Source organism: Vicugna pacos, chromosome 6 (genome assembly GCF_048564905.1).
Source record: "Vicugna pacos chromosome 6, VicPac4, whole genome shotgun sequence".
NCBI lineage: Eukaryota > Metazoa > Chordata > Mammalia > Artiodactyla > Camelidae > Vicugna > Vicugna pacos.
In genome coordinates this window covers 1,813,948-2,102,305 of record NC_132992.1, presented here as the reverse complement: position 1 = coordinate 2,102,305, position 288,358 = coordinate 1,813,948, and the positions used below count along the sequence as shown (strand labels likewise).

At 42.0% G+C, this 288,358-nt stretch overlaps 3 protein-coding genes, 3 long non-coding RNA genes and 3 pseudogenes across 11 annotated transcripts; 3 read left to right on the top strand and 6 right to left on the bottom strand.

Moving 5' to 3' along the window:
* The first annotated feature begins 33,636 nt into the window (after positions 1-33,636).
* On the top strand, positions 33,637-39,775 carry LOC140697063 (uncharacterized). The gene is made up of 3 exons (XR_012073880.1): positions 33,637-33,782; positions 37,305-37,510; positions 39,640-39,775. It is a non-coding gene; the product is annotated as an uncharacterized lncRNA (long non-coding RNA).
* Positions 39,776-75,433: 35,658 nt separating this feature from the next.
* Positions 75,434-188,092, top strand: PIAS1 (protein inhibitor of activated STAT 1). Of its 4 annotated transcripts, none has more exons than XM_072962181.1 (14): positions 75,434-75,516; positions 106,132-106,576; positions 145,380-145,464; positions 145,728-145,775; positions 149,304-149,394; positions 150,046-150,180; positions 156,961-157,066; positions 166,501-166,574; positions 174,857-175,017; positions 176,623-176,753; positions 177,449-177,629; positions 181,198-181,340; positions 183,229-183,266; positions 184,068-188,092. In XM_072962181.1, exons 1-14 carry the CDS (start codon positions 75,514-75,516, stop codon positions 184,359-184,361), a joined length of 1,935 nt encoding a protein of 644 aa, XP_072818282.1. In that variant the 5' UTR covers positions 75,434-75,513; the 3' UTR covers positions 184,362-188,092. The 4 variants fall into 4 exon arrangements, with proteins under 4 accessions (XP_072818282.1, XP_072818280.1, XP_072818281.1 ...); XM_072962179.1 differs by lacking the exon at positions 75,434-75,516 and adding an exon at positions 75,623-75,734; XM_072962180.1 differs by lacking the exon at positions 75,434-75,516 and adding an exon at positions 76,330-76,350.
* On the bottom strand, positions 96,167-96,413 carry LOC102538170 (anaphase-promoting complex subunit 11 pseudogene; annotated as a pseudogene).
* Positions 183,359-184,113, bottom strand: LOC140696751 (uncharacterized). Its single transcript, XR_012073225.1, has 2 exons — positions 184,024-184,113; positions 183,359-183,588 (listed from the first exon to the last, which is right to left on the bottom strand). It is a non-coding gene; the product is annotated as an uncharacterized lncRNA (long non-coding RNA).
* A 2,394-nt stretch (positions 188,093-190,486) lies between the features above and the next one.
* On the bottom strand, positions 190,487-200,188 carry CALML4 (calmodulin like 4). Its single transcript, XM_072962182.1, is given in 6 exon segments — positions 190,487-190,798; positions 193,556-193,744; positions 195,316-195,456; positions 199,898-199,928; positions 200,050-200,082; positions 200,084-200,188. Coding segments are annotated over 6 exon segments (597 nt in total). The 3' UTR covers positions 190,487-190,700.
* Positions 200,189-207,170: 6,982 nt separating this feature from the next.
* Positions 207,171-248,861, bottom strand: CLN6 (CLN6 transmembrane ER protein). Of its 3 annotated transcripts, XM_072962188.1 has the most exons (8): positions 248,739-248,861; positions 246,188-246,399; positions 216,439-216,553; positions 213,208-213,306; positions 211,899-212,087; positions 211,533-211,588; positions 209,947-210,069; positions 207,171-208,432 (listed from the first exon to the last, which is right to left on the bottom strand). In XM_072962188.1, exons 3-8 carry the CDS (start codon positions 216,439-216,441, stop codon positions 208,162-208,164), a joined length of 741 nt encoding a protein of 246 aa, XP_072818289.1. In that variant the 5' UTR covers positions 216,442-216,553; positions 246,188-246,399; positions 248,739-248,861; the 3' UTR covers positions 207,171-208,161. The 3 variants fall into 3 exon arrangements, with proteins under 3 accessions (XP_072818289.1, XP_072818288.1, XP_072818290.1); XM_072962187.1 differs by lacking the exons at positions 246,188-246,399; positions 248,739-248,861 and adding an exon at positions 220,843-221,024; XM_072962189.1 differs by lacking the exons at positions 246,188-246,399; positions 248,739-248,861 and adding an exon at positions 220,136-220,163.
* LOC140697062 (uncharacterized) lies at positions 222,162-223,813 on the bottom strand. Its single transcript, XR_012073879.1, has 2 exons — positions 223,652-223,813; positions 222,162-222,288 (listed from the first exon to the last, which is right to left on the bottom strand). It is a non-coding gene; the product is annotated as an uncharacterized lncRNA (long non-coding RNA).
* Positions 237,881-244,112, top strand: LOC140696733 (protein sprouty homolog 2-like; annotated as a pseudogene).
* A 25,522-nt stretch (positions 248,862-274,383) lies between the features above and the next one.
* Positions 274,384-275,138, bottom strand: LOC102542537 (mitochondrial import receptor subunit TOM40B-like; annotated as a pseudogene).
* Between the last annotated feature and the right edge of the window lie 13,220 nt (positions 275,139-288,358).

Here is a 288,358-nt window from a genome sequence, read left to right as displayed (position 1 = left end):
ACTGTCACTCACTGACAAATCTTGTTTGTTCATCCAGTGTCTCGCATAGGCTCATATAGTCCCTGTAGGCTCAAGGCAGGTGTTTTTAACCCTATTTCTGAGCTGACACTGAGGGCTAGAGAAGGCTAGTGACTTTCTTAAGGTCACACAGCTGAACGTGCCAGCACAGGGTCTTGATTTTGCTATCCCTTATTTGATATGAACATCCCTCCAGGGTCAGTCCTTTGTGAATTACGGTTAAAAAAAAAAATGGAGACAGGAAGACATGTTGCGTGGCATGGTGACCCTCGGTGGGGAATAACCCATTACCTTTAAAAACACTTTGTTGACCCTTAGTGAGAACAATCATTTACCCATTCATTCCTTTGTTCATGCATCTATACATCAAACACACTTGGGGGAGGCATGGAATATGTGCTGGCGTGATGACAGGGGTTGGGATCCGCCATGACGCTTGCCCTTGAGAATTAACAGTGTGTAAGAAGACAGACATTGGGACACAACCATGTTAGAAAGTCACTTACTTATTCCTTCAATTTGTGAAAGATTTTCAGCCTTCCAGTAGCCCTTATGGAAAAAACAAATGCCAAAAGATCTCTTAGTGAGGCAGGGGCCACACACAGGCTGGGGTGGGAGTTTGAACACAAACTTCAGCAACTCACAGTTGTGTCAAGCATCCTGCGTGCATGTGTGTGCAGGGTGTGTGTGTGGGGGGTGGGGAGTGTGCCAGAGCACATTCTCTGAGATCAGAATCCCTCCCACCACATTCCCCACCACGTCTCCCCAGTCACAGGAACTTTGTAATCACATCCAGGCTGGGATTTGACCAAACACAGCATTCCACCACCCTCTGCAACCTCTTTGTTTGATCTTCCCCCTGGAGACACAGGTCATGAGGAAGAGAAGGGGGAAGGGGGGACAAACTGCAGAGAGCATGTGGGGAGCTTCCTCTGAGTCTTCTTTTGAATTCAGGAACTGAAAACAAGGTGCCGTGTCCCAAGGCCTCCTGAGTTAGCACTGCCTTAGCTTAATGGGGCTCAGTCACAGAAACCCAGAGCAGGGGCCACCCACCCAGGAGGTCATGAGTCCAAACCACTTGGTTTACAGAGCCCAGGAAGAGGCAGTAACTTCTCTGATGTCACACAGCAGAAAGAAGCTTTGCTTAAGGTAGCCACCCCTGGAGTGTGATTTCAGAAGCCCCAGGAAAAGACTCCCACTTTAGAGGCTTCCCTAGCAGTTGCTGATGGCGCCTAAGCTGCCTTCTCTTAGCACCCCGCCGTCTCGTCCACCATCAGAGATCAGCCTCACAAGCAAATGCAGCGGTAGAGGGAGTGTGGTGATGCAAACTCATTTATGCTAGGGTGTAGATGACTGATAGACATAGATGACTGAGATCATGGTTTTGGACACCGAGGGGTTTAGGTAGGGGGGCGGAGGAAAGGATATCAGAAGGGCACTGGATCCTGCAAAGGCAAGTGCTGATGGGCTCAGTCTAGAGGGAGGGGAGCACAGAGGAAGCAGCTTGAGGCAGCAAAGGGAAACTTAATACCTGCTTTGTAAGCCCTGGGTCCTGTGCCTGATTTTCTCTTCCCTCTGGGAAGGAAGCTGTGAGGTTTCTAAAGTGTCAAATCACTCTTCGAGTCTAATCCTGTTGCCTTCTAGAGAGAATGTGTTTTAGATTTATTTTCAAACTGCATCTCGAGGTATCAGCAGGGTCATTCACTTAAGCTACCTGGCTCTGGTGGCCGCCTCAGCTCTCAGGCATGGCAATACTTCCTTCCTCCAGCCCTCTGGGAAATGAGGTATTTCTCAGGGTGAGGGTTCTGTTTTGTCTTGTTTTGTTTTTTTAATCATTTAAGCTCCCTGCTCTGTCTCTAATCTCTTCGTATTTTCAATACGAAAGTAGGTCCAAGGGGCATTTTACATTCTCTGAGTGTGTTGTAACTGATGTTTATAATTTAAAGTTCATCTTTTGCTCTCCGTCGTGCATTTAATTCCTTACGAAATACATAACTCATGGTAAAGGATTCAAAAAATAGAAAAACATGCGAAGTACAAAGTCGACATCCCTTTATCACTGTCTACTGCTAAGAGGTTGCCCCTGGTAGCACTTTGGTGTGTGTCTTTTTTTGCTTTTTGCCTCCTATATTTTTTAAACAAAAAAGGGATTATGTGCTATATCAGCAGTTCTCAAAGGGTGGTCTTATGAGTTCTGAAAGATCCCTGAGACCGTTTCAGAGGGTCCACAAGGCCAAAGCTATTCCTATAATTGTGCTAAGGCATTATCTGCTTTCTTTACGGTGTTGACCTTTGCACGATGTTACAAAAAGCAAAAGTGGGCAAAATTGCTGGTGCCTTAGATCAAGGCGGTGGCACCAAACTGTCGGGGTGGTCGTTATATATTTCATCACCACTGTCTCAGAATAACAGAAATGCCAGCTTCCTTCAGAATGCCCTCAATGAAGCAGTAAAGATGATTAATTTTATTAAATTTCTACTCTGCAGTATTTCTGCTCTTTTTAAGATCCTGTGTAATGAGACGAGCAGTACACATAAGAGACTTCAGCTGCATTCCAAGGTGCAATGGTGGTCTGGAGGAGGGGTACTTGTACAATTGTTTGACTTGCAAAGCATTCAATTATTTTTTTTCTCAGAGAAACATTGTGTTTTCAATTTCTACTCACATGATGTCTTTAAAAAATTTTTTTTATTGAGGTATAGTCAGTTTACAATGTTGTGTCAATTTCTGGTGTACAGCACGATGCTTCAGTCATACATGAATATACATATATTCATTTTCATATTCTTCTTCACTGTAAGCTACTACAAGATATTGAATATATTTCCCTGTGCTGTACAGTATAAACTTGTTTATCTATTTTATATATACCAGCCAGTATCTGCAAATCTCAAACTCCCAGTTTATCCCTTCCCATCCCCCTCCCCCTGGCAACCACAAGTCTGTATTCTATGTCTGTGAGTCTGTTTCTGTTTTATATATGTTCATTTGTCTTTTTTTTTTCAGATTCCAGATATGAGTGATATCATATGGCATTTTTCTTTCTCTTTTTCGCTTACTTCACTTAGAATGACATTCCCCAGGGCCATCCATGTTGCTGCAAATGGCATTATTTTATCATTTTCATGGCTGAGTAGTATTCCATTGTATAAATATACCACAACTTCTTTATCCAGTCATCTGTTGATGAACATTTAGGCTGTTTCCATTTCTTGGCTATTGTAAATGGTGCTGCTATTAGAGAAACATTTTTACTTGAAATAATGACTAACAGACAACCTATGGTGGGTCAGATGTGGGCATTTTTCAGACATTTTCTCAAAAATAAATGAGCCTGTTACTTCAAGGAATATTGGCAGTGTTTATTACTCATGATGAAATTCAAACTTTCAAGCAAAAGTTAGGATTGTTTTAAATAAAAAGGGATTATAAGCTACCCAGCACTACTCAAATGCTGCTCTATGACATATTTGTCATTGTGAGCTGACAGCTTACAAACACTCAAAGACTTTAGTGATGAGATTGATGGTGATATTAACAAATGATATTATTGTTAATAAAATATGTCAATAATTGCAACATTTGTACGACTCAGTGAATGGATAGTTTTCAGATGACCAATGCATGATGTTACAAAATCATGCATGGAGGAGGAGGGTGTACAGCTCAGTGGTAGAGCACGTGCTTAGCATACACGAGGTCCTGGGTTCAATCCCCAGTACTGCCACTAAAAAACAATGTAAGAGGTAAATAAGTAAATAAATGAATAACCAATACCCGCCCCTGTCCTTCCCCTAAATCCTGCATGGGTTAAGAACTCATTCAAAGTGGACAACAGACCAATGGATTTTAATGTAACAGAGCAGGAAAAGTTTATTGATACGGTTTCAGAATCCACTTTGCAACTGATCTTTGAGAAATGACTACCTGTTGAATTTTGGTGAACTCTCCAAGAAGAATACCCGCGAAGATCTGAAAAGGCTACTAAAATTAGCCTCCCTTTTCCGACTACTTATGAATATGAGGCTGGGTTTTCTTCCTGTACGTCAACCAAAACAAGAAATCACAACAAATTGAATGCAGAAGCAGATATGAGAATCCAACTGTCTCCAATTAAGCCAGATATTAAATAGATTTGCAGAAATGTGAGACAGTGCCAACCTTCCTACTAAGTTATGTTTTGATATAGTACATTTTTTATAAAAAGGATGTGCCTTATGTATACTTGTAATGAGTTTATTATTGTTACTTTAAACAAATTAATAAGTACATTTTTAAATGTCTCAGTTTTCATTTCTAACATGGTAAATACCCATAGGTAAAACCTACATAACAAAACTCTTTGGGATCCTAATTAACTGATAAGACATGTTATTTCACACTTGATCATCATTACATGTCAATAAACATAGGTCTAGCACATTCTTTCTCACTGTTGCATGTTTTCTCATAATTTGCTTAACCACTCCTCTTTTGATGCACACTTAGAATTGGTTATATTTTTTCATTATTGTTTATAATGAACAACGAATATGACCTTTGCATTTAAATTTTAACTCACTTTTGCAAGTATTTACATAAGACAAACTCCTGGAAGAACTGCTGAATCAAAGACCATGTACGTTTAGAAAATTAATAGATGTTTCAAAATGACATTCTTCAAAGAGTGGATCATTTTAAACTGCTATCCAAAATGTGCAAGAGAATGGGAGGGGATAGCTCAGTGGTAGAATGCAGAGCTTAGCACGCACGAGGTCCTGGGTTCGATCCCCAGTACCTCCATTAAAAGTAATAATAATAAATAAATAAACCTAACCACCTCCCCTCCAAAAATATAAAAAAGAAAGAAAGAAAGAAAAATGTGCAAGAGAGCCTGCTTTCTTTTCTTCTTCAATCAAGTGTTTTATGTTTCTTCTTTTTTTTTTTTTTTGACTATTTTGCCTCAGAAAAGATTAGAGTGGGCTGACAATGAAAGTTAGAAAGAAGGATAAATTACCAAAAGCCAGGTGAGGAGCAGGACTGTGGGGAGGTGTCATACTAGAAACCTAGGTAAATGGAAGGTACTGCAGGTAGGCATTAAGTTTTGCTCTGCCCTCCCAGGCAACTAAGGCAAAAAGAAACATGGCGATTTATACACCCTGCCTTATCTAGTAGGGAGTCAATGAGAACCCAAAGAAAGAAAGATCTATTCTTAACATTCATATACTGAGTGTATCCTTGCATGGACTTTTTTCTCTATTCTCTTAAAATTTTTGTTTTATTTTGGTTTATTCTATTTTATGGAGTAGGCAATACATTTGTTTGGTTTAAAAATAAAAATAATATTCGAAAGTACACAGTGAGAAGTCTGATTTTCATTCCATCCCTGTCCACTCTTGTCCAAAAGGTAACCATTTTTCTTTATCATTTCACTGGTTTTGTGCAAGTTCACGCAAATATAAATTTTTTTTAATTTCTCTCCTTTTCAGTCACGAAAAATAACATCCTCTATACTCTGATCTGCGTGTGCTGTATCTTGTTTTTTTCACTTCACTATCCATCCTAGAAACCGTATAATATCCATGTATTGAGGACCACTGCCCAATAAGTCAGCCTACTGGCCACATGTGGTCATTTAAACTAAAATTGAAAAAATTAATTCCTTGGCAGAACCAGCCACATTTCAAGTACTCAGTAGCTACATGCAGCCGGAGGCTATCACACTGGAGAGAGAAGAATATTTCCATTGTGGCAGAAAGTTCAATGCAGCTAATTATTTTCAACTGTGTGGCTGTAACACAGTTAATGCTGCCAGTCTCACATGGCTGGACATTTGGGTTTGGGGCACTATTTTTGATATCATAACTAGTGCCCTATTATCACAGAAATTTTCTGCAGTTTTTTTTTTTAATGTAGAAAGATCTAGCATTGTTTATTCACTGGATAGATGTCTTAGATGATCCATTCAAGGAAGATCCTTTGGTCCAACTTGGTGAAGACTGTATCCTCTATTCTGTGTCCCTGGGGACTGACCTCAGGGGCCTATATCTCTTACACTCAGGCCTCCAGTAGGGTTTGGTGAATGGGAAATATTGGAGGTAGCAAGGCCAGAGGACAGTGAGAAGAGAGGAATATATTTCCTTGGTTTCCTCTCTGCCAGGTCACCATGGTTGGCTTTGTGCCTCTGTCTAAGGCCACAGCTCCTGTCGGGGGGACCCTCTCCATATGCACCCTCTGGCTTGGTACTGGCCATCACTTCCTCCCCTCTCCTCTCTAGACCTAGAGATGCTAACTGCTTCCACTGCTGCTAGCCCCGGGGTGCTGCACTGGCCTGTGCCAGTTTCCCTAAACTCTGCCCTCACTCTTTTACAAATAGTCCGTTTATAAATACTCCTCAAATCACACAGATACCCTGCAGGGGGCCTGAGTGACATATACAGCTTAGAAACGTTGTAAAAGTATTAGGTACGGCTGCTTTTAATAATAACTTTAGATAAAAAAGAAATACATGGTCTAATCTGAAAGATTGCTCTCAATCCACGTAGACCGAAGATTGAGTTTAGAAAATTCCCCAGAAATGGTTGCTCAGAATATCCCAAGCTGAATCCTCTGGCAGCTACGGGTGTGATGCCTGATGTCTGCACCCAGATTCCCCGAGGTGGCCTGTAGCTGACTGTTGTCAGTGGAAGGAAGAGGTGATGCCAGATCAGCAATCAAAGACCTAAGTTGTTCTTAACCACTGAATAGAGTGTTTAGAACCGCGCTTAACAATTCCATGGCTCAGGTGTTACCCTGAATCTCAAGTATGATCCAGTGCTATAACGTAGGGGGAGACCGCACTACAGAAGGGCGCAAGGCTTGTCGTGACACTAAGTGGCCCCCTTTGGTGGCTTCTTGAGTTCTTACATCTCAAGTATACTTTTCTGTATTACAGTTTGGGGCCTATTTCCTCACTGTAGGCTTTAAGACACCATATCTTATAGCTTAGAAAGGGCTAAATGTTGAAATGTCGACAATTGTTGGTGGATGAATAATGTTTGACTAATGGCTGTAAATGCTTTTTCATCTTCCATTTCCCCTCTTTAATATTATCTGCCTCTCATCTGCTATACGCTGGATGGCCAGATGTCGGGCCTTGTGGCAACAGGTGTGCTGCTGGAAGGAGTCAGTATGGGAAAGCAACTTATTTGATTCTTGAGGCCTTAATGCCCACGTGGAGCTCCTTTGGAGGAAAGCTGGCCGCGCCACCCTGCCACCATGGCGCAGGCATGGGCAACAAACCCAAGAACCACTGGCTATAGATTGACCAGCAGCCAATGAGACAGCCCCAAAAGGACCCCAGTAACTAACTGAACCAATCGGACCCTGTCTTTTGGAGAATTGGGATGTGAATCTTAAGAGGGCATCCTGTGCCGAGGAGGCGATGGGAGGAGGCAGATGTGCGGAGAGAAGGCAGTGAGCAGAAGCCCCCAGGTGGAGCGAGGCTGTAGGAGCAGTAACAGCAGAGGCAGAGAGCAGCTTTGTTTCTGATGGTGGAGCCACAGAGTCAGGGGCAGTGGGTGCCAGGGACCACTAGGCAAGGCTCCAGGCATCAGAGCTGCAGCGATCCCGAATGACCCGCTACGCTATGTCCTGTTTGCCTCCAGGGCTGTTTTCAGGAGAGAGAGTTGGTGCAGGGTAAATGCGCCCGTGTGCACGATGGCCGGGGCTGTTTTGTCTGTTCATTGAGGAGGTAAGGAGCTCAGATATACGCTAACCAAAGTATCATTACTTTCTTGATTTTTTTTTTTCTCAATGTAAGCATTTGACCCGTGGTGCCTGGAATATCTATTAAAATTTACTCAAGAAGAGACATACTTTGGAGCTGAGGTCCTATTTTCCACTTTCTTTTTCTTGCATTTCGGGTCTGACAGGAGGTTCTTAACATCGCCTCCCAGGTGTGGGGACCAGCCACTAGGTAGTGCGTGTAAAGAATGAAATGAGTTTGGAAAAAAGTTAAACGAAATTCATTGCCAAGATGCCTCGGGCTTTAAAAATCCTACTCAGAGTATCTGCCAGCATGATTTTTAGACGCTCAGTTCAAGGTCATGGAATTCCTCACCCTCCTCGTCTCTGTTTTCTCAACCTTTCAGCTACACCAACTCCCACCCCACCTCCTTCACTGCCTTCTCAGGCTGTCTTGGCTCCTCTACCCTTGCCTTTCCTTATTCTTCTGACACAATGTAATATTTCCCAGCACCAGACGTTATTACTCTGTGTTCATAGATAAGGAACCCAGGGTGCTGGCATAAAGGACAGAGCGGGCCTCAGTGAGGACATTCATTGCCAGCTGCCCCCCAGGAGTGCATGGAGAACACAGCAATGGGCCCAAGAAAGCCAGAAAAGAAAGACTTGCTAAACAAGCGCCAAAGAAATCCAGAAGCCGTAAAGGAAAAATGAACACATTTGATTGCATAAAACACTTTAAACTTCTGAATGACAAAAGATAACCATAAGAAAGTCAGAAGACAAATGGCAGAATGGAGGAAAAATATTTGCAGCACATGTAACAGACAAAAGGTAAATGTCCTTCCTATACAAAGAGCACTCCACAATTTAATAAGAAAAATATAAAAAGGCCCAAGAGAAAAATTAGGGTAAGGTTTGAACCAGCAGTTCATAGAGGCGAAAATGCAAACCTCCAGAACACATAAAATGATGCCTGAGCAAGGAAATGCAAAACCTGAAACAATGAGGTGCTACTTTGTGCCCATCAAATTGGAAAAAACTAAAAAGACAGGTAACACCCAGTAAGACAACAGCTGTACTTATACAGTGTTCATGATATATTAAGTGAAAAACGCAAGCAAAAAAAATTAAATAGATAAATAAAGCATGGAGAGAGAGAGAAACAGAGAGTGGCCAATGGGTAGGTCCAGTTAAACGTGAAGAGATAAATAAAGAAAGAAACACAGCAAATTGTTAATCTGGGAAGTGGGCAGAGGGGTCTGGTGAGGCCTTTGTACAGCTCTTTCTTTTTAAGTATAGATGGGCTGTGGGTGGTTTTTGCTTTAAGTGTTTTGACAAATTTTCAACCAGATTATACAATGTGGTATCAATGATAAAATGTGCTATTGGAATGATGCTTGTGGTAACTGAGCGATCTGTGATGTGTGTTTTGCTTTAGGCACTAAACTAGGGAATTGTTATATGTTTATTTTAGCCTCCCAATCCCCTATGAAAGGTTCTATTAGAACCACTTGGCAGGTAAAGAAGATGGAACTTATAGAGATGATATATGACTGGTCCACAGATTCTGGCTGTGGTCATGGCTTATAGAAAACACAAAGCAAAGGTGTGGTTAACACCGGCGATAACCCAGGTTGTCATAAAGATGGGATTTAAAGCCTGTAATGTGATGAAGCCCCTTTAAAGCACATGAACAGTCCTTGAAAACTGGGTCTCAACGCATCCTTCCCCAGCTGAGGTCAAGTCCCCCTCCTCTTGGCTTTTGATGTCCCAGCTTCATAGAATGGCCATGCTCCCAGGAGACCCAGGTGAGGGTGAGTGAGGGTAGGGGGTGAGATGTCCCAAACACTAGAGGGCAACTTTAACTCCCACCCACTTAATTATTAAGTAATTGGAATGAAGTGATACCCAACAGTAGTCCAGGTTGTCAACTGCCCACAATTTCAACAACACTACCAACTCCGGCCACCTCTTTCTCAGGATGCAGCCCCGCTGGGAAATTCCCAGAAGCCCCCTTGCACAAAGCTGGCAGCCCTTGCCCGGGCCTTGACAATGACTCCAAACCTGTGGTGAGTCTAAGTTTGTATATGTGGGGTGGGGTTGGCGGAGGCTAGGCTTCCATGCTGGGACGGGGGAGGAGGAGTCTGTGCAGGGTCAAAGCTGCCATGCCAGGAGGAACTGGAACAAGGAAGCCAGTGACATCTGAGAAAGGAGGGGGTAAGACAGCAGGAGAGCCTGAAATGAGTCTGCATGGGTCATTTAAAAGGCCGAGGAAGAAGGGGGCTTCTGGAGCCACAAAACAACCCTGGGGAATAAGGTAGCCCAGAAAATACAAAATGCAATGAAAGAGACAGCCAAGCGCCTGAGACCCAGGCTCTTGGTTTGTGCTTAAATGATCCTGGTATGTGTTTATGTTGGGGGGTGGAGGAGGGGGACTGAAGTCTTCCAAGTTCTGTGGACTTGATTCAAGTATCAGGGCACCTGTCCCACCTTTTGAATCTCCCCACCTCCCAGTTGAAGAGTCTTCCCTCCTCCTTGCCTCCAGTCCCCAGGGCAGGCCACTGTCCTAGCTCTGCTGGGGGACGGGCACATTGCCTGAGATCACTCAGTCCTGCCGGCCAAATCAGGTCTGCTTTCCTAGGGCAGACAGCCCTCCTCCGCTCAGCTCAGGGACCTTCAGAAAGCCCCTGGGTGTTACCAGGTCATGGCCTTCGACCCTCACCAGGAAATACATGTTATATCACAGCCCATACATAGGTGCTCACTAGCACACGGACGTGTGCGCGCACACACGCGTAAACAGAAGCCGAAGTTTCAACAAACAATAATTAGTATTTACCCTGATTATCTACGCTGCACTCTGATTGTTTGCCATTCTTTTCTTTTTCATGTGTTGGAATGTTTGTATCTGCTCACAACTCACTCAGTTGACTTCAATGCCAGTGGGTTAAGACCAACAGTTTGAAATACACGCAAGACAACCAAATTATGCAGACATTTTGGAAAGAAAACCCCCGTTTGCCACAGCCATGTGTACTGTAGGACAAACTAGGATGAAGGGCAAGTGATGGTCCAAAGTCATCTCCTGGACCCTCCTCGGTGAGCGATTCTCAGTCACCATAGGGTTGACTGAATTGAATCGTATGATGAAAGGGACCACTGTAATTCTGGGATACAAATCAGATTAATTATCGAGGGCTTTCTATATGCCAGGCATTGTCCTAAGCACTCCAATTAATGCATTTAATCCTCGTGACATCACTATGTCATATGTAGTAATATTAATCCCTGATGAGTAGTTTGAGAACTTAACTTCCAGGAAGCAGCTAGTAAGAATGGATGCGGGAATCAAAGCCAGGCACGTTGTCTAGAGCCCCCAGCTCCTAAGCACCACACCTACCTCTCCTCCCTAGCACCCTGCTACGGGTTCATTGTGTCGTCTTTCAAAGAATGCCATCCAGTGCTGAGCTCAGCAGGCTCTGGCCAGAACTCCACAGTGGACGTAGACTAGAGCTGGAACTCTGGCATGGCCACCAATTCAGGACCCTTCGATTCTGGTGGTCTTGGCAGAGCAGTCCTTCAACACGAATTCACTAAGCACCTCCAACTCAGGAGATCAGGGCGAGACGGCTTCCGTGACACTACTTAGTCACTTAAGGACTTTCATATGAGTAAAAAGGGGCACAGAAACCCCCTGCCCCAGGACCTCCACTTTTATCTGTTTCAGATATAGAGTTTCTGCAGAGGCTCATACTTGAACAACATAGTTTTGCTGTTAGAACAAGTGTGTTTGGTTGATTATGGAGAGATGAGCAAAAATTGTAGGGAATTCGCTTTCTTTTGGAAAATAATTCAACCAACATTTTATTATTGTGGTAAAATACACATAAACGTAAAATTTACCATTAGCAACAGTTAGAACCTTCACAATGTTGTATGATATTCACCACTATTTAGACCCAGAACATTCTCATTACCCCAACAGGAGACCTCATACCCATTAAGCCATCACCCTCCATTAATCTCTCTCCCTAGCCCATGGCAACCACTAATCTACTTTCTGTGTCTATAGATTTGCCTATTCTGGACATTTCATATAAATGATATCATACAACACATGGCCTTTCATGTCTGGCTTCTTTCACTTAGTACAGTGTGTTCCGGGTTCACCCATGTTGTAGCATGTATCAGTGCATCATTCCTTTTTATGGCTGAATAATATTCCATTGTATGGACATACCACATTTTGTTTCTCCATTTATCAGTTGAGAGACATCTGAATTGTTTCTACATTTTGTTTATTGTGAACAATACTTCTATAATCAGTTTTGTACAAGTTTTTGTTTGAACACATATTTTTAATTCTTTCGGGTATATACCCAGGAGAGGAAGAGCGAGATCATATGTTTAAGTTACTAAGGAACTGCCAAAGTGTTTTCCATAGTGCCTGCACCATTTTACATTTGCACCAGCAATATATGAGTGTTCTGATTTTTCCAAATCCTTACCAGTACTTGTTACTTTCTATTTTAAAAAAATTCTAGTTCTCCTAGTGGGTATGAACTGGTATCTTATTGTGGCTTTGATTTGCATTTCCTAATGACTAATGATACTGAGCATCTTTCCATGTTCTTATTGGCCACTGAATATTTCCTTTAGAGGAATGTCTATCCATGTCCTCTGCCCATTTTTAAGTGATGAGTTGTAGGAGTTTTTAACATATTCTTGAAACAAGTTCCTTTCAAATACATGATTTGCAAATATTTTGTCTCATTCTGTGGGCTGTCATTGCACTCTCTTGATAGTGTCTTTTGATGCATGAACGTTTTTAATGTTGACAAAGTCCGTCCCAGGCTCCTATGAAATTACTGCTTTTGTCCTTTGAGTCAGCAAGCATGAGATTTTTCTGTGCAACCTTTAAGTGTAGAGTCTCTGATTGCCCCAGTCCTGCCGAGCTCCTGTAGTTAAGCCCTGCTGGCCTTCAAAGGCCAACACTCTGAGGACTGCTCTTCCCGGTGCCGGACCCCAGGGCTGGGGAGCCTGATAAGGGACTCAGAACTCTAACTCCCATAGGAGACTCTCTACAATATAATTATTCTCCAGTTTGTGGCCTCCACCCGGTGGGGGGACATGGGACCCGATTATATTGCGAGTCCGCCCCTCCTCCCAGTCTTGTCGTGGTTTCTTCTTGAAGATTTTAGCTACAGAAGATCATTTCTGGTAGTTTCCAGTCTTTTTTCTCACTAGTTGTTCTGCAGTTAGTCGTGGTCTTGGTGTGTCTGTGAGAGGAAGTGAGCTCCAACTCCTTCTACTCCGCCATCTTGAAAGGATAATGTTGATAAAGTCCAATTCATCCATTTTCTTCTTTTGTTCCTTGTGTTTTTGGTGTGTTTTTTTTTTTTAATAAAAAAACGTTGCCAAACTTGAAGTCATGGACATTTGCCCCTATGTGCTCTCCTAAGAGTTTTATGGTTTTAGCTCCTCCCTTTAGGTCTTTGATTCATTTTGAGTTAACTGTTTAATATGGTGTGAGGTAGGATTCAAACTTCATTTTTTGCAAGTAGATATTCAGTTTTCCCACCACAATTTGTTGAAGAGACTCTTTCCCCACTGAGTGGTCTTCACACTTGTTGCAAATTAATTGACCAAAAATATAAGGATTCATTCCTGGACCCTCAATTCTATTCCATTGAGCTATATTTCTATTTTTATGCCAGTTCCACACTGGCTTGATTTACTGTGGCTTCATAGTAGATTTTAAAATCAGGAAAAGTGAGCCTCCCAACTTAGTTCTTTTTCTAGACTGTTTTGGCTCTTTGCAGACCCTTGCGATGCTATATGAATTTTAGGATCATCTTGTCTATTTCTGCAAAAAAAGCCTTTGGGATTTTGAAAGGGATGGCATTGCCTCTGTAGACTGCTTTGCATAGTATTACCATTTTAACAGTATTAAAATTTTGAAGCCATGAATCCAGAATGTTTTTCCATTTATTTAGATCTTTCTTATATTTTTTCAGCAATATTTTCAGCATAAGTCTTGTATCTCCTTGGTTAAATTTATTCCTAAATATTTCATTATTTTTTTAATTAATGGACTTTGGAGGGACATTTAGGTTTACAGAAAAAAATGAACAGAAAGTAAGAGTTCTGACATACCCTTTTATTTTATTCTTTTCGATGCTATTATAAATGGCATTATTTTCTTCATTTCCTTTTCTGGTTGTTAAATGCTAGTGTAGAAATACAACCGATTTTTGTGTATTGATCTGGTACCCTGCAACTTTGCTGGATTTGTTTATTAGCTCTAATTGCTATTAATATGTGACCTTTGCTCTAGTCCACACACCTTCTTTAATCCCCATTTAATTGTTGAAGAAACCAAGTAGCTGGCACTTGCCCTGGGTTCTACTGCCTCTTATGGCTGAGGTTACACCCAGTTTAGGTCTCCACTCCCTCCTAACTGAACCTGGGACTTTGCAGTGTAATTTGCAGGCGCAGATTCCAGCAAGTTCCTTCTACAAAGCCTCCAGTCCATCCCTTCCAACTCCCCAGTCTCTACCTCCCATTGGCCTCCTTTAACCATTATCACGAGCTCAGCTGGACTCCCACCCCTACCTGGCCCTCAGCTCTGGCTGCCGGTCACCGAGATAACTCTCAATAAATGAAACCCCAGGACCCTTTATCCCGACTTCCCAGCTGGAGCAGAGAACGGCGGGGGACATCCACCGCCTCTACTCCCCACCGCTCCCTGGCGACCCTGGTCTTCCGGAGCACCAGTGAGAGGGCCCGGGTCTCAGGCTTCCCAGATCTGTGCAGACACTGCCCTGGCAAAGTCAGACCTTTGCCTGCAACACGCCTTCCGTGAAAGCAGGCCAATTCAGCCTGCAAACCAGGATTATTTTAGGGGTTAGGGGCCTCCGCTTGGAATCTGGTTTTCATCCTCACAAAAAGGCAGCCGTAACAGTGGGAATCACATCTTTAGACCCAGAGAAGCTCTTAGACAAGACCGAGGGGTGGCAATGCGCCCTGGAGTTTGAGTAGGTGGGGAGCGAGTGGAAGGAGGAACCACTGGCCCAGAGCCCCGCCCGGTTGCCTAGGTGACGGGGAGGGGGAGGGAGGATGAGGGGGAAGTGAGCGGGCTGAGTTCATCCCGGCGGCTCAGATCTTAGCACCTTCTAGTAACACGCATCTCCGCTTCTCCCAATAGCTCAGCCCCTACAGGGAAGCCGAGTCTTCCCCGTTCTTGCACCCTAGTACCCAGTGTTCTGCCGTTTGTGGAGAAATAGAACACAGTCTCCTGGCTCAGTAGTTTTCAAGCAGGTTTGTAGCAACAGATCCTTGATTCAAAGGAAATCTAACCCAGAACCCCAGTATGCAAATCAAACATACAGGGAGCTGTTCACCCACCCTCCCCAGGACTCTAGGGTTGCAACACCCAGGATGTGAAAATCTCCGGTCGGGGCCCAAACTCTGAGGGTACAGATGGGAAAAGTGAGGTCCCCAGAGGGCTGCTGACTTCCTCAAAGATACCCAATAAATGAGTTCGTGGCAGAACCAGGGTGGCACATGGTGTCGCCAGGACCACGACAGAGCCAGCATAAAGAAGCAGAAGCCTTGCAGGTAACGGAAGAGGGAACAGGGGGCACAGGTTGTCTTGGAACGTCAAATTTCTAGATCGGCCAGGACATCGCAACCCTTGTCATTTTACAAAGGAAGAAAACTGAGGCTCAGAGAGGGGGCAATGGCTTGTTAGTGGAGCGATCCTAAGAAGGAATAATATTGCCTTAGAAAGAAGATGAATTTGAACATTTGGCTCTTTGGCTAGCTTAAGCTGCCTCTGACGAAACTCCGAGGTGCCAGATGGCGCAGGGGGAGGAGCACTGGCCTGCGTGTTTCATCCCCCTTTGTTACATACAAGCCCCATGACCTTGAGAGAATTATTTTAAAGAGCCAGGGGATCATCCCCTGATTTATGAGAGGTCCAGAAGAGTAATAGGATTAAATGGTGCTTCAGGCTGTTTTATACTGTTTCTAAATGTCAGGGGCTCCTTTAGGGGGAAGGGGAGTAAGCACACTCCTCTTTAAAGACTGAGTTTGACAGTGAGTTTTTAAAAAGGCTCTTTATTTTTATTTTCCATCTTTCATGGCTAATTATAAAGTAACACATGGCTATTCCAGAGAATTTGCAAAGTACAGAAAAAAAAAAGAAAGAAAACAAAATCACCCATAAATATGTTACCCAGTGCAACCATTGTTCAACACTGTTATACATTTCCTTTCAGTCTTTTTTCTATTGCTTTTTCCTTGTACAGAGTATGTTATACTGTAATTTTAAAAATAATTTTATTTAATGATTCATAAAGTAGTTCCTTTTACCTGGTACATTATGTCTGACTATTAAAAAATTACAAATAATATCAAAAAGGCAAAACAAAACAAAACAAAAACCCAAATCCCCAAAACAAAACCAGTTTGACAAGACAAAGCAAGCATCAGACATGGCAGGGATGCTGGAATGATCAGACTGGGAGTTTAAAATAACTCTGATTAATACGCTAAGGGCTCTAATGGCTAGAAGTAGACAGCATGTAAGAACAGATGGGCAATGTAAACAGAGAGATGGAAATCCTGAGAAAGAACCAAAGGAAATGCTAGAGTTAAAAAAAAAAAAAACTTGTAACAGAAATGAAGAATGTGTTTGACAGGCTCATGAGTAGACTGGCCATGGCTGAGGAAGGAATGTTTGCGCCTGAGAATGTCTCAATAGAATCCTCAAACCCCATAAAGCAGAGAGAATACAGATCGGGAGAAAAAAAATAACAGAATATTCAAGGTGTGTGGGGCAACTATAGAAGGTATAACACACGTGTAATGGGGATACCTCAAGAAAGAGAAAGAGCAGAAGAAATATTTATAACAATAATGACTGAGCATTTTCTCAAATTAATGTCAGATACTAAATCACAGATTCAGGAAACTCAGAGAGCACTAAGCAAGATAAGCATTTAAAAAACAATGTCTTCAAGTTTATACTGTACAGCACAGGGAAATATATACAAGATCTTGTGGTAGCTCACGGTGAAAAAGAATGTGACAATGAATATATGTATGTTCACATATGACTGAAAAATTGTGCTCTATACCAGGATTTGACACAACATTGTAAACGGACTATAACTAAATAAAATAAAAATTAAATTAAATTTAAAAATACAAATAAAATAGAATGTTTTAGCATAGTATTTTCAAATTACAGAACATTAAAGATAAAGAAAAAACCCTGAACAAAGCCAGAAGAAAAAGACTCCTTATCTATAGAGGGGAAAAAAGATAAGAATGACATGCAGCTTCTCCTCAGAAACCATGTAAGCAAGAATAAAGTGTGGGGAGGGAAAAACCCCAGCCACCTAGAATTCTGTACTCTCCAAAATTATCCTTCAAAAGTGAAGGAAAAATTAAAAAAAAATTTTTTCTCAGATAAACAAAAATTGAGGGAATATGTTGCCAGTAGAACTGCCTTGCAAGAAATTTTAAAAGAAGTTCTTTAGAGAAAAGGAAAATAATATACAGTGGTCCCTTGGTATCTGCAGGGGACTGGTTCCGTGACCTCCCACGGATACCAAAACCCATGGTTGCTCAAGTCCCTTTTATAAATGGCATTGTATTTGCATATAACTTATGCACGTCCTCCTGAGTACTTTAAATCATCTCTAGATTACTTATAATACCAAATACAATGTAAATGCTATGTAAATAGTTGTAAATACATGTAAATTCTATGTAAATAGTTGCCAGGATATGGCAAATTCAAGTTTTGCTTTTTGAAATTTTCTGGATTTTCTCCCCAGAGCTTTAATTTGAGGTTGGTTGATTCCACAGATATGAAACTCATGGATGTGGAGGGCCAATTGTAGGTCAAAGCCCTACAGAAACAGACTCACAGACATGGAATACAGACTTGTGGTTGCCAGGGGGGAGGCAGGTGGGAAGGGATAAACTGGGAGTTCGAGATTTGCAGATTAAAGAAAAAAAACTTTTAAAAAAAGATCTACGTTTAAAAAAAGAGCGTTGAAAGGGAATAAGTGAAGGTAAAATAAAACTTATTTATCTTATTCTTAATTGATAACACAGATAATAGTTTGCTCAAAGTGACAATGGCAAAAATGTATTTGATTATGGTGCTTATGTATATATCATATATATGTATGTATGCTTATATATAAGTGAAACATCAGCAGTAGTGATACAAGGAAAAGGATGAAGGAGGATATTTTGCTATTATAAGGTACTCATACTACCTGTAAAGGGGTATAGGATTATTTGAAAGTGGACTTAGACTAGTTGTAAATGTAGATTGCAAACTGTAGGGAAACCACTAAAAAAAAAAAAAGGTTAAGAAAGTGGAGAAAATGAACATAGAGAATACTTAGTCAAAACCACAAAAGGCAAAAAGAGTGGAAGACAAAACAAGGGACAAAGAACAAAGGCAACAAGTAGAAAACCAGTAAAAAATATGGTAGCCATTAATCCAACTCCATCAATAATCACTTTGAAGGTCACTGGTGTAAATGTGCCAAATAAAAGAAAGATGTTTTGTAGGTGGATCAAGTAACATGACTCAACTATGTATTGTTTACAAGAAGCCCATTTTAAATATAAAGACACATATAGATTAAAAATAAATAGGTGGAGAGGGAAAAGTGTAGCTCAACTGGTAGAGTGCAATTCTTGGCATGCACAAGGTCCTGGGTTCACTTCCCAGTACCTCCGTTAAAATTAAATAAATAAATAAACCCAATTACCTCCCCTCAACAAAACAGCAACAAAAGTAAAAATAGAAAAGGGAAAAAAATTTTGAAAAAAAAAGGACATAAATAGAGAAATATACTAGGCTGACATTAATCAAAAGAAAGCAGGAGTAGCCATGTTAATTTCAGGCAGAGCTAACTTCAAAATAAGACAGTTATCAGAGATTAAAAAATGACATGACATAATAATCAAGGGGTCATTTCTCCAAGAAGACATAACAGTTCTTGACATGTGTGTGCCTAACGACAAAATGTCAACCTGTATGAGGCAAAAACTGATCGAACTGAAATAGATGAATTCACTGTCATAGTCAGAGATTTCAATACTTCTCTGTCAGAAAGGGACAGATCCATCAGGCAGAAAGTCAGTGAGGACATAGTTGAATTCAACAACGCTGTTTATAAAATAGATAAGCAAGTTTATGCTGTACAGCACAGGGAAATATATTCAATATCTTGTAGTAGCTTATGGTGAAAAAGAATATGAAAATGAATGTATATTCATGTATGACTGAAGAATTGTGCTGTACACCAGAAATTGACACAACATTGTAAACTGACTATACCTCAATAAAAAAAACAAAAACAAAACAACCCAACACCATCTATCTGTCTTTTTTATTATAGTCGTCCTGCTGGGTGTGAAGTGGTATCTCATTGGGATTTTGGTTTGCATCTCCCTAATGACTGATGATGTTGAGTACCATTTCAGGTGCTTATTAAAATGTATTTTTAAAAGAATTCATTAGTATCTATGTCCTCACTCAAACAAGGCAAAAATGCCAATAAGAAACTTTTATTCTCCTTCACTTTTTATGGGATATTTCCACACACTTCTACTTTGCTGACACCTGAAATTTTAGTTTCAGGTGAAGATTTTATAACTCTTCAAGAAAGTTCTTATTACGATTTCTTAAATTCCTTGTTCACCTTTGGTCTTTGTGTGACAGTTTCCTCTCAGATTTATTTATTTTTTTCCTTAACTGGAGCACAGTACCTTGTCGGTTTTTGTTTTATTCTATATTATTTTCAGAAGGGATCTGGAAAGGAGAGGTGAGTAAGCTTTCTGAGCACTTTTATGTCCAAAAATGCCTCTCTTTCACATTTTAAATTCTTATTTAAATAATAATTTGGCTATTAAATAATGAACGCAAATGTCCCTATGGTTAGCATTTTGAAGCTATTGAAGTGATGTTACCAAAAAGAAACCTGACTTCATTCTGTTGCAGTTGGTAAATCTGATTTTTTTTAGATGAGCACTTAATGTAGAATTTCTACTTTATCCTTCATGTTCTGAAATTTCACTATGATAAGCCTAAAGGTGGGTTAAAAGTTTTTATTGGTACGTGGTGGACCCTTTCAATCTGAAGACTTACTTTTTAAAGAAAAATTCTGGTAATCTCTGGCTATTATCTCTTTAAATATTGCATCCATTCCATTATCTCTGCCCTATAGCTCCAAAACTCATTAGATAAATATTGACACTTCTGAGTCTACTCCCCACATCCGTAAGCTTCCTTTTTGCCATCCATCTCCATCACTTTGTGTTGCAATCCAGAATTCCTAGATCTCATCTTCCACTTCCCTGATTCACTCTTTAACTGTGTTCATTCTATTAGGCCGTCTATATTTTAATTTCAATAATTATACTTTTTATTACAAAATCACTAATTGTTTCTTTTTTTGCAACCAGCTCTTCCTGTTTCACAAATGAAATACTCTCCCTTACTCTCTGAGGATTTATCATTACGTTTATTTTTAAGTCTAGTTCCGATTACCCTATTAATTCTCTTTCCTCAGATGTGCATTTATCTCTTTGTTAGACATAGTATGTCTCTATTATAACATTGCACACCTTCAACGATTGGTGATTCTTGGCTGTGTATGCATTTTTTTGCAGTTGCATTGTCTGATTAGGCTGATGGCTGCCTCTGGTTGAGCTGTTTGTTTATAGGGAGGGGCAAGACAACTGCTGGAACTTGTACTCCACACTCTTTTGATGGGCAGGACCTGCTGCCGGGTGGAACCTCAGCAGCTGGTCTTCTGGGCTTGGATGTTTTTCATTCCTTCCAGACTTTGACAGTCACTCAGCCCATGGCTCTTTCTCATTAATCCAAGCACTTACCCCCAAAGCTCTTACACGCGGGGCACTTGGAGAAATGCAAGGTCCGTGGGCCTGGCTGCTCCTGCTACAGTTTCGCGATTCATTCCCCTGTCAGTTTCAGTTTCCCCGTGGGCACTTTTTTTTTTTTCCCCATTAATCCTGGACATGGAATCTTGGTGTTCTTCCCTCCTTTAGGGTGGCTTACTTCAACAACTGGGGCTGCTGCTTCCTTCTCTAGTCCAGTCATGCCTGCTTTCAGTCTCACATAGACCCTTCACGGGTTTGGACCATAAAGAAAGCCCCTGCTTATTTTTGAATATGTACCTTGTCCCCCTCTCTTTCCTAAGGCTGAGCGAGGGCTCAGTCTGACATATACATATATATTCACACATGCATGTACATAAGTATGTATGTATATAATTCTGTATTTTTCTGCTTAATATTGTGTTAAAAACGTATTTTCAGATATGTGAGTATAGGGGTGTGTGTGTGTGTGTGTGTGTGTGTATGTGTGTGTGTGTGTGTGTTTCCTAGCTGTGTCTGCTGACAGGGGCCCAGAGGCAATGAAACCTTAGTAGTAATGAACATACTTATTGCTCAAATCTTGGTTTCTAAATACTATTATCCACTAAAAGTAACCAAGGCTTCTTTAGAGAAATGACTGATTTTAGGACTGGGGCATGGACAGTCCAAGGTAAGCCTGGAACATCTTGTTGCATCAGATAACATGCAAATGCCAGAAAAAAAATGATAAAGGTAGAGCAAAAGGACATAGGAGTCAACTGAAGAGGTTCTCATTGGCCAAATCTGGGGCAACGTGAGCATCAAAATAAATCATGATATGATAAATAATAACTCATAAAATAAAAATAAATAAATAAGAATCCCTGCTGTATATGGATAACCGAATCTCTTTGCTTTACTAGAACTAACGCAACATTGTAAATCAGCTATACTTCAATAAAAAAGAATAAAAATGACAATTAAAATTTTTTTGGAAAGAATCCATGATGGTAAAAAGATGAATATATATACGAGGGAGAAGGGAATTCCTCCCTAGGGCAGAATTACAATTAGTAAAGAAGGATTGATGAAACCAGAAAATCACCCTTTGGCAACTACTGTAAGAAAGGAATGTTTCAAACAAGTATCATCAACAGATGCTAAAACTGGAAGGTAAACATTTAACAAAAAAGCGGGATATTTGCATAGTCTCAGAGCATCTCCCCACGAGATGCTTATTCATTATAAAAGAAAGAGTAATATGTTTACAGTGGAGAAACCTGACAGCCACCACCTTAATTGAGTGATCAAAGTTAACATCGCCAGTAATGTGACAGGGAGACACCACGCGCCTCTTGATTTAATCAGGACACGCCATCACCTGCATCATGTTTCTGACAGAAAGGCATAACCGGAGTCTAATCATACGGAAACATCAGATAAACCCAAACTGAGGGACATCCTACAAAATAACTGACCTGTTCAAAGTTACCAAAATCATGAATGACAAGGAAAGAGTGAGAAACTGTTCCAAATTAAAGGAGGCTAAAGAGATGTGACCACTAAATACAATATGTGATCCAAGATTGTTTCCTAAATCAGAAGAAATATTTTTCCCCTTTTGCGATAAAGAACATCACTGGGGCAATGGCGAAATGTTTATGTCTGTGGATTAAGTGATGGGATTGTTTCGTTATCAACTTCCTGACTTCACTTACTGTTATGTAAGAAAGTCTTTATTTTGTCTTTATTTTTAGGGAAAACACACTGAAGTATTTATGGAAAAACAAACCAGTGCTCAAACACAGACAGACACAGAGGCACATATTTCTATGCCAGTAGAAAATCTTCCAGGAGCATCCATTGTAGGACATGCATAATACTTCCCTGGCTGGGTACACTGCAATTTATTAACCATGACCTTCACATTTGACATTCTATTATTTCTAATGTTTCCCAATGATAAATAATACTGAAGTGAACACCCTTGTACTTAATACTCTGTCCGCATATCAGAATTCTTCCTTTGGGTAAATCCATAGGAATGTTAATTAACGTCCAGGGATATGGGCTTTTTTTTTTAAATTGAAGTACAGCTGATTTACGATGTTATGTTAGTTTCGGGTGTACAGCAAAGTGACACATGTATACACATACATATATTCTTTTTCAGCTTCTTTTCCGTTAGAGGAGTATGAACATTTTAAGATTCTTCTTACATGCTTGATTCATATGAATTAGAATAACCCGATCATGTTCGTGCATGTTCTCATTCATTTAAAAATTTTGCTAATTTCAGGGGGAACATTTCGTAATGTTTTAATTGGCATTTCCTGAATCATTAGAGAGGATGTGTTTTTCCCTCAGAAGAGGGAGTTTTGTGTTCCTGGTTCCTGAGGGGATTCGTGACAGTCATACATTCCTCTTGGGGGTGAGAAGAGCACAGCTACTTGTAACTCCTATGAAGTAATAAATAGTGATTACCGTGCTTAAGAGATGCAGTCAAGTCATTTGCGACACAGCCACATTACCGCACAGGATTGAACTGACAATTTATTTAGACTCCTAGAATGAAGAAACATAGTATCTCCAGGGAAGGGTAAAGAATGGGCGACAGGAGGGCGTCATTTCCTTGCCTGTTTGTCTACTTACTCCCCTTTTTCCTTCTTTACATCTCCCCCTTCCTCCTTTCTAAATATATGCAAGTGTAAGTAATCAATAGTGTGTATATGCAGACATACAATGTGTGCATTGTAATATAATGTTACATACAATCATTATTAATATAATATAATCCACGATGATGCAATGTATGCATGCCTTTGCTGAGCACCAAGAGGATTCAGAGATGTGAGGCCTCTGGGAACACAGGCTTTAGTGGAAGCGGCAAGATACAAGTCTCATGATTGCAGGTCAAGGGGGCTAAGCCCGACCCCAATATCCTTTATAAGCATCTTCATTTCCTACGAAACTGAGCTATGCCTTTTCTCTAAAACCCTTCTTGCTTTTCTTTTTCTTTCCTTTGGGGAGGGAGGTAATTAGGTCTATTTATTTAATTTTTTTTTAATGGAGGTACTGGGGAACGAACCCAGGACCTCATGCTTGCTGGGCATACGCTCTACCGCTTGAGCTATACCCTCCCCAACGCCGCTTGCTTTTCTTTCTTGGAACATCGCTGTGCCTCGAGTTTTCCTTCATTTACTGCCCCGTGGGTAACCTAATCATCCTTCAAGCCTCGTTCAGATGCCACCTCTTCCAAAACGCCTTCTCCAACTTCCCACTCTTAGATGCCGTGGGGTCTGGGCGCTCTCTGTATTCTCCCCCTCCCCCCACCAGCACTTGGCACTTCAGACTTGGCACCACACATGTTATCACCTTTGTCATTCATCCTCTGTTAGGCTGTGAGCTCCTGGAGGGCAGGACCTGGTCTCTGTGTCACCTGTCACAGTTCTGACAGGTGTCAGAGTCCCCGTGTCACCTCTGAGTCCCTGTGTCACCTGTCACAGTTCCTGGAATGGAGAAGGCGCTCTGTGAACACCAGGATAAGTGAAGGAAGGAGTGCATCCATGCAATCTCCTTCACCTTCACCGTCTTCCCACATCTGCGTTGTCCGCAATGTGTGTGCAAGACTAGGCTGAGAGTTAGCACCTCCGAGCGATTGCTCACAGCTTCGTCTGTGGGCAAGTTCCCAGAGGGAAAGCAGGAACTGGGCGTGTGAGTGTAGACAGGTTACTGGTCTGGGAATTGGGAAGCCTAGGTTTCTACCCCAGCCCTGCCGCTCCCCAATTGTTTGACCTTGGAAGTTCGTTTCTTCCTCCCTGAGCCTTGACATACCCATCTGTAGAGTGGGAGCTGGGCGTGATCACCAAGGATCTTTCCTTCTTACACTCACCCTTTCCACACAGAGTGCGCTGACTGCCTTGGCAGCTCCTGAGAGCCCTGGGTACTGAGACTAACCCAGAAAAGAGAAAGTACCCTAGAAGCTACTGGGGGAATATGAGCTCTCTATTTTCTTAAAGGCTGTGGAGTTTTTAGAGATATTTCCCACGTGACACCTTTTCTCTCTGAGGTTACATAACTTATTTCACTTACATACACTTATATACTTGTGGCCTGTCTTAAAAAGTAATCATGAATATGAAAGGTAACCCTAGGCACAACCCAGAAGATTAGCTGTCAAAACATAGAGATAAGTCAATTTTCTATGGGAGCATTTATATATTCATAGGAAAGGGCAGAGAAGTTTACACACCAAACTGATAATAATGGTTTTCTCTGGGGTCTGACAGGGAAGCTACTAGAGTCAAGGGGTCCAGAAAGACGTTACCCTTATCAGCAATGGTCATTTCTTTTTAAACCAGAGAATGTATCTGTGTATTATTTATACAAGAAAGGTGATGGGAAGCGATAAATTTGGGAGTTTGAGACTTGCAAAAGTTAACCGCTATACATAAAAATAGATTAAAAAACAAACAAATTTTGTTTGTTTGTATAAAAATATATTCAATATCTTGTAATAACCTTTAATGAAAATGAATATATGTATGTATATGCATGACTGGGACATTGTGCTGAACACCAGAAATTGACACACTGAAACTGACTACACTTCAATAAAAAATTAAATAATAATAATAATAAATTAAAAGGTTCAGGTGACATTTAGTGCTGCACTGCCATACTTTTGGGTCTTGATACCTATATGAGTATTCTTCTTTATTTTCATTTCCTCATCTCTCTGTCTACCCGTCTGTCTACCTTCTGTCTAAATATAAGAATAGGAAATCATTTAATTTCTAACAAGAAGGAATTGGTTAAATGAAGTTGTTTCCATTCATAAGACTATTCTGCAAGCATTAAAACTCCTGTCTTCTAAGAGTGTATATTTTCATGGAAAAGAAGCAAGTTAGGTTAAAAAAAAAAAAGAAAAAGAAAAAAAAGCAAAACTTTACAACAAAGGACAGACTAAAAGTAAGGGCAATAACAAAGAGAATGATGTCCAGGAGGAAGAGATGGCAGATATACTCATGAAAGGGGTCATATCTTCACTGATTGGGCATTAGACGTGCTTCTGAGCTTCCTAGCAGCCAGGGAGAAAAGGGGGGAAATACAATTCCTTCCATAATTGTTCAAAAGGAGGATGTGTTTCAGTTAGGCAGAGGACAAAGACTTGCTGTGACAGTCTGAAATTAATTTAATCTAAGTATCGTTATTATTGTCCCCTGAGGAAACTGATTGCTCTTCTGCAGACACACAGTTCTTCTCACCTCATTCCCCATTACTAGCAGTGGGGTATTTGGACATCTCTTGGAGAGGCAGGGAGGGCATGATGGAGGGAGATCAGGTGTGGCAGAGGCCCTTGGTGGCCTCCTGGAGCTGGAGTCCTAAGACCTGGATCTGAAATCTAGTTTTGTCTTTTCTGTCACATCAATCATTGTGAGCCACCATTTCCTTATCTCTAAAACAAGAGCAGTAACCCCTGTTTCTTATTGCCTTTGCAAGGATTAAACAAGGTAATGAATGAGAACACACCAGTGTAATGTCCTGCCCTACTAGTTACTGGTTATGGGATATTAGGCAAGCTACTAGATCATTCTGAGCCTCAGTTTCCTCTATAACAGTGTTAGCTGGTCAAATAAGTTGAAGAAAGGCTGAGCAGAATGAATATACTAATGAGCAGAATGACTCTCCATGGGTCATGGAATCTCAGACTTTTTAAACTAGTAAGAAGGATCATCAAATGTGTTCTGCCAAACAAAAGAGGAAAGGGAGGCCCAGAGAAATTAACTTCTGTTCATTTCAACCAATGTTCTTTTTGTAAAATTCAATTTGTTAGAAGCTCAGTGTATTTTTAAATGTTTAAAGTGCCTTAATGCCTGATTAGAATTTTAATAATTAATAACTTTAATATCTTATGATCTGATACCTCTCTTTTCTCCTAAAGTGAAATGTGATGGGTTGACCTTCAGGACAGGCGTGCCCTCCTTGGGTTGTCATTGAGAAGGTCACTGTTGGTCATAATTTTCTCCTCCTTAATGTGCCATTGTCCAGCTGAGACATTTCTTCGAACACTTTACTCTTGCCCAGGGTTTCTAAACCTGTCAATGTCAATTGCTTTTGATCTTACACTAGCACATGTTGTCACGTGAAAACAGAAAGCCCTTCTTTTGTGAAGATATGGGAAACTATCATGAGTCCCTAGCAACACTCTGAGGATAAGGGTACCCTCTATGATGATCAGGGTCAAACAGCAAAAAGTAGAATTCACCCCGGGTAGTTCAAATGACACTTGGTGGAGGGAGATACTTGCAGAAATCTGAGCAGAATTCAGGGAACCAACAAGGGATGCTGGAGCATTCAGAGACCAGCATCTGAGGGAGGAGGAATGTTGTTACCACCCTTAGATCTGAAAGGACAAGAGGAGTAAGTAGTGTTGCTGGAGCCCAGTATGAGCTGGACCAGGGAGAAGGGACTGCCCATCAGGAGCTATAGCCATGGAGAGAGGCAGCCACTGCCAAAGACAGGCCATCACAGCAGGGAGATAGAGACTGTCTCCAGTCTCCTGCCAACCAGAAGGAAACTGGCAAGGGAGGCCGGGAGGTGCATCTCCAGAGGCAGACTTTGGGGCATGGAGAGGGCAGAGAATAGATCTGGGGGTAGGGGGGTTGTGTGTTGCCAGGCAACAGTGGATGGCTAGCCAGTAAACTCTCAGAGAGCCAAACTAGAAGAACCTACACATGATGGCTGCCATCAGCCACCCTAAAGTAACATTTGGTAGGTAACCGAAAGGGTTAAGTGCACCCAAGACTTATTCCCGGGAAGCAGAATTGAAATGTGATTTCAGTTAAGGAAACTGATTAAAAATCGATTTCACTGTATCCAGTCAGGGTGCTCTAAGAACTCTCAATGGGAGCATGGACAGCTGGAGTGAGGACTCAGAGAACAGAATGTGGCTGTGTGTCTCAACACTGGCAGGGGAGAAGGCGGGCTCGTTGTCAGCCCCTCTGCAAGCTTGGCCCCACAGAGAGATGGATGTATCCGACTGTTACGGCTTAGTGACACCTGCCATGAAGACCCCCTGCTCCCGCCCGGGCTCCGAATCAGACTCCCCAAGTAGCCTTGTGTTCAGCATCTGACTTTCCATATAGATTCCCTGTAGAGAGAGGATGTGATGTGCTGATCAGCCCATATAGGGTTCTGATTCTCTTGACAGTTAGAGCTCATTCTAAATAAATTGGCCTCTGATGTATCTGATGAACTTGGGGATTCTGAGTCAGGGCCCACGTTCTAGCTCCTCAACCACCTTTACTTCCATTTCCAGAATCCGATCATACCCAGATTCAATAACTAAGTGTCTGAAGCTCTGAGGACCAAATTCTGGAGTGAGGACCTGCCCCAGGGCCTTGCCTCTCTGGACAAACAACCAGCCTCACCAGAACACATCTTTACTTCAGATCTCCAGCCGCTGTGGGCTGCTGACAACCCACACCCCACCTGCCTTTTCAATGCTTGTTTTTATTAGACTTCAGACTCCAAAGCTGGCAGGGGGCTTTAAGCCAAGCATTCCAATCCCCTACCCCATTTTTTTTTCCAGAGAAGAAGGCAATCCCAGAAAGAGGGAATGACTTTTCCAGAGCCTTAGCACATGTTGGTGGCTTCCCTCAAATTCTTTATAGAAGTAGGAAGGAAGATGATGACTAGATGATGGATGGATCGACGTATGCATGGATGGATGCAGGGATGCATGAACAAATGGATGGGTGCATAGATGATGTATGGATGGATGTGAGGATGGATGGATGGTGCTATGGCCAGGAGTACACTTCAATACACCCTCTATTGTGGTTGTGGCAGAGGCTCTGTGCCACCACTGAGGCCAAGATGGATATTTCCAAGCACACTATGTCCCACCTCAGGCATTTTACCCCCTTTTCTGCCTCAAACCTTTCTCCAAAGTTACAGAATCTCATTCAGCCTAAGTGCAGGGCAACCTCAAAGTGTAGCAGAGTCAACATCCCTGGGGATAACCCTCTGCCGTGGAGGAATGAAAATCAGTGCTTAAGAGCCCAGCCTCCTGCCATTCAAAGGAACAATTCTGAGATGACTTCTAGATGATTCTTCAGAGTTCGCCAGCAGGACTGAGGCCCACCTGCACACAGCAATAACCAACTCACAGTCTTTACTGGCTTTCCCCCTTTCCTGTCTCGCTACCCCCGACCCTCTTATTCCTGCTTCCTGGGATCATCTCCCAAAACACCCCCTGCATTCAAGTCCTCATCTCAGGCTCTGTTCTTAGGAGAACACAAATGAAGACCCTGCCAAACTGGTCCATTTCTCTTCCCCCGGAAGGAAGATGATGACATTTATGATGCGCGTATGTATGCCTTCTTTCCACATGAGAAATTCAAGGCTCAGAGGGGTCAGGGAATCTTCCCAAATTCATAAGACCGGTAAGTGACATCGCTGCGCTGGGTGGGCACAACTCACAGGACACTTCCTTTTGGGGGGAGCGGGGGAGGGGAGGTAATTAAGTATTTATTTATACTGGGGATTGAACCCAGGACCTTGTGGTGCATGCTAAGCAGGTGCTCTACCACTGAGCTATACCCTCCCCTCGACAGAATAATTCCTAATCATGCACCTACGGAGTCTCCTAGCTGGAAGGACCCTTAGAATCATCTAGTGCCATGCTCTCAACCTACTATTTACCTACCCAAGATTGTTTTCAGACTTAAAAAAAAAATCCGAATCATTGCCCCCCTTGAAATTTTAATACCACAGATACTGCACACACACGTGTGTTATTCTTTCAGATATTGTTGACATTTTTTCTTTTCATCATTTGACATCATTATTGATGGCTTGAATAACTTAGCAGAATGAAATAGTAAAATATAATGATTTTTTATTTAACTCTCGGAGCCCAAGTTACACACAGAATCACTGAGAAATAAACCAACACCACCCAGGAGGCAGCTCCTGGGCACACACGAGTCATCTCTTGTAAGGGACTTTGTGATGGAGCGGGCGATGCAAAGGAAGTCTTCCAGTCCCCACCGTCTAGCCCCCGAAGTTTTGCAGCACTGACCTTGAATGCTTTTTGTATCTCTTCCATGAACTTGATGTCAGTGCTGTTCCTCTGATACCAAAGAAAACCTGATGAGAGAAATAAATTAAACGCTGAGAAGTAAGATTTTGCCAGGCAGGGTTGAGTTTTGGAGGGCCACAAGCCATTGTAATCGCTAAGACTTTATCATCCCCAGAACCAGTGTTCACCCCCTTGAGTGTGATGAAGATGCACAAGTTAGCCCAACACCATCATTTTACAGATTAGAAGGACCACTGGGAGCTGGAGGAGGGGTCGCACCCGGGGACCAGGCAGAGCTGGCATGAAAACCAGCTCTTCATATTCTGAGCCCAGAGCCCAATTTCTGTCACCCAAGCACCTTGCTCACCAGTCAATATGAACTGGGCCCAGGCTTAGTGGTCTTGGTGCTCTTTGACCCTCAGTTTTTGTTGGAGGGGAAAAAGAAAAGTCTTCATTTTGCTGTGGAATGTTACCGTGATTATTAAGCCGTGTTACAGTTGCTCCCCAACCCAATTTCTGCTGGGGCATATAAAAGCAGAGAGCTAATTACATGATAGCAATTACCTGGAAATTATATGTTTATTGGTTCTCCACCAGCAGACGCTACTATTTTTGAACTTTTCATTGTTCTGCTCAGTGACAGGAGTCGCACTGTCTCTACTCCCAATGTGCCCTCCGATCTCATGATTAGCAGGCTTTTTTTAAACAGAGCCACTGCCAGCAGCATGGAAAGCCTCCAGGGTAGGAAAAGGAGCCCGTGGACTCAGTCCATGCAGGAGGCACCGGCATGTCTCCATCACCCACATCCACACACACACCTCACTTCTCGACGGGAGCCTTTAATAATAAAGTGCGCATCATCCTCTGGTCTAAATGAAGCACGTGCCTGTCTTTGCCCTTGGATACTGGGAATAGTGTCCAATAGGAAGGGGCCTCATCTGCCACCGGATGTATTTACCTACCCTTCAATTACATGCCTTGGTTAATTGTCCCTTTTCTGCCAGCTCAACTTACGACAGACATCCTGAGACTCGCCTGTAATTATAGTGAGGAAATATTTATCTGGGTTTTTAAAGGGGAGCCTAAACTGGGTCAAAACATTGAAGGTAGGATGGTCAGGGAGCAACGAATTGGTTTTCGGGGTGGGGGGGGGATGCTTTGAATGCTTTCTGCCACGCAAGGGCCCTTGCCTGAAATTCTGCCAACAGTATCTCATTCTCTTGTTGTTTTTATTACGATTTAGATTTACAGACAAACATCTGTGGAGGATTTTTACAGTTTATGAAGTGCCTTTGGTATGAAGGACCTGACTAATCTTCAAAAATGCTGAGAGCAGTTAGGTGCCTTGGCTGTACGCCTTCAGCCGTTAACATGTATCTCCTGGCCTGTCCGGAAGGGTCAGAGGGCAAACTCTTTCCAGACCTATTTATGCTTCTGTATGGGTGAGGAGGGTGCTTACAGCACTGGTCACTCTGCAGGCGTCTTCTGTTCACAGTAGGACCTCAGCACCTGGCACAATGCCCAACGCATGGTAGGATGCCACTCTGCTCACTTAGCCTTGACCTGAGGTTGGAAATCTCCTAATCACCTGCCCAACCACTTCGTTAAACAGATGAAGAAACAGGTCTTCCGAGGTAAACAGCCTTGCCCAACCCCCAGCGAGCCCAGTGAGTCAACGGCAGGGTTGAAACCAGAATCCAGGTCTTTGGATGCGCCGTCCAGCGTACCTCCCATTACACCAGGGATAGGAGATCGGTTTCGTCCCAGTTGTCAGCGTTGCTCAGGCTGCGGTGGCTGCCTGGAGCGAGGGACTGAGAAGGCTCATGAAGGAGGAGCCCGTTTGGTGGGAAAGGGTGCTGAGATCATTTAATCATGTCTGCCCAGCTGTGGGAAGGCGTGTGTGGGATGGAGAGGGCCTCACGTTGCAACATTTGAGACCCCGCTTAACCTGACCTGGATCTCTTACTGCAGCTGATGCTCTTGACTTCCCCTTGGCTCTCCCAAGGCTTAGTGAATTGATTCCAGCCAACTCCTTTTGCTTTCCCTGAAAAGAAAACCACAAGCTGAAGGCCAGTCCCAGACCTCGTCCCAGGTCAGGATGTCTCTCCGGCTTGGCTTGTGATAGGGGTGTGTATTACCTACCTGTCCACACCGTCTTGCCCCAACCCCAGAGACAGTTTCAAAGCTTTGTGCATTTGTATAATGAGAAGAGCAACCTTTAAGAGGCAAGCAGCCCAGTAATGGAATTTTAAAATTCCAACAGAGCCAAGAAAGCTTATTTGAAAAGGGGAAGGGTGTTTAAGGTAAAGATCAAGCATGATACAGTAAAATACGCAGTACCAGCTCCACTGAGAGAGAAGCAGCTTTGCAAATTAGGGGACCATTAGGAAAATGTTTCTCTTCCTCTTTGTGGGTTTGGAAGAGTAGTTGCAAACCCAGATGCCCATAGGGCAACATAGATAACATAAATGAGTGATTCAGCCTGGGTGCAGGACACTAGGGAACAGTGGGGACTGTGGCTAATTGAGAGGGCATACCCCACCTAAAGGAGTTCAGATTCCCAAACAGATTTTGAAAACACAGCACTCACCAAATGGAAGATGTTTGCACACTTCATTTAGCTTTAGGGCTTTCGACTGAAAACTTGTCCATTAGATGTGTGTATCTAATCGAAAGTTACCAATGGGTTAATCAGAAAAATAAAGAGGTCTACCTGATACTCACAGGGTGGGGTCGTGGTGGGTGGGGGGAGGATTCTAAAGGAGACTGGTGAGGTCCTCCCCAGCCTCTGACAATTTGTGGAACAGAGTGCCACTATCCTCGGTAGTCTGTCCTGCAGACTATCACTCTAGATTGAATAACTCCTACTTAAGGAACTGCACTGTTGGGGTATGGAATGTTTTAAAGTGAGATCAAGTCCTGGAGTTTGAAGGTGAGGTTTCCTAAAAAGTAGGAGCAGACTTGCAAGGCATAGTGGGCAGATTTGCAAGTCAGGTCTGCAAGGCGGAAGTCAAAAGGGAAGAAGCTTTCTCAGGGAAGCATGAGGCTGCGGCAGCGGGTTAGGGACTGGCAAGGCCCCACGCAGGGCTGAGCTGCGCAATGTGGCAGCCCTCGGGGCTTGTGGTACCCACAGACACCTGCGATGACTTCTTGGCCCTAAACTTCTTGGTTTAATTTCTTGGCACTCTTTCTCAACCTATGGAGGAAAAACATCATACTAAGCATGCATGCTTAAAATTTTTTCCATTGCTACATTGAGATTGTCCCAAGTTACCCTACCTCCTAGTTTAACCTCGTATGGTGATGCCATGGAGAATAAAGGGAAAGGGGGCAGGAGGGTGAGAGTGGCCTGCCCCTCCTATTTGGAGAAAGCAGCTTGCTCTCAAGGGAACCACGAGCAAGGTCCCAGGAAGCACCAGCGAGCTGTCAAGGGGGAGTGTGTGGTGCTGGAGGGTCCTCCTTTCTAATACAACATGGAGGACGGTAACCCCCGCTGAAGTCTGGAGCTGCCTGCCTGACCTCCACCCTAATCCTCAGAAGGAGCTGGTAGTAGTAATAAATGTTCCAGCTCCCTCACAGGTGGGCCGAGTGACTCAGTGCAGTGGAAACTATAAAATGCTTTGGAAAATAGAGTCCTATAAATACAAAATATTATTATGAACCCTGCCTTCCACCCACTTTTCACCTTCATGAGATCTTGTTGTTCAAGCCCAGCCAGAATGAAATAGTTGAGTGATAAGATTATTCAGTTCAACTGACCTGACAAGCAAACATTCAGAGGAACCCCAGGCCCTTGGAAATAGCAGCTCTCGCACTGGCCTTGCCTCTCTCTTCCCTGGGAGGTGAGAGATTGTGGGCCAGAGGGAAGAGCATGGACTGGGGCTTCCGGCAAGTCTGGGTTGGAATCTCAACTTCACGAGCAGCAGAACTTACCCTCTCCGAGCCTCAGTTTCCTAACGTGTAGGATAGGGTGATGACACCTCCCTGACCAAGCTGGTTGAAACAGTCCCTCCCAGTCCCTGAAACTTGGAGCAACGCAAACTGGTGTTACAGGTAAGCTTACACATAGACAGGAAGGAAGGAACGTCTGTTTGATTCGCAGATGATGTGTATACTTTCTGTATAATTCAGCGATTCCCCCAAGCGACAGACCAGGGACAAATGAGCTGTGAACCTAGTAAAATGCCTTCTTTCAATATGAAGATGTGTTATTTGCCACTAGGACCCTGTGAAAACAACCTTCTGGGCAGTTACAGGCGGCTCTGTGGCCCTGGAGAGCCTGAGAGGCCAAAGGTCAAAGCCCAGGGAAATGGCTGCATCCCAGAACTTGGGGCAGTGGGACCCCTCTCCCTCCTGGGGCTCCCTGGGTGTGGTCACCAGGTACAGCTGATGTTGGCACACCTGTGGGAAGCTTCCCTGTGCCAGAACATCTGTAGCCCTACTCCACACAGAGGCTGTGACAGGCGTGTGTCTGTCTCCTAGTGACTCGTTCTCTGAGACACAGAAAAAGGCATGGCGACCACCAGCATTCAGACCCACCTAGTAAGGCAATGAGGGCTCCTGGGTGCAGAACCACCTCTTCTTTTTTATATTATTTTTAATTTTATTTAATTTTATTGTATTTTTAAATCCTCCGCTTGTGCTTTTTTTTTTTTTTTTTTTTGGAGAGGATGGAGGTGATTAGGTTGATTGATTGATTGATTTGTTTAATGGAGGTACTGGGGATTGAACCCAGCACCTTGTGCATGCTGAGCACACACTCTGCCCCTGAGCTATACCCTCCCAAATTTTATTATTTTTTTAATTGAGTTATAGTCAGTTTACAATGTTGTGTCAATTTCTGGTGGGCAGCACAATTTTTCAGTCATACATGAACATACATATATTCATTTTCATATTATTTTTCCCCATGATCTACTACAAGATCTTGAATATATTTCCCTGTGCTGTACAGTGTAAACTTGTCTATCTATTCTATATATACCTGTCAGTATCTGCAAATCTCAAACTCCCAGTTTATCCCTACCCACCCTCTTCCCACCAGCAACCACAAGTCTGTACTCTATGTCTGTGAGTCTGTTTCTGTTTTATATTCAAGCTCCTTCTTCTTCTTCTTCTCCTTCTTCTTCTCCTTCTTCTTCTCCTTCTCCCTCTTCTTTCTTCCTTCTTCCTCTTCTTTCTTCCTTCTTCTCCTTCTTCTCCTTCTCCTTCTTCTCCTTCTTCTCCTTCTTCTTCTTCTCCTTCTTCTCCTTCTTCTCCTTCTTCTCCTTCTTCTCCTTCTTCTCCTTCTTCTCCTTCTTCTCCTTCTTCTCCTTCTTCTTCTTCTTCTTCTTCTTCTTCTTCTTCTTCTTCTTCTTCTTCTTCTTCTTTTAGATTCCACATATGAGTGATATCATATGGTATTTTTCTTTCTCTTTCCGGCCCATCTCATTTAGAATGACATTCTCCAGGGACATCCATGTTGTTGCAAATGGCATTATGATGTCATTTTACGGCTGAATAGTATTCCATTGTATAAATATACAACAACTTCTTTATCCAGTCATCTGTCGATGGACATTTAGGCTGTTTCCATGTTTTGGCTATTGTAAATAGTGCTGCTGTGAACATTGGGGTGCAGGTGTCATCCTGAAGTAGAGTTCCTTCTGGATAAATGCCCAGGAGTGGGATTGCTGGGTCATATGGTAGAACCACCTCTTCTTAAATGGAAAGGTCTTCTCTTTGGCTATAGGATAAATTCTAAGCCCTGAAGCCTGCACCCAAGCCTCCCCAACCTGGCTCAAGCCCAGTGGCCGAGGCTCATTGGCACCCACAAGCCATCTGGCCCAAAGCCCAGCCTGTCACACATACTTCCTGCCTTTGCACACACACCCTCCCTCCCTCCCATTTTCCACCAGCTCAACCAGCACCTGCCTATTTATCAATGTCTCTGGGTAAGCTCCTCCTTTTCCCCTCCAAAGAGCAAGATACTCCCTTCATCACGTCCTAAACCATCAAACTTGGCTGATCCACCTGCACATCACACCCCTGACAAGTATGGAAAAGCAATCAAAACAGAAGCATGCCTAGTATACAGCTCTGTCCGGGGAGCCCCTGGTGGGCCTTCTGAACCCACTGGTTGCTGGATCATGGGGAGATCCCAGGGGAGAGACAGGGATGTGGCAGGAGCAGGGATACTCAGGAAGTTGTGGTCAATCTGGCCTCCCCGTGTCCCCAGACCTGCAGCTCTGTACTCCCGCCCTGAAAGTTACCCCTGGGCCCTTTGTCTTGCCCACCCCAGGTCTCTCACTCTGATTCTGGACTCTGCCTTTCTGCATGGACCCTAGACTTGGTGCAGCCTTCTGATTTGGGGGACCTAACTATGTGTGATGGGGAATTCCCTGCCCCAGCCTCAGATTCTCAGGTCCTCACTCTGGTTTCCATCTTTGAGGGAGGAGTCAGGCTGCTCCTTCCTCTGGATTTCCCACCTTTTTTGATCTGTAGCTTACCATTTTATCTGGAAACTGTTTGTTCATGACTGAGCCCATCCCTGAATTGTGAGGGATTTGAGGGCAGGAATATGACAGAGTGGATGTCGAAACATATTTTTCCCCACTTCGGAGTTTTTTGTTGTTGTTGTTGTTTTGAAGTATGGTTGATTTACAATATTATATAAATTTCAGATGTACAACACAGTGATTCATAATTTTAAAAGGTTATACTCCATTTATAGTTATTATAAAATATTGGCTATAACCCCAATCTGTGCAATATATCCCTGTGGCTTATTTATTTTATACATAATAGTTTGTACCTTTTAATTCCCTACCCCTAACTTGCTCATCTCCCCCTTCCCTCGCCCCATTGGTAACCACTAGCTGTTCTCTGTATCTGTGAGTCTGTTTATTTTTTTGTTATACTCACTACTTTGTTTTATTTTTTAGAGGCCATATATAGGGGAATCATACAGTATTTGTCTTTCTTTGCCTGAGTTATTTCACTAAGCATAATACCATCTGAGTCCATCCATGTTGTTGCAAATGGCAAAATTTTCATTCCCTTTTTATGGCTGTACTCCACTGAGTAGTGTTCCATTGTGTATATAGCCCACATCTTCTTTATCCAGTCATCTGTTGATGGACACTTAGGTTGCTTCCGTATCTTGGCTATTGTAAATAGTGCTGCTATAAACATTCGGGTGCGTGTATCTTTCTCAATGTATTTTTTAAGTGAATACATGAATAAATCATGGCCAACCTCTCATAATACTACAAATGATATTCGAGCACAATGAACTCCATAGAAAATCATTTTGTATCATCCATGACTTCGGTTTCAACCACCCAAGAAGGAGGAAAAAGAGTTGCTGCCTGTCTGGCACAACTTGGAGTCAAAGGAAAATTTTAGATCTTTCCCCGGTATTTTGCTAATGCCACTATTTTCTCTGGGGTTTGTCCACCTTACTACCTATGATTTGAGTTCGAATTAAGTCTGTTGCTTGGTTATGCATTTCAAACTTCATCTTAAATTGGTCATGGCTCATTGCTATGGCTTCACATTTCATCTGTTGTGTTTCTTCTGTTATTCCTTCTATAGGTTGTGAGTTAGGATAATAAAGTCAAGAAAAAATCACCCCAAGCCATTCGCAGCTCTGGGAAGCTGGTACATGGCTGTCAGAAGCTGGCTGGGTGCCATCGAAAGGAGGAAATGTTTTTGCATGTTGCCAGCCTTATCAGGACTCCTAACAGCTTCTTGCCAAAATTTTAGGAAAAGGATGATATACATTGCCCTGGAGCTATCCGGTAAGTTTCCATAGGTAGGGAGTCTTTCAACAAGTATCTGGACTGTAAATACCTCTCATGTTTTTTCATTGGATTAAGTCTGTAATTTGAGCTCCATATTGTGAAATACTGACATAGAGATATTAATCACTGTTCATAGTTGAGGCAGCATTGACATCACCACCAGCCACTCACATGAACTTAGTGTATGGAATCCCGTTCAGGATGTGCTCATGAAAGAATAACTGGAGACTTTTTTTTTTTAACCACAAAAATGTTCTTTTGTGGGGGATGTGGAGCAGGGAAAGCTTATGAAAAGCTAGTAGGTAATCACAACTCTTTTAAATATTTACTCTATATCTCTTCTGTATCTCTTTGATGCCAATTCAGATAACAACTCAATTCAAATAATTCCATTTATTTGTACATATTTTGGTGTTTTTCTTGTTTGGTGGAGGACTTTGTCTATCTGGCCTAGAGAAACTGAATTTCAAATTCTTGTTTAAATATTGAGAAGATGTAGCCATAATCATGTCCTTCCCCAGTCAATCAACTGATCATCAGTCAGCCATGCCTGCTGAGCACTGACTGTGCCCAGACCTGTGTCTGGAGGGAAACAGAGAGAGAAATAAGGCATTATTTCTCCCTTCTCTTTATGAGTTTATAGTCTAGTCGGACAATCCTGGGTTCAAATCTCAGTCCTGTAATTTAGTAGCAAAGTGGAACTTAATAAGTGATGCAGTAATTCAGAGCTTCTGTTTCTGTCAAAATAGGAGTGATGGTAACACCCCACCTCACAGGGCTGCTGGGGGAATGGAAGGAAAGAGCAGGTGTCCTGTGCGGGGTTCATCTACAAATGTTGGCTTCCCTCCCTTGCTCTTAGTTTTTAGCCTGGAGAACTTTTTTTTTTTAATTGGAGACTTTTTTTTAAACCACAAAAATGTTCTTTGGGGGGAACAGTGGGAAGGGTCCTATTGGCCCTGGGTGACAGTCCTATTCTCAAGGCCAAGAGCCATTACCTCCGTGGTCACATGAAAGCAGGACCATGGTGCCTGGCTGGAAGCAAAGGCTACAAACGGCTACTTGTGGTCCAAAGCCAACCTTTAGGCACATCTAATTAGTCCTATGTGATGTTAAAAAAAAAAACAAAACTCATTGCCAGTGTTTAAATATCAGAAGATAACCATAGAACCCGGAATCGGGGATTCTCTTGAAAATCAGAAGAATCTGACCTTTGATACTTAGATGGAGCTGACCAGAAGCTACCTTCTTTGGATGGGCCAAGTTCGATCCTGATTGCTTATGGCTTCCCACGGGGAGATGAGCTGTGTCGAAAAGGCATCATTTAGTTCAGCTCCAGTCGGAATTCAAAGCTTAAGATAAGAACCAAGCCAGGAATGCTGAGCTAGGGCAGCAGAAGCCCTAAGAAGATTCCCTCAGGAGAGTAAACGCTTTGTTCATTTGTTCATTCATTCATTCATTCAGCGATGATTGCTGGATGTGCAACTCCCTGCAAGAGAAAGAACATTTATTGGGAAGCTACTGTGTGCCAGGCTCTAACATCCATTGCACAGCCCCCTACAACAAAAAAAAAATTATCCAGCCAGCGTATCAACAGTGTTAAGGCTGAGAAACCCTGAATTATAGGCATTCATATGGGTGAATCTCATAAATATAATGCTGAATGCAGAAAGCATGTTGCAGAAGAATATATATACAATATAATACTGTTTTTTAACGTTCAAAGGCAAGAAAACAAAAAAGAATACATTGTTTAGGAAATCACACATCTAGGCTAAAATTATCCTGAAAGCAAGAGAAGTGGTAACAACAAAATCAATTTTCCTGGTGGGGAAACTGGGGGATGAGATTGGGAAGGAGTGTTCGAGAAAACGCAATGCTGTCGGAAGGCTGTCATTCTCAAAGTGGGAGACAGCTTCACAGTTATCGGTTTTACGCTTCACAACTTAAATATACATTATATATATTCTTTTATAAGTAGCAAATACTTCAAAATTTAATTAATATATTTTCAAACATTTTAGTTTATTTTGAAAGAACAGGCACTACTCTGTTTACAGTGGTATGTCTGGGGGACTGTGTGGGGGGCCTTGTTCATTTCTGAATTGTTTTTCTCTTTCCTGATGCAGGTGCCTATGTTTGTACTGAGAAGAAGACAAAAAGGAAAGAAACAAGAATCGAATGTGATGAGTCTCTTCACTCACAAAGGCCATGTTTCAAAAACCTCAGGTGTCCCTAAATGCAAATGCTACCACCGTAATTCATCAAACCTAAGATACCATCCACTTATTTTTATTTTTTAAATTTATTTATTTATTGGTGGGGGAGGTAATGAGGTTTGTTTGTTTGTTTGTTTAATGGAGGTACTGGGGATTGAACCCAGGACCTCCTGCATGGTAACTAAGCATGCGTTCCACCACTGATCTATACCCTCCCCCCACCATCAATTTTAAGATACACCCATCGCTTCATGTATCACCAAGAATGAGCAAAAAAAATGTTGCCAAATAAACGGGCACAAAGCTTTCTTATCCCTTAGATTTTCCATTTTATACTTATTCAAAGAGCTCTCTCAGACTCATTTAGACATTTACTTTTATTACATATCACTCATAGGTAAAAAGGGAAAGAAAAACAAATAGATTGGCTAAGATATTCCTGAAATATCTTCACATTCCACAGCCAGCACTCCTGCATCACTTGTCAACCAAGAATAGTTGATGTCTGTGTTTTCCGCACAATATGGTCCCCTCTGCCGCCAAGAGCCTTGGCGAGGCAGCGTGTCCTCAAAGAGGGCTCCGTGATGGCTTCCGGGGTTTTCTCCCAAGCCCCTGCCTCCCATTTCATTAGTTGATCTACCCAGAAGGTGTCAACAGAGGTTTTCAAACAAAAAGCAGGGCTCATGGTCCTTCCCCGAGTGGTTTTTAAATGATTTGTCGACAGAGACATTGACGGTTGGCATCAGTCTAATGGGCCACGGGAAACAATCACCAAGATCACACATGCGTGGGCAGGGCCAGCTGCGCCACGACCCCATCTGCTCAAGGGCAATTGTAAGATGCCATTGACTGCCATAGGTGTCTCAGTTTCAGAGGTATTATAATGAGAAAATGATGTACATAACAGAATTGATGAACGGCAGGAAAGCAAATGTTACCTCCCCCCAAATGCCTCTGTGACTTAACGTTATAAATAATAATAATTAATATTAAAGTAAAAACTAAAAATAATAAAGTAAAAAAGGGGTAAAGGGCAGAGCACTGAAGGCTGGTCACAAGCCTTCAAGTTCTCATAAAAACAGGGGCATAATAAGAACCAGTATTGGGAGCAGTTTTTCCCTGGTTACATACAGACAATAAAGGGGCGGATCCTCTCTAGAGAACTTAAAACCAAAAATGACACCTTCTAAGAACCCCTTTGCTTTGTACTAGCCCGATGTGCTGGCAATTCTAAACAATGTCCATGAGGAAATAATCCTCCCTGAAAAAAAATCTTTTGTTGGTCTAAGTTCTAAATGATTGCAGCAGTTTATTGTTGAATTTTAATTATAAATAAACAAATAAACCCTTCACATTGGCATTATGATTACATATCCCTTAATAAACATTGTATTCTACATGGAAGTTAATTCGGGGAACTCTTCGTTCTATGGTTTCCTCACACACGCGCAAACTCAGCTACGTGCGTCCTGGTCAGAATCCATCTTGAGCCCATTTTGGACCCAATTCATGCCTCCAGCCCTTGTGGTTCTACATCTTCCTGCATTTAAACAGGACATTTGCAATAAAGCATAAGAGCACAGTGAATGTTAGAACGAGCTACTTCAGTTCTGTCATTCTATATCACGTGGAATTTTTGTGTTTGAAATGTGAAATATTGAAACAGAATTAAGAACTGTGAGACGGAATATTTTTATATAATAAGCAGAAATTATAGCTCACACATGAAATGTTTGAATGATTTTTTAATATCATATTTTAAATGTATTCATCTTTTAAAATTGTTGTGTTTAAAACCTAAAGGACAAATGAAGAAAGCAAACTACAGTGATATTATTTATTACTATGAGAGATTAAGAAGTAGATAGAAGCAGAGGGGATAGCTCAGTGGTAGAGCGAATGCTTAGTGTGCCTGATGTCCTGCGTTCAATCCCCAGGACCCCCATCTAAATAAATAAATAAACCTAATTACCCCCAAAACAAAACAAACAAAGTGAAATAATTATAAGCTTTTTCCTCGTAAAAAAAGAGACACTGATGTAATTAAGAAGTATCGCTCATTTATTTTTCCCTCTTTTGTGTTATATTTATTCATTTTTCCCTGAAATGACTGTATAGATGAAGTTCAATAAAAGAAAGTTTTTTCCTGATTGCTTTTTTTTCCTGCCCATTACTATTATTTGTTTTATTTAATTATTGTTATTGGAAAAAATTTTGTCATACAGAGGAGGGGAGTGTTAAAAAATGACCAGAATTGTCACAGCCCAGAAGGAGCCTAAGTAGACTTGACAACTAAATGCAATGTGAAATCCTGAATGGAATCTTGGAACAGAAAAGAAGATGTTATATAAACACTAAGGAAATCTGAATAAAGTAGAGACTTTAATAATAATGTATCAATATTGGTTCATCATATGTAACAAGCATACTATACTAATGTAAAATGCTAATCATAGGGGGAAATGGGTGGTGGAGTATATGGGAACTCTCAATTTCTGTAAATCTGAAATAATTTTAAAATTAAAAGTTCACCAGAGATCCACTGACAGATGATTGCATAAAGAAGTTGTGGTATATGTGTGCAATGGAATGCTACTCAGCCATAAGAAAGAATGAAACAATGCCATTTGCAGCAACATGGATGGACCTCGAGACCATCATACTAAGTGAAGTAAGCCAGAAAGAGAAAGAAAAATATCATATGATATCACTTATATGTGGAATCTTTAAAAAATGACACAAACGAACTTATTTACAAAACAGAAACAGACTCATAGACACAGAGAATAAACTTATGGTTATGGAGGGGGAGAGAGGAAGGGAAAAATGGGGAGCTCAGGATTTGCAGATTATTAAATACTATTCATAAAATAGATAAACTACAAGGTCCTACTGTATAGCACAAGGAACTATATTCAATACCTCATAATAGCTTATAAGGAAAAAGAATATAAAAAGGAATATATATATATATATACCTGAATCACTGTGCTGTACACCAGAAACTAACACAACATTGTAAACCAATTATACTTCAATTTAAAAAAAAATGCACCTGTGAAATAAAATAATCAACTCCAGACTTAAATAAGCTGGGTACATCATTAAAGATAACTTTCAGTTATGAAATCTGCCAACCCTAGGGGTCTGCTCTTGTCCCGTCCAGGAACTCTGTCTTTACGCCTCCCTGTAGTTTCCCAAATCCCTCCTCTAAGCCTTGAGTTATGATTTATTGTTTTCTCAGTTTCATCCCTCTAGTCCAGCTGTTACAGAGTGAAGTTCGTGGACCCTTGTTGATCCCCAAGCCCATTCCACAGCATCTGCCAAGACTATTTTCATAATATTACCAAGAAGTTGTGAGATAGATACATAGATATAGATATAGATATAGATATAGATATAGATATAGATATAGATATAATGGAATATTACTCAGCCATAAAAAAGAATAAAATAATGCCATTTGCAGCAATATGGATGGACCTGGAGACTGTCATACCAAGTGAAGTAAGCCAGAAAGAGAAAGAAAAATACCATATGGTATCACTATGTTCAATACCTTGTAATAGCTTATAAGGAAAAAGACTATAAAAAGGAATATATATGTATAACTGAACCATTGTTCATATATATGTGTGTGTGTGTGTGTTTGTGTGTTACATATAACACATAATAGTACCAATTGGCTTTTTTCTCCAGGTTAACACTTGCATGGATGATGCAGAAACAATGATGGGTATCATTGCAGGCACCTTAGCATGAACTAAGGCAGTGGCACCGAATTGTACTTATAGACATTGCATTTTTCACCACTCTGCACTCTCAGTTTGGAAAGAAAAGAAAAGAAGAGCCAGATTCACTTAAGAGTGTATTTAATGAAGCAGTAAAAATATTACTTTTATAAATCTTGACTCTTGAGTACCTGTCTTTTTAATAGTATCTTACATGATGTTGGTGGGGAGGGTACAGCTCAGTGGTAGAGTGCGTGCTTAGCATGCACAAGATCCTGGGTTCAATCCCCAGAACCTCCATTAAAAAAAAGATAAATAAATAAACCTAATCACCCCTCAAAAAGCTTAAAAACATAAATAAATTTAAAAAAAATCAATACTATCCTGTATGATGAAGTGGAAAGTACAAATAAAGTTCTTTTACTAAATACTGAAGAACAGTGGTCATCTCAAGGTACAGTTGTTTTGAGTTGCAAACTGAATTCTCTGTTTTTCCCCTGAAACCACATTTTTGCTTGAAAGAACTTCAGACTGACAGAGGTGGCTATTGAGACTTGAACATTTGGCAGACATTCTCTTAAATATAAACAAAGTCAGCCAGTCACTGTAAGAAAAACAACTGATAGCATTTGTTGCCAATGATCAGATTCAAGGTTTTAATGGAAAACTACAAGTTTGGAAAAACCTGTATTTGCCATCGGGAACTTGACAGCTTACAGACACTTAAAGACTTTCCTGATGAGATTCTTGTCGATATTAACAAGTGTGATTTTTCTTTGATATTATATGATGAACTAGGGTCAACATTTGGAAGATCTGTAGAACTCAGTGAGCCAATATTTTCCAAATGACCAAAACAAAAGATTGCAAAATCACACGTGAGTCAAATGACCCATTCAAAGTATATGTAATTTAATACTAACACAGTGAGTGGGAAAGGTTCGTAGACGCAGTTTCATAACTCACATTGCAACTAACCTTTAAGAAACTATCACTTAATGAGTTTTAGAGTGGTAGCGAAGAGGAATAGCCACAATTATCTGAAAAGGCTTTTAAAATCCTCCTCCCTTCATCTACATATCTGTGTGAGGCTGGATTTTCTACATATACATCAACCGAAAAAGCATGTCACAGACAGAATGCGGAAGCAGAGATGAGAATCCAGCTGTCTTCTGTTAGCCAGACATCAAAGGTATTTGCAGAAGTCACTCTTCTCACCATCATGTGTGTGGAAAGTATAGTTATTTTCCATACATGATATTATTTATGTTAACCTGTAGTGGGTTTGTTACTGTTGTTTTTAAAAGAATAAAACAATAAAGATTTTCAAATGTTTTCAGTTCTGATTGTTAATGCTGTAGATATCAACAGATACAGCTCACATAAACAAAAGTTCTTAGGATCCTTGATAATTTTTAAGGATGTAAAGCGATCCTAAGACCAAATGGTCTGAGAACAGTTGCCCTAGTCTTAAGACAGATCCATTTCCTTTACCTCCTCTCCCATTTCTGTCTCTGGAAGAGTTGCATTTACTGAATATCTGCTGAGGGCTGAGTCTCAGCTCTTCTCATTTATAAGTAGGATGAAACAGTTATGAAATTGACCGGACTTGGCATCTTATCCTTCAACTCCTGGTCTCTACTTTCAGTGAATGTCTAAGTAGTATTTTCTCTAAGTCATTTCCTTTCTCCTCCCTTCTTTGTCTTCACTCATTCATCTAGTAAACATTGTAGAACACCCTTTAAAAAGAAATAAAATTAACTGAGAATAATAATGAATAAAATTAACAGTTTGGTAATTGTTATCAAATCTGTACCTGACCCAGACACTGTACTTTATATGAGTTAGTTATCTCATTTAGTCCCTTAACAATGCTATGAGGCAGGTATCATTCCCATTTTACAGATGAAAAAAAAATGGTTCAGTGAGTGAAGTGAATGGCTCAAGGTCATGCAGGATGTCAGTGACGAAGTCAAGATGTGACCCCAGATCCAGTAGGTTTATGCCCTATCTTGCACTTGCCTAAAATTGTGCTTGGAAGGAATATGAATACCCTGATAAGATACATTCTGTTGTTTAAGGAGCTTATAGATTAGTAGCAGAGATTCAACAATTTTGCAAACTTTAAAATTTATTTCCATGCTGGCTTGTTCAAGGTAAAAAAAAATTGTTTTTAGAGAGCGTTGGTGGTTTGTATTTATTTACTGCCTAATTCTCCCAAGGGTTTGGGAACATTAACAACCACTCATTGAGGATTGACCATGTACTGAGCAGAGCATTGAAGAGAAGGGTTAAAAAAAAAAAAAAGATGTCACACTCCATGGGCTTACTGATTAGTGTGTGTTATAGGGAAGATGGCAGGTAGGGTAGAAAGGCTCACAGATAGCTGCCATATTGGGGAGAATAAGGCAAGTTCAATGACACAGGCACACCATCCAAGGTGGCAACAGATTGTGGGATGCAGAGAGCACATCTGATTGGGGTAGCTAGGCAAGGCTTCTCAGAAGAGGTGACATCTGAAGGGTAGGATGAATTGAGGCAGGAAGAGATGGTAGGAAATGGGAGATCTAGGTGGGCAGAAGGATACGTGCAATTGTCAAAGCTTGGCTTCTTGGAAGCAGAAACAGAGACAAAGTGTATTGGAGATTAAGGGAGAGGAAGTAGGAAGGACAGAGGAAGAAGTGAAATTACAATGCAGCTTTGACAAAGCTTTACCCAATGGGGTGGGGAATTCTGCAAGGAATAGTGCCTGGCAGCGCTGTCCCGGGTCAAGTTGCAATGGCCAGGACTTTAGACCACACCCATTTCATTTGGTCTCACTATAGGGCAGCTATAGGTTACCCGGGGGCGGGACCGCAGGTGGGGGTGACCTTGCAGCTGAGGTCAAATTGCTATGTGAAAAGTGACTTGATCAGTGCTCTCTTCTGGGAAGGATAGCCCTAAGGCAACCTGCCAGGCGGATTCAAGGCCAAAGGTGTAAATTCATCCTTGTGATGCAGGAAAAACTGGTGTGGGGCGTGAGGAGGGCCATGTCCCAGATCTCAGTGGAGCCCCTGGGACGTGCCCCGCCGAGTGTGGGTCCTTGGCTTCACACAGGAATGAATTCAAGAGCGAGCCAGTTGAGTAAAGATAGATTTATCTAGAGAGATACTTACTGCACAGAGTGTAGGCTGTTTCAAAAGGCAAGAGAAAGGCCACGAAGTGTGGGGGTTGGGTGCTTAGATTAGAGTGAAAGTAGGTACACACTCTATAGACAGAGTGTGGGCCATCTCTGAAAGATGAGGGAGCGAGAGGCGGTCACTTTTTATGGGCTTGGTAGCTTCATATGCTAACAAGTGGGAGGACCATTTTAACTACCCTGGGGAAGGGGCTGGGATCCCAGGAAGTTGACCATTGCCCACTCTTTGACCTTTTATGGTTGGCCTTGGAGTTGACATGGCGCCTGTGGGCATGATATTCACCATGCTAATATATTACAATGGGCGTATAATGAAGCTCAAGGTCTACTAGAAGTCAAATCTCCCGCCATCTTGAGCCTCAAGGCCTACTGGGGGCCGAATCTTCCACCATTTTGATGTTAATTGCAGCGTCATGCCTTGAATGGCTGTGCCCTGCCCCCTTCCTTCCTGCCTCATTTGGGTTGTGTATCCAGCTCCTCTTCTCTGGGAATGGCCCTGCCCCTTCCACGTGGCAATGGTGGTTGATCAGGACAGTCTTTGGCGCAGTGGGAAGCGGTCCCCAGAACCCAGTTGAATGGTCCCAGGGTAGAGGCCTGACCCAGGGGACTAATCAGAGTCCCTTGCATGAAAAATAGGAGTTTAGCCTGGGAGTTTTTCATCCCTGTTTTTTTAGAAGCAGATGTAAAACTTCGGCTGTGGGTCAATGCCATGATTTCCACCGTGAGGTCTGGGGAACAGGAGAAAGATGCAGAGACTAAAATCATCAAGACGTGCACAGAAAAGGGCAGCAAATGAGCCTTGGTAACTTTTCTTTTCCTTAACTGTAGCCTTTTTTTTTTTTTTTGAGCTTTTGTAGGTCATCCCTGTAATCTTTTAATGAATCTTCCCTTCCAGCTTTTTGTCTTTTCTTTTTTCTTTTTCTTTCTTCCTTTTTTTTTTTCTTTTCAAAAATCAGTTCTTTCCATTATTGGCTCCATTTCACAGGAAGTCCTAATTGGGAGACCAGGTAGGAACTGTTAGACTAAGGATCCAAGAGAGTCTTGAGAGGGGGCTTGTGAGGGAAAGAGAAAGAGGGTTGATTTGAGAAACATTTAGTTTGCAGCAAATCAAAGGTGGAGGGGACAAAAAAGGAGAGAAAAAAGAGTTTTAATACCTTTGTGACCGGGAGGATGGAAGTCCCAGAAACCAAAACAGGAAAGTCAACAAGAGGGGGAAGCACATAGCTCAAGTGGTAGAGTGCGTGCTCAGCATGCAGGTCCTAGGTTCAATCCCCAGTAACCCCATTAAAAAATTTTTAATTAAATAGACCTAATTACCTCCTCCCCCACCAAAATAAATAAATAGATATTTCTTTCATTTAAAAAAAAAAGTCAACAAGAAAAACTGGTCTGAAGTAGAGCAAAGCATGGTGATGCCAGTGTGACTTGCGCTGGCAGGTGATCTACGGGCACCTCACTTCACTCAGGCCTTCTTCCTGTCTGAACACACTTCTAAACAAACTTCCCACCTCCAGGACTAGTACATGGCCTCCACTCCACCCACTCCCCCAATTTTCATAACTCCATTCTTGTATATCTAATTATCCAGCCCAAGGAAAATCCTAGAGCCCTGTAACCCGAGTCTTCAATTCCACTGATTTATTTATTTATTTATTTATTCCTGTAACATCCAACAGTAGTTGATAGAATAACTACTGTGCGCTAGATGCCGGGATACAAAGATGATGAAATAAGCATCCTTGGATCACAGAGAGTCTACCAGGACAAATAAACCAGCTATGGTAATGCATGAAGTAATGCTCAAAGACAGAAAAGCGTTACAAAGCATCAATACACAGATTCAGGAATCTTCACAACGTGCACACATCCATGTCACCAAGAACCCAAATTAAGAAGCAGAACAAGATCAGCACCCCAGAAGCCCCTTTTGCTCGCCACCCTTTCCCAGGAGTCTCTAACACATTTGCAGAAGTCCTCTCTAGCTCAAAGCTGGGTCTGAAGGGGTTGAAACAGGACAGACAGCAATGGTACTTGCAAGAGATGGTGAGGCGTGACGAAGCGGGTGGTGATGGTGGAAAGGAGGGGAAGGGTCAGATGTAAAGAGTTGTGGAAATCATACAATTGACAATATCCTCTGCAGGAATTCACAATATGCATTTACTGTGAGGCAACTGTGATCTGACCCTGAGAATTTCCAATGACTTTCCTTATAATTTAAAAGTACCCAAGTCCTGATTAAGAATAAGCGAATGCCTCCGCCCTCAAAGTTGCATCTCAATGCACAGTGGCTTTTAAAGGAAGGGAGTGCTTTGGTCCACTTCCTGGATTGTTTAAAAACAACAACAAAAATCAAATTAGACCTTGTAATAAGAGATTGTAGGTACTTCCTGAGTGTCTTCAGCCTGGAAGAGTCTTTTTGCAGGTTGGAACTGCTCACTGAGGCACACTGGCAGAGCCATGTGGCACCGACTCAAGCTGCTTAATTTTACAAACACCCACACAGAATTATAGGTGAAAAAAAAATTTAAGCAATAAAAAAAACCCCACAGATAATTGCTATACATGTTTCTGCAGTCTTGGCACGGTAATAACTTGCCTGTAAACACCTTCCTTGAAGAATTGGTTAATAGGATGCGTAAAACATGGCAAAGGAAATCATTCATTCTACAAGGGCTTTAAAAATGGGCCATTGACTCTTCTTGTGAGGCTGTGACAATTCTAGAAAACTGGAGAGAGTAAAGTGACAACTTTTTAAAGATGTAGGGTGGAGTAGATTTCCATGTAATAGAAATGTTCCCCGACCATGGTTGTTCCATCAGCAAAATGAAGGCATTGGGTGAGACCTGTGGGTTTTCGATTTTGACCTGCAGAGGGGGTTCTGTGTGCCTCTCTAGGCACCACCGGCTCCCCTACTTTAATTAGATTTTCTCTGTTCTCATCTATTTAAACATTGAGTTTCCATGTAACCTTGTTTGAACAGGGATGTCAGAACTAAAATAGTTTGAAAACCACTGGATTGGATGACCTCCAAGGTCCCTTTGAGACAGGAGAGAAGTGGGCAGGGCACACCCATGAAAAGAATGACACAGCCATTGAGGTTAGAACCAAGATGGCAGAAGATTCAACCTCCAGTAGACCTTGAGCCTCATGGCACAGCCACAGGTGCCATGACAGTTCCCAGGCTGACAGGAAAAGGCCAAAAAGTAGGCGGAGTCCCCCAAATTCCTGGAAATCCCAGCCGCTTCCCTAAAGTAGTTGGAATAATCCTCCCACTCATTAGCATATGAAATTACCTGGCCCATAAAAACTAACCACCCCGACTCCTCATGGCTTCTCTCCCTTCTTTTTTATTTGAAGCATAATCAGTTTACAAAGTTGTGCCCATTTCTGGTGTACAGCATAATGTTTCAGGCATACATATACATACATATATTTGTTTTCATATTCTTTTCCATAATAGGTTACTACAAGATATTGAATAGAATTCCCTGTGCTATACAGTAAAACTTGTTGTTTATCTATTTTATGTATAGAAGTTAGTATCTGCAAATCTCAAACTCCCAATTTATCCCTACTTGTGAGATGGACCGCAGTCTATGTATGGAGTGTATATCTCCCTGAATAAATCTACTTCCATTGTACTATGGTTCACTCTGGAATCTTTCCTGTGCCAGACAAGAACCTATTCAATGGTAGCATCTTATAGCTCTAAAATTCTAGGAATTTAGAATCCATCTGACATATCTCTGACTTGTGAAAGATGCTAGAGGAAAACACAGTTTCTATGCATCAGCTAAGCATGAGGTGTGTGTTTGAGTCTGTGGGAGGTGAAGCAACATGTATAGTGTTAGTAACCTGATGGAGGTAGGCGTCAAGTGTTTGGGAGATGATTTTGGAAGATTGTTAGAGAAGATGGCATTTAAGCAACCTGTGAAAGAATGGGAGCTCACCAGGTACAGACAGGAGGAGGGGAGGTATTGGAGGCACAGATCTGCATGAGCGAAGTTATGGAGGCCACAAAAGTGTGCATGCTTGGCAAACTACAGGTAACTCACAATGTTCCCTGCGCACCCAGGAAGAGTGGCTAGAAGTGGCTGAGAGGCTGCTGAGGGACCAGCTGAATAGAGTAGAGACACTCCCCTCAAACTCCCAGATCCTGTGATCTCTTCTTGGGCTGACGCTAGATTCTCCAAGAATGTGACCAACAATAGGTTGTTTAATCATTGACGAACCACACCTTCCTGCTATTATTTTGCAACTCCACAGGGTGAAGTAAAAGAGGAATGTGTTGATAAGACAACGGGTGAGTCCACAACAAAGCCTAGGAAAGGGAGAGTCGTGCTACCTGCACGGGCAGGACTGGCCCCACACTCTCTCTGGGGAAGAGGGAGCCCATCCCAGGGATGCGACCTGCTCAAATTCTCCTTTGTGCTAAACGGATTGCTGCAAGCTGCCAGGCCAGGAGCCCTTCAGCAACCAGGACCTTGTGTTGAACTTTGAAACTGGTCCCTCTGGGAGAGGGAAGTAATTTTCCCCAAGACAGGGAAGGGACTGCGTGTTCAGGTATAGGGGGTCATGAGCAACCATTGGCACATGGTGTCCCAAACTGAAGATGGCTATGTGCTGAGCCAGGGAGGCCAGACCTAGACACTGACCCAGAAGTCTGGGTGAAAGGTCTTTGTGACCTGCTTGAATCAGAGGGGATGGAATTGTCTCACGAGTTGGGTAAAGATCATCTCAGCAGTGAGTGGCCAAGATGGACCCAGAAGAGCTTTCCCCACATTTTCTTGCTTACTGAGGCCCCCTGGGATTCTTGTATAATTCTAGGAAAGAAGATCTTCAGTAATACGCCACTCTTTTGGAAAATGGATGCTCAAAGTCATTTTAATTTGATTGAGAAAGATAATAATGAGATGCGATGTTTCTTACATCTAAGTATTGTGGTGCAAAATCTTGCCACTATAATGGCTTCTCAGTGGGTGTTAAGGCATGACCAGACCTGTATTTTGGAAAGATCTCTCTGGTAAGTGTAAGACGATGTTGAAGAGGTTCCAGAGGAGGAAGGATTGACTGCAGGGAGACCAGACAAGGAGCAATGATGGTGGTCCAGGTGAGGGAGTGATGGAGCGAGGACAGTAGAAAAGGAGATTTGCAGTGGGATTGGGAGACATTTGGGAGGCAGGATTGACTGATCTTTGGCAGCCAATTAAAAATAATAAATGCTAAGAAGGAGTAGGTAAGGATGACCCTAAAGCAGTGGTTTGCACCTTGGCTGTACATCAGAATCACCTGGGAGTCTTTTAAGCCTCCCCTCCCTCAATGCCCAGGCCACACCTCAGACCAATTAAGTCTGAATCGTTGCCCCGTGGGACTCAGGCGCAGGTATTTTTGAATTCAGCTAAGGCTGGGTGCCGCTGCATTCAGAGTTCCACCTTGGTAAACAGAGTGAATTGGGATGGTATTAAATGAGATAGGGAACAAATAGTTCTTTGTGGTTAGGGTGTAAAATAGGTGAAGAAGGGGGAGGAAGAGCAAGTTCAGGCGGAAAATAATGAGTTCGGTTTTGGATGTGCTGACTGTAATTAATGACCTGATGTCCCAGAGGAGACGGCTGGGAGCTGGAGCTTGAGGGTGCGGGATGAAGGCTTGGAAAGGGTGGGGCAACCCTTCCTTTGAAAGAAGGATGGGTGAAATTTTAGAACAGCTTCCAGGGAGAACAGAAAGTTCTGGCTTAGAATAACAACAGGAGAAATGTATGGGTCATGTCAAGCACTAGCAATGAAGAGTTAGGTGAGATCACTCTGTATTAGCTATTATATTAACCAGGCGTTAAACCTGTATTTGAATTTGACCAGCATTCATCTTAATCAGTGCTATGCTAGAACCGGCTTGTACCAGTTTGCAAAAGTAGATGGTCAAATTTACAGGCATTTATTAAGTAGTGGTTATTACAAATTACATTGCATAAATTGGAGTATGTTAAAAACATTCTATTTAAAACAGAAGTAATGAATACTTATTCAATACTTATCACTTCCTAATTATTTTACTACACGCTAGTTTTATGGAACGCTCTTGAAGTAATTTACATCTTTTGTACGTGTACTGTAGAAATACTCTATAGCAGTATGCCGCTTCCAACTCTGTGTGTGCTGACTTCATGTTGGTAGCTTGAAATTGGCCACGAATGGAGTATTTACACCTTGAAAATTGCCAAATGCGACGAATTAGGGCTTACCTCCCTCTCCTCCCCAACGCACACAGCACCACTTACCAGCAAATCACTGATCTCAATACATTCCACAAGAATGTATTGACAACGACTTAGCACCAATATGGTATTATATCCTCTGGACAAAACCAAAGACCTGTAACAATTAAATGTAGCAATAAAGTGGGGAAACCATCAGACTGCAACCTTGTAGGCCCCACTTACCTAACCAGGAGTGTCACGATGTCCCCTCTCATCAAATTCCTCATGCAGTTTATATTTGCCACAATATTGTCTGTGTCTTAGCTTTGAATCTCTCCACTAATAGAGTAAGCCAAATTGGCAGTAGAATAAATGTGATTGGGAATTACAAATTGGGAATAGAAACCAACTTTGTGCCAACTTAAGCAAAAAGGGGATTTATTATGAGGATACAGAAGTGTCTCTTGGAATCCCAGTGAATAGCCACGTCTCAGAAAAGACCATGAAATGTTGTCAGAACTTTCTGTCTCATTTTCCATCCTCTCCCCCTTTACTTTTTTCTCACTGCATTTTGGCTTTCTTTGTTCCACAGGCCATGTGGCAGAGGTCACCACCCCCAGGTCCCGAGTTTATAAGTCCTGTCTATAAACCAGTCACACTGAACACAGAACCTCTTGGTCTTGGTTCTAAATTCCCAGGGAAGGAGCTCATTGGCTCAGCTTGTTCCACACGCCTAGCTCTGGACTCATCAAACCTTCTTCTTCCATAAAACAAGGCTGAGGAACATATGGAAGCCAGATAGGACAAAAGCTCGACCTCTCTCTGTCCATTTTTTCTTTTTTTTTTCCTGAGGAGGAAACACATCATTTGTACTCCGAGTCCACTGGGTGTTGTAAAAGGTGACAGTTGTCCTGACACCAGCCATCCAAAACTTTATAGAAGACCTCATTGTTCTTCCTCCAGCCTAAGATAAAACCAAGACATCACAAACCTGTGCCCCAGAGGGCATCAGGCACACAGATACACTAGCCCAAGTGGCAATTTCTAGTTGTAATGGCCCGGCTGCTTGCCATGGTGTTGTGGGTGACATTTTAATCTAGCTCTGTTTGCGGTAAGACTGAATTTCCCCCCATCATTCATCGTGAAGTGCCTGTGGCTGAGGAATCTAGTCAATATTTAGGGCACTTGTTGGTTTAGGGCTTGGCTGACTTCTTCGTTCATTAACTTCTCATTGACAAGTTCAAGCACAGAAGACAGAGCACAAATCTGTAGACGTAAGCAGAAGCCAAGGTTAAGGTGGGGAGTGGTGCACCATTTATTACCTTCCAGTATTAGACTGTAAACAGTTGAAGGCAGGGCTGTCCAGAATCTAGACTTTAGATAATCTTGACCATCTCATAGTTCCCAGCATCAGGTCTAAACATTCTAGACTCTATTTTTTTTTTTTAAGAGGAAAAGACCTGTTCTCAGTTCCTACAATTTATGAAACGTAGACCACTCGTCAGCTCGTGGTGAGCAATGAGAATTTATGCAGTTAATTCTGTCCCCTCACTGGTCAAGGAAAGGTATGTTATGCTGACCACTTACTCAGCAAGTATTTCTCAAGAGCTTTCTTAGGCGAGCCAATGAATCCTTAAGCCCTTCTAGGAGGAACTTATGCTCTGCCTCTGGGTGGTTGGTGACTAGCTATGTTATACTTAAACTGTATTTGGATTACCAATTTTCGAGAAATTCAATTTTAGTAAGACATGCTTGGCACTGAAACTATTAGGGCCATAAATGAATCTGTCTTTGATGACCCAGAAGGCGTATTTGTCTCTTCCTTCACTGAACAAATTTTGAAATTTTGAGTTTCTATTAAATGTGAGGCCCTGTTCTAGACCTTAGAAATACAATGAGAAACAAGACACGGCCCCATGCTCCAGGAGCTAGCTTGCTAGTTTGGCTGGAGAGGGCGGCTGCAGAGGAAGAGGCAAGGGCTGATGGGCTGGTGAATTTCAGCGCTAAAGGGGCAATGCATGCGTGGAGGGACTGCCCAGAGAAGGGCTGTGTCACCCAGACATTTGGGTGGGGTGTAGTCCAGGAAGGGCCTTCAGGGGAGGTGACACTTTTCATGGAGGCCAGATCAGTCGGAGTTTGTAAAGGGAGGGGAGCGTGGAGCAAGATGTTCCAGGAAAGGGGCTCTGCAGAGGCTGACATGCCAGAGAGCTCAGCCTCCAGGAACAGAGCTGCCCTTGAAGGTCCAGCAGGCCTCGGGGTGTGGTTATTATGTGTGAACATCCTGATCTTACTCCTAGACCCAGACATCTGTTACAGCACATTTCATGATCACCTTTATCTCTTGCTCACCAGGAGTCCTATGATGTAGGTGTTGCGGCTCCATTTCACAGATGAGGAGCCTGAGACCGGGCATCATCACATGGCTCAGTGAGTCTTAGGGAATCTAAGGCTGTGCCAGCCTAAGCTCCTTACCCCCCAACAGCTGCCTCAGGAGAGGGGTCACCCGAAAGGGCATCTGATACACCCATAATGCCTCTGGGGCAAAGGGGTATCAATCACTTACTCCTCAGGGGGCTGATGGAGGTATTAAGGCACTGAATTTCTGCAATTCTGAAGAGTAATAGAGGTAGTGGTGGTGGGAAGAGGGTTTTGGTAACTGACAGACCTGGCCTTCATTACCAGCTCTGCCATGCGTTAGCAGATGTATAAATGTGGGCAAGTTATTTAACTGCCTCCAGGGCCATCCCGTTGAGACTTGAAACTGAGTTCTTCCCTGCTTCACCAGCAAGAGTAGTGCCACACAGCTCCAGGGTCTCCCCCAGTGCCAAGATGGGGGTGGGCAGCAACGTGCTCCTACCAGAAACGTGGTACTACTGAGACACCCATTGGCCCTGCCCACATGGTCCCTTTAGGCCCAGCAGTTCTGTTATCTTTGTGCCACAGTGGGGATTCAGGCATCTTTTGTGAGTCTGCTTATAGTCACCCCGCCTGGATGCAGCCACTAGCCGCTCCCCACTGGGGGCTTGGTGCTTCCCAGGAATTAGAACCAGTGGCTCAGGGACCTCCCCGACCAAGGAACTCTATTTTTGCCCCTAAACACTATCTACACCTCCAAATAGCCTTCTTCCTTTCTCTCCTTTACAAACCCTCTAATTTTCCCTCAAGCTCCTTGGGTTTGGGGAAAACAAAAACCATAAAGCTTTGCTCGCTTCTGCTTTCTGCTCTGCCTCAGACCTTTCTCAAGGTTTCGTAGTTCAGAGGTGACACTCTGTTCGAATGGGAGGAATAGAGAGGAACAAATCTAGGGGGTGGGAGGGACTGATAGAATATTAAAATCTGAAAATATAGAAATCTAGTTACAGAGGCAAGAGATGACTGAGGCCCATGAACCACAGAAGTAGGGTGCAGATCCAGGGGATAAAGTCAAGAGATGTGTAGAAAAAGAATCACTCTTTTCTGCCAACAAATTCAACGTGGGATTCACAAATGCACCGGTCACTCACACAAAGTAATCACAAAAATCACACAAAGTTGTCATTTTAGGTTGACCTTGAGTTATCTTGCAAGGAAATTAGTTGATTCATCATCTACTGACTGCACTGAACATTGTAAAAATAAATGTGTACATTTTAGATTAGGCTGGATGATGGGTACATGAGGTTTCATTGCACAATTTCGTGTAAGTTTAAAATTTTGCATACTAACATTTAAAAAATAAGTAAATAAATCCATTTTGAAAGCAACTGTTTACAATCTGTCAACTTCTATGTTACAAGAAATACCGGTGCTAGTATTTCAGACTCAATGTGAACATTTTATTCTACCAGTTAGATGTTCTCCATAACCCTTAGTTCTGACCTAATGAATTTTTAAAGCTGAAGAATGTCTCTTGCTAAAGGATGAAACATGCAGACCAAGAGGGCAAGAAAGGAGAAGAAAAAATAAAATTGTAACAAGTCATGTCTGTATTTTCTTAGAGGTGAAACTAAAGCCAAAAAGGAAAAGGAGATTATAGAAACTGAGTGTACTTGGCTGTACCCTCAACATCATAGGGTAATGGGGAGGGAAGGGGAGCCAGAGCCTGAGGGTTTGGAGCTAGGGAAAATGACCCTGCCATCAGACTAGCCCCCAGGGGAGCTGGCCGCAGTCCAGGACAGTGTCCGAAGGGACACGCAGTACTCAGAGTCAGACAGGCGGAAGCACCTCAGTTCTGGGTCATCAGTTGATTCAGAACAAAACGGCAGCCAGAAGTTGGGGGTTTAGAGAATACTGGCCAGTTCCTCAAAGGGAGAGGCTGATGGATGTGGGCAGAGTGTCCTGGTCACATGGTCCCAGGGTCAAAGCAGGAAGTACACAAACAGTAAAGACACAAGGCGGATGCCCAGACAAGTGTGGTCCTAAGGCTCTTTCCTGTTGAAGGGAAAGCAGACAATTCAGGTTACTTTAACCAGTTTTAAGAATGCATTGAGAAGGGTGGGTGTAGCTCAGTGGTACAGCACATGCTTAGCATGCAGGAGGTCCTGGGTTCAATCCCCAGTACCGCCATTAAAATAAGTAAATAACCTAATTACCTCCCCACCAAAAAATAAAAATTGAAGAATGCATTGAGAAGGTGATGTGAGCTCTTTCAGCTTTTCTTCCCTCCTCTTACCTGGAGCTCCTGACTTCTGAATGGTTTCTGTGAGGCCATAGTGTTGGCTACCTCACGCATTTTGTCCACTGCCTTCTCTGATGGTGTCCAGGCTTCTGTTCCACTATCTCCTTCCCCCGGTTGTGGAATGAATTCCCAAGGAAAAGGCTTCTGAGGTGGATATTTGTAAGCAGGAACTTTATTGGGAAGAACTCTCAGAATCAGCGCCTGTGAGGAATGCGAGACAAGGGAGGAGCTGGACTTCAGTGTCATCAGTACAAAGGCCTCAGCCAACCCCAGGGGGAGATCTGGAGCTGGGGTGGCCTTTCAGACATGCTTCAAACCGAGGCAATGAGGCCAGGCCTTTATACTCCTTCTAGGCTTTCGATGCTGCCTGCTCCTGAGGAAGGGGTATAATGGCTGAGGGTAAGTCTAGGAGAAGGGTGGGCTGTGAATAGCCAATAATGCCTGCGTTTCAGTTGTAAAGGACATCACAGCGTCCCCTACATCATCTGTCTGACTGTCCCCTAAAGAGTAGTTCTCGTGGGTCCACTGGTCACTCTGGGGTAGAGGAGAGAAGGTATCTGTCAGAGTTCTCGTGCCTGGCACCCTGCAGCCTTCCCCCATTTCCAGTCCCTAAAGATGGCCACCATTGACCGGGGCCTTTGCCTCTATCTAGTCAGATGGGGACACAGGTTGCCCAGCTTCCAGACTCAGAGCAAGACAGCTTTCTCAGAAGTTTCCATAAGAATGACGTCATGTGCTTCCAGTGAGATAGGCGTTCATGAAATATGTTAACTGGTGCCCAGAGGCCCCAACAAGGTTGCAGGAGCTCATTTAACCCCAGACCCACCTGCCTGAACGAACTGTGGCTGCTAATACTCTCTCTGCGGTGGTTGGTTTTGGCCGAGAACTTGATGGCTTGAAGGTCTCCAGGGCCTAAGGACTCATTCTAACTCTGTGACTTCTTTTAAGCAAGTCATTGGCCTGATTTGTAGTCAGCTGGCAAATATTTAGCCAGCACTTATGTGCCAGGAACTCTGCATAGCTTTGGTGAGTCCCTCTCTGGGCTTCATGTTATTCTTTGTAAAATAAGGCTGTCGGAGTAGATGATCTCAAGAGATTAAAATGGTGGCCATATTTTCAGAAATAAAAATCCAAGATATGCTGTCTGCTAATGCCAGAAGATTTGATATTGAGCGTGCCCCCCAGGAAATCCAGGATGCATGACCTCATTGCACACCTATGGATGGGCTCCCCAACCCCTCCCTTTGTCTTTCCCAGACATTCCCCATAGAATGACTTGTTCCTCAGAACCAGCGGTGGAGGCTATGCGAGTTATGCCATCTCCTGTGTTGCTAATCTTTAAAATCATTTAAGTGTTTACCCTTATTTTTTTAAATTCTTTAGAATTTACATGATCTGAGTTTAAACAGTCTTGAACACATTCCTCAAACACTCTTATTTAAACAAAGCCAAGCCATGCTGATTACACAGCCAGGTTTTTTTCCAGAGCCTGGAGACTTTATAACAGTTTTATCTTCAGGACAAGCATCCATAACCTCCTAAGTGTTTTGCATTCCAATAGTCTTTCAAAGGTTGGTGCCAGAGTCAGAATTCTCCACAGCACAGTCCACAGTAGTTCAGGCAGGTCTGGCAAGGCGGGGGCCATTAGCATCCCTGCAGTCACAGGCATACTTTCCGCCTGGTCACAGAGCCCCAGCGCTGAGATTTGGGAAGTGGAGAAGGACAAGGATTTGAGTCCCAGTCTTTGGCTTGGTGGGGAAGGGCATGGCCATGAGCAAAAAGCCACCAGAGTAGTGAGTGCTTAGTACTGATAAGGCATTTTTCAAAGTACTGTAAGAGATATAATGGGAAGGGAAGGAAATTAAAATCTCTTACAAGTTTGTTTTATGTCAGATACTTGATACATATTGCCAATCAATCTGTAATAATGAAAACAGTGACAGGGGCTTTGACGCACTTGCTATGGTCTAGCCACAGCGCTTAATGCTGTGTTTTCTTTTATTTCATTTATTCCTTCCGCACATTTGTTTTAGTTGGAAGTGCTGGGAGCCTTCCATGGACAAAAATCCCTGCCCTGGAGGAGATTTAATTCTGGTGGAAGAGACAGGCCCGCAGATGTACAAATAAGTAAATTAAGTGGAGCATTAGAAGATGACAATTACTGTGGAAAAGATTAGGGCTGGGTTAGATGGATCAGGAGTGCCCACTGTAGGGAGGGACAGAGGGGGCTTGAATATCAGATAGATGGTCCAGCTGGTCTCCTTGGGAAAAGTAACATTTGAGTGAGATAGAAGCCATCAGGGTTTATAGTTAGTTTTGTTTTGTTAAACTGTGTATTAAAACAGGGGTTGGTAAGCTTATTCTGGAAAGGGTCAGAGAGTACATATTTTAGCCTTTGCTGGCCAGATAATCTCTGTCACAGCTACTCAAGAAGCTAAGCTGCCACTCTGCTGTACAGACGAGTACTAAACAGTACTAAACTCTGCTAAACAGACGAGTGTAGCTGGGCTCCAATAAAACTTCATTTCTGTGCCCTGTCAGAACTTCGTATGATTTTCATGGGTCACAAAATATTATTCCCCTTTGATTTTTTTATTTTTCCCAACCATTTGAAAACGTGAAAACCACAGCTTACGGGCTATATTTGACCTAAGAGCCATAGTTGGCTGACCCCCGAGTAACAAGGAGTGACAGGATCTAATTGAGCTTCAGCGGGAGTGCCCTGGCTGCTGGGTTGAGAAGAGGCTGGAGGGAGAAGCAGGGAGACAAGAAGAGGCCATTGCAGGGGACAGGCATAGCTCTGTGGTAGAGCGCATGCCTAGCATGTAGCAGGTCTTGGGTTCAATCCCCAGCACCTCTAGTAAGAAAATTCAGAAATAAAGAAACCCAATTACCTCCCCCTCAAAAAATAAAAAAATAAAGAGGACATGTGATACAACATTGTAAAATGACTATAACTCAATTAAAAATGTTTAAAAAAAAAAAAAGAAGAGGATATGGCAGTCAGCTGGGGGAAAGGTGATGCTAAGCTTTGGACCAGTGAGCTCATAGTGATTACATTCTTATCCATCCTCCACCAAACCTTTGAAATAGGTAGTATAATGATTCTTCATATAAAGAGGAGGATATTCAGAACTAAGGATACAAAGCACACTAGGGCCAGAGTTTGCATACGAAGCCCAGATCAACTCCAAAAGCCCTGGTTCTTAATAATCACACTTTGCCGGTCTGGGATGGGGGAAAGCAGTAACTTAGGAATTCTCTTATTCCTCTGTAGCTAAAGAGTCACATGAGAAGCAGAAGTGGGGCCCCTAAAGTGTGTGTCTCAAAGACATATATAATATATTATACACACAACTTTGAAAAGATAGAAGGAAATAAAAATTTTAAATAAAAATTGCTTAAAATCCCATACTCTGAGATAACCTCTGTTTAATATATTAGAATCTACCTGTCCATATTTTTTCCATGTGTAAATATACCTTTTGAAAATTGGATTATAGGGTAGGTATTATTTTATAATGGGATAGTCCCACTTCATATATTGTGAACATTTTCCCCACAGGATTAAATGTGGAAATTTCATTCTTTAAGCTCATTTGTAATGATTGCAAAGTATTCCATTATTCATTGAGCACCTACTATGTGAGAGGTACTGTCCTGGGCTCTTGAGACACATCAATTAATAAAAGTGAGAAAAAATTCCCCTTCTTTGTGTAAGAAGGGACAGTCATTTTAAAAAAGAAATCTAATAAATAAATAAATGTAGGGCCCTGTAAGCTGATGTAAGGATTTTTATTTTTGCTGAGCGAAACGGGGAACCATTGCACTGCCTATTGTGTTAATATGGAATTTATCCAACCAATCCAGGCATTAGTTGGACATTAAATTATTTCCAATATTTTGTTATTATAAAAAACATATTTTTATATACAGATATACAATAGACTTTTTTGTTTACTGGATGTTTAATATTATCATCATAAAATAATACATTCAAGCATGACTGGGTCATTATGTTGTACACCAGAAATTGACACATTGTAACTGGCTATACTTCAATTAAATATATATATATATATTTATCATAATTGTGACAAGCCAAACAATATAGAGAAATATACAGAAATTTTAATAACGTCCTCATTAGCCTCTTCCAGTTTCACCCTTCTGAGGTAATTAAAGTGAATCAGTCAAGAAAACAGAAAATACATGGGTATTTTAACAGAGATAATTTTATCCAGGATAGGGTTGACATGCTAAGGCCCATACTTCATTCAAGTACAATATTTGGCCAAATTCCACCCACACCTATTTTTGTAAATAAAGTTTTATTGTAACACAGCCATGCACATTCGTTTCTGTATCATCAATGGCTGTTTTCATGCTACAACAGCAGAACTGAGTAGTTGTGACGGGCACAGTATGGCGTTCAGAGCCTAAAATATAAAAAAGTTAAGGATCTGGAGATCGGGAGATGAAGCATGGATTATCAATGTGGGTCCAATGTAATCACAGGAGTCCTTACAAGCGGTAGAGGGAGGCAGAAGAGTCAGATTTAAAGATGCCATGTTGCTGTCTCTGAAGGTGAAGGAAGGGGTCATGAACCAAAGAATGCAGGCAGCTTCTAGGAGCTGGAAAAGGCAAGGAAATGGGTCCTTTCCTAGACGCTCCAGAAGGAATGAAGGCTTGCAGACACTGATTTTAACCCAGTGAAATGCATTTTGGACTTCTGACGTCCAGAACGGTAAAGTAGTAAATTTGTGTTGTTTGACTTAAGGCACTAGGTTTGTGGTGATCTATTAGAGCAGCAACAGCAAACTAACACAATTGACTTAATAGGTATTGGAGGTCTGAGGAGGCAAAAAGGGACACTGAGGAAAGACTAAATCTTGTCAAACACAGCCAAAGCATATGGTTAACATTATGCTTCCTAATTGCTTCTTCTAGAGGAGAAGTCTATTAGGTACACAATCTAACTTCCAAGTAATTTCAGGCAACAGCTTCACCAGATGTTTCACTGGGTAACATGACTCACCATCCTTGTCACCACCAATGACACTTTTTGGGTCTTTGTTCTGGCAGCATCTCAAATTCGGGATCAAGCCAGGATAAGGCAGATAGGTATATTAAGGTACGGTAGTAACAAACTCCCAAATCTCCATCACTAAAAACAAGGAAAGTTTATTTCTTGCCTATGCAAAATGTCCAGCGTGGGTCAGCAGGGCCATCTCTTCACTGAAGTCACTCAGGAATCTTCGCTATGGCCGCCCCAATTCAGCGTCTGCTTCCGCAATCATCACAACGGGGTGGGGGGTGGGTGTATAGCACAGATCCATGACTCTGCCTAGAAGTGACACATCCTCCTCCTAACACTTGGGTATTTGTGGACAAACTTAATGACCATCACAGGTATTTTTGTTTTGAGGGTTCATTGCAGTGAAATAGACTATAGGTAACAATAACAACCTCTCATTACCCATCACTGGATCTAGTTTTTTAACTCCATGTAGAACATCTGCTACTTTATTTTTATGGTTCTGAGCGTGGGCCACCATATTCTAAGCCCCCCTTCAAAAAGTTTTAATTTTGCTTTAAAGCTGAGTAAAAATACCTAATCCTTAAGACTGAGTTCCTGCCACTAAACCAGACTACTCAAAGTAAGTTATAACTGGGATATTTCTGTATTCTTCCTTCTTCTTTACCTGATATTTCATTCTGCAATTCTTTTGAAGACTGAAAGCACTGGTTAATAATGCATTTTTCAAGAAGGTCAATTCAGAAAAACTAAAAATGTTTGGTTTAATGCAAAATAAAAGTTTTGTTTTATTTTTGCTTTTATTCAAAATAAAAAATGGCTTAACTTTGTTCACTAAAACAATGGGTATTTCATAAAGTTAGTATGGTCTACTTTGTGGAATGGAAGAATGTTAGAGAGAAAAGCAAACGGTTGTTTAGCAACTAAAAGGTTAATATAAATATCTGGGCATATTTGAGAAGGAGCAACATGAGGCAGCTTTCTAATCTTTCATCCTGAAATTAGATCCTAGGTCTGTCTTGAAGCTCGGCTCCCTGAGTGCTGGCTTCTTAATCATTGGTTGAAAATTCCTTGACAGAAAATAAACATTACAGTGAGGATGGCTGCTGAAAACTCCTTGTCTGTGAAGAAACAGACAAGACAGCAGGAAAGTAAGCAAAGGAGGCATTCATTCATTCATTCATTCATTCAGCTAGAGTTCATTGAGTTCCTGTTTTATGTCAGGTCCTATTCTAGGTACAGGGGGTGCAGTGGAAAACAAGACAGGTATGAACCCTGACCTCCTGCAGCTTACTCCTAGGTATGGGAGTGCACCAAGCAGACAAATAGATAAAACAATTTCACTCTGTGGTAACAACAATGAAAACAAACGAATGAGAGAATGCTGCATCAGACAGGGTTGTTGGCTGTAAGCAAGTCAATCCACTTAGGTTAAAAAAAGAAAGAAAGAAATGAAAGTTATTAGAAGATAACTGGAAACTCTTAGGAACAAAGGGAGCCTGGATGAGTGGACTTGGAATGTGAACCAGAACCCTGAGAGATCCGGGGACTGGGTCGCAGGAACCGCCGAGAAGGTGGTGCTGCAGAAAGCTGTGCTCGCTGGGTCTCTGCCCTTGTGTCTCTGCGTCTCAGCAGAGAACCAGGGAACCAGCAGTGAGGTTTTGCTTGATCGGGCTTCGTTCACGCAGGTCTCTGTGAAGTCTGCTGTCATGGAGGTGACTTAGATGTGGGTCAGCCAGAAACAAGGCAAATATCAACTAGAGGCACAATAAACTCTACCAAGTACCGTCCTTGGATAGCAAGGCTTCTCAGAGAGAGTAACATTTAAGCTGGGCCAAGCCTGTTCCATTCCTCTTCCCAATTTGCCACACTCTGGTCTTAATGAGTGTTTTCCCATTGCCTGATGAAGTTGAGCATCTTTTCATATATCTATTGGCCATTTGGAATATGCTCTTTAGGGAAGTGCCAGTTCAACCCTCTTGTCTATTTGCTCTGTTGGGTTATCTGCTTTTTATTTTGCTCAATTGCTTTGAAGGAGTTTTATAAACTTCTTGTATAATATTCTGGATGATCTCTTTTGTTGGATACATATATTTCAAGTATGTTTTCCCACTATTGGCTTGCCTTTTCTATATCTTAATAGTGTCTTATGGTGAAGAGAAGTTTTAAATTTTATATATCTAATTTATCAGTGTTTTCCTTTGTGGTTGGCACTTTTATATCCTCATTTAAGAAATCTCTGCCTATCTCAAGATCATAAAGATATTCTTCTATGTTAACTTGCAGAAGATTTATTTATTTTATATTTCATATTTAAATTTGTAATTTGTCTGTAATTGCTTAATTAATTAATTGTTCCCTTCGAGACAGCATTTGCTATTCCTCAATCATTGCATTTCTGTAAATATTGGAATCAGTTTAATAGTATCCATTACAATTTGATTACAATTACATTGAATATATTCCAATGAAATACATATTTAGATTGGGGAAGAACTTACATCTTTACAATATTGAGTATTCAAATCTATGAAAAGAATATAATCCTTCAATTTATTTAAGCCTTTAATTTCAGCAAACGTTTAATAGATTTCAGTGTAGACTTTTTTTTTTGTAAGATGTGTTCTGATTTTTTTTTTGTTATTTTTAAAATGTAACTGTAATTGGCATCTTTTTCTGAATTACATCTTCTATTTGTTTATTCCTGTTATATAGGAATATAATTGATTTTTGGTAGCTCACGTTGTATCCAATGAAATTCACTTATTAGTAAATTCTAATAGTTTTTCCGAGAATGCTTTGCTGTTTTCTTCCACGCACCATCATGTTCTCTGTGAACAACAGTTTTATTACTTCCTTTCCAATCCTGATTTTTTTCCTTCTTCTTACCTTGTCATCTTTGTCTCATTCTTGTTTTCAAAAGAAATATTTTCAACATTTTACTATTAAGTATGTTTCCTGTAGGTTTTTGATAGATACTTATAATCGTATTAAGGCGTTTCCTTCTATTACTAGTTTATTAAAGTTAGTGTCACAAATAGGTGTTTAAATTTTATTAAATGATTTTCCTGCCTCTATCAACATGATCATATCATTTCTCTCTTTTGGTTTCTGTTAATGTGGTGAATTAAAATGGTTGGTTTTCAAATGTTCAACATTTTTTTGTTTTCTTAGAATAAGCCCCTCTTTGTTATATTCCATTATGCTTTTATATATATATATAATATATATTTTTTTTTAAAGAAAGAATTTCCTCTCTCTTCCTCTTCTTTTATTTTTTCTTTTTTGGCTTTTTAATCTTCTATTTTGAGAGGAGGTAAATAAGTTTATTTATTTGTTTGTTTTTTAGTGGAGCTACTGGGGATTGAACCCAGGACCTCGTGCATACTAAGCATGCGCTCTACCACTGAGCTTTACCCTCTCTCCTCCCTTATGCTTATGTCTGTATTACTGGATTCATTTTGTTAAGACTTTGCTGAAGATTTTCATCCCTATGATAATGAGAAAGAATTGCCTATACTTTTCCTTTCTTGTAATATCCTTGTCAGATTTTGGTTTCACAGTCTTGGCCTCATAAAGTGTTGAGTGTGTTATACCTTTTTCTATCTTTTTGTATCCTTGAGAAGACTTTAAGATTGATTATTTTGTCCTTTTGTTTGTTTGTTTGTATTCTTTTCTTTTCCATGATAGTTCATTACAAGATATTGAATATAGTTCCCTGTGCTATACAGTAGGACCTTGTTGTTTATCTGTTTTATATATAGTAGTTAGAATCTACTACCCCAAACTCCTAAGTTGTTCCTCTCCCTCCTTTCCCCTTTGGTGACCATAAGTTTGTTTTCTATGTCTGTGAGTCTATTTCTGTTTTGTAAATAAGTTCACTTGTATCATTTTTTAGATTCTACATGTAAGTGATATCACATGATATGTGTCTTTCTCTGAGTTACTTCACTTAGTAAGATAATCTCTAGGTCCATCCATGTTGCTGCAAATGGCATTATTTCATTCTTTTCATGGCTGAAAAAATTCCCTTGTATCTATATACCACAACTTCCTTATTCATTTATTAAGATTGAGTATTATTTCTTCCTTAATTGTCTGGAAAATTCACTGGTGAAATCATCTGTGTCTGGAGTTTTCTTTGTAAGAAAATTTAAAATAGTGGATTCAACTGTTTAAAATAGATGTAGGTCTATTTTCATTTTCTTGGATATGAGTCAGTTTTGATAAGTTGTATGTTTTATGGAATTTGTTCATTTCGTTTAAACCATCCACTGTATTGGAATCAGGCTGCTCATAGTATTTTTTTAAAGTATCTTTTCTAGTGTGTGTAGGATCTGTAGTGATCCTTTGTTCATTCATGACAATGATCATTTCTTTCTCTTTTTTTTTTCTTCTTGATCAGTTTTACTAGGGGGTAGCCAATTTTAGTAAACTTTTCAAATAGCCAACTTTTGGCTTTGTTGATCTTTGCTATTTCATATTTGTTTTAAATTTTATCTCTGCTCTCATTTTTTTATTATTTTCTTACTGCCAGTTTGATTTGCTATTCTCCTAATATCTTCTTGAGATGGAAACTTACATAATTGATTTTCAACCTTTAAATTTTTCTAATATGGTATGTATGACTGTAAGTTTCCCTCTAAGTTTGTTTGGTTTACTATTTTTTTAAGTGTGCTAAGTTACATGACAAAAAAATTTCCACTCAAGAGTTAAACAAATTCAGCAAATGTGTGAAATACAAAATCAACACAGAAAAATTAGTTGTCTTTCTATACACTAGCAAGGAACAATTTTTAAAAGAAAATTAAAATAATTTCATTTGTAATAATATTAAAAAGAATAAAATTCTTGGGAATAAATTTAACCGAGGGATTCATAAGGAAGATTGGTCTGTTGTTTTACTGTAGTGTCTTTGTCTCAGTCTCAGGCTACTGCTGGTCTTACAGAATAAGTTAGGAAATGTTACCCTCTCTTCAATTTTCTTGAAGAGTTTAAGAAAGATTGGTGTTAATTCTTTAAATGTTTGGTAGAATTCACTAATGAAACCATCCGGTTCTGGGATTTCTTTGTTGGGAAAGGTTTTAAAAATTACTGATTCAGTGTCCTTACTTGTTATAGGGCTACTCAGATTTTCTATTTCTTCCTTTCATGAAATTGATAATAATGTCCACTCTTTCGGTTTCTCTTTTTCCTATATATTTATTTACTTATTTATGGTGGGAGGAGTTAACTAGGTTTTATTTATTTATTTAATGGAGGTGCTGGGGATTGAACCCAGGATCTTGAGCTTGCTAGAACGTGGGCTCTACCACTGAGCTCTTTGCTTCCCCCAACTCTTAGTTTCTGATTTTAGTAATTTGAGTCTTCTCCATTTGTTTACATTAGTCAATCTAGCTACAGATTTGTTAATTTTGTTGATCTTCTCAAAGAACCACCTTTTGATTTTGTTGATTTTCTCTACTGTTTTTCTATTCTCAAATTCATTTCTCTCCACTCTAATCTTCATTATTTCTTTCTTTCTGCTGTCTTACAGTTTAATTTGCTCTTCTTTTTCTAGTTCCTTAAGGTATACAATTAGATTATTGATTTGAGATCTTTCTCGTTTTTTTAAATGTATGCATTTATAGCTGTAAATTTCCACCTGAGCATTGTTTTCATTGCACCCTATAAGTTTTGGTGTGTTGTGTTTTATTTACATTGGTCACAAAGTAGTTTCTAATTTATCTTGTGGTTTCTTCTTTGATCCATTGGCTATTTATAAGTGTTGTTTAGTTCCCACATATTTGTGCATTTTCTAGTTTTCCTTCTGTTATTGGTTCCTAGTTTCATTCCATTGTGGCTAGAAAAATATTTTGTATGATTTCAATATTTTTTAATTTATTAGACTTATTTTGTGATCTAACACGTAGTTTATTCTTGAGAATGCTTCATGTGTATTTGCTTCATATATTTTGGGGCACTGTCATTAAGTACATATATGTTTATATGTGTTGTATATTCTTTGTGGATTAAACCTCTTATCAATATAAATGTAAACAAATTAAACTCTCCAATTAAAAGACAAAGATTGGCAGAACAGATTTTTTTAAAACTTTATCAGTATATAATGTTCTTCTTTGCCTCCTATTACCTTTTTTTGGTTTAAAATCTATTTTGTCTGATAATTATACAACCACCATAGCTCTCTTTTGGTTATTATTTGTGTAAAATAATTTACCCCATCCTTTTACTTTCAACCACTTTGTGTCTTTGTATCTAAAGAATGTCTCTTGTAGACAGCATGTAAATGAATTATGTTTTTAAAAATCCATTTTGACAATCTCTGTCTTTTAAATAGAGAGTTTAACCATTTACATTTAAAGTAATTATTGATAAGAAAGGATTTTTCTTCTGCCATTTAACTATTTGTCTTCTTTATGATTTACATACTTTTTATTACTCAATTCCTCCATTGCTGTCTTTTAAAAAAGGTTGACTTTTATGTGGTGCTTTGATTCCCTTCTTCTTTCTTTTTCTGTACATATTTTAGTGATTTTTCAACCTCATCTGAATAGTACCAGCTAAAATTCAATAATATACAAACATTCTGCTGACACCACTCTGTCCCTCCTCCTTTATATTATTTCTATCACATATTGTATCTTTACACTTTGTGTGTCCATTAACATGGACTTATAGATATTATTTTGTGCTTTTGTCTTTTAAACTATGTAGGAAAAACCAGGAGAGTTACTAAAAGTACAATAAAGCCGACTCTTACATTTATCTATGTAGTTACCTTTACCAGTGTTCTTTATTTCTTCATATGGCTTTAAATTACTATTTACTGTCCTTTCATTTCAACCTAAAGGATTCCCTTTAGCATTTCTTCTAGGGCAGGTTTATTAGTAACAAACTCTCTTATCTTTTATTTATCTTGGAATATCTTATATTCTCCTTCCTTCTTGAATGATAGGTTTGCTGGATATAGAATTCTTATCTCACAGTTTTTTTTTTTCTTTCAGTACTTTAAATATACCATCTTGTTGCTCTCTAGCCTCTATGGTTTCTGATGAGAAATCAGCTGTTAATTTGATTGAGGATGATAGTATGTGATAAACTGTTTTTCTCTTACTGCTTTCAAGATTCTCTCTGTGTCTTTGGGCCTTGATAATTTGACTATAATATGTCTCATAAATCAATCTGAGTTCACCCTACTTGGAGTAGGGTATGTGTATTTGTGTATTTCATCAAATTTGGAAATTTTCTGCCCAAAATTTCTTCAAATATTCTCTTTCTTTTTTCCTTCTGTAACTCTAATAACTTGTATATTGGTCCAGTTGATGGTGCTCTACAGGCCCCTTTGGATCTGTTCACTTCATTTTTTTCTCCTTTTGGCTTCTCAGATTGAATAACTTCAGTTGTCTTATATTCAAGTTCATTGATTCTTTCATGTGATTGCTCAGATTTGCTCTTGAACTCCTCTAGTGAATTTTTCATTTCAGATATCATATTTTTCAGCTCCAGAATTTATACTTGGTCCCTTTTAATAACTTCCATCTTTTTATTGATATTCTCATTTTATTCAAACATCATTTTCCTGGTTTCCTTTAGTTTTTTGAGAGTACTTTAGATAGTGGTTTTAAAGTCTTTGTATAATAAGTTCAATGTCTGAGCTTCCTCAGGGATAATTTCTGTCAATTATTTTTTTCATTGTATGAACCATATTTTCCTGTTTCTTTCTACATTTGTGATTTTTTGTTGCTGTTGAAAGCTAGACATTTGAATGATATATGGGTTATCTCTGGAATTCACACAATCTACCTTCCCCAGAATATGCTGTTCTTGATTGTTGAAGCCTCAGCTTGTATTTAGCCAGTATTTTTATTGAGATTTCCTTGAACACTGGTAACTTAAAAAAAATAAATAAAAATAAAAATAAAAATAAAAATAAAAAATAACAATAATAATAATAAAAAATAAAAACAACACCCTCTCCCAATCTTTGCAGTTGGCTCAGTGTAGGGGGATTCCTTTAACACTTAGCTAGGCCGTTTGAAATTTTCTCAACCTTCACTTCCTGGTAGCACTGAGCATATAGACAATGGTAGAATCTCAGTATCTTCTTGGGTCTTTCCTGAGAATGCATCTTGTCTCAGGCATATGTGTAGCTCTCTAAATGCCCCTGTGTTCACAAGCATTTTTGAATTTGAATGTCCCAATTCCCCAGCATATTTATCTCCCCAGGTTTACTTCCAGAGTTTAGGCGGTCTACTGTATGTACCAACTGTAGTCTTTGGCCCCAGGCAGCTGCAGGTTGTTTGTTCACCTTATAACAGTGTTTTCAAGCAATGCCTACTGCTTTTTTTGCTGTGGATTCCACGTTAGGCAAAATAGAGGCTAGAGCTTTGAATTAGTCCTTCAGCTATCCCCTAGACAGACTGGAACAAACACAATGATCACAAGGGACCAGGGTTCCACCCTGGGAGACAGGGAGGGAGCAGGGCTGGGGCAAGTAAAGTTGTCATACCATTTTCTTACCATTTTTAAGTTGCCTTTATAAAATAATAATAATAAGCATTTTCTTGATTGCTGTAAACCTTTGACTGTTTTCCAGAGTTCCAATAAAGTTGATCTGACAGCTTTTGGTTGTTTTTTTCCATGTTTCTGTGGAGGTATGGGATTTGTACACATTTACTCCATAGACAAAGTGCAGGGAGGTGTGGGGGTGGTTAAAGTAAAAGTAGATACACTCCATAGACAGACTTAGGAGATACACATTCCAAAGGCAGAATGCGGGCTATCTCAAGAGGCAAGAGGAAAAAGGTGAGAGGTGAGAGGTGAGAGGCAGCAGCCTCAGAGCATGAGTTGTCTGGGAAAGTGACATCATCCACGAGGTGTGGGGTTGTTAGTTTTCATGGGCAGGGTAACTTCATATGCTAACAAATGGGAGGATCATTCCAGTCAGTTTGGAGAATGGGCTGAGATTCCCAGGAATTGGGCCACCACCCACTTTTTGACCTTTTATGGATAGCCTCGGAACTGTCATGGCACCTGTGGGAGTGCCATTTACCATGCTAACCTATTACAATGAGTGTATAATGAAGCTCAAGGTCTACTGGGAGTTGAATCTTTTGCCATCTTGGTGCTAATTGCTATGCCATCCTTTTAATGGTTGTGTCCTGCCCCCTTCCCTCCTGTCTCATGTCTGTGATTCATTCTGGGTTAATTTTTAAGTGTTGAGTGAGACCCACAATAGTTTTAGGGTCCCATTAAAGTGTTATAAATCTTGAAAATGAGAAGAAAAAAATAAATACAATCTGCTTGGATTACATTCATCTTTGTTCCGACGCAGCTGTAAAAATATAATTTTAAGTTTTTCTGTGGAAGAAAGGGCCTTTGAGGTTCTGACACCAAATATGTGGAGTCTTTCCACATCAATTTTCCAGCACTAACTAGGTATCCAACAATTCACTTTTGACACTAACTCCAGGAGGAGGCTCAGACCCACAGATTAAGTGCTCAGTCCCACAAGACTGCACCTACTTCAGATACCAGTTGCCAGTTCCATAGGCCACTTGTACTTCTGACTACTACCTTTGAGGATTCCTACAATCCTCTCCTCAGTTTCAATAATTCAGAAAAAGTGAGACAGGAGGGAAGGGGGCAGGGCAGAGCCATTCAAAGAATGACAGCAGTTTAACATCAAAATGGTGGAAGATTCAACTCCCAGTTGATCTTGAGGATTAAGTTGGCAGGAGGTTTGACTTCTAGTAGACCTTGAGCTTCATTATATGCTCATTGTAACAGCCTATAATGATAAATAACATGCCTGCTGGCGCCATGACAGTCCAAGGTGAACCACAAAAGGCCGAAGAATGTTCGGTGGCCCAATTCCTGGGAATCCCAGCCCCTTCCCCAGGGTAGTTGGAATGGTCCCACCTGTAGGCGTGTGAAGCTACCGAGCCCATAAAAACTGGCAACACCACGCCTAGCGGCCCTTTTTCACTCCCTCCTCTTCAGAGACGGCCTGCACTCTGTCTATGGAGTGAGTACCTACATTTACTTTAACCTGAGCACCCAACTCTACACCTCTTTCCTTGCCTTTCTCTTGCCTTACACTCTATGTAATATGTATCTCTCTAAATAACTCTACCTTTACTCAACTGTGGCTCACATTTGAATTCTTTCCTGTGAGAAGCCAAGAACCCACGCCTGGTGGGGCACACCACAGGGGCTCCACCAAGACCTGGGACATGGCCCTCCTCATGCCCCACATCCGTTTTCCTGCATCAGAAGGACTCACAGAACTCAGGAAAACACTTTACTTGCACCTGTTTATTGAAAAGGAAACAACTCAGGAACAGCCAAATGGAAGAGATGCAAGGAGAAAGGTCTCGGGGCAGAGGATGCAGAGCTCCCAAACCCTTTTCAGGCACCAGGCTTCCCAGTACTTCCATGTATTCACCAACCTCCCTCAAACCACATTTGGTCTTTTTCCTTTTCTTTTTTAAAATTTTTTATTGATTTATAATCATTTTACAATGTTGTGTCAAATTCCAGTGTAGAGCACAATTTTTCAGTTATACATGAACATGTATATATATTCATTGTCACATTTTTTTCTCTGTGAGCTACTATAAGGTCTTGTATATATTTCCCTGTGCTATACAGTATAATCTTGTTTATCTATTCTACAACTTTGAAATCCCAGTCTATTCTTCCCACCTCCTGCCCCCTTGGCAACCACAAGTTTGTATTCTATGTCTGTAACCACATTTGGTCTTGCAGTGAGCAGATCCCAACCTGAAAGTTCCTAGGAGCCCCACCCTACGTCACTTCATTAGCATAAATTCAGGTGTGGTGGAAAGGGGCTCATTACGAGTAACAAAAGACAATCCTATCACTCAGAAAATCGCAAGGGTTTCAGGAGCTCTGTGCCAGGAGCCAGAGACAAAGTCAAGTTTTATTTGTTTTATTATCCCACAGTCCCTATAAGGCAAAAGTGCCCAGGGCCACAAAAATCATAATGTGGTCCTGTCAGTTATGTTAGCCTTCCCAGCGGTCTATTTGTGAAATTATGGCAGCCTGGAGTAGAGTGAGGGTGGTGGAGACACAGTGAAATGGACAGGCTTGGGATATGTTTTAGACTGGGCTGGCTAATAGGTTGGATGTGAGAGGTTAATGAGAGAGAGAAACCAAGGATGATTTCCATATTTTGGCCTTGAACAACTGGGTGGATGATGCTGCCATCCACTGAGAATCCTGGGGAAGAAGCAGGTGTTGGGGTAAAATCAAGGCCTTTTGCTACGAGTTTGAGACGACTATGAGTTGTGAAGTAGAGATATTAAGTAGCCAGTCTGGGTTTTGGTGGGGAGGTCTGGGCTGGACAGAAATCAGAGAGTCATTCTGTTTGTAGACTTAAAGTCAAGGAGTTGGATGAGATCACCTGGGGATGGTAAAATAGAGAAGAAGGTAAGGACTGAGCCCTGGAGCATAGCAACATTTAATGACTGAGCCAAAGAGGAGAAATCAGCTAAAAGACTGAAAAGGGGGCCCAGGGAGGCAACAAGAAACTCAGGACAATAAGATATTGAGGGAAGTTCAGGGGGAAAAGTGTTTCAAAAGAAAGGAAGCTTGTCAACTGTTTGCAATTCTGCTGAGAGTTCAATTTAGATAAGAATAGAGAATTGGCAATTGGCTTCGGAAAACCAGAGATCATTAGTAATCTTCATAAGTGATCCTGATGAGGGAAGTCAAAGCTGGATCTGAGTAGGCTAAATAAATATGAAGTGAGGGAGTGGGAGCAAGCACTGCAGAGAGCTCTTGAAAAACTTTATGAGAATTTATGCAGCGAAGAGAGCAGAGAAATCGGGCAGTTGTGGAGGCGATTTGGGCGTCAAGGAGGTTTGTTTAGATGGGAGAAATTTCAGGATGTTTATATGCAGACAGAAGCCATCCAATAGAGAGGGGGGAAAGTAATGATGCTGGAGGGCAAGGTTATTGTAGGGGTGAACTTCTTAGGAATGTGGAGGGGAAAAATCTGAGTTCTTGGTGGAGGGACTGGCATTCACAGGCACAGGAAAACTTCATTCATAGCATCCCAAATGTTACTGTGCCTTTAAGAGTAGTTTTGACGGTGAGAAGACAAAGTTCATATCTGACATCTTTCTATCAGGTATGAGACAAAGCTGAGTAGTAAAAAGTGGAGTTTGGGAGGAGGTATAGGAGGCTTTTAGTGGAGAGGGAAAGGTGTGAAATAATTATTTTATCAGTATACTTAAATATCAATTCAGTGGAGAAAGCCCTTTCAGGATTAAGTACATTTCCTTCCAACCTCCTTTTCTCTTCGGGGAGTGTTTGCTTGTTTTTTGGTACTCATCATTTGTAATTGTATCTTTATTGGTTCACTTGTCTGTTTCCCCTGTTAGAGCTTCGTTGTATTTAATTTCTTACTGTATATCTAGCCCTTAGAAATAGTGCCGCTACATTATTTGTTAAAACAAAGTAATTATTTGTTAAAACAAAGAAGTTAATGAATGAATGTCTTAACAATTTTTGTCTTAGAGGCAACCTTTTTAAAGTCCTTGTTTGGGTAAGTCACTTTTCCTGAGATTTTAAGTCTCAGGATGTATATAGCACAGGAATTGTAATCTCTCCTTGCCTCACTGCGTCATGAGGATCTGAGCTAAAAAACCTGGAAATGCTTTAAGTGATCCTTAAATGAAATGTAACGGATTGTTATTTTTAGCCCATGTGTAGCCAAGCAGGTAGCAGGTGCTGAAAAGGACTTGCTGATTGCGGGAGAGGGGCATTATTGTTTCCCGCGACTGTAGGCACCGAAGCTTTGCAGAAGGGCTCCGCAGGCCGTGGAGGGGCGGGGCTCCGGCCAGCAGCCCTCGCGCTCCGGCCTTTCCCGGGAGGCGCTAGCCTGGCCAGGATGGGGGGCGGGGAGGCCGAGGGGGGAGTAACTGTCAAACCTCCCTTCTTGGCGCCATTATTTAAATGGTACGTGCCCGTCTCGCAGCTGTACGTGCCCGGGGCGGGGCTGCGAGCACCCAGAGCGGGGCGGAGGCCGGGGGCGGGCCGGGGAGGTGGAGGGGAGAGAGGGGACGGGCCGGGGCGGGGCCAGGCTGGCTAGAGGGGCGGGTCTAGCGGCGGCCCCCGGCGAGGTTCACTGCGCTTGCGCTGACAGACGCAAGATGGCGGACAGTGCGGAACTAAAGGTAAAGCGCAGCTCGAATTCACTTCTAATATTCGGCCGCGGAGACGGCGCTGCTGGTGCCGGGGGGGATGGGTCCGACCCTGGGGGGCCGCTCGGGCCTGACTCCACCCGGACCTGGAGTTGTAGAGGGGAAAGGCGCGTCCGGTCCCAGCTGAGGGGGCCCGGCAGCGGCGGGCCGCGGGCCCCGGGTGCCTCGGGGGCGCTGACGGGTCGTCCCCGGCGTGTTATTGTTGTGGGCGCCTCTGGCGGGGGTGGCGGGGGAAGAGATCGCGAGTCGGGAGGTGGGGGCCGCCGCTGTCCCTCGGGCTCGGCTTCCTCACCTTCCAGTCGGCCTCCCCGCCCCTCGGGAGGAGCGGGGGCAGGGGCAGGGTGTTCATGTAGGGGGGATCGGGAAAGCTCCCCGCCGCCGCTTCCTCTTCCTCCTTTGCAGTCCCGGGCTCCTGTCAGGCGCAATCCTCAGACCCCCGGGAACTTGGCTCCGGCCGCCCCGCCCCTCCGTGGCTCCCTGCCGCCCCCGCCCCGGACTCGGCTCTCCCGGGCTGCCCGCCTGTCAGGAGGCGCCCGGGGTGCCCCGCTGGTGGGCAGCGCGATCCTGGGGCGATGGGGTGGGGATGGAGGTGAGAAGCTCTGGTAAAGTTTACTGAACCCCCGGCTGGCGTTGGGGTTCGACCGGTGGGTAGCGGGGGAGTCTCCCTGGGTGGGACGGTACTCTTTCGCCCTGATTCCGGGCATCGTGGGGGAGAAACCCCCTCGAAGGGTGTGCATTTGGAAGCAGTGGTAGATGGTGGGAGGCAGTTACTCTCCCTTCTTTTCCTTCTCTTCCTTTGGCTGGAGAGTGAGAGGAGCCTTCGGGGGTCTGCACACACCATGATGGCGATGCTATAGCTGATGGAGGTGAATGGTTCGTGTTTATATCCCCCCGTTGCCTTTTGTTTGTAGGGACATCTTGCTGGCCATGTTGATTTGAACGAAATTCTCCCCTCATCCTAGTTCAACCCCCAATAAATAGAACGTTCCTCCGTTCCTCCCAACGGTACCAATTACTCACGCCTCGCGAAATTGGATGAAAGGGTGCCCCCTTTTCCCCGCTTTTTCTCCCACCCCAATCTTCTTTACCTGATGATGGCTTCTTTACTGAAGCAGATACACCACTACACAAGCAGTTGGAGGAGGGGGTTGGAACCCTTATGATTGGATTGTGACAAATGGGGCTCCGCTTGAATAATTTTCCTTTAGTAACAAGCAGTTTTTAACTAACGCGTATTATTTCGAGGCTCTGAACGCGATATTCCCTTCTCCGTGGCTTCCTGTGTGTGAACTGAGCAGCTGGTTGTATCCTGACCCAGAGAACTGACATCTCTGTCAGAGTGGAGATTGGGATATACAATTGTACATCTTTGGGGAGAGTCTTCTTTTTGTAATTAATAAAAATTATTCTTAAAATTGTCTCCTTTATAATGAAACGACAACTTCCAGAACAACCAAACGCCTGATTTGTTTCTGGAGAGTTTTTCCGTGGAAAGCTTTGATGGGAGATCGTTTCCCCCAATAATTTTGCAATGTTAACATTCCAAAATTTGTATAATTAGGCTCTGCATTTGTCATTCTTTTTAGAATTTACTTCTTATTGCAAATTAATTTAAAGGGGAGCAGATTTAGAATGGATGGTTTCGTTTTTTCCAGTTTCAAACTACTGACTGAAATGAAAAAGCCTCAGGAATTTGACTATTTGGAGGTAATTAACTCCTGAAATAAAGTATGCAACTTTAAGATACACGTTTTCTATGGTATAACTCTCAAAATGTAGTCACTATGTTGCTGGGATCCTTTGCCTTCTAATATTTATTTTGTTAGGAATCCTTTTGAATGATAGCTAATCAGTTCTGTAATACGTGGGCTACAGAGTAAAGCTGAAAAGCCTGTGCTGGCTATGTTGTCACTCTTGATGCTGTCCGAAGAAACTGGTATGGAAAGCACATGCTGGGAGATTTCCTCCTTTGTTCTTTCTCATTTTAAGAAAGTGCCTTTGGGGATAGATCAGATCCCTGGTGTGAGTCTTCTTAAGTAAAGTTTCTCTTTACAAAAATGATCCTGCATCGGATAAACGCTACACACTTGCGGGGGAAAACATTATTTTTCTAAAATTGATCTCCTTTTTTGGTTTTCCAAAATCTACGTGAGTTTTTCCAAAGGAGTTTTTTCTACTATTCTGTTCTGTTGTACAGGTTTTTTTTTTTCTAATTATAATAACTCCTCTTGACATACTGATCTGTCATTGTGTGTTACCCAGTACTTTGAGGAGCTGTGATAAATTGCTTAGCTGGTGAATGGCAGTGTTAAAATTTTTGTTTATATTTGATTATGATTACATTTGCTTTTTTTTTTTTAAAGGAGAGAAGATGATCTTAACACTTACCCTAGTTATTTGAGAATGTGTATATAATTTTCTGTGCAGTAAGCTTTGGAAGATAACCCTTTTTGGAAATTGTATTTTCTGAGTGTTTCTTATTTGTGATTTTTGGAGGTAAATAACATTTATTCCTAATAAGGAGTGAAAGTCAGAGTAAGAATTAAGAAAAGCTCAGGTTTTTCAGAATTCTAGGTGAAAACACAATGCTTCAATGGATTTCCAACTATGAGGCTTTGAGTAAATACAGTTACTTTTTTGTTATCTGAACTTACAATCCACATTTCATTTTACTGTGGATTGTGTTCATAATTATTTTCCTCATAACCCATCTCAGTGAGTCTTTTTAAATCTGGAACAGATCTGCAAGATCAGATGAGGAAAATGGATAGATCTGTATTCCCTGTAGGAACAGTGCAAACTGCAACACTTAAAGATAGTGCCAATAAAAATTAGATGGTGAATCATACATATCAAAAATTTCTCTGTACCCATTTGTTTATGAAAGGTTTAATTTTTTATTAGGGGAATTATCCATAAATGACATTTGTGAGAATGTAGAGAGTGAGCATATTATTATCTTTGGGAACTGAGAAGCGGGAGGGTCATATGATCTTGGAAGTTAATAATCTGACAGCTTCATGTAGCTCCTCTTAAAGTACTTAAAAAAAAATTACACATTTTTTGCATTAAAACTCAAATTGAGTTACATTGCCATTTTAACTCACAGGAGAAACAGTAGGCAGGAAGAAGTTCATTATCATTTTAGTGGAGTAAATGATGAAATTCAAGGGGAAGGGAAATCTTACTTTAAAACCCATACTTTTAAAAGTAGTATCTATGTAAGCATGTCAGTAAATTCTGTCATCATATTCTGCATCTCTGTTTTCAAGAAATAGCTACTTAATTTTGATCGTTATGGTATAATTTGTCACCTTTTATTTCAGATGGAAGCAAGTAAATCTGAAAATTTATTCGTGGGTTTGATTTGAATCTCCGTAACTTGCTTTTCTCAAGTGCCACATTTAGATGGCTTTTGTTTTAAGTCACCCTTTTTATGAACAGTATTTAAAAGCAATTTATAAAACACATTAGTTTTCAAGTATTTCATATAATTGTTTTGAAATACAGCTTTTTCCTCCACCGTTTCTCTTTGGTGGTTGTATTGTCTTTCTCTTCAAAGAGTCTTCTGTAATCCCAGTTGATTGCAGCAGTGCTTAGTGGTGAGTCCATAGCTGATTAACCTTGGGTTTCTCCTGGTGAACTCCATCAACATGCTGCTCCAGGGTTCTTGTTGAGACTTTTGAGTTCAGTGTAAATTGTACCGTTCTTGCTTGTAGCTAGGGATAAGAAAAGAAAAGGGCTTAGAGCTGTAATAAGGACTAGGAAGAATTATCTAAATTTCTGAAAAATTGGGTGTTTATGACAAGACGTTGCCTTTAAAAACAGACATAACCCCTGGTTCATTACTCCATAGACATGATTTTGCTGTGTTCTGAAGTTTTCTGCTCTGGCATTAAGCACCTTGTTTTTTGTTTATATTTGAATAATGTATGGTACTTTGCTGTTCGAAGTGTATCACATTATCTTCTTTAATTTTTCCAACAGTTCATTGAGGTAAGAAAGGCAGATAATACTCCCTTTTATCTATAAAGTAAGCCCAGAAAGGGTAAGTGACTAGCCCAAGGTCGTACAAACAAAAGTGGCAGGCACTTGAACCTAGGTCTTGTGATTTCAAAACTCTGTACTGTAGGCTGCCTTAAAGGTGCCTTGTCAGTCCTGGGAGCCCTCTAGGGTGCCTCGCTCACAAAGAATTCTAGTTATGTTGTTGCTAATACTTTCCCTCTTGCTCTATGCCAGGATATTTTTGGATATTCCTTGGGCTTTTTGCAAGGAAAATTTTGGAGTTTGTTAGTTAGAATCATAGATGTTAATTCTTTCAAATATCATTTTGCTTGGGAAAGTTTCGGAGAATACTGAAGAGTAAGCAGAAAAATTAACAGCACCTGTAGTCGCAGCATTTAGAAATATCATGGTTAACATCTGGGTATCTATCCATTTAGACTTTCTCTCTGTGAGCACTATGCATATGTATATTCACCATAAAAAGAGATAATGATACTCTTTATTTGTAATCTATTTTCATGACTACCTTTCCAGGTTAGTAAATACAGGTCTATATGATTATTTGAAAGGTAACATTGTACTTTATTCAGCTAGTCCCCTGTCGCTGGACAATTAGATTATTTCCACTCTTTTTTTAAACTGTTTTAAACAATGTGTTGACAAACAGCCTGATTAAAAGTTTGCAGATGTTTTATTCTAACTGAATATTTATTTGATAGACCTTTTTTTGTGCCTCAGGAAACAGTGCGAATGATAGTTTTGATTGGATAAAGTGTTGTGAGTGAAATAAGTAGTTTTTGATTTGTTCATTGTCTTTACCTTTATTGTTTCTGTTCCTGTAAACCTGTCAGATAAGATTATTAAATGATGGCAGAGATAGATTTTATAAAATGTAAGTAAACATTGCTTCTGAATCAGAATATTTGATACAGTATGAAGTAGATTATGAAATAGCATGTATAACTCATTTCAAGAAGTGTTGATTTTGGAAATTGTATCACAGTAATCAAATATTGCAAGCTTATGTGCCTTATTTACATGCCCACCTGTTTTTAACTGATATTTAAAAAGAAAAAGTAATGCTAAACATTAATATAAAGACAGTGGAAGTAAGAATTTTTGCCTTACCCATATTTTTAATCTCAAAGCGTTTGCCATAGTATAAGATTGGTAGGTAACGTTGTTTCAAGGAGGCTGTTAGAGAAAGGAGGTTAAATAGGCAAAGGAAACGTTTTTATATTTTAAAAAAGAACTTTATGGGTTAAATCAGCTAATAAATGCATATGTGAATTGAATTAAGAATATTATTTGTGCAACATTTGAAAAGTACTGCACCACAGAAGGGATAGCTGATGAAATTAAGGATATGGACTGGATTATACTCTAAATTTGATACGTTAAATTTGCTCCTTACCATAATCTTTAGCATTTATGTAACAAATTGAATCATTAGGATTTTTGAAAATAGGTGATAGAGAAATTTAAAAATACTTGGTTGTCCTTTACTGTCAATTTCAGAAGTAGCACGAGGTGTCTTGCACTTTTTGCTAGTCTTTCTAGAAAATGTTTGTTGACTATACTGCTTCCCTTTTCTTGTTAAAAAATTGTGGAACTGTCATTGCTTTTGATTTCCTCTACTCTTGCTTTCATGATATCACATGAGAAGATAACTCCTCCAACCCTTCCTCCCCTCAGAATTTTCTGGTAAACCTTCATTCTTAGCCATGAACATCTATAATTCATTAAGATGAAGAAATCACCTTTTTTCTTTTTCTGCTTCACCATAGAAATGCAAACAAAACAAACATAAACCCTTTGAACATTAACTAGTAACTCTGAAATGTCAATAACTCTTACAGGACTGTTGTATATGTTCTTATTTTAGAAAACTTCATCTCTTTCTTACCTTTCCTGCTATTCTTCTGTGCTTTCAGTTTCCCCTCTTTGGTTGCCAGGTCAGTTTTCCCAAAACACTCCTTTCGTCCTGTAACTCCATTGGCTTTCCATCGAAAACAGGATAAAGTCTTACCTTCTCAGTTTGGTATTCAACATTTTCTATAATCTGACCTCGGTATATTTTGTATGTGTGTTTTGTCTCCTCCACTAGATAACAAAAGTCCTTAGCTTAAAGCCAGAGCTGTTAGTTTGCTTTTTCAGTTGTTGACTAGTGTTCTGCTTTGTATACCACTCCATTTCCCCCATCCCTACCCTGTGGACACAATAGGTGCCTAAGATTTGTCAAGTGAACAAATTATGTTCAAGATTTGTTTCTGTTAGGGGGCAGAAGCACATGTTTATATCCCAGTCTGAATTGTGAATGTTCTGAGATAGGCTCGTATCTTCACACTTTTTTCCATGGCTGCTTCGTAGATGAGCTTGAGTAACATTAAATCCAGAGTAAGTTATGAAACACTGTTTTAAGTTTATCTTTTACATTTCCTTAAGTTACATAGATGATAAATGCATACATTTCTCACTGTGATGATACAGCAGTAAGCAGAGTAAAATTTTATAGGCCTTCATCATCTTCACCCCACCCACGCCTCACCCTTTGCTATCACTTTGGTACCTATTCTGTTTTTTGAGGAGAGAGTATAACAGCTTTATTGAGATAAAATTTATATCCCATGTAGTTCATCGATTTAAAGTGCACAATTAAATGGTATTTTAATGTAATCACAAAGTTGTATAACCATCACTGCAACCAACTTTAGAACATTTTTCTTGCACCCTTCAGCTATCACCCCCACTGCCCACAACTCACCTCACCCTCAGGCAACTGCTAATCTACTTTCTGTCCCTATGGATTTGCCTGTATTGAACCGTCATATAAATGGAATCATATAATATGTAGCCTTTTATGTCTGTCCCATTCATTTTTGTTTGTATGGGCATTTAATTATGTCTGTATAACATTTGTAATTTATTGTATGTGTATATGTCTTGATTCAGAACAAACTAGAGACATAGATGGAGCTCAATAAGTATGTATTAAATGTATGTATATACATTACATAATTGGACTATACACACTATACATAATATCCTTTGGCTTGCTTTTTTCACTAAACAATGTACAGTATTCAAGTTTTTTCCATGACATGTCTCAACACAAGATAGTCTCATTCTTTTTTATAGAGCAGATATTTCATATGTATCTTCTTGAATTTATCGGTGTATATGTCTAAAAGTTCTTAACTTGATTGATGGTTTTTCTGTATGTTTAAAAAATAATAGTTGCCACTTTTAATGTAGCTTCTATAGTGTTAATATTGGAACTTCACTTAAAAATAGGAATAAAACTAATAGGTAAGCGTTGTTTGGCTTGAGGAGAAATGGAATGTAGCGTTCTTTATGGGGTTCTGGCAGTACACAGCCACAGAATTCATTTTGTATTTGGGTGTCTGAATGTGAGCAGGCCTGTTTTTAGCTTCATGGCATAGTGCTTAAAATAGAATTTAACATGCTATCTTGCGCTTTATGGTGAATTTTCAGACTTTTTCTTGCAGCCATGTAGGTCTAATCTTAAAAAAGATCTGAAAGATTTCAGGATAAATTTTTTTTCTCGTATATTAAAATCATCAATCTGGTCTGTGGGCTTCTGTGAGTTACCCAAGAAAGGGAATGTAGAGGCACCTAGCTCAGAGTCTGGCTTATGGTAAGTATTTGGTAATTATTTCTTAAGTTATTCAGGAAGTATATCGTATTTTGTTGTTCATTATATGTTTGAGTTCTGACTGTGTGAAATACCAGATTGTCTGTGGTTTGAGCATATCACCATATTATTGTGTATATTTAAACACTCGTGTTATAATGTGATGTATTCTAAAAACATTTTCTTTTCTTAATCATCCAAGTAATGCATCAGCTATTTCAGTGGTTCTCAGAGTCTATCTCCCAGACTTCTATTACGTCTCCAGACTCTTTCTGGGAATACTCCAGGTCAAAACTATTTTCTCAATAATAGTAAGGCATTATTTGCTATATTGACATTTGCAGAATCAGTGGTGGGTAAAATTGCATGAATTAGAACAGAAGCACTAAACTGTACTGGTTTAGGACATCACCATGCACTAGGAATTAAAAAGTAAATGGCAGTTACACTTAATGTCCTTGATGAAGCAATAAAACTTATTAATTTTATTATGTCTCAGTCTTTGAGTACATTTTAAAAAATACTTGTTTGATGAAATGAAAAGTCCTCCAAACCACTTTTACTGAACATCAAAGCCAATGGTTAATTCAAGGAAAAGAACTTGTGCAGTTGTTTGAGTCACGTGCTGAACTAGCTGCTTTTTTCATAGAATACCACTTTTTCTGAAGAATGGCTTACAAAGTATGGTTATAAAGGCTTGGATATTTGGCAGACATTTTCTCAGAACTAAACCAAGCGAGCCTGACAAACTGACAGTATTTTTTAGTTAAAGATAAAATTCAAGCTTTGAGTGAAAATAGAGTTTTGGAAGACTTGTATTTGCCACTTAGAGCTCGACAGTTTCCCAATACATAACTTCTTTTTCCTTTTTTGTAAACTCAGCGGTGGCATTAATGAATGTGATATCTTGAAGTTGTATAATGAAAAGGTCAACATTTGAAAGAACTGTGTAAATCAGTGAACCAGTATTTTCTAAGTAACCGGTGCATGGTGTTACAAAATCACTCATGGGTAAAAAGATCCATTGGAAATGGAAGATAGACCAATGGTTTTCAGTTTATCAGAGTAGGAAATGTTCATTGATACAGTTTCAGGTTCCATATTGGAGCAGCTTTTAAGAAACTGCCACTGGATGAGTTTTGGTGAAGGATCAAAGAATATCCACAGTTATCTGAGAAAGCTATTGAAATACTTTTTCCACTAGATACCTGAATGAGACTGAATTTTACTTGTATACTTCAGTCAAAAGAACCTAGTGCAGATTGCATGCAAAAGTGGACATGAAAGTCAGGCTGTCGTCTTTAAGTCAGACATTAAAAAGATTTCAGAACTGTGAAACAATGACAGTCGTTTTGCTAATATTTTTTGTTTTGTATAGTTTTTTTAATTTGGTATTTTGATTTATGTTAACAAATTATTTCAAAATGACAAATCTTTAAAATTTTTGCTTTGATTTTTTCTCTTAAAAATATCTTATGTTGTAATATATACATAACTTGACTTACCATCTTATCCATTTTTAAGTATATACAGTTTAGTACTATTAAATATATTTACGTTGTTATGCAACCAATCTTCAGCACTTTTTACAAAACTAAAACTATGTATCCATTAGACAACAGTTCAGTTTTAACTTCTAACACAGTGAACATGAATAGATTTGATTAACAAAGTTTTGGGGGGTCCTCCATTTCCAAGACTATAAAACAGTCCAGACAGCCAAAATTTTGAGAACCTGAGTGCTCTTTTTTATGCAAGATTCAAGGTCCAGGAGTCTGTAGTTTAAAATAGGAATATCCCTCTCACCTTCTCATCCATGGTATTTTTTATAATGTAAAAGAAAAAACAGTTTGCTTGTAGGTAATAGTGATCCATTTCCAAGGCAAGTTTGCTAAGCAGAGCTGTTTAATTGTATCCTGTGTCTTGTAGTAAAAATGTTAAGCAGCTTGTGTTGTGTTGAATAAACGTGTTCCAATATTTCAATCAGTAAAGGTGTGGGGATAGTATAATTTTTTATTTGTTCAAGGTTATGTATCAACCCTTGATTGCCTTTTTTTTTTTTTTCTGTAATGGGGGATGGAATTAGCTCTGGTAAATGAAAAATCCATACAGCTGCCCCCTAGCCTTATTTTAGCTAATAATTTCCTCTTCAGCAGATCTTATTAGCCCTTACCAAATATCAAAGATGATTGATTTGCATTTGACCTATTTTGTTTTCTTCCTTTCCCTGTTGTGGGAGCTAGGGATTATAAACTGAATGCTTTTCACTTTCCTTCTACCTTTCTTTAGAGTCATGTTTGAAAAATTTCAGCCTCTGTATTTCTCAAGCATCTTTCCCCAGGGTGACAAACTAACACTGGAAAAGGAAGATTTTTTTGTCACAAAAGTTGTTCTAATATGTGATTTGAAAATAAGTAGCATCCTAAAGGTGAAAGATCTTTTTTAAAAAATATGTTTTGTGTTTAATTGAATCATAATTAGTGAAAAGAACATGAATTTTAGGATTGCCATTAGTTTCCACTCCTGAATTTAGACAGGAGTCCTAGCTATAGTTCAGACTAATGGGAAGGATGAACAGTGAAAGTTAATAACCCTCAGTTTCAGACTACTTTTAAAAAGTAACTTCTTGGTATATGTGGCAAGTATTTTAAAAAGGTTTTCCAAGTGACAATCCTGCTGTGCTATGGAAAGGATATTAGATAAGACTCATTTATAATTAGCATCATTTGCATATAAACCAAACGTGCTGTAACTATTGAGAAGGTTAAATTTTGCTGCTCATAGATTGCTTGATAATTGTTTAGAACATATTTTCTCATAGGTAAACACTTCATACTCTACTGAGTTATTCTCTGGAAACTGTTGATCTTAACAGGTGATACTGTTGAGTGTGGAGGGTGATACTGAATATTTTGTTTTGCAAACAGATTTCAGTTTTATTTGTAGCTTTGGTAAAAGTGACACATTTTTTTGTTGTTCAGACATCTGTCATCCTAACTGCATAATCCATTTGAAGGAATGGGGTCTGAGGGCGATGTGTGTCAAGGTATAGGGAGGGTGGTGACAGTGGTGGTCATGAGTTTACAAATAAAGGTCAAGGGAAAAAGCAATATGAAGTGCAGTCTCTTATTAGCTGTGAATTTAGAGTATTTGATTGAAGAAGTATCTAATACCTAATGAATATTAAAGTAATTTTTTCATTTGATTTAAAAATTGATCCTTTAATATTTTCCCTTTTACAGTCTTAGCTTGTTACAAACATGGTACTGAAGAGAACTTGTTCTACTTCCTATATAGTTAGGCCTTTTCATGCACTCATTTATTTATTCAGTAAATACTTGAGTGTATTCCATGTGCCTGGTGCTGGGCTAGTCATCAGTATACAAACATGGTTAAAGCATAACTCCTGACAGAAAGGAATTCAGTGTGGTGGAGAGATGGACACATACTATCTTGCATCGTAATTATCTGCTTAAGATAAATAATAGAGCCATGTGTGGTTGATCTGTACTTTTTGCCTAACTATGAATCTCCACATTCTTGATGCATTTAAGAAAATTGCTTCTCCTCAGCTTTCACATACAAATGACTTAAATTAGTAAAAAAAAAAAAAAAAAACTGGTTACTGTAACTTAGTCTTTTGAAAAACTTATGTATAAAAAAGGCTTTTATTCTGAGATTCCTGTGTCTCTTTCTTACAGCAACCTGTCCCCTACTCACCTCCCCCTTCCTGCCCCATGGTTTTAATAAAGTATCTCATTCATTTTTCGGGTATTATGCCAAACTAAAGAAACCAAAATCTTTAGGAGCAAGAGGAGTTTAAATAAAGTTAACATTGAACTCTAATAATGATCTTACTCAAAGTTACTTTACTTTTAAATCTTTGACAAATCTTAGCTTTTCAGAAAATTTTCTCCAAAGACTAGTTTTATCCCTTGAGTAAAACTCTCAACAGTTTGAAGTATGATATAATTTTGACCAGTTTGAACAGACATTTTCTCTTCTATATTTTTGCCTTGTAACAGAAACTAAAGATAATTTCCACATTGTATAGGGTAAAGAGTGACATTTCAGTTTTTGAACTTTTACATGTAACCTGTCTAGAGGTTTTAGGATCTTTATTCCTGGTATGCTCAAACTTCATGATGTGGAAACTTTGTGTGGGTTATTTTTTCAGTCATTGTGCTGAGGTACTTGGTGGCCCAGTCTAGAGACACATGCCCTTTATTTCTGAGAAATTTTCTTGTATTAATCCTTTAGTAATTTTCTCCATTTCCTTTTCTCTGTTTTCTCTTGCCAGAGGAATGAACCCCCACGTTTCTTTTCTTTTTTTTTTTCAAATCATTTATTGTCTTTTTGCTCTTCATGCTTGTGAATTAACTTTTATTTCTTTCTTGCTTTATTCTCTTTATGTTTCCTTTTAGGGAGAGGGTATGATAAATATTGTGTATAGTCAGTCTGTATTTAATTGGTGAATATTGTAAGCTTTCTGCAAGGCTCATGATACAAACTGTATGATGACCATTCTTAAATAGTTGCTAGTGTTGAATTAGGGTTTATATTGTGTTAATAGAAATTGTTTTCTTTTCTGAGAGGAAGCTAAATTGCTTTAAAAGAAAATAAATGTAGGTGGGGAGGGTATAGCTCAGTGGTAGACTGCGTGCTTAGCATGCATGAGGTCCTGGGTTCAATTCTGAGTACCTCTGTCTATCTATCTGTATGCCTGTCTATTTTATAAATCTAATTAACCCCCCAAAATGTATATACAAAACTGTAGAAGAATATATAGCTTATAGGCAACTAATAAAACAAACATCAAACTTAACAGAGTATTCCAAACCATTGAGGCTTTGTTTTGTGCACCCACATCCTGTCTCCTCCCCCACTTCCTCCCTGTAACTTTATTAATAGGTTACTTTCAAAATCAAAACTAGTAGTGAAATATTAGTTTTATGTATTATTAACTTATAAGATTGTTTTTAAGCCTTTGCTTCTAATCAAGCTATTTAATTATATCATAGTCTTGTACATTTCCAAATTTGACATAATATTCTTTGAAGAGGAAGATTCCACGGGTGGAGAGGAAAGTTTTGGAAACCTCATTTTGGAAAAATGCTTAACTGTGGCAAATATACATGCCCATAGAATCTAACAGTTATGCTCAATGATGTTTGGGGAAGAAAATGGGACTTAAGTTAATCGCCACAGTGATCCACACTTGGCTAAGTATTGAAAAGTGCTTAGACTATTATGTGTCCATGGTGTAATCTATGAAGAAGTTAAATCAGAGTTATAAGAAAAGTCTAGCTTTTTGGTGGAAGCATAAACCATTCAAATCTTTGTTGTACTTTGTATCTTTTTGTCCATTATTTTGTTTGATACATTTTTTAAGTTTTATGTAAAATAAAAATAATTATGCCTTTACTGGACTATAGATATTCTGTGCCAAATCTTGAAAACAAACAAGGACTCTCTCCTCCCCCTGCCTTTTGCCTATTTCAAGTTTGGCCTTTCAAATCACAGTTGCTTTTTAAAGCAAGGTTTTTATTCATTCCATCAGTAAAATGAGGGCTGGTTTATGTGCCAGATACTGTTAGATGCTCAATAGTAGGTTGGTAATGAGTCTTTGCCCTCATGAAACTTGCATTCTAGTATTTTGATAAGTATATGAAAAGTAGTTTGATCTCTTGCACCTTTCTGGATCTAAATCTTTATGATTAGCAAGAAATGCTATTTTTTAATTTTGGAAGGTTTTTTTAATTATCAAATAATATCAAATAACAATGTTGAATGCATTGTTAAAGAAAGTCATTGGTTTTATGTATGCTTCCTAAAGGCAGTTATAAGGGGAAGGATATGTGGGAGGAGCAAGGAAAAGTTATGAAATAATTACTGTGGGGAGTTTGACTGCTGGCTTCCTGGAAAATTTAATAGAATTCCTGTATCCATTGCAATTGATGATTATGGATGTATTATAACATCTGTTTGCCTGTATGCATACATTCTTCTGTCTGCCTGAGTTGTAAAGTTGGAGCCAGTTGACTGTGCCAGGCATAGAGGTGCAAAGGGATTTTTGCAAAGGAATGTTTAATGATGTACCATGACATACCATGGAATCTAAGCTGGACCTGAAGGGATAGAGAGCAATAACATCAATTAATTGGAGATAGCAAGAAGTTGAATTATTGCAGTGGAGATAACTTAAGCACATAAGACTAGGAGGTGATAGTTGGAGTATGTGAGTATTTGAACTGGTGATTTTGGAGGTGGTACAGGTTCTGGTGGAAAGGTCCAAGGTGTAGCCATGAAAGTGAGTGGCTGAGGGTGGAGAGTAATGATGAGGAGCTAAGAAACACAGCCCAGGGTAATGGGTTGGAGCCTGGATAATTGGGGCAGGTGCTAAAAGCTCCAGTGAATGACAGAGATGTTATTTTAGAGCTGCAGTGTCCAGTTCTGCAGCCACTAGTCATATGTGGCTATTAAGCATTTGAAGTTTGATTTGAGATGTGCTATAAATCAAAAATATACACTGGATTTTGATGACATAGCATAAAAAAAGGAAAATATCTCAGTAATTGTTTTATATTGATTATATGTTTGAATGATAATAGTTTGGATATACCGGGCTTAGTAAAATTATGCTATTAATTTTACCTGTTTCTTTTTACTTTTTTTTCTCTTTTAAAATGTAGTTAGTAGAGAGTTTTAAATTGCATGTGTGGCTCGCCATTGCAGCTTATATTTCTTTGGGTTAGTGACTTTCTAGAAATATTATCACCAATAACTAGTATGAGGATTAGGAGGAAAGACTGGGTCTGTAGAACCCGGTATAAGAATCCTTCAGGAGAAGGTGTGGACATTATTTTTCTTTCTTTTTTTTTTTTTTTTTTTTTTTTTTTGAGTTCTTGGGCGCTTTCTCTTCTGTTCTTTGTGCTTGGAATTCCCATCTATTCAGTCCCTCCACACCTACCTCCGCTCCTTCCACCCCATAGCTGACCTCAAGGAGTTTGCCTCATTCTCGTGGAAGAGAGAAATGTCTAGACCTATAACAGAAAACAATATAGAAGGTTAACCATGTAAATAGCTAACAGTATATTCGTAAGAAGAACAGTCACTTCAAACTGGGCCTTAAAAGAGAAGGCTTTTGATAGGTGGTGATTACAGGGAGGTTATTTCAAGCAGAGGGAACAGCATGGTGGTGAGGAGAGAAAACACTGAATTACGTTTATGGAACACCCACTAGATCCATGTGTGAAGATCTATATATAAGAGAGTAATGCGAATTTGGGGAAGTTAGAGATAGATTGTTATTAGAACTTTTCACATTGAAATTAGGAGTCTGAAGTTGTACCAAGTTCTGTAAAGGAAAAAGACAGAACTCTATAGGCACATGTAACAAGGAGACCTGACGTAGTTTGGGTGCTCAAGGAAGGCTTTCCAAACCATCTGAGCTACAGACTTCCTCCACATCCAAGTCTTGTCAAATCTTTCTTAATGTTATGCCTTCCTTTCCTTCCCTGCTGCCACCCTCATTATTTCAGACTCTTATAGTTTCATACCAACCTCTAGGTTGGTCTCATATCTTAATTTTTCTTTTCAGTTTATTTGCTCTTTAGTCAGATTGACTTTTTGGTTATGTCAGTCTCTTCCCCACCCCTGCATTTCCTGCAGTTGGACAAGTTTTTTATAACTTCCTATTTTTTGTAGGATTAAGAACAAAATTCTTTAACTTATCTGTCCGAACTGGGTAAATTATTGCTTGGATTCCAGTAACATGCTGAGTAGGCACTGGGCAGAATTATATAATGCCCTTATTTGTGGGAGGTAATATGTATAATTTCTAATACGTTTGCATTGCTTGTATGGTTCATAATAATTGATGCCGGAACATCATTACTCATATTCATTGACAATGAACAAGACACAGTTTGTACAGACAGAGCTTATAGTTTGGTAGAGAATAGACAAGTAAACAGGGCCTCTACATTATGGCATAAGGGCTATATTAGGTTAAATTGGGGAACACATAAGAGGGTAAAGTTACTAATATTGCAAGTGGCCTGAGGAAAGTATCCCAAAGATGATGACATCTAAGTTGAGACCTAAATGAGCTGAAGTTAGCTAGGAAAAGGTTGGGATGGGAGAGGGAAGAAGAGTTACTGGAAGAACTGGAGGATGTATGTGAAAGTTCTAGATGATGGAGAGCCGGCTAAGGGGGTTAGGAGCTCTGACTGAGACTGATCATGAAGGATATATTAGCCATGCTAAGAAATCTGGCCTTTGTCCTGAATGCAGTGGGTAATCATGAAAGGTTTAAGCACCAGAGTGACATGGTCAGATTTATGTTTTGGAAAGATCGCTACTGTGGAGAATGACGTGGGATAATACTAGAGGCAGGGAGGACAGCTGAGTTCCTTGCAGGTGTCTAGGGAAGAGATCGTGGTAGTCTGAAAGCGGTAATAGGGACTTAGACATTTGAAGGTGGTAGGATTGCTGTGACTTGGTAAATAGACGTGAATGAAGGGAAAGGTGGTATAGAAGTTTCTGGCTTGGACAACTAGTTAGGTGGTTTGGAAGAAATTTGATTTGTTACGTTTGGACATGTTGAGTACTTCTGGGACACAGAGGTGTTCAGCAGAAGTTGATTTGTAATTCAGAAGACAAAGGCTAGGCTGGAAGTGAAGATTTGGGAATTATTAACCTAGGAATGGCATTTTGAAGTCATGAGATGCATGAGGTCACCCAGGAAGACTGGACTGAGTGAAAAAAGAGTCAAGAATTCTAAGGAACTCTTAGAATAGAGGCCTGGAATAATTTTTTAAAATATCTTTTGAAACATAAAAACATCTTCTTTGGACTTGGTCTAATGTTTTTAAAAGTTTTTCTGTCCTTACAATTAGATACGATAGACTCTTGTTTAAAAATTACACAATTACAGTTATCTTTCACTGTCTACATCTGTATGGTTTATGAGTTCATTTAGCAAGAATTCAGTAGTCTATAGAGTATTTTGAAAATATATGTAAGATTGCTAGTGGAGAATTTTTTCAGAAGTTTGGGAAAAGGGATAGAGATTAATCACATCTACATAACATTTTAATTACACGTAGTAACACGGGCCTTTTGATTTGACATTTGGTAAAAGTAGTTCACATGTTTCATAATACATGTTTAGTTTTAGAGTATTAATTCTAGGGTGACCGTATCATTTATCATCTAAACTGGGACACTTTTTAGAGTGGAAGGGGTTGCTTATAATATTGTTGCTGGAACAACAGGTGTAAAATGAAACTCCTGGAAATCTTGAAGATCTTATCATTTTTTCTCCAGAATTCTTCTTCTGTGAACTAAGAAATGAGGTGACAATGAATTAAACAATGATAATAATAAAGAAGAGATCTGTGGCCAAGAAAGTTTGCAAAATGTTGGATGCAAAGATAACATTTCTGCTGAACTCCTTAGGACCTTTAATATATTAGTATTTGAGAAGGAGGGCATGGTAGGGAATTACAGAATCTCAGTTTCCTGTATTTGTTTTGCCACAGCATCCTATTTCTGAGTATCTATTAACCCTATGAACCTTGTTTGGAAAATGCCGATTTAGAGTATCCTGTCATTTAAATTGGAGCTTTTTAATGTGAAACCCAATCAAAGTGCTTCTTAGTGATGTTTTATTTTGGCCTTTTTTTTTTTTGTCATATCTAGGCAGCTAACTTTATTAAAATAAATAAATTTTGAAGTTTAAAATAGACAACCTCAATTACATTTCCTTGAAAAACATTGCAGTTTTGTTATTAGGGAAATTTGAGGACTGAATACTAATTTATTGAACAGATTTTTTTTCAATTGACATATAGTCAGTTTACAATGTGTCAATTTCTGATATACAACATAATGTTTCAGTCATCATATACATAAATATATTCTTTTGGACCGACTTTTCAGAAGGCCTTTTCAGTGTTATTTCTTCCAAACTAGGCAATCTGCCTGCATTTGTTTCTTCTTTTTTTTATCATTTTAGACTTAGGATGCAGCAACAGGTATTGTTTCTCTTCTGTCACAGAACCGATCTCTTATGTTTTTGATCCTCAAATGTAAAATTTTGCCTTCTAGATTTAGGAAAAAAGAAAGAACTGAACTTCCACTTTTAAGAATATTAGTTGCTTTGAGTATTTGGAGAAATGCTCTGGAATTTGATTAGTTATGTGTTTAAGGAATGGCATTGAGTTTTTTCTTCTTGTTCTTTTGATTGATATGATAAACTTATTTTTCTTTTTTACTTCTAATGGCAACAAAAGCTAAAATATTCTTTTAGCATAACTATAGTAAATTTATTTTGTTGGCTAGTTTATTGTCCTTTAGACATAATAGCTAAGTTTTTTTTCCCCTATTTTTGTGCTTTAAAAAATTTCTTCTTCCTTGACAGTAACTTTGGCATTGGCATTGCTTTGCCTTTTTGTGGGGTGGGGGGAGTTAATATTCTGCCCATGTTAAAATGGATGCTGTTTCGGGTTTTTGGCATCAGGAGTTTGTGAGTAGCTAATCTCCTCTCCCATAAATTTTAGGAAGAGTGTGTAGTATGTTTTCATGGTCCTCACACTGAAATGTATCTTTATGTACATTAATGGAATTTCTCAAAAGAAAAATATAAGCATTTTTTAGAACTTGATTTCACTTTTATAAAAACTTTGCATGTAAATATTCATATTGATCTGTTCTGAAGATAATGATTTGTGTAAATTTTATAGTAGGTTAGCAATTTTACTTTATGTGGAATAAAGGATGTTTTGTTGTTTCTCTTACCTATAACTAAAAGAATAATCAGGTGAAAGCATTCTGTTCTCTGTAGAAAAGGAAGGAGTGTTTTCATTAATAGGTTTCTGATAGGATTTAAAATAATACTTAGGCAAGCTGTCATTGCAAGACTTGAACAACTTTTTCCTGCATCCTTTTTTTTTTTTTTAACTGTTCCTCTGTAGTTTGTGAGGAATCATCCCCAAGGCTTTTAGAACGTTTGTATGTATCTTTTTCTAAGCTTGTTTTTCTCTGGCATCTGTAAATCAAGAGTGAAACATGATAATCATAGTTGTTTTTCTTGTGTACCCTGGACAGTGTTTATTGAATAATTACCTTAAGATTGGAGAATCCTGGGGAAAAATAGTCATCTGAATCCTAGGGAGTTGAGCAGTCTTATTTGTAACCTTATACTTTATTGTTATCTGGAGGGGAATTTCTTACCATGTGCCACTGGACTCTGTAGTCTTGACTGGGTTATATCCCAAGTTTTAAGGGGGACCTGTATGAGTATTTAAGAAGCAAAACTCCCCAGATTTGTAGGTGGCACAAACCTGGGAAGACTGTTGATGACAGAATCGAGGGGAATTAGTTCATCATCATCATCACCTCCTGGGTACTTAACTACTATACTTAGCATAGGTGATATCTCGGAGAAAAGAGTCCTTGAAAGCTCAAAGTCTAGGGGAGGATATAGACTAGAAAATCAACTATTTACAACACTGATAAGTGCTGTATAGAGGGTATAGGTTTCAGTTCTTCAACAGGGTTTTAAAATATTAGAATGATGAACTTGAAAAAAAATTTAACAGCACTAAATATAAAGTTCTATTTTTAAATTAAAAAAAAACTGTTTTAGAGGTTGAGGAGGTGAAAGCAATTGAATAAAGGTTTTAGGTACCTTCAAGCTTAATATGAGCAACAGTTTGATGTGGATGTGACTCCCTGTCCCTGCTGAAACAAAAGCATAACATACAGCATCCTTCCAATTGCCCAAATAAAGCAGGCCAGTCAGCCTAAGATGCCCTGTTCAGTTGCACTGGTAGAAATATTTGTGCCCATTAAATAAGAGAGGTAGTAATGCTAAGACTAGTCAGACTGTTATCTGATTTATTTCATTCATTCTGAGTATGATGGACTGCAGAATGCTCAGAGTAATGATCAGGGTGGGGAGGGGTCTATACCAACAGGACAAAATTTTGGAACCATTGGGTAGAAGTTTAACAAAAATTTTTATTCATAGAGCTTTTTAGTAATGTAGACTTTTAAGATTAGACTGAACTCTTTTATAAGTGTTTCAGCAGAGACTGGGAGACCACCAATTAGAGAGGTTACAGTAGAACTTCATACGTTAGAGAGATGAACTAGAAGATTTCTAGTTTTATTTTACGTGATAATCCTACTATTCTACAGTTTTAAAAAACATCGCTTTCAGATTACCTAATAGTGTCTGTCATTGTCAGTACTCTGCAGCATTGTGTGGACTAGCATCTGACTTTTGAGTCTGAGCTCCGCTACTTGCTGGACTTGTGAAAGGATAGTCAATCTTTTATAATTTGATAAACTTAAATTTTCTTAAAGCCTTATTATTTTAAAATTTTAAATTTTATTTGAAAAGTGGATGATTGTTCTCATGATCATGTCTAGTACTTTTTTTTTTAATTAGAAAAAAGTGTCCAACATTGGGATGGATAAAAACACATGCAGTTCCAGTCCTTGTTTCAGCCTTGTTGTAGCCCAGAGAGGACTGTCCCCAGTGGAGACCATGGCTTTAATTAGAAAAAAGTGTCCAGCATTGAGATGGAAAAAAACACATGCAGCTTCAGTCCTTGTTTCAGCCCTGTCATAGCCCAGAGAGGACTGTCCCCAGTGGAGACCATGGCCACCCAAACCCACTTGTGAGGGGCCCATCCCAGAGCAAGGGGAAGGGGCATCCAGGCCCAGCGCAGCCTCACCCCTTGAGCTTACACTCCTGGCGGCACATGGGGCAGTGCTGTTGGCCCTGCTGCACGCTGAGCCACTTGAGGATGCAGTGCATGTGGAAACAGTGCGAGCACTGGCCCCACACCAAGGGGCGCCCGTCACCCAGCACCTTGCAGTCTGGGCAGCAGCCATTGAAGGCTGTCTAGCAGATGCTCATCGTTGGCCACCACGAGACAAGTGGCCACACTGTTCCAGCACTTGATCCTCATTTTCATGGCACGGAGCATAATGACGTGCCTGCCTTCCATTGGGCCTAGTACTACTTTTTATTTAATTTTATTTTTAAATATATTTTTATTGAGGTATAGTCAGTTTACAATATTGTGTCAATTTCTGGTGTGTTTCAGTCATATAGGAACATACATATATTCGTTTTCATATTCTTTTTAACCTTAAGTTACTGCAAGACATTGAATATAGTTCCCTGTGCTATACAGTATAAACTTGTTGTTTATCAGATTTTGTGAGACTCCTCCTGTATTTTGAAATGAGAGACACTCTGCCGGAGTTCAGTGGGTGTTCTGTGCGGTTCAGTGGGTTTGTAGATGTAATTCTTAGTGTATTTCTGGCAGAGGGCGAACGTGAGTCTCTGCTCTGCCATCTTGGCTCAACCTCCCCTTTAGCACTACTTTTTAAAAGATGCACTTTAGTTAGAATATTGAATGGAACCTGCAGATTTTTTTTTTGCAGTATTTCTTGGTACTGTCTCCTTTATTTCCATTGTCACAGTTCTTTCTTACCTTATAATGAGATAAATAATTCTTCCTTGTTGCCATCTCTTTTAGCTGAAAGTCTTAATTCTTAGTTTTTTTCATTCATCCTATAGGTGGCTACACGAATGACCTTAGACACTATTTCTATCACGTTTTTACTGTCCCCAAGTATATATGCATTTATTCCAGTGCTTGTTCACTCTCTGTATAGTCTAATTTCTTTAACTGTCATTTAGTGCCCTCATCCCAGTGTAACACTTAACTATCCTGGCTGAGATTTGTGGTAAGACACCTGTGCTGGTTAGTTGTTATGAGTTTAAGCTCTGGAGTCAGGTCAGGTTTGAGCCCCATCTCCATCACTTACTTATTGTTTGACCTCAGGATTAGCATCAGTTTTCTTATCCATACAATGGGAATGATATTAGTCTGTCTCTTGGGTTCATGTGAGGGTTAAATAAGATAATCATGCTTACTATAACTAGTGTGTAATTGACATGTTATAAGCACTTAACATGTATTAGGTTTATCATTTTTACTTTATCAACCCATGTATGACACTTAAATTTTTGATTGAAAGCATTGCTAATAGATGTTTCACTTACTATATAGATTGTTGTATTTCATTAACGGTGGAAGAGTAGAAGAATGAGAAGATTTCATTTAACACAGTCATAGAATTATAGAATTTTGAAATTTTAAGGAACCTTTGAGAACATCTACTCAGTCTCATTTTTGAAGTGAGAAAATAGACCCTGAAAGATTGTGATTCAATAAATCAGTGGCCGACTCAGTACTAGAATCTGAATTCTATGTAAACTAGTACTGTACTATGTTGTAGTTGTACTTAGCACATGGTAGGTGTTCAGTAACTTTTGAGAATTGAAATTAAGATGATTATGGGTGTCCATTTGTGAAGGCTAGCTTATCTGTATATGTTCATTGTTTGTTCCTATAGTCCCTCTTTCTGCAACTCATTTAGGGCTTGTTCATTGATCCAAAAAGCGTTTATTGAGCATTTGTGTGCAGAGCAGCTTTTTACTTAAAGTCATATTTTCCTACCTCTGCATAGGAAGTTTGGCAATATGGTAGAATTTTAAACTCTAAACTTAAAATTAAGTTTTAAAATTAAGTTAAACTTCAAAAATTAAAAAAAAAATTTTTAATGGGGGAGGCAATTAGGTTTGTTTGTTTTATTTATTTTGACAGAGGTACTGGGAATTGAACCCAGGACCTCACACATGCTGGACATGCACTCTACCACTGAGTTATAGTCTCCCCCCCAAGTTAAACTTTTTTATTGTAAAAAAATATTTTACCCAAAATTTAGAATGTTTTGTCAGAGAGGATATAGCTCAGTGGTAGAGTGCATATGTAGCATACACAAGGTCCTGGGTTCAATTCCCAGTACCTCCACCTTAAAAAAAATTAATTAATTAAAAAATAAACAAATAAGCCTAATTACCCCTCTCCCCCCAAAAAAATCCCCAAATTTTAAATATTTTGGTCTGGGTTTGTTATTTTAGTATTTATCACCTAGAAGGAGCTTTTTGAAGGACAAGGGTTTATGAAGTGTGGTACATAAATGGGGATGATTTTTAAATTATCTATCAAAAATCAGAGCCATGGTATGCCATTTCAACAGTGTTAGATTTATACTTTGCTTAAAGGAGAACGGCATCTCCATGTTTTGTCATTATGTGAGAGCTAAATGCAACCCATGTGATTAAAGAGACCAGGAGAGGAGGAAGACAGCTACAGAAGGCACTACAGGTCATTTTTCAATCATCTTATATTGAGAATTTAAAAATGAGAAATTGGGTGGAACAAGATTATAGAGAAGTATGTAACCAGCCTGACTTGCTGCTTTAGTAGAAACTATCTAACTAGGTTTTCTGGTTGAACTGGGCATTGTTGACAAATTGCTAATCTAACAGCTGCTTATGAACCATTTCAAGTGGAGAGGATTAGAAATGACCCAGAAGTCAGTTCCATTGAATGAAGAATCTTTGAAAATAATGAATAAAATATTTTTGTAGTACTGTACAGGCTTTAATGTATGCAGTTAGAGAATTTTTGATGATTGCTTTTGTAGATAGAAAGCAAAAGTATAAATGAAATATGATATTGTTAAATGCCTATTTTGTCTATCTTTAGAATTCGTTTTGGCTTACAGTTGGTTACAAATTGATACCAGGTAAAGAGTCATAATGTAGAGTCTGCTTTATGACTGATCCTCTAAAATACTGCAGTGGGATATATGAATGATAGCAATTAGGTGGTTCAACAGAAAGTGCCCAATTCTTAGTCATAGTTTAGATATGACCATTAGTAACATAAGATCATAGCTAATGAGACAGTAAAATTGGCACTTCTTATTTAATCTTAAAAAGCACTCTGTTAACAATACTTGATGTTGCTTGAATATTATGTTTATCTTTCTCAGAACATGGTCCCTGCCTCTGTAGTTAGAACAGTGTTCTTATAAATGCACATGCACTTGCACACATCTATGTATATGTATAAATGTGTTTGTTTGTAAAATCTTACATATCTGAAAAGGAGTTAAGTTAAAATGTCTTCTTACTGAATGGTGAAGACCTCCCCCTCTTCATGCCCCATTGCCCTGCTCTGCCCTGGGACCACTGGAGGCCAACCCTATACTGCCAGAGCAGAAGACTGGGAGATTCCTCTCTGTCGAAAGTGATCAGATAAAAGGAAAAACAGGAATCCTCCAGATAGCCAGGTTCCTGTCTGATCACCCTGGAATGAAGTACTGCTCACTCACACAGTTCATCTGATCATCTTTTCAGTGTCTTACTCTTACCCATAAATGTACAGCCAAGGATTCCCTATTTGAGGAAAACGTCAAGCACAGAAAGCAGAGACCAGAGCAAATACCACAGAAGAACTCAAGAGATTACAGAGACAGTGCAGGCAGCTGAAGAAAACAGCAACGTCAAACACCCAATTATTTATACCCTCAAGGGAAAGGAAGGTAACTACATTCAAGCAAAATAGAACACGATGTAGAGGGAACAGCAAAGAAAAAGAAATTTACAGCAATCAGAAAAAGCTCATGGAAGTTAAAGTTTTAATATAAGAGATGATAAAATTGAGGAAATCTCCCAGAAAATAGAGCTAAAGACAAGAGAGATAAATGCAGGAGGAAAAAGAAAATAAATGCAAGAGAAAAAATAAAACAGAGCAAAGGAAAATTAGGCAATCGGGGAAGCCCAGTGTCTAAATAATAGGCATACAAGAAAGAGAACAGAAAAAAGTTAAAGGGAAATTATTGTAAGAAAACTTCCCGGAACTAAAGGATATACATCTCTAAGTGTAAAAGAGTTAGCAGTTATTGGTTCATACAGTTAAGAAAAAAAAAACCTACTCCAAGATACAATATTATAAAATTTCAGAATACACAAAGAGAAGCTTCTGTAAACTTCTGGAGGGGGATGTACATACAGGTGACTGGGAAGGATTGGGGATCAGAGTGGGACCCCAGCCTTCATGACAGCAGCACTAGAAGCCAGAAGATGAGGAAAGGCCTTCAGAAATCTGACTACGTACTTTCCTGTCTGGAATTCTATACTGATCCAAACTGTTAGTAAGTGTGGGTAGATGAAGATATTTTTAGATAACTCAAGGAATTTAAAAAACAAAAAGTACTTCCCATGCCCCTTCTCAGGAAGCTACTGGAGGAAATACCCCACTAAAAAGAGAATATAAGAAAAGGAAGAAGTGAGATCAGGGAAACGGGGGGTCTGACATGAAGAGAGACAAGGGAATTCCCAGGATAAATTTAAGGGAAACTCCGTGACCATAGTTTTGTACCAGGCCTAGAGAGCAAGCAGCCCAAACTGGAGCCTGATGGAGGGTTATAGGAGGTGTATTTTTAAGAAAGAAATTAAAGCAGATTTACCTGATATATTTGAATTTGTTGAGAGGAAAGTTACACTTTTAGCAGTTTGCAGATGAATTAGCAGTAGTTACGTAGAAAACTGAGAAAAATGCAAAAATGATGCAGTTACTAACTAGAAGGAAAACAAGATCATAACAAAAAAGGAGCAGTACCTAGAGAATGTCATTCTAAGTGAAGTAAGCCAGAAAGAGAAAGAAAAATACCATATGAGATCGCTCATATGTGGAATCTAAAAAACAAACAAACAAACAAACAAAAACAAAGCATAAATACAGGACAGAAATAGACTCATGGACAGAGAATACAGACTTGTGGTTACCGGAGAGGGGGGGTAGAGGGTGAGAAGGGATAGACTGGGATTTCAAAATTGTAGAATAGATAAACAAGATTACACTGTATAGCACAGGGAAATATACACAAAATGTTATGATAAATCACAGAGAAAAAAATGTGACAACGAGTGTGTATATGTCCATGAATGAGTGAAAACATGTGCTGAACACTGGAATTTGACACAACACTGTAAAATGATTATGAATCAATAAAAAATGTAAAAAAAAAAGGAGCAGTAATCATAATGTGCTTTTGGCTCAGCTGTGAATATTACTTAACAGCCATAGTAATAACATAAACACCAACAATTGATTCAACCAAAAATTTTGATGGGAAGATAGAGGTAGAGGAGATGAAACAGATCAAAACCATTATCTTTTAATAGGAAGTCAGTTTTTTTCCTAAAAGGAAAAAATTTTAAATAGCTCTAGCCTTAGATAGTGGAATATAGTGAAAAATGCCAGAAGAAATCACTAAAAAGATGTGAAAGTTGGTTGCCTTAGGGATGTGAAAAATGTGAGAGGGGCAAGGGACATCTGTTTTACTTGTAAAACTGACTTTTGAAGCTGTGTGCATGTCTGGCTGATTAAAAAGATTAATTTCAAAAAGATGCCCCTCACAGAATGCTTTCTCTAAGATTCTGAGAACTGTATCATTTGGGGATGAAGAGTCAGCAGAATGCTGTCTGAGGAGGTAATGATTTCTAGAAGTAGCAGTGGTTGATATTATCCTTAGTTATAAATATTCATTTTGTTGTAGTGCTAACAAATGGAGATTTTCAAACACATGAAAGATAAAAATGTACTGCATTTCAGCATCTCAGATGTGTTTAGTTTTCCTCTGTGTTGTCAACACTTTACGTTGTGAATTGACTGTTCCATGCTTCTCTGAAGCTTTCCAGTTGGGTGATACTTCAGATGTTTGTGTTTCCTGTCCTGTTTTATTTCTTTTTTTTAAATACTGCGTGCTTACTACTGTCCTAAAGAATATACAGCAGCTGCTCCAATAATAGCAACAGATACCTTCTCATCTTTCACTATACCTGATAATAAGGTGCAGTGGCTAATTTTAATCCAAATGTTTTCTTTTATCTTAACCACTAATTTTTTTTATTAATAAACTTAATTTTTTTAGAGCAGTTTCAGGTTCACAGCAGAATTGAGCAGAAAATACAGAGTTCGCACATAGCTCTCCCCACCCACACATACACACTCCCCTACCCTCAACATCCCTCATCAGTGTGGCATATTTGGTACAACTGATGAACCAACATGGACACATTATTATCAACCAAAGTCCACAGTTTACATTAGGGTTCACTCTTGATGCTGTACATTCTCTGGGTTTTGACAAATGTATAATGACATGTAGCCACCACTACAGTGTCATACAGAATAATTTCATTGCCCTAAAAATCCCTTGTTCTCCATCTGTTCATCCCTCCCTCCCTCCCTCTCCCCAAACCCCTGGAAACCACGATCTTTTTATTGTTTCTGTAGCTGTGCCTTTTCCACAATGTCATTTGGTTGGAATCGTACAGTTTGTAGCCTTTTCAGACTGGCTTCTTTCATTCAGTAATACGTCTTAAGTTTCTTCCATGTCTTTCATGACTTAATAGCTCATTTCTTTTTTTCTTTTTTACTGCACATATATTTTTTAAATTTACATATATGTACTGTTCATTGTGTCTAAGAACGTTAAGAGCTTTAGCTTTTTAAACTTACGTAGTTATCGAAGGAATAAAGCGAACCACAAAATAAGAATTAATTCAGAAAGATACATATACTCTGCTATTAACAGTGACATTATTTACAATTGCCAAGATATGGAAGCATCCTGAGTGGACACCAATAGTTGAATAGATGATGAAGATGCAGCATATAAATATATAATGGAATACAACTCACACATAAGAAAGAAGGATATTTTGCCATTTGCAGCCCTTCATTTATTTTTTTGTTTTTACTTCAAAAACCAGAGTCTTGTAACCGGCATAAACATTTCCATTACATCAAAAACTTCAAAATACCTAGGAATGAGCTTAACCAAGGATATTACCTATACTTTGAAAACCGAAATGACACAAAGAAATGGAAAGATTTCTTGTGCTCTTGAATTGTAACAATCAACACTATCAAAATGGCCACACTACCCAAAGCAATCCACAGATCCAGTGCAGCCCCTCCATGGTTAATTTTAATCCAGATGTTTTCTTTTATCTTAACCACTAATTTTTTTTTAAAGCCAAAGATGTTGAAACTTGAAGATGTTAAATAAATTGATCTTTTTTAAAGTTTTTCTGTTTCCTAATTAAAAGGCATGTGGTTTGTTTCCTCTAAAAGACACTAGCATAGTATAAAAGTATATTTAGAGTAGAACTAGTTGTGTAACATTCAACAAATTTCTTAACCTTCCGAGGCCTCAGATTTCCTATCTATAAACTGGGGACAACACCTGCCTCATAATTGTGATGATTAATTATGCATCCTGTGAAAGCAAAAACAAAAATTATATACCTGTGCCATTAACTTTTTTCTGTCGTTCATCAAGCAAGAGATTTTATTCTATGTTAATTGTCAACGTGTTCTTGCAAAAATAGAACAATAATACGTCTCTGTTGTATTTAAATCCTATACCTATAGAGTCAGGACGGAGCTGCCGTAAGTTTATGGATACCCACTGAATTTTGGTTTTTGTTTGTGTTTGACTTAGGAGAATGGACTTGAATTGAAATGGAAGACATTCTTTTCTTTCTAAAAATTTATCCTGTTCTCTCTGTAAAGCGAAATACATCTGACCAGTGCCAACTTAAATTTATTTTTAACCTATAATCTTTGAAGCATAATTTGTGCTATTTCTCTAAAAGCAGAGGCTTACTTTTAGGGCTTTTCTGTTGAAATCCCCATTCCTTTTAAAATAAGTAATGGGGGGAGATATAGCTCGGTGGTAGAGTGCATGCTTAGCATGCATGAGGTCCTGTGTTCAGTCCCCAGTACTTCTGTTAAAATAAATAAGTAAACCTAATTACCCCCCCAAAATAAAATAAGTAACAAAAATTTTTAAAACTATTTTGTACTCTTAGGACAGTTTCGATAGTATGGAGAAACTGATATCCTGCTGACATTATAGTTAGTAATTATTTAATTTCTGATAACATAATCTAAAAAAAAACATTTATAGGATTTGTGGTAGAATTTGTTTTTAAGGTCTACATTGGTGAACATAAGAGCTTGAGAGTTCATTTGGATTTATATTATAGTTATGTGTGTAACTTAGCACTGTAGAATCCATCTCCACTCTTTCTTTTTGTGTGACTTTCTTGTTTACTTTGTTCATCGTTCATTCATTGTCCAGACGTTTGATGAGTTTTTTACTATCGTTGGGCACTAGTGTTAGATGCTGAGGATAACACGACTTTGTACCATAGAGGACCTCAGTCTGATCATGGAATCATTTGTATGAAAAAAAAGTTATAATACAGCAAGGTAAGTGCTAAAATAAAGAGATGAACAATGGCCAGTAAAAGTAGTGTAAAGAGTGTCATTAAGTCTTGCTAGGCCCAGAGGGCAAGGCTGATGACAAAAGCTGGCTTTGAGGAAACAAAGCATTCTCCAGGCCGGAAAAGGCTCATACTTTGATTAACCAGCTATATTGTATATAAAGCTGTTTGTACACTTTTTTTCTCACTTTTTTTTAATTGTTTTGTAATCTGCAAATAACTTCAGTTTCTAGATGATTGGCTTGGGATGGATATCTCAGGGAGTAGAAGGAAATTAGGGAAGACAGCTTAGCTTTTGTGTTACTGGTACTTTGATAAGGTGAAAGGATAAAACATTTGGGAAAATAGAGGGCAAATGGTAAGCTTACATGTCTTTCATCCTGACATCTCCCTGTCGATGGTAAAGTCAGGGTTCTGCTGTTCATAGCTGTATGCCAGTCGAGTGAGTCAGTCATGTGTTTTTGTTGTTAATAGCTGTGTGATCTTTGGATTTCATTTTCCTCAACTTTAAAGTGAGAGAATTGGTGTAGATGGGCATTTCCTGTTGGTAGCCTCTTAGTAGTTGGGGAAAAAGGAGAGTGACCGAGTAAGTTTGACAATATAGAGTTAAAGTTAAATAGATTTCTTTACCACAGCCTCATGCATGTGGATTAAATTCTGGGACTTCTTAGCCTGGCTTTGCAAACAGTAGAGAAAGTCTATAATGCTTCCAGCGTCATCCTTTTCAAAATGGTTTAGTGGAAAGATCATGGGGTTTAGAATCATGCGTATCTGGGTTTGAATCCTGATTGCTACTTAGTTGCTACACAGCCTTAGGTAAGTTATTTAACCTTTCTTAACTAGTTTCTTCATATGTAAAGCTGGAAGGATGACACCTCGTGGAGTTGTAAAAGATTTAGTGACAACCCATATGAAATATCAACTGTATCTGGTATATAATGGGTAAAAAAGGTATGGTTTAAGCCCTATAATAATACTCAAGTTAGTGTAGAATGTAATGCCTGGTAATGTTATTTGTATGCTGCCTACATCTGGTGTTTGAGGTGGGCTGTCTATGTTTCATACATACTTACATAATTTTTCTACAAGAAAACAAATGTTCTTGAGGGCTCATTATTATCTTTTGCCATCCACTCAGCACTCTCCTGAATCCTCAGTGTTTGATAAAAATACCTGAAAATTCCATTGTAACAGTGAAATGTGGTGAGATGTGGCTCTACCTGGTATATATTTTACATCTTCCATAACCCTCGGTAGATGTTAGTGAATTTATGAATATTAATTTTAAGTTTCTTTGGTTACTTACATTAAATGGTTGAATTCTAAGTTTGAAATGAGTAGAATTGACTGTAAATGAGCTGACCGTTAAGCAAAGCATAAGGAGTAAGTATTATAATAAAAGTACTGTTTAATGTTGCAGACTATACTGTTGAATACTAATATTTACGCTTTGTTTTGTCTCTAAGCAAATGGTTATGAGCCTTAGAGTTTCTGAGCTCCAAGTACTGTTGGGCTACGCCGGGAGAAACAAGCACGGACGCAAACACGAACTTCTCACAAAAGCCCTGCATTTGCTAAAGGCTGGCTGCAGTCCTGCTGTACAAATGAAAATTAAAGAACTCTATAGGCGGAGGTTCCCCCAGAAAATCATGACGCCTGCGGACTTGTCCATCCCCAACGTACATTCAAGTCCTATGCCAGCAACTTTGTCTCCATCTACCATTCCACAGCTCACTTATGACGGTCACCCTGCATCATCACCGTTACTCCCTGTTTCTCTTCTGGGACCTAAACATGAACTGGAACTCCCACATCTAACATCAGCTCTTCACCCAGTCCATCCGGATATAAAACTTCAAAAATTACCATTTTATGACTTACTGGATGAACTGATAAAACCCACCAGTCTAGGTAAGATTATTCTATAATGGTTATTTGGTTTCTTTTGGGGGATACATTTTCATTTTTGAGTTTGACTTTGACCCAGTTTATTATTCATAATGAAATTTACATGTGGTAATAGCATCCAGATGATGATAAGGATCTTTCAATTTTAGACAAAAATCAAATACGTAAAAGCTGTTTTAGACAGAAAAAAAGTACATTCAAGTCTTCAGTGATGGTTGCTGACCAGTGAATGTTAAAAAGTTTCCAAGAATATAAATGTTTTTAAAGTGTAATGTTTTAGATTGTTGATAAATATTTCATAATAACCCTTACAAATTAGAAAATTAAAACCCAGTGACTACTACCAGTCTTTGAATTCAGTTTTTGATTTTCAAGGATTAATGACATCTGAAACAAATGACTATTTTCGATTATTTAAGTAAGTAAATGGTTTTAATTATTATAAAAGGGGATTTGAGCTTAGATGTATAGTATTTCACCTGACTTTTTCAAGTGGATACGTGTACTTTGCAGGTATACACTTGATCATGGTTATATACTACTAATGAATACTTGAACCTTCAGTTACTGTGTTTCCCCATCATTTGATTAGTGTCTAGATATTAATAGAATTTGATGCATTAATCAGCTTGTAATTTTAATTGCTATAATGCTATCTTACTTTATTTAAGGTGGAGTAAAACTGACCTATTGTGATCTCTGATGCCTTTGGTGTAATATATATCACCAAATTTGTATTTGTAATATATGTCAAATATTAGGAACTGGGAAGGTGTAGCTCATTGGTAGAGTACGTGGTTGAGTGCACGAGTTTGAGTAATGGAGGTCCTGGGTTCAATCCCCAGTGCCTCCATTAAGGGAAAAAAAATTTTTTTTAAATACAAAAAAAACAAAGTTTAAAATATCAGACTTCCAGATGCTGGTTTGTTATAAATCAGTGGTTGGCAAACTATGGCTGGCAAGGCAGATCCAACTTGCAGCTTGTTTTTGTGAGTCTGAGCTAAGAATGTTTTGGGTTTTTTTTTTTTTTTAATATTCCTAAAGTATCGTAGAATAATAACAAAAACAAAGAAGAATACACAACAGAGACCATGTATGTCTGCAAAACATAAAATATTTACTGTCTGACCCTTAACAGAAAAAGTTTGCCGACCCCTGTTACAAATCATTAAATATTTCATTGTGGGGAATTGGTGAGTGATTTATATATATTCTTTCCCAGATTCTTTCCCATTATAGATTATTAGAAGATATAGATTAGTTTTGTTTAGGCATGAGTTACACTGCTGTTGGCCATGAACTTAGTGTTAATGAATCATCAATATATGTTAAATAAGGTGTCTCTAAACAGAAACACACATAAAACAAGTTTAGGTATTGATCAGTTGATGAAAACGTGATCAGAGGCTTGCAGGAACCTAACCCTACATTGCCCATAGGAGCAGTGGTTCAGTATTCACTAATTCATTGTTTGTGGTGACTTTATAGAACAGCTACCACAAGTAATAAAAATCGACTATACATTTAAAGTATAATTTGATTTGAATACCAGTTTTCAAGAATAAATTCATTGTGGTATACACACTGAATGAATAGGTGGTGTAGAATTGCTTGATGGTATGTAAATAGATTTCTAGTTTCTCATTGTTATCATAGAATTAAAACAAAAGCAAACATTTTGGTTATGCATAAAAATATCTCACTAGAAAGTAATTTGTAGAAGTTAATTGATTCAGTAAATATTCAGGGGATGGAAATGCTCAGTGAATCTGAAAAGGATTGTAAAAAGATGCTGAATAATCTGCAGCATTTAAGATGAATATATTTTGAGGCTCTGTTAAATAAAAAACAATTGAAAAAAGAGCTGTAAGATTTTTTAACATTGTTAAAAGACTACCTTTGTACTTCATTAAATGCAGTGACTACTTCATCATGGAATTCATTTTTCTGAAGGATTAGAAATTTGTTTTGAATCTAAGAAAACAATGTTGTCTGAAAAATTAAATGGCTTCCAACATTCTCTTTGTTTCTAAACATATATACATTTAAAATCATTACAAGCTCTTAAGATTTTAGTTTTGACCTGTAGCTAGCTAGTTCATCACGATAATCACTTGAGTCAAGACTGTGATGGGTAAATTTCATTTTTCATTTTTTTCCCTTTCCATTTTGTCCTTAAGCACTATGTCCTTTAAACAGATTTTAAGATGTCTAGTGTAAGCTGAATGTTTTTATGCATGGTTCATGTTTCTGACTAAAATCAAAATACTTGTGGTATTCCTCCATCTTATTAGATAATTCATTTCTTTAACGTTCAGTATTTCTAAGGTCTTTATCATTTTGGAACACATATTAAACAGAATTCTTTTTATTTTCCATGGTTAACCAGAAGAATTGAGAGATGAAGTAGAGGTGGTTGTAAAGTAAAATGTTTGATTTACTGTGTATTTTTTGTCTGTCAATATTAAAATCCTGTTTGTTCTATGAGGCCCATTTCAAATGCTTTTTAAAACCTTTTCCATTAGTCTTTCTAAGATGTCACCCTTATATCTGCCTGTTTCTTCCCCTATCCAGATCAGTTTCACTTTGCTGCATGCTCTTACAGCATTTTGTTGTTGTTAGTTCCTCAAAATGGTAGGGTCTGCTGTATTCATGTGTATATTTCCATAATAGCTAGCTGTGAACCTGTTATGTGGTAGTAGTTCAGTAAACATTTATTAGCTCTCCAATTTATTTAAAAACAATAGAGTCTTTTACTTTATTCTAATTCAGTGAATTTTAACTATTTTACATTCCAAACACAACTGTGGCACACCATGTATCATAAACAGTAAATAGTGGCTTATGATGGGGATGGGAAATAGAGGAGGGAGAAAAGCAGTGTCCTTCCCTTTATTGTTCTGCCCCTGCTCTGATCTCTGGTTAATTGATGACTCGGATATTTCATATACTCTATTTAAAATTTTTTCCTAATTATTAAAATACCACATGTTTGATGTAGAATCCATAGACACTGCTTTAAAGAATAAATTTTAAAGTATTCCTAGTGTGTTTTTCTAGTCAGTCTTTGTTGTGTGTGTGTGTGTGTGTGTTTGTGTGCGTGTGTTTCTGCTTTTGAAGAGGAGAATCTCAAATATTAACTGACTTAACCCAGCAGGATCTTAGCCACATGTATTGATCCCGACTATTTCAGTCTTCATAGTGTATTGAGCACCAGGTGTTAGAGTGTACTTCGTTTGAAACATCTTATTTGCATAGTGTGCCACTGTTGGTGTTGATGAGCCAGGGATTTTACACAATTATGAAAGTCAGAAGGACAAGTAATTTTGGATTAAAGTATTTTGTTATGTCCATTTAAGGCAAGATATTTCCCCTTAGTCCTTTAATATTATTTTATTTAGAATAATAAAATTATTTAGAACATTTTTATTTTATATATATTCTTTAAGTTGGCCAGTATTAAAGCAAATAAAGGCAAAAACAAAATATTTTCACAGTGACTGAAAGAATAATAATCCTTTAGAATGTAGCATTTGATTTCAATTTTAAGTAAACAACTTCATTAATACTCAATTTTATATTTGTTACTAAGTTTATTTCTGTCTTCCTTGACTCAGGTAAATCTTCAAAGAGAAAGTACATTTTTCCATGTAGTGCCTGTACATATTTTTAATTGTTGCAGTTGTTTCAATGGCTAACGTGTAGAGAACAGTTATTTTGCATTCATTTGGAGTAGTCATGTAAGTTTGGTAAACTGTCTCAAGGGTTTGCTTCATATGAAATTTAAACCAAATTGTATGTGCTCTAAGGATGTCTTCCTTTTCAGGTTTTTAAAAATCTTAGATAATACATCAGAGTAAGTTCATATTCCGTGTCTATGGATTAGAGATGTCTCATAGATTGATATAAGGAATAATAATTGACGTTGAGTGTTGTTTCTAATGTTCGGATTCAGTGTTCTTCCAGCTGATTACTGAAGGATAGATATGCTATTGTCTGTTATCCAAATTGGAACCAGTAGTTAATTGATAAAAGTGATGAATAATAAAAGTGATACATAATAATCTAAACATCTTACCTTAATGTAAAACATATTAATGTATATTTACTTGCCTATCTTTTCATGTTGTGGGTCAAGGTCTTTTCTTTGAGACCCTGATTTCCGAGCTTTAGCTTCTTTAAAGTGGAGAGAGAATTTAAAGGCTTTTGTGAAGCAATTTGAGTGCAGAATCTGTTAAAACGGGAGGAAAAAACTTTTATAGTTATGTCACTCACCTAATTCCATTGCAATTTTTTTTAAGCAGCTTGCTTTTATTGGGTCTTTGCAGAGCATTTAACTTAGTTTTCATAAAAAGAGCAACTCTTTCCTTTTGCACTGTATTTCATAGATTTTGTAATATTTAAGTTTTATAATTACAAGTGCAACTGGCATAAACAGGTCTGAGAATAAACACCTCTGGTTCTTGGTGAGCACACCAAGTGGTGTGAGCAGAAGTGCGCAGAAATACTGAAGAGTGGTCTGCTAGCATGAGCTGTCGCCTTGCTAGAGCGTAAGTCAGGATGGATAGAAGCAATTGGGAGCCTCAGTAAATCCAGTTAACAGAACATCAATTAAGAGGGCTTCTACTGATTTTCTTTTGCACCATTCTTACCTAACTCTCCACAGACAATGAAATTAGAAGTTTATTTGTCCTTTTGCGTGAAAATAATTTTAAGTGGTGTCTTTGGAGAAACAGCATAAATTATAATTTTTATGATTAAGTTCATTTTGTTATGTTTTGTTTTTAAGAAATCTGCTTTCATCTCCCTGTCACCTCTTTGGGAGGGTTATAATGGAGAGAAGGATTGGGAGAAACAGGGAAGAAAGCAAATTATGTTTTTTATATTTGTAGTCTTACAGAACTCATTACAATTTCATTGTTTTCTCATTTAAGACAGTGACAGTAAATAACAAAGATAAAATGAAAAAACCTCAGGCATTTTCTTTTGTGTGTGTGTGCTTTGACAGATTACATACTTAAATTAAATTGTATATTCTTTTGTGATTTTTAAAATTTTTAAGTGTACATTTTACTGGTATTAAATACGTTTGTTGTACAGCCATCACCACCATCCATTCCCATAACTCTTCATCTTGTAAAGCTGAAATACCCGTTAATAGCCATTAAACAGTAACTCCCCATTCTCCCCTCTGTTCAGTCCCTGTCAGCTGCTACTATATTCTAGATCTTTAAGTACATAACCTTTTGAGACTGGCTTGTTTTCATTCAGCATTAGGGCGTTTTCTCTTTCTTCCCACCTTTTTTTTTTTTTTAATTGAAGTTTAGTCAGTTTACAGTGTGTCAATTTCTGGTGTACAGCATAATGTTTCAGCCATACATATATACATACATATATTCGTTTTATATTCTTTTTCATTATAGGTTACTACAAGACATTGAATATAGTTCCCTGTGCTATACAGAAGAAACTTGTTTACAGGGCATTTTCTCTTAAATTTGATTTTTTACTAAAAATTGTCATTAAAATATTAGAAATTTATCTGTGAAGATTATCTCCTATTCTTGATCCTCCTAAATTCTAAGTATTCTAATAGTTTTTGCAAACTCTGTGCTACAGACTGAAGAATCTGAAATTCTGAGACAGTTTAGTTGGTCATATGGATGTCATTTTTCATTTGGTGATGAAACAAGTCACTTGCTTATTTTTTTAAGTCTTTGAAGGTGGCTTCTATTTAAGTTTTAATATTTGTCAAACAATCTTTCCTGTTAAACACAACAAATATCTGTTCTCTGGGTTACATATATTTTATTTTCCTGAGCTCTGTTCCAAGTAGTTCCAATTTGATGTGGTACAGTATATCGATAACTTTCTAGAGAAGACCAACAATCTAGGTGTCTTGGGTTTATAGTCTCAATATTTTAGAAAGCTAGGTCAAGCTCTTTCCTTTTTTAAGTAGAACATTTCTATATAGAAAATTACAATTCTTTTAGGCTTGGGAAGATGTATGAATAATTTATGGAAAAGATTTGAATTAAATATATGTATATAAAAACTTGGTTTCTTGCCTTAGGAAACAAGGCAGCAGATGCTTCAGCACTCCTAAATAGTTAAAATGATCCATCTTGTTTTGTGCAGTGCGGGTAAGGTTTCTGCTACATCTTAATAACATTGGTTACCAGTGTTTTCTGCCAACGGCTCCTCTGGCATTGGATTAGATTTCACAGTTTCCTTCTCCTCTTATTTTTTATAATTGAGTTTGCCTTCCTCCACATGCCTAATAGCCAGTGCCTGGAGATCAGGTGATGCAAATCTAAGGACGCAGGCTCTGATAAGTATTGGAAAGGGCATTCAAAGGTTTTATGATTCACTCTGCTCTGCTTTTAGAAAATTTGCCTTCTAACAATTTAACACAAGCTGTGCTCCTCTGTACTTGAATTTTGGGAAATCACAAGCAGTAATTTTTTCTGTAGGCGGATTTCTTCCCTAGAAACTTTTCTTCCTAATATGGCAGCTCCAGTTTCTGACTTTCAAAACAAAATCTAAGATTTACCTTCTAAATCTGCATCCCCTTGTAGATAATATTCTGTCTTTTTAGCTGATAAGTTTAGTATTTTTATTATTGTTTGTATAAGTGGCCCAGAAGCCTGAAGGCATCTGTTGTGTTTTAAATAAATGATTGTCTGTGTTCTTGAATGTTATCTTGGGAATTAAGAATGATGGACTTTGTTGTTGTTGGGAAGGAATCTTGACAATCAGAATCAGTAAAGAATCCTGTATAATTGTAAATATGACACTAAAATTTTTTAATTGTGAGATTAATTAACCAGCCATTTAGGTTCAGAAGCCAGCAAGTACAGTTTTACAGAGAAATCCAGCATGTAAGATTTTACTGGAATAAAATTTAAAGATCAAACATGTAGTATATATAATGTTTGAAATGGTAGCATTTTAGAATTTGCCGGTGGCTTCTATACCACTTTGTCTCAGTCTCCCCAGCACAACTGAGTTACCATACGAGTTGCAGACCAGCCAGCTGGAGGACTTGTTTGTGGTGATCATGGGAAAGGGAGGATGGTGCAACAAAGGAAGAACCCATGTTTGGCATTCCATTTCTTTCCCCTTTTTTTTTTTTAATAAAGATATTACTTATTTATTTTTTCTTTTTTGGGGGCAGTACTGAGGGTTGAACCCAGGACCTTGTGCATGCTAGGCACATACTCTACCACTGAGCTGTACCCGTCCCCTCTTTCCTTTTTTTTTTTTAAATGAAATTTTGTTGATAGCTATCTGAGTGATTAGAAGGTAATTTTAAGCCATTCCCTTTCTTGAGCCATACGACTTCAGTGTTTCTAGTGCCTGCAGATGACCCCAATACTTTGGGGATTAGTCATTCTAGTTCTTTGGTACTACTGCTGCTAAATTTAACACTAAAATGTAAATAAGCCTTAGATGTGCCAAAGATGGGCATTTTGCAGTGGAAAAGAAGCTAGATGTTGAATGTAGAATGAGAATTAAATCACTTCAACATAGGTAAGAATAAAAAGGCTGTTATTTAAAAAAAATTAATCACCTCTACTTCTCTGCAGTTCCTAGAGTTTTGTTTCAATGTTTATTTTGGTGCTGTATTTTTTAATATTTTATATCTGCTCTGAAATTTTATTTTAATTTTAAAATTAATGATTTTATTACAGAAGATATGAATTAAAGGGGAAATCACTAAAACTACTCTTAGCATTTTGTACTTCTTTTCACCACCTCTCCATGTAAAGTTAGCAATTTATGTTTACATACAATTTAAGAAACCTCAGGGATATGATGGATTTAATTATATAAAAATGTTAACCTCTTTGCATCAATTTTTAAAAAAAGCCCAAATGTAAAGGTAAATGCCAAATAAAAAATATTGGAATCAAATGAAGGATATTAAGACTCTATCAGGCAAAATGTATGAAAACGTAAGTTATTAAAGGGGAAATGCAACTAGGAAACATGAAAAAATACTCAATTTCACTCGTTCTTAAAGAAAACTCAAAATAGGTCAGCAGTGAGGTTTTAAATCTCTTCTGTAGCTTGCATTAAAATATATATGTGTTTCTATTAAGTATCGATGAGATTTATTGAAATGGTTGTTTACTGTTGGTAGCAATATAAATTATTACAGCTCTTTGAAGATACAGCTTGTCAGTAACTAGCAAGAGCTTAAAACTACATTTTGATCTACTAATTCCACCTTTGGAAACCCAAACCTAAGAATATTCATTGTAACATTATTTCTACTATGAAAATTAGAAATAACCTAAATATCCAATAGTAGAATAATATTTAATTAACATGTGGTATATTTACTATGTGGAATATTTTGAGGCTTGGTTAAAATTGATTGTAAGGTCTTTTAATACATGAGTTGAGAGAAATGGGATACACAACTAAAAATTGTTACATACTCTAACAGGCATTAAGCTAGGGGTTTTATAACTGCTGTCTCATTTAAGCCTTCAGACAGCTTTGAAAGGTTAGACTAATAGCCTAAATTTTATGAAAGAGGTAGTAACTGAGAACTGAAGAAGGTAATTCACAAAACTGAGGTGAAGGTGTCATGATTTGAACACAAATTTGCTTCCAAAGCCAATACTCCTGTGTAACATAATGTATTAAAAAAAAAAGTAGATTTTTAATTGTCCTTTAAAATAGTTTTGCAATCTTATAACATCTTTTGCTCTCTTTTTTATTTAGAGAAATCTTCTTGATTTTTTTCTGTAGAATTCTTTTGGAGAATTCTACAAATAGGATCACTGTGTTGTAATTTACTGTGTGGAGAACTACTGAAAGTCTTCTGTATTTCGTACATACATTGAAAGAGGGCTTGACATTTTAATTTACATGATAATCCGTACCAGTACATACTGTAAATGGAGTTTTATTTCAGTAGATCAGGTTGGACCTGTGTGAAATTCACAGTACATATGATGAAATTTTGATTTATCACCTCTAGATCTTAGTATTTTTTTTTTTAGTTGACGTATACTCTGTTACAGTGTATTGATTTCTGGTGTACAGCATGTTTCAGTCATACATATGCTTGTTTTCTTTTTTTTTCATTATAGATTACTACAAGATATTGAATATAGTTCCCTGTGGCTAGATTTTTTTAAAGTGTTAAAATTATAGACCCCTCATTACTCAATACCTAAATATTTTAAAGAAAAATTCAATTTTTTCAGTCCAGTCTGTATTTCAGGTTTTTGCTAGATTCATTCTGTTGAAATTACAAGTATATGTAGTTAATCTCAAAATCTCGCTGATTTTCTAATATTTGATGGGAGCAAAACCTTTTTTGCTTTAAAGAAAATGATTTACAGCATTTTCTAAGATGTAGAGAGGCCTTAAAAATAAGATGCAGATTGTAAGACTCCTCAAAAATAGTGCAGAAAAAAATTACAAGTAAAATTTTTAAGTTCTTCTAAAATAACTGAATAAAAGAGAAGTGTAAAATTAACTTATAGCTTTTTCAGTCATCTTGGAGCCTGTGGAGGCTGCTGTCCAAGGCCATTTTTGCTGGCTGTAAGCAGGGTCTCTAGAACCAGAGGGAGCATACAGCTCTTCTTAAAATTGGAGGTGTTTATGCTTGAGAAGAAGCTGAATTCTATCTAGGCAAAAGCTGTGCTTATATGTACAAAGCAGAGAACACCACACTAATTCCTGGTGGAAAACTGAACAAAACCAGAGTAATCTGGGGAAAGGTAACTCGTGCTCACGGAAACAGTGGCATAGGTTTGTGTGCGAATTCTGAAGCAACCTTCCTGCTAAGGCCATTGGACACAATCCATATGAGGCTGTACCCCTCAAGGATTTAACTTTTTGAAAAGTTAATCAAAGTGTGAATTTGTTCTCTTGAAAAAAAATGAAGTTACAGAGGATTCATCACTTATTTTATTGGTTAATTTTTTCTTTAGTTCTTACTTTTTTGCTAATTTTTATCCTTTCCATATGGATCAAGCCACTGTAAAATATTCCAGAAGAACAAAGATTTTAATAAAGCATATTTTCAATTTTATGTGAATACTGATAACCATGAAAGTACAGTCTTCTCCATTCCGAGACTTTTTAAACAACATAAATAGAAAAATAACTTATTTTTGATTTTTAAAAAAGTTTATGTATTTAACTAATGTTTGTTATTTTTGTGCCAAGCACCATTCTAGTTGCTAAAAGAAAAAAAGTTATTCAAGAGTTCATGATCTAGTAGAGGAGTCAAACATACATTAATTCATCTTAGAAAACACAAGGCAAAGTAAACTAAACGGCATAACCTAAGGATAAAAATTAAAGGGATTATGTTTACCAGGGATCATGAATTTAGCATTTTTGTCTTGTGGAGTAGTTGAGTCAGAATTACTGAGGATGCTTTAAAAAAAGAGATTTTCCACACCCCACATCTTCTGAATTGTATTTAACATCATACTGCATTATTATACACCTTTCCCACGTAGATCGGGTCATTTCTTTGAACTCCTACAGAATGCATCATAGTATAAGCATAAACTTAAATTTTCTCCTTTCCATGGATAGGTTCTTTTCTTTTCTTTTCTTTTCTTTTCTTTTCTTTTCTTTTCTTTTCTTTTCTTTTCTTTTCTTTTTTTTGCTCCTCTACCAGTGAACATCCTTATATATGAGAATATATGTTTGTACTTAAGTATTTCTTTACATTTAAAGTAGTTTTGCTAGGTCGAAGGATATGCATAACTCTAATTTGCTGTCAAATTGCATCATCCCTCTAACCCCCCAAAAGTTTATACTCCAATCAGCAACATTCTTATGAGAGTGCCTCTCACCCACAGTTTTAGCAATAATTTAAATAATTTTTATAAAATGATAAATAGAAAGTCTTATTTTAATTTACATACATTTGCTTACTGCTGAAGTTGAACGTTTTAATGATTATTAATCATTTATAGTCCATGAATTGCTTGTTAATATTCTTTGCTCATTTTTCTAGTCTTTTTTTTAATAATTGTTTTGTACTTTGTATGTAATACATACTAGCCAACCCTCTGTTGTGTGTTATGTATTAAGTAGTTTACATTGATCTGTCACATATCTTACTATGTAATTTATAGTATCTTTCATTTCACAGAAGTTGAAAACAATCAAGTTGTCCAGTCTGTTAATTATTACTTTTATGGTGTTTGTATTTTTAAATTAACAGCTTCACCCTGTTAAAGCAAACAATTCATTGATTTTTGGTATATTCATGGAGTTCTGATTCTATCACCACTATTTAATTAAAAAATTATCATCACTGGAAAAAGAAACACCGTAGTGATTAGCAGTCACTCCCATTCATTGCTCTTCCCAGCTCCTGAAAACCGTTAATCATCTTTCGGTCTCTGGATTTGCCTAATCTAGATATTTCATATAAATCACAGAATATATGGCCTTCAGTGACTGGCTTTCACTTACCATAATGTTTTGTGTTCATCCATGTTACAGCATGCATAAGTACTTCATTCTTTTGCAGGTGTATAATTATTTTTAATGGGATGTGTATAATTTCCTTAACAATTTTTTTAAATTGTGGTAAAAGATTTTTCATCTTAACTGTTTTTAAGTGTACATTTCAGTAGTGTTAAGTATATCCACATTATTGTGCGACTAGTGTTGAAGTATATTCACATTGTTGTACAACAGACCTCTAGAATTTTTTTATCTTGTAAAACTGAAACTCTATACCCAGTAAACAACTCCCCATTTCTCCTCCCCTCAGCTCCTGGTAACCACCATTGCACTTTCGTTTCTAAGAATTTAACTACTTTAGATTCATCATGTAAGTGGAAACATATGATACTTGTCTTTTTGTGACTGGCTTATTTCCCTTAACACAGTGCCCTCCGGTTTCATCTGTTTTGTAGCTTGTGATAGGATTTCTTTCCTTTTTAAGGCTAGTATTCCATTGTATGCATGTATCACACTTGGTTAACCATTAATCTAGGTGGACATTAAGTTGTTTCCACCTCTCGGCTCTTGCAAACATCTCTTTGAGATCCTCTTTTCAGTTCTTCTGGATATATATCCAAATGTGAGAGAGCTGGATTATGTGGTACTTCTATTTTCAATGTTTTGAAGAACCACCATACTATTTTCTATAGTGTCTGTACCATTTAATATTCCCACTAACAGTGTACGGGGGTTCTAGTTTCTCCACATCTTTACCAACACTATTTTCTGTTTTTTATAGTAGTCATAGTAACTGGTCTGAAGTGGTATCTGATTGTGCTTTTGATTTGCATTTCTCTAATGATTCATGATGTTGAGCATCTGTTCATGCACTTGTTGGCCATTTGTATATCTTCTTGAGAGGAATGTCTTTTTAAGTCCTTTGTGCATTTTTAAATTGGGTTGTTTTTCTGTTGTTGAGTTATGGGCGTTTTTTATTTATTCTAATGTTAAACCCTGATCAGATACATGATTTCCAAATATTTTCTGCCATTCTGTAGGTTGCCTTTTCCCTCTGTTGTTTCCTTTGATGTGTGTGAGTTTTTAAGCATGATGTAGTCCCAAGTGTCTATTTTTGCTTTTTTGGCCTATCCTTTTGGTGTCATATCTAAGAAATCATTACCAAATCCAGTATCATAAAGCATCTCCCTTATGTTTTCCTCTAGCAGTCTTATAGTTTCAGGTCTTCAATTCATTTTGAGTTAATATTTGTATATGCTGTAAGGGAAGGGTCCAACATTACTATTTTACATGTGGATTTCCAGTTTCTCCAGCACCTTTTGAAGAGACTGTTCTTTCTTCATTTTGTGGTCTTAGCACTCTTGTCAAAGACCTTTTGACTTTATATGCAAGGGTTTATTTCTGGGCTCTTTTCTGTTCCCTTGATCTATTTGTCTCTCTTTATGTCAGTACCACACTGTTTTGATTACTGTAGCTTTGTTACATCTTTTAATACCAGGAAATATGAGACTTCTGATTATGTTCTTTTTCAAGATTGTTTTGGCTGCTTGGAGTCCCTTTAAATTCCATATGAATTTTAAGATAATTTTTTTCTATTTCTGCAGAAAATGCCATTGGGATTTTGATATGGATTGTATTAAATCTGCAGATCACTTTGGGTAATACAGACATTTTTAACAATATTAAGTGTTTCAATCCTTGAGCACTGGGTGTGTTTCCATTTATTTGTGTCAATTTCTTTCAGCAGTGTTTGTAATTTTTAGCATTTAAGTCTTTTGCCTCTTTAGTTAAGTTTAATCCTAAGTATTTCATTCTTTTTGATGCTATAGAAGATGAAATTGTTTCCTTAATTTCCTTTTCAGATTGATCATTGTTATTGTATAGAAATGCATATAGAAATGATTTTTGAGTGTTAATTTTGTGTTTTGTGACATTCCTGGATTTGTTTAATTGCTTTTTGTAGGATTTTTAGGTTTTTCTACATATAAATCATATTGTCTGTGAACATAGATTATTTTATGTCCTTTTGAATTAGGATGCCTTTTATTTCTTTTTCTTCCCTAATTGCTCTGGCTAGGACTTCTAGTATGTTGTTGAATAGAGAGTTACTTTGTTCCTGATCTTGTTGAAGAATGATGTTAGCTGTGGGTTTTTCATATGTGGCCTTTATTATGTTGAGATAATTTCCTTCTAGTTTTAGTTTATTGAGTGCTTTTGTCATGAAGGGATATTGAATTTTGTCAGATACTTTTTCTGCTTCAAATGAGATGATGTGGTTTTTTTCATTGTATTACAGTTGTTACATTGATTAATTTTCATATTTTGAACCATCCTAGCATTTCGCTATAAACCCCACTTGGTCATGGTATATAATTCTTTTCATACGCTGTTGAATTTGAAGAGTGGACATTCTTAATCTCCCTCTTTAGAGGGAAAGCATTTAGTCTTTTACCAGTGAGTATGACATTAGCTGTGAATTTTTTTCATAGATGCCCATTTTGTTGAATTTTTTTGATTACAAAATTGTGTTGGAATTTGTTTAAATGCTTTTTCCTCCATCTGTTGAGATGACTCTGGTTTTTGTTCTTTATTTCTTATGTTAATTGCTTTTCTTCTATTAAACAGTGTGGCTTTTGGATTTTGTCTGATTTTTGATGACCTATCCTGTGTCCTAGATGAGTAAATTAAAAATTCCCTACATTTTCTATTTGACATTTGTGGGTTTTTTTCAATTAGTTCTTCATTTTATTTTTATTTATATGAGAGAAGGCTCTTATTTTCTCAGACTGCTTTGAATGTTTTTTCCAGACCTTACTCTGTTCTCCTGATCTGTTTGTATATTTCCCCACTAACATGAATTACTTAATTTTTTATTGTAATTAAAAATTTTGAATAGGTAATACATTTTTACTTAATACAAAACCAAAAGTTACAAGAGTTTTTAATGAAAAGAAGTCCCTCTCCAACCTATATTTCAACTACCGGTGTTGCTTTCAGTTCCTTTTATGTCTTTCCAGAAGGTTGTCTGAGTCATATTTGCCTCATTCTTTTTTTAGCATCTACTTAGTATGCAATTGATTAGGCTGTGCTTTATTAAATATTCTCCTGTTGATTGACATTTAGTTTCCTGCTGTTAAAAACAGCATTACAGAAATTGTTCTGTGATATATATCACTGTGCACATGTCTAAATATATCCAATATTTTTGTAAGATAAATTCCTAGAAGTAGAATGTATGTTTAAAATTTTGATAGATGTTGCCAAATTTCTTTCCAGAGGCTTGTGTTAATTCATAATCCTAGTGGCAACGCAGAGTATTTTCTTCCCTATTCCTTCAGCAATACTGTGTGTTATTAAACTTTTTGATCTTTTGAAATTATTAGGTGAGTATTTGTACCTCATGACTGTTTTAACTTCCATTTCTCTTGAGTGAGAATGAGGTTTATTTGTTTGAGATGGTTATATTTCTTTTTCTTTGAACTGTTTTTAAACTGTGCCCACTTAAAAATTGGTTCATTGAACTTTTCCTCTGATTTGCAGAATTAAGAAACTGCAGCTCTTTTCTAGTGTAATATCTTTTGACTTTATTTATGATTGGTGTTGGAAATTTGCATTCCATTACTTTTTATTGCTGTTTCATGGTGTATCTCATGGTGTGCATATGTCATAGTTTCTCTACCCTTCACCTATTGAAGGGCATTTTGTTTTTTTCCAACTTTTGTCTATCACAAATAATGTTATTTTAAGCACACACGTACAGCTTTCGTATGGACATAAGTTTCCTTTTTTCTGGGTGCATACCCAGTAGTGAGATTTCTGAATCATAAGTATAAGTGTGTGTTTAGTTTGTCTGAGAAAACAACTGACTATTTTCCAGAGTGTCTTCACCGTTTTACATTTTCAGTGGCAAAGTATGAGATGCATCCTTGCCAGCATATTTGTTGTTGTCACTTTTTTATGAAATATGTAGTGCTACCTCATTGTGTTCTAATTTGCATTTCCCTAATGGTTAATGATGTTGAACATCTTTCCATGTGTTTATTTGCCATCTCTGTAACCTCCTTGCTGAAATGTCTGTGCGTGTCTTTCATGTTTTTTATTGTATCGTTTTGAATTTTGAGAGTTGCTTTATATATTTTAGATACTAGTCCCTAGATACATGATTTGCAAATATTTTCTTCCAGTCCGTAGCTTGTGTTTTTTTTTCTGAAAACATTTGATGTTGAAATAATTATAGATTCATAGGAAGTTGCAAAGAAGTGTACAGGAAGTAACATCCTGTGTACACTTCACCCAACCTCCCTCATTGTTAGCATCTTTCCTAGCTATAGTGCAGTATCATAACCAGGAAATTAACACTGGTAAATTCACAGGGCTTATTCAAATTATATTCAAATAATATATATTTACATTATATATAAAGTTATTTATGCACTCATTTGTGTATGTATATAGCTCTGTAGTTTTATCACATGGTAGCCTCATGTAACCACCACCACAATCAAGATATTTAACTTTACTAACTCCCCGATACTACCTCTTGCTACTCTTTCATAGCCTCCCTTACCCTCCTCCTCCATCTCTAGTCCCTGACAACCACTAATCAGTTCTCTGTCTCAAAATTGTTATTTCACCGGTGTTACATAAAAGGAATCATGCCTTATACACCCTTTGAAGATTGGCTTTGTTTCACTCAACGTAATTTCTTTGAGGTTCATTCAAGTTTTGTGTATCAGTAATTCTTTTTTATTGCTGAGAAGTCTTCCATTGTATGATATACTACCATTTATTTAACCATTTTATGCACTGAAGGATATTTAGATAGTTTTCAGTGTTTGGCTCTTATGAATAAAGTTGCTATGACCATTCATATGCAAGTTTTCTGTGTGAAAGTTAAGTTTTCATTTCTCTGAGATAAATGCCCAAGTGTTCAATTGCTGTGCCATATGGTTAAGTTCATCTTTAGCTTTAAAAGAAACTGCAGAATTATTTTTCTCAATGACTATACCATTTTGCATTTCTACTGGCCGTGCAGAAGTGATCTAGTTTCTCTGCATCCTTGCCAGCATTTGGTGTTATTATTTTTTTTGTTTCAACCATTCTGATAGATGTGCAGTGATATCTCTTCATGGTTTTAATTTGCATTGCCTTAATAGTTAATAATATTGAACATCTTATTTACTTACTTGCCATCCGAATATTCTGTTTAGTGAATTTTCTCTTCATTTCTTTTGCCACTTTCTAATTGGAGTGCTTGGTTGGTTTTTTGGGGTTTTTTTTAACTATTGAGTTTTCAGAGTTCTTTATGTATTCTAGATACTAGTCCTTTGTTGGGTATGTAGTTTGCAAATATTTTCTCTAATTCTGTAGTGGTTTTTTTAGTCCTCTTAATAGGGTACTGTGCAAAGCAAAATTAAATTTTTTTTCCTTTGTAGATCGTGCTTTTGATGTCAAGTCTGAGAACTCTTTGCCCAACCCTAGATGGAAAAGATTTTCTGCTGTGGTTTTTTTTCTTAAAGGTTTATATTTTTATGTTTTACATTTAGATCTATGACCCATTTATTGTTACCTTTTATATAAGGTGAGGTTTAGGTTGAGGTTCATTAAAAGATGTCTGATTACTGCCATACCATTTGTTTAAAAAGGCTTTCCTTCCTCCGTTGAGTTTTTCACCATTGTCAAAAATCAGTTGTCCATACTTGTATGAGTCTATTTCCGGGTCCTTTGTTCTGTTCCACTGATCTGTGGTCTGTCTCCCACTTACATCACATGATCTTGATTACTGTAGCTGTATAATGTTTTAAAATTGAGTAAAGTCATTTCTTTAATTTTATTCTTTGGTGTAAAAATTCTTATAACTAATATAGTTTGCCTTTCCACACAGATTTTAAAACTATCGTGTCTGTCTCAACAAAAAAAATCTACTGGGATTGATACTAAATGAATTAAACCTGCATTTCAATTTAGGGACAACTAACAGTTTTTCTATGTTGAGTCTTCCAATATATGAACATGGTATGTCTTTCCATTTATTTTTCATCCTTGATTTAGTTCATCAGCATTTTGTAATTTTTGGTATACAAGTCTTGTACTTGTTTATTAAAGCTATACCTAAGTGTTTCACTTTTTTGAGTGATTGTGGATGTTACTGAATTTTAAATTTTGATTTTCATGTGTTCATTGCTAGTATATAGAGGTAGAATTGATTTTTTTGTTATTGTTGACTTTTATAGCTTGTGACCTTGCTGAACTCACTTCTTAGTTCTAGAAAGTCTTCTGTAAATCTTTTGGAATTTTCTGCATAGACTACAATGTCGTCTGCAAATAGGGACAGTTTTATTTCTTCTTTTACCATCTTACATGCCACTCATATACTTGCCTTGCTTTATTACACTGATTGGGATTCCATTACAGTGTTGAATAGTAGTGGTGAAAATAACCATCCTTTCTTTGTTTTTAATCCTAGGCAAAAGTCTCAAGAGAAATTGATTTTTCAATTTCTCCTGCTTTCAGACTTTTCCCCGTAAATTCTACTTTGTTTTGTGTTGTTATTTTTTTTTAAGTTTCCTTTTTGTTAGCATTTGCCTGATAGAAACTTTGTTCTTTGGGATTTTCCTTTCCAACTTTTTGTGGCATTTTATTTTAGAATGTTCTGTGTGTTTTAAATAACAGCTTTATTGATATATAACTTATATAACATAAAATTTACCCTTTTAAAGTGTACAATTTATTGGTTTTAGTATATTCAGAGTTGTGCAACCATTACCATGGTCAGTGTTAGAACATTTTCATCATCCCAAGAAGAGACCATGTACTCATTATCATTCACTCTCCAGTCCCAGCTCACCAGCCCCTGGAACTACTAATGCAATTTCTGTCTTTATGGATTTCCCTATTCTGGATAACATTTTCAGGGTTTATCCATGTTACAGCATGTATCAGTACTCATTCCTTTTTATAGCAAAATAATATTCCATTGTATGGATATACCACATTTTAAAAATCCATCAGTTGATGGACATTAGGTTGTTTCCACTTTTTCACTATTTTGAATAATGCTTATGAATATTTATTTTATGTACAAGTTTTTGTATGGATGTATGTTCTCAGTTCTCTTGATTATATACCTTGGAATGAAATTACTGGGTCTCATGGTAACTCTGTGTCTAACCTTTGAAGAACTGCCAGACTGTTTTCCAAAGGAACTGTACCATTTTGCACTCTCACCAGTAACATATGAGGGTTCCTGTTTCTCCACATCCTTGCCAGCACTGATTATTGTCTTTTTGATTATAAGCCAACCTAGTGGGTATGAAGTGGTTTCTCATTGTGGCAGGTTTCTCTCTTATAAATAGCAAGCATCTAGCTTTTAAGAAAACTCACTCTGAAAATGTAACATATTCTTACATTTATGTTATCACTGTTACATTTGGTCTTTGTTTCCTTTTGTCATTTTATTTTTCTTTCCTGACCTCTGTGAGATGAATTTTGCTTTCTTTATTTTCCTTTCATTTTCTAGTGATTTGGGAATTCTACCTTCTATTTCTGTTCTATAAGTAGTTACTATTTAAAATTTACCAAGCACATTTAAGCCTAAATTTTCTTACCGCCATCATTAATTTTTCATGTAATCATTGTGCCTTGCTTCTTTCCCCCTTCATTAGTGTATTCATTGGTTGATTTTATCAGAAATATGTTGGTGGCTATTTCCTCAAAATTTATGTTAACAAAGCTTACATAAGAATCATTGACAGAAGAAACATACTCCCTCATGCATGATGAGAGTCAAAATCTTAATAGACTCAATAATTATGGTTATGAAAGACTTGCTGTCAAACGGAGAAATATACATTCACTTTAGTACTTTATTTCAGATTATTTTGGGAAGTCTCTGTAGAGTCCACAAGCTAGATGTCAGTCATTCAACTCAAGATAGATGGGGTGGGCTAAGAAAATCTGAGGAATACATTGTGAATTGAGTTAAAGCTCCACCAAGAGAGTGCAGCTATAACAATATTTAATGTGTCAAATTGTAATTTTTTCCATTTAGCAGATTAGGAAATTCATGTTTTCAAGTTCACTTAGGATGTGAATTGTTAACGTTCTTTTTAATAGAAATGATACATCATTCTTTAACAGATGGCCTTGATGCTATAGCTTCTATTTCTACTTAAGGTTGAAGTTTCTCTAGAATTCATCCCATGGTTAAGATAAAGTAAACCAGGCAGGGAGGGTGTATATCTCAAGTGGTAGAGCATGTGCTTAGCCTGCACGGGGTCATGGGTTCAATCCCCAGTACCTCCATTTAAAAAAATGATTAAATAAACCTAATTACTTCCCCCACCAAAAAAATTTTTATAAAGAGAACCAGGCCATATATATATATTTTTAATTAGAAACAGTACTTTATTTTCTTTCTCATTTTTCAAAATTGAAGTATAGTCATTTTATAATGTGTTAATTGAAACGTGCTGTACACCAGAAATTATCATATGTATGTATTTGTTATTCATGTGTTTGTGTATAATTTGCTTATGCTTATGTAGTTTATGGTTTGATTTTGAAGTGAGTTTAAAGCCAAGATGATAATGTATGTGATGGGTTTTTTTCATATTAATTCTCACTTTCTCATCATAAGATTTCAGTTTGCTAAATGAGACTTTTTGGAGGAGAATGACACTTAACTTAGTGTGACTAGAATTAAAATGCTGGAGCTTTTACTGCCTAACGAGTAATCTATATCAGCCTTTCTAAGTCTGCAGTTTCCTTCTACTTTGCTCCCCAATCTAGTATTTCACCTCTAGCTTTACCTCCATTATGTTTTTAAAGTAACTTCTGAAATGTTTTCTAACTTTGTATGAAATGAAATTATAATTCTTAATGATAGTAATTTGTTGTATCTCTTCTTACCTTACATATATGAGATTTTCTATATAAAATTAGAGGATAGACACTAATTTTTTTAATACCTAAGCAATCATCTCACACAATTAAACATTTCACCCTTTAAAAAATGACAATTATTAGTCTAATTCATTTCTTCAACTGAGGGTCAATGCAAAGCATACTTCTGCATGGCATACTATAGTTTAGATATTGATTCAATTAAAGGTGATTCTTATTTTTCCAGTTGATTTTTTTATACTCTAGTTTGCATATACATGCATTTGCATGCATAAATATGTGTGTGTAAAAGACAGAGTATATTCACTTGCACCCAGAGTTGGAGAGAGGAAAAGAAAGATATGAGAATGTGTATGTTAGAGATATTAAGCCATTTGCATCCCCTTTTCTTCCTCATCAAGGCTAAAAATGATGGTTAAACACCTATCTCTGTGCCCATGAGGAAAATACTCTTTGATTTTTAGACCTTACAGATTTTCTGAATGGAAGGTTTTGTGGTACAGAAGGTGAACTGGAGGAGCAGGAAGAAAATACTCTCTTACCTTGGTGCAAAACTGGCCCAGGCCAAATTTCAGTGGGAAGTTGTCTTTGGCATCTTCCTATTTGTCTGTCTTCATGCTTCTGCCGCTTCCTTCTGCCTGCTTCTTAGGCGTCTAGTGCCTTTAGCTCCTTACTGTGGCATTTTTTTCCAGGCCTTTAGATGCACCTCTTACTAGCCTTCACAAAACTCCTCCGTTTTCTTTCCAATGTCTGTAAAATAAGAAAACAGTCTGATCTGTAGAGTGAAGGGAGTTGGTTCTAAAAGTCAATGTAGTATCCTGACTGCTGAGAATTCCTGAAATTCTTCAGTTACAATAGTGTACCATGTGTAAATAGATACATAGCACAGTAAGGTTTCCTCCAGCATTGGGTCAGATTCCTGGTTTTTTCTTGTTGTTGTTGTTGAACATAGATGAAGTTGGCTTACGTTTAGGGGCATGTTGTGTGAAAAATCATTAGTGAGCATGGTAAGATGCTCTTGTTAGGAGAGGAGCAGAGAAACAGACTGATCAAGTGAATCACACTCTTCTCACCCGGGGACTGTTGTCAAACAGAATTTCTGGCGTTATTTATGATTATTAGGCACCATAGAGGAAAGGTGGCTTTGAGCAAGGAGCTAAATCCTAGAAGCTCACTTTTGCTTGACCATTCTTCTGGGTCAGTTCCATTAGATTAATCTTGATACTCATTTCTGCTTTTTAACCTATAGTTTCTCTGCTTAGAGATGGGAGTTCAAGATGGTAATAGCTATTTGCACATGCTTCTGTAATTTAAATATTTGTCAGGAATTATCCATTAACTTAAAACTGTTTTCCCTCTGATCACTATTCGTAACAAATATGCTTGGGTATGGGTTCACTTGCCACCACCTTCACCTCATGAGTCCTCTTAATCCTTATCAGAAGGAAATTCCATTTCTTCCTGCAGGGAAGTAAACATAATAGTTTATAAGACTGAGTTCTCTTAAGTAGTATACTTCAAGAGCATAAATCAGTATTTACCAAAATGCCTGGACTTTCTAGTTAGTCTGTTGTAAATACGAAATCAGTTATGGGTAATTGTTCTTAAATCCCTAATATTTATATTAGGTAGTTATAGTTTTTGGAGCCTTTTCTGGGCTCATGAATTTAGGTTGCTCCTCAAATGTTAATATTTTACCCTTATACTTCACTTAAGAAAGAAAGGATAGCATAAATGGATTTGAAAATGGCTGTTAAACTATATCCAAATGCAATTATACAACTAATAGTAATATGATGACAAAAAAGGGTCAACATTTATAAACCAGAAGAAAATTCACGGTAAATACTTAATGCTTACTCAGCTAGAGAAAATGACACATTTAAGAAAAACGTAAGTGCCTAGTCATTGTGTTTCAGTCTGTACTACCAGGTAGTTACTGAAACACTAAAGTAATTTTCCTTTCTAGTCTAGAGTTGTAATATAGCTAGAAACTTCTAGCTCCTTTTATACAAGAACTCTCATACAAGAAAATTACTAGAAAATCAGTTGTGAGGAATTGTTAGAATTGAGTTCAGCATGAGAGCTAATTAAAAGTTACTGTAAAAAAAATCAGTATTCTTTTTTACTGCGAATGATAGAGAATCCACCCAAAACTGGCATAAATGTAAAAGCTAATCCATTACTTTATACAACCAAAGAATAAGAGGTGTGATGCTGAGCTCAGCGAGCATCACCATGATCCTTCTCTTGACCCTCTGCTTAATTCCATGAACAAGTCTTCTGTAGTCTCCATCCCCGATTCCTCAGTTTTTCATTCTCCTGTAAATCTATTCCACTCATGCTATTATTCCAGTCACTCCACTGAAACTTGCCCTGTCAGGAGGATCTGTGATGCCAAAGCCCATGGTGCGTTCTCAGTCCCCTGCTTACTTGATCTGTTAGCAGCATTTGACACAGCTAGTCGGGTGCTACTTGCAGGTTCCAGTCACTGGACAAAATAGTCCAGGGCACTATTCTCTCTCTTCGATTTTCCTTCTGTCTCACTGGTCATTTCTTCTTACACTTCTTTTCTTGTTCCTCTTCTTCTCCCAGACCTCTTTTCTGTCTATACTTCCTTCCTTGGTGATTTTATCTAGTCTCAAGTCTTTAAATAATAACTAAACATTAATGACCCTGAATTTATATCTCTAGCCAAGTCCTCTGAGTTCCAGAGTCTCATCAACCTGCCTATATAAAATCACTGTTTAGATGTGTATCTCAAACTTAATTTGTCCAGAAGTGAATTTTTGTTCTCTCTTCCAAAACAAATTCTACCCACAGTCATTGTCTTGGTTAAGGGCATCTTCCGTCTGTCTAGTTGCTCAAGCTAAGAATCTTTTTTTCTTTTTCAGTAATTTAAAAAGATTTCTAAACCATTTAAAATTTATTTATGTATTTATTTTATAATATCATATTTTAAAAATTGAAGTATAGTTGATGTACAATATTATGTTTCGGGTATACAGTATAGTGACTCACAAAGTTTTAAAGGTTATACTCTATTTATAGTTCTATTATTATAAAATGTTGTCTACATTCCCCATGTTGTACAATATATCCCTGTAGGTTATTTTATACTTGATAGTTTGTACCTCTCCCCCCTCTCTCTCCATCTTGCCCCTCCCCCTCTCTCTCCCCACTGGTAACCACTAGTTCCTTCTCTACATCTGTGAGTCTGTTTCTTTTCTGTTACATTCACTGGTTTGTTGTATTATTTTTTTTAGATTCCACATGTAAGTGATATCTTACAGTATTTGTCTTTGTCCGATTTATTCCACTTAGCATAATGCCCTCCAAGTCCACCCATGCTGTATACCAGAAACTAATACAGCATTTTAAATCAACTGTATTTCCATTAAAACAACCAACCAACCAACCAACCCATTTAAAATATGGGCAGAACAACTGAACAGACATTTTTCCAAAGGAGGAAATGCAGATGGCCCACAGGAACATGAAAAGTTGTTCAACATCACTAATAGCAGGGAAATGCAAATCCAAATCACAATGAGATATTATCTCACACCTGTCAGAATGGCCATCATCAAAAAGGACACAAATAAATGTTGGCAGGGATATGGAGAAAAGGGAACCCTTGTACACTGTTGGTGGGAATGTAAATTGGTGCAGCCACTGTGGAAAACAATATGGAGGTTTCTCAAAAACCTAAAATTAGAACCACCATATGGCCCAGCAGTTCCACTTCTGGGCATATATCTGAGAAAAACAAAAACATTAATTCAAAAAGATACATACACCCGCTATTAACAGCAACATTATTTATAATTGCCAAGATATGAAAGCATCCTAAGTGCACATCAGTAGATGAATGGATAAAGAAAATGTACATATATATGAAACGGAATACAGCTCACCCATAAAAAGGATATTTTGCCATTTGTGGCCCTTTACTCACTTTTTTTTTCACTTCAAAAACCAGAATTTTATAACTGACATAAACATTCCCATTACATCAAAAACAACAAAATACCTAGAAATAAACTTAACCAAGGAGGTTACCTATACTCTGAAAACTGTAAAACATTGATAGAGGAAATTGAAGATGATACAAAGAAATGGAAAGGTATCTTGTGCTCTTGGATTGGAAGAATCAATATTATCAAAACAGATCCAGTGTAACCCCTGTCAAAATACTCATGACACTTTTCACAAAACTAGAATAGTTTATATGGAACCATAAAAGACCCCGAATTGCCAAAGCAACCTTTGGTAGGTCTTTTTTTTTCTCTTTCTTCTTTTTGTTCTCTTTTCTTGTGGTTTGATGACTAGGGAAGTTCCTTTAACATTTGTTGCAAAGCTGGCTTGGTGGTGCTGAATTCTTTTAGCTTTTGTTTACCTGTGAAGCTTTTGATTGTTCCATCAAATCTGAACGAGAGCTTTGCTGGATAGGGTATTCTTGGTTGTATGTTTTTCCCTTTCATCACTTTAAATATGTCACACCACTCCCTTCTGGCCTGTAGGATTTCTGTTGAAAAATCAGCTGATAACCTTATGGGAGTTCCCTTGTATGTTATTTGTTGCTTTTCTCTTGCTAATTTTAATATTTTCTACTTATCCTTAATTTGTGTCAGTTTGATGACTGTATGCCTTGGTGTGTTCCTCTTTGGGTTGATCCTGTGTGGAACACACTGTGCTTCTTGGACTTGGGTGACTGTTTCCTTTCGCAAGTTGGAGAAGTTTTTAGTTATCGCTTCAGAAATTTTCTCAGGTTCTTTCTCTTCTCTTTCTGGGACCTCTATAATGTAGGTGTTGGTGTGCTTCATGTTGTCCTAGAGTTCTCTTAAACTATCCTCATGTCTTTTCATTCTTTTTTCTGTTCTGCTAATCTGTCTTCTAGCTCACTGATCCATTCTTCTGCCTCATTTAGTCTATTCTTGGTTCTGTCCAGTGTGTTATTCATTTCAGTGATTTTATTCTTCAACTCTGGGTATTCTTTATATTTTCCAACTCTTTGCTAAAAACTTTGCTCTCTGCATCTATACTCCTCTTGAGTTCTCTGAACACCTTCGCCATCATTACTTTAAACTCTTTCTCAGATAAATTGCTTATCTTCTCATCACTTATTTCTTCTGGGATTTTATGTTGTGCCTTGGCCTGGAAGATATTCTTCTGCCACTTCATATTGTCTATCTTTCTATTTGTATTTTTAGGTAGGTTAGTTACGTTTCTTAACATTGGAGAAGTGGCCTTCTGTTGGAGACATCTTGTGTGTCCCAGCAGTACACTCCTCTCTTGTCACCCAAGGGCCAGGGTCCAGCTGGTCCTAGTGTAGAGTCTGGCCTGTGTGGATTCCTTCCACAGGCTTTGAGATTGTTATTTTCTTTTTTCTGATATCTGCCCCCTGCTGGATGAGGCTGGATTAGAGGCTTATGCAGGTTTCTTGACAGGATGAGTCAGTGCTTGCCCACTGCTGGGTGAAGCTTGGTCCTGGACCTCTGGTGGGTAGGGCCGTGTCTCCAAGCCAAAATCTTTAGAGCCATCCTGGATTCTTCTTTTTTTATTATGTCCCAATCTAATTAGTTAGGAAATTCTGTTGACTCTATCTTTAAAATATATTCAGAATCTGACCATTTCTCATAACCTTCACTGCCACTACCCTGATCTGAGCCACTGCCATCTCTTACCTGGATTATTGTGTTGATCACTACTTCTACTTTTGCCTCCTTTACAATATTTTCAACTTAGCAGCCAGAGTGATTCTTTTAAATGATTCTTTTAATCATGTTTCTTCTCTGTTTAAAGCTCTCCACTGGCCCCTCATGTGACTCAGCGTAAAATCCAAAATCCTTGTGATCTAGCTCTGTCTTGTCTTTACCCATTCGATATCACCATTTACTGGTGTTCTTTAACTTTGCCCTCACCACTGTGGCTTTCTTGCTGTTCTTTGGATACACTGTATGCTGTATGCTCTTATATTGGGGCCTTGGCGTGGGTATTTACCTCTTCCCAAGGTACTCACGTGACGATCTCCTTCACCTCCTTCAAGTCAAGATATTAATATTTTTTTAAAAGACTTACCCAGACTACCCTATTTAAAATTCCACTTCATTCTTTCTAATCCCTATTACTCTGCACTATTTTTTCCATAATGTTTATCACTTTCTCACATACTTTTTATTTATTGTGATATCATTTATTATCTTTCTTTTGCCATTGAAAAGTAGGTGCCATAAGGGCAGAGGTTTTTGGTTTCTTCTTCATTGATTATCCCAAGCACCTAGAATAATGTCTTACATGTATTAGGTGCTCAATAAATATTTATTGAGTGACTGTTTGTATAGCAAATCTGTTTTATATTCTTTATTTTGTGACTCTGCTTCCTTGAGCTTGGTCTGATCTTTTTTAGACATTATGTATATATAGTTCCCAGCAGTTCTTGAAATCCTTCCAGATTCAAATGTAGCCCAAAAGAGAAAAAATCTTTGTCCCTACATTCCCAAGATAAGTCCTGAGGTTCACGGTGATTGAGCTATTTTAAATGCCACGTCCAGCCAAGCAGCCCTGCAGGGGAATGCAGTGCACTTCTCAGCTTGGACTTTGGTCATATGCTCCATTCTGAGACTGGAAGTAAATCACAAGCAAAAATGCCTTTTAGGGGAATGGAAGTGGCTGAATACAAGAAATGTCTATTAGTTTATATACGACTGCTTTACAAAATGTGACCCTTGGATACTGGTTCCCTGGGATGTCAGTCGGTATTCTTTGACCATGTCGCATTACGTTTGGAAACTTAAATTTAAATAAGCTTTGTTACTGCAGAATTTCTCAGGGTTTTAAATATGATAATATGCTCTATGAATCTCTTTAAGTGGGAGATGTTTTATGCAACAACTTGCTAAAATTCTTTGAGCACGGAACCTTTTTCCCTTTAGAACAGCTTATGCTGTATTCTCATGGCCCACACTATGAGAAATACTGTTAGGTTTGCTAAGAACTAGATAGAAAATTGAAGAAAAATCTCATGCCACAACAACAACAAGCATACAAGAGAATACTCATCAAATTTATAGAACTTACTTGAAGAAAAGAAAGCTTATGATCCCCCCAAAGACTTGAATATATAGAAAGACAGTGTCCTTTGAAAGATGTCTATTCTCAATAAATTTAGCATAGTTGTAATTAAAAATCCAATTTAATAGAAGGGGAGATAAGGGAAGAGAAAGAGAGCTTTATCAAATGATTTTAAAGTTTCTTTTGTGTTTGTAGGTTTTTTCCTTATTGCAAGGAGCGGTGATACCTCAGGCTATCTAAGAAAGGTTTATTGTAAGGCTATACAAAAATTAAAACCAGAATTACAAAATTATGATTATGTGCTTTCTCTGACTGGTAATGTGCATGCTCTGTGGCATCTCTTTTTCTTTCTAAGCATCTATTTTGTTTGGCTCTGGAGACCCTGTATGTTCCACACTCCAAATCCTAGGAGAAGCTAGTTTGAATTGATTTTAGTTAATATGTTGCTAATGCATGGATGGATTCCTTCAGGCATAGTCATTTTATGGGTTGCCCTGTGGATAGGCCAGCCCTGGGAGAATTAGGCTCCCTATTGCCAACAATGGCTGTTCAGTATAGAAAACAGCCTAGAGCTGCTTGCCTGGTAGAAGGTATGGACTGGGAAGAGTCAACTAGGATGGGAAGTTGGATGTGGTAGGTAGCATGACTGAAATATCCAGTATAATCTAGAAGAAAAAAATAAGAGAAATTCTGAAGATGAAGTGTATGCTATCCCACATATAAAACACAACTATCTATATATGTAGCAAAGACCTAGTAATTGAAACTGTGGAACTGATGCCTGAATAAGCAATTAATGAAGTAGAAATATAATTTTAAAGTAACATAAAAGTGAAATTTCCAATTAGTGGCATGAATTGGATGCTGAATTGTTCAGGAGTACCTAATTAACCACTAAAAAGTAAGATTTCTACCTCCAACTTGTCAGAATAATATCAAAATGGCTTAAAGATTTAAATGCTTAAAATGAAACTAAAGTGGTATCAGAGGGAAATATAGGTTGCATTAAAATAAGTGCATAAATAGTGCATTAAACTGCATAAAAATATTTAAATAATGTTGAGGTTAGGAAGAAATTTTCCTTCAGGAGAGAAAGCATTGAAATTTCATTATGAGTACTCAAAATTTTTTAAATTACATTAAATGGCAAAAATAAATAAAAGGAAAATAATTATATGACTATATTACATATCTTTAATATATGTAAAGCTGCTAGAAATGATTTGTGTATGGACAGGAGTGCTTAATCCTACCCAGCCATCAGACAGTGCTACTCTGGTTCACACACTCTTCCCACTTTGCTCAATGACTATTTCATATCTTATTCTCACGACACATTATTCTCTCGCAAACAGCTATTCTTCCACTCTGACTCTTAGCTCATGACTTTGTTTGTTATTTCTTCTTTACCATGAAAATGGAACCAGTCAAAAGTTAACTTCTTAAAGTTCCCACAGTCATAAGTACCTCATACACACCTATTTACCTCTCCGCCCATATGCTATATACATTTTCTTTTGATACTGTGTAAGTTGTTTGGTCTCTGGGCCAAGGTCAATCCTTACACTTGTGCATTAGATCTCATTCGCTTGCTTATTCAAAGACATTGCTTAGTAATTCTTCTTTCTCTCTTCTCTATCATCAGTTTTTTGCCTATTTACCAGGTCATTCCATAATACACAATTTTATGCTAACTTTCCCATCTTGAAAAAACAAACTACTTTTCTCCTAATTTCCTTCCAGCTATACCCCCATTTTCTTTTATTTCACAAAAATCCTTACCAGGAATGTTTCAGTTCATTGTCTCTCATTTCTTTCCTCTCTTTCTCTCATGAACCCTTTCCAAATGGTTTTCACTTAATCCATGCCAAACAAGCTGCTATCATCTAGGTCATCAGTGAATGACCATTATGTCACTAAAAGCAATGGTCATTTCTCAGTTTTGAAGCATCAAAAGAAAAAATTACAAGATGACTGATACAAATAGTGATTTAAAAACGAAAGACAGTAAGACTATGAAGAGTAGTCAACTTACAGAGTAGGCAAAGCAATGCAAATTTTAGACAGTTAAGATGTTTTTAATCTAGTGACCGATGTTGGCCAGGAACTTTAGAACTCTCGTGTACCACTTACTTATGCAAGTGAACATTGCTGGAAGCAATCTGGCAACTTGTACAAAAGCTTTAAAAATATGTATATCTTTTGACCCACTCATTCCTTTTCTAAGAGTTTGTCCTAAGGAAATAAAGATCATATAAATGAACACACACACCAGGGAGAGAGGATTAAGATTCATCAAGGCATAGTTTCTAGTAGGAAAAAGTTGAAAACAACCTAAATGCCCAACAATGGGAGATCGGTTAAATTATGGCATATCTATGTAATAGAATACCTTGTAGCCACTTAAAATGGTGACAGAGATAGGTTTATTGACATGGAGAGATTTTTTATTATACATTATAAAAAACTGAATTGTAGTTGATTTATAGTGCTGTGTTAGTTTCTGGTGTACAGTGTATTGATTCAATTTTATGTATATATTCTTTTTCGTGTTCTTTATCATTATAGGTTACTACAAGATACTAAATATAGTTCCCTTTATTATACATTTTTAAGTGAGAAAAGAAAAGTATTTAGTGAGATTTTTATGGGAAACAATGTGTACATTATGTACACATAGTGTGTGTGTATAGGAGGAAGAATGTACACCAAAATGTTTTTTAGCTTCTATCATCAAGTAGCAAAATTTTAGTCTTTTTTTCTGTCTTGGGCTGGTTGTATTGCCAACAAGAGAAAAAGAAGAAAATGAATTTTTTTTTTCAAAAGAAAGAAAATGAATTTCCCAATTACAGTCTGCTTCCTTTTTCTATTTTTGCATTTAAACATCGATCATCAGACTGGGTTCATAGCTGGCTGGCTTGATTTGACCCAGTCCTGTTTCTTAACCCCTCTGACTTAAAATAGCCTGATAGCATGCCAGCTGTGAAAGGATAGGCCAGATAAAATATTTACCATACTTTTAGCTTTAAAGTTACCCGAGAGTGTATATAGATTCATTCAATTTAAATCTGTCAGGAGACCAGCTAACTCAGTAAACTATCTGAGAAATTATAAAGGCAAAATAAATAGGACAAGTAGAGTTAAATCCAGAGGAGAAAAATGATGAAAAGTGTAGCAAGCTTATTGAAAATGAATTTACTAGGAACCTGCAATTGGAATGTGATGCAATAAAATCAAAGGATTTTAACAGAGCTGGAGTCAAATGGTATTCATTACATGTTACAGCGTTGTTTCCTACTTCTTAGTATTGGTAATTTTTATTCTGTATGAGTGGAAAAATTCACGTTGTACCCCAAAGAAACTTTACCCAGGTTTTATTGTGAAGCATTTGCCACCATGAGAATTGTTAAGATCTAGCAATAGAACATCATAGCTGTGTATTTATTGTGTGTGTGATTTTACATTGGTTTCTACATAAGATATGTAAAACAAGTTATTATAAAAGCAATACATACTCAATATGGAAATTTTAAGTTACAGAGAAATCAGTTTTTGCTGCCTCTTGATCTTTCAGTGCATATATTCTATAAATAATTTTACTTATGCTGTACATTTCAAGTTTATGTCTTGCATTTTTCCCTTAATATTTTATGGCTATGGTCTCACGTCATTATATATTACTTGCTTTAAAAACTTCCCATATTAAAGACAGTTAAAGCATTGTGAATTTGTTGATGATTTGGTATATGTCTTTTATTGGAGGAAATAAATTTTCTACAACTTTCTGTCTTAATGGTGGCTAGTAGCCTAATGATGAAGTTCTGTAATTCCAGCTAGGTTTTTAAAAACTACCTAGTTGCCCAGGTTTTTGTTTGTTTGAATAAACCAGAATGTTCATTAAAGATGTTAAGGCTGACATTTGTAGATAGGTATTTGAGTTTCACTTTCCCCAAGACCAGCAAGAAATATTCTATAACAGAAAGATGACTATTTTTAGCTTTCCTTTCTGCTGGTGAGGTGGAATAGCGAATATTTTTAGAGCAGTTGAAAGTACAACCACTTAGATTAGCTCAGTGTTTCTATCATCAGAATCTCAATAGCCTTGTTTATTTTATGTATCTGGGTTTTACCTTCCAGTGTTTTGAGTTTATGTAAATTGCAACGTGATTCCTTTCTCTTTTTAGTCCAGTTCATCTCTATGGAACAATATGTTAAAAAAAATGAAATTTCTAAAACCTTAACTTTCTCTCTGCACATTTTGTATACTTTAAATTATAATTATATCCTGATTATTGTGGGCGATGCTTTTCTTTCTTACAGATGAAACATTAGTGATTAATACTTATGGGGTCAGGTCATTGAAAATCTTGTACAACAAGCCCTTAATATTCACAAGAGATACCCTCCACGGCCTTTGTAGGTATCCTTGATTATGAACTCCACTAGAACGTTTCATCCTTTCTCTAAAGTGGAGCATAGAAAAAATGAAAATCTAATGACTCTAAACGAGGGTAAATGTTTTTACCCTCAACGAGAGCTACTGACAAGTATACAACAATTTCGGCCACATTGAGAGGCTGAGTTATTACCCAAAGGATACTCATTCTACACCCCCAAAATAGATAATATTCAACTCCTATCTTAGCAAAACTTCTAATTACTGTACATTATAGAACTTCGGAGACCTTCAGGATTGGTTATGATGTTTCAAAACAGAATGGTAATTAATTCACAAATCTGAGATACGTGGTTTCCTATAGCAGATATGAAAACAGAGTTCTCATATTTAAGTGTTTAAATCAGTAACCATTCATACCTGAAACTGTTGCAGTCTGGCTTTTGCTCCACATTCCACTGAAACAGGTTCAGCCAAGATCACCCGTGACTTGCTAGTTATGAAATTCACTTCTCAATTCTTATCCTAACTGACCTCTGAGCATTTAACACTGTCACTTTGAAATTCTCTTTTCCCTTGGTGTCGAGGACATCATTTCCTCATGTTTTTCTTTCTGAATATCTGGCTATTTCTTCCTTGACTTGAGCCTAAAATGTGGTACAAGTTCCCCAAGGTTCTGTTCTTAATCCTCCTTTTCCTTCTGCCTCCCCCGCCCACCTGTGTATGTGTGTCATTTTGCTTTAATTACTATTTTTTTAAACAACTTTATTATATATATCCTTGACATACTATGAACTGCACATATTTGAAATGTTCAGTTTAATACATTTTGACTATGTGAAATCACCACCACAGTAAAAATGGTGAACATATCCATAACTCCCCAATGTTTCCTCGTCCCTTTAATAATCCCTACCTGCTGTCCCTTCCATTCCCACCCAGCCCCTGGATTAGATGTGTTTTCTGTCACTATAGATCAGTTTGCATTTCCTTAAATTTTATATAATGGAATCATGGAGCATATACTCTCTATTAACTTTTTTGAAGGAGGTGAGGTCTGATCTTCTTTTACTCAAGATTATAAGATCTGTTGTAAGATTTTGTGTGTATCAGTAGTTTATTCCTTTTGATTGCTGAGTGGTGTTTAATTTTATGGATATAACATTCTTTATTCATTTGCTCATTGATAGGCATTTGGGTTGTTTCTGGGTTTTGGCTTGTCAGAACAAAGCTGCTTTGAAAATTGGGTCTCAAATCTTTGTTATATACTTGTATTCTTCTTGGATAAATTACTTAGGAATGGAATAATAGAGTCAAATGATAGATACAAGTTTAACTTTGTAAGCAACTGCCAAACTTTTTTAAAGCGTTGGGTCATTTTACATTCTCACCTGCAGTGTATGAATTTTCCAGTTGCTCTACATCCTTGTCAATGCTTGATATTGTCATTTTAAAGATTTTAGACATTCTAATAGGTGTGTATCTTATTGTGGTTTTAATTTGCATTTCCCACAGAGTAAGGATACTGAATATCTTTTAATATACTTTTTTGTCATCCATATATTTATCTTCTTTGGTGAGATGTCTATTCAGATCTTTTGCCCATTTTAAATTTTGTTATATTGTTTACTTTCTTTTTAGTGACTTCTAAGAGTTCTTTGTGTATTCTGGCTACAAATCTTTTAATGGATATGTGATTTGTAAATATTTTCTCCCGGTCTGGCTTCTCTTTTCGTTTTATTTTTAACAGTGTCTTTCAAAGAAAAATAACTTCTTAATTTTGATGAAGTCCAATTCATCAATTAAAAAAAAAGAGTATGTTTTGGGGTTGTATCTAAAGGAATCTTTACCTAACCCAAAGTCACAAAGATTTTCTTTTATGTGTTCTAGGTGTTTTGTAGTTACAGGTTTTACATTTAGGTCTCAGACCTATTTTATTAATCTTTTTATTGTAGTAAAATATATATACTATGAATGACATTTTTAAGTGTATAATTCAGTGTATTAATTACATTCACACTGTTGTGCAATGATTACCACTATTTCTGAATTTACATCACCCCAAACACTGACTTTGTACCCATCAAACATTAACTTCCCATTCCTCCTTCCCTCAGCCGCTACGAACCCCTAATCCATTTTGTGTCTGTATGAATTTGCCTGTTCTAGATGTATAAGTGGAATGATACAGTATTTGCCCTTTTGTGTCTTATTGCACTTAACATAGTGTTTTCAAGGTTTATCCATATTGTATCAGAACTTCATTCTTTTTTATGGTTGAATAATATATTCCATTGTATGAACAGACCACATTTTGTTTATCCATTTATCTGTTGGTAGGCATGTGGATTTCTTCTATCTTCTGGCTATTGTGAATAAAGATGTTATGAACATTGGAGTTCAGGCATCTGTTGGAGTCCCTGCTTTCAATTCTTTGTAGTAGTATATACCTACGAGTGGAATTGCTGAGTCTTAGTGATAATTCCATGTTTAACTTTTTTGGGAATTGCCAAATTGTTTTCCACAGCATCTACACCATTTTAATATTCTCATCATCAGTGTATGAGGGGTTCCAGTTTCTCCATGTCCTCACCAACTCTTGTTTTCTGTTTTGTTTGTAATTATAGCCATCCTAGAAATTTTGAAGTGTTTCTGGTTTTGTGTGGTATGTGGTTTTGATGTGCATTTTTTAATGACTAATGATATTAAGCATCTTTTCATGTGCTTATTGGCCCTTTGTATATATTTTTACCGACATATATATGAAAGACTGATCTTTGACTTAGGTGTAAAAGACAATTTAGTTGAAAAAGAAGTCTTTTCAATGAATAGTGCTGGAACAACTGGATACCCATATGCAGTGGGGTAAAATTTTCATATACCCCATAGATAGTATACAATGCAGTAATTAAATATGTTAATAGGGATTGTGATTGAAAATATGTTAAGGGCAATTTTTAAAAAGCAATCTTTCAAATTATATGTATAATTTGATTGGAAAGAAATGTAAAAATGATAAGCAGTTATGATGAAGGTATTGTGGATAATTCTTTTCCGGTTTTCTAAGATCCAGTATAATGCTAGGCTGCATTAATAAAAATAAACCATGTGGATCAGGGGAGCTGATTAGACCTATGTGATGAGAAGAGCATGGGCTTTGGAAATGTGTAGAGCCGAGCTCCGTATCTGGTTCTGCGTACCTTCTGTGAGGCCTTGACAATTACATAACTACTTTGAACCTCAATTTCTAAATCTGAAAAAAGAGCAGATACTTTTTCTTCATGATTTTTGTGTGGATTAACAATAGTAGTTGTTGATAAAAAAATACTATGCTAATCATATCACATATGGAATAATACATCAGTCAGCTTACAGGCAATCAGAAATTTCAGTGTCAGACAACTAAGATTTATTTCTCACTTACATTATTTATTAACTGCAGGTTGGCTGTGCCTCTGCTGTATGTTTTATTCACTCTAGAATCAAGGCAGACTGGAGAGAAAGATGCTAAGGCCCAAGGATAGTTCTTAAAGGTCTGCTCAGAAGTGGTACACTTCCACTCATACTTCATTGATCAGGGCTACTATCAGTGGCACAGGGATGGGCCACTACAGAGAGGCAGCAGGTATTTTGGAGAAATGATATATGTTATGACAGTGTGTGCAGTTCTGGCTGTCACTTTAAGAGTGTGATAGCCTGAGATATATCCAAAGGAGAAGGATCAGGATGGGGGAGTCATTCTGAAATCTTGCCTGGAATACAGTGGGAAGAGTTCATGGAGAGAAGGGGGCACATTAATGTTGTCTGAAATATTTGTAAATATTTGTAGAATGGCTGTGATTGGATATGCTGTATGACATCTATGGATAGGAGTTACAGGATTATATTTTTTGATTCAGTGTAAGAACATGAGGAGGGGAGACATTAAAGGAAGTTGGCGCTTGTTTTAAATACCTTACTTCATTTATATTTCAAATAACCCAGTGAGGGTGTGTGTGTGTGTGTGTGTGTATTTATGTTTAAATATTACAGAAAACAGACTGAGAATGGATAAGTACCGAAGGTCACATGGCAAGTAAATGGTAAGACCAGTTTGGAATCGAGGTCTCTGTGATCTCATCTCTTTCCACTAAACTTTGCTACTCTGTTGGGCTGCAAGCTTTCTTACAGTTACACTGTTCATCGCCAGTCATCTCCTGTCTGACAAGGTAATGGCCCCTCTTCCTCCGTGGCTAAAAGGGCACAAACTATAAATGAAAAAACTGAAAGGAAAGTTGAACTCTGTCTAGAACAATGGTCTGCAAACTTTGATCATTTGTACCTCTCAGCAAAAAAATTTAGTATATACCATATATGTGTTATACATTAAACTATTATACTAATATTGTGTATGTTATAAAACACACCAAAAATGGAAGTTTTTCAGATTGACATAAAGCTTTAGATGTTTTTGTAAATTAGATTTTATGTAAAAGCTGGACTTTTTACACTTCCGTTTTGTAAGTAGATAGGTATTTGTTCCTTTATTCCTGTGGATTGTCTTGTGTATCCATCTGAATGCATTTCCCCAACCCTGGAGGTCGTTATTTTGGATGATTTGTAAGACTCCTTTTTCAATATGAAGATTCCTTGAATCTGTTTGGTGTCATTTTTCTGAAAGGGATAATGATAGTTTAATTCACTTTTAAAAAAATTTTAAATAGTCTGTTATCTAAGACCAAAAGTATAAATTCACTGGCATTCATAGCAAAATTAAACCTGAAAATCACATAGTATGAAAGACACTTTTCCAGTTAAACAGTAATAACCCCATGAGCATTCCAGTCAACTGTCTGTAAAAGAGATGTAAATAGGCATTAGTATTAAGTAATAAACCTGAATTTTGCTTGTGGCTCAAGAAACAGTCTCGTCATTTTAGTCATAACTTCTCTATTTAAATCTGCATATGTGTGTCCAAAACTTACTGTACTCATATATTCTAAAATGAATCTGAAATTTTGCCTAGAGGATGATGGGTTTTAGTACTTCAGAAATTTTTTTAGCACTTTTCTAGAATGAAGCCAATAATCTAAATCGGGCTAAGCCTACTGGACTGAAATCTTCATAGAGATATATCCTCTAAGACTCAAAGTAGTTACCTTCATTGTTTAACAGAGGAAACTGTTTACTTTTCTACATTCTGATTGTTGATTATCAGCCTCTTTGCAGGTTGATATTTCACAATTAAGGTAACTTTCTAGTTAGTAACTATTTCTTGGAGATAGAGTCTTTAAGAAAAAAGTCTTCCCAGATCACAGAATGCAGAAATGCAAATTTAGACTTTAAAAGATACTCCTGTATTGACATGAAATTGTAGATCAACAGTGCCTTTTTGCATTTGTACAGATTTTTTAGCATGACATACTATGGTTTGATGGTAGTCTTGGAGGAAGTATTGCTTGAAAGTAAGAGATGGCCAAGTTTAGCTACTTTTTCTGCACAGGTTTAAGTGGCTCACATGCTGGGAATTCCTTGGTAGTAACTTTTAGTGATCCATTTGTTCTAGAAAATTACCCTGGAAAAATATAGTTTAAATAATTTAATTTGGCTTTTTTTTAAATTGAAACAGTTGATTTACAATGTTGTGTTAGTTTCAGAGGTATAGCATAGTGATTGTTACACATATGAATACTTTTTCATATTTTTTCAATATAGGTTATTACAAGCTATTGGATATAGTTCCCTGTGTTATACAGTAGGACCTTGTTGTTTATCTATTTTGTATATAATAGTTTGTATCTGCTAATCTCAGACTCCTATTGTATCCCTTCACTCTCCTTTTGCCTTCGGTAACCATAAGTTTCTTTTCTATGTCTGTGAGTCTCTTTCTGTTTTATAAATAAGATCATTTGTGTCATATGATATTTATCTTTCTCTGTCTGACTTACATCACTTAGTATGATAATCTCTAGGTCCATCCATGTTGTTGCAAATGGCATTATTTCATTCTTTTTTATGGCTGAGTAGTATTCCATTGTAGGTATATACCATAACTTCTTTATCCAGTCATCTATTGATGGACATTTAGGTTGCTTCCATGTCTTGGCTATTGTAAATAGTGCTGCTGTGAACATTGGGGTGCATGTATCTTTTCAAATTAGAGTTTTCTTCAAATGTATGTCCAGGAATGGGATTGCTGGATCATATATGGTAGTTCTATTTTTAGTTTTTTAAGGAATTGCCATACTGTTTTCCATAGTGTCTGCCTAATTTGGTATTTCTTAGTTTTCAGTCTTTTGTTCATTTAACAGACATTCAGTGCCACTTTGTGCCAAGCACTGAGAAAACATTAGTGAAAAAGAGGGATATTGACCACTGATTTTTTTAAATATATATAAAACATGTATTAAAAGCCAGTAGGACTGTTGCTCACAGCAGCAGCCTGCAGGGATCCCTGGTCCACACTGACCTATGCTTGCTTGTCTGCTCTCCTGCTCTTTTCTCTCTCCCCACCTCCACTTCCTTCCCTCCCTCCTTTCTTCTTGTTTTTCCTCTTTTGAGATCGTGACCACAGGCAAATTTTGAAGTCAAGTCATCTAAGCATAGGAGAAATTATATATATTTATTGTATAAAACTTGCATGATGTAGTTAGACGGGAGATGGTAAAACTCTTAATTTGCCTTAAAGACCAGATGTCATCTCGCCTGTGGAGATCTCAAGGTGTATATGTTTGTTACTTAGCTGAGAAACCATGTATCTTTAAATGGGTTTGTATTATTTGTTTTTAAACAAGTGTGCATTTTAGATGAAAATGTTTATAAGATTATATATTTGGCACATTTCTTATTTTTCAGTGCCTTAATTGACTTATCTAAACTCTAGTATCCATCCTAGTTAATTTAAAGTCATGTGAGTAGGTGCATTGTTTTATTTGCATTGTATTCTCTGTTGATGAATTTGAAGATAATTAAAAGTATAATCCTTTTCTTCTTTAGCATCAGACAACAGTCAGCGCTTTCGAGAAACCTGCTTTGCGTTTGCATTGACGCCACAGCAAGTGCAGCAGATCAGTAGTTCCATGTAAGTTGTCTTCAAGTAGAACTTGCAGTTTGACTTTGGAATCCAGTACTGTCCATGATAAGTGACTTTTTAGAACAGTGTATTGGGTGAGTATTAGTGTCATGCAAATATTAGTATTGAAAATACATTACAGTGTTAGTTACCCTGAGAACAATTAGTATCTCTGATTAATTTGCAATGCTTTCTAGAGTAGTAGTGTCTTTGAATCAGCTTTCATGTGCATGTCTTTAAAATAATTATAGTTCTTCCTCTGTCTTTTCTAGGGATATTTCTGGGACCAAATGTGACTTCACAGTGCAGGTCCAGTTAAGGTACAGTGATGGCTAAAGTATATATCTAAGTTTAAAAGTTAATATTTCTTAAGGATATTAAAAATATACCCAGTTTTCAACAAGTATTGAAAGTATTGGGTTTAGATGTTTAGGGGAGGGAAAACCTTTTCCTATTATGAAATGTCCTAATTATTATCCAATTTCAGTTTTAATATAGCAAGTCATGTAACATATATTTAACCACATTTCTCTGTTTTGGTTGCCTTTGGTTGGTTTATAAGCTCCAGCTAATGATATGTTTAAATATCATAGAGGTCAGCCCTTTAAAAGCACCAAGTTTTATGAAAGCAAAGACCTTATCTACATGAGTGGCAAACTACTGTAGATAAGGAACTGGTACTTGGGTTAAGTCTACAGTGTCTCATGGGCTAACCACCAAAATAGTCTAATTTGCTTTGTCCTGTTATTTTAAATCATTAATTTAAATGCACTCTTAATTTAGATTCCATGTGAGACATCTCTTTATAGTTTTGCAAAGACAAAAAGAAAATTTTCCAACATGGTACTGCCCCATATTCAGTTTCTTTTCTTAGCCCATTTCTTCTAAGAATACCTTATGAAATCTTTTATGTTAATATGTCTCTCTCTCTCTCTGGCTTGTATAAACCACCTTATGCTGGATTTTTTAGTCAATGACTAGACTTGTGTCGGCCTAAGTGCCCTGCGCTATTGTAGCTGCAGTAGTAGAAGAGGAAATACAGGACCACTGTCTGCCTCAGCCTGTTTTCTCTGTAAAGCGGGAAGGATAAGTCAGGTAGCCCAGTCTCAACAATCAAATCCTAAGTTTTACGTACAGGTTGTAGATACATAGGAGATCTGAAAAGAGCCTAAAGCGCCATGCTTCCTGGAGCGACGTGGAAATCTCTGATCTAGGCTTAAAAATAGTGAAGACTGAGAAAGCGGAGGAGAGGTTGAGGTCTTGCTTTTGGAAGGCACCAACAAAGGTATTTCTATGTAAAAGCTACTTTGTCTTCTGTCAGGGACAGACCATGATCATGACTGAATAAAGGGTTAAAATATGATGCCTTCATAATTAATTATATATTGCTGTAATATTTTTTACTTCCTGCCTCAACAATTCACATTTTGTTCATATGATATGTGATATTGTCCTTTAAAACAGTGATTTTCAAATTGTTGCCTGGAGCCACCCTTTGGGATCTACCCTCCGGCTACCATTTCACCTTCTACCCCTCCAACCCCCTTAACCCCACCATATATACACACTCTGAATCAAAGTAGTGCTTGCTTTGATCTGTTTTGCATGTTCGACTTCTGGGTTTTTATTTGAGGAAAGTCTTAAGACTAAAATAAAGCTTGAAAACTGTAGCTCTGGAACAAAAGATCTAGTTACTATCCTTAGTATTAACATATGTGCGTTCTTTAAATCAGCAAGAGGTACGGTTCATATTCCAAAGGAAGGTTTTTTCCCCCTGGGGTAGACCAGTTCAGAGATTCTAAGGGAATTTTGATGGCTAAAAATGGCTTAGCCATTTTTAATTCAAATTTATCTCCAGAAGTTGAAAAAAAGAGCCATTTTGTATTATATTTGGTAATTGTTAGGTGGTTCTTTGTGTTTTAATAAAAAGGTTTTCATCCCCACCCTCCTCACCCTTCACAGCAATCCCAGTGTATTAAGTGGGGAGTATATACCTGTCTACTATCCTTTTTTTTTTTTTGAGAGTGATACAAAAGAGGTTGTATTCTTCAAATCAGAACATGCATTTTATTTTATTTTTTAACACTTTTATTGTGATATGGTTCCTATACAGTAAACTACACATATTTCAAATGTATAATTTGATGAATTTTGATAGATGTACACACCAATGACACCACCACCACAATCAAGATATCTAACATTTCCATCAATCCTCAAGAGGTGCAATTTTTAAATTCCCAGTTTATCCCTTCCCACCCCCTTTACCATAAGTTTGTTCTCTATGTCTGTGAGTCTGTTTCTGTTTTGTAGGTAAGTTCATTTGTGTCCTTTTTTTTAGATTCCACATATAAGCAATATCATATGGCATTTTTCTATCATCTACTTACAATTGTTTTTCTAAAACATGAAAAGAATTTGGTCAGAATTAGGGTCAGCATTTTCTCTATTAGATTCCTAATCTGTTTTCATTTATTTGTTTCCACTCCCCACTGCCATGAACTCCTATACAGAAACTTTATACTATTGTTTGCCGTTTTTTCCCTTTGGTTTGTTAGGGTGATTTAGATTTTCACTTTTTACTTAGTTGAATAGGAGTCAGCTTGTCATATAAATTACTCTTTCTCGATAGCTTCAGGCAGCCAGGTCCATGTTTCAAATTTATCACCTCATTGGAATAAATTGATTTAAATCTTCATGGCATGCTCTTACTGTTGCGGTGTAAAGAACTGGCCTGTAATAGATGGTTCTTCTGGGGTTAGAGATGATCCTGAGAGCTATGACATCTGTTTGCTAAGTATATTTTGAGAAAATGTTTGTAGATTAGTAATTCTCTACCCTTTCGTGGATCTCTAATCCCTTTGAGAATCTGACGGAAGCTATAGATTGTCTCCCCTTAAAGATGAACATATATGTGTATCCATGAGATTTGACATAGAAAATTGTCCCATTTTGTGGATCCTCCCACACAAAAAAAAGATGTTGAAAGATGTTTGTGCATTAGGGTATTTCACAGAATTCAGAGGCAGCCTTCATCTTACATATAACTCAAAGGTGTTATGAACATTCTGTAAATATGGAATGAGCCTCAGTTGTATATTGGGAATAATTAAGTAATTAAGAATAGTTGTCTTAAAGAGCAAATTAATAATTTATTTCTTGATCTATGTAAGAATGAATAGAGAATTTATAACTTACGTAGCTGCCCTTGGTTTTCTCAAAAGATTATACATTTAATTTAGAAATGAATGTTTTCTAAACTAGTATTCTAAATACTTGTGGATATAATACAAATAATGTTATTCAACATCTTCAGTTCCCAGGGAATAATGGAGTACCTGGGCTTAGTGGACAGAACTTGATCCTGGGGGTGCACTGCTAGCATTTTCAGTATGTTCTGCTGAGAACCAAAACAATGTTTTGTTCTACTGGCACATAAGTTTGAGAAATACTGTATATTTCCCTTTTAAAAAGTTACAGTGCTTGTTAGCCTAGCTCTGAGAAGTTAGTTCTATGTTCAGGGAACTTAATTTTTTGATTCAGAATTTCTTTAATTTATTCAACCACAGAGTGCCTTCCCTTCCTTCCCCCACCCAAACATGCTTAAACAAATGATTGGAAATATTATGAAAACAACTACAGGTTGGTACTTGTGAGCACTGAAACTGTACTTTGATGGAATTATTTATTTTGAACCTGTTTAAATACATTTATTCATCATGTGAAATGTCTAGTTTTAGTAGTTTTTGATTGTTAAGTTTGACCATCTTTTAGATTAAGTATGGAGCAAAAATATTAATGAGGTCATCCTTTAATAAAGGAAATTAAACTTGTCCTTTATTGTTTAGGTTTTGTTTATCAGAAACCAGTTGTCCGCAAGAAGATCACTTCCCACCCAACCTTTGTGTGAAAGTGAATACAAAACCTTGCAGCCTTCCAGTAAGTCCTAAAAACTATTTTTTAAATGCATTGCCAACATAGCTATCAAATAAGTCATCACAGCTGTTGTTAATCATAGGGGTTTTTTCCCCTAAGAAAACATCTTTATTTTGGATATATATTCATGTGACTGAGTGAAACACTTGTACCAACTATGTACAATTAACAGCTGTGACATTAGCTGTGGAGACAGAGTCTAGGACTTGGCATTGGGTGTGGTAGATTTAGTGTTGTGCCGAATTTTGAGAAGAAGAGTTGATTTCAACAAAACCTCAGATGTATTCATGTGGATCTGGAAGCTTGTGGGAGCATAGAGATTTGAAGAATGCTGGACCTTTAACAGGAATGGGGGTTCTTATTGTTCACCTTTAAAATATTCCTTATAGACTTATCCGAGCTCTTTAAGAATTCAGTCTAATTCTTAAATTTTAGAGATTTTTAAGTTCTATTACCAGTATTTTTTCAGGCTTACTACAATGAGACTGTAGGGTTGTTTAGAGAAATATACAAGAAACTCTTAGAAATGATTGTCTCTCTACTTTTAAACTAAAATACTCAGATTTTCTAATATGTCATTTGTAAAGTATTTTTAAGGAATGAAAGTTGAGATGTTATGGGAATAATGTCAAATGAATTCTGTTTCATCCTTAGGGTTATCTTCCACCTACTAAAAACGGTGTGGAACCAAAGCGACCTAGCCGACCAATTAATATCACCTCCCTTGTCAGGTTGTCCACAACTGTACCAAACACCATTGTTGTTTCTTGGACTGCAGAAATTGGAAGAGTAAGTAAATTATTTTTTCTACCAGATTTTCGTAATAGAAGGAAGGATTAAATTCCATCACTACCTGAGCTTATATAAATGTAAATGATATTATCAGACGAGTTGCAGAAGGATTTATTTTTGTCTCACAATAAATTTTCAGAGTGTTCCCATTTAAAAAATGGGAATGGGATCTCGCAGTATCCAGTGTTTTAGAACCTGATAACTTTCACTCAGCAATTTACCATAAACGTCTTCCTACGTTACTTCATGTGCAAGTGCATGATTTTAAGTGGCTACATGATACTCCAATATGAATGTGCCATAACTTAGCCTATTCCCTATTGTTGAGCATTTATTTGGTTGGTTGATTCCTTACTGTTTCAGAGAACATTTTGAAGACCATCCTAGTGGATAACTTTGCATACATAAACATGATAATTTCCTTAAATTCCCAAAAGGAATTGCTGAGTCAAAGAGCATGCAGAATTTAAAGAAATTTTGTGTACATTGGCAGATTGCCTTACCAAAAGACGTACAAATTTATTCTCTGACTTTCGGTGTTTATTCACATGCCTATTGACTGATAGCCTGTCAACAGAGTTTATTTTTCTTTAAAATCCAATACCAATTTTAATAGGTGAATAATGGTACCACATTGCTTCAATTAGTGCTCCTTTTATTTTTACTGAGATTGAACATATTTTGTTTGTGATTATTTACATTTTAAAATTACAGCAATATCTATTTCTCTATTGCTATTTTTCTTATTTTTATTGATTTATGAGTTCTTTATATAGTGATTTAACCCTCTTTCACATGTTGCAAATGTTTGTTTCTAGATTGTTGCCTTTTGTTTTTATTTATGTAGTTATTTAATGTGTAGAAGATTTAATTTACTATGGAGCCAAATACTGACCAGTTCTAGTTCTTAATAGTCTTTCCCCTCAGCCCCCATCATGCTTAGTCTGTCTGTACTTCCCAGTCTTACATAAATACTTGTTTATATCTTCCTCTGAACTTTTGAGGTTTCCTTGTTTTACTTTTAAATATTTAATCAGTTGTGAATTTATGTGGGGTGTGAAATAAAAATTTACTTAATTTTTTTAATAGCCAGTTCTGAAACTATTAACTAAATAAATGCTGATAACTCAGAAACCACCATTATTATGTATTTGGTTTTTATTTATTCTGAACTTTTCTGTATTGTTTCTTAGCCTACCGTTCTTTTTCTGGCATAATTTCAGACTGTTTTTGATTATTACAGTTCTGTGATATGAACTCATGCCTGTTCACTAATTCGTTTGAAATTTATAGAATACTTACTATATTTCATGTACTATACTAAAAACTGGCAGTACTATAAGAAGAAAAAGAAGTCCTGACTCTTTTGGAGCCTAGGATCCAGGGGCCAGGAACCTAGTCACACACAAAACTGTGAACTTTATTATAAGTACTATCTAGGAGAGAGGTGTGACTTTAGATTATATTAAAGGGCACTTTGAACTAGAGAAAGGGCAGGCTGAGGAAGTAATGGCTGAGCTAAGAGCTGAGAGAAGGGTAGAATGGAATCAATCAGTTAGGTGAATGGTTCAGGGGAAGCAATCTTCAGAATAGCCCACTGGCAGGGGTGAGTCTAGTTCTTTTTAAGAAGCTGAAAGGAAGCAACTGTGGTTAGAGCGCAGAGAATGTTGGAGAGCAGGATGCAGGATGAGGCTGGAGGTGGAAAGGTGCCAAACTGTGCAGGGCCTTTGAGGCATTGTTAATGTTAAGAATATTCTCTCTTTAAGCAGGAAGTTTTTAGGACCCTGTTTCTGTTCAGAAAGGGCCACTCTTCAGAGTGTTGAACAATTTGAACACAGGCCAGAATCACACAGAGAGGTTACCTCTTACAAGCAAGGTGTTGCTGAAGTGTTAGTGAGAGAGCATATTAGCCCTGAGTGATGCCGTTGGGGATGGAGACAAGTAGGTAGCTCTGTAGGATTGAGTGATAGAAGCAGGGGCTGAGACAAAGGAGATGTCAAGGATGCCTCCTTGGTTTCTGGCTTGAGTATCAAGGTAAATGATAATATTACTGATAGAGGAAACACTAAAAAAGTACAGAGTTTAGGTGTGTCTTGTTTTGTTTTGCTTTGAAGGAAGGAGTATGGGACTACAGGGAGACAATCATGAGTTCAATTTTGGAGCTTTTAAGTGTGGGATGCCTTTGGGACATTCCGAATAGGCAGTGGGGCAGATAGGCTCAGAGGATAAGTTTGGGCTAGAGGGAAAAAATGTGAGTCATCTGCACATTGGTGGTTATTGGAGCCATAAAAGCAGGATGACATTGTTTAAGGGAAAACTATCGAGTAGGGAGAAGAGAGGGTTGAAGACGTGTTCTTGAGGAACTGTAACATTTGACGCTGGGTAGAAGAGAGTGAGCCTGCAGGGGACATGGGGAAATAGGACCAGAGAGGTGGGGCAGAATGGAGAGTGGCTATGAGAAGCCAAGGGAAACGTGCCAAGAAAGAAGCAGATCGTAAGCAGCATTGAGCAGACGTTGAGATGTCAGGTATGTTGAAGTCTAAAAAAAATGCCTTTTGGATAAGAAGCATAAAGGTGACTTTAGCATGAGCTGTTTTGGTGAATGGTGGGAGGAGAAGCCAGATTGTGACCAGGTGGAGGTGAGGCTGGAGTTAAGTATAAAAGTGTGACTTTGGAAAGAGAGAAGGGTGAGCTGGAGGGAAATGTGAGATATAAGTTATTGGTTTTAATGAGAATCTTAAACATGTTTAAAGGATGATGGCAGATAAATAAATCTTGAGAGAAAGAGAAGATAATAGTGAATTGCATAGTAACTCATTGTAGCTAGGAGGGACAACCTTATTTAATAGAAGAATAAAAGGATTGGATGAGTCCATGTGATTGGTGCTGGAGAGGTGAGTAAGTGCTAATCTGATGACTTCTTTTATGTCTGGGAGATAGGAAGTGGGGTAAGTCTGCTGAAAGTTTGAAAAGAAATAGGGGCCTTGAGGAGAGTGCAAGTGTTGGGAAAGTAATTACAGGAGGGAAGACAGGTTCCCCTGCATTATCTTTCTGAGAGTGTGAATGAGATTGCTTTTAAATGTGTATATTAACTTAGGGAGGATTCGTTTATTTAAATTAATTAATTAAATTTACTATTTATTTCAATTTATTTAATTACTTAATGTCCTTATTCCAGGAACTGTATGTTTCTCCATTTGTTCAAATCCTCTTTCATGTTCCTCAGTAATTTAATAGGTCTCTCCATATACGTCTTCCATATTTTTATTGACTCCTGAGTTGTATATTATTATTACTGCTTTTGTAAATAGATATTATTTCTATTATATTTTCTAAAAAATTATTTATTGTTAGTTTATTTAAAAGCGAGTTATTGTTGAATATTTACTTCACACATGAATTTATGTTGGTTCCGATAGCTTTTTAGTTGGTTTCTTGGTGTTTCCAGATAGGCAGTGTTGAATTTGAGATGTATCATTGATACATGTATCGTACAGATAATGATAATCCTAATTCTTATTCTTGTCCTATTGTGCTATCTAGAGCCTTCAGAACAGTGTTAAATAATGCGAGTGCTGGTGGGCATACTTGACTTGTTCCTTATGTTAATGAGAATACTGCTGGTGCCATAACGTTAAGTATTATAATGGCCGTTAATTTTTGATAGAACTTACTTACATCAAGAATGTATTCCTATGGCGTCTTTTTCACTGGATATCTTTGAGAGAAATGGATTTTGAATTTGGACAAAATCCTTTTTGACATCATGGTTATATTTTTTTCCTTTACCTAATGAATATGCCACTATTGAATTTTTAAAATCCTTTGAAAATGTTTTCTTTGAATGTACCTTGTGGTTCTCCCTTTTTGTCCCCCTTTTTGAAAGAGGGTGTTGCAAATGTTTTGGGGTTGTTTTTTTTTTGTCTGTATGAAGAGTATAGCCTGCCAAGGAAGTGTGTAGACACCAGGGTGTTTATAGTGAGCTATGAAAGAAGTCTGAAACTGGGAGAAGAAGGAGATGTGGTTGCTGATACATAGTCCTACAGGAGAGAGGGGGCTGTTCTTCCCTGGGAAGCCTTCCACACCTCAGAAAGAAAACATTATCTTCAATGATTTGAAGGTCTGCCTGTTGAGACCCTGATCTACAAGTTGGAGACCTTCTTTTTGAAGTAAAAGTTAGAGAGAAAATTACTCTTTTCTAAAGCCCAGAAGATAACTTATTAGATTTTTTTTTGATCACTGGTTTTAATTCAACTTGTGAAGATACTCTGAACAGTATGTGTAATCCCTTGCTATTTTGGGGATTAATTTCTATTATTAGTTGCCACTGAGAAATGTTAGCATTATGCCTTCAAAGGAAATAAATGGAAGAGCTAGTGTTAGCTAATGCAGTGGTGGTATAACCAACTTACAATATATAACTATGAAATCAACACATTGTACACCTTGAATTTACACAATGTTATATGTCAACTATAGCTCAATTTTTAAAACTGTAATATTTCAAAGAAAAAGAGCTAGTACAGTGCTTGAAGGAAAAAAGTGAACTGTGTTGTAACTTCTTATCCTATCTCAGGGAAATCACTGCATTTAGCACTTATTAAACCATCATTGTTTATAGGGAAGTTATTTAGACACTGGTGTAAAGGGCTGTTAATGAGTAGATCATATCTTAATAATGAAGAAACTGTCCTATGATCTTGATAAACAATTTTGAAGACTTTCAAAAAAGCGTTAGACAAAAACATCAGTGTAATGTAATAACTTTCAATTGTTGGAGTTAGGTAGTACTTTGAAGGGTTGGCAGAAATAATGTGATATCATCTCCCTAGAAGAGATCCTATACCACTGTGAAGTTTTGGGGTGGGGGAGTTGCTGCTGAATTTCTTTCATATGATATAAAATTTAATTCCATATTATCAGTACAAGTGCAACTGACTAACACCTGAGCTTCTTTTTGCTTTTTCTTCTACTGCTGTTTCTCTTCCCCACCCCCTTAATCTGGTTACATGTTTCAACTAGAGTGAACATACCTTTTCACTGAACTTGTAGTTGTGGTTTCTACTTGATCTCTCCTTAAAAATTTATATAAAGCCTTAGGGTAACTCCTAGTTCTGAAGATTCAAGCTATCAGTACATAATTTCAGAGTGTTAATTAGCATTTTCCAGTTTCTGTCATACTTGAAGCATTCATCAAATAAATAATAAAGGTGAATAAAGATTTTTTCCTAAAAGAAGCTTTTAAGTTTTATATTAAATTGGTATGTTGTATGCTTTAAAATTTATGCAGGTTTTAAGGTTACTTGTTCCTCAATTATAAAAATATATATTTTATAATTAATTAATTATATATTTCACAATTTATTAATGAAGGTAGATTAGCTTTTTTGAGGCCTCATTTTTTTCCCCTGGAAAATGTGTAACATGTGAACACAAGTAGGTTTCTGAACTCTAAATGAAAATCTGACCATCTAGAGGGTATTGTAGGATATGTTCTCTTCTTGCCAAAGAAGGAGAATACATTTTCAAAGGTGTGAGATGAACTGAAAGTTGGAATGTAGGATTTTGTTGGAATTGGCCTAGGTTAGGAGGATCAAGGCAAACTATGAGATCAAGAACTGTAGAGCACTACTGTGGCCTTGGCCATTAGTCTATTGTCTTGACATCCCTACTCTTTCTTCTTGGTTTCTAGTGCCACCTTTGTCACCAAGCAGATGCAAGATCATGAGCAGATTACATATATTTTTTAAGATTTAAATTTAAAAAATTTTGTGTGTCTCCATTTCATCAACCCTTCACTTAGAAAAATACTTAACCCTGCCTATCTCTGAAAGGCCTTCTGTGAGGTTTAAATGAAGTGGGTAGTATACAGTAAGAGCGCTTAGAAAACTGTAGCTATAAATAGAAGATGGCAGTAATCATTCTTCCTTTTTGCTTCTTTCCAAATCCTCTTGGTCTTCCTCTTGATTCTAACACCACATGGGAAGTGGGCCTTCTTATCCGGACACCTTTCCTACCTTGCGTATGCCTCAGCCCTCTTTCCTTCCTCTTGTCGAGTCATGTGCCTTTCCTTTGCATTGGCTTACCTATCTCCTTTGTCCCCTTTCTCCTCCTGCCATCTCTGGGTAGTCCCTCTTCTGGTAGTGGATATTCATCTGTTCATTTGCCAATCCAGCAGCTTCTCTTTGAAAATCTTTAAAATTCTCTCTTCTTGTAGTGATAATGGGCCAAGTAGGATCTTTCCAAGAACTAGTTAAAGGCATAGAGAGAGATTAAGTGGTATAAATTAGGATACCAATCTAATTTGTAATTTTTAAAATAGCTACGATTTTAGATATACCAATCACCTATAAATAAACCATATTATACCTGTAAATATAGTATATGATGACTTTGACATCTTATTGGCCTTGGTTTATGTTTAGTTTTAACAATGTTCTTTTATATAAGTGACTTAAATTGATTGGCTTCAAGCATAGGCAATCAGGTAATACAGAAGCATGGCAGACCTGGCTTTAAAAGCTGTGAAATTAGGGCAAGTTCTTTTACTTCTCTACAGTTCACTTTCCTCATCCATAAAAGTAGGATGACCTCAGCAGCTTTTTAGGTTAGGATTAAATGAAACACTGTTCATGAAAACACCTAAGATAGTGCTTGGCACACAGTAGGTGTTTTAACAGGTGTTCGTTTTCTTTCCCTATCATTGTGGGATTAAAATAGATGTACCTATTTACTTACATATGTTGTTTGTTTTCTACATCTTTTTTTTTTTTCCAGAACTATTCCATGGCAGTATATCTTGTAAAACAGTTGTCCTCAACAGTTCTGCTTCAGAGGTTACGAGCAAAGGGAATAAGGAATCCGGATCATTCTAGAGCTTTAAGTACGTATGATAATCTTATTTTATTTATGCAGTTGAACTATTTCTGTAAAGGTTAGAGTAGTATTTTCTCAACTCAAGAAACTTCAGGGTTTGGTTTTTAACTAGAGCTTGTCAGAGTGGTTAAAACACTGAAGACCGTGTTTTGTGAGCCAGAGTAAATCAAGACTTAAGAATAGTTTTAATATTTTTGTCATGACCTCTATTTTATATTTGACTGATCTTAAAATTAACTTGGTAAAATCAGTACATGAATACAGATGCATATTTTACCAAAACTTGATAAAACAAATAAATGTTCAGGAATTCTAGGAGATGGGAAGGAAGTCTTGCCTATATCTCACAAGAATTATTTTATATTATCCAGGAAAAAAGTCCAAGGATATGTGATGATAACATCCTTGCAAACCAAAGTACAAAGAGAGTCAGCGGGGTGGTAGATATAATAGTCAAGTAGGTTCTGCTTTTAATTAAATATGTGGCCTTGGACAAGTCACTCTACTCCTCAGACTCTCATATTCCTCATCTGTAACAAGAGATTTATACCACATGAACTCTAATGCCCCTGCCAAGTCTAGGTTCTTAGGTATGAATAACTAGATGGTTCATTTTCTTGTGTTGAATTTGAGGTAGAGGAAGGTGCAAGTTGAGTGTTCTCATCCCAGTGTTTGAGGGTTAAGGCCAGAGGTTGGCAGCCTTTCCAAGGAAGTAAACTAAGTTCTTCCTTTATTCTCTTCTTTGTGAGAGAGAGATTGTTCATGGATGGATTTGAGAATGGGGCTGGGCACTTGGGGAACAAAGCTTCTACAGACTGGGGTTAGATAGCTACCCTTGAAGGATTCTTGATTTGAATTGATTAACGAAGCCCACCATCAGGTTTATAGTCAGGAGCATGCAACTAAAGTAGTTCAGGCCATCTTTTGTCTCACTTGCCTTTGTGGCATAGCTTTTATCTTTTTTTCCTAAACTACTTCTATGCCAAAGTAGAAGATTCCACTACCTCTGAATATCAGTATACCCTCAAGAGTTCATTGAAGGGGTTTCTGTATTAAAAGAACCCTTTTAAAAATGCAAATATTCTGAGTCAAGAGGGGCACACTGGCAGCTAATGCCTGGGTAGGCGTTCCTTGACAGTGGATCACTGGAATGGCAGCACTGGTTTGGGGTCCGGGGTAGTGGAAGCACCATGTTATATTTAATCATCATCATCATCAGAAGAAGAAGAAGGAGGCACACTGTCTTAGCTCAAGCTATGAACTCTTCCCCACTGGTAGCCGCAGCACCATCTGGAGGGACAGTGGGCTGGTGAGCCTAGAGGTATTTTGTTTTATGGAAGGAACCGCTGTTAGCCACTGTGAAGCAGCAGAAGCGGCTTCATTCGCAGGCTGTTGATTTCATCTCTAATACAGCGCTGGAGGTGGAGAGTAGTGGAGACTGAGGAGGATGTTTGCAGCACTGTATGCCTTACCTTCCTTACTGGCCTGGGGTACCGACAAAAACATCAGTTTGGATCCTACTACCAGTAAAACATTTGTTGTCATTGACTAAAGAACACATTTTCTGCCTTTATGTTATCTCTAAAGAAAACTTTCCCAACAAATTAATTTTGTAATTAAAAGACGGTGTGAAACAACTTGACAGAAGAAAATGTTGGCGGGTTCCTCAGATATTTTTAAAGAGTCAAATCATCTACAAATTTGTTCATTGTGAGTCATTCTTAGTCTTATCAATAGATTCTTCTGGCAGCATTTTATTAACTAAAACAGGCACTGTTCTTGATATGAAAGTCGATAGTATTTATACTTTTCTCAGAGAAATTCATTCTCTGATTCATTTGATTTAGTAGATTTTTGTATTGTTTTTTCCATATTTGTGCAGAGTTGGCCTCTCACAACTATCACAAAACAGTCCTTTACTAACTGTTGGTCAAGTTCCTACCTCCTTACCCTCTTCCCTTCCGCAGTCACTTTAAACCTTGGCCTTACTTTACTCAAACAGTGTCCCCTCTCTTTCAACACACTGCCAGGACAAGACAATTGAGGCTACAAGATGTGAATTCTCTAAACTGCCCATTTCTTCCTCAGTCTTAATGTCACCATAACCAGTTTTCAACTTAACCTTCATTTGTACCCAACGTACTTACTTACTCTCTTCAATCTCAGGAGGAGGTGTCCCCTTTTTTGGCCAAAGTTAATCTTTCATTGATTTATTCTTCTCATTCAAAAGATTGTACTAAGAGTCTACTGTGTTCCAGGCACAGGAGAATATAGCATGAAACAAAACACACAATGTGTCTGCATCCATCAGAAGGTTGTAGTCTGGTGGGAAAGACAGAATTAAATGATTGCACAAGTCATTAGTGAATTACGGTTGTGACATGTGTCTTAAAGAAGAAAGACAGGGAACTCTGGAGGTAACATCAGGAGAACATAGTCCTCTGGTGTTGTGATGTTTGAGACAAGACTATAAGGATGAGACAGAGTTAAGCCCCAACATGGGAGGAGATACGCCAAGAAACAAGGCCAGTGGAGTTAGAGTGGAGAGAACAGAGGAGGAAAGTGGTGAGAGAGAGAGAGCCATGGGGTGAGTTCATATGGGTCATATAAAGACAGATGGTAGAAAACCTGTAAAGGATTTTTAAACAGAGTGGTATGATCACATGTGGGCAATAAAAAGATCACTTAAAAGACAGAATTGAAGGGGAGCTAGGCTGATAAAATGCGACCAGTTAGGAACCTGCTGTACAGATACGAGATGAGTATGTCTCGTGCAACAGTAACGATGATGGAAGCAGAAGTCGATGGTTTGAGAAGTTGTTGAAGAGAGAAAGTGGTGATGGATTACATGTGGGGAGTGAAGAAAAAGAAGTGAAGGAGGAGTTCTAGGCTTCTTGCTTAAGCACTGGGTTGCCTATCAGGGCCATTTGCCGAAGTGGAGAGCAGTGCTGTAAAGATTACGTTGCAAGATCAGAGTGCGCTCTTGGCCTTTCAGTATGTGAGAGGTCTGTGAGGCATCCCGGTAGAGATGCTCAGACGCAGTTACTGTTTTCAGTTCCTTCCACTCTACAGGCTCTTTCTGTCGATCTTGCTTGTCAAGCCTTTTTCATCCTTTAAAAAATACACAAAAACCACCTGCTCTCTAGATAGAGCTCTGTGTTCCTCCTATTGTCCTCATCCTGGTTTCTTCAAAGAGCAGTCTGCACGTCCCTTTCTACCTCATCGCTGAAACCCATTGAACTTTTAACTCCCATCATTCCACTGAAACTACTCTTGCCTATGTCACAAGTGACAGTCTGCCAGATTTAAACTTTGTCTTTTCAGCTTTCATCTTAAATATTTTTGCTGCGTTTCATACCAGAAACTTTCTCCTTGAAATTCTCTTCCTCTGTGTCTTCTCAATCACTTGCCTTCAGTGAATTCTCTTAAGAGAAACATCCTAAATGTTTTCCCTGGGTTTTCATCTTTGGTCCACTTCTCTGCATCCTTTCTCTAGAGATAATCACATTCACTCTTGTGGTTTAAATTAGCACCAACTCAAATTTTTTTTGAAAAGAATTAGCACCAACTCTCAAATACATATTTTCATCCCGGACCTTCCCCTGAATTTCGCGTGTAGATACACATAGCTGTCTTCACCAAAACGTGCCACTGGTTCTTCAAATTCAAGTAGTTAAAACTGAACTCAGCAAGTTCTGTCAGACATACACTCGAAATATTTCTCAAATCTGTTGAGAGTTCTCTCTCTCCCTACCGTCTTTGCCCTCATTTAGCTCTCGTTTCTTGCCTTTATTTTTAAAACCTATTCTTAAATAATACATTCCTCTCCTTTCTTGGCTCACCTCTTCATACCTCCCTTCTGGCAGCAGTCTGAGTGATTAATACAGATCTGATCTTACTGTTCCTTTGCAAATCCATGGCTTCCTAACACCTATGGAGTGAAAACCCCAGCTTTGTTAGCATGACATCTGTGTACAGCTTTCCATGATGTAGCACCTGCTTAGTACTTTCTTGTGTCATCTGCATTCACTCTTCTTCTCATTCTTTATATCCCAAAGATAATGAGGTTTTTTTTCCTCTTCTCACTGCTTTGCAAGTATTAACCAGTATTGTTCTCTGTGCCTCAGAACTTCTCTGGTGCCTCTCTGTCTAACTCTAGTTACCCTTCATGTTTCACTTTTTCCAGGAGGCACCTCCAGAACCCCCAAGAGTAGCAGCGTTGACTTCCAGCTAGTTTCTGTCAGAGTACATTCAAGATGATGTCACCAAGTGTCTGCTCTCTACTAGACTGAGTTCCTTTGGGCAGGAATTTAATCTTACCTTTCTTTGAATTCCTAGTGCTTATTAGCACAGTGCCTGGCACATAGTAGATCCTCAGACTTTTGTTAAGTAAACTGATGAAAAGAGGTCTTGGAGAGAAGAGGGTACAGCTCAAGTGGTAGAGTGCATGCTGAGCATGCACAAGGTCCTGGGTTCAATCCCCAGTACCTCCATTGAAAAAAAACTAAAATAAATGAATAAACCTAATTACCTCCCCCTTGCAAAAAAAAAAAAAGAGAGAGAGATCTTGAGTTAAAGATCGGATCTCTGTGCCTCTGTTTTCTTGCTTATAAAATGAAGTATTGGATTTAATGTATTCAGTTATTTCCCAGCCTTAAAATTTTTTAAGATAGAAATTATTTTTTAAAAAACCTAGAATGGCACTGTCTAATAGAACAATCTGTGATGATGGAAATGTTCTGTATCTGCACTGTCCCATGTGGTAGCCACCAGCAAACTGTGTCTGTTGAGCATTTGAAATGTGGTAGTGCAAACGAGGACCTGAATTTTAAATTTCATTAAATTTAAATATAGCCACTTAGGACTAGTGGCTACCTCTCACAGCACATGACAGTAGGGATTAAAAAAGATTAATTTTAAATGTGACTAACTTTAACTTTATTAAAGGTCATAGTGCAATACTGTAATCGCTGCAGCTCACAGTGACACGAGAAGACTTACCACATGGTGGTTGACGGAGCAGGGTGAATACTAACTCTGGTTTTTATTTTTCACTCCCTTGCCCACAAAGGATAAGTACTTTACTTACTTTGTTTTTCCTCCATACTTTCTTGTGAAATTTAACATAGTGATTTCTACCCCCTGTCTATCTTTCTTCCTTTATTTTGGTTATGTTTATTGAAGTATAGTTTACAAGCAGTAAAAATTCACCTTTTTAAGTGTACAGTTTGGTGAGTTTGACAGGCATATACAGTCATTAACCACATGCCGCAGTTAAAATGTATAACATTCTTCACTCCAGAAAGTTCCCCTGTGGCCCTTTTAGTCCAGCTTGTCCCCTTACCCCCATTCCTGTAACCATTGGTGTGGTTTCTGTCTCTGTAGTTCTGCCTTTTCCAGAACATCAGGCGCTTGCGATCCCACAGCAGGTAGCCTTTCGTTCCCGGCTTCTCTCCCATAGCATACTGCTTTTAGGTGCATCCATGTAGTTGGATCATCTTCATTACTGAGTAGTGTTCCATTTATATGTACTGTAATTTGTTCATCCACTTATCAGTTTATGGGCATTTAGATTGCTTCTAGTTTTGCATTGTCATGAGTAAAGCTGCTGACACATTTGCGTTTTGCATATAGATACCGCAGTTTTGTGGACATACGTTTTCATTTCTCTTGGGTAAATATTTAGGACTGGGATTGCTGGGTTACATGATAAATGTTTGGAAACAGACTAGCAGTCTCTTATTAAGTGCCTATTCCATTTTGTATTCCCACCAACAACGTATGAGGTTTTGAGTTGTCCCCACCCTCACTAGTGCTTGGTATTATCAGACTGCTGTGATTTTAGCTCTTCTGGTCACTGTGTAGTGACATGTAGTTGTGGTTTTAGTTGGTGTTTTTCTAATGACTGATGGTGTTAAGCATCTTTTCCTGTGCTTCCTGCCATCCTTACGGCTTCTTTGATGAAATGTCTATTCACATCTTTCCCCCATTTCTTTTATAGTCTGTGCTTTTTGTATGCCATGAAATCTTTGCCTAACCCAAGGTCACAAATAGTTTTCTTCTGTTTTTCTTTTAGAAGTTTTATTTTTTTAGCTGTTCAATTTAGGCCTACAATTTAATTTTTTATATGACTCAAGGTAAGGTTAGATGTCCACCTTCTCCCCACCCAACCCCCCCCCATAGATACCAAGTTGTTCCATAATGTTTGTCAAAAATACTAATTTTTCCTCCATTCAATTATGTTAGAACCTGTGTCAAAAACCAATTGACCACAGATATATGAATTTATTTCTGGTCCCCATTATTTTCCATTGACCTATTTATCTATCCTTATGCAAATAACAGTCTTAATTACTAAAACTTGATAGTAATTCTTGAAATTAAGTAGTTCTCCAACTTTTTCTTCTTCAGAATTGTTTTGACTAAGTCAAACAATTTTAAGTACAATATATAAAAAGATAATACATAGTGATCAACTAAGGTTTATTCCAGGAATATCAGGTTGATACAACATTCAAATATCAATCAATACAATTCACGTCAGCAAACTAAAAAAGAAAAAATCATCAGACCATCTCCATAGACGCAAAAAAAGCATTTGGTCAAATTCAATATCCATTCATGATAAAACTCAGCAAAATAAAGAGAAGGGAACTACTTCAATGTAGTAAAGGGTATTTACAAAAAGCCTTTAGCTAATATCATAGTTAATGGTGAAAAACTTAAATGCTTCACCCCTAAGATCGGGAATAAGGCAAGAATATCTGCTCTTAATACCTCTATTCAGCATTGCCCTTGAGGTCCTGGCCAGCACAGTATGCAAGAGAAAAAAAAGAAGCATATGCATTAGAAATGAATAAATAATTATTGTCTTTATTTGAAGATGACCTCACTGTGTAGGAAAACCCCCCAAAAAGCTACTAGAGCTAATATGTGAATTTAACAAGGTTGCAGAATACAAGGTCACTTTGTAAAAATTGTATTTCTACTAGCTGTAAACAATTGGAGATTGAAATTCAAAAAATAAGAATTTACTATAACATCCAAAAGCATGAAATACTTAACGGCTATATTACACAAAATATGTGCAAGATTTGTATGCTGAAAACTATAAAACATTGATGAGAGGAATTAAAATAAGCCCTGAATAATGGAGAGATATATCATGTTAATGGATCAGAATACTCATTGTGATTGATCTATAGATTGAATTCAATCCATCAAGATTGTGATGTATTAAAAGTATTGCCTAAGATGGAGTCTGTGATGGCAAAGGTAAAAGGCAAAGCTCTTTAAATAGAAATTGACAAGCTGATTCTAAAATAATTTCACAAACTTCATCTCTGAAAGAAAGTGAACATACAAGTCACATTTTAAGTCACAGTAACTAACAGTTTTTGAGTATAATGTTAGGTTATTTTAAAGCATTTTATTTGTATTAACTTCATTTGCTCCTTAAAACAATGCTATTTTGAGGTTCACTTATTGTACCCATTTACAAGATGATGAAACTGAGGCACAGAAATGTTAAGTGACTAAGTCTGAATTCTAACCTAGACAGGCTCTAGATCCTATATTCTGAACCACTACCTCAGGTTGCCTTTCCTGTTTCAGTTTCTTTTCAGAATACTAACACTGAACTTTGTTTTCCATGAAGCTCATATTATGATCTATGGAATTGCTTCATTTAAATGGAAGTTTAAGTAGACAAAACCTAGAGTCAGTTACTTTTCCCATTGCTGTGTGTATGGTGGGTGTTAGAAGGGTGGTTGATGAAGACATGCAGAATGGTTAGTAATCACATTAGAATTATACCTTCGTGCTTGTTTTGTATGGCAATTATTTGTTACCTTTAAAAAGATACTCTTCGTTATATGTATCTTCATAAGAAAGGAGTGACTAAGATTGTGTCTATAATGGCAAAGGCATACTTTTCATGATTTACATACAGTATTAATTAACATAAGTGATGTGATAACTGTATTTTCCAAACTAAAACCCTGTATGCCTTTTTAGATATGATAAACAGCCTCTATGTAGACTTTAAAATTCTGGAGTTTTTAGGCTATGAATAAATAGACTTTTTAGTCTGTCGTCAGAATCGCATCTAGGGCTTTTTAAAAACTACCCATTAGTGTCCCTCTTCTCCATTCTGATTCAGTGTGCAGTTATAAATTAGAAAGCTCTGTGGTGGTTCTGATGTGCATCTTAGTTGAGGTCCGCTAATTTATGGAGACAACTGGATAGAATATCTAAAATTTGGACCATCTCAAAAAAAAATCCTGACTGTCTGATCATCATGTTTAATAAAGGCAGGATTCTTAATTCTGATAAATGGTTATTAGTGCAACAAACATCTACTCTGAAATCATTCTTCCTTAGCCAAGTACTTTTCCCTTCCCCATTTTCTCCTATCTGTCTGTCTATAACTATCTGGTCACACTTAGTTATGCCTCAGCTCTGGAATTCTGTGATTGCCTATGTGCACAACTATGTGGGCCTCCTTACAGTTTCTGAAATTATTGAAGTATTTAAGCATTTCCAACCTCATTTCTATGTTGAAGTTTAATTAAAGTTTCAGGGTTTTCAGACGTAACAGATACCTCAGGCTTTCAGATGAGAAGTATAAAGGTCATTGTTACATTAGACTGACCGAGAGTAATCGAATAGCTTTAAAGGTAAAATTATCAATTTACCAGGTACTTAAGAGAGGTACCAATTACCTCTCTCAAGAACCATAGGAAATTTGAACTGAGAAGACTTGGAGGTTACCTATTTGTGGGTTGTTATTTTTCTGGAAGTAAAATTGAACTCAGAGAGGCTTAACTTGCCCAAGGTAGCATAATTAACTAGTTTATGGATAAATAAATGTAAACTCAAATAATCATATGGCAAAAAGGCAGTTGAACTTTTTTCTTCTTATAGTTTGAAATTAGAATTAACGTGTTAACAATAAATGTTTTGTTTATCTGAGCTTTGAAAAAACTTAAACATACTAGTTTTATAGTTCTTTTTTATTAGTTCCTTTTAAAATAATATTAGTCATATTTAAAAGAAAGAAAATCTTTACCGTGTATCTTAGAGTTACAAAAGAACAAGGGTCTGCCATCACTTGCATACGTCAACCTGCCATAGAAATTTTTTCTGTTACTGCAATGCAGTTTTTATTTTGTGGGTGAAAAATAGGGAACTTAGAGGAAATGTAGTCAGTCTGTAGATGTACAATTGTTTTCCTTCCTTTGCTTATGGCAGAGATTGTAAACCATATCACTGTTTTTATCTTTTAATTCAATTAATTGGAAAATAATTGAGCAGATTATTTTTGAGTTCCTTTTTTTAAAAGTTCCTCATTTTAAGTTTCCCATTCTTTTTCTTATATTGCATCAGTGATATATCTGTAATAAACTTCTTCTATTTGTTTTTCTCTTCGATGAATGTCAGTTAAAGAGAAATTGACCGCGGATCCAGACAGTGAAATAGCTACAACCAGCCTGAGGGTTTCTCTTCTGTGTCCAGTAAGTGTTAACTAATACTTGCTCTCCAGAAGGCTTGGTGTGCCTTTTTTTTTTTATTAAGTATTTCCACTGTTTGAGAAATTCTGTTAACTTTGAAACATGCCCGTTTTTGGTTACAGTTTATGAAAAGTAAAAGACATTGTTATTTAGTCTTAGGATTTGAAATCTAAACAAACGTATGTCTATAAAATTTTTCTTCTCTTAATAAGTTATATTTAAATATTGCTTGTAGTTACTAACTGTCTCTTAGACTTAAAGTGTAAAATCTCCAAATAAGGCATATTTATTATATCAGGGTATTATTAATTTCATTTTTTAAAATAGTATACTTCTAAATAAAAATCTGGCCATGATTATTCACACATTCAACTTAACCATTTTGCCAACAATGACTATGTTATAAGAATACACCAATTAAAAACTATTCTCTTTAGCCTGAGTAATTGAATTGGTTATGCGTATAAAAATAAACTAGAAATATTTTTAAACCAGAAAATGAGATCAATTTCAATCATTTCTACGAAATTAATATACCAAATGGTTAAACTTTGAGTGAAAAAGTTTCCAAAAAATGTGTTGTTAAGGTTTATTTTTTACCTGTTTTTTTGGGGGGATTTTGTTGTTGTTTTGGTTTTAATCTTTTTTTTTTTTTCTTGAGGGAGGTCATTAGATTTATTTATTCATTCTAATTTACTTGTTTGTTTGTTAATAGAGGTGCCAGGGATTGAACCCAGGACTTCATACATGCTAAGCTCATCTACCACTGAGCTATACCCTCCCCCACAACTGGTTTGATGTTAGGTCCATCAGTACTAGGAATGGTAGTTGAATGATGCTTTCATATAAAAATATATGAAAAACTAAGAGTAAATTACTTTGACATTTTGATTACCGTTTGTTCTATAATTAATCAAACGAATCATATCTAAACTGGGGAGAAAGTATGAAAAATAAGAGGACATAGCTGTTTCCTAATTTGCTGGGATTGTTAAGGCAAGACTGATATTGAAAGCTTTTAATATTGGAAATCCTACTAATCTAAAATGAAGCTGAAGTTATTCTTTTGGCAGGGGGGGAGGTAATTAGGTTTATTTGTTTATTTATAGAGGAAGTACTGGGAATTGACCCCAGGACCTTGTGCATGCTGAGCATGCGCTCTACCACTTTGAGCTATTCTCTCTATTTATTCTTAAAGAAACAAAAATTTTTAACAGAAAATGTTATTTGTTCTGTATCTTAGTCTTTATAGTTTATCAAACCTCAAACACAGTATGAAAAAGTTATCAGCTGATGAATCAATTTATAATACAGTATTTTGTGTAGCTTTTTTTAAATTTTGTTTTACCATTGATAATGGAACTCCTGTTCATTATTAAGTTTCTATAAATCATAGGAAAAAATACAGTGAAGTTAATAAAAACCAACAAATGTATCATTTTGTATATATCCTTCTATCTTTTTATTCCTTACTATAGCCAGTCATTTTTTTAGGGAAAATATTTTGACTCCAGGCTTTTTATATTATGGTTTAAAATGTGTAAATCCTTTCCTAAATACATGATGCAATGATTGACAGAACTAAAGGGAGTAATAGACAGTAACACAGTAATAGTAGGAGACTTCAATACCTCACTTTTGGTTATAGATAGAACAGCCAGACAGAAGGACAATAAGGAAGCAAAGGACTTAAACAACACTATATACCAATTGGACCTAACAGACACATGCCGAGTACTGCACCCAGCAAAGCAGATTACACATTCCTCTCAAGTGCACACAGCACATTTTCTAAGATACAGAACATGGTAGGCTACAAACAAGTCCTAGCAAATTTAAGATTAAAATCATATTAAATATCTTCTCTAACCACAGTGGGATGAAACTAGAAATCAGTAACCGGAGATAGAAAGGAAAATCCATAAGTAGGAGGAAATTAAACAGTGCATTCTTAAACAACCAGTGGGTCAAAGAAGAAATCACAAAGGAATTTAGAAAATATCTGAAGACAAATTAAGTGAAAACACAATATACCAAAACTTAAGGGATGCAACAGAAGCAGTAGGAAGAGGGAAGTTTATAGCGGTAAATGCTTACATTAAAAAAGGAAAAAGGTCTCAAATCAGCAACCTAACCTTATACCTCAAGCAACTAGAAAAAGAAAAACAAACTAAACCCGAGGTCAGCAGAAGGAAGGAAATAATTGAAGATTAGAGCAGAGATAAATGAAATAGAGAATAGAAAAACAGACTGAAAAAATCAGGAAATCAGGGGTTGGTTGTTTTTTTTTTTTTTAAAGATTAGCAGAATTGACAAACCCTTAGCTAAACTAAGGAAAAAAGCGGGAAGACTCAAATAGCTAAAATTAGAAATGAAAGAGGAGACATTATAACTGATGTCACAGAAATAAAAAGGATTATAAGAGACTGCTGTGCCAGAACATTGGCAAAGAAGAAATGGATAAATTCCTAGGAGGGAGAGATGAATAGATGGAGCACAGGGGATTTTTTAGGGCAGTGAAATTATTCTGTATGATACTATAGTGGCTACATGTCATTATGCATTTGTCAAAGCCCATAGAATGTACAACGTTACAAGTGAACCCTAATGTAAACTCTGGACTTTGGTTGATAATAATAATGTGTCCATGTTGGTTCATCGATTGTACCAAATATGCCACACTGATGAGGGATGTTGAGGGTAGGGGAGTGTATATGTGTGGGTGGGGAGGGCTTTGTGGGAACGCTCTATTTTCTGCTCAGTTCTACTGTAAACCTGAAACTGCTCTAAAAAAAATAAAGTCTATTAAAAGAAAAAAAAAAGCAGTGGATAAATTCCTAGAAACTTACAACCTACCAAGACTGAATCATGAAGAAATAAGAAATCTGAACAAACTTACAAGTAGTGAGGAGACTGAAGCAGCAATGAAAACCTCCCAATAAAGAAAAACCCAGGACCCTACGGCTTCACTGGAGAATCCTCCCAAACATTTAAAGAAGAATTAACACCAGTCCTTTTCTAACTCTTCCAAAGAATCGAAGAAAGAATATTCCCAAACCCATTCTGTGAAGCTAGCATTATTGATCCCCAAACCATACACAGACATAACAAGACTACATAGAGGGTCTCTTTAAACAGGTGGCATTGGGAAAGCTGGATATTCACGTCCAAAATAATGAAGCTGGACCCCTACTTTGCAGTATGTGCAAAAATTAACTCAAAATGGATTAAAAATCTAAACCATGAGACCTTAAATTGTTATATTCCTAGAAGAAAAAAATAGGGGAAAAGGTTCCGTTGAATTTGGCAGTGACTTCTTGGCCATGACACCAAAAGCATAGGCAACGAAAGCAAAAATAGACCCATGGGACTACACCAGACTTAAAACTTGTGCATGTCAAAGGCAACAGTTAACAGGGTGAAAAGATAGCCTGTGGAATGGGAGAAAATAACTGTGAATTTTATACCTGAGAAGGAACTTTTACAGCCCAACAACAACAACAAAAAACAAGCTGGTTAAAAGTAGGCAAAGGACTTGAATAGACTTTTCTCCCAAGAAGTTATACAGATGGCTGACAAGCACATGAAAAGATGTTCATCATCACTAATCATTAAGGAAATGCATGTCAAAATTACATAAGATAAACTTCACACTCTTCAGGATGGCCCTTGTCAATAAAACTGGGGATAATAAGAGTTGACAAGGATGCCAGAGACACTGGAACCCTTGTGTACTGTCGGTGGGAATGTAAAATGCTGCAGCCATTATGGAAAACAGTATGGAGTTTCCACAAAAATTTAAAAATAGAATTGCCGTGTCATCCAGCACTTCCTCTGGGTGAATATCCAAAAGAATTCAAAGCAAGATCTCAAAGAGATAATTTGCACACCCACGTTTATCACGACATTATTCACAACAGCCAAGGGGTAGAAGCATCCCATATGTCCATCAAGAGATGAACAAATAAACTGTGTATATACACACAGTAGGATATTGTGTATACAACATTAAAAAAGGAAGCAATCCTGTCCTGTGCTACGTATGGTTGAACCTTGAGAACATTACAATAAGCAAGATAAACCAGTCACAGAAGCATAAGTACTGGACGATTCCACTCCTGAAATACCTAAAGTAGTCAAAATCATAGAAACAAAGTTGAAAGGTGGTTACCAAGGGCTAGGGGGAGGGCAGATTAGTGGGTACAGAGGTTCAGTGCTGCTGGATGAAGTTGTAGCTGCCTGTTACACAACACGAAAATATGTAGCATTACTGAATTGCACACTTTAAGATGGTTAAGGTGGTAAACTTAATGTTAATTTTTTTTTAACCACAATAAAAAATATTGGCTGGGTGGACAAGGGGTGTATTCTTAAGTAATCAGATAGATGTTATAACTGACTATGGTATAAAGGACTGTGGTATTTTTTAACATTTAGAAAAATGGTTTATAGACCAGGTTAGTGGAGGGTGGGAAAATGACATGTATGTTTTTTAAAGGTATATACTTTTCATACCTTCCTTTCCTCCAAACGCCGATTTATCCACCCTCCCCCTCAACATGACTGCTTGCCACCTCATTCCATTATAAAACACCAGTCCAGAGAATATGAGAAATTTAGGAAAGTGCATATGCTTCATTTTCCGTTTAAATCACTGGCAGGAGTCTTGTTTTTCTGAAATCTCATTTTAAAAATGTTTACAGTTATACTAATAAATATGGTGTTTATATCATTTAACATTTAGATGAAGCATTTATTCATATAAATAAGCACTACAATATAAATCTTGATGTTCTTATTTATAGAACTAGTTTTGAATTTCATAGTTGAGGTGATCTTTATGTTATTAGAAAATGTTAATCACGTTTTGCTCCTTGCATCTGTTAATTTAATGGGCAAGCTTTAATTTTTCTTTCCATAACCCCCTGCGCCTCCCTTTTTAGTTTAAATAGTTTTAGGAGTTCCTTTTAAATTGACTTATGCTTTCAAAATTCAGATTATAGGAAAAACCTCTATATATATAATCCATAATTATAATTCTTCTATGAATTTCTATTTGACCAAAGGGACAGTCCTTTTACGATTATTCTGGAACAGCAAGGCAATATATTTTAGGTATGTTTTTACTCTAAAAAGTAAAACTTAGTAATGACAACTCATCTATATATCAAATTTATAGAATAATAAAAAAGATTTGTTCCCTTTGAAATATGTAAATATGATGTCTGACTGTGCATTTGAATTGCCCTTGTTATGATATACACAGCTCAAAATAAATGAGTTTCTGTTGTTTGCGTGCCATTTAGCTAAAGGCAATGGAAATAATTAAAAATGTTTTTGCTCTCTGGGAATTTTTGAGTTCTGATTTATTAAAAATAGAGCTGGAAGAACATTTGAGAACCTGCCTTGTGAGATACTCCCCAGACCTGTAAACTCAAATACAAATCACTTAGAGTTAATAGAAGGAAAAAAAAACACACTCTGTGGAAATTTATTCATGAAATATTTATGATGATGATGGTGATAGTAATAAAAAAATTTGTGGAATTCTTAATATCACACCATTGCTTTCTCTTTACAAGGAAAAAGTACATGACATTATTGATGTTTGTAAGGTCCTTTTGATATAAGCTGGTTTGAACTTAAATCTAATTCGGATATTTTCCCTTTTGCCGTATTATCAGTTACGATTATGTTATAGTAAGATTCGTCCCATTAGAAAACTTACTTGGGAATTGTTTTCGGTGTTTATTTGCAAATGATGCAAATATCCACCCCATCCTATAAAGGGAAAGGGGAATTAGTAATTACAAGATGAAGATGTTCAGAGCTAAGCTTCTCTCCTGATACCCAGTTAGAGAAATCAGTGTCCACTTGTGGATAAGTATTTAGAATTCAGTGATTATTTTGAAAAATCAGGCATATGAGGATTATCACAGAACAATTACCTTGTGATTCTTTGAAGCAAGGCGTTTGTGTGACAGCTGATAAACAGTGCATTCTGAATTGTGCTTGCCCTTTCCTATACCTTATCTGTACACATCCTTCCTGTGCCACTCATGCAGCAGTGTTCCTTAAAAACTCTGTAGGTGAACTTGTCAGTGTGGCTGATCATTAAGGGTTTGAGAGTTGCTGTCCACCAAAAAGATGAACCGACAGCTTGGGGATTATAGGACTGAAAATATGTGAGAGGATGGTCTTTGGAGAATAACTACTTTTCAGAGTATACAATTGTACGGCCTATGGCTTGGATTCTGCAACAGTCTTTATTTCTTATCTTTTTATCCATTGTCTTCATAAACTGTCATGAGTAGCCTGCTAGTTCTGTAGTTACATGGAGCTTGTCTGTGATTACTGTGTGTGCCTAGGATTTCTATTCTATGACTTCTAGGAATTTGCACTTCAGAGGTAAGTTAGGGTCTGACTTAAGACATAAAAGTTCAATTTAGCACCACCAACTAGATCGTTATTTGGAAAATGTTTCTAGGCTAATGTAGCATGTCCTGGCTAATGGTAAATAGATGGTTTTTCTTTTATAAGAGCTAGTTCTGTGTGTGTGTGTGTGTGTGTGTGTATTCTCATCAGGTACTTAGATAAATCAAATCATAAAAATTGAAGTATGGGGGTAGGGTGTAGCTCAAGCGGTAAAGTGCATGCTTAGCATACACAAGTTCCCGGGTTCAATCCCCAGTACCTCCTCTAAACAAACAAACAAACCAACCCAACTACCTCCCCCAACAAAACCAAAAAAGAAAAAAAAAATGAAGTGTAGGAAGGGAGTAATGAAGTTGTTTAACACTGTGTGAGCACAGAATAGAAGACTGAGTGAGCTGCGGTTTGAGTGGGTCTCCTGCTAGCTTACAGAGTGATTTGAAGCAAGTAATTCTGTACTGTAATTAATCGTGGGGGGTAGTGTAGTCACATGGAGGGTAGAGTTGGGGGGCCAGAGAAGGGAGCTCTCAGTTTTTCTGTGCACTCCTCCTGTCCATACTTCTGATACTGTAACTGGCTTTTCTCCCTTCTCAGAAATTGATAGCACATTCTGGGTTTATGTCCTTTTTATTCTTCATCACTACATCCTATTGCATTAAGGAGGAAACAGTGTTACTTCAGAGATAGAAAAAGAGGCCCAGCAAGGTTAAGTGCCTTTCCTAGAGTTACAGTAAATCATTGGTGCCAGAACAATAATTTAGGCCCCCAAATGACAGTTCATTTCCGCAGTAGTCTAGGAAGTTGCACATTTCCCTGAAATTCTTCTAAGGCAAGAAACTTTTCCTCTTTTTTTCCTCATTTAACTCATATCCTTTTCAAGCCTTTGCATTTTTTAAGCTTGCAAATATGTGGGAGGTGTTTTCCTGATATTTAGCAAATAATGTGGTTAGTGAACGTAGATAACTTCTGTGCAGCACGGCCACTGTACGCCCTGGGGCCTCCACTGTGGTTATCCAGCTGCACTGTACGAGGCGCCCTCCAAGGAAGGAGGTCCAGATGTGGTAGCTCCCTGGGCAGGTCTCTATAGACAGCTTGTCTGCTTTGAGCTAAAGCTGGCAGTTCAGGGACCAGACGAAGCCGATTTTGGTGTTTGTAGGACAGATTCAACCTATGTCAGCTTAAAGCACCATTCACAGGGCAAGAAGAGAAAGTCTCCTATCATGCTAGAGATGCTAGGAGTCCAGAGGTGTTTGCTGAATTGCCCATGGTGGTGCACAGGGAGGGAAGAAATAGAGAGCACACATGCCTGGCTTTCTTCTCAAAGCTGCCTTTTGGCATGTTAGGCCAAACATTGTGGGGAGTGCTCATTCCATTTTGACCTGTGAATTACTTTTGTTCAGAGATCAGGTTGATAATCAATGTCATTGTTATCTGTATCTTGCAGTATCTAATAAGGCATTCCTTCTTCCTTTCCCAATCCCCAGTAAAGTGGTTGTTAACTTTTTTGGATCAGGGATTACTCTAAAAATTTGCTGAAAACATGCTCTCCAGGAAAATGCACACACTTAAAAGATTTTGCATATAATTTCAAGAGATTCACAGTCCTGTCTGCTAAAAGCTGATCGGTGAGCTGTGGACTGAGAGTAAAGAAGACTTTCCATAGTTACTGATTTAATATCCAAAGAAATACTGTAATTTTTTAACCTGTAAATGTTTCACCTAAAATGTGTTTAGTGTTCTTCCATAGTAATGAGAGGTAAACATGATATGCTTTAAATCAGAATACTTATTATATTGTCTTTTGGGAAATTTTTACCAAAACTTATATTTACTTCTGTCTCCCTCTTTTAAAGCTTGGTAAAATGCGGCTGACAATTCCATGTCGGGCCCTTACATGTTCTCATCTGCAGTGTTTTGATGCAACTCTTTATATTCAGATGAATGAGAAAAAGCCAACCTGGGTTTGTCCTGTCTGCGATAAGAAGGCGCCATATGAACACCTTATTATTGATGGGTATGTCGATTTAAAGTTTTTCCTTGCACCTCAGAGTAACCATCTACTTTTCATCTTTAAGTCCTCTTGTTTTGAAAATGTGTGCTTTACTGTCCGTCCGTCCATCCTGACATTTGCTGTTTAAAGCGCCAGTGGTTCTAAGCAGGGTGTGTGCTTACACTTTGTCCTAGCGTGACTCCTTCTGTCCCTAGACATGCAGACCAGATTAGAGAAAGAATGAAAGAATGACCAAGTTCTGATTCACTTAAGCTGACCAAAATGTGGGCTTTTTAGTTAAGTTGCCTGTTTTTGTAGATTTTCTCGTCATCCATCATACCTAGTCCCTGCTGCACAGGCTTCTAAAGCGAGTCAGTACACTGAAAAGCAGTTCTCTTTGTTTTTCTCTTTTCTCTAAAATACTTACCTCTGTCTGTCTTCTCTACCCACAGCATCACAACAGTTTTTTTTTGTTTGTTTTAAACACTGGTGTTTTATCTGCCCTTCCGGACACCTTGGAATGTCCCTTTAATTTTTCTCCCATTCTCTAACCTCCTTTTTGCTGTTGTGAAAAGAAGGATCTGTTGATGTTTCCTATACTCTCTAGCAAAACACTTAAGGCAACTTACCTAAAGTATCTGAGAAAACACAGGACTCTAAGATGTAACATAAGGAATGGAGTACCTTTAGCAATACAAGTGTAACCCAGAGCGTGGAGGATGTCAGACCAGTCATACAGGGACAAGTAAACATGTTACTTAAATGTTTTATGTTTAATTTTTCAGAGACGATAAATCTGAATTGAATAGTAATATTTTACCAACTCTGTATATTTATATAGCTTTAGATGCCCCGATCAATTGGGATTTTTCTTTCTCATTATAAAGGTCATACATACACATAGACACACACACACACACTCACACCCTAAAGAAAAATTGGAAAACGTAGGAAAATAAAAAGCTTTTATGTTGTGTTACTTTCCGATTTTTACTTTCCCATAATTGTATTTATACAATATTAGTATTTTTTATCCTTTGGTTTCATCTAACATTATAACCCAAGAATTTGATCATTAATTTTACACATTTTTGCAAATCTTGTTTTTTAATATCTGCTTGGTATTTATCAAGGAGACTTAAACTTTCAAGACATGTTTTTTTATGTAGTGCTTCAGTTCATCAAATAAGATGTGCTTATTATAGGCAATTTGGATTATATAGAAAAGTATAAAGAAAAAGTTAATATCCACAATGTCACCACTCAGAGATAAACACTATTTATATACCACTTATACACAGAATTTTATTTTTAAAATGTTGAATTGTCTTTTTCTGGCCTCTTCTCACTTTCTGTGAACATAGTTTTCCTCCCATATTATTAAAAATCTTTGGAAACCTCATTTGTCGTTGTTACATGATATTTTCTTGCATCAAGTTACCATAATTTAAATAACTGTTCTCCTATTTAGCCGTAGATTTTTGAGAACAAATACACCTTCTGTGTTTCCACTTTCCTTCTCATTTATACTTGTACCAAACATAGAAGTTCTGAATGTTTTTTGAAGAGTAATGATTCTGATGTCTTAATTTAGAATATGATATTCAAAGGGCAAATTGTTTTTTATAGCTTGTTTATGGAAATCCTAAAGTACTGTACAGATTGTGATGAAATACAGTTTAAGGAGGATGGCTCTTGGGCACCTATGAGGTCAAAGAAAGAAGTACAGGAAGTTTCTGCCTCTTACAATGGAGTCGATGGTGAGTGTTCCTTTTCCAAAAGGGTGGTGCAGTCTCCCTGCGGTTGTAGAGCCTTGGTTTTTAATATTAAAATGCATAAATTTTTTAAAAAACACTCAGCAGTTTATGGAGAGCTCAATAAGTCTTATTAAATTATTGATTAAATGTTCAGAAGTAGTGAAACTTCTTAAATTTACTTTTGCCAGCTTTTAAAATTCTGTGGTATAAGATTTCAAAGTGACATAATCTAAAAAGTTATTTGTAAAGTCATGCTTTTGAAATGGTATCTTATCCTTTTAAATTTTTAACAGACTTGGTACAGATTAGTAAATGTTCCTTTTTCATTTACATTTTTTCCCTGGCTTTTTTTTTTTCTGCTGGAAGGAGGCTATGGCTTTTTAAAATGTTACCATAACATTTCTCAGTGTATCAGGTAATGTACAGGTAGACATGTGCAATGTAGTCTTTGCCCTCAGACGACTTTTATTCTGAAGTGGACGTATGTTCTGATTGTGTGCCCTAATTCAGAATTGTTTTTCCAAAAAATCCTGTAACAACCAATAATAAATAGTAGTTTTAAGCTTAGAGGAACAGAACCACTGTTGCTTTTCTACTCTCTGACCCGTAACTGATCAGCTAATCCATAGACACATTGCGGAAACAAAGAGAGATGTCATAGGTCTTTTTTGCCTTGTGTTTTAATCGTCCCCACACAGGATGCTTGAGCTCCACATTAGAGCACCAGGTGACTTCTCACCACCAGTCCTCAAATAAAAATAAGAAAGTAGAGGTGATTGACCTCACCATAGACAGTTCATCTGATGAAGAGGAGGAAGAGCCATCTGCCAAGAGAACCTGTCCTTCCCTGTCTCCCACATCACCACTAAATAATAAAGGGTAAGTACTGAGAATTAAAAACAAAAAACTCCTTGACGAAGTTACTTTTGCAAATAGAATTAAAAGATCTGCCAAATAAAATGATTATGCATGATTATAAAACTTAGCAGTCAGAGAACTTTCATCTGTGTTACATTCTTGAGGGGTTGCGGTGATGCACTAGAGGGGTCACTTGGATATGACATTCATCACACCAAAAAATGATTCTAGTAAGTAGTTCTCAAACTTTGGTGCACTTCAGAAGTCACCTGAAGGGCTTATTAAAGCACACATTGCTCTCCTATCCCTCCACGTCTGATTCAGGAATAGGAACCGAGAAATTTGTATTTCTGTTAAGTTCCCGGGTGATCCTAGTGCTGCTTATAAGATTTAGAATATTTACTCAAACTGAAGAACGTATGCTGCGAAATTAACCCAAAGTTGAGTGTTTCAAGTAGGAAGCAGCAGAAGACCAGATGAAGGCTTTAAACGTGCCTCAGAACGTGTCAGGCTGGCACTGAAAGCAGCCCAGTACTTACACAGAGTCACAATGCACAGTGCTTTCTATTTTGCAGACTCATTTCCCATACTTCCCATTAGTCTCATATCAATAATAATGTACCTTGGCTTATGCTTCAGTTCGCGTCAGGAAACACTGATAGCTACTTAATGTAAAACTCCCTGTGCTAAACATGGGCGACAATAAAATGAGTGAGTACAGTCCTAACCTGAAGGAGTTGAACATTTCGTAGGGGATGGTATATAAAGCAGGCAGCTACCTCCAGCTGTGCTCTTAAACAGACTGTCCCATCTCATGAGACATTGCAGCACGATTGTAGCACACTAAAGGTAAATCTAGAAATAGACATGACCTTTTTTAGGTAGACATCAGGAGAGTGGTGTGGCCTGGTGTAACCGAATAGGAACTATGTTTTTTAACCTTCCAGCACACAGGAGTGTCTGAAGAACGTAAGTGGGAGGAGGAAAGTCTACAGAAGACATGGTTACAGATTTCAAGGTTTAAGAGAGAAAGTTAACACCAGACCAAGAGCAGGCATTTCTGTGCTCTGAGTCGAATTATTTTCAGGCTTGATGTTGTTCGATGAGATAAAAAGATCTTCTATTTGAAAAGGTGAAGTTGCAACAGTAAGAGCACAGCCATGATTAATGTCCCTCCTCTCTCGTTAGAGGGCTTTGTCTATTTCAGGAATCTTTATAATGCAACCAGACATGCTCCACAGGTTGGTATTTTCACTCTAGAGTAGCTTATCTCCCCATACAGACTGAAATAAAGGCACTGAAAGCAGTATCATTATTCTAAACAGAATGAATATTTAAACACTAATTCCACTTTGCATTCTCCTTTATTAACGTTCACCTGTGGTGAACGCCTGCCTTGATGGCTGTTACCCAGCAAGCCTGACACCATCACTACAGCAGCTTTTATAAATCTGAGTGGGGAGAGAGCAAAAGTCACATTACTGGAAGCTGGCATAGGTAGAACAAATAGCTGTAGGATTTTGATTCTAAGATATTTTATATTTAATGTATATTTTAATATAACTACAAACATATTATTACTTTAAATGCCATAGTAGCCCCATTAAAAGATATTTCATAAATCTGGGTATAGAAATACTTAAATGAAGGATTAAATGCTGAAGAATTGTGCTGTACACCAGAAATCGACACAACATTGTAAACTGACTATAACTCAATTTTTTAAAAAAAGGATTAAATGCATAATTATATCTGTTAATTCCACTCTTTAGAATATTGATGGTAGTCATATATATGTAAACATTTTTCCTTAAAGGAAATTTTTTGAGTGTTTAGAAATCTAATTTTTCTTCCTTGAATATTTGCTTTGCTGTTTCTCCAAAAATAGCTTGTTTATTATGTTTATAAAATTACATCAGATGCATTAACTACTTCCTGAGCTTCCCAGTGACTAATTGAGCCCAGACAGAGTGTTTGCAATTCCAGACCTTTCTCCATTTTCGGATAAAAATTTTCAGGTTCAGGTCACCTGAAGGTTTATGACATTTTTGGAATGGTAACACCATATTCAATACCAGTGGCCGGTTTACAGTAATGACTAGCCAGTAAACAGAAGCCTAGACCCAGTGTGTTGTATGTGTTACTGTGCAGTGTGAAGGTGGAAATGCGTCTTAGAACACTGCCACAAAATTGAGAGCAAAGGAGCCAGCCAGGAAATAGAAAGAGACAAACATCAGTAAATGTAATACATGTTGCTGTCTTTAGATGCTGAGCGTTTAGTATTCATCCAGGAGTCTCCTTTGCTGTTTGGCTTCCCAGGGTGTTTCCAAAGACTAGCATTTCAGCTGCGTTCGTGTCTCTTATGTAATCCCTTAGGCGTTGTCAGAGGAGATAGCTAATGAAAAATGATACTTGCTATAGATGTGAAGAGGTTTACCTTAAGTTTCCTTTAGACAAAGCATTTTTATGAGGTGGAGGGGACTGTATGTTATGCTTCATACCCCATTCATAAAAATATGGTAGAAGGTTGTAACTAGACCTCTGTTCTTGGAAATCCAACCTTGACATCTTTTGAAATATTCTTTACCACTGTAACTGAATCTGCATACCCCAAGTACTTTACATGAAGTTTTAAAAGCAAACAACAGCCTCTTCCTACCTTCTTTTTTTCTCTTTATTTTCTGTAACTTGTCTGTTAACCTCTTGCATGGTTGGGATACCATGTTTTCACTCAGGACTATTAGAATTCTTTCTTTTTCTTTTCAGAATCATTTCAGTTCTTCCTTTTTCCTTTCTCTCTCCCCCTTTTTGCTGTCCCCTAATTTTTGGTAAAGCAAAAAAGTTTAAACTACTCAGCTGCTTGAACAGCTCACTCTGTTGTTGCAGAATCACTCTCTTTGTTCTTTCTTCTTTGTCCAGTTACACCTTCTCCCTTTAAAACCATTCCACCACCTCTTCATCTTGGAGCATCTCTATCCCTTGTCTTGCTGCCTTCATTCATTCAGAAGACCTTTTATGCAAACAGTGTGCTAATGACTATGCCGAGCATTAGGTATACCAAAAAACAGTACCTAGTTTTTGTTCTCATAAATCTCACAAGTCTAGGGGCCAGCTGTTAACTCCTCCCTGCTCTCAGATTGCTGCATTCCCCTAGTCTTGTTTATATGTGTTTTCTTTGCAAGGATTTACCTATACTTTTTACTAGCAAACCCTCTAGTGCTTTTTTAAAAAGATTTCAAAATTTTGTCTGCTGTAGATACTTTTCACTCATATCCCATTCAAGTGGCTCAGCCACGGCCTTCCCCCAACATCCTGTAAGTGTTGATGTCCTAAAGACAGCATGCGATTCATGAATGTTGGATACCATTGCATCCTTCTCTTTGTCCCTGTGGCCTCTGCAAGATGCTAATAAGTACACAAATTATTTCCTAATAATTATGGTAATCTAAATTATATATTGCTTTACTTGTCTTTTGTTTTTTTTTCCCCCCAGCATAAAAACTAGGACTCAATGTGAGATGCACCCCTTTTGTTAAACTTAAAAATTCAACTGACTCATGGAAATTTTGCAAACCTTTCCTTCTTCTAGCATATTGAGTCTTCCACATCAAGCATCTCCAGTGTCCCGCACACCAAGCCTCCCTGCTGTAGACACAAGCTATATCAACACATCCCTCATCCAGGACTACAGACATCCTTTCCACATGACACCCATGCCTTATGACTTACAAGGTGAGTCACCAGTTCTGTGTTGTCACACAGCGTTATAAATGCCTTTGATCTCTATAGTCTTCTTCTGGGTAAGTCTAAAGAAGAATTGGAAGATTGGGAAAAGAGGGGGCTGGATCTAGGAAACTGGGAGAAATATATACGGTGGTCATGAATAAATTCGAACTCAGTACCTTGTTTGTACCTTCATCAAGAGCCAGTGTTTTACTACTAGTGGTGAAAACAGTGCAGTGATCTTTAGGTTTTGTGGGCTTCAAAGTATTCTGAGGTGGCTTTTTAATGACTTCCAGTATGTTGCTTTGAATTTTTATATTTGTGAAAATTACTTTTTTTCCCTGAATCCAGTTACAACAATGCAGCAGGCATTGTGGGTAACTATGTAGTACTATCTTTTAGATGATGTAGAATTGAGACATTGGAAAAATTTTAATTTTTGTTCCAGTGAACCTGATTCTTCTTTTTAAAAGTAATTTGAAATGTCAGTGTACTCATTTCTATGATGTATTTTGAGTTCATAACAATTGTTTACATTATCAAAAAGAATTACTAGGTCTCATATATCTTTGTGATTTAGTAATTTATATATTAGCCATATATAATCTTAGAACATATTTTAAATTACAAAAAACCATATATGCTCATTGTAGCAAATAAAATACAAAAACATAAAGTAGAAGCTCCCCCCCGCCCCTTCCCTACAGTAAGATTCAGGGTCACTGGCAAGGATTCTTGGGAGCCGAGATAGTTGAATGGATTCTTAGTGATTGCTCTGAAAACCGTTTCAGCTCTGTGCAGTAGAACTTTCGGCAGTGAGGGAAATGTAATCTATACTGGCTAATACAGTAGCCACTAGCCACCTGTGGTCATCGAGCATTTAAAACATGGCTAGTGTGACTACAGGACTGAAGTTTTCATTTTACTTAATCTCAGTCAGTTTAAATAGCCACATCGCATGGCTAGTGGCCACTCTGTTAGACAGTGCAGCCCTGTTTCTCACTTAGCCCACTGCTGACCTCACTGGCGAGGACCGCAGTGCTATGCATTTGCAGGTCCTTACGCTGTAATCTGGTTCTAGTGCAGACAGTGGATGGGTCCCAGGGTATTTGTGTTATTGTTGTATTTTTATCTCCATCTGCTTGTTGTACTTTTCCCCCAGTGTAGATAACACAACAAGACATTTTATTCATGTTGGTTTGCTTGCTCTTCATTGCACTGCACACTGGGCAATATGGACTAGAATGTGAGGTAGAAGGGATCGGCTTGCAGTGACCTCCTGGCAGCCAGGGATGAGAACTGGTCCTTCTGTAATAGCCTCCCTGCCAGCAGTTGGACACCCCCCAGATCTCTTCCCCTTCTTATGTCACCCAGGAGTCCCTGAGTTACCATTGGTACAGACAGTGGGAAGTTGAGCAAATGTGAGAAAGAAAAAGAAAATCTGTTTTACAGCTTGCTTACTATCTTTCAACTTCAAACCTTCTCATCCACAAAATGAGGCCAAAAATAGTTACATACCTCATTAGGTGATTGTGAGTGATAAATTAGAATAGATTTAAAAGTTGCTTTACAGGAGTCAGTGAGAGCATTTGATGAAAAGTGCTGTGTCAGCTTTAAGGGACCAACGTTAGATTTAACAGGGCCACAGTGGCCAAAGTCCCACAAATGGAGTCCCTGGGAGCAAAAATCATTGCTAAAGCTTGGCCTTCAGACTTCAGTAATCCAGAAGTGGGACAGACTTGAAACGTTCAGCTCAACTCTTTATGTTTAAATAAAATTCTAAATGAATTTGGAATTAGCTTTTAAGATACTGTACTTGTTTTTGTAGTATTGTGGCATTTGGAAGGGGTTTTGTCCTTTTTTTTCTTTTTAACTAAAATAATTTTTTCTCCCACAGGATTAGATTTCTTTCCTTTCTTATCAGGAGACAATCAGGTATGTTATATGAAAAAAAAAACTATTTCAATTCTACATTAAAATACTTAACAGTATAGTATGTAGCCAAGAGAGGAAATTTCCTTAGAAAATTCATAGTAGTCATACCCATTTATTGTTACGGATTTAAAATTGTAAGTAATAGTTCCTTTGTTTCAGCTGCACCTAAATATATAATAAAAACAGTCTCTATTTGTTGGTTTCCAGTGCTGTTTTATAAAGAAACAGGGCAGTCATATTGACTGATACATCGCTTGGCCAAGGATCTCCCAAAGAGGAAGAAAGTGGACTGTTCTCCATCCTGTAGCTTCTGAGCATATGCCTGTTTGGAAATAGCATTTTGAGAATTGCTTGCAATACAAGTTAAAACAAAAAACAGTAAAACAGATTTGCCCCCAGTTTCAGATACAAAAGTGTCTTTTAAGATCAAAGATGTGAAGGAGGGAGTGTATATATAGCTCAGTGGCAGAGTGCCTGCTCAGGACACATGAGGACCTGGGCTCAATCCCCATGAAAACAAACAATAAATAGATAAATTACCTAATTACCTTCTCCCCCCAAAATTAAAAACAAAACAAAAATTTATTTTAAAGAAGCTATTTCAATTTAAAAAAAAATGATGTGATCATTACATAAGTCATTTGCTTTCGCAAAACGGTAACTAAATATTTCAGAAACACCAGGTACTCAGAATATATTAAATTTCAGACTTTGTCTTGCTGAGAAGAGAGCTGATTATTTTATGAGTATAACTAACTTTATTTCCTTATGTATTTTTCGGTCTCTCGTCTCCCCTCCCAGCATTATAACACCTCGCTCCTCGCCGCCGCCGCCGCCGCGGTCTCAGATGATCAAGACCTCCTACACTCGTCGCGGTTTTTCCCATATACCTCCTCCCAGATGTTCCTCGATCAGCTCAGCGCGGGCGGCAGCGCTTCGCTGCCCACCACCAACGGGAGCAGCAGCGGCAGCAACGGCAGCCTCGTGTCCTCCAGCAGCCTGCGGGAGAGCCACAGCCACGCCGTGGCCGGCAGGAGCGGCGCGGACACGGCGTCCATCTTCGGCATCATACCGGACATTATCTCGTTGGACTGATTCTCTTGCCCCTGCTGCTCCCGTCCCCACCCAGATTAAATGAACTTGGCAGAAAGAGGAGAACTTTGTGCTATGTTTTACCTTATTCTGTTTGGAAAAGTACACAAGCGTGTTTTTTTTTTTTTTCCTTTTTTTAGGGAAAAAAAATTAAAAGAAATGTACAGAGAACAAAACTATATTTTCAGTTTTACTTTTGTATATAAATCTAAGACTGCCTGTCTGATAAAAATACTTGTAAAAAACAAAAAAAAAGGAAAGAAAAGAAAAAAGAAAAAAAAAGTACCCACAAACCACCTTCAGTTCATTTTTTCTGGATTCTGAAGACTTTTTTTTTCCCCCCATCATTTGTCCTATGGTTTTGGTTTTATTTTACTTCAATGGCATTATTTTATTTGCAATAACAGAAAAGGAATTGCATGTATGAAGTTTTAAATTGTGGGCTTTTCTTTGTTGTGGGGAGGGGGCCGGGGAGGATAGTTTTCATTTCCATTTTCTAAAAATGACAGACTTGGATTCTGTTTGTGTGTGTGCATATTTCATCCAGCCTTAAGTTATAAATCTCATCTGTCCCACTGCATTCCCTGTGTATTTTCAGGACATAGCTTGTGCGTGTGTGCGTTCAGTGTGTGTCTGTGTGTATTTTTCTGTCATTACTGTTCCTTCTCCCGAGTTTGCATTCAGTTGATAAATCAGTTGCCTGCTTTTTTCAAAGTGCTTTGAAGGTCTTGAACTCACATACGAGCATCTTTATCAACTATCCCAATTGCATGTTCTCCATCACATGTTCTCTCTTATTTGCTAGATACCCCCTGAGAATGTGTTTCAGAGATGGGAGGAAACCGTCTGGTAAGGTAGGCTTCGCAGGTCTGTGAATAACACACTTTAGTCTAGTTCTTTATTCTGAATTTGGATTGCCAGTATTATGTATTTAAACCAAGTCTGTGAACACCTACTTTTTTTGGCCACAGGGTAAAAAGTTTTCATATAAGATCTTGATACCAAAGTAGGAAGTTAAAAATAGCTTAGAAAGCCCTGTTGGGTGTCTTGTGCAGCTGACAGAGGTAAGGCTACATCACCTCAAAAAAGACAGTCAGTTATCCTAAAAGTAACTTCTCTTCAGAAAATACAACACACCACACATGTCAGTCCGTAGAAATCCATCATCTGATAAACGAAATTCAAAATGGGCTTGACCCTTAGTCGCTTTTACTCTCTGGTTCTGAGCGTACTTACTTTCTTAGCCTAGTTACCTTGTTTTGTTTTGTTTTTTTCTTCACCTTTTAAAGACAAGCATGACATAGGAAAGTCACTTTTTTTTTTTAAAGAACTCATGGATCAGTCTGATCTATTCTTACTAATAATGGAACATGTAAATATATTGAAAACTGTTTTTCAGGAGATGAGTGAGGGTTGGCGGGAAGGAAAAAGTGGTTCTACTTGTGTTCCAAAATTGTCATCAGAGAAGATAATACGTTCTTCAGGTAATATCTGAAGGTGTCGAATATATTTTTTAGCTGATTGAAAGGTTTAACGGAAAAGGTAAAGAAGGGGCATAATGATTACCAGTTTTCCAGACTGGATTTTTATATCACAACCATGTTAATGTTCTCAGAGTTGTTCTCAGAGTTGATGAAGGACCACCTTTGTGTATAAAATTGTCATTCTGAACCTTGCAGTGTTAACAAATTGACCTGCTTTAATCCAGTTAGAATTCAAGATGGCTGTGTCTTCAATTGTATGATAAAATTAATGGTTCACCCGACTGTGTGGCACCTAAAAATAATACGTTTTTGCAGCATCTCTCTGCCACTAAATTGTTGACTTGAATTTTGAAAAACAAGTTGGTATTGCTATGTATATGTGTGTGTGTATATATGTATTTATAGACAAGTGTGTGTGAGTGACAAGTGAGTTATATAGTCTTCCCCTGCGCATGTGTATTCCACACATACATGGCTGATTTACAGTCACTAAACGATTTGCAATTAAAAAAAAGTTCATTGTCACTTAAAACAAAATAGTTAAGTTTTTAAATGAATCTGGTGTAATGGTGAGTAAACACTTTAGAACTCTCATTGCCATGCTAACTTAGACTAATATCTAATAGTATTATAATTTGTGTCTAAATTCAGATTGGGATAGAAATTACTTAAATTGTGGGGAGTTGCCTCTTATTTCACATTGTAATAGGAAACTTTCTCTTAATTCAACTACCTAAGATAAAATGAATAGGTGTTTTGGGTTTTTTTTTGTCGACGTTAGTGGTCTCAAAATTCTGATCAATAACTTTGTGTCTGATGCTGAATTACAAACTCTTTGAATGATCCAGTTGAAAACCCGTCCCTCTACTTTCTTCAGCCCGGTTTTGGAAAGGGTTTATTTCCCTCAGCGTCCTGCATTCTACCAACCTAAGGGAAGAACAGGTAACAGGGAGAAATACATGTCTGTCTAGTGGCTTTGGTCATGTCTCCATAGGAGAAACTAACTGTTTGGTTTGTCTTTTTATTTTAGTTCATTCCACTCTAAGGAGTCTGTTCCTTTCAGTTGTTAACTTTCTAAAACGTAGCAGTAGTGGTAGCAGTGACAGCTGTGGCCATCACTCCGTTGGTCTCATGGCCGGTATTAGACTTTGATGGTTCATAGTAATTACTGGTAGGGTCATGCACTGCAGCTTTATCTTCTAAGTTTAAAAAAAAAAAAAGGCATATAGTCATTTCTTTTTTTCTTAGCCCACCGTTACTCCCCCCACCCTTGCTAACACTGACATGCTGTCTGTGGACAAATAATAGTTCTCAGAATCTTTAGTCAAGTTGCCACCATCCCCCTTGCCTTGGTCATTTATAATAGGTGTGCACATGTTTGTATTTCTGTACAGTACTCTGTGTGTGTGTGCGTGTGTGTATACGCACACGCACACACACACATCTTTGATAAAATAGCTGTTTGACTAGCAGGGTTGAAGTGGCTTTTAATTGTTTTGGGCATTATTGAACACATCTTTTTAAAACAATCTGGACCTTAACCATGCCACGCTCAGTTGACTAATTTATTTTGAGCATTAAAAGTTTTCTACTTCTATTAACTTAGACATCACACTATTATTACTGACTCAGAAAAGATTCACTTAAGCTTCTGAAAAATGTGATTTCTTGGCAGATTTTCCTTTGATTCAGATGTCTGAAACTGAATGAAAACATCCCAATTTTAAATGACTAATTGTGGAAAGAACATTGTTTTTAAACAGCTCCAATTTTAAACACAGAAAACACTTCAAGATCTTCAGGCTTTAAAGCACATTGGAAATTATTTTAGTACGAATTTTGTTTTATCAATACATGTTGAATTCTGTTTTTTAATCAAAAGAAAACACAAAGCTTAGATTTCAGAAAGAGGGAGGGAGAGAAGAGCCGGTGGTCCCAGAGTGTGCTGCTGTTAATTGTTTAATTAACAAAGGGGAAAATGTATATAAACAGATATAAGAGTTACCATAAATTCCATGAACTTAAATCTGTGATTCATTGCCTTAAAACTTTCTCTCTTAGAATTTCCACACCGCATGCCAAACCAGTAAAATGGCTTTTAAAAATGTATAGTAGACCAATGTCAGTTTGTATAAAAGTACCAAGTGGAAAATATTTATTACATGCATTGGAAAAAAAATTGTTTACCTATTGAATGTTACCTGTTTATGTAGAGCTCTTTAGATGTAATAAAAGAAAAGCCTTCAGTTACTTTGTCTTCTGTAGAGTACACTGCTGGGTATACAAGGGGACAGTCCTTATGAGAAAAAAGTGACACTGCTTTGTGCTTCCAGAGCCCCTTTGATCCAGAGATTTCAAAGCATGACACGTTACTCGTTCTCTTGCAACATGCTTTGAGGTAAGTAATGAATATGCAGCCATCACTCCCCTTTCTTACTGAAATACGGCGTAGCTTTGTAATGAGCCACAGCATCTGTTTAGTTTTAAACCTGTTAAATTAATCTGCAGTTTGATTATCAAGAGCACCATGGCCTTTTTTTGCAAACAATACTTGGTGCTAGGTAAACTAACTGGAATTTCAGGAACGAGCATGGAATCGGGCCATGGGGTAGGGTCAAGGCCTTCCCTGGGGTAGCGGTTTAAATCAGAGCACATCGCAGACTCTGGGCATCCTCCCCACGAACACCCTTCATCAGGAGCCCTGAGTCGGTGGACGCGAGCCCCAGCTTCCGGTGGCCCCCACACCATACTTCTGGCAAGATACACTTCAGATTCCTGTTAGGCAACTGAGATTAATAAAACTTGCTTTAAAACCATACAGGTGCCCTTCAGTGGCACATAAAGACAAAGCTTTGGGGGAACGCGCCCTCATTTATTACTGTAGCCCAGAACTTCCTTTTCCTGTCCCACCTAAATCAGATACCTGCTGTCTAATCCTTGGTATTCCAGATTGGCTGTGCAAGACTAACTTCCTGATGTCCGTGATGAGTGTAAAAAAGGAATGTGGAGCTAGGACCCTTGAGCCATGCCTGAAAGTGAAATGTAACTGTTCTCCCTGGGTTGCCAACATCCAGCCAGCCCTCAGGTGGATTTACCATGAAGGTAATGAAGTTAAAGCACCGACCGGGGCCCCTCACTTGCTCTGGCCTCATCCATGCTCCCGGGAGCAGCCCGAGGACTCCTGTGTTTCTACTGTAATATTCCTAAAGCAGGCTGCTGAATCAGAGAACCCCCAGACCCCACAGAACGTGGATCTGCCCCCCGCACCGTGTGAACCTGGGGTTCCCAGCTAGACAGAGTTACCTACTTGGTGTTTAATTGTCCACTGACTGCCTGCTCCCCACAAAACTCTCCCCTGCAGCGCCGGGGGGTTCCTCCCCACTCCCACAGGCGGCTACACTGTTGGGGAAATGAGAGCTGCTCTCCTTTCTCAGGACCTCCGTTTGGTCTAAAGTCACGGAGCATCGGGGGATAGCTGTACCAAGACTGTCTTGTCCCCTGCAGTTTCCCTTGTGCCTGGCCCTTAGCTCAGTGTCCTGTGTAAACCGCCCAAAAGACACACCTCCCTCTTAATTTGTTTTCCTTTGCTTTAGCCACTGAGGCGCCATTAGACAAAGCCACAGCCCTGAGAGCCCAATTTTGATACATATAAGGATGAAAGCCTCTGCACTTAGAGCTCTACCCTGCTCCCCCCTCAACATGCCAGTGTGTGCCTCTAGCCCTTTTTAGGGCTGTGCTGACGCCAGCAGCGTGGCCACAAATTTGATGAGCGCACAGGCAGCCCCAGCCTGGCACCTCCTGGCTACATAACTAACTTACAAGCCACTTGAGCTGGAAAAGCTCCCGGCCAGACCAGTACCCCCCCTGTGTCACGGCCATGGCCTCTTCCATCCCCTTATTTACTGTCTGTTAGTCCTGGGGAAATGGCTTAAAGCCACGATCAATTTGGCCCAGTTACCTAGTCCCATAAACCCCCCTGATAACCGGCCAGGTGAGAGCGCGAAATTCTGACAGACGCCTCACGGGTCTTCTCAAGCTCTGCAAGGCTTCGGGGAGTGGAACTCGTCACGTCTGGGTTCCTTTGGTGAGGGGCGTAAAGGTGGGTCGCTCTCGCCAGGGTTAAGCCGAGGCTTTGTTTTAACCTGAGCGCTTTCACCTTATCCTGCTTGTAAGCGAACATCCCGAACTCCACCGCTGTGCCTTGCGAATAAGGATTTCTAAGTGGCCCTGTGGTGCTGCAGGAAATGTTGCCATAGGTTGAGCTCTCTGCCTGTTGCTATTTCTCAGCTAGCACTGGCTTTATCTTGGAAACGTGGAAGATTGTTCCAGCACCCAGATGCAGATTAGTGTCTTTTGGTAAATTGCCCTTTTTTTTTTTTTAGGAGAAGCACTATCATGGCAACTCAGGGTTGCACAGGACTTTACAGTTTGCAGAGGCATGTTCAGATCATCTCAGACCCATCCTCAACAGGCTCCATGAAGTAAGAAGTAGGAATCCAACTTCAGTGAGCATCCTAAGGCTTTAAAGATGAAATGATGTGCCCAAAGCCACAAGGCTGGGAGGCGGCAGAGTCAGGACTGGAACCCTGGCCCAACTTCAAACCATAGGCTCTTTCCATGCTGTCAAGGGCTCCACTAATGGCAGTTATTAAAATCAATAAAAATATTTTATTAAAGACACATGAATACCATAACTGAAATCACTCATTTTCCTTGTTAAGTCACCCTCTGCTGTAGTCAGGGACGTCATCTTGCTGTGTTTGCCATCCCCTTAGCGTGACAGGAACACTTTCCTTGTTAAAAATTCATCAGTCTGAGTTTTCAGGCCCAGGGGAGTCCTCTCTGGCCTCCTCCTCAGTCAGTAGTCCTGCACAGGAATGGTGATCTTGTGGATAAATTCATCATACTTCACTTTGCCGTTCGGTTCGATACCTGCTTCTCTGAAAAGATCGTCCACTGCAATAAATCACATGAATTTTTCAGTTTGGCTCCAGTGTTACGTTCTAGGACATCCAGTTCTTGGGGGCTGGGGCTCCCCAGAGGTCTTCCCTGAGCATCCAATTGACTGTTCTCATAGACTGGGAGGTAAACCAGTGAACAGAACAGGACAATCCACCCCCTGCCTCTTGGAGACCACGGATTCAATTTTGACTTAATCAAGTTTTTTTGTTTTTTGTTTTTGGCAGGGGCCAGGGTAGGGAGGTGTACTGGTAAGGAGTCAGACCCTGAGGCCACTTTTTGCCTTTTTTTTTTTTTCTCTTTTATTTTCCCCTTCTTCAGAAAATACTTGACCCCTGTGCCAATATTTCCAGAAAACTTTGGCATGAATTTTACCTTCCTTCAGCCCCTGTAGACCAGATGCCCACTGCAGCTCCATCCTGGGACCCCCGAGCCCAGACTTTGGCCTGCCTGTCCTTCCAAATCGACATCCCCCACCCCAAGAGGGGACCTGGTGACAAGCGGTACCTGCCACCATCATCTTTTTTTTAAAGTGTGTTTGGAGGGTGAGGATAGGATAAGAAGATAAATTGAACTGTGCCTGAAGCTCAAAGCCTACAAAACTGCCATTGTTCTTTGACATTGCTCAAAAAAAAAAAAAAAAAAAAACCACACTTACTTGTTTCTTCTGGTTCTGGATTCCTAGGATAAAATACTAGCTTGTCCCAGGCTTTGACAAGAGCCATTTCAGCTTACACTTCTCTGCGGTGGCCTCTCAGAACCATCCTCACCCTCTTACAAAACTGTCTCCCTGCCCCACGTCAACTTCCCCAGCCCCCGACGGCCCCGACCCAACGCTGCGCCGTCAGGAGGGGTCCTGTGACTTCCTGCCTCGCCGTCCTCCTCCAAAATGTAGTTACTGTGCTCTGTGCCTAAGCTGATAGTACTGTATTTTTTAGATAGTATTTTTAGAACGTTAAGACTGTAATTTATCTTGTTTCACGGAGAAGCTTCTACCTGTCAGCCACTTGGCTAAACCTGTCCCAGGGGACAGGGCCCAACACCAGCTCCGGTGCCAGCCACGCGGCCCCCAGCTGCCCAGAAGAGGGGCAGCTACAGCCTGACGCTGCTTCCTGGGGAACTCGGCGGCTCCCTGCAAGCCCATGAGGAACTGGGGTCCCCGCGTCGGCCTGGCCCAGGCCTCGGGCGGGAGGCCCCCCTGCAGCCGTCTCCAGCTGCTCCCAGGATGCTTCCGTAATAAAACAAGCTTTTCCTTCGGCCACCCAGGGTAAGGGAGTTTTTCTTCTAGTATCACCTTTCCTGTCTTCCACAGCAAGAGGGAGGGACATCGGTCGCCCTGCTTGTCTGGAACACGTCGCCAGTTTCCCTGAAATGTCTCTCCTACTCCATCAACAAATGAGAGGCGTGTTCTAATTTGGGGGCTGCAGTAGCGCTGAAGACAGATCATTAAGCCGTAAGAATTAAGGCCCCTGCTGGCCCTCTCTGCTAACACCCGACTCGGTACCTAAAAGGCCAAGCAGTGTCCTCAGAGCCTGGGAGGGAAGGAGAGCCGTGGTTCCCTGTGCACAGTAAAGCAGCCGCAATGAAAGGCAAGATCATGAGAGCTGCCAGCCTGAAAAAGCGAGGGACACGCCATCTGCCTTCGGTAGCACTATTTTTACATGCTTTGCGCGCTGTGCCTTTGTGACTACAGATAAAATCTCAGCAGACTGCTTTATAGAATGTTAGTTCTTGGAAGAAAGGACCTGAGGGATTGTCTATTGTAACCTCGTTTCCCAACAAGGAAACTGAGGAGGGTGAGAGAGGTTAAGAAACTCATCTGAGGCTCCCCAGAAGGAAGGGGAGTCAGGATTCAAGTCTCATTCAAACTGCACCCTTACAAATCCTCCATTGGTTTGTTGTGATTTAACCAAAAGCTAAATAAAGGCCCAGCATTATTGAAGCCTTTTTCCTCCATCCAGTGTGTCCGAGCCCAGCTCCTCCTGCCCCAATCACAGGCGAAGCCAGTGGCCTAACTAGAACCTCAGCTTCTGGGGTTGGTGGCTGTGGACGCTGGCAGCAACCCAGGATGACTGCTGTGGCCAGGCCCCGGGCCCCGCCAGGCAGGCAGGCTGGGGGACGCCGGCAAAGGCCCCAGCAGCAAGGTCACCCTTATCACGTATATCGGGCTTTCCCAGAAGCCCCAGGCCCCTGGTCCTGCTCTGGGGCAGGAAAGTATGGACGGCGTGGGGCAAAGGCCACCGCGCACACACCCCTTCTCAGTGCTGGCTGAATCGTGACAAGGGAACAGTAGCATCTCAATTTAGAAATTCTTGGCAACAGTAGCAGCTTCAGGCAACAGCTGTGTTGAGAGAGCCTGAGGGGGGCAGGGGTACAAATGTCACAGACCTGCATTTGGCTCCCAGCCCTGTTACTCACCAGCCACTCACGGCACCTGTTTCTTTCATCAGAAGGCGGGGGGCACAAAATGAAGGGCCACAGTGAAAGCTCAAACACGGGGTGATGCCCAAGTTAATCCTAGCCAGTTCCCCGGGGCCTTCCCTACACCCTGGGCCAACCTCTCCCCTGTCACCCCCCAGGCCCCCGAGTTCTGCCCAGGCTCTACTCCAGAGTTCAAACTCAACACCTTCTGGGCATCCATCAAATGCAGTGCCTACGCACCACAGGTGCGTATGGATTGGGTTTTGGTGCCCTTCCCCTAACTCCCTAATCCTTTTCCACTGCTGGGAGAGAGGGAATGAATGAGGCCATTACCTTCCTTGTGGGTCAGCTTCTCTCCTAGTTTCGTGAGTTTTGACCGCAGCTCAGACGCCATGATGTAGCCTTTCTTCTCCTTGTCCGCCATCAACATGGCCAAAAGAATCTCCTTCTTTGGATCCTCTTGTTTTATCTGCGCGTGCATCATGGTCAGGAAAGTAGAGAAATCCAGCTCTCCATTTCTGTCTGAGAAATCCCCAAAGTAGCAGAGTAAGCAGGGAGGAAAGAGTCCTCGTGGGGAAGCCAGCTGGTCTCCGGCCCCAGCCTGCATGGCCAGCTCGGGGGCGACCTAACTCAGAAAGAGCCGTGATGGTGGCACTGGTCATGGGGAAGCGGATGCAGTCTGTTCCTGCTGAGCTCCCACCATGGATGTGCCTCACTGAACCCTCCCAACAACGCTTAGTGACTTCAGTTCTCATTTTGCCCACTAAGGAGACAGAAGCTTAAAGCATGGAGTCACCTCAGAGCAGTGGCAGGACCAGGATGAAGCACCACCTCCTCTGCTCCCTTCTGGATGCTCCTCTCCTGCCTGCACTGGAAGGAAGTGCACCATCGTGTCCACCCCTTCTCGACAGCCACCGCGGCACATCCACAAAGATGGACAGGTGACCCGCAGCTGTGGCCCCAAGCCTCTGTCCCACCCGGGCTGCACACCTGCCTTTCCCCTCACTGCAGCCTGCAACCCGGTCTCCCCTGCCCACGCCCCTCTTCCAAACGGGCCTGGGAACCCCAGCCCTGGCCCCAGCTGGGCTACAATGGCAGGAAACCAGCACTGCCCCGACCACCACTTCCTGTTTGAAGGAGACAAAAACCAAAGGCAACTACCACCCCTCCGGAAATGGAAACAGGGACCCTTAGCACCAGGCTCGAGGTGGCGCAGCCTGGCCTGCCCCAGGACGGGCTCCGGGCACTGCGGCAGGAGCCCTCAGTGCGACCTCAGGACGACCCCAGCAGGGGGTGGTTCCCCATCTGAGAGATGAGGAAACCGAGGCCCAGGCGGGCTCCTGAGCAAGTGTTCTTTCCAAGCCACCCCTTCCTCTTTCCTCCCTGAGTGTCCAGCTACCGATGCCAAGAGCCATCCCGGCCTCTGCCACCCCTCCCTCTTTTTCTTTATACAAAATAAAACTTGTTTCTGGTTGTAGAAGTCCTGTATGTTCCCACTGTCAAAAATACAGGAAACAATAAATAAAGGGAATGAAAATCACCCATAACCCCATCACCAGAGCCACTTGCTAACTAACGTCTTGGGTGGGTCTTCGTCCATTTTTTTCCTCCTAGTTTTGCCCAGTTTTTAGGAGGTTGGTCTTGGAAATGGGAAGAATTGGGTTCCAAGCCTGATTCCACCACTGGCTTCAACACTCAGCCAGGTTGCCTCCTGGGCCCTGGACTTTGATCTTTATCTGTGAGACGGGCTAGGATACAGCCTCCTTCATCGGGTTGTTGAGCTAAGCACACGACAGATACTCAGCAACGAGACACTGTTCTATCAGAACGACACTGTGGTCACTGTCAGCACTGTCTGGACCACAGGTTTGTGATCACCTTGTTGGAATGCTTAGAACCATCCATCTTTAGTGAGATGGGGTGTCACCAGTTGCTGTGAGGATTCAAGGAAGCCCACGTGGTCCACAGCCACCACCTGCCCCTCAAACTTCTGAGCTGTTCACACCCCCACCTGCTGGGCCCCTCCCAGGACCACAGCCGCAGGACTCAGGGCCCACCCCCCAGCCCAGACTCCTCCCTCCCGGCTCACTCACCTATCCCGTGCGTCTGCAGGTGCCTCTGCACCTCCCCGGGCGTCGGGCTGGCCCCCAGGCACCTCATCACCATCAGGAGGTCAGTGGCTTTTATCTTCCCCCGCTGCTGCTTGTCGTACAGGGAGAAGCATTCCTTGTACTCTGCCGGAGCCCAGCAGGGAGGGTCAGGAGCTCTCCTCCACCGTCCACCCCCACGTCCTCTCTCCTCTCTCCCTCCACTCCCCCCACACCACCCCCGGCTTCCCAGAGTGGCCAGATACAGCCAGGGAAAATACAGGGGCTGCCAAGGTAAACTGAATTTCAAGTAAACAAATGAAAACATGCTTAGTCTAAGTAGATCCCAAATTTTGCAGGGGATGTAAGTATAAAGGTATTGGTCGTCTATCTGAAATTCACACTGAGCCGAGTCCTGTATTTTATCTGTCAAACCGTAACTCCTCCCTCTCCTGACTTCCGTTCTGCCTCCTCCCCTCTCACAGCTGCCTAAAACCATAGACAAGCTCTCTCACTCTCCAGGGCCAGCACAGGGAGACCAGGGGCCCACAGCAGGGCCACCCAGACTCCCAGGGGACCTTGGCCAAGACACCTGACATGGGGAACCAGGGACAATAATGCCTCTGGGTTACTGGGAGGGCCAGCAATCCCCTCTGGGAAGGCCTGGCAGAGGCAGGCTCTCCCACGTGGTGACATTTATCACAATGGTGGGCGCTTCTGAGTCCCCTGCTCCAGCCTCTGGCCTCCAGGCTGCGCTCTCCAGCCGCCCTCTGACACAGATCCTGGTTCTGTTCCTCAAGAGGCACTCACTGCCGGGAAGCCCCCCGGGCTGTGGCGAGATCCTGCTTGCTGCCCTCCCCTGCAGGACGTGAGGCGGCTGCCCAAGTGAAGACCTCCACATCCACAGCCCCCAGCCCTGGAGGCTCAGTGAGGCCAGCCCCTCACAGAGGTTCTGACTAGAGGGGGAGAGTGGGGTTCTCACCAGAACTGGTCAAAAGCTCCAATCCCAGGGTCCCATGGGGTGGCGCCACCTGGGAACCCTGGGCTGGCCTTCTCAGCACCCTGCTCCTTCCCGTGTCTCAGGCCACCCAGCTAGTTCCTTAGAAGCCTGGACCTTAAGTGGCTCCTTAGCTGATAATGACAAAAGCAGCAGCAGCAGCTCATGCAGAGGAGCACTTTACCCCCAGGCCGTCACCACGACCCTGTGATCTGGGACCTTGGTGGTTCCCATCCTGCAGGTGGGGCCAGGATGCTCAGAGCAGCAGCAGGCCTCCCACCAGGCCCCCTGGGAGCCCCACTGCCAGGCAGCAGCCACCAGGGGGCAGCAAAGCAGGAGAGCCGCCCCCGCCCCCACCCCAGGCCTGGGGCCCTTTCACGTTCCCCAATTAAGGCCTCTTCTGGTAACCCAGGATTTCAGGGAGGTTGCTAATAAAAGACAGGCCAGCCAGTGGGGTTTAGGGACAATTAGCTGCTTTTGTTCCTGTGGAGAGGTTGAAAGGGAACTTCCCACCCTTTCAGAACTTTCCAGAGCCTGGGCTGCTGGAGGGGCAGACCACCAGCAGGACGCGGGGGCAGGGGCTGGAGTGGCCCAGGCCACGCAGGGCCAGAGCCTGACCTAACCCCACCTCTGGTTCCCGCAAAGCCTTAACTCCCTCCCAGAGGGCCCAGTGACAGTGGGGTTTGGGATGGGACAGAGGGGACAGCCCTGTAGGCAGGGCTCCAACCCAGGTCTCCCCCACCACCGTGCCCCTCCTAGGGCCCTCTCTTGGCCACCCCGCCTTGTCTTCTGTCTGGGTTTGCCTCTGCACAAGGGGCTGCAGATAGAAGGCTCGCTGCCTTCCTGAGACGTCCTGCTATCCGAGTTGTCCCCATCTGGCCGGGGCCTGAAGGCGGTTGTCACATTCTTGGGGCCTGGAATGGGCCAGGCTCTACAGATGGGCAAACTGCCCCCGCCACCTGCCCTGCACCATGGAGACCCGCGGCCCCTGGTATCAGCAGGGCCAGAGTCAGACAGGGGCCCATCGCCTAACAATTATATGAAATGTACATAAAGTGTCTTCTGTCTTCCTGCCTTTAATGACCTGGGAGGCCAGATCTGAAACTGGGAGTCCCGTGCTGGAAACAACGGGGCTCTTCTGCCCCCTCCCCAGTTCCCCGACGACCACCGCCTGCCTTATATTGGGCTGCTGTGGTCACTGCTGTGTATTTTTTTCCCACTTCTTCCCCTTAATAGAGGCACTGGGGATTGAACCCCGGACTTCCTGTATGCCAAGCATGAACTGTATGACTGAGACATACCCCTCCACCTCGATTCTTCACTGATTTCCGCTTGGAGGTGGTACCAGGGATTGAACCCGGGACCTCCTGGGTGCTAAGCGTGCACTCTACCACTTGAGCTATACCCTTCCCCCTCGATTGCTGTATTTTGAATGCCTGGAACTAGGCTGCCACCAAGAAAAGGCTCACAAATGCTGAATGAAAGAATGAATCGGGTTAAAGAAATTGGATTAAAAAATCTCCTTCAGGTTTTTTCCCTTTGAAAATACAAATGGCCTGAGGCCAGAAAGAATTTCCCCAGGGCCTAGGATAACACACCAGTTGCGTGTTGGCGAAGGTAACAACTGGTTCTGATGACGTATGAATACAGTTTGCTATAAATTTTATAACCTTAAGGATGTGTAGCACACAATTTACAAATAAAATATGCAATACTCTTGATTGGAAATTCCATCTAGCCAACTGATTATCACAAGTGAGTTTTGCAGGTATATATAGAATAGATAAACAAGTTTATACTGTATTGCCCAGGGAAATATATTCAAGATCTTGTAGTAGCTCATGGTGAAAAATATGAAAATGAATATATTCATGTACGACTGAAAAATTGTGCTGTACACCAGAAATTGATACATTGTAAACTGACTATAACTCAATAAAAAACTAAAAAACAAGTGAGTTTTGCCAGCTCTTACAGCCACTGCCAACCTAGTTTCGATTAACCCACGACAAGCGAGGTTGCATGCCAGTGAATGCAACTTTTCCCAATGACTGTATTGTCATTAAGTCTGATAAGTGATCTTCTATTAAACTATCGCTCACCCTTGTGCAAATTACATTCATTAAACTGAAATCTCTCTCACATCTTCAGCACTATTGATTGCAGTACAGCTATCTTAATTTTTTTTTTTTTTTGGTAGAGATGGAGGGATCAGAGCATTCTGTGATCTTCCGTTATTTAATAATGGCTGATTTTAACAACCAGGTCAGAAAATTTCTTAAACTGCACAACCTGGCTGGAGCTAGCTGGCCCCAGAAAACATCTGGGTGCCTCCAGGGCTGCATCAGGCCTAGTGTCAGGTGCATGACTGGCATTACCCTCTGTCTCTCCCTCACAGCAGCCTGGTGAGGTAGTGTCATTATCCCACTTCACAGATGAGAAAACTGAGGCTTAGAAGTGACTGGACCCCACTGCCTCCAAGGTGGTCCCTGGTCTTCCCATTCCATCAGGCCACCCCGTCCAGTCTTTTTACTCATTCATTCAACATTTGTGGCCACTTTGTGTCAGACACTGGGATACAAGAGGAAGCTTACCTTCTTCCCTTCTAGAAGATTCCAAGGCCCCAGAGGGAGGGTCAGTGAGCCTCAGAACCAGGTGTTGGTGGAGGGATGCTAAGGCTGACGGCGGGACTCCAGACCCGAGACCCATCAAGTCTTGCCTTGAGAGCTGGGCAAGAGAGGCCCGTGCCCTGAGCCTTGTGTTTGCAAAGTCCCTGGTCTGGAACCCCTTTTGGGAATGACGGTATCAAGGAGCCTACAACTTACCCACCCACCTACTCTCCTTTCTGGACCAAGCTTCTGGTACCCAGAACTCTGGAATCCCTGCCCAGGTAACCCTCCGTTCACCTCCAGGGCCTGCAGGACCCTACCTGAACTTGGCCGGGCCTCCCCGGCCAGGCCTGGGCCATGAGTTCTGTGTAACCCAATTCTTTCTGCTTGGCCTTGTGGAAACAGCCATGCTCCGTGGGAAACTGAAGCCTGCTGGGGGCCGGCAGGTCAGGGCACTCAGGGAAGAAAGTACTCCAAACAACTAGGCTTGGTGTCAGGGCAGAGGGGGGCTCAGAGACCACTGGAGCTGACCCCTCCGCTTGACAGGTGGGGGGCCTGAGGCCCAGAGAGTAAAAGCCTCCTGCCCACGAGTGAAGATATGGACTCTTTGCTCTTCCTCAGCGGGCTACAAAGCCCCCTTCTCTGGCTGGGCCCCTCACTGGCAGCTGGCAGCGTCTCTGTCCATTCCGTCTCCCCTTCCAACTAACAGGTTCTGGAGGAGAACCTATGAGGCTCGCTCCTAACACTCCCTTTTTGTAAGTCACACTGAGAAGTGTCATAGTGACCCGTCTTACCTCTAAGTCCTGCCGCCACCTCCCCCAGGCAGCCGCCTCCCCTGCGGCCCCGAACCCTTGCCCGTGGGTGGGCCCAGCTTCCCCACCAGCCTCCTCCTTTCCCGGTAACAAAAAGTGATCAGAGCAAATTTTCTAATGAGACTCACATTTTGCTGTGAGTTGCTAATGAAAGTGGAAACCCAACCTACCATTAATTTGGTCCTGGGAGAAAAACTTGGCCTGCAGCAGAGAGAAGAAGGCAGTTAGGGAGGGACCCCACGAAAGCCCCCCCACCCCCCCGCTTCCCCTCCACCTCCTAAGCCCCGGGCAGCCCGGCCAGGGCACACGGACCCTCACGCACCATCTCGGGGCCTCCGGCTGCCACCCGCGCGCGGGCTCACCGCTCCCAGAACTGCCCTCTCGTTCCCTTTCCTCCCGGCTTCAAGTCGACAGTCCGCCAAGCTGGGCGGAGGCCCGGGTAATAAATCCGCCGCTGCCATGGAGACCAGGCGCGACGCCAGGGGTCAGATTCCAGCTCCCGCGCATTGCTGATGCCCCGGCCTGCCTGGGCCCGGAGGCAGCTGGGATTTGGAGAAAACGAGGCTGCATGAGGGCTTCCCCGGCAGCGGGAGGCTGGTGCTCTGTAGCCCAAGGACAAACGCTGCTGTTCGTTCCTGGGAGCCCCCTGCGGACACTCAGAAGGGGGGTCAATGATACACACACACAGAGGGTCGCAGGGTCCCGCCCCGGGCCTGCCTCCGGGGTGGGGGTGGGGGATCTTTCCTCTCTCTCTCTCCTGGGACTGAGTTGGGGGCGGACAAGCTCCTCCCAGGTGCCGGGCACTGCACACTGCCTTGCTCAAGGCCCATCACACACCATCTTGTAAGTAGAAGGAAACCCCGCCATGATGGCACAACCCAGCAACAGCCGCCTCCACCGCCAGAGCCTGGGGATGCCGTGAGCAGGAGGGACCCAGGCCCTGGTGCTCTCGGCCTGTTCGCTAAGTGACCTTGGTGCGTCATTTCACTGTTCTGTGCCTCAGTGTCCTGGCTGGGCCTCATCCCAGGGCTGTTGAGAGTCAAATGGCCAGTTCCCTCCCTCGGGGGCAGGGGGTGGGGGAGGTGCCCGCGTTGGGGTCTCCCGCCCCACCACGGGCTACCCAGGGGGCGCAGAGGGAGGCCTCTCTGGCAACTTTCCTGGCCAGTTGGACTCCCCCTTTCCTTCCTTCCTTCCCCTCCTCTCCCCACTGCAGCCCCCACCCCTTCCTGCAGAAGCTGCTGACTCTTCATTTCCTCAGCGGTTTGTGCCGCCCGCCCCTCCCCACACGAACTGAGGAAGTGAAGGCAGGATGGGGCGGTTCCCTGGAGCTGCCGCACTGGGCACAGCTGGGTCTCCCCCTTGGTCTCCCAGATACCTGTTGTATCCCTTGTCCACGGCCGGCCGGTGGCTGCCCTGCCTATGGGGGCTCAGACTCCAGGGTCCGCACACTTTGTCAGGACCGGCATGGACGGCTGCACAGGTGGTGCACTGCACCAGGGCTCCCGGCTCCAGGGATGAGTGGGTCCTGGAAAGGAGCTGCACGTGTGCAGAGGAGGGACCTGTTGCTAATTTGCTCAGGATGCATGGGTGGGGCCCTCCTTGGTCTAATCTCCCTCCTACCCTCGCCACCTCGGAGGATTCTGACGAAAGGCGAGTTGTGGGCCGGAGAGAAGGGGCACTTCCCCTTAACAGCCTTGAAGAGAGAAGAGATGAGGGAATGTCGGGGGCGGGGGGCCTTGGAAGGATAGAGACACAGAGCTGATGCTTGGCAGGGGCGCCTGGAGCGGCCAGGCCAAAGCGCTCATTTGGAATCACCCAGCGTTTGCAAAGGGGCGCATGGGGGAGACAGGACTGTCAGGCTGCACTGCTCGCCTGCAGGTCTTGTAGTTGCTGGCCCTCGAGACTGAAGAGCCCAGACCCAGATACCAGTTTATTGGACAGTTAAATCTTACACGCTTGAAGCAAAGTCCTAGAGCGACACCCCACCCTGCTGGGCAGACGGCAGGCAGGACCGCAGAAGCAGTTTCCACTCCTCCAGGGAGAGGGAGGCTACCGTTTACATGGGGGAGGTGACGTCAGGGTGGCTCATTGGTTACCAAGGAAACCAAAGGCTGGGGCAGGGGCAAGCACTAGGTAGTTACTGATTAAACCCTATGATTAAGAGGATGGATTAGTCATGTGAACAGGGTACAGGTGAGGCAGGGACTGGTTGAGCAGGGGATGGACAGAGAGCAAGAGCACAGCCATCTTGAGTGGCCTGACCCTACACGCCAGCCTGACGTGTGTGCAACCCTCACAACCTTGGTCTGCCCCTCCTGGGACATCCCTGGGGTCGGGTGTGCAGAGGCGCGTGGCAACCAAATGCCACACACGCAGCACGGACAACAGCAGCTAAAGGGCTCAACACTGAGACACTGAGTAATGCTGAAGATAGTAACTCACCAAGACGTGGGCAAGTTTTGGAATCGAGCGCTTATCGGGTCAATTTTTCATGGCAGTCCAGAGGAGAACGACACGAACATCTCACTGCAGACCCAGCAGGCAGACTCATTTCCCAGTGAGGTCATCATTGCTGCCCAGCCCACAGACAGATTCCCTCCCCTCAGATTAGGGACGCAATATAAGATGTTTAATGGAGATCATGACCATTAAGCAAAATACGAGCAGTAACGGCGTTCTGAGTTGACACCACCCCTGCCTGTGGTTTGTCCACCTGTCCACCCTGGGTCCCCATAGCTGGTGCTGGGGCAGGAGAGGAGGGGACACTGCTGTTCTCCAGTGGGGGACCTGGATTAATTAACTTAGTGGTCTTCAGTGGGGCCGGGTAGAAGACAGGTGAAATCTCTAAGTCTCTTTTTCTTTTTCTTTTTTTTTTATTGAGGTATAGTCAGTTTACAATGTTGTGTTAATTTCTGGTGTACAGCACAATGCTTCAGTCATACATGAATATACATTCATTTTCATATTCTTTTTCACCATGAGCTACCACAAGATCTTGAATGTATTTCCCTGTGCTATACAGTACAAACTTGTTTATCTGTTCTATATATATCTCTGTCAGTATCTACAAATCTCGAACTCCCAGTCTGTCCCTTCCCACCCCCCTCACCCCTGGCAACCACAAGTTTCTGTTCTATGTCTGAGTCTGTTTCTGTTTTATATTTAAGTTCATTTGTCTTTTTTATTTTTTGATTCCACATATGAGTGATATCATATGGTATTTTTCTTTCTCTTTCTGGCTTACTTCAATTAGAATGACATTCTCCAGGGCCATCCATGTTGCTGCAAATGGCATTATGTTATCATTTTTTATGGCTGAATAGTATTCTGTTGTATAAATATACCACATCTTTATCCAGTCATCTGTCGAGGGACATTTAGTTTGTTTCCATGTCTTGGGTATTGTAAATAGTGCTGCTATGAACATTGGGGTGCAGGTGTCTTTTTGAATTATGGTCTAAAGTCTCTTTCTAATCCTATTCCCCACCAGGCGGCAAACCCAAACCACTGGGGACTTACTTGACAACTCCAGGGCCGTTTATAATGTGTTCCCCTGGGGGTGGCTCTGGGGGCAAAAGTAGGTTATTGTCCTGACTGACAGTTGGCAACGGTCCTTCAGTGGTTGACAGTTGAACTGTGGGGTGGACTAGTTGTCTCTAGGTTAACATGGCAATGACGCACTGGGACGATTGCTTTGGGATGTCGAGTCACAGCTCACAGGGCTTGAGTTAGCTTCCTCGCTCACACGTGGGGAGAGCAGGTTTCCCATCCCACTTGTTGGTTAAGTAGCCCATTCATCCTATTGACTAGCCTGGCAGTGATGGGGTTGGAGGGCATGTGGAAATGCCAGTGTCTGCCATTTTTACCAGCTCATTCCTGAACTTCGTGGACGGTCAAATGGGTTCCTTGGGAGCTATCAGTGTCCTCTCCCCATAGGGGGCGCCCTGTCACCACACAATGTGGGGCTTTCCACTACATCCACTAGGATACTGTCCATCACAGGCTGGGTGCCCTCTGGGGTCCACACGCATGGACTATCCCGCGCAGACGCATCTGTGCACCGTGCCTCCAAGGGGTGGGGCCTCGGCCTTCTTCCACTGAAGATGGTATCAGGAGGATCAGCGTCTCCGTCAGGCTGGCGGGGTCCCCAGCGGTGTAGGTAACCGGGCTTAAGACAGTGTGTAACTCTGCACTCAAGGAGCTAATAGATAAAGTGCTACGTTGACTTAAACAGGCATGCCACTTAGCTACGGCTGGACTTGTGCGTGCCTGGACTAGGCCTTCCAGAAAGTATCCAGCTATGGGATACTGAGCACATACAGTCACCAGGCTGCCTTTGGTAATGTCTTTCACCTGCCGTAAAGCATCGTAGATTGCACATAGCTCTTGTTCCATCACACTATATTGTTAATCTGTCCCCTTCCATAATTGGGACTGGAAGCCCAAAGCTACTTGTTATTTTGCCAATGCCACAGTCCCCAGCCTAACGCTTCCAGGTAACTAGCCACGTCCAATGTACAAGCCTGTCCCTGAGTCAGTATCCCTGATGCCTGACTCTGCTTAACAGCCACCTTGGCTTGGGTGAAGGCGTCTTACTCTCCATGCCCAATCCTGGTACCCTGCTTCTTTCCAAAGCTGTACGAAGCTTGCAAAGTTTGGTTGGACCAGATGCAGGATAAAAGGCTTCCAATAGTCCAAAAGCCCTAGACATGTTTGTAATCGTTTAGGGGTGGTGGGTCGGGGGTAGCTTGTATTTTGCCGGTCACTGCTGAGGACACCACTTTTGTCTTATCCAACAAGATAACACCCAAGTATTTGACAGATAATCCGGGCCCTTGCGTTTTGTCTGCATTTACCAGCCATCCCTGTGCAGCCAGATGAGCCACGAGCCACAGAGGATACCACCGGGGCTACTGCTTTTAAACTGGAAAGCGACTCTGAGGTTAACAGAGTACCAACAACATGATGGAAGAGAGAGACCCACAGTGGTTAGCTGCCTCTGCACTGGGCGAGGGAGCTGCTCTTCATCTGTATCCTGTGAGACAGGGTCCGCTAGGACCTTCTCCCCATCTTCTACCTCTTCTTTCTCAGTGCTGTCGATAGGGTCCCACACCTTGGGGTTCCAATCTGGATGCGCCACGACTCTCCAGCCTCTCTGTTGGGGAAGCTACCTCCCCTTCTGCTGTGCCAGCAGGAGGCCCACGGCTGCCGCCGCTGCCTCACCGTCTGGCTTCCTTTTACCCCCAGTAATGGCACCCAACTCCTCCACAACACCCGGGCTGTCTATGGATTCTCTGTAGTCTCTTGGTGGCCCCCATTCATCAAGGACAGTCACCACAGGGCCCCACACGCGACTGCGCGGCCACCCCGAATTCCCCTGCAACCTTCCATTCCCCATCCTTGTTCCCTGACATCTTGGCGCTCAGGGGAGTTTCCGTGGCTTCCTGGTTGGCTCTCCAGTTGTTGGGCTGCATCCCACAGGCCTGTGAGCCCTGTAATTGCCCCACCTTGAGGCCGAAGAAATAGCCCCTGAGACAGTGACAGAGATGTCAACAATGTGTTGGGTAGGGGAGTCTTACATGTCCGAAGCAACATCCTGGAGAGACACCCTACCGTGCATGGCGGTTGGCACACAGGACATAGCAGCAGTTTTTGCTATTCAGAATTGTTATCAGGCTGGCTTATCAGTTACCAGGGAAACCAGCGGCTGGGGAGGGGCAGGCACGCAGGGAGTTACTGACCAAGTCCTAAGATTAAGAGGATTGGATAGTCATGTGAATAAAGCAGGGACTCGGTTTAGATTTAGGTCAGTGTGTGCTGGGGTTGGGGCTGTGTGCCCCCAAAGGCAACCAAACTGACACACCCTTGCCAACTCCTTTTTTTGGTTTTTAGGAGCCTCCAAGGAATGGCGTGCATATGATCAAGAACACCTGCATGGGGTGGTGACTACATGAGGGTTCACTACACAAAACATCAAACTGTACGCTTTACTGTGTCCCGTGTATGCCACACTTCAGTGCACCATGAGGAACAGTTGGCCCTCCCACTTGGGGGCCGAGATTTTGTTCACCTGCAGGTCCCCATCACTAGTTTTTTTTTTTAATTGAAGCATAGTTGCTGTACAATGTTGTGTTACTTTCCAGTGTACAGAGTTTCTGATTCAGGAGGTGGAAGGGGGCAAGAATTTGCATTTCCTTCTGCCATCCACATGCTGCCAGTTAGGGCCGCACTTTGAGAACCACTAACTTAGTTTTCTAAGTGGAGTGAAGCCAGGTTGTAATTACGAATTATTTCTAGGAAAGTGTTCCTAGTAAATTGCCCAGAGATCTTGGTCAAGAGGGACATGAATCTCCAAGTCCCCAACAGTTTGCTGATTTTTTTTCCATTCAAAATACTCACTTTCATATAGATATATGTTTTTACTGTTTTCTTGTCAAGTGCCCCTCAAATCGTACGCACTTCAGACCCACATAACCAGGTCTGTGCCTGCTCCGAAGATAGCCATTAAGCCCTTCTGTGGAGAACAAGCCCAGGACAGGGTTTGGAAGAGCAGTGTCCTCGAGGGAGGGAAGGAGTCAAAGGAGGTTGCTGGGCAGGTGGGGGCCCTTGTGTGCTGAGACGCCAGAGTTGGTGTATTGAATATGCAGACTGTGACGTGCTGATTGAGGGGGCATGAGCCAGCCACGCAGGGGCGGCAGGCAGCGCCCCCGTCATCCAGCTCCCGCTTTGGGAAAGTGAAACCCACCGGGTTTTGACTGAGGGCACATCCGCACAAAGGAAGTAGTCACAAGATTGATCATTTCAGGTCCCAGAAGCCAGGGGGCGCCGTGAGCTGGGGGAAGGGCAGTCCTCTGCCCCAGGTCCAGAGCACACAGGGCAGCAAGCACCTGTTACTCATAAGGTGGCGGGGACCGAGGGCACCAACTTTTCATGGGTTTAAACTCGAAGTGGTTATGTGAAAAGGTCCCGGGGGGGCGGGGTGGAGCAAACCGGGGATTTATACAGCAGGAATCATAAACTCAGGTCCTTATTCTAAAGGTCAGGACTGGGGGAGAGAAGGGTTATCAGAGCCCCTGCCCAGGAACTCTGGGAAACAAAGTTGCTTTTCTCAAAAGATGTTTTTCTCACCACAGCATGGCATATGAAGGTGCAAGCGTCTCCTCTCTAATGCAGCCCACCCCCACAGCCCCCAGACCCCCCTGAAGAGAGCTGGGAATGACCAAGGCGGCCCTTCTGGGGGGCTCACTCCCACCTTGGGGTCCTACCAAGTGGCATGGAGGGGCAGTGGGCACTGGCAGCATCTGCTCCCAGCCAGGTGGGGCTGAGCGGCCCCCGGGGTCGGCCCAGGGCCCCAGACAAGCCACTCCCTCCCCTGCTCCCAGGACCTCCCGCTTCCCACCTCCCAAATTCATACCCAAAGGCGGCAGCAGCAGCCGGCCAGGCTTGGCTTCACACTGTCTTTATTCACACCTCTCACCACCTGATGGGGACTGACCTGGAGCGGGGGGACCTGCACATAGGAGGGGAATCTGAGGCACAGGGCTCCCTGAGTAACACTGGAGAGGAGACAGGGCCTGGGGAGGGCGAGGCAGGCCCCCCCCCCCGGAGAGCCACGGGCTGGTGCTGGGTGAAGTGAGGCTGTGGTCCCTGCAGCTGGATGAGGCCTGGGGGCAGGCGTGGGGCAGGGGTATCCTGCTGGGAATGAGGCCTCCCTGTTATGGGAGCAGGGCAGCTGGCAGAAGACATGACATTTAGGCTGAGGCAGGGCTGACTGAAGAGAACCTCAAGACGCCCCCTGCCCCTACTGAGGGGCTCAGGGAATAGTCCAAGTGCATGAGAACTTGGCCTTCAGCTGCCGCTCAAAAACCTGTGGTCAGGCTGATGTGAAGGGGGTGCCATGAATCGGGGGGGGGGGAGAGCTTCCAGGAGGAGGTAGCTGGAGGGCTACCACAGCCAGACCCTGAGATCAGGCCAATAGTGCGGGGGGAGGACGGGTCTCTGGCCCCCAGGGTTGGCTGGCCCACTACCCCAAGCAGCCTGAGGTGCCCCAAGACGAGGCTACAAACTTGGGGCCCGTGGGCCCATCTGGTGAAAATGAGGCCTAGAGGAAGGATGTGTTTTGCTCAGTAATGCACAGAAAGTTCACGTAACCTGTGTAATGTGGCCTCCAGGGTCAGGGTGGGTCTGCAGAGTGAGCCAGAAGCACCCTAGGAAGAGACCAGCCCTAAGCAGAGTGAGAGGGCCCGACTGCAGTCAGATGTACAGGAAGGCAGGAACTTGTCTCGGCCTGGACACACTGCCTCAGACTAAATCCCATCCTGGAAAAAGCCCAACCCAACAGAGATTTGACCAGAATAATTGCATCTTGCAGCGATGCCCTCTGCGGTCCATCTCCCCGGCAGGCAGAGCACACCGGGTGGCTGGTGCCCGGGACTCAGTGTCGGCTGCTGACATGGAGGGTGTAGAAGGCCCAGGGCTCAGGCACGTAGATGACACCCGGGTACTTCTTCCTGAGCACAGGGTCATTCCACAGCCAGGCGACCCAGAGCGCCACGAGCAGGAGGGTGAGGGCGAAGGAATAGAGGAGGAAGAGGCCGTTGCTGTCCAGGAAGAGGCGTTTGCGCTTCTGGTGCAGGACGAGCGCCAGCATGGCGAAGAAGGTGAAGATGAAGAGGATGAAGATCTGGCCCTCGGTGACCAGGTACCTGAGGAGGCCAGTGGCTGAGCTGCAGTGGGTGTCACGACAGCCCACCCTGCCTGGCATTCCCTCAGGACCAGGCTGCCCTCCCCATCAGTCAGAACAGCACATGGAGCCAGAGGCTCGGGGGACCACATTCCTCTGAGCCATGGCCTGTAAGCAGCATGTTGATTGGGCTTGTACAGTTACTATTTTTTCTTCAAACATTGAGTTTGTTGCCGATATTTAAATAACAGATTACCTGCAAATGTGGATTTCTTGCTCCCCTGCTCACACTAGGCTTATATTCCCACATCACAGTAACTGATCAGAGGAGAAAGCAGCTGCTCCCCTGAGAGAGAGGACCGTTCCGCAGCTAGCCACAGTCCCCACCTTTCCCTACTGCCTCACTTGATGCCTGCTTGATGCATTTGCTACCATCTTGGTCCCTAATGGGTTTTGAGTTTGGGAATGCAGTTTCAATTTATGAGGGTTGTCATTACTGTCTCCTTGAAGGCTGGGACAAATTCTGAGATCTCCCAGGGTTCCCTGTGGTATCTAAGGCAGTACCTACCTAGCACACATCTGGTCTATTCCCCGGTTTCTAGAGAGAACCTCAGTGCTGACCCATCCCACTCAAGGAGCCACATCGCTCTGCAACTTAGCGGCTGTGTCTCTGTGGGGAATTCACATGACATCACGGAGCCTCTGTTTTCCTACTCATAAAGGGGGCATACATACATGGCTATCTCTCAAGGTTACTGACAAGAACTATGTACTTGGAAAAGCTATCACTGCACCCACAGGCCATGGGTAAGAACAGGCCACGTCTCACCTCTTTCCCTCCAGCTGTAGCTGCTACCCATTCCTTCTAACCCTGTTCTCAGCGGGCCTATAGATTCGCCCTGGTGGACCCCCTCGGCCGGCCAGCAGCAGCCCCTGGAGGTGGGCTGGAGCAGGCCCCTTTTTATTTTGCTGGAAGCTTCCCACCGGAGAAGGACTCAGCCCTTTCTAGGACACCCACAATCCCCAGGGGAGCCTGGATCTGGAGCAGAAGTGACTGAGGAAGAGGCTGGCTGAGGCCTGGGTCCTCTGGAGTGGGAAGAGAGAGCTGGAGGGAAAAGCAACCAGGCGGGCAGCCCCTGAGGCTCTGACATTCCCCCCTTATCTGCCCTGAAGTTTATGAAGCCCCTTTCTCTCCCCTGGATTCTCACCATATCCCAAGAGCGAGACAGGCAGGTATTATCCCCATTTCACAGAGGAGGAAACTGAGGCCCTCAGGGCTCTACAGCGTGTGGTGTTGGAGTCTACTGGCCCCAAGGTAGCACTCGGAGTGTGGAGAGGCCATACTCAAGCCTGGCTTCTTGGCAACAGAGCAGCCACCACAAGGCACTGTCACAGTCCCCACTAGAAGAGGATGACACAGGGGCCCCAGGAGGGAGAGTCTGACCTGGGGTCACACGGGGGTTAAGAGCACATTTTCCGTAGCTAGCTCTCTGAGGGCCCCCACCCTCCCCCAGCCCAGGCCAGAGGTCCACTCACCAGTAGTACAGGCCACTGGGCACCACCAGGAGCAGGGCTGCCCCTGGCATTGAGCTTTCAGCTTTGGTGGGAGTGAAGCAGCCGCTGAAGTACATGAAGAGGATGAGGAAGAAGGGGATGTACCTGCGACAGGGAAGCCAGCGCCTCAGACGCCTGCCCGGCTACCCCACCCATAACCTCTTCCCCACTCACCCTTGTGCTGGTTCTCTGCACCACCCCACGCAGTCACTTAACAGTTTACAAAAATACCTGGTTTGGGTACGGGCACTTCCCTGACAGCCTTTCCCGAACAGGGCGTCCAGGGTAGAACAGGAGGGAAGCAGGAAGGTGAGGCCTGCTCCCTGAGCATATGCAGACCAGATGCCCACAGGCTGGTCATGGGGTGGGGGCTCCCTCCCACACTGCCCTGGCTGCCTCATTCACGCTGTGTTGCAGGATGGGTAAGGGGGTGAGGATGCATCTGACTCAGACACGTGCTGAACACTAGCACTCACTGGCCTGGAAATGGGTGTAGCCAGCAGGGCTGAGGTCCCAGCTTAAAAAAAGAAGCGGGGAAAACAGACCCACTGGGGGGGCCTCCAAGGAGCTCTCAGTCAGCCCACAGCCTCACCCTTCCCACACACACACCTCACCCCAAAAGTACCACCCTTTCTCCTTCCCCACGCACCTGTGCCATCTCTCATCCGCACCCCCTTTCTCTTCTCACCTCCTTGTCTCCTGACCTCCCACCTCCTGCTCTTACGGCCCCCACACACTCCCAGTCCTGTCCTGCAGTTTCACTTCTCCAGGCCTCTGTTCCTCCGCCTCCTCCCTTCCCCAACCTTCCACGGGAAGGGTCTTCCGGCAAAGGCCAGGGAGAACTGGCAAGAGGCCTGTCTGCCCAGGGACACCCCCTCCCCGCCCCCCACCGACTTTCCAGGCCCCAAAACAGACCCTGGAAACACAGTGCAGGGCACGTGCGACAGGAGGGAGCCCACCTCACCCAGGAGTGGGGCCACCCAGGTCCAGGCCTGGCTCTGTCACTAGCCATCAACCCATGTCCAACCCCTTCCCACTGGCCCCAGTTCATCCTGCGACCTGGAACGGACGACTGCCCCCAGCTTGGGCCCGGAGTCTCCTGTGGCTGATCTGCATGTGCCAGGGTTCCTGCCCTGCCGTGAGGGGGTGGGGGGCGAAGCTCTCCTCGGAGTTCGGAGGGGCGAGCACAGACAGCACCCCCACTCCTACCCTGCCCCCAGCCTGGTCCAGCCGGCCCTCCTCGGCTTCCTGCCGCCTCTCATGCCCAAGATCGCGGCCTGGTCCTCTCGGTCCCCATCCCCATCCCCTTGTGGGGGCGGTTGTTTATCAGCGCGGCAGCCTCGGCCCTGCGAGGACAGCCGCTCGCTGCCCTCTCGTGGCCGCCGCGGGCACCGCGGGCTGGAGGGCGACGCAGCTGCCTTGCCGGAGCCGAGTGACAGCGCCGCCGCCCGGGAAGAGCGCGCCCTTCCAGCCGCCGCGCTCCACACCTGGCGCCCCGCGGCCCAGAGCTGCTCAGCGTCCCCGAGTCCGCGGCAGAGCCGCCCGGGACCACGGGCCCCATCACTCACCACATGGAGTGGCCCAGGTACTCGTCGTAGTAGTAGAGCAGCTCGAAGGAGTCGATCTGCGGGCGGCAGCGGCGAGGCAGGGGCAGAGGGGGAGGGGCTTCAGGGAGGTGGCGGGGGTGGGGGTGGGGCAGCGGCCACCCTCCCCGCACGCCCGCCTCCCCCAGCTGCCCTCAGTCCCTCCCTATGAAGAGGAGGGGGCCCAGGTGGGAGCCAACATGCCACTTCCTGGTGACAGGAGCATCCTAGCTTGGCCCCGTGACCTGGCTCCCGCAGTCTCTCTGACCTCCAGGACAGACTGTGCCCCAGGGCTTACATGCGGGGGTGGGAGGTGGGGGAGGGGGCAGGGGCGCGGGGGGGCGGCCTCACCAGCGTCTCTGGCTTGAGATTCTTGATGATGGGGTTCTCGCGGACCGACAGGTGGTTCTGGTAGCCGCTGAAGATAAGGCGGTGGTTCACGGAGTCGCCCACCAGGTGGATGCTGGCGCCCATGATGAAGGTGATGATGCTGACGTAGATCATGGAGCGCGGCAGGGTGCGGGGGGACCGCTCGATGAGCTGAGGTCAGAGGGAGGCGCGGCAGCATGACCCCCGCCTCTGTCCCTATACAGACACCCTCCGCTTCCCTCCCTCACACCTGGGCTGGGATGGACATCCTTAGCTAGAAAGTCACTCTCAAATTGGTGGGTCCCTTTAGTGGCCTAACCCAGCCTCCAGTCTCACAGGATCCCTGTGAACCCAGGAGAAGCTGGGGAACAGCACCCTCTTTTTGTGGTGAGGAAACAGGCTCATTACCCAAGGTCACACACAAGCCACGTGCTGAAGGTGACAGCCAGGCCTTCAACACAAGCGTCTGGGGTCCAGGCCCTGACCTCCCACACCCCCAGTTCTGCTCCTGCGTGGCTGGGCTGGCCTGCTGAGACCCTCCCATTTCTGAGCAACTGATCCACGCCAGCAAAACAACAGGAATGGGGGGGGGGTGCTTCTGAAACTAAATTACTTAACTAAATATTCCTCTGAATTCTGAGGTTATACCTTTGGTACTTTTGAAGGTTTGAAATGTCTCTCTGAAAACAAAATGACCGGGATAGTAGAGGGAGATAGTTGATTTCAGAGCCTTTATTTGGCAAAATGCAAAGCCAGCAGCTCTGCCAAGAACTGCATTTGGGAGATGGATACAGTTAATCTCCCAGAGGCATCTAGGCGACTGCTCTGTGCTCCCAGGGCTATCTCAGAGTCAGGGATCTCCAGGCCAGAGGGGAGAGTTCACCCTCCTTTGCTGCCTTTTCTGCCCCCTGGTCCCCATGTGCCTTCCCAACTGGTCCCTGACTTCTCCCTGGGCAACCCAGCCACTCCTTCCATCTCAGCCTCCCCAAATGTGTTATGGTTTCTCAAGCCCAGCCTTGTCTTCAGGTTCTCCTGTCTGAAGGTCTCTCCCAGGTCACCCCCAGGCAGGGGCCCACATCAAACGCCCCTCTTTGGGGAGGCCTTCTCCATCCCCCTGCCTCCCCTGGGGCCCCGGGCTCTTGACACATCTTTGTATCACAGACTTCGTCCCCCAAAATTGGGCAGGGGAAAGCCTGATTCAGGGCACTTCCAGGGCTCAGCACCAGCTCCCTGCTGGGGGGGGGGGGAGCAATGAGGGCAGGAAGGGAGGGCAGGGAGCCCGGCACTGTACCTTGAGCAGGAGGAAGGGCGTGATGATGTTGTAGGCCATGTGGAAGTAGTCCCCCACGCTGGGCTTGTTGAGCGGAAACCATTCGAGAGGGAACACCAGCTGGGGAGCAAGGAGAGGAGTGATGCTCACCAGGCACGGCCCCAGGAGGCCCTCAGAAGCCCCCTGCACACACTCAGTTCTTCCTGTGATCTCCCGGGAACTTCTCAGCAGCCCTGGGGTGAGGGTCTTTTCAGACAGACAAACCAAGTTCCAGAGAAAGTAAACGGACTTGTCCCCAGGCACACAGCTGATGTGAATCCACGGCCTGACCCTGTGGGTCCCTCTCCCCCAGGTAGTAAGTCAATGTCACCAGGTACTGGCCTGGGAGTTGGAGGCTTTCTTGGGACTCAGCTGTGCCACCAACTTTCTGGGTGACCCTGGGCAAGTTCTTTGTCTCTCAGGCCTCAGTTTCCCCATCTGAAACACAAGAAATGTGGCCCAGGGGTCTACACAGACCCTTAGGGATCCGACACTGCAAGTCCTAGGATGACGACCAGATCTCCCGGCCACCCAGGTGTGGACAAACACTCTGTCCACTGAGCAGGTGGGACCATTTCAGGTCGAAACTACACATTATGAAACAAAGAAGAAAACAGGGAGACCTATAAAGTAGCTTCAGTTCTTCCTTTCCTAAGAGAGGCAGGCAGGCTGGGGCCATTCCCGTCCGGAATTCCCTTGTCCTCCTACTGGTCTACCCCAGCGAGTCCTCAGCGTGAAAACCCTCACCTGAGCTCAAAACACTTCACAGCCCCTGCTCTGCCCAACTGTACCTCCATTATCTGTTGATTGAGAACACGTGTAATGACCATAAACATCAATCAAAAATTTAAATGTGTCTTTTAATTAAAAAAATGTGTTGGATAAAATGAACCTGCAGAAATAAAACTCTTAGGACACAGGAATCTCATTCTCTCTCTTTCTTACTTGGTATGTGTGTGCATAACTGTACCTTTATCTACAGCAAGATATTCATGCTCGCCGAAACACTCTGATAGCGAAATATCGGAAACAGGCCAACTCTTCAACCGAACAGGATTAGCTGAATACACTGTCTTTACTACAGAAGGTTAAGTAGCCATTAACAGAAATGACATGGAGAGATATCCATGATGTACTGTAGAGTAAATCAAGCAAGTTGTAGAATAAGGGATGAAATAAAATCTCATTTTGGTTAGAGGAAAAAAAAAGGATGTATACATATGTTTGCATGAGTCGAGAAAGGAGTGGAAGGATGTGCCCCAAACTGTCAGGGTGAGACTGAAAGGGGGCGTCTCACACTTCTTTATATACCTGAGTAGGAACTGCCCATCATTCCTCCCCTTATAATATGACATATTACTTTTATAACTTGTAAAAAGTTTGTTTTGTGGTTGTAGTTAAATTTGGGACTATCAATGTGTACAACTGAAAAGCTCGTGTCTACACCAGCTTTTCAAATATGACGAGCCCGCTCAGGGTTATAGTGGCCACAGCAACTCTGGCCAGGATGGGGGAAGTGATTTCTCCAACAGAAGATCCCTATTAGGCCACATGAGGCTAAGCCCTAGCGAGTGAGGAGGGCCACGGGCCACTCCTGGCTTCATCTCCCCTCTCCCCGTAACACCAGTTTGGTGGGCAGCTCCTCTGTTCCCCAGTATGTGGGACCTTCATGCTGGAAGGGGGCTCAGAACGGCTAGTTCAAGGAGTCTTCTTGAGATGAGAGAACCAAAGCTCGGGGGACAGTGACTTGCCCACAAACCTGACGAGGTGCCCTGACTCCTGGCTTAGTCCCTTTTCTTTCTTCTACATTTAAAAAAAGGCACATAAACCTCATGGAAAATCTGCAGAAAGGAGATCCAGCATCCGTCATAACTCCTCCCTGACACTGCTGCCAGGAAGCTTTTCTTCATCCCCTTCAAGTCTCTGATCCAGCGGATACAGGATTAACAGTTGTTACTGACTGCCTGTCCCTTAGGCATCTTTTTTTCTCCTTAAACATTCCAGGTTCCTCTATAGTATCCATAATTCCTGTTTAATGCCCAGGTAGCAACCTCTACACTGGGTGTAGCCAAGTTGATCTTGGCTGGACACTGAAGTCACTTCCAAGTTTCGCCTCCTGTAAGCAACACTGCAATGAACATCTTTGGTACAGGGGCTGGTGTCTTGCAGATTACATCTTCAGGGCACATTCTTGGAAGAGGTCTTACTGAGTCAGGAGGGTTGAACACGTTAGGGTTCTGGGTATATATATAACAGGAGGGGGTGGGCTCTCGGGCCAGTGGGCTGGCTCCTCCACCTGCTGGTTGGGTGACCCTGAGCCAGTCACTTACCCTCTCCACCCTCAAGTCATCTCATCTATAAATTGAGATTAGTAATAGTGTTGAACTAAATAAATTTAATATGTAAAGAGCTTCGAATGAAGTAAGCACTCAATGTATGTTAACCACTATTTCTACCTTACTATTATTGTTATAATTATTATTCACTTACTACAAAGACACTGAACACATATCCTGCAAGGCACTATTCTGGGTACTAGTTACCACCTTGACAAACTGTTTTCCCAAAGGGCTTTGCAAATTTGCATCATCACTAGCATGTGCAAGGTGTCAGTTTCAGCGTTGGATATGGTTATTTTTAACCACCCACTTGGTACATGCTTGTCCCTCACTCAATTTTTTTTCACCTTCTACTATCTACCTACCCATCCATTCATCCATCCATGACAAGTGAGGGGCTTCAATGCTCTTCCAGGATCAATCTCTGTAGAGGCCACCACTATAGGTAGCCTTGGAGGGAAGGGGATGGTTTCACCAGATGGCACTAAAAAATGACCCAAGGCTCAAGTCATACGTATTGTGCAAAATCAGCCTATACGCCTCACCTCCAGAAAAACAATGCTATCCCAAGGCTGTGGGGAAGGCAGCTGGGATTCTTTCCCATACCCCTGTGTCTGGCTTGCTGATCTGGTAAACCTGGATGTGGGATATGGTGGGGGTAGGCACAGTATGACTGTTCAGGGCCCCAGATCTCCCACCCACTGGCACCTGCCCCATGGGTCACAGTCACGGAGCTAAAGGACATGAAAGTACCCAGGCCTGTTCTCACAGTTAACTGCTAAGGGCCGTGACTCGTCTGGGGTCACTCAGCTAATTCAAGTCACCATGTGTCCTCATTGCTGGTTGGGACTCTTGTCCACAGCTTCATGCTCACCATAGCAATGGGGCGGCCAAAGTCCAGGACCCAGTTCTGCAGGGTCAAGTAGAACCAGAGGTCGAGGTGGAAGGGAGCCGTGCCGGCGGCCTCATCAGCCTTGACAGAGCTGTGCCTGGGAAAGGAGCAGACAGAAGGGGTCAACTCCTCTCCTCCCACGGGAAGCTTCCCCCAAAAGATGAGCCACAGAGATCTGGGGGCGGGAGGAAACACACATGATTAAGTTTCAGGAAAAGAGTTTTGCTGGAAATACTGTGGTCCAGGGGAAGGTATCCTGGGAGTGGACGCCATCTGACCTGACCACAGCTTCTCTGTGATTCAGGAAGGAAAATGCCCCAGGGATGTAATAACTGCTGGGCTTTCTCACCTAGAGGACAGGGGAATCAGATGGAGCAGAGGGTGCAAATGTAGCTGAAAAAAACACGAAACATGGTGATGGACAATGATAGCGGACCTTTATTGAACACCTTCTCTACTTCAGGCACTGTTATAGCTCTTTACGTTTATTATCTCATTTATCTCTTCTAATCCTCACAGAAACCCTTTAAGGTCAGAATATTATCCCCATTTTCCAAGTCAAAAAAATGAAGGGATTGGTGTGGCCTGGGGCAGGATGCACAGCCTGCCTGAAGGAAGGGCGCCTGGAACCATGGATAGGTGGATTTAAGTTGGCAGAAAAGCAGGCGGAGAGCAGGATCAAAGGCTGGAGGTGGGGAAGTGAGAAAGGCAATGCAGGGAGGGGAGATGCCTGGCTTCCAGGTAGAAGGGAGAGCAGGGAGGGGCTGCTGGGCCTTCAGACTGGGCAGATACTCACCGACTAACTGTGAGGATGTTTGAGATGAGGTTGAGATGAGTGACTGGCACAGAGGCCCCCCCCCCCCGGCCCCTTCCCCTTAGTGGCCACTGGGGCAAGGCCTCAAAAAGGCCTGCAGAACTTGGATGGAGAAGGAAGATAACAGCCCTCAGTGTTTTGCTCTGGAAACCTTCAAACTGGGCAAAAAGCAGGATTTTGGTTTAGGAAATAAAGGCATTTTGAAAGCCCAGAAGCAGGTAAGCATGGGTCTCTGGAAGCTGTGGGTACCAAACATAGTTTAGGGGCTCAGAAATGATTTCCTTCTCCACCTGAGGAGGCACCTCAGTCACTGGGGATCCCTGTCAGGAGTGCAGCCTGGCTGAGCAGGGCCGGAAGAAAAAGCAGAGGTACAGGGCAGACACCTAACTTGGGAATCAAGATTGGTCAGCATCTGGCTGGTTCTCTTCTGCTGGGATTCTGACCACAGGGCAGGTAACCCAAGACAAGGATGGCCCTTCCTCTCCTCCGCAGCCTTACAGGTCTACCATATGGGGAAACTGATACCACGACAGTTGGGGAGCGATACCACCCAGCGCATACCACACAGTTGAAATATTCAAGCAGTCAGCGGCATCCACAGGACTGACGGGCAGAAAAGGTAGGCATCTCAGCCATGGTGGAGTCAAGCAGGGACCTATGAATGGGGACTGTAGAGGGACCGATTCTGGTTCTGTCTACACATGGTGAAAATATCTGCCATGATGAAAAGTTTGAACCAAAATGAGAAAATGAAGGCAAATAATAAGAGGAGCAGAAAAAGAAAGGCAATTAGAAACTCCGGGAAAAATGAAAGCCATATAAGAAAGCAAATGTAACTGCTAAACATTACTTGACTCTGTAGGGAACAACATTTACATAGCTGAACTAATAAAGACATTATATATTAATTTTCCAAGTTTAGAATCAAGCCACAAACAAAACATGGAAGGCAATGATGATTAAAATACAGCATGTAAATACTCTCAACCTTGACAACTTAAAAGTAAAACTTTAGATGATGGGAATTGGGGAAAGGGCAAAGAAAGCTAAAGTTTAGGTTAGGGGAGTAATATTCTCCTTTTAAAAAGGAATCAAGAGACACTGCCTACAGCTGACCAAAAAAGAAATAATGGTATATACATATTCCCTAAGGTTACAAAGGTAACAATGAGCAAAACTAAAAATGGTGATTAAAAAAAAAAACCATCTTGTGAAGAAGGGGGAGGTATAAGTGAACCAAATCATAATAGGAAATTAGTAAACATTAGCTTAGAGGCTAAAATTGATAAACCAAGAAATAGCAGTTGAGTATAGCTTTCAAGAGCATGGACTTTGGAGACTGCCTGGGTTCATATCCTGGCTACACCACTAATTAGATCTTGAGCAAGTTACCTCTTGAGCCTCAATGTTTCCACCTGTAAAATGGGGGATAATAGTGGATTCTACCTCAAGAGTTGTGGTTGAAATGCAAAAACTTAAGAGGAGGGCCTGGTTCACAGAAAGTGTTACATTCGTAACATTTATTATTATTTAGAAATATGAATTTAATACTGATAGAAACAGCTAAAAGAAGCCACCGTGGTTGTCTCTGATGCTAGGGAGAGGTGGTACAGAGGACCATTGCTTTTTATTCTAAGCCTGTCTGTGCAATTTTATTTAATCATGGGCACATACTACTTTGATTACAATTAAAAAAAATAACTCAACAAAGCAGGTGGAAGCTGGAATAGGCTACATTGAAGGGTAGTAAATATCATGTCATTAGAGGTATGTAAGCAAAGCATGGAGGCTGCAGAGGAAATCCGAGCATCCTAGGAATTGGTCGGGATGACTGTGCCTGCTGTCTTGAGCAGCAATGATACAGAGAACAGGCCTAGAGGCATCCAATGAAGCAGGCAGAGACACCCCGGAAGAGAGCCAGCCCCTCACGCCATCCCCACGAGCACCCTGGCTGGTGGGGACCTCACTCAGGAGTGAAAAGAGACATCACTCCTCGGCAACCAAAGTGGAGTAGTAAGAGCAGAAACCAGTGGGGAGGTTATAGCTCAACTGATAAGAGTGCCTGCTTAGCATGCATGAGGTCCTGGGTTCTATCTCCAGTACCTCCATTTAAAGGAAAAAAAAAAAAAAGGCAATAAACCAAATTACCTCCCTCAGATAACAACAACAAAAAATCCAATAAAACTAAAGTTAAAAAAAATTACTTAAAAAAACCCAGAAGCTTTGGCCTTGGGCCTTGGTTCTTGCCAGTAAATGATGTAACCTCTCTAGGCCTTAAGAGTTCACAGGTTGAAAACACAAAAAGACTGAGTAAGATGATGCACATGGAAAGCTCACACAAGAGATAAAGTAGTGACCATGTCTGATACTCACAGACTACTCTAACTGGTCTACTATAGTTCAGACTCCCCACTTGTAAGGGATCCAGAACGGAGATGTGTCCCTCAGTAGCAGGAGAAAGAGCTACTCTCAGGCAAATCTCTCAGATTTCCCCTCTTATCCAAATCGTACCACAAACTTCCTAAAACTGAGCACACTAGTGCTCAAAAACCTTCCATGGCTCCCCTGTGCAAAAAAGCTGCATCCTTAACCTGCCATTTAGGGCAGGAATTAGGCTGAGACAAGCGAGGCACATAGGGCCCAACATTTAAGTAGGCACAGGGGAGTCATGGAAGGTTTTCGAGCACAAGTGTCCTGAGAGGGAGCGTCTCTTTAATTTTGCACTCTGGTCCCAGCCCTGCTGCCATTAAAGGTCCTTCACAGTCAGCCTGTATCCTCCTGCCACTGTACACACAGAAAGCTCCAAGACCACTGCACTCCTTGCCTTTCCCCTGGCTGAAACAGCCTTTCTTCTCTGTCACCTACTGGGTAGTTTGAGATGCAGCTCAATTGCCACTTTCTCCAGGAAGCCCTCCAAGATGACCTTTCAGCCCCACTGGGGCTCTGTTTTTGATCTGTAAAATGGAATGAAGGCAGAGTGAAGGGAAAGGTTAAAAGGTGGCTTTCTGTACCTCTTCCTCTGCTCCATGCGCCTGGTCTCAACTACATAAACTAGTGACTTCCTCCCCTTGCTGAGAGAAGGGAACAGCTACCGTGTGGGAAAAGCCCTTCCTCATTCTTTCTCTGGAGGGGAGCTTCCACGCTTTGCTATCTCTTCCATTTACATTCTTGGGTTCCTCCGCGCAAGGAGCAAAACCAGAAGCCAAATCCTATTCATGGTTGGACGGACCACGAACTTGGAGGTGGCGCAAAGGGCCTGCAGGCGCGATGGGGGCCCCAGTGAGCGGGGGTGTCCTCTGGGCCTGCTGCCCCCAAGCAGAGTTTCTAGAACCCGTGGATAAGTTCCCCCAGCTGAGCGTCTGTCCCAGAGCCGACCGGGCCGCGGGAGCCGCTGAGCTTCCCTGGGCCGGGGATCCCCCAGGAAGAGAAAGGGGCACACAGGCGGGGCTCAGCTGCAGGGGTATCTGGCGGAAAACCCACCCCCGGCTCCGCAGCTCCGCGGCCCCGGGCTCCCGCCCGCCCTGTCACGTGGTGGGGCCGCCGTTCCGCTCCGCCCGCCGGCGTGCACCCACCTGGCCTGCAGGAAGGAGGCGCCCGGCTGCACGCCCGGGGCGCCCGCCGCTCCCGGGTGCTGCCGCCTCCGCGCCGCTGCCTCCACGGTTGCCGCCCCCGGGCCGGCGTCTCGGCCCTGCCGGTCCAAGCTGGAGACCGGCTCCACGGGCCAGCCCGCCCAGACTGCAAACACCGAGCGCGGGGGCGGGGCCAGGAGAGGAGCCAACGGCGCGAGGGAGGCGGGCCGAGCTCCGCTGCCGGGGAAGGCGGGGCCGGAGGACCGCGGCGTTCCCTGCCGGGATCGGGTACAGAGCCCTGCACCCACGGCGTGTGACCTTTTGGGGCTGGGATCTGCTAGGGTCGTCTCCGTGACCAGGGGCAGGAAACTTTGCCTAAGCTGCTTGAGACCTGATCGTGGTTTAGGCTGCGCTAGGGACGTCCGAAAAGACTAACCTGACGCAAATACTCTCCTGGGGAGGAGGCGGGGCGAGATTTCCCTTGTCCTTGGGGATGGGAAAGCTTGGGGGAGGGGTTCATGTCCTTTCCCACTGTGTGACCCATTTTTCTTCCTCAGTTGGGCGGTGTCGGTCCTTAAAATGTCAGTTCTGTGGCTCTTGACGCTAGGAATTAAATAAGCTGTGGGGCAGGTGGGTGGGATGCACAGGAACTCTTTCCGAAGAATTCTTTCCAAGTTATGGTGGGAGAGATGCAGATCTCAATTCTCGCTTTGTCACTCTTGGACTCTGTGGCTTTGGAAAAGTTACTTCCCTTATCTCCCATTATTCAAACGTGTTAGCTCTTCTGGGAGCAGGGCACTGTTCGTGCCAGAAAGGTGGAAATCTGCTCTAGTAGGGCTTACACTTGGAGGGCAGGGGGCACTGGTAAGTGGTGTGCTGGGGAAAGTATCGAGCCGGCAGACTTGAAGGGAGTGGGTTCAGACAAGGCTTCTGTTACCAAACAGAACTGGGTCTGCTCTGGATGTCCAGCAAAGTCAATCTTGACACCAGGTTGTGTTGAAGGAAAGCACTGTTTATTGCCCGTGCCAAGCAAGGGAGTGGGAGACAAGCCTCAATCTACTCCAACTCAGTCTTTGAGTTCGTTTTTTTTTAAAGGGAAGAAGAGGCTGTGATTAATCATTGTCTTGTGACATTTGTTAATTGTAGCTTCAAGAATCGAGGTATCTCTGGCTTACAAATCTCTGGCCAGGTGGTCCATAGCTTGGGGGTCTGTTAGCTCATCTTGCCCTGGAGAAATAACCTGAGTTTGTACATTAATGATGTTATCTATAATAGCAATTTTAGTACATTAACAATTGTTGACAAAAAAAAAGCACAGCCTAAAAGCTGAGAATTATGTTTTATTTGGGGACCTTACTGAGAACTGCAGCCTGGGATGGCAGCCTCTCAGATCGCTCTGAGGGACTGTTCCAAAGAGGTAAGGGAGGAGCCAGGATATATGAGTTTTTGCTGGAAAAAAAATGTAGTCAAACATCAGAAGGTTATTGCTAATCAAATAAACACATTTCAAGTTAATAATTTTCATACTTTCCTATGAACAGGAACATACAAGAGTCTGGGCTTACTGAAATCATTCCTTTGATGTGCACCTTAACTATCCAGGGCCAGTATCCTATCTTTTCCCATCATTAGTTCCCCTCAGGGTGCACCTTTAGGGGTGGCTGCACTGGCTGACGGCTTTACGGTTGCAACATCCTTTGTTTACTGCAATGGCAGCTGCATTTTTCGTCCACACGATGTTATTATCAACAACAGCAGTTTTAGTCACCTGACTCTGGCTGATTAGTGTTTTCAGCTAGCCCAGGATTGAGGTCAGACAGGACAAGAAAGAGAATTGCGTTTTGGATAGAGAGATTAATCATGAACTCAGTTTAGGGGCACTCAGTTTCAGGTGGACATCTGAGCTGTGGTTTTGGACTTCTGAAATGACAATGACGTCTGAGCAGGAGTCAGCCGAGCACACAGGGGAGTGGGGGTGGGTGGGGAAGAATGTTCCAGGCAGAGGGAACAGCCAGCCAGGGGGCCCAGCATCCGGAGAGACCCTGGTGTTTGGAGGAAAGGACAGAAGTTCAGTGAGGGCAGTAGAGGGCAGGGAGGAAGGGCAAGAGGAGTTGACCAGGGGAAGGGACCCGTGCAAAAGAGGAGAGCCTTTATCCTGAGGACACCGGGAGGGCTTTGGGCAGGGCAGTGGCACCATCATATTTGCATTTTAGACCCTTCCCTCCACAGTGTGGGGCGAGATGTGGAGCAGACGGCGCACAGTTCTAGTGAGGGTCCTGGACTGGTAACAGTGACAGTGGGAAGGAGAGAGTTGACATCAAGAGTTGTGTGCGAGGTATGGTGGCTGTGACTCGGGTGTCAGGGGTGAGAAGAGTTCAGGCGGTGGCCAGCTTCTGCAGCTGGGTGGATGGTGGAGGTGCCCCTTGGGAAGTGAGTTGGAGCAGGTTTGGGCTAAACGGGAATCCATCCTTGGACATGTTAAGCTTGAGGTGGGTCAGGAAGGCTGTTGGACCCAAGGATCTGAAACTTAGGCCGGACCTGGGAGTTGGGCAGACAGACGTGTGAGTCACCAGGAATACAGATGACAGTCAGAACCTTAGAGGCTGCCTGGGGGGACAGCGTCCCTGAGAAAGAACAAAGGGCTCAGCCCAACACCTATCTGCAAGGCAGACTGCCTGGGTTTAAGTCCTGGTGCCACTGCTCACTAGCTGTGACACTTGGTCCAGCAGCCCACAGGCCAACCCCAGCGCCCACCGTTGCCCCACTAAAGGGCACGTTTGCTTTATAGCTTGCTTTCTCATGTGCTCCTCACCATGTCATGAGCAGAGAAAGCCAGTGTCCAGAGCCGAAGCAGTGTACCCAGTGTCAGCCAATGACAACGCTCAGAAAGGGTCCCAGGTTTTTTTGGGTGAGTCTGAGCTTCCATCTACAGATTGGTCTGTGCATACATCAGAGACAAAGGATTGAGGCTTCCCTCTCTGACCCTAATCTCTCATTCTCTGCTGGCTTGGCGAGCCTGCTGGGCTTCAGAGGAAGAGGCCGGAAGTGCCTGTGATGTAACCATTGACTTAATAATACCCAGGGGAGGGCTCCCCACCATTAGAGGATGAGGCTGTGTGGTAGGGGCCTCTCTGGCCCATTTAATCCTCCAATCCCTTAAATACCAACAAATCTGCCTCCCGTCTGGAGCCAACAGCTACCCCTTGAATGGAGGGGGAGTCCAGGCTGGCAGGGAGGCCAGGACTTTTCTGAGCGAACAAGATGAAAACTCGCCCAGCCTGGCAGGATTATCAGTCCCCCTCTTTCCTATCCCATCAGGACACTTAAAAAACACCATCTGCATTAGCTCTCAAATTGCATGGAAATTGGGGGTGGTGGTGGGCAGCAGAGGGGGACAGACCAAAATTGGCATCAACTCTTGGGCACTGAGGAGTACCCATTTCCAGGGATCTTGGTTGCAACAATCTAGGGATATGATTCCTGCACACCAGAAGGGCAAATATTCTCAGCAATCTGAGCTGTGATTTCAGTGAGAGCATCGAGAAACTGCAGCTGGGAAGGTCTTTTGGGGATGAAACAGCCCCGCGGCTTCAACTTTTATTTTAAGATGTTCTCACTCTTTTTCCACTAGAGCTGTGTGAGATCCTTTTTAATGCACCACATCACATCCTCTTGGCTACACCTGTCTCCCAGATCTTGTCACCTGTTTCATTCTGGCACAAGCCAGCAGCACCCCCACCTCCAACTTCTGGCCTCAGCAGTGGAGGGGTGTCAGACCCTCCATGGGATGAACCACTGACCAATAAGAGACACGGGTTGGCAGATAAATTCATGTCTCTTCCTCCTTCTGAGTGGACTGTCCTAAGCTTCATACAGTCTCTTTAAAGCAGGTCCCACAAGACAGAGCATCAGGGGTGAGATGTGACAGACTGGGAGTTAAGAGATTTGCAGATACTGACAGGTACATACAGAATAAACAAGTTTACACTGTATAGCACAGGGAACTATATTCAAGATCTTGCAGTAGCTCACGGTGAAAAAGAATATGAAAATGAATATATGTACATTCATGTATGACTGAAGCATTGTGCTGTCTACCAGAAATTGACACAACATTGTAAACTGACTATAACTCAATAAAAAAAATAAAAATAAAATCACCTTTCTGCCACCAAAAAAAAAAAAAGGAGCATCAGGGAAGCTTATGGCAGCCAGCTCAGCAAAGCATTCCGTGCCCTCCCCTCCTTCCGTCTCTCAGCTGGCTTTTCCCCGCACCAGAGTTTCCCCGCATGGCACTCCCTCGTAAAATGTGAGCACGTACAGTTCTGCCTCAGACCTGCTTCTTTGCGAACCTGGGCTAAGACCACATCTGAGAAGGCCGCTCAGTGTGCAAATCAGGTAGACGTGGGGCCACTCTGAGTGGAGAGAACTGGGACCCAGGTGCCGTCTCTTTCTCCCTCTACTGTTTCCAAGGCGAGGACCACGGCACCCTCACGAGGCTCCCGGAAGCCTTTGCTCTCATTCAGTTCTGTCATTCTGCTGCTGAGGACACTGAATCCTGAAGTCACACGGTGAGTTAGAAGCAAAACCAGGACTAGAATTCAGTCTCCTCATCCCTGATCCAGTGAGGCAGATCCTTACCTTTCCATCCAGTTTATGGAAGAACTTTAGAAAAGTTTTCTTTTCCCAAAACATCTTCCCACACTAGTCTGCCCCTAGAAGGCTTTCCCCATGACTCACCAGAGTTTTACTGAGAATTAACTGACATACATCACTGCACAGGTTTAAGGCGCACAGCATGGTGGTTTGATTTACATATATTATGAAATGGTTACATCAATAGATTCAGCTAATACCCGTCATCTTCAAGGCTTTGAAGTCCCCTGTTAGACTGTAGCCACCCCCTGGGAGGCATGACACACATTCCTCTGAACTCAGGATGGCGGACAGAGAGGAAATGGGAAGGGGAAGGAAGAAAGGCCTCCAGGAAAGGCCTGATCTAGGGACCTCTGCGTGTGGGAAACAGGGCTTACACATGGTTTGAAGGCTGTAGAAGGACAGACCCCAGGGAAGAGAGGACAGGCCTGGGGGAAGAGGGAGGGACACAGAAGGAGAAAGAGACTGGCCTTCCCTGCCAGCCGATGTCGCCTGTAGGACACCCTCCTCCAGGCTGAAGTTGTGGAGGGTGACCACACCATGGAAAAACAGACAGAAGGAGGTAATTGCCTTAAATTGTTTTCATTAAGATTGTCGTGGTTGTGACTGCTAGAAACAACTGGGGCCAGATTAACGGCAAAAGGCGATTTTATGTTATAAGGATACGGGGGCATCTTACGAAATCTAAGTACAAGGATACAGCTGGGCCATGGGGAACAGATGAGAACCAGGGCCTGGACTCAGAGAACCCAGAAAGCCACCCCCTTCCAACTCTTCTTCTGTTCCATTCTCTCTCTCTGAAACTGGCTTGCCCTGTGTCCTTGGGGGGCGTTGGCAGCAAATGGCCTCAGCTGGTGGCTTCCAGGTTTACCTCGCTTCCATGCAGGAGATGAGCAGAATGAGCCTGGGCCCAGTCCTAAGTTCTCATGGAGGGATTCTGGTTGGGCCAGCTTAAGGCAGGTGCTCACCCTGGGCCCATCAGTGAGGCCACGTCCTGCCCAATCATGACGGCTCCCTCCCTGACCAGACAGGCCAGGGAAGAGGGGACGGATCACTACCGTGGGCTTGCATTCCTCAACAACAGATAGGAGACTCTGTGCTTTTCCCCCATCCCTTAATGGAAGCGATCGCTTTGTTACATGTGTTGTAAATTTGAACCTTGTGTGGAAGTCAGCCTTCCGGATTGGAGCCCAGAGTTGAAACATTCTCAGCTAGCCCCTTCCCCTCCCACCACCTGCTAAGAGGGGCCGGGGGCCTGCCACTGCCCTGATGCCACATCCCTAGCTCTTAAGTGAAAATTGGTGAAGTTTACTGAAGTTTAATCTTAGACTCATTGGGGGGGGGGTAGGGCAGAGGTGCTTAGGTTCATTTATTTAAAAATTTTTTTTTAATGGAGGTACTGGGGATTGAACCCAGGACCTTGTGCATGCTAAGCATGCGCTCTACCACTGAGCTATACCCTCCTCCACTTAGACCCCCCCTTTTTTTTTAAAGGCAGGTTCGTGGGCCTCAAAATTCTTCCTTCAAAAGCCCCTGGTGGAAAAAGCTGATGTGAGCTTCTAAACCTAGATCTTATGTGGTGTTTCCTGCTTCAGAAGTCCAAGGGTTCAAAGCCCAGAAAGGAATTCAGGGTCCTTTTCTTTTCTTTCACTCTTAGCAACTAACATTTATTGCACAATTTCTATGTGCTAGGCCCTGGTCTCAGAGCTTTATGTATCTGACCTCATTTAATTCTCACAGTAGCCCTAAGGGGTAGGAATAACTTTTGCCTTGCTTACAGATGCGGAAACTCAGGCACAGAAAGGCTGAGTCACCTGTCCAAGACCACACAGCCTGTCCGTGGTGTAGTTGTCAGTGAACTGGGCACCTGCCTCTGGGGCCTGCCCTCCTCAGAAGCCACCACACCAACTGCCTGGCCAGACTGGCCATACGCAGGCTTGAAGGCAGTTTCTCCATGGCCGTGATGATCAGTGAGCAATATCTGATTTTAAAAGCTGTTTAAGCTGTCAAGCTTGAATACTGCTATTGGACTTTGAAATTTAACCATCTGTTCAAGAGACCCAGAGATGTTAGTGTGAGAAAACCTAGGCTTTTCCTGGAGGCATCTTCCTAGGCCTTATCTTGAAAAAGTAGAAAAGCCGTTCACTCGAGTGGACAGCCACGCTGCAGAAAGAGAGGGCTTCGAAGAGAGAGGCCTTAGATAGGATCTGGCCCCACTGAGGCTGATTTAGGGCCGTGTGATCCAGGAAAAGCCACTCTAGCTCTCTGACTCTCCGTTTCTTTACCTGTAGAGGGGACGATCAAAACAGACCCCTTCCAGGGTTGTTGGGAAGTGCAAAGAAGGTGGCCGAACTGATACCTTCAACTCATGGTCATTGTCCTGGTGGCAGAAGATGTGTGTCCCTGGGAGGGAAGCTCTGGGAAGGCAAAGCTCAGTCCAGAGGGAACACTAAGACCAGAAATTCAGCACCAACGAGGGGTCATCCGAAGGAGAACTTCCGGGGTCCCCTCAAACCCCACCAGGTAGTCAGTATCCTGCTCCACATCGTCAGAGAGATCCTGAATTCCTTTCTGGGCTTTGAACCCGTGGAGTCCTGAAGCAGGAAACACCACATAAGTTCTGGCTTTAGAAGCCTACATCAGCCTTTCCCATCACCAGCTCAGAATGAGGTCCACTGACCTGCCTGCAAGATGAGGGTAAGATCACATTTAAGTAAACTTTGCTACTCTCAGCTTTAACTGAGAGATAAATGTGATAGCCTCAGGTCACAGTTTTTTAAAAGTTAGACATATTGAGGTATAATATACATACAATAATATTCTTTAAATTACTGTAACTGATCAGGACCCCATCATCATTGGTGACCATCTGATATCGGCAATGGTGTTTGTAACTGCCTAACTGTATCATAGTTTAAATAGAGTTTTTCTCATGCTCTTGTTGACCAGGGTTAGGCTGGGGAGGAAGGAGGCTGGGGTGGTCTGTGTAACCCCCCCATGGTGCTGCATGAGGGGATCATGCTCAGTGCCCTGATTTTGCCCCCAGTGCACTCCTCTTGACCTCAACACCTCAGAAACAGCAGTTGGGTGTTTTGTGCATCTTGTATATAACTTGCCCCAAATGCGCATGTCTGCAGTTGTTCTTGACCCTTTGTGGTTTCCTTGTATCCTGTTGTTCGAGCTCTAGGCCTCAGCCTGCAGCAGGAGGTCCCAGGCCTCAGCCTGCTTAAAAGGCTAAAAGCATTTATCAACCTGAATTCAAGCTGCAGAAGTTTTTCTCTAGAGCTCTTCTCCACAGAGCCCCTTCTTATGCCTCCTTTGTTCTAGGAACAAGAACATTAAGAGTCCCAAAGCAGGAGGTGAATGCCATACCCGGCAGAAGAAAGGGGACCATTGCATCTGCAAAGACAAGAACAACTTTGTACGCAATCTCTGTGGAAACTAGCTCTGCCTCTTGAACTTTTGAACTTTGACTATAAAACCCCCTGCCTTCTCTCCCCAGCGGCTCACAGTCTTAGAGGCATTAGCCCACTGTAACCTCCACTGCCTGGCAAAGAGATAAAGCTGCCTTTCTACTTCACCCAAAACTCTGTCCTCGAGTCTCCATTTGGTAAGCTGGGTACAGAGGCGTGTTTCGACAACAGTACAACTCCATGAATTTTGACAAATGTATATTCTCATGTGACCTCCATCAGGCATGATACAGAATAACTCCATCACCTCAGAAAATGTCCTCCTGCCCCTTTACCATCACTCCCTTTCACCATCGCCAAGCTCTGCAACCACGGATTTTCTTTATGTCATTATAGTTTTGTCTTTTCTTAAATTTCATATAAATGGAATCACCTAGCTTTTTCTATCTGGATTTTTCCACTTAGTATGATGTATTTGAGATTCACCCATATTGCTACACGTATCAGGAGCTCTGTTCTTTTTATTGCCAAGTAGAATTCTATTGTCTGGATGTACCACAGGGTTGTTAATCCATTTGAAGGACCCTTGAGTTGTTTCCAGTGTGGGGCTGCTATGATAAAGCTGCTAGGAACATTCACGTACAAGTCCTTGTGTGGACGGATGCCTCATTTCTCTTATGTAAACACCTAGGAATGGGGTTGCTGGGGCACAGGGTAAGTATACATTTAACTTTTTAGAAACTGCAAACTGTCTCCCAAAGCTGCTATAGCGTTTCAAGTGAGCGTTAATCTTTTTTCTTTTGTTTGAATTGAAGTATAGTCAGTTACAGTGTGTCAATTTCTGGTGTATGGCATAATAGTTCAGTCATACATATACATACATGTATTTGTTTTCATATTCTTTTCCATCATAAGTTACTACAAGGTATTGAATATAGTTCCCTATGCTATACAGTTGAAACTTGTTTTAACCTTAAAAACTTCAGATGCTCTGCCTTGCAGTAGGAGTCAAAAAAAAAAGATCACTTCTGGACCATAGCAGAGGTAACCATGGCAGTGTCACACTGATGATGAATTGAGATGCACGTTTAACTGCCTGGAGGTTCCTCATCCCTGCGATGTGAGAGGGAAGCCGTAAACTGGGTCATTCGCCCTCATCCTGTGTCTCATCCTCCCCTACCCTTCCATTCTCTTCCTGTGCTGGGCCCTGGCCTGAGTGCCAAGTGCAGAAGCAGGAAAGGCAGTCTATACATAATGTATGAATTAGCAGGGAATTAAATTTCCACCCAAAGCAAAAAGCCACAGTTGCCTGACTTTAAATTAACTATTCATTGGTTTCGCTACAAGATCCTCCATCGAACAATGGGCAAGTCATAATTCTAAGTAGACCCAGCGGACAAAGCAGGATCCCTTTTCCTCACTGGACAACGAACCGGAGTCAGTTCTCAGTTACACAATCAGTCAGTAAGCATGTGTTGAGCAGCGCCAGGATGCTGCAAGTGGAACTAATATTTCTTGAAACCTTACTGTCCTTGCCCACCCACTCCGTGGGTGTTGTCATTACTCCTTGACAGATGATTAAATGGAAACTTGGAGATGTGATGCCGAAGCTATACCCAGCAGAAGCCAGAATGGACTCCCAGGTCTTTGTGCTCTGCTGTTCCTTCCCTGGGGAACATGTAAGGTGGGGAGGGGCGGGGGCGAGGCTAACATGCATGAAAAAGACAATCCAGTTCCCCCCACCCAGGGCATTCCTGAAAAAATTGACTGTTGCTTAAAATTGTGTTTTCCCTGTAAGAACACTGTTTTGAGTTGGGAGTTTGTTCCTGATTAAGACCTTGACGTAAATTAAGTGATGAAAATGTCCTACAAGTAAAGTTATTACAAACAGAAACCCTTATAATAACATGTTAGTAAAGTGAAGTAAGCCAGAAAGAGAAAGAAAAATACCATATGGTATCAGTTACATGTGGAATCTAAAAAAGAAGACACAAATGAACTTATTTACAAAACAGAAACAGACTCACAGACATGGGAAACAAACTTAAGGTTACCAGTGGGGGAGGGGGTGGGAAGGGATAAACTGGGAGTTTGAGATTTGCAGATACTAAACTACTATATATAAAATAGACAAGCAGCAAGGTCCTACTGTACAGCACAGGGAACTATACTCAGTATCTTACAGTAACCTATAATGGAAAAGAATATGAAAAGGAATGTATGTACGTATACATGCGGCAGTCACTATGCTCTATACCAGAAACTGACACAACACTGTAAACTGATTATACTTCAATTAAATAAAAGAAGAGGCAAAAACAGTCATGCTGAATAAAAAGTGTATTAAAAATAAAAAGAAGTAACGTGTTCGTAAAGCCATGCTCAGTCTTTATGAAGCAGACATGGGGGCATGACAGATGTTAATTACACAAGGGGCCCTATTCCACTGCCAGTGTTTTTATGCAACACAAAAAAATGTACTATGTCTTTAATATAATTTAAAACTAATACGCTTGAAATGTGAACAGTGAACATTTAATTACAAGCGTTTTATTCATGTTTAGAAAAGCACTGGGACAAAAATACCAATGGCTTTGGCCTCTTTATAAAAGCTGGACTGACATTTTGTATGTGACCTTATTTCTCTTTTGTCATGTTCTTACTCTTATGGACAGGGTCCACAGATGCACATCAGGGAACTCTGGACCACCTGAAATTGCATGCAACATGTGATATATATTTTTGCTGGAATCGCTAGCTTTCATCAGATCCTCACAGGCCTCTGTGATACAGCCCCAAGTTAGAATCACTTATTTCTTAGTTTTTTTCTGTTGCGAATAGTGGCATTAAAATCATTTCAGTGAGTTGCAATCATTCTTTTAAGAAGTGGCCTGGATGTTCTGTTCTTGGCAGTGTGATGGTCTAGATGGTACCTCTCTATAAAACAACTGGATCTTGCAAAAACAAAATTTTTAATGCATTGGTGGGTATGTGGGTAGTAGGGGAAATCACCAAGGTTCCTCACCACTAAAATTAAAGAAACAAATAAATCATGGACCTGAGGTTGGAGGAGGGAAGCCTTGATTGGAAAGCAAAGGAAAGGCTGGGTGGCTTTGAGGGCAAATGCCCATTTCAGTTGCTCCTGGAAAGCACACCCTTGGGCCAGTAGCAGCGTGGGGGATCTGCCTCAGAACTCCACCTTAGCTCAAGTCTTTAAGGGACTGTGCATTGTCACTGCCCTCCCCCCCTTCTCTGGCCTCCTTTGCATCGCTGAGAAGCAGAAACTACATTTCCCAGAATCCTCTGCCCCATGGGGTTTCAGTAGGGGCTGCAAATGAGAGGACCTTGGGAGAGATTTGGAAGGCAGGTGAAAGGGACGGGGTGCTATTCTCCGGAGGTGTTGCAGGCTGACTCAGGAGCAGACATGAGTTCACAGTAGCTTCTGGATGTGCTTCTGCAATGACCTATAGCCTGAGGGTGGGTGGCCGCTTCCCAGAGGCTCTTGAGATTAGAGTGGCCTCAGGGCAAGTCTCAGAACCACCCACATGGGTGCTACAGACTGAAGTTGCACTTGAAGGCTCCCTTACCTTTGCTCCCCCAACCCTTCCAAAGGTTGTGTAAACCTCTTTTTCCCTGTACCCAAAATTTAGATGCTTGGCATGTCAACTATCAATTTATCGCCTTTTCCAAATTCACTTTTCAATACCTCTTCTGTGATTATGGGCAAAATTTCTTTACACCTAACTTACTACTGTCAGCATGATCTTACGCTTCCTCAGTAGATGGCACTGGAAAGATTAACATAACTAGTAGGAAGTGTTTAAAGAAATCAAGATGGGATCACGGGCATAAGCAAGGGATCAAAAAGACAGTAACCAATATTGGGGAGGATGCGGAGCAACTGGAATCCTGAACACATCGCTAGTGGGACTGTAAAACGGTGTATCCCCTTTGGAAGACAGTCTGGCAGCTCCTCAAACTGTTAAACGTAGAGTTACCACATGACCTAGATGTATAGGTATATAACCAAGAAAAAACAAAATACACATCGACACAAAAACTAGTACATGAATGTTCTTGGCAGCATTACTCCTAACAGCCAAAAACGTAAGAACAAGCCACATGTCCATCAACTGGTAAATAAATAAACAAAACATGGCAGACCCACACAATGGAATCGTTCAACCATAAGGAGGAACAAAGTACTGATACTTCCTACAACACAGCATCGTAACAATAGCCCTTGTCACAAAATTAGGGCTCTCCCCATTTCACTTCTGAGTGCCTGAACTTACACAAGGTATTTTATGAACAGCAGACTTGATACTATTACCATGACAACATCACGCACCCCAGTCAGTTTTAACCAAACCTCACCATCCGTCACCCTAAACATGCTATGAATCATAGCATAATCGGAGGCTGAGGCAGACTCAACCATACCGAACTAAAACAATTAGAGCTGCCCGTCAGTTGCCCACATAGGATGAGTAACAGCTATTAGAATGTATAATCCAACCCTGACAATCTTAAACATGCTAATTTACATCATCATAACACTATCTTCTTACTGTTTATGCCCAGCTCATGGACCACAACACTATCGTTAACACACATGAAATCAAACACCTCTTCACAATCCTTATCCCCACCATCATATTACATTAGGAGGTTTCCCACCACTATCAGAGTTTTTACCCGAATGAATGATTATCCAGGAGATAACAGCAAGCCATTACATTATTCTAGCAACTCGAAGAGCCTTCAGAACACTACTCAATGTAGATCTCTACATGTGCTTAATATTCTCCACATCACTATGTTTTCATCAATAAACAACACAAACATAAAATGAGATCTCAAATATAGAAAACAAACAACCTTCCTAATCTTTTTTGGGGGGGGAGAGGTAATTAAGTTTTACTTAATTATTTTTAGAGGAGGTGCTGGGGATTGAACCCAGGACCTTGTGCGTGCTAAGCATGTGCTCTACCACTTGAACTACATACTCTCCCCACTAGCCTTACCAATCTTGATATCCACACTGTTACTACTCATAACACTCAGTCGATCAGTGCTGAACTAGGCATTTAGCTTAGCATAAACCAAGAGCTTTCAAAGGCATAAGGACGTGTAATGTACTAACTTCCTGAAAATAAGGATTGCGAGTATCTATCCTACATCAGCTGAATGTAAATCAAACATAATTAAGCTAAATCCTTACTAGATTGGTGGGCTAGTCAACCGGTTGCAATTTATTTCTCCTGCCATCAAGTTAAAAAAAAAAAGAGCAGGAGAATCCCTGGTGGAACTGAAGCTACTTCCTTGAATTTGTAATTCAGTTTGTTGATTCACTACAGGGCTTGGCAAAAAGAGGGCATAAAGTCTGTCTTTAGATTGAGTCTCATGCTTGCTTGGCCATTTTACCTATGTTCATAACCTGCGGATTATTTTCAACAAATCACAAATATACTGGCACTGTGTATTTATTTTTTTGATTTTTAATTTATTTTTTATTGAAGTATAGTCAGTTACAATGTGTCAATTTCCAGTGTACAGTACAAGGTCCCCGTCATGCACTGTATATTTACTAGTTTGTGCTTAAGCCAGAATAGTGGGCACCACCTTCAGTCCATTAATCCGTGCTGAGCTAGGTCAATCCAGAGTGTCACCTGGAAATGACCAACTCAGTAATGCAGTCATAACAGCCCATGCACTTGTAATAATTTTCTTAACACTTGTACCCATTATGTTTGGAGGACACGGAAACTGACTCTGACTTTCCTCACTCATCATTGGGGCACCTAATACAGCATTTCCCTGAGGAAATAATATGAACTTCTGACTACTTCCCCCATCCTTCTTGCTCCTACTCACATCATCAGTAGTAGAAGCTGGGTCTGGTACTGGTTGAATTGTACATCCACCTCTAACCGGTATCTGGCCCACGCAGGAACCTCTGTTGACCTAAACGCTGTCTCCTTACGTTTAGCAGGTTTCTCCTCAATTCTTGGTGCTATTCATTTTATTACTGCCATCTTTAATATAAAAACCACCAGCCATATCCCAATACTAAACATTATTATTTGTTATTCATAATATATTAATAAAAATACATTATTATTATTAACAATGTATTACTGTAATTATCAGTCTCAGTCCCAGCTGGCAGAATTATCACACTGTTAATAGATCAAAATCTAAACACTATTTTCTTTGACTTTGCAGCAGCAGAAGACCCATTTCTATTCCAACAACTATTTTGATTCTTTGGCTACCCTGAAGTGTATATTCTTACCCTACCAGAGTTTGGAATAATCTCACATATTGTTACATATTATTTAGTACAGAGAGCCCTTCAGATATATGGGAATAGGATGAGTCGTGACACCCACTGGCTTCACAGGATTTATCCTGTGGGTCCATCATATGTTTACAATGGGGTTAAATATCTGCACGGACGCAGTATTAAGTGGTCTCCCACTATATTATGAGCCTTGGGCTTTATTTTTCTTTTAAGAGTAGGTGGTTTGACAGGAGTCGTCTTAGCTAAGTCATCCCTGGAAATCATGCTCATGATACATACTATGTAATAGCACAAGTCCCTGAGGTGATGTCACTGGAGCAGCCTTTGCTCCTGCAGGAGGCTTGGTACACTGATCTCCACTATTCTCAGGTTGCACACAAGCAAAAAGTCACTTCCCAATTCTATTTGTGGTAGTAAATATGATTTTCTTCCCGCATCAATTGCTTGGCCTTTCAGGGATGTCCTGGTGTTATTCCAACTACTCTGATGCATACACAACATGAAATAGTTCATCTGTAGGCTCGTTCACCTCATTAACAGCAGTAATGCTAACAGTCTTTGAAATCTGAGAAGCATTTGTATCAAAAAAAAAAAAGGAAAGAAAGAAAAGAAAAAGACAAATGAAAATAAATACAAAACAGAAACAGTCTAATGGACATAGAATAACAGAATACAAAACTTGTGGTTGCCAGCGAGGAGGTGGGTGGGAAGGGACAGACCGGGATTTCAAAACTTGTAGATACTGACAGGTGTACATAGAATAGCTAAACAAGATTATACTGTATAGCAAAGAGAAATACATACAAGATCTTGTGGTAGCTCACAGCGAAAAAGAATGTGACAATAAATATACACATGTTCATGTGTAACCGGAAAATTGTGCTCTACACTGGAAATCGACACAACATTGAAAACTGACTGTAACTCAATAAAATAAAATTTTAAAAAAAGAAAAAGCATGAAGAAAAAGAAGTCTCAGTAGACAAACTAACTACTATAAACCTACAACGGTTACACGGATGCCCTCTGCTGTATCCTACATTTGAAGAACCTACCTATGGAATCAAATCCTTTTCAACCAGTGTCAAGTCAGCAACATAACCGATACGTCTGTCTCAATAAATGAGATAATAGTAAAAAGTAATGTAAGTTTTTCAAAGTTAAATCATAGGCAAAAATGCTGAAGATCACTGTCAACTATGCTCCCAAGATACATCACCTGTTATGGAAGATCTTTTACATTTTCATGATCACACACTTATATGCCTATTTTTTTGGATACATTCTCTAGTCCTCTGTAGTATTTCACTAATACTGACAACTAAACTGACTCATACACATACAACCGGGACCATTTACCAGCCATCATTCTAACCTTGTGTCCTATCATCATTATGAATCTTCATACATGAAATCAATGACCCGCCCTTCAATGTAGCCACCACCTGCCATTCATGATACTAAGGCTACCAATACACAGATTATAAGCATTTACATTTTGATTTCTCTATAATCCCCACACCAGGTATCAAACCAGAAGAATCATGACTAACCGACATCAACAACTGAGCAGCATGGAGATAATAATCGAATATTAGTTTCATCTGAAAATGTCTGACACTCATGAGCTGTTCCATCTTTAGGACTAAATTAAGGAACCCTGACATTGATAGGCCCAGGCCTATGTTGTGGATAATGATCAGAGAAGTCGTCTGCATGCCTTCAAAGACAGGAGAGGGCTGAGACTCTGGGGGAACCTGGAGCCCATCACAGACGCACTCTCCAACCTCCAGGGCCGGAACAGGGCTTCTGGGGTCCAGGCCACCCTCCACCCCATCCTGGGCATGGTCCTGGGAAGACGATGTTGGTGATGTGGCAGCCTGAGTGCTGGCCATTGCCCTGACGCTGTGTCCTGTGCAGGCCCCACCCTCTGCAGGTCTGCCTTGCAGGGTCGTTCCTGCTGCAGGAGCAGAGACCACCCAGCAAGCGGCCTCCTCCCCAGCCGGCAGGAAGAGCAGGTGGGAGCAGGGCACCACAGGAACCTCACGCAGACACCAGCATCCCAGGGGCACCGGCGCGGACGGTGGTGAAGCAGATAACCCCTCAAGTGGGCGACCCAGAGTCCACAACTCAGAGACCAATGTGGACATCTCTCCTGGAACTGGGAGAGTGGGTGCCGAGTGAAGACATTCATGGTTGCAGAATTTTGGGTTTACAAGATGAAAATTTATAGGGACGGTGGTGATAGCTCCATGGCAAGGGAAACACACCCGATGCCTCGGAAACATGCCAGTAAAATGGTGACGATGGTAAATATCGTGTGGCTGTTTTTTTCTTTCACAAGAAATAAAATAAAAATTTTGAATAATGTCTGATTAATTGAGATTCCAATTCGACTCCCCTTTATCACAAATGTGCGAGGCCCAAGCACCATCCCCCAACTCGGGGGGCCATCATCGCGTCCTCACGTGGCACATGGGGGACTGTTCCGAGGGGGCTAGTCTGTGCTACCTGAGCTCTGTTCAGGGGACTCAGACAGCAGTGGCCCCCATGGAGTAGATATGATATATGATGTGACACGGTATTAGCATGATGCCAAGGGTTATTTGCCCCTCAGCAGAACACAGAGCAATACTTGTTCAAAGGTGCCTGTTCTCATATGAAAATGACAAGATTAAGAGAGAAAAGGGACCACAGTTTAGGGCAACGATCTCCTTCAGAGACTGGACATCTCGAAGGGGACGAGACACTGCAGGTAAGAGCATGTATGGGGTCTCCCCCTGCACATGAGCATGACCCATACAGTTGGGGTGAGACCAGACAGTCCCCAGACCCTGCACCTGGGGTCACACGTCCCCTTGTCAGGACACCATCACTGTGCTGGGTGGGCCCTCAATGTGGGAACAAGCCAGGTCCCTGGGGCCCCCATGGGGCTGTAGAAAGAAGTGTGAGGTCCTCTCCCCACACAAGCCCCTCCTGTTTGCAATCAGGTGCTGCATGATTTTCATTGTTTCTAAGGTTTCTGTGCTAAAGGTGAACACCTTACCTTGGTTCTGGCAGGCTAGACCCTTTCCTCGCCCTCTGAGGTGATGGGTAAAGCCACGGGACAGCAGGGCTGAGACGGGGGGCAGGTCCTCCGGCCAAGGAGGGTGGTCGGCCAGAAGGACAACACAGAGGCAACCTCACGCTGACCCCCAGCCTTACGCCCAGATCCGCATTCCCAGCAATCAATTCACTGGGAAACCTGCCTCGCCACTCGCCGTGCCTGGTGAATTGGAATAATTACCAGGCAGCACCTGAGGCGTCTCCACAAGCCCCAGGGGAGGTGAACCCAGCAAGGGTAAGGACTAAGGCCTCGGTCACAGCACTGACCCCTGACACGGACCCCCTGGGAGGGCCGCGAACCACATTCAGAGTAGAGCCCCGTTACCCAGACAAGCTCACCCCAGCTCCAGACCCAGGTGTCTAAGCTCTGACATCCAGACGCAGGCACAGAGGTTCCCAGGCCCAAGGCCGTGGTTAGGTCTAAACGCGCTCAGTGTAGACAGCACACGGTCAGGTCTGAATGGACCTGGTGTGAAAAAGATGGTAAGGCCTAAATTTCTCACTATAAATAGAACATGGTCAGATCACATGTTGCAACAGCACATGGTCAGGTCTAAATACCCCAAAACAGACAGTACACGGTCAGGTATGAATGTGCTGCGCAGAACGTGGGGAGGATTAAATCCACCATGTAGACAGAACTTAGTCAGGTTTACACTACCTTAGGGCTGCTCTCCCAGGGGGGCACAGATTACTCGTGGGTCCCTCATCTTTGGACAGGGGCTCACCCACACGTGGAAGCTAGGATGTACACTGCTTGGAGAATAATTCATCTCTGGGCTTCACACTTTCCCACATCAGGAAACGAAACAAAGTCTTTCTGTCATTAAACATTTCAATGTGCAAAACAAAAACTTTACCAATTTCTCTGACCACGTGGTCAGGACGACGGGTAAGCCAGGACACACAAGAGGTGGCCTGACTCCCTGGGCTCCCGGCAGGAGGTGGCTGCACTGGAGCCTGGGCAGGACAGTCCCGCAGGGTCCCCGTGGTGAGAGCCGGTCAGTCTACCCCATGGGCGATTCTGGGTGGAGCTGGATTGGGGCAGCCGACAGCGCCACACTCAGGAGCGGCTTGACACCAGCCTGCGCGGGAGGGCTGAGGGCTCCTACAGCACCCAACCAGGTGACTTCGTGCACTGGGGCTGACATCCAGAATATGCACTGTGCTGTCTTTGAGGAAAGAACACGGGGGGAGAGGTTGGGGCACAGAAGCTGTCCAAGTGGAGAACCCACCAGCTGGGCTCCTTGGTCACCCACCCATCTCCACAAAGTGACCCTCCTGCCCACTGTGGTCCCCCCCAACCCCTGTAAGGATGGTGCCTGCTCTTTCAAAAGCACAGGGTCTCACATAAAGGAGACCCCATGGGGGCTTTCAACTCCTCTCCCGATGTTGAGTTTGGGGAGAATGAGCCCCCTTGCCTGGGTGTCAGGACCCTCCAAATAAAGAGGGACTGGCCCCATCTGAGTTGGGCTGCACTAAAAGACCTAAACACAGGAACCAAGTTCAGGGCTTGGAGGCCAGACCAACAGGAGAGGCGCCCCCAGCCCTGGCCGGGTCTCCAACCCCAATGTTGTAGCTTGAAGGGGACTCAGGGCAGACGACTGAATGTAACGGGACCTAAGCTGGACCCTCAATGGGGCTTAAAGCAGGTGTGAAGGACATTATGGAACAGTTACAGCAACCAGAAGACAGACTCTGGGTTAAGACATCCTGCTCTACCCATTTAAATGCCCGACATCTGTGACCTTTACATGACTATGCAGGACCGTTCGAGCAGGTGTGTTCTGACGTATCTGATGTCCAATTCAGCCTGCAATCAACTTGCATGTGATTTTGGCAAACACATACAGGTGTGCACACACATGTGCACAGGCACACACTAATGTGCACATGCAAGGCACAAATATACACATACTAGCAATGTGAATGCACGTATATACATGCATTTCACATGTATGCACATTAACATTCTAATTTTTTTTTAAATTGAGGTATAGTCAGTTTACAATGTTGTGTCAGTTTCTGGTGGCCAGCACAATGCTTCAGTCATACATGAATAGACATATATTCATTTTCATATTCTTTTTCACTGTGAGATACAAGATACTGAATATATTTCCTTGTGCTATGCAGTATAAACCTGTTTATCTATTATATATACCAGTCGGTATCTACAAATCTCGAACTCCCAGTTTATCCCTTCCCACCCCACTCACCCCTGGCAACCACAAATCTGCATTCTATGTCTGAGTTTGTTTCTGTTTTATATATAAATTCATTCGTCTTTTTTTTTTAGATTCCACATACGAGTGATATCATATGGTATTTTTCTTCCTCTTTCTGGCTTACTTCACTTAGAATGACATTCTCCAAGGACATCCATGTTGCTGCAAATAGCATTATGTTGTCTTTTTATGGCTGAATAATATTCCATTGTATAAACATACACAACTTTTTTATCCAGTCATCTGTCTATGGGCATTTAGGTTGTTTCCATGTCTTGGCTATTGTAAATAGTGCTGCTATGAACATTGGGGTGCAGGTGTCTTTTTGAATTAGGGTTCCCTCTGGATATATGCCCAGGAGTGGGATTACTGGATCGTAGGTTAAGTCTATTTTCAGTCTTTTGAGAAGTCTCCATACTGTTTTCCACAGTAGCTACACCAAACTGCATTCCCACCAGCAGTGCAGGAGGGTTCCTTTTTCTCCATACCCTCTCCAGCATTTGTCATTTGTGGACTTTTAAATGATGGCCATTAATATGTTTGCATGCCAATGCACACATGCACCCGCACACCCATGCACACACACAGCACATGTATGCACACAGGCATGTGCACACATACAGCACACACAGGGGATAAAGTGTTAATTCCTGAACACAAGGGAAGATCATATGTATTCTTCCCTTTTTCTTAGCTTTAATGATTTTCGAATTAAAAGTTTAAGAAAAAAGTTAATGGTAAATGGCTTTTGATTCATAGGATTTTCTGAAGTTCCATAGACATTATAAAACATGAGAAATTAATGTAGATGCCACATGTGCCCATTGGCAGATTAACGGAGAAGCAAAACACGGCCCATCTGTTTCAGCCTAAAAAGGAAGGAAACTGACACAGGCTCCAGCGGGGGTGAAACTTGCGGACATTAGGATCAGTGACATATGCCAGACACAAAAGAACAAGCGGTGTCTGATTTCACTCATATGAGGCCCCTAGAGTAGTCAGATCCATAGACACAGAAAGTAGGATGGTGGGGACCAAGCCTGAGGGAGGAGGACCGGGAGTTAGTGTTCAGTGGGGACTGTCAGTTTCAAGAGCTCTGAGATGGATGGTGGTCATGGAAGCACAGCCGTGTGAATTACTTCAGGGCCCTGAAAAGTGCACCCGAAGTGGTTAAGATGGTAAATTTCAGCAGGGGCTCGCATTGGCTGGACCATGGCTTTAGTGGCGGAGGCTGTCCATGCCTGAGAGCCTTCTGCTCCTCCTCAGCCCCCCACCCAGCTCGGAATCCTGACCGTGGGCGGTAGAGGCGTTACCGAGTCCACACTCGTTCTGCTCGCCGCAAGACAGGCCAATGAATAGGGAGATGAGGGAATTTGGTGTGAATAACCACACAGATTTCTCCCTGAGAAGCAGCTGCTATGTCTACCACCATCAGGTTCTGTAAAACTACCTTCCGCATTAGGGACACCTCCGTGTTCAACAGTGTATATCTGTGTTGGCTGTCATTCAGGGCTTTCTGTGCGAAGTCAGCTAAGGCCTGTGTGTGCAAGGCCACGTTCTCCAATCCTATATTTGGGACAAAGAAGTTGAGTAGATAATCATACCACTTAAGGACAGATCTCCTCCACCTAGTATGGACATGAGGCAGGCTAGTGACCATTGCTTTTGGTAACGTCACATATCAGTGACCTTGTGCCCAGGAAAACCATGCACGTATCCATCCATCCTGGCGGCAGCCAGGACCAAAGCTTAGTCCTGCAGACCCAGAGAGCTCCATTCAGGGCTTGCCAGTAAATTATAACTGGCGAGTCCAATCAGTGGCAAATCAGTCACTGCTCTTCAGTATTAGGAGACGTCGGCACTGCTCAGTAAGGGTCTGGCCCATACATCAGGTGGAACTTGGCCAATGTTGGAAGGAGTGATTCATTTGTTCCCAATATATGGGGGATGAGCCATGTGGCCTGCTGTAGTCAGGAGTCAACCACAAGAGCCCATTTCCTGTCTGATTAAAGCCTTCTAGCATACGGTGTGGAGTCTGAACAAACCGATCTTATGCCTAGCCTGCACCGCCGAGAGCTGTGTGCGGAGGGGAGGGGACTGGCGGAGGGTGCGGCACCCAGGCCTCACCCACACCCCTGGCCCTGACTGGCCAGGCCAGCCCCCCGGCACCCCCTCCACTCCGAGGTGGCCGCGTGACTTGGCCATCTGGTCACAGGGTCTCTGTAAGCTTGTTTTCTTTTCTCGTTTGCTCATCTGTCAGGAAAAGAGGTTTGACATTGGCATTTCCGCCTCCAGTTCATTGAGATAAAAAAAAAAGAGGAAATACTCTGCGTGTGTTTCTAGAAGGGACGTGGCCTTCAGCCCCGAACCCGAGTGTTCATCCGCTGGGGACTTGCTCCAGATTTTCCTCTCCTTTCTCATCCTGTCCTGCTAATTGCTTGGAAGACAGACTGAAGCAGAGTGTAGACAGAGCGGGAAGAGGTTTGCATAGGGGCTGGACTGATTGCATGTCACAGAAAGAAGAGGCTACAACAGGGATGGTTCATTGCAAAGCCACGATCATGGGAGTGACCGTTTCCAAGACCTGATGGAGGCCAGAGCTCAGAGTGGCGCGGGTGGAGGTCCTTGCTGCAGGCAGTCATGACGGTGGCGGGCAGTGTGTGGGGAGCCCGACCCCAGAGCCATCCTCACCCAGCAGGTACACGTGCTGTCTCTGGATCAGCTCAGAGCCACCTGAAACTCCAGTGAGTACACAGAAGGCCCTAGAGTGGTCCCCAGACCAGGGATCAGGCCACTCCTCGCCCTCTGCTCGGGGAAACAAGAGATTCCACGGTCTGCCTGAGCACGGCCAGCACCCTGGCTCCAGGACTCGCAGGCCCAGGCCGATCAGCACGGCCAACCCGGGGTATTGGAGCAGAATGGGGACAAGCACTAGCAGCAGTCCCTCCGAACAGCAATCCCTTACTTCTCCTTGGGACCGTTACTGACTGGATAATCCGGGTGCAGCACGAATCAGAGCTGAAGCCAGGAGAGCTTAAGCCCTTGAGCAAAGAAGACGCAGGGCTGCACGCCTGCAGGTGTGAGGACTGTGGCAAGTGTGAGCAGTGCACCCACCCGAGGCCACTGCCATCAGACTGGATCTGCGACAAGTAGGGCCTTCACTTGGCCCGGAACGTGACTGACTAGGGGACGTACGTGTGTGTGTGAAAGGTCTCATCTCTTGTTCTAATGACGACGAGGACCACCACACTGACAACTCACGCTCCCGCAGCCAGTCTCACCGGACAGCCCGCCCCTCTTCCTGCCCTGTCCACGCTGTCACCTGTCAGCAAAGGTTGCCTCAAATCGTGCCAGGGGTGCTACAACCCAGGGAACAGACCTGGGTGACACTGTAAAAACTCGAACACAATGTGCTGCAAAGTTGCCACCGTGTTTTCCAGAGACAATGTGCTGTATCTCTGTATATGTACCACCACCTGCAACCGCGAAAACCAAGTTGTGCCACGCTACATGGCACAGTCACAAAACATCACACCGATACGTTGCACATTCCGAAGAGTGTGACCCAGTCAGCACATCTGCAGACTGTATCTTGCCCCACAGAAACCTTGACAGCAAGACCCTAACTTCCTTTTGGGCCCCACGCACACCACACAGTCGCAGTAAAAGTCAACCCTTAGTTTCTAGTTTTTCTAGTGCAAATAGTATCTGTTTGAAGATCTACCATGCTGTAAAAAGAGTATTTATTTTAAGAGGCTCTTTTAAGTTTGGCCTTGCTGGAACTTTTCATAAGGGATTTCAAACAGAACTGTTAAAAAGGCCTCCCAAGGCCAGGAAAGCCACACCACCTGATCTAGGTGGATTTTTCTTGTCTTGAGTTTCAGAATCTCTTGAGGTTCCTGCAACTGCCGCAAAGTAGCCTTCATTATTCACTTGGAGAGGCTGCTAGGAACCTAAGAGTTTCCAAATTCAGAGGTCTCAGATAGAAAGAAATGATAAGGGTTTCAATTCTGTTTATAAAGGTGTAATTTACCAAATTGCTGTAAGCCATAATTATCTAAAGGGGAAGGTTCCTTTATATTTGGAAAATAAAGATTAAAAGCCAGTAATATTTCAGACAAAACCAAGAATTCGTACTATATTCATTAGTATACTCCATCCCATGTAACTAAACCTTTTGTTAACAGTTTTATGAAATTAGAGATTCCATTAGACTTCTTTTAATTTCTTACCCAGCTCAGTGGTATGATTTGAAAATCAGAAACCTGTACTTGTCAAAAAGTCCTTTCCATTAACCTTTTGAAAAGGAGGCATTTTGCAAAGGCATCAGAGTAAAATCTTAACTGTCTATGAGAGACAAAGACTAAAGGCATGTTTAAAAACCGGATTGCAATGCAATTGACAAAGAAACTTGATCAATGATGTGACACACATTTTAAGACAATAACTAGAATTATGGCCGACAACATTTTATCAGGACATACCAGATTTTTAGGAATTCCATATAATTTCTAGGATTTCTATATTAACAACATTCACCCATACAATATAATCGAAGATGTCTTATCATCACTCATTCAACAATGCTTCCCACATAATTTAACAATGCAAATGAACCCAACACATCTAGGCTCTGTCTCTGGGATGCTCCAGGGGCCCTTTGAGGCATTTTAAAGTTAGCTGAAGGTCGAAAGAACTTTAATTAAAATTTAATTATCTGGGAAGTTTGTCAAAGAGTTTTAAAACACTTTGTTAGATAAGATCATAGGTCATTGCAAAACAATACTTATTCACTTAACCAGGGTGACAATAGAAGATTTCAAGGGCAGATAGGGAACAGATCTCCTCAAGACAAAGAAATTCACATAATCTGTTATCAAAAGTACTCAATGGTCTAAGAAAATTTTGTCTTCCTAACAGAGAGGGAAAAACCAAATGCTGTCTTGCATCTGTCTACTCTTAACCAAACCCACTTACCTAATTACATTTAATCCAGTCTTAGATTTTCTTAGGAAATCCTGACCATGTACAAAATTCTTTTCCCTGTGTTTTTTTTCCCCCAGAAACCTCCTGCAAATTTCTGTATCCATGTTGCTTTGTTCCTTATTTTTTCCATTCAGAAACAACCAGCTCTAGGACAAAACCATCTCCTTTTTTTTTTTCTTCCCTTTAACACAAAAACATTTCTGTACCTCATTCTTTTTTACTGAAAACATGCTTCCCGTTTTTCTTCCATACTGAAGGGCATACATTGGCCACACAGCAGTTAAGTTAAAATACCGTCTTTTCCCAAGTCATGGAGCTATAGCTAGAGTTGGACCAATCAACGAAAATTCTGCCCAAAGGGCTGTCTGATGGAATGGAAGTGGTGCTAAGCATTTTCATCTCTAAGTGCAAAACACAAACACAGACCTCGGCCAGCAGATGGCATCCTTAGAAACAAGAAAGACCAGAAACCAAAACTGAACTGCAGAAACACAGAGTGTCTTCCAAGTCCCGCTAGCCTGTAATCACTATCCAATTGGCACCTTCCAGGTAGGAAATTCCTGTTAAGGGGTTCCACCAGATTGGGAATTCCTACCCCAGGGATTTCCCCAGACATGGTCCAGGGGCCTCAGTGCGCACACCTGGGGGCTTACCCTCATTCTGGCCGAGGGGTCGTGACGTCTCTGAGGCTGCTTTTCTTCTCCAAGTAGCTTCCATGCAGCAGGGAGTCCAAGCCGGTGCAGGCGAGGGAATAAAGGGAGTGTCCCCAAAGCGGAAGTGGCTTCGGCAGCTGCTGGGACAGTCTCTCTTCCATTCCCTACTTTCGCCCAAGTCCCAACTGCCAGGGACAGAAAAGTATGTGACACTGATGAAAGAAATTGAAGAAGATGCAAGTAAGTGTGAATACATCTCAGGTTCATGGGTTAGAAGAATTATTAATGTTAAAAAGTATTTCTACTCGAGTGATAGACACATTCTTATGCAATCCCTGTCAAAATTCCAAGGGCATCATCCACTAAAACAGAAACACAATTATGCAATTGAAACTTGAGTTTTTAACAAATCAATAGAGTACATAAGTGTTTAAAAATAAATTAATTATATGTTCATCTTTGTAAGTTAAAAGAAGGAAAAATAAACCCAAGTGCATTAGAAGATTCAAATCACTTTAAACAAAGTAGATATTAACAAAGTTTAAAAAATTAGAGATTAAGAATGAAGTGAAGAAAGATTATTTTATTAATAATAATTTTAAAAAGCAAAGCTTTCAGGAAATAAAAGAACAAAACAGGACAATTCAGACTTTTCACTCTGGTTCAGCATGTAGAGTCTGGAAGTTGTCACTCTATCTACAACAAGTAAAAAAACTACACAAACCAAAAGCAGTGCCTCCTGTTACATGGACGCCTCAGAGAATTTAGGTCCAGGGCAATTTGCCAGCCCCCCAACAGAGAGACAGACAGACGGACACAAAGACTCTCATTTAACAGAGCAAAACTGCACAAGCAGAAACCTCCACGGACCCCAGGGAGGAACTTGAACCACAGCTGACAAACTGCTGGAGGCTTAGTGAACTAGTCTAAGAGGTAAGGGGACATGGTATTAGGAGGGGCCCCCCTTTTTTGTTCAGGATTCCTACCAGGTTCTCACACTGAAAACTGGGGAAAATGCGCTTCACTTCCAGCAGGGGAGAAAGAAACTATTTTGAAATAGGACCACACTTCATTCTTCTTAATGCCGCCTGTCCTCAAGAGAAATGATTTTACCAGGTGGTAAACAACTGAGGATTGAACAGAACATAACTGACCTGAAATACCAAAATCTAACACACTTTAGAGAAACCATATAAATGTAACAAATGTAAGAAAAGCGCCAGCTAGAGAGCTAACCTTTACTATCCCAAGTAATTCACACGGTAGAGAAACTATGTTTGCAACCAATGCGAAAAAGCTGTCACTGATTGTTTATCACTTTAACAAAAACACATTCTCAGTTTGGATTAAAGACAGGTGTGTGATCACTCTGGTTAAACCCTCATCCAAGCTCCAGACCCGGTGTATGCAAGAAAACTATAAGAGTAATCTCTAAAACACAAAAGAAAGAAAAGCATTCTTTATTTGGAGAAGAAAACTCTGCGACTGCACCAAATAATTCCTAACGGAGAATCAGTTCAGTCAATTACACGTTGAAATCCTAGTCCTCACACAGTGACACTTGGACATGTGAGGATTCTCACTGCAGGAAACATTGTCAATGTCATAAACGGAAGAGGGTCTTCAGTGATCATTCATTCTTCAGTCAATATTTATGATCTCACATTATGGACATGACAATATTTAAATCAATGTGGTGAGGCCATCAGCTGGAGTTTCTGTCAGAAAACTTACACTGAGAGAATACTCTACAAAGAATCCTTTAGCACACCACTGAGCATTGGACATTTGCCAATGCCCTATTACTTAAAATGGTAAGATGAAGAGGTAGGATTCTAAAGCATTCCTGTAAATGCCGAAGGCACAGTTTGAAAACAATAATCAACAAGATAAATCCACTGCAGTAGATTCATACTTGCTGACATACGAACAGTAAGAGTTGTTGCTGAACAATTTATTGTGCATTTGTCTTGACAAAATCATGGAATATTATGCTGAATAAAAACAGGCCATTTCTCCTTCAATAATGTATTACTGGTAATCATTTAGTCAAGTCCTATAGTTAAGGGAATAACAAACACTATCACAAAGGCATACATCAGTCAGGAGAGAACTTTGACTGAACCTGGAAACTGACAAAAATATCTTACATATTAAGTCTATATGCATAGACACATATATACATATATATTTAATGTATATTCATGAATATAAAAATAGAGAAAATTCTGATAAAAGAAAATTAAAATGCAGTTGAACTTTTGGAGGGAAGCTTACAGGCCTGTCCTCAGCAGTCCTCCCCCACTGGTTCCTCCACCTCCTCTGGAGCAATCGGTCTGAGACCACCCTTATCCCCCCCTGAGCACAGCCACCAGCCTGGGGCAGGCACTCCTATAGTGGCACTTCGGCTCCTGCCTCCAGGTAGCCTCGCTGCCGGGCAGCACACATACGCGCGCGGACACACACACATACACACACGCACGAAACTTGAAAAAAAGCTACCCCTACAAAATGCCCTGACTGCAAATTAAAAATACAAAAATATCCTTACATTCCAGAACCCGGGAGGGGGCGATGAAGGGCTTCGGTGGAAGAGCCTCTTGGGGAACCAGTTCCATCCAGCCCAACGTGGCTCCCCAGGCTTTGCCAACGGCGCTCAGAGGTCGACGCTGCTCCCTCCCCCGAAAAGCGCGGCGGCTCCGGGGACACTGACCAAGCGTGGGTGTTGGGGGGAGAGATGGGGGTGGGGCGCGGGGGCTTGGTCCAGGCCCTGAGGGGTGGGCGGGCTGAGGCCGAAGCCGCAGTGACCGCGGTACCAATGCGGGGTACGCGAGTCACCGAAGAGACTGGACGCAGAAACCAGTCAGAGAGAGGCTGATGGCATCGCGGCCCCCTTCCGCCCCCGCGCCCCACGCGGCACCGCCCTCCTCCACGCGCCTCTCAGTCCCCTTGGCGCCGCGCGGCCTGCCGGGCTCTCCATGGCCTCCCTGGCATCTGCGCCTCGCACCTTCCCTCCCGCCGCGCTGGAGACTGCACGGAAGGTAAGAAAAAGAAAAAATGAAGAACAAAAAAATTAGGTTTTTTTTCTTTTTCCCTTTAGCTTGCCGAGTGTGCTGACTTTCGGGTCTGTTTGCCCCCCAGCTCGCACTCACCTGCAGTCCCCTGGGACTGCGGGTTGAAAGCCTGTCCCCGCGGGGAAATCGTCCTCCGAATCCCTCCCTTTCTCTGTGTTTTATTTCGAGTCCGTGCGTCCCTTGGCGGTTCCTCCGATCTCTGGCCAGAGCACGCTGCCCAGAGCCAGCTTCGTCCGGCACCCGCTCCAGGGCATCTCGCTCCCCTGCCTGCCCTGCAAGGCGAAGTGGAGCGGGAAGGGGGTTTGTGAAGAGCCCTGCCAGCTTCCCGCTCCCACGGCTCCCTCTATGCTCCCTCCTGCTTCTCTCCTGCGTCTTTCCAGCTCTCCCCAGCCGCCGTTGGTGTGTGTCTGAGTATGTGCGTGTTTTTTTTTTTTTTGAATTGCTCTTTGCTTTTGCAACCCTGGAGCCAAAGCAGGGTGGCAGCGAAACCTAAAGGAGAGGGGCGTGGTGTTACAAAAAAGCAAGCCAGAGGCGCTTAGGTTTGCAGCATTGGAAAGCCCGGGGAGCACCCTTGCTCATTTGATGTCTGGGTTCCAGACAAAGGCCTTTCAGGTTTTAGAGCTAGCTTCTCCTTGTTCTCAAGGCCTCACACCTCCTCCAGGTTTAGGATCCAAGGAGTCCTAACAAAAAGTTCTCCCCTAGGCCGTCGCAAGGGACTGTCAGGGTGAAAGTTGGGGAAATTTCCAAGAAGCAGCAACCGTGCCTCCCACCCCAGTTTTGGTAGCTGGGCTGAGGTCCGATTTGGGCGCAAACATCTTCTAATCCTGGTGGGTTTAGGTGAAGGGGATTCCGGGGTGAAGTTGGAGATGGAAGGCTCCAGTTTGTGCATCTCCCCTTCAGTCTCTGCCTCCTGTCCCCTGCCAGCTCCGCAAGGTTCATTTTTAAACAGTAATAAGGAGCCCGTCCTGGGGGATGGAGACTGGCAGTAACATTGCACAGAACTCTGAGACGGGCAATGTGCCCTTCCCTAATTTACTTGTTGTTAAATGATGGTGGTGGTGGTGTAGTTGCTGCTGAGAGATGGGCAGGAAAAGAGGACATAGAATACTGCAGACTTGCGAAGGGATCCATTTGCAGGACCCCTTAGAACAGCAGGGTGTACACATATCAGATCATGTAACCACGGAGAATTAACCATGGGAGGTGTGTTTCAGCTCTTCCCTGAAAGCTCCCACTCCTTACTCTGGATGAAAAGGTCCTGGGAACAAGCTGGGAGAAAGGTCTGGTTGGCAGATGAAACTGCATAGCGGTGGGTCACTCTCCCCTCTTCCAGGAGGTGGGCTCTGAGGAGTGCGGTGTGGGTGGGATGTTTCCCTGAAGTCATCAGTCGGATGGTCACGTGCTCTGGAGCTCCCATCTTCCGGCCCAGAAGTGACGGGGCAATATGTAAAGGGGGGACTTGCAGCTAAAACACTGAGCAGGCGCTCTTGCTCCTTGTTGGAAGGACCTGGAAATCAAGTTGCATGGAACAGGGTCTCCCCCAGGTCACAAAGCTCAGTTCAGACTTCTGGGATGCTGAGACCCACTCCGAGCCACTGTCACCAAGGAGGGAAGGGCCTCAGGCAGGAGGAAGGAGCTGCTGGACTGCACGTGCCCCGCTTGTCAAGGATCAGCGCTGGTGACGTGTGGCATATGAGCTTAGCTTTGGGCGCATAAGAGGAGAGGTTCTCGGGAGAGGACTGGCTTTTTCCTCTGATTGAGGGCCTACTGTGTGCCAAGCACAGCAGTCCTCTGAGTCAGGGTTGGAAAGCCAGGCACAGAGAGGTCCGGGAAAGTTTCAAGGCCACACAGCAGTAGGGGCAGCACTAGGGTCTGGTGCAGACCTGACGCCAAGCCCACATTCTCTCTCCTTTCCCAGGACCATCATGATCCCACATGGCAGTGTCCCCAAGACAGGCCCGAGTATGGGACCTGGGACCTTCCCTCCCTAACATGCCAGGAGCCTTAAGAGGGAGGGCAGGGCACTTTCTGAGTCCATGATGCCCAGAGGCTGCTCTCAGCGAGGGGCCCAGCACACATTCTGGGCCAAATCCTAGCTCTGTTCTGAGTCACTCTGTCCTCCCTGCCTCAGTTCTTCTGTCCACACGGGGCTGGAATCAGCAGCCACTTCACAAGGTTCTGAGGAAGCAGCGCCCGCCGTGGGGTCAGCGGCACTGGTCTCCTCACCTCGTCCTCCCCTCTTTGCTGGACGAGAAGGAGTCCCAGCGGGGCCCAGGCTTGTCCCGATTCTAACGCCCACTCAGGGTCCAGCAGGGGGTGGTGCCCAGGCTGGACTCCGTCCTCTGCCCCTCCTGGGCACCCTCATTCCCCGCACCTCGGTTGCCTGGACACTCTGTGCCCCCCCCACCTGGCACCCCCCCCCCACCCCAGGTTATTCCAGCGCCCTCTGGCCCTTGGCCCCAGACCTTCTCCATGTTGAGTGGAAGTGAGGTGATGGACATGCTGGGCCTCCTGGATGGTCTGGGGGAGCCAGATATCCCTGTCCTGCCCACGGCCCCGAGAGCCCAGGGTGGGGAGAGGGTGTGTCCCCAATTCACGCTCTGATTTGCTCAGATTCTTGGCACCTACTTTGCTGGGTGGATTCGGGGGACAGAGGGATGGCGTGAACGCAGGAGAGCTGGGCACAGAGGGGACGTCAGCAGAGTGTGAGGAGGGGGCGAGCCCGGGCTGGGCTCATAACCCCGTCAGCCTTGGCTTTTTCATCTTTAATGTGGGACAGACTGCTGTGAGGTGAGCGGGAGCTTGGCCCACGGCCAGACACTGTCCTACGCGCCTTAGAAGGAGGAGCTCACTGACTCCTCAGGGAAATCGATGGGGCAGGGACCGGGGTTATCACCCCTTTCTACAGGCGAGGAAACTGAGGCACGGAGAGGTGAGGTGATTGCTTCAGATCACAGAGCCCAGGCTGTGTGGCTCCAGGGACTGGGCTCATGGTCAGTGCCTACTCTGGGTGTCCCCTCCCTCCCTTCACCTTCCACTGGGACCCACGGCTGCAGCCTCATCTCAGCGTGATTGTTCGTGGGGAGCAGGGTGGGGGCGCTGGGGGCCCATTTTCTCTGAGCACTGCTTTCCCAGGAGGCTGAAGGTGTTGTCTGTATTCACTGCTGGACACCCGGGCCCAGGCCAGCCATGCTGCAAGGCCTGACTCAGTGTTTGTTGAGCGAATAGCTGAACATCTGCAGCATGGTGCCCCCCGTTTCCTAGTCTCCACAGCACGCCTGGCTGCATGGCTGACACTTCCTGTCATCAGGCTTCTGCCAGGGACAGTCAAGGGGACCAGAGCTGCTCAGCCAGGGACAGGGAGCCTCATGGGCCCTGTGGCTGCCCCACGCCTCTCTTGGGCTGTCCCAGGCCAGTCCACAGAGAGGCCCGGCCAGGTTCCAGGAACAGCAGTGAGGTCCCCATCTCAAAGGTGTGGAGTAGGTGTTGAGGGGTGTTTCCTGGGGGTGACTCTGCTTCTGAAGGGGCCAGGCTGCTTTAACGTCCATGCCAGGCCCCCACCCCTGCTGGCTGCATGGAGCGGTCATAAAGGACACAGGCCATGGGGCTAAGGTTATAACAGGTCCCTGCTCCCTCTCTGTGCCTCAGTGTCCTCTTCTGTAACAGAACCAGTAACAGGGCCACGGGAGGGCCAACTGAGACCCTACCCTGTGGCCTTGGGTGGCCACTGCCCTCTCTGTGCTTAGTATCCTTGTCTGTAATAGAGAACTAGTAACATTTTTCCTATTGACTTTTGGTCTCATTTTTCTGAGTCCCTTTCCATACTGGGCCCAGGGCGCTCACAGAGCTCACAGGCTGGAGAGGTAATCAGAGTGTGGTCACAGCCCTAGGGGTCCCAGGGAGGCCAGAGGGGATCACCAGCTGGGAGGCGTCGGAGGGGTGGGGAGAGCCGAGCCTTGGGGCTGAAGGATCCTGCTGGTGGTGGCCTCTCTCACAAGGGGACTTCACAGGGAAGAGTCAGTTGTGGGGTAAGGGCTGAGCTCAGTTTGGGGCATGCTGACCTGGAAAAGCTTAGCATAGGTATGTCCGGAGGAGCTGGATGTAGGGGACGAAGGTGCCACCAGGGTCAGGGTTAGAGCTTGAGTCCCAGATGAGGTGGGGCGGGGCTGCAGCAGAAGGGGCTTGAGGACGTCCAGATGTTCACTCATTGGGTCCTCAGGGTAGGGACCGTCACATCCATTTCACAGCCACCTGGTGCCTAACAGCTGGGTCCAGGGAGGTCACTCAGGAAGCACGTGCTAACTTGATGCAAATTCTTCCATTTCCACTTTAAATCCCTGGGACAGAATTGGCTAAATTCAAAGCTTGGTGACTCGGGTTAGTTAGCTAGAAAGTTGAACCCAAGATTTACAAATAAAAGCAGCATACAGACTGAAGGCAAGACTAAGAACCCACAGGATCACTAAGACTGTCCATGCGCAGACCACTGTGGCCTCAGGGCCTTTGCGCTGGCCATTCTCTCAGCTGGGAACTTTCTCCCTCTGCATTGCTTGCTCCTTAAACATCTCCAGTATTCTGCCCAAATGGCCTCCATGACTTTATTTTTCTCCATGGAACATATCACCGTCTGATTTTTGTGTACATTTTACTTATTTTTCTCTGTGTCCCCCACTAGGCAGTCTGCTGCATGAGAATGGAGACCCGCCTGCTTCACTCCCTGCAGTGCCCAGTGTCTGGATCCCACCCAGCACACAGTAGGGCCTCAGTGAATGTGTGCTGAGTGTGTAAACGCCGTAGGCCACTGACAAGCATCTTCCCTGAAGTGATGGTAAGAGTCGTTAAATCACTACTTACTGAGTCCTACTGTGTGTTGGGCACTGACCTGGGCGGGAGGCACGCAGTGAGTGAGACACACAGTGAGCACACAGAGCGTGTTAGGAGGGACACGTGCTCTGGAGAACACGCAGGGCTCGGGGAAGTCAGGAGTGGAGGGTGGAGGAGAAGAGGGCCCGGGTTGGGGGGAGACAGTGGTGGCAGAGGAGACAGAGAGGTGGCGCCCAGGCCGTGCAGGGCCTGGTGGCCCCTATGAAGGCTTTTCCTCTGGGCAGGGGTGACCATGGCTGGGAGCGGAGCAGAGGGTCGGGTCCTGAATGCTGTGCAGGAAATGAGATGGGTAACTGCTGGGGAGACGTGTGTGCAGGAGGCTGTCCCTGTAGACTGCAGGCAGGGAAGGCTCCCCTGAGGAGGTGACATCTGAGCTGAGCCCTTGTATGGACTCTGTTTCTACCTTCTGTAGACTTGATGCCTTCATCCGCCCTGCAGGCCTATGCGGGACACGCCCTGTTCTCAGTCACCTGGACTTGGCCTCCTGCCCCCTTTGTGGGCCCTCCCGCCCCAGGAGTCCTCCTTCTGGGTCTAACCCCCCACCTCCTCCACTGGACTCGGACTCAGGCTGAGCCGCTGTCCGCCTGCCTGACTGACCCAGAGTCAGGTCCAGACCCTCGGGGCCACCCCGCCACCCCAGAGCCCATGAAGTTACTCAACCGGCCGGTCCTCAGCCTGCTCACCTGCCTTGCCCTTCCGTCCTGCAGAAACAGCCCTGGCCACGGCGCCCTGCTCCTCCGCTCCTGACCCCCGTGGTGTGGCCCCGCGTGGTGTGGCCCCGCGTGGTGTGGCCCCCCCCGTGGTGTGGCCCCGCGTGGTGTGGCCCCGCGTGGGGTGCCATCCTGTCTCCAGTCCGGTGAGTAGAAGCTGCCTTTTCAATGGCAGTTGTCCCTGATCTTTTGGCCTTCCTGAACCTCAGGTTTCCTGCTAATATAATCTATTTCACACCAGGCTGCGAGACACTTTGCAGACAGTCAGAGTAGACAAATGAAGAACAAGTGTCCCGTGTACCTTTTTCAGCATCGTCAACGAGTTTAATATTTTAATGTAGATTAGAATTCCTTTTCCCCATAAAGTCACAAGCTCCTTGAGGGTGGAGGAGATACAAAAATTACGTGGACAGGACCAGACTCCTGCGACCCATAATATCTGTCTCCCCAGACTGAGGGCTCAGGCCCAGGCTTGACCAAGTCCTGCCTTCACACTGTGAGTGGAGTTTCACTGGTTTTCAAATTAAGCTTTTACACTTGAGCTTAGCAGGACAGTTGTCGGTTCCACACGCATCTTTCCAGTAATAGCCAAGTGACTCCGCATGTGAGATGCCTTGTTCCCTGAGTTACTTGATGAGAATCTGCAGGTGTCAGGAGGGAAGGAGTCAGGGCAGCGTATTTCCAGACAAGCTGCGTCTTTGGGGGAGAGTAGGGGTGGCGCCCTGGAAGATGTCACCTCCTGACTCGTTTAGTTGGGACCATCCGTCTTCACACGTTGGATTTCCAGAGAAGTGTCCGAAGGGCAGAGTGGGCTGGAGCTGGTCTTGGCTGTCACCCACGGAAGGGAGGGCTGGAAACGTCAGAAAACTGTGGTCCTGGGAGCAGCCTGACCCGGGTGGGGGGGGCGGCTCACCAGACGTGTCCCCTTTAAGACTGCTGTCCTGCTGAGGGTCAGGCTCAGCTGCTGTAACAGGGAAATGGGGAGAGGTGGTCCCGGGGTAAAAGTGACGGTTTTGGAGGCTGAGAGTGTCTGTGGACGCAGGTGCAGCAGGACGACCATGGTTAATGGCACTGCATCGTGTTGGGGACATGGGCCAGGAGAGTAGCCTGGAGGTGCTCCCACCACACAAAGGGAGAAACACGCGAGGAGTGGGGCGTGCTGATTAGCTTGCCCGTAGTGATCGTTTCACTGTGTGCACACACACCACATGTCACATTGTACACCTTAAATTCATACAATTTTTTATTACAAAAAAAGACGAGCTCTGGGAAGTGAGTGGCCAGCAGCTATACCTGGACTCTGACTTCCACAGGGACAGAAATGACAGTCCTGCCAGGGTCAGACCCAACCTGCAAAGGACCGGACGGCAGCTTTTGCTTTCTTGCTCTGGGAAACCAGCTCCTAGGATGTGTCCCAGCCACCAGCCCAGCCGAGCTCCAGGTGACAGCCCCTGTGAGCCAGGCCTCGGCCGAGGTCACGGGCAGCGGAGAGGAGCCATCCCCGTGGGCCTGCCCACGTCGTGCAGTCCTGCAGGAACAAATGAGGACTGCTTTAAGCCACTGTGTTTAGGGGTGGTTGGCTTCATGACAGCAGGTACCCAAATGCCGCCTCGCTCTCACGCCCGCCTGCCCCAGGTCCTCAGACTCCTCTCGCCTTTGCAGACTGGATGTTTGTATCCCCCATATTCATAGGTTGAGGGCCCCCCATGTGCCCATGTTTGGAGGTGCAGAGGTTGAGTGAGGTCCTGAGGGTGGCCCTACCTGGTTGGTCTGGTGTCCTTACATGAGAGAGAGTCCCCAGAGCTGGCTCCCCGCCGCATGTGGACACAGCAAGGGGGCGGCCAGCTGGTGGCCGGGAGGAGAGTCATCACCAAAAAGTGACCTCGCCGGACTTCACCTGGGCCTCCCACCTCCTGATCTGTAGGTGTTACAGAGTCCAAACTCGTTCTGCTTGCGGCACGACAGGCCAATAAATCAGGAGACGAGGTGTTGGGGCAAGGAATAGCGACTTTATTTGGAAAGCCAGCTGACCAAGATGGCCGATGAATGTCTTGGAGAACCATCTTACTAGAGTTAGAATTCAGGCTTATTGTGTACTGAAAAGGGGAGGGGGTGTAGTGGGTTGTTGCAAACTTCTTGCTGTAGGAATTCTTTGTTCTTGGAATCCTGTGTTCTTGTAGCTGTCCACGTGGGGCAGCTCATGGTGCCCCTGTAAACCTCCAACAAAACAAATGTGATTTTCTGTTCTGCAACGTGTTATCTTTATAGGAGTCCGAAAGTGTCAGTATCCTTAAAGGTCAGAGCCTGGAAAATAGGCTCTTCTGTGTATTTCAGGCTAAAGGCAACATTGTTTTGCAAAAGGCACAGAGCTAGCAAGACTAAGCCTAGAAAACAGGGCACAGCGTTAAAGCCAAAGAAACAGATCTGGTATGGAGTCAGATTTGTTCTTTTCTGTTACAATTACAAAAGGAATGCATGCTCCTTGGAGCAAATCTAGTAGAACAGAGGTGCACAAGGAGCAAGTTCACAGTCTCCCCCACCCCCCCGGCCTGTTCTTTCTCCCTGTCCATCCCAGCTCCACGTCCACTGTCCTAGCACAACCAGGGTGAGCAGTTTCATGTGTGCAGTCTGTCTTTTTGCCAACACACACAAGCATATATACAAAGGCTCGTTTAGAATTAGCCTTCTCACTTTGTAGGTAAGGAAAATGCAGTTCAGAGAAGTTAAGCAACTTGCTCAAGGTCACACAGCAGGCAGGTGGAGGAGCTGGCAGTTACCTGACTCCCAAGTTTAATGGCAAAGCCTGTGACCTTACCCTCAGCCTCTGCTGTTCCTATCATATCAGCTTTGAACAAAAGGAGTAATAATATTTCTAACAGAAGGAAATAGCAGTGCACACTCACTGAGTACTGATCAGTGGCATTTCAGATGCAATACACATATCTATCTAGACTTCCCCCAAACCTTGTGGGTTTCTCCTATAATTTTTACAGCCTCTCCCCCATTTCACAGATGAGAGAACTGAGGCTTCACAAGGGGAAGCCATTGGCCCAGGTCACACATCTAAAAAGCAGTGATGGGCCAGGATTCAGACTCAAGCCCTTTGACTGTAAAGTCAGCCCAGGAAGGCGGTTGGGTAGGAAGGAGCAGGATTTGGTCGTGAGTTAATGGGCAGAATGGCCACCATCCCCATCCTGAACTTAACATGGACTTTTCACAGTGCCTTCCTCTGGCCACCTCAGGACCTTTGCACAACTCTCACCCCTCAAGTGGCCTACATAATGCCTGCTCCTCCTTCAGTGCTTAGAATACTTGGCCCCTGGATGAGACCCTGGAGGCCCCAGGTAAATTCCCATACGCCCCACTGAATTCCTGAAGCCCAGCAGGGCATCCATGCACAGCCAACACGGGATAAACACGTATTCAGGGAAGAGTGTTCAGTGAATAACGTGTTCCTTTAGTGGGAAGGCTGAGCAAGGCTAAGGGGTACCGGATGTGAAGGACACCAGGGAGGCACTGGGGCCGAGTGGGGAGTGTGGTGGGGCAGCAGGCAGGGCCCACCAGGATGAAGGTCAGTGGAAGGCAACAGGGAACCAGGAAGGACAAAGCATTGTCCTCTGATTTCAGATGAGGAACCCCAGACTCCAAACACCAGACACCTCAAAACCAAAGCCCACATCTCCGTGGATGCTGCTATTTTAGTCTTTTGGGATCTATAAATCTAAAAGTAATTTTTCCTTCCCCCGATTTGCAGAAAATTTAGCCATAATTTCTTCAAATAAGCTTTCTTCTCCCTTCTCTTCTTCTTCTGAAATTCCCATTACCTATTGTTTTTCTTGACTGTATCCTATAGTCCCTGTAGGCTGACTTCACTCTTTTTCATTTCTTCTTACTTTCGCTCCTCTGGGTCGAGCATTTCAAATTACCCGTCTTCAAGTCTCCTGATTCTTCTGCTTGGTCAAGTCTGCTGTTGAAGCTCTCTATTGAATTTTTTGGTGCAGTCATTGTATTCTTTGCTCTGGAAGTTATGTTTTGGTTATTTTGATTGATTTCTGTCTCTTTGTTGAACTTCGCATCATGATCACGTATTATGTTTATGATTTTGTCTAGTTGTTTGTCTGCATTCTTTTATAACTCAACGAGCATCTTTAAGGTGATTGTTTTGAAATCTTTGTCAGGCAATTAATAGATCTGCATTTCTTTGGGGTCAGATACTGGAACTTTGTTTTGTTTCTTTAGTGATGTCATGTTTCCCCGATCCTGTGTGATCCTTTTAGCCTGTGTTGATGCTTGCACACTTGAAGTAATCACTCCTTCCAGTCTTTATGTACTGCCTTTGGAAGGGGAAGACCTTCACCAGACACCTCAGCTAGAAATTCTGGGGATCAGTCAAACTTTTTCTATAGATACGCCCACTCTGCTCCTCTCACTCCCTCCTTGGGGAGCTTGTCTACAGAGCTATGTCGAATGCCAAGAGTCACCTGCCCCTTTCCATAGGGCAGTGCACTGAGATGCCGAGACAATGGGTTCAACCCCACTTGTGTCCCTCCCTTCTGAAGGGGCAGCCTCAGGGTTGTGCACCTTTTCCCAATCTTGCAGAGTCAAGTTGCTGGCTGAGATCTTCACTGGCTGCTGAGGCCTGTGTGTCATCTCTGGGAGCAGGGGTGTAATGGTCCGTGGGAAACTGTGGCCCTGGGGTTGTGTATGCTGGTTGCTATTGGCCTCCACTCGTTTCTTTGTTCTTAGCTACCTCCCAGATGATCAAATTGCAAAACAAATGAGAATCGCAGCTGGCTTAAAAACACTTCCTTAATAAGACAGAAATCAGATTCCGAGCAAAAATTAAAGTCCATTTACACCATTAGCCCTCCCACTCATATGTAGACTGTCCTCGTGTAATCTTCCAGATGGCCCCCTAGAGAAAGCCCTCAGCAAGAGCACGGATGGCCACATCCTTTGCCAGGACCTCATGCTCATTTTCAGAACTTGGCCCAGTTGGTGCTGATCCCCAGGGCCTGAGACAAGGTATCTGTGAGGCCTTCTCTGCTAAGAGCAACCAGGCTGACAGGGAACTGTGTGCTGTGAAGCAGAGAGCGAGCACGCAGACCCTTTGTGGAAGGATCTGTGGGAACATCCCAAAGGCACACACAGGTCTAAACATGGACACTGGAATCTTTTGATCGGCATCTTCATTGGAAATCTGCTCCTTGATAGAAAGAAGCAAGTTCAAGATGGTGAAGTTGGATGGGCAGGTCGGCCTCTTGAAGTTGTCGTTGAGGCGGCTATGCAGTTCTCTATAAAGAATTCAAAACTGCCATTATCTCCATGAAACAGAAGGAGGCCATAAACATTAACATTCAGGGAGCACAAATGTAATCCTGAAAATTTAAAATACGATGCCAAAATGTGAGAAACCCAACAGGAGGACTGAAAGATAAAGGTATCTTGCAGAAAGTGGCAGCCTTTTAAAAGAGAGAAAGCAGAACTGCCCTATTTCTGCTGCTGAATGGGGGGGTCCAGGGGGACTGTCGCACACGGGTGCTAAGCCGTGTGCTCCTGGCTGGTGGACCTGGGCAGGCTCCGAGGGCAGTGGTCCTGGCTGGGAGAGGCTGGAAAACCGCCGTGCAGCCAGGGCAGGTGCGAGCCCCGAGATCTCCTGGGGCGACCTGCAGGACTGCATGGCTGCTCCGCCATCCCCTGTTCAGTCTCCTCTCTGTGACACTCGCGGAGATCGATACCTGCAGGATATTAGAAAAGCCATCAAATTGCCCTTACCTGCTACCAGGTGACACCCAATATTGATTTAGCGTATGAAAGTGAGTCACAGGTTTGCTAAAGCCTGGAAAAGATCAGATGTCATGCGCCTCATGATCCCATCTCCTCAGCTCTCAGCTGATGCTGGAGGAGGTAACTGGAAAATAATAGACCGAAGCAGCTTTCTGGGTGTGCTCGCAAGGGGAACAGAATCCAAGAGAATCATCTCATTGGGAGAGAAGGGGTTTCTAGGATCACGTGTTTCTTATTTAGAGCAGTGTTCTCTTTTATGGACAGCATCCTCTAGACTTGACCATTGTAGAACGATATTTTTAACACGGCCATGGTTCTCAAAGTCTGGTCCCCGAACAGCAGTTATCTGCATCACTTGGAAACTTGTTCAAATGCACATTCTCGGGCCCCATCCCAGACCTAGTGGATCGGAGCCTGTGGCAGTGGGGCCCAGCCCTCTGCGCTGTAACAAGCCCAAGAAAAGGAAGATGCAGCTGCAGTTTGAGAATAACGCTACCAAAAAAAGACATTGAGAGAGGCTGCTCTCCCCGTTTCCCTGAAATGAAAAGCAGGGCCCAGAGCAAGGGAGGGTCGTGGCACAGCCCACTGGGAGCCCAGCTTCCGGACCTGAGACTGGTCCATTCGGCCCCACCCTCTGCTGCTCCCTCTGGGTAGCTGATGAGGTGGACGGAGCTGAGTGGGTCCTCCAGATGGCAGAGGGGCAGCACAGACGCAGCGCTGAAGCTCAGAGCGTAAGAGTGGCTCCGCAGCCGGTCGCTGGGAGGCCCTCCTGCGAGCCGTGGGAGGGCCGCAGGGAGCGGGAGGCGCTCTTCTCAGCTGAGGGTGACCCCTGCCCAGAGAGTGAGTGGGCAGAGGGCATTTAAAGTCCCACCAACGCAGTTGTTGCTGCACTGAATCCCAAACAAACCCATAGATGCATTTGTTACGTGGAAGCACATCCATCATTCTCCATCCAGAGCTGGAGAGAGGGATCGCTCATCTGACCATGCCTCTCACCTGCTGAGAATCTCTCCCCAGCCTCCCACTGCGTCAGGAGGAAATCTACCTCCCTCGCTGGCATATTCAACCCTGGGTACCTGAACCCTGGCCCTCTCCAGTTTCCCCTCCTGCCACTTTCCTGCCAAGGGCCCCGCCTGGCAGAGGAGAGTCTTTGTGGTACCAGGGATGCTGGTCTCTCACACCCTTGTCACTTAATTTCTGCTTCTTTCAATATTGAGGTTGAGGTCCATCCATCCAAAGAGTCAAAACCCCTTGCCCCCATCAGCACCATCACAGCACCTGCACACATGTCTAGCACAGCCCTGATTACGGTCTTGAAATGTATTTGTCTCTGAGTGCAGAATAAACTCCCTGGCAATGCTGTCTTGGAAACCATTAGCATATGTGTGTGTCCACACTGTGCATACACCACATTTTTTTTTCACCATTCATTTTACTTTATTTTAAAAATTGAGTTATAATTACCATCCAGTATTGTATTAGTTTTGGATATACAACATAATGATTTCGTATTTTAATACATTGTGATTTGATCACCATAGTAACCATCTGTCTCCATTACAATGCACAATTTTTCAGTTATGCATGAATATACATATATTCATTTTCATACTTTTTCCCTGTGAGCTACTACAAGATCTTGAATATATTTCCCTGTGCTGTACAGTATTAACTTGTTCATCTGTTCTGTATATACCCACACATCCCATATTTTTATTTTTAATCACTCGGGTTATCGCCCGACTTATTCCTGGAGTGCCACCGCAGGTAGGAAAGAGGAAAGGCATGGAAGTTCAGTTCCTAGAGCTTCCTGCCTTTTATCCTCATTATGCATTATTCATTCAGGCTGGAAGATCCCGTGACAGGTCATCTCATCCAGCCCCCGCCTCTGTGCAAGACCAAAGGAGGCCCTGGGGCTCCTTCTCACAACAGTTCCTAGTACAGCTAAGGCAGGGAGGAGATGCAGGTGAGAGGCTGGTGGGCGGTGCCCACCCTGCAGAAGACCGTTCTCTTGGCATCCCACGGTCAGGGGACAGGGCAGGAAGCCCTCTGGGCTGGTGAGACCCAGCCTAGAGCATTTACCCAGAGACACCATTTTACATGTCATGTGCCGCTTAAAATAAACGTTACCTTGTCTCCTTGCTTTGACCTCAATTTAACCTCATTCCTTTTACCCTCTTGGTAATAAAGCAGATTGAAGTGTGTGGTTGAAGAAGCTTGCTTTCCTTTTTTTTTTTTTTTCATTTTTGCTTATATCCTGCTTAGGTTTAAAAAAAAAGAGGCCCTCAGAGAATATTACAAATCCTCACAAGGCTCCCCTCCCCGTCTTACAGATGGAGAGATGCTCGAAACACTCTCTTGTTCATTTGGTTATTTGAAGCCCAGATCATGTTTTCTAGAAGTAGAGGCTTTATTAATGGTGGTTCCCAGAACAACATCGGGTGAGGTGATGCGGGGGTCGGAAAGTTTAACCTTGAGCTTGCCCTGGGGGTCATCAGAGGATGACCAGGAAAGCAAGGGAGTCACCACACTGGTAGACTCTTCACCAAGAAGTCTTGGACCTATACAACCAAGAAGGGGAAGCCAGCTAGGCCATCCTCAGGACACCTCTGCTAGATGGGGACACCTGCGTGCATCCCCCAGCTGACCTTTGCAGCACCTCAGCATGGACAAGTCCTGGCCAAAGTGCAAAGGATAGGGAGGACCTGCTCTTGGTCACCAGGGAGGATGAAGCTGTCAGGTCTGCCTGGAGACCCTGGGTCCTCTTAGCCTCAGCCACACTTCATTCAGCCTGGTTCTCCATGTGACGTGAGTCATTGCATCTGTGTCTCCAGAATCTAGCTGCTCGCTCTTGCCTGAAATAGCCCGAGAGCCTCGTGGTTGGCTATTCCTAGGAACCAGAACGAGAGAGAAGTGTTCCTAAGATGGGTGTATCTCAGTGGACCCTCTTTTGCATGTTTCCAAACTGCCAACCCCCAGATTCCTCCTCCAGGAACCCGTCTTCTCCCCAGGTCAGAGTGGCCCCATGCAAACTCCCCAGAGGCTGAAACCGGGCTAGCTCCAGTCACTACTGTGTTAGTCAGCATAGGCCAGATTTTGCTACACCAACGAAAAATTTCAAAATCTCAGTGGTGTAACACAGCACACGTGCCTTAAGCCCATAATAGGGTTCTGCTGAGATTCGGCACTCAGGGACCCAGGCTGACGGAGGCTTCGTCTTGACATGTGCTTACCTGGCCACTGAGGACATCTGGCTCCTGAAGCCTTCCACCTGGGGAGGGCACAGCTCATGACTGCCCATATTTTATTGGCCAAAGTAAATCACACAGGACACACAGAAGCCCTCAAAGAAGGACAGAAGTGTGGTCCTATTATGTGCTCAGAAGGTGGACAGCGAGCTGGAAATACCTGGTGAACAACTGTAACCAGCAGCCCACGGAGCGGACAGCGCACCCTCCCAAGCACGATGAGCCTGTAGGCCCCTCCTGTACTGTGTGCCGGGAACTCCGCAGACCGTGCGGCGACGCCTCCACATACAAACCCAGCCTGTCCAGAGCCCGTGTGCTCTCCCATCCCTCTTAGGGGAGCTGTCATTATAGCAGACAGCCCTGCCGTCTCTGCCACAGGATCCCAGGACATCAGGGAGAATGGCAGGGATCTGCGTCACACAGAGCTCTCTGCGACCTCCTCGAAGTAGATACACACTTTTTGGGAAAATTCTAAAAAGAAGGAAAATTCCAGAGCCTCCTCCCCTCATCCATTCTAGTGCCAAACGTTACATCCTTCTCACTCCTCCTTTTCCAGCTGTAGAAAGCACTTGGAAATCAAAATAGTGAAAGGCAAAAACAAAAAACCAGTTCATAAATATTAAATATTGAAAGGAGACATCACAGTGCGTGTGTGGGGGAGAGTGAATAAAACAGATCTGCCCCCACCACGTGCTCGCCTTCAGAAAGGCTGGAAGAGACGAACCCAGTTGGGGTGCAGGCTATGATGTAATTAGAACGGTATCGCCCAGTTGCAAAGCCATGTGCCTGTTTGCATGAAATGGGAGCATCTGCTGAAATTATTTGAGGTGTCCCATCACTAATTAAAACAGCTTTCACTTATACAGGATGCACCATAAGGATGCTGTTGATTCTTGGGTTGCTGGATGTGAATGAGTCCTGGGGGAGCTGTTGGGGCAGGTGGATGGCGAGGAATATCTGGGAAATTATGATTCAGCCTTCCAGAATGCCTCCTTACAAAGAGGTCTGGGGGGGGAGGTGCTGCGGGAAGTTGTTTGAGTGAGGCACGGAAACGCGGTGCTCCACCCCGAATGGTACCCAGCTGGGCCTGTGACCACTGAGGCGCTTTGCCCCGGGGCCTTACTATGCCCTTTTGACTTGCCAAATCACGACCTTGCCTTCAAGGGACTTTCCAGGTAAACAGGATCAGCTACAGAATTTGCACAGCTCTCTGCAAAATAAAAATGTGGGACCCCTGGATAAAAATATTAAGACTTTCAAGACCGTGACAGCTGAGCGGTAAACCACATGCAGGCATTCTGAGTGTGGGGTCCTGTGCAACGGGACAGAGCACATACTGATGAAGCCAGCCCTGAAGGTAAGAAAAAAGCAAGAGCTGTTGGAGAAACGGGCTGAGAGGCGGCGAGGTCGGAGCAGAAAGCAAAGCTGGACAGTAGTCACCCCGGCATATTCTAGCCCGTATGGGACTTTCACGTCCACACCCCGCTCTGCGGGCCACACCGCCCGTGCTCCTGGCAGGACAGACTCAGAGTGAAGAAAGGACTTGTTCCCACATCTTACTATGCAGAGTTGTGATAAAACCCAGGTGCTGACTTCTGGCCCCGTATGTTTTCTCTTTCTGCATATCTTACCCATTCGGCAGGTTCTGCCCCCTGTGGCGTCTACTTTGCATCACCCTCTCCCAGTTCATCCCTACTCTAGGCGCCCGTTTGCAACCCCCTCAGCACAGGGAACTAGTCCCCAGAGAGGCACCCGGAAAAGCATAGTGGTCCCACGTGAGCTGGAAACATGTGCGTTCAGAAGCTGAGCCTTATCACTCTCCCTGGTTAGAAGAGAGCTGACAGATTAATCCAAGTGATTTCCAACCAGCTTGGGCTCAGAAGTTCAATAACTAAAGGCTACTTGAAACAATTATAGAATTCTTTCTGTCACAAAAGCTTTTGGGGGAAGGAAATAATAGCCACTGACCTAAGGCTTCTAGTCTAGGTCTAGTGTTCTTTTTCAAGTTCAAGGCAGTGGTCCCATTCTGAAGTCACTTTAGAGCGCAGCAATATCCTTGTTTCAAAAGCCAGTTTTTAAGAAGTGTCTTAAGGAGACAGAAGACCCACAGCATCCAATGGATACAGTGATCTTTTTGGAAAAAAAACAAACAACAAAAAAACAGAAAAGCAGCACATAAAAATCTGTCCCACGTAGTAAAGCTGTATTTGGGGAGAAAGACTTAACATCGGTTCCCAAGAGTTTCAACTTAAGAAACTAGAAAAAGAGCAAAGTAAACTCAAAGTTAATAGAAGGAAGGGAATAAAGACTTGGAGTAGAAATTAATTAAATAAAATGCAGGAAGAAAGAAAATTGACATAGCAAAAAGCTGGTTCTTTTAAAAGTTCAGAAAAGTTCAAAAAACTCTAAATAGATCAAGCAAAAAAGAGAAAGAACTCATATTACCAATTTAGTAATGAAAAGAATTTATCACCATAGATCCTACGTACATCAAAAGAATATCAAGAGAATATTAGGAACAAATTTAGGCCAATAAATCTGACAATTCAGGTGAAACAGAATTTTTTGAAAAATAACAACTTGCCAAAATTGACAAAAGAAAAAACAGGAAAACTGAATAATGCTATAACTATTGAAGAAATTGAAAAAAAAAAGTTAAATCCATCTCACAAAGAAAACTCCAGGCTGAGATGGTGATGGCAGGAAGAACGGCTTTCCAGAGATGTCCACATCCTAATCTCTGGAATTATGAATATTTGAATATGTTGCAGCAAAAGGGATTAATACCAGATAGAATGAATGTTTCTAATCAGCCTACCTTAAGGTTGGCAGAGAGCGTAGCCTGGATTAGCCAGGTGGGCCCGAGGTAACCACAGGGTCTCAATCAAAATTCCAGAAGACATTTTTATAGAATACCTTTGGCAAGCTAAAAGCTGTATGTAAATGGTATATAAATTCATATGAACTCTAAAATTTGTATGGAAATGCAGAATGCCTAGAATAACAAATAATTTTTTAAAAGAACAACTTTGGAGGACTTAGTTGATTTCAGTAATCAAGCTTCAATAATCAAGACAGTTTGATATTGGTGAAAAGACAGACATAGATCAAAGGAACGGAATAGATAGTCAGAAAAATACTATACGTATTTGATCACTTGATTTAAGACAAAGATGCGAAGGCAATTCAACAGGGAAAGGGAGGTGTTCAGGGAATGTCCGGATAGCTATGTGGTAAACAGTAATAATAAACATTGATTCTTCCTTCACACCATACAAAATAATTAATTCTAAATGAATCACGGATCTAAACACAAAGTGCAAAAGCACAAAATTTCTAGAAGAAAATTATAGGATATCCGTGTGATCTTGGGATATGCAAAGAATTCCTAAAGGACAAAAATTCATAAAAGAAGAAACGATAAATTGGACTGCATCATTAAGAGAACAAAAGGGCAAGCCACATACTGGGACAAAATACTCACAACATGTAAGACAAAGAACTTGCATCTGGATTAGCTAAAGAACTCTTACAAACCAGTAAGAAAAAGGGCAAATTTGTGAAGTCACTTCACCAAAGATTTCCAGGTGGCCAGTAAGCACCTGAAAAGATACTCAACATCATTAGTCACTAGGGAAATGTGAATGCGATGAAAAACCACTCGGTACCAACTAGAAGGGCTAAAATTGAGAGACTGACCATGCCATGTTGGACAGGATGTGGGGGGACTGAAACTCTCATGTGCTGAGTGGGAGTAAAATAGTTTGGCAGTTTCTTAAAAAGTTAAATGTACACCTACCATATGACGCAGCCATTCTACCCCTAGCTACTTACCCAAGAGAAATGAAAACATACATAAACTTATACACAGAAGTTCACAGCAGCTTTATTTGAAATAATCCAAAAACCTAGAAACAGCACAAATGTCTATTCACAGATAAGTGGTTAAATAAATGTAGTACACCCACACAATGGATACTATTCAGCAATAAAAACAAATAAATTGTTGACACACACAAACATGGATGAATCTCAAAAGAATTACGCTGAATGAAAAAGCTAGATTAAAGGAAGTATATAATGTATGATTCCATTTATATAAAATCCTAGAAAATGCAAAATTATCTACATATAGTGATATGAAACAGATTTGTGGTTGCCTGGGCATGAGAGTAGAGGGAGAAACAGATTACAAAGAGGGAGAAGGTAACTTTTTGGGGTGATGCAAAGTTTGTTATTTTAATTGTGGTGATGGATTAACAGGTGAAGGCAGTTGGAGCTCAGAGAAATGCAGCTGCCAGGAAAGGGTACCCAGGGCTCCAAAGCTGAGCTGTCTACCAGCTCCCACTCTACACCCCTTTTTCTGTACCACACCTCTGAAAAGGGGCTTCTAAAGCCCATGTGCATGGGTATCCCTAAGACACATTAACACACTGAAGCATGCCTTTGTGAAGCTTGTTCAAAAAGATCTGAAGTGGTTTCACACGAGTAACAGGAAAACCAGTTTCTGCATACTAGCAGATTGGCTCCCAGTTACCTTCTGCAAGGGGGACCTTCCGGCAATAATTTCTATCTTTTGGGTTCTCTGTCCACAGCACCATTTTTTGATTGCTTACTAGGAAGTGAAGAAATGTATAAAAACATTGCCAACTGCACTCTGAAAATCCATGGCAGATCAGGCTTCAAACACCTGCAGCCTGACCTCAGGGTCACCCTGCCTCCCTTTCTCTGCTTGGGACAGTCTCGTCCCTGGAGCCCCCAGCTATGTCTCCTTGGCACCTTCTACAGGTATCAGTGCTGGCCTTCCAAGGTGATAGATTTGTGGAGTCCCACCCTGTCATCCATATTTATACAAAGACAGTAACAACATAATTACAACAAAGCAGATAGTCATTGTATTCGCTGGCCATGGTGGCTCAATATATAGAACCAGTCTCCTTGGATTGAGTTCCTTCAACAAGGACTATTTCCCACTAGTGTAAATGTCAGTGAATACATGACCGCATCTTTTGAGTTCCTTGATGGGATAGAGCTTCTGGGACCTCAAGAAGTTTGTAAGTGGGTTGGAGCAACACGATTAACATATAGGAAAAGTGAGAGCCAATACAGGAAGAGTAGCTGAAAATGCTTGCAGAGGCTCAGGTAGAATTCAGGTGATGGGAAACTGGGTTGGGGAGGTGTCAGAGGCCATGAGGAGAAAATGGCAGTCAGAAAACTTCAGGCTTGATAAACAAAAGGCCAACTTTGGATGCATCCACATCTTCTTCCTGGATCCTCTGCTCGTCTGGAAGATGGTTTCTGATCATTCTTTCAGTGGTTCTTCAAAGGATTTGCCAGAAAGGTCTACCTCGGACTTCTTCTAACTCTTTGGCCCTGAAATTCTAGACAGAAACAGAATAGCACCATTTGTGTGCCTTGAGTCTGAAAAAGAAACAAGTCGAGCAGCTGGGAGATGCAGATTTTGCTCAATAACCACCTACAAAGAAGAGAACAAAAAAATCCTATAATCTTTTTAAATGCAAGATAGGAAAACGATTGTTTTAACCGATGTAACTTTGTATATTTCTGAATTGAAATAATTACGTTTCTAAAGTAATCAAAATTTCCAATATATTCGACCTCCTTGATAAAATTGCTTTTAAAAGAAAACATGGAGCACTTCCCTCTTTCAATTTAAAAGTATCAGGAATCAATTTCCAATCTGCCCTCAAGGAGGCTTTCCCAGCTGGCCCAAGCCACTCTCTAGTGTATCAGCACTTCCTTGGAGCCCTCTGTCTCATGAGCAGATACAAAAGCTTAGGACCAGCCAGCATCTGCCTTCCCTCCCTGTGAGCCCACTGTTCCCCCAGCACACATGCTCTCTCTGCCCACAGACGGAGGTTAGAAGCTAAGATCAAAGGGGCAGATGCTAAGAGGGTTTTCAGCCACAGGGGATGTGCTCACTGATCAAGAGTTGTGCAGAGCACCAGTCTGGGAGATGGGCAGCCCCGAGGATGGGGAGCGCACACACCCCCACACACACACACACCAGAAATTGTTGCAAAAGAATCAGCAGGACCAACCATTTGTACAGAGAAAGTGAAAGGCAGAGACAGATTCAAAATGACAAGCAGTGTCCTTCCTAAAGGATGGGAGAGGTGACTGTTCAACCACCACAGTGGTGAATCCGGATCAGGGGGAGGACAGCTGAGCAGCCCTGCTGTCCTGTGTTGGCGTGGGGACCTCAGTGTGAGCATCAGTGGCATGGCCGCCAGGCCCAGCTAGCCCCCAGGGAAACCAGTGAGAAAGAGCAATGCCCGGTGCCGAGTCTGGGCTAGGCACATTCCCCTGCAGCAGGAGGCGTTGTCCTGCCGGGTCTTTGTACAACAAAGGGAATTTTTAAGGACAGCAGACTGCCAGGGGGCCTCTGTGGTCTGCAGCATAAAGCAGTTTCCCCAGGCTGGCTCTCGCGATCCTCTGTATGCTGACAACTGGGGTGATCTTCCACCGCCCAGTCAAAACTGGGCACTGCAAATGCTGGAGAGGCTGTGGAGAAAAGGGAACCCTCCTTCACTGCTGGTGGGAATGCAGTTTGGTGCAGCTACTGTGGAAAAACAGTGTGGAGATTCCTCAAAAGACTAGGAATAGACTTACCATATGACCCAGGAATCCTACTCCTGGGCATATATCCAGAAGGAACCCTACTTCAGGATGACATCTGCACCCCAGTGTTCACAGCAGCACTATTTACGATAGCCAAGACATGGAGACAGCCTAAATGTCCATCAACAGGTGACTGGATAAAGAAGACATGCTTTAGACATGCTCTTACCTGGAATGCCCTTGCGTCGGCCTGGATTGTTGCTTAGAGCAGAGGGTACATCCAGCCCCTGCGTCCTCCTTGCCCAAGCTGGCGCACTGCCGAGTGTCTGTCAGGTCAGGACACTGCATATAAAGGGTCTTCTTTCAGGCGGAGACTTCCCTGGAGGGGGAATGACGTCTGATACTCCTCTCTCTTCCTTCTGGGTCCTCTGCAGAACCTTGCACGCTGCTAGCCGCTCAGCTGGCCATCAGTGAATGCTTTCTGCAAGGAACTGAACCAACAAAGGGGGACGTTATTAGAATGACAAGAGAGATCAGAGATGAAAATGCGAGAATCCCCATCCCCGCCTCTCCCACCCCTACCCCCGTGGGGCTACCCTTGGGCCTACTGCATTTGCTCCATGTGTTAGCAGTAACATCTGCTGAGCATGTAGCATTTATTAGCTTCTCAGTGCATTCTAGGTACATATATTTAATCTTCACAACAAACCCGTGTATTACATATTATAATTACCCCCATTTCACAAATGAGGTATCTGAGGCAGAGTAAAGCAGGATGACTTGCCCACAGTGCCTCCAGCATACAATCACCTTGCTCTGTCTGCTCCCTCAGATGAGTGAGGCTCTCTCCAGCAGAACTTGTTTCTTAAGTTTCCTTTACAGCTATTTTGGGGTTGGTTCTTCTGTAACTCTTCCATCCCAAGGTGATGCTGGTTTCTTCCTGGCAACATTGTAATGGAAGACAAGCCAGCACTCACATAAGGTCAATTTCAGAGCCAACAGAATGTATCTAAATTTGCTGTGGATCCATCCACTCCTGTTCTGCAAGCCCATGAGGAAAACAGAATGCAGTTCAAACCCTCTTTCTGGACCAGACCATTATCCATACACTTTTTGGCTGTGCTGGTCACACCATACTGATTGTGCTGATGCCCTTGATGACCTGTTGGAAGAGGCTGCCTGTTGCAACTTAGCAATGCTCTGATACTCATATTAATGGGTAATTTTTAGACACTTACTATGGATCAAGCATTGCCCTAGGAGAGGTATGTACATTCTGCCATTTTAATCCTCCCAAGAGCTGATTGTCTACCTCAGCTGATAACATGGTACATGGTACACAGTATAGGTATACCTCGGAGATACTGCAGTATAGGTATACCTCGGAGATACTGCAGGTTTGGTTCCAGACCACTGCAACAAAGTGACTAATGCAACAAAGTGTGTCACAAATTTTTCAGTTTCCCAAGGCATCTAAGAACTCTGTTTACACTATACTGTAGTCTGTTAGGTTTGCGATAGCATTATGTCTTAAAAAAAAATGTATACACCTTAATTTGAAAAATGCTTTATTGCCAAAAGAAAATGTTAACCTTCACTCGATCCTGCAGTGAGTTGTAACCTTTTTGCTGATGGAGGGTCTTGTCTTGATGTTGATGGCTGCGGACCCCTGGTCGGTGGCTGTGGGAATTTCTTAAAATGAGACAGCAATGAAGTTTGCCACATTGATCAACATTTTCTTTCATGAACAGTTTTTCTGTAGCATACAGTGCTGCTTGATCCATATTACCCACAGTAGAATTTCTTTCAATATTGGGGTCAATCCTTTCAACTTCTGCTGCTCCTTTATCAACTAAGTTTATGTCATAGTCTAAATCCTTTGTTGTCATTTCCACAGTCTTCACAGCATCTTCACCAGGAGTGGATTCCCTCTCATGAAACTCTCACACGGTGCCTCGCCGCCTCTCTCTCTCTCCGTTTGGAGCTGGCCTGCACTCTGTCTATGGAATGTGTACCTACTTTTAATCTGAGCACCCAACCTCCACACCTCATGGTCTTTCTCTTGCCTTTCAATGTATCTGTCTGAATAAATCTACCTTTACTCAAAAAAAAAAAAAGAAGGAAAGAAAGAAAGAAACTACTCTCTTTGCTCATTCGTGAGAAGTAACTCCTCAACCATTGAAGATTTATCATGAGATTTCAGCAATTCACTCATATCTTCAGGCAGTTCTAATTCTAGTTGTCTTGCCATTTCTACCACGTCTGCAGTTACTTCCTTCACTGAAGTCTTAAGCCCCTCAAAGTCATCCATGATGGTTAGAATCAACTTCTTTCAAATTCATGTTTATGCTGACATTCTTTTTTTTCCCCACTTTTTCCGTATTTTGTCATTCAGTAGAGATGCAAAGTAATAGCTCACAGGCTCTGTATAATAGCGTTCCTGAGATTGATGACATCCATCACCTCACCAAGCAACTTCTCCAGACTAGAGCAGCCTTTCAAGAGTTTTGTTCACTCTCTTTCCTTGGCCCTTCCCCTCCTCTCCATTGGTCCAATTCCTTTAATTTTTCATTCCCCTTGAAGTTATGGTCATTCAGTTTCATGGCCAAAGCTGGTCCCTGTATCACAGTCCATGATCTATCTAGGCTCTAAGGATGCTCCGCTTCTGTTCTTGCTCATTCCTCAAGGAGCCCATTTGGCCAGAAGAGGGATGCGTTATACCACAGAACACATCCACCTTCTGGAACCTGCTCTGGAAGGCCAGATCCTCAGATGCCGCACAGTTGAAAATCTGGCCAAGTCTGGGGTTTTCTTCATACTTGGGGCTCAGAGCTCTGGGTTCAAGAAAAATGGCATAGTGGAAGGAGTCAGAGTCAGAGGCCCCCTTGGGGATCTTTGGAACCTTTGGTACATTTGTCACACCAGAGTATATTTCCTAGTGTTCAGACCTAGCTTCACTGAGGGGCAGTTCAGGGAATCAGGGCCTCAGGACAAGACTCTCAGCTGCCTTATTCCCCTCCTCTTTCCCTGGTGACCCCACTACTTCTTCCCAGGTTTCTATATGCGAAGCTGCTGGGCCTGTTGGCTGAGCTCCGGAGCATTAACAACGCATATGGGTACCAAATCCAGCACATCCAGGGACTGTCCACCTTGATGCCACTGCTCCAGGAGATCTGCAGCTGAGGCCCAGTTCACCTCCTTTCGCAGCCCACCTGGACACGTTGGACTGGAAAGGGGAAAATGCTGGAACCATAGGTTGGGGCCACTGGAAAGGGAGCCTCCTGGTTGCAATGAAAGATTAAAGCAGTAACTGCCTTTTCATGCGGTAATGGGGAGAGTGAGGGGTTGCCACGGGGACAGAGTTGTTCTCTGGAAGCACAGAAGATAGGGAAAGAGGAAGCCCCAGGGCTAAGAGGTAAAGAAGCTCCTTCTGGGAATAGGTGGGCCCCACTTCTGAGGTCAAAGATTTGGCCCTTCAGCCCTTCCTTCCCAGCCTTGGGAGACTCGGGGATGGAAAAGAGGATGGGGAGCTAATCCCATGCAGATTTTTTCTGCTCTGAAGAGGAAGAGGCTAGGAGCTTTAGTCCACAGGGAAATGAAGGAAATGGGAGTGAGGGGAGGAAAACCAGCCAGACACACACCTTAATCCTTCTCCCTTAGTCCAGAGCCACAGGAGCATGGGAAGATGATTCTGGGGCTGATGGCAGAGTGGGGAGCCTCAAAAGTGCTGCCTCGGCAGCTGCCCCTGTGGCAGCTCCGGTTCTGAGGAGGGCATGGTCCTTTCCCCACTCTGGCTCCTGGGCCCCGGAGACCACCCAGCAAGGTGGGCTCTGGGGAAGGGCCTAGTCTCTGGCCCTTGAGCACCTGACTCAGAGGTTCCAGATGCTGTGGGAGCTGGCTCTGGGACAACCTCAGCCCACAGTGATGCTGAAGCCACAATGGAATCTGTTGCGCCAGTTATTAAGGAAGGCTCCAAGGGCTAGGGTGACAGGCGGGGGGGCATCTTCCTCTCCAGCACAGCACCCACACACCAGTTACTATCCACCAAGCCTCTAAACACCATGTTGGCCTGGGGCAGAGTCAGGCAGTAACCAAAGGAGAAGGTTGTGTCTTGTAGCCTTGTGTTTGCCTCAAACTCCACTCCAACCTGAACCTGTTCATTTGCCCTGTGGTAATACCTTGCGTGGGCCCCACCTGATCCCACATTGAATGTAGCCACGCAGTGTACAGCCGAGTACTTCCCAGCCAGTGTCAAGATGGCCTCTCTTCGCCTGGCCACCGGTGATAAACTAGCTCTCCTCCTAGCACCAGTCGATGAGTGAGGCTCTGCAGGAAGGGAGCGACCATGATCACCGGTTCCCCAGTCAGGTCAGGATTTCCCAGGGTCAGAGTGGCTGCGTAGTCATCTCCCCGATTCTCGCCACCAAAATGCCATGTCAGAAACTTGGCCTGCTGTGTCTCAGTGGGGCTAAGTTGCCAATCCCCTGCATAGGCTGCATGGAGGTGGTAGCTGGGCAAGCCCAGAGCACTCATGTGCACAGTGTGAGCCCCCTTTGCATAGCCGGTGCAGCCCATCGAAGCTCCCAGGGTTGGGAAGGGGTTCCTCTCAATGGGGGCTCCAGCGGGGCAGAGCACCCATGGGTGCTAGGCCCAGTGTGTTCCCCATTTCATTCCAGAGGACAGGGGAGGAGCCTTCTCAGACCATCATGCTGCCCCCTTCCCCCCAGCACACCCTGGTCATCTTGATCTATGTTGACATTCTGACCTCTCCCATGAGTCACCAATGTTCTTAACGGCATCTGGAATGCCAAATCCTTTCCAGGCGGTTTTTAATAGACTGCCCAGATCAGTCAGAGGAATCACTGTCTATGACAGCTATAGCCCAAAACATATTTCTTACATGAGACTTGAAAGTCAAAATGAGTCCTTGATCCATGATCTGCAGAATGGGTGTTGTGTTGGCAGGCACGAAAACAACATGAATCTTGTTGTCAATATCTGTCAGAGCTCTTGGGTGACCATGTGCATTGTCAACAAATGATAATTTGAAAGAAATTTTTTTTTCTCAGCGGTAGATCTCAACAGTGAACTTAAAATACCATGTTTTAAACAGATGTGCTGTCATCCAGGCTTTGTCATTCCATTTCCAGAGCACAGACAGACAGATGTAGCACAATTCTAAAGGGCCCTAGGATTTGGGGAATGGTAAACAGGGCAGTGGCTTCAACTTAAAAAAGTCACCAGTTGCATTAGCCCCCAGCAGGAGAGTCAGCCGTCCTTGGAAGCTCTGAGGCCAAGCATTGACTTTCCCTCTCTTGCTGTGAAAGTCTTAGACAGCATCTTCTTCCAATAGAAGGTTATTTGTATACATTACAAATCTGTTGTTCAGTGTAGCCTCTTTCATTAATGATCTTGGCTAGATCTTCTGGACAGCCTGCTGCAGCTTCTACATCCACACCTGCCGCTTCACCTTGCACTCTGATGTTATGGAGACAGCCTTTTTCCTTAAATGGCATAAACCAACCTCTGCTAGCTTCAAACTTTTCTTCTGCAGCTTCTCCTCACCTCTTTCAACCGTCACAGAGTTGAAGAGTTAGGGCCTTGCTCCGAATTAAGCTTTGGCTCAGGGAATTCTGTGGCTGGTTTTATTTTCTGTCCAGACCACTAAAACTTTCTCCATGTCAGCAATAAATGTGCTTCACGTTCTTAGCACTTGTGCGTCCCCTGGAGTAGCACTTTTAGTTTCCTTCAAGAACTTTTCCTTTGCATTCACAACTCTAGCTAACTATCCGGTACAAGAGGCCTACCTTGTGGTCTGTCTTGGCTTTCAACATGCTTTCCTCACCGAGCTTGATCATTTCTAACTTTTGATTTAAAGTGAGAGACATGACTCTTCTTATATCTTCAACACGTGGAGGCTACCATATGGTTACTGACTGGCCTAATTTCAATATTGTTATATCTCAGGGAAAAGCGAGGACTGAGAAGAGGGAGAGAGAGCAGTGAAAACACACACAATATTAGTGGATTAAACTTACCATCTTAAATGGGCATGGTTTGTGACGTCCCAGAACAATTACAATAGTAACATTAAAGACCACTGATCACAGATCACAGTAAAATTATAATAATAAGTAAAAAATTTGAAATATCACAAAAATTACCTAAATGTGACACAGAAACCCAAAGTGAGCAAATGCTGTTGGATAAATGGCGCTCATAGACTTGCTCCATGCAGGGTTGCCCCAAACCTTTTATTTGTTTAAAAAAAATTGCAATATCTGCAAAGTGCAGAAAACTGAGGTATCCTGGTACTTTCTTTTCCTCAATATGTTTCTGAGAATTATGTATTTGTTTGTACGTACTAGTAACTTAAAAACCTTGCCAAGTAGTATTGTTTTCGTGAGTATAGTACAATTTATTTATTTTCCTATTCTTGGTAATATTCTCAGCACACTCCAAAATGAAGGGAACGTCTTTTATCTGATAAAGCATACTTATAGAAAAGCTAGAACTAACATATGCTTCCTCACCTGGCCTTTAGGTTATGTCTTGGTTTAGGCTGCTATCAAAATACCATGAACTGAGTACCTTCAACAACTCAGTTCTGAAGGCTTGGAATTCCCACAGTCTGGGTATTGGCCGGTTCAGTTCCTGGTGGGCAGATCGTCATCCTCTTGCTGTGTCCACACATGGTGGAGACAGAGAGAGCTAGCTCCCTGGTTTCGTCTTACAAGGGCACTAACCCCATCATGAGGACCCCACCCTCATGGCCTCATCTACACTGGATTACCCACCAAAGTCCTTGCCTCCTAACATCCTAACATTGGGGGTAGGGCTTCAACATATGAATTTGGGAGAGATATAAACATTCAATCTGTAACATTTTGCTCCTGGTCTTCCCAAATGCATGTCTTTCTTGAATGCAAAATACATTTCTTTCATCAAAAGTCTTAACTCATTCCAGCATCAATTCCAAAATCTAAAGTCCAAAGTTCCAACTAAGTATCATTAAAACCAGACACGGGTGTGACCTGGGGTACAGTTCATCCCGAGGCAAAATTCTTCTCCAGCAAAATCAGGTCAGTTATCTATTTCCAGATCACAAAGGTGAGACAGGCATAGGGCAGGCACTCTCATTCCAAGAGGGAAACATCGGGAAGAGAAAGGGAGCGATGTATTCCAGGCCAAGTCCTAAACTTAGCAAGGCAGATTCCATGAGCTCTCACGGCTCGGTGATAACCCTCTTTGGTCTGATGCTCGGCCCTCCGGGCTCACAGGGGTGACAGCATCACCTCCACAGCTTGGCAGGGCGGTCCTGTCCCTTCAGCTCTGTGGGCTGCTGGACACACGGCTCTCTGGGATGGCTCTGCCCCTGACGTACTGACCCTCCAAACCCGAGAGGTAGCCCCACTCTCTTAAACCAAGGAGGAACTACCCGCCAATCCCCCAGCAGGGGCAGGAGTGGCAGCTCTGTCTCCGAATCACGTCGGGTGTCATTCTTCCCTTTTCTTGAGAAAGCGCACATGTTTGCAGGCTTTATTCCTCCTGTCCTGTTGTCCCTGTTGCTTTTCGTCCCAGCTTGCAGTATTTCTGTGGGTATAATTCCATCTCTATTCCTGGCTTCCACTGAAATGGCTGATTAGGTCATTGGTTCACACCCACACTAATCTCATTGGTTAGCCACACACTTAGAGTTCTCTTCCAAACTGGATTTCTCATTTTTGTTTTGTTTTGAATATGGATAGGCTGAGAATTTTCCAAATTTACATCCTGGTTCCTTTTTGTTTAATCATCCCTTCTTCAATTCATTTCCCTCTTCTCGCGTTTTACTGAAGCACTCAGGAGGGGACAAGCCCCTCCTTCAACACTTCGTTTAGAAATCGCCTCAGCTTAATATTCGATTTCATTGCTCACAAGTTCTACCTTCTGCAAAACACGAGAACGCAAACACAGTTCAGCCAAGTTGTTTTTTTCCCACTTTATAATAAGGATTATCTTTTCCCCATTGTTCAGTAACATGTTCCTCATTTCCGTTTGAGACCTCATCAGTGACCTTCGGGGTCTGTATTTTTATCAACATTCTGTACGTGATTGCTAATGTATTCTCTAAGATGGAAACTCTCTCTACAGCTCTCCTCTTTTTTTTCTTCCTGAGATCTCGCCAGGATCACCTTTAAAATCCCTTCTAGAAAATACTGCATTTTTTTTAGCATGCACCTTAACGCCCTTCCAGTTTCTACCCATTACCTACTTCCACAGTTGCTTCCACATTGCAGGGAATTTGCTACAGGAGCACCCCACTTCTCAATCCAAGTATTGTCTTAATCTGCTCGGGCTGCTAAAGCAAAATACCATAGACTGGGTGGCGCGGAAAGCACAAATGTTTATTTCTCACAGTGCGGAGTCTGGGAAGCCCAAGATGAAGGTGGCAGTGTATTTGGCTTCTGATGAGAGCTTGCTTCCTGGCTTGTAAAACAGCTACCTTCTCTGTGCTCACATAGGTTTTCCTTAGTGTGTGTGGATGGGTGTGTGTAGGGGGGAGAAAGGCTGAGAGAGGGAAATCCATTCCTCTTCTTCAGAGCGCACTAATGCCATCAAGATGGTCCCACTCACATGGCGTCATCTAAACCTATGACCTCCGAAAGGCCTCACTTCCAAACACCCTCACATTGGGAAGCAGAGGTTTAATTTTGAGGGGATACAAACATTGAGTTCCTATCAGTTTCCGTACGCCGGTTCCTTATGCCCTTGCCCTGTGCACCACAGATCGTGTCATTTGCAGGAGGCTGTTATCAGTCATCTTTTGCTACAATGAGGTTGTGACACACAGAACCTTAAAATTTTAGAGGCTTATGTGGACTGAAACTGCATAATGTGAGAGCTGTGAGTAAAATTTCATTTGGGGCCAAATGAGGGCTATGGCCTGAGATAGTTTGGAGAAACTGCTCCGAATAGGTAGAGAGGGAGGTGAGAATACATGTGATCTTGGTGAAGGGGGAATACGTGCAATCAAGCATGCATTTTGGCAGAGAGTTGCTGCTCGTCTCCAGGAGCAGATGTCTCTGTTAATTATTTTAGTGCTTTTCTAGAAATGAGAAAGTGCAAGAAATTAGGCTCACAGAATCTCCTAAAAATATCTCACTACCTGGAGGCCTGTTCTGCCAGCTTTCCCAGGGTGCACTGCACTCCTTTCAGGGTGTGCTGAAGGTCCGAGACGGCAGAGGCTCGTGACTTCACCCTTGCAGAAGCAGACGGCGAGCAACAATTTTTAGCTGGCACTTACAACAATTTGTGTATTTCTTGAGCTGTATGTTACTGGCTGTGGTCACGTGTTGTGGCTGTGTCCCATGTCTTCTCATTCTAGGACCCAGACTGCAGGGCACGCCCATAATCAGAATATAATGTTCTTAAGGCAGAAAAAACAGCCTGGCAATCCCTCGAAAGGGCTTTGTTTAGAACTTGCGCAGTGAGACGTCTGTTCGTATTCTGTCCAAAGCTGGGCATCTGGGAAGGTCCGGCGTTAATGGGCTGGGGAAGTAACCTCCTCCCAAGGTGGGGTGTGGGGTGGGGGCTGGGGGCTGGGGAAGGAAATGTACACTGCGCGCTGCACAGTGACACGCTGCCGCTGGGGTGGAACTCACGAGCAGAAGCACCAGCCATCCAAGCCCCTGGCTGCACAGGGAGTTGTCTGCGAAGGCCAGTTTCTAGCACTCCACTACCCAAATGGAGGTTAGAGTCGGCGGAGGAGGAAGTGATGCCCCCAGCCCCGTGGGAAGCCTTCATCCCAGCCAGCTCATTGCCAGGAAACACGAGGCTCCATAGTGGCTCTCTCTTTTTTTTTTTAAATTTAAAAGTTTATTTGATCACGTATCAATCTGAATCAGGTAGCATCCAATCTAGCAGATAAAAAGGAACTCCAAGGAGCTATATAAAATAGAAAATTTTATAGGCAGAAGGGAGAAGGCACAAGGACATACTAGGCAAAAAGCAGCTTGGTGATTGCAAAGTTACCTCCCTTGAGGGCATGGCAGGGGTCTTTCAAGCAGATTACCTAATGAGTGCTGATCAGGAGATGCCTTTTTTTTAAAACCATTTTAAAATTCACTTGTATGTACTGTTCATTGTTTCTAAGAACAGTGGCCCTCTTCAGCAGGACCCGCACCTGCTCCCTTCCTCAGACCAACCTCCAGCTGGGAGATTCTCACTCTCATCCCATCATCACTTGGCTGGCAGCTGACTCTGGAGCTCTCTCTCCACTGCCCTGTCCTTAGCTCTCAGCTGGCCCTTCTCTTCAGGCCCATCCAGTCCCAGGGTTTCCCCCACTCTTGGGGACACAGGACAGGCTCTCTGAGTGGCTCATCTAATGCTCCATCTCTGAGGTTAAAGGGAGAGAAAGACACTGTATCCTTTCACAGACAGGGGTGGGACATGCCACACACTCCAGCCACTCCTTGCAAAGAAAATTCTCCCTTCCGACCTCCCCAACATCACCTTATCCTAGAAGCTGGACGTGGGCAACCAGCTAATATCATCACCTTGCTTTAAAATATGAGGCTACTTGGCACTTATCTTATTGGTATTTGGGTCAAAACTGAGTCACAGAGATCCTCATTTGAATAAACTCCTACGTACATTAGGCTTTGATAAACCTGGCTGGTGGTATCAGTCTATTATTTCCTGTAACTTTTTTTGTTTTTAACATTTCCTAATGTAATGTTTTTTGGTGACCAATATTTCAAATAGTTTATTTTATATAGAATTTATCCAAGTATTTAACTATTATCCATTAATTAATCCAATGTAATTTTTTTTTTTAATGAAGGGTATCTGGGTGGTCAAACAAGGCTTCTCTAAGGAGGCAGAGAATTGAATGAGAGAAAGGCGAGGTGGGAAGTTTGTCACAGGCCAAGGGGACAGCAAGTGCAAAGGCCCTGAGGTAGCTGTAACTCCAGCATGTTCTGGGGACAGAAAGACCTGTGGGGCTGGAGTGCAGTGAAAGGCAGAGCAATAGGAGGTGAGAGCAGACAGAGAGGCCATGCTGGGAGTCTACATTTGAAGGGTTTTGCATGGGAACATATGACATAGTTCACACTTTTAAAAGACCCCTCTGGCTACTGAGAGGAGACAGCCGATATGGGAGTAAGAGTAGGCTCAGGGGGGCATTTGCAGTGCTCTGATGGAGAAAGAGGGGGCAGCACAGGCTGCCTGGGCCTTCCCTTCCTCGCTTCACAAGGAGATTGCATTTCCCAGCCTCCTCTGCCGTTAAGCCTGCCATTGACTTTATTTTGCCAGTGAAATATACATAGCAGTGGTGTGTTTTGTTTCAGGGCAAGGCAGGTAGGGAGCCGTGTGCTGTCTCCTTCTCCTTGCTTGTCTGCTGTAAGCCGCAAAGACTCAGGGGATGGTGGGGCCACAGGATGGAGGTCGTGTGGATCCCTGAAGCCTCCATGGGGGAAAGCCTCTTGCCAATCAGGATCGTCTGTGTCAAACTCTAATATGAGGAGGAAATAAGCTTTCATTGTATAAAGCGAAATCAACAGGTGTGTTTGTTGCAGCAGCTAATATTCACATACCTAGCAAGGACGGTGCCATGAGGTCATGAGAAGTGATCCGTTTTAGAACATACAGCACTGTGAAAGCAGATACTATCCAAAGAGCATCCAGAGGCCAGACCAGGCAATGCGAGCATCTTGGCTCTAATCCTCACAGGACTCCAGAAAGGGAGGTATTACTGCCCTAATTTTACCACTGATGAAACGCGGCTCAGCAAAGTTAAATAATTCACGTGGGGTCACACAGTGGCAGGCCCAGGATCAGAATTCCAGGACTGTCTGTCTCTCATTTTGCTCCACCGCCCAGTGCGTTATCATAAGGGTTGGGTATAGGGTGAGAACAAAATACGGGGACTAGAGGTCTCCAGACATGCCTGTTCTTATTATTATTGAAGAGAAGACAAGGCAGCTGGGGAAGTGAAACTTCTTGTCTGCACCAGCCTGGGCGATGCTCATGCATCTCTGCTGGGCCGCTGCTGGTGTACAAGGCTGGGTTCATGCGTCTACCTCGTGCTGCAGAGTATGAGCTCTTCAGGTCAGGACCTGGGGCTTGTGCATCGCCACACCCTCAGACATGGGCCCAGCCCACAGGAAGCACTCAACATGTGTCCTTGGAATGGTAATAACGGGTAAGGGATAAAGGTTTGTTCATCCGCAACAGCCCAGTGACGATGGAGACCAGCGAAGAGATCACACAGCCACCGGAAGGGTGACGCTGGTTACAGAACACCGAGCCTCCGTGACGTCTCAGTGTGCTCTGGACCTGCGGGACTGTGTCCCTGAAACAGTGGGCAGGAGAACTCATGCTAACGACATTTTTCTTTCTTTCATGGAAATCCTTGCAAGTTTCTGGAATCCTGCAAGTTCCCTTAATTACACTGGTTTCTCTGTGAGGTACTGAATGCTGGTCCCCTTTCTTCTGTCTGTGGTCTCTCATCTTGCAGGGGCCCTCCTTGCAGGAGAGAGGCATGAGTGCATTTGCCCGGGCCACACAGATGGATAGGCGTGCCAGGCCCTCAAGGTGCCCCTGAGATTTCCAGCCTCCTCTCTGCATTTATAGCGCATGGTCCCTGGAGCGAGAGCCTTGCCTCTGAGACTTGAGCTCTGCTGGGGCAGAAAACAGAAGAGAAGGGTCTGCAAGAGACATAGAGACAGAGGAAGCCGCAAAAGTGCCAGAGTGGAACTGAGGCCACTCAGACTAAAAGACAGTCACCCGACCAGACAACGGAGAGCTTGATTCAACCGCTGGAGCTGAGGCTCCTGAGTTCTGTGACCGTGGGCAGCATGATAAGACCCCTCTGCTGAACTGTACTGTGTGTTGACAACCATTCATGCCTCCTCCACCAAGGCTGTGGTTCCCTGCCGGCGGAGTATGTAATTCCCCACTCCAATGATTTCACGGTTGGGCAGGAGATTTGTTAATTAAATGAGACTGTGGATGTGATGGAGGCCATGTCTGAGCAGAAGTTGTAAATATACTCTGGGGATTTAGCTCTGCCCGTTTCATTCTCACCCTTCCACCCTGAGAACAGCCTGTCCCAGAGAGTGGCTGCCCCTTTAATGTGTATGGGGAGCCCAGCTCGGTCCAACCCAGCAGAGGCCAGCTGAGCTACTCCAAACCCACAGCCCTTCATGTGAAGTCAGGAAGAGAAAAGTGGTTGATGGTTCTAAGGCCCTGACAGCCTGGGGCTGTTTGTTACCACCATGGAAACTAACCAACACAACCCACCATGTCCATGACGAGGGCTTTCCCACACAGTACCTTCTCAGCTAGTTCCATGTTTAGGGGGAAGGGCTAGTCCATGTTTCCTTTTCCTCATGATCAAGTGAAGAGACTGAGTCTGAGAGTGAGTAGAGGGTGAATGTAGCAGAAAAACAATGTGCTTCCCATCCCACCCACTTCTTAACCACACCGCACCTGTCCCAGCCTCTGGATAACATACACCTGGGCCCCCTAGACCTGGGGTGTGTCAGAATCCCCTGGGGCTCCAGTTGACCAGCTAGATTCCCACCCCCCAGTCCTGACGCCACGTGCCCCTTCACCACAGGGTGGGTCAGTCCCAGACATCCATGTTCTTGAGAGGTGATGAAAAGCTCCAGGGAGGGTCCTGGTCTGTCAATCAGAAGCAGCCACGTGCGGCCTCACCTCTGCTCCTCATTAGCTGTGACCAGAAGGCAAGTCACTTAACCTTTTATCAAAAATTGCAAGAAGAATATTTGAACTCTCTTCTCTTTAGAGCTCTTGGAAGAACCAAATGAAGTAGTTAAAAGGTGTGAATGTGCATCGCCTGTGGCAAAGTGATGGGAAAAAGGGGTGCGACTGTGTGCACCTTGTGCCTTTCAAGGGGATCGGCTCTCCCTTTAAGGGCCGTGCCCCAGGGAGACTCACTTCTCTGCTGTTTGCAGCAGGGGTGGCAGCAGCAGCATCTCCAAACAGCCTCCAGCGCCACCCCCGCAGGCCAGGCGGTGAAAACGGGGGACGGGCACCCTGCCAAGGGGAATTATTTGGATACTTGGAAAAGACTGGCAAAAAGCCAACCTGAATAACAGGTCTGAAGGTGCCAGACCAGCTCAGCAGGTTACAAAACTGTTAACTGGGAAGGCTCAGCTGGGTTCATTTCTGTTCGCTCAGTAATCATTTCAGCATCTTCTTTGGATGCCGAGAAGCCCTCGGTGCAGGAGCAGTGGGAACACACCTTGAGGAAGAGCAGTTCTCCTCTGCCTGCACTGGGACTGGGAGCCAACTCCAGCATCATGTGGTCCCCATCCCTAATTTTCCAGGTGGGGGAGTCGAGGCTCCAACGGGGTAAAGGGTCTGCCAAGATCACACAGCTGACCAAACCTTTCCATGGCTGGCCAAGAGTCCCCTCCACTCCATTCTACTTGAGAATCACACTTGGAGAAGGTTCGTGTGTGTGTGTGTGTGTGTGTGTGTGTGTATGAGTGAGTGTACCTCTGTGTACGTGATTGTGAGTGGGTGTGAGAAGGCTTTACGTATGTGAGAGGGGGTGTGTGTGATGGGGAAAGCACTGATGAAGGAGAGTCTGAAGGGAGACTAAGCACAGGGCAGTGGTGCCTCTCCCCTTCCACGGCTGCACATCTCCTTCCGTGCACAGCCCTGAAAAGGTACTGCCTCCCTGTCCTCTCAGTTTCCTTTATCTGCCACCATCCTTCTTTCATGGATGAGAAGTAACGTCCAATTTTAGTCCGTGGCTTCATGTTCTTCCCACATTCAGTTCTCTCTGACTCCAAGACTTTACTAAAATCGTGCAGACTGCCCTGAGCGTGTCCTGGGCCCCCTCCACCCTCCAGTGAATGGACAGAGGGCAGTAACCCAGGGAAGGAAAGAGAAGTAGCCCGGGAACCAGGGCGTCTACCCCGAGGTGATCCACACCCAAGGCCCGGATGGAAAGTGGAAAGTGTTGACATAGTTTCAAATTATCCTTTTTTAATCTCACAAGCCTAAAATGGAAATGTTGGCAGATCCCAGAAAATTAGTAACTTGGAGATACGAAAACTACTATATAGCTCGGTTTAACACATGCTTGGGCATATTTAAGATATATTTAAAATTTTGGAAAGGCCAAAAGAGTTCGGCTTCTTTAAGGAAAGGGCTGGCAGAAGACTGTACCATCCTGCACGCTGCGGGCTCCGAGGCTGAGGCTTTACGTGTGTCGGAGGGGTCTGTTCATCAGAAAAGGCAGGGCAGGCGAGCGGAGAGAGCCAGGAGGGGGGCGGAGGGCACAGCCGGCCGGTGGCAGTGACCTCGTCATCAGGTAACCACAGCCTGATTAGAAGGAAACCAGACTGGGAGCCACGGGAGTTTTCACTTTCTTTGCACTCTGACCACAAAAGAGCAGAAACAAGAAATCAGTTGTCTCTTAAAGGGGCTCGGAGGGAATCGAGGAAGCGGAGACTATCCCGCCTAGCAAAGGCCAAGCCAGAAGGAATGTGGACCAGAGGTTCCCAGACAGGCAGGGGCTGGAAAGTGTTACAAAGATTCCCGGAGGAGAAGAGAACCTTAGGTCAAGCAGCAATTAACGACAGCTCCCGTCCAAAGGCACCAGCCTGCGCCTCACCGCTCTGCGTCTCTCTACACCCCAGCGAAACCTCAAACTTAGTCTCCTATGGAGTAGAGTAAATTAATGCATAGTATTTGTTTGTCTTTTTAATCCTTTCTTTTTATAAAAGAATCCTGACTGACCGGATCTTATGCGCTATCATTGAGATGTCAACTGTTTACACCTGGAGAAGCAGTGGCACCTTACCATCCAACCCCAACGGAGCCTTCCCTGTGTGATCCGTGACAGTTAGTGGCTCAGTGGCGATGGTCCTCATGGTAGGAGAGATGTGATAGAAATAAGATAGGTGGCAGGCCATGCAGAATTTCCTTCCAGAGCGGCACACCGATCCCCTTCTCTGCCACTGGGAGAAGACTCAAATATGAATAACAGTTGTACTGCTATAGAAACAGTTTTGAAACTATTATGGGGGCCATATGAGTCATATTTAGTTGTTACAGGTGTGGCCTCGCATCCTTATGCTGTGACATCAAGTTGAAAACCATGGTTATAGATGAATGAAAGAAAAAGAGGTGCAGGTGGGAAAGCTTCCAGGGCTCCAGGCCGTGTTGAGGTCCCAGGCTTCTTGACCCAAAGACAGAGAACGCAGGGCTCTCTGGGCTCCCTTCCCTACCAGCCTCAGCGACACTCAGACAAGCTCCCAAGCATGAGGCACATCCCAGTTCTATGATTTTGCTTGCATTCTCTTCTTTGTACAGGCATTCTAACTCTCAAAATACTTCTGCTATTCACTTGGGATATTCTTCATCTCAAAACCACAGCAAAACACATCATATTCATACCAACATCAGGACAATTGTCTAAATGCTATGATCTTCTGAAACCTTCTTCAACTTTTGGGAATTTTAGAAAGCACATATGAGAAGGCACTTATCTTTCACCCAAAAAGGCACTGACTATTTTAGGACATTTGTGGCAAATGTTTTAGTTTGCCTGTATCCTGATTGAGAACAAAAAAAAATGTATACAAAGCTAGTTACTTCTTCTGCTATGTCCCCCGGTTTTTTTTGTTCAACTCACCATGATGGAATTTTCAAATAGCATTTTAATTATCTGTCTAACTTCTCTTGGTCTCCCTTGCCCAGATGATCATCTCTGGGAATGGGATCACATCTTATTCATGTCTTTGCACAGCCCTCATCAAAAGGTCTGTGTATAGAAACTGATTAACAAATGTTTGGTTTTGGATGTATGGATGGAAATAGAAGTACAATATGATCTGCTTCCTAAAATACACGAATGTGATCTGCTTCCCATAATGAGAAAGGACCTATAATTTAATAACCAAGTTTGTACACCCCTCCCTTTCCACTTAGAAAGTCTACAGCTATGGGGTTAGTAGTCAGCAGCCTAGAAATGGTCTTTATTAAGGCAAACTGTGGTCCCCTTGAGTTGTCCAAGGTCCTGATTTCTGCCAGGATCTCATTCAAACTAGTCCAGCCAGGGTGTTGAAAAGCCTTGAGGCAAGTCTCATGGTGCCCCCTGCTTGCCCACAAGGGCTGATGTGAGCTGATGCAACTGCACCTGCTGATCACACCTCTCCTGGTACGCCGAGCCAGTTGCCCCATGTTGGTTCCTGGGATTGACTTGTGATGACATTTTCTAGGCTTAGCCGTTTCCTCTCACTACATATGCCTATTTAGTTCTCCTGGCCAAAAAGGATTCTCTGTAAACTAGTGAGAAACTCATTTATTCCAAACAGTAAATGATTTGCAAGGTTTGGTGTATTACTCTTCCTTAAAACCTCTGCACCTTAAAGGGAATGCAATCTTAAGTCAAAAAAGGAACTGTGGCATTTCAGGCATAATCAGACACTCAATTCTTTGCTCCTGGGAACACAGTCCCTGTCCAGAGCTACTGGCTACCCAGCCTTCTTCCCCTGCTCGTAATGCCATCTTCCTACCATTCTCACTCATAGATGACTTTGGCCCCTGCATCATGTGCTTCATGGTCCACATGGATGACCATCCAACATTGGGATGACCATCAAGTCCTCTTTTTTTTAAATTTTATTTTATTGAGTTTTAGTCAGTTTACAATGTTGTGTCAATTTCCAGTGTAGAGCACAATTCCTCAGGCACACATGAACACACACACATTCATTGTCGCACTCCCTTCCACCGTGAGCTACCACAAGATCCTGTATATATTTCCCTGTGCTACACAGCACAGTCTTGTCTATCCATTCCACATGTATCTGTCAGCATCTACAGATTTCGAACTCCCAGTCTGTCCCTTCCCACCCCCCT

Excerpts from the sequence above, each read along its gene's own strand:
- PIAS1 (XM_072962178.1), top strand. The coding sequence starts at position 77,436 with ATGAAAAAGCCTCAGGAATTTGACTATTTGGAG. Across the intron at positions 150,181-156,960 it reads GGACTGCAGAAATTGGAAGA|AACTATTCCATGGCAGTATA; the intron begins GTAAGTAAATTA and ends TTTTTTTTCCAG. Across the intron at positions 157,067-166,500 it reads GGATCATTCTAGAGCTTTAA|TTAAAGAGAAATTGACCGCG; the intron begins GTACGTATGATA and ends GATGAATGTCAG.
- CLN6 (XM_072962188.1), bottom strand. Across the intron at positions 210,070-211,532 it reads TACCTGGGCCACTCCATGTG|GTACATCCCCTTCTTCCTCA; the intron begins GTGAGTGATGGG and ends TCCCTGTCGCAG. Across the intron at positions 208,433-209,946 it reads CCCAGTGGCCTGTACTACTG|GTACCTGGTCACCGAGGGCC; the intron begins GTGAGTGGACCT and ends TGGCCTCCTCAG.